The 238,920-nt window shown below is 49.9% G+C and overlaps 4 protein-coding genes and 1 long non-coding RNA gene across 38 annotated transcripts; 3 read left to right on the plus strand and 2 right to left on the minus strand.

Moving 5' to 3' along the window:
- The first annotated feature begins 19,202 nt into the window (after positions 1-19,202).
- On the plus strand, positions 19,203-25,649 carry CCDC74B (coiled-coil domain containing 74B). Of its 14 annotated transcripts, none has more exons than XM_023646674.2 (8): positions 19,203-19,586; positions 20,722-20,766; positions 22,473-22,532; positions 23,600-23,762; positions 24,580-24,769; positions 24,845-24,924; positions 25,006-25,077; positions 25,245-25,649. In XM_023646674.2, the coding sequence occupies exons 1-8, from the start codon at positions 19,256-19,258 to the stop codon at positions 25,381-25,383; spliced, it is 1,080 nt and encodes a 359-aa protein (XP_023502442.1). In that variant the 5' UTR covers positions 19,203-19,255; the 3' UTR covers positions 25,384-25,649. The 14 variants fall into 14 exon arrangements, with proteins under 14 accessions (XP_023502442.1, XP_023502438.1, XP_070131334.1 ...); XM_070275236.1 differs by having other exon boundaries at positions 19,214-19,586; positions 24,697-24,769; XM_023646675.2 differs by having other exon boundaries at positions 19,214-19,586; positions 23,612-23,762.
- Positions 25,650-26,247: 598 nt separating this feature from the next.
- On the minus strand, positions 26,248-97,966 carry MED15 (mediator complex subunit 15). Of its 16 annotated transcripts, none has more exons than XM_070275217.1 (19): positions 95,778-97,966; positions 94,612-94,744; positions 92,354-92,580; positions 69,997-70,084; positions 56,916-56,967; positions 55,107-55,136; positions 53,303-53,515; positions 46,388-46,611; positions 44,949-45,296; positions 43,639-43,767; positions 31,394-31,530; positions 31,169-31,296; positions 30,801-30,935; positions 30,660-30,723; positions 29,515-29,581; positions 28,854-29,014; positions 28,590-28,756; positions 28,020-28,118; positions 26,248-27,308 (listed from the first exon to the last, which is right to left on the minus strand). In XM_070275217.1, the coding sequence occupies exons 3-19, from the start codon at positions 92,419-92,421 to the stop codon at positions 27,172-27,174; spliced, it is 2,247 nt and encodes a 748-aa protein (XP_070131318.1). In that variant the 5' UTR covers positions 92,422-92,580; positions 94,612-94,744; positions 95,778-97,966; the 3' UTR covers positions 26,248-27,171. The 16 variants fall into 16 exon arrangements, with proteins under 16 accessions (XP_070131318.1, XP_070131319.1, XP_003365489.1 ...); XM_070275218.1 differs by having other exon boundaries at positions 95,747-96,125; XM_003365441.5 differs by lacking the exons at positions 94,612-94,744; positions 95,778-97,966 and adding an exon at positions 37,644-37,763 and having other exon boundaries at positions 92,354-92,554.
- Positions 97,967-101,189: 3,223 nt separating this feature from the next.
- KLHL22 (kelch like family member 22) lies at positions 101,190-137,771 on the plus strand. 5 transcript variants are annotated; one of them, XM_023646678.2, is made up of 7 exons: positions 101,190-101,566; positions 106,914-107,179; positions 116,275-116,440; positions 119,299-120,017; positions 125,766-125,958; positions 134,238-134,471; positions 136,824-137,771. In XM_023646678.2, exons 2-7 carry the CDS (start codon positions 106,953-106,955, stop codon positions 137,187-137,189), a joined length of 1,905 nt encoding a protein of 634 aa, XP_023502446.1. In that variant the 5' UTR covers positions 101,190-101,566; positions 106,914-106,952; the 3' UTR covers positions 137,190-137,771. The 5 variants fall into 5 exon arrangements, with proteins under 5 accessions (XP_023502446.1, XP_070131331.1, XP_070131328.1 ...); XM_070275230.1 differs by lacking the exon at positions 136,824-137,771 and adding an exon at positions 136,626-136,817 and having other exon boundaries at positions 101,426-101,566; XM_070275227.1 differs by lacking the exon at positions 101,190-101,566 and adding an exon at positions 105,932-106,718.
- A 3,777-nt stretch (positions 137,772-141,548) lies between these two features.
- SCARF2 (scavenger receptor class F member 2) lies at positions 141,549-153,539 on the plus strand. Of its 2 annotated transcripts, XM_023646679.2 has the most exons (12): positions 141,549-141,833; positions 145,567-145,692; positions 146,886-146,944; positions 147,049-147,150; positions 147,363-147,882; positions 147,992-148,210; positions 148,352-148,480; positions 149,028-149,131; positions 149,211-149,328; positions 149,556-149,671; positions 150,877-151,029; positions 151,804-153,539. In XM_023646679.2, the coding sequence occupies exons 1-12, from the start codon at positions 141,670-141,672 to the stop codon at positions 152,697-152,699; spliced, it is 2,706 nt and encodes a 901-aa protein (XP_023502447.1). In that variant the 5' UTR covers positions 141,549-141,669; the 3' UTR covers positions 152,700-153,539. The 2 variants fall into 2 exon arrangements, with proteins under 2 accessions (XP_023502447.1, XP_023502448.1); XM_023646680.2 differs by lacking the exon at positions 145,567-145,692 and having other exon boundaries at positions 141,556-141,833.
- Positions 153,540-168,114: 14,575 nt separating this feature from the next.
- On the minus strand, positions 168,115-174,011 carry LOC138925311 (uncharacterized). Its single transcript, XR_011441276.1, has 2 exons — positions 171,461-174,011; positions 168,115-171,185 (listed from the first exon to the last, which is right to left on the minus strand). It is a non-coding gene; the product is annotated as an uncharacterized lncRNA (long non-coding RNA).
- Between the last annotated feature and the right edge of the window lie 64,909 nt (positions 174,012-238,920).

Here is a 238,920-nt window from a genome sequence, read left to right on the forward strand (position 1 = left end):
TGGGGAATTCTACCAAACTTTCAGAGAGGATTTAATACCTATCTTTTTCAAGCTATTCCAAAAAGTTAGGGAAGATGGAACACTTCCTAACACATTCTATGAGGCCAAAATCACGCTGATACCAAAACCTGACAAGGACACCATGAAAAAAGAGAACTACAGGCCAATATCACTGATGAACATAGATGCAAAAATTCTAGACAAAATTTTGGCAACCAGAATCCAGCAATTCATGAAAAGGATCATACATCATGATCAAGTGGGATTCATATCAGGGACACAGGGATGGTTCAACATCCGCAAATCAATCAACGTGATACACCACATCAACAAACTGAGGAATAAAAACCACATGATCATCTCAATAGATGCAGAGAAGGCATTTGACAAGATCCAACAGCCATTTATGATAAAAACTCTTAACAAAATGGGGATAGAAGGGAACTACCTCAACATAATAAAGGCCATATACGACAAACCCACAGCCAACATCATACTCAATGGGCAAAAACTGAACGCCATCCCCCTGAAAACAGGAACGAGACAAGGATGCCCTCTATCACCACTCTTATTTAACATAGTACTGGAGGTCCTGGCCAGAGCAATCAGGCAAGTAAAAGGAATAAAAGGAATCCAAATAGGGAGGGAAGAAGTGAAACTCTCGCTGTTTGCAGACGACATGATCTTATATATAGAAAAGCCCAAAGAATCCATTGGAAAGCTCTTAGAAGTAATCAACAACTACAGCAAAGGTGTAGGGTACAAAATCAATTTGCATAAATCAGTAGCACTTCTATACTCTAACAACAAACTAACAGAAAAAGAACTCAAGAACACAATACCATTCACAATCGCAACAAAAAGAATAAAATACCTTGGGGTAAATTTAACTAAGGAAGTGAAGGACCTATATAATGAAAATTACAAGGCCTTTTTGAGAGAATTGGATGATGACATAAGGAGATGGAAAGACATTCCATGCACATGGATTGGAAGAATAAACGTAGTTAAAATGTCCGTTCTACCTAAAGCAATCTACAGATTCAACACAATCCCAATCAGAATCCCAATGACATTCTTTACAGAATTAGAACAAAGAATCCTAAAATTCACATGGGGCAACAAAAGACCCCGAATTTCTAAAGCAATCCTGAGAAAAAAGAACAAAATGGGAGGCATCACAATCCCTGACTTCAAAACATACTACAAAGCTACAGTAATCAAAACAGCATGCTAGTGGTACAAAAACAGGTGCACAGATCAATGTAAGAGAATTGAAAGCCCAGAAATAAAACCACACATCTATGGACAGCTTATCTTTGACAAAGGAGCTGAGGGCATACAATGGAGAAAAGAAAGTCTTTTCAACAAATGGTGCTGGGAAAACTGGAAAGCCACATGTAAAAGAATGAAAATTGACCATTCTTTTTCACCATTCACCAAAATAAACTCACAATGGATCAAAGACCTAAAGGTGAGACCTGAAACCATAAGGCTTCTAGAAGAAAACGTAGGCAGTACACTCTTTGACATCAGTATTAAAAGGATCTTTTCGGACACCATGCCTTCTCAGAGAAGGGAAACAATAGAAAGAATAAACAAATGGGACTTCATCAGACTAAAGAGCTTCTTCAAGGCAAATGAAAACAGGATTGAAACAAAAAAACAACCCACTAACTGGGAAAAAATATTTGCAAGTCATATATCTGACAAAGGCTTAATATCCATAATATATAAAGAACTCTCACAACTCAACAACAAAAAATCAAACAACCCAATCAAAAAATGGGCTGGAGACATGAACAGACATTTCTCCAAAGAAGATATACGGATGGCCAATAGGCACATGAAAAGATGCTCATCGTCGCTGATCATCAGGGAAATGCAAATCAAAACTACACTAAGATATCACCTTCCACCCATTAGAATGACAAAAATATCTAAAACTAATAGTAACAAATGTTGGAGAGGTTGTGGAGTAAAAGGAACCCTCATACACTGCTGGTGGGAATGCAAACTGGTGCAGCCACTATGGAAAACAGTATGGAGATTACTCAAAAAATTAAAAATAGAACTACCATACGATCCAGCCATCCCACTACTGGGTATCTATCCAAAGAGCTTGAAGTCAGCAATCCCAAAAGTCCTATATATCCCAATGTTCATTGCAGCATTATTTACAATCACCAAGATGTGGAAGCAACCTAAGTGTCCAGCAACAGACGAATGGATAAAGAAGATGTGGTACATATATACAATGGAATACTACTCAGCTGCAAAACAGAACAAAATCATTCCATTTGCAATAACATGGATGGACCTTGAGGGAATTATGTTAAGTGAAATAAGCCAGCGAGAGAAGGATAATCTGTGTATGACTCCACTCATATGAGGAATTTAAAAATGTGGACTAAGAACAGTTTAGTGGATACCAGGGGAAACGTGGGGTGGGGGGTGGGCACAAAGGGTGACGTGGTGCAGCTACAACACGAATGACAAACATTAATGTACAACTGAAATTTCACAAGATTGTAACCTATCATTAACTCAATAAAAAAAAAAAAAGAAAGAAAAACAATCAACGTACAAGTGAAACTTTGATAAAAGCTCCCAAATAGGTACACGGGAGCAAATGCTAGGAAGATCTGAGCAACCGCAGAGGTCGAGGAGCCCTGCTTTTCCTGAAGTCTAACTGATCTGAGGTCTGGAGGCAGAGTAGGGGCTCGCTTCTCTGCAGAAAGGGGGGATGTGTTTCAGGTGGAAGATGCAGCACAAGGCGGCCCAGGACGGAGCATGCAGGGCGAGGATGGGGCGGAGAGGATGAGAGGGAGCCTGGAGCAAGGCGAGAGCAGAGAGGAGCTGGGTTACGCAGAACCTTAAAACCCATGTAACAATTTGGTGTTCATCCTCAGAGAGTTGGCAAGTCCTCAATAGTTCCATACGAGGGGGTGAATGTGATCTGACGTCACTTTGAAGAGGCCACGCTGCCTTTTAGCTCCTTCCTGGGGCCTTCTGTTGGCCTGGGTGGGCCCCAGCATCTCAGCTGCTCTGTTACAAGAAGCAGACCATGTGCACCCGTGAGCATGAGAAGCCAGGTCAGCAGTGGAAGGAGGCGGCCATGGTGGAGGAGGGGGGCCTGCTTCTAATTTCCAGGAGCTTTCACGTCTTTCCCATGAGCACAAACAGCCTTTTGAATACATTTGAGGGTATTATTATAGTTATTTTTGAGTCTTTTTCTGATTGCTGTATTAACCCTGTTTCTTCAGGCATTAGCTGTTTTTATTGCATTTCTGCTTTCATGGTGTTTCTTCAAGTACAGGATGATTCTCTGTCTCTGTTTCTGAGGCTCCTCATTCGTTGGTGGTTGCAGCTTGCTGACAGGGACTGTGCGGGGAAAGGCAAGTTCTAATAACATTGGGAAGGTCGTGCTGGTAGTTCACGGTAAGGAGCTCTTTAGCTGCCAGGGCACTTCTCAGCCTCCAGCCCCAGAGCCCAGGTGTCCGCTTCATCCTGAGGGCAGACGCCACTGTCATCTTTTGCTCAACCCAACCAGAAACTGGCCAAGCTGCTGGAAGAGCAGTGTCCTGACGAGTCACGCAGTGACTGCCCCTGTGCCTCTCCCGGTCCCTCTACCCCCTGGGACGCCCCCTCCACTTTCCTGGCGTTCTGTCCTGCACCTACTCTGGATAAGGTTCCCTCTAGAGTCATCTCTCTATAAAGGTGGCCCTGTCTGCTTTCCCGCTCTCAGGACTTTCTCACAGCTTCTAGCGTCCTGATGGCACTTTCTCACTTCCCAGCTCACTAACAGTTTAGTAAATACACTTTTTCTCTTCAGCCATTCCCAGACATTTTGATGGATAGGGGAGGCAGATACCATAGTAAACAGAATTTGTTTCCCTTAATAATGTAGGAAAGAGTTTAGAATGCCATGGATCTTCCAGATTGCCGTTACGAAGATCAATTCTAGAGAGTGGCATGCTCCTCAGGGAATCGAGGGACCAAAAGAAAGAAGTTCTGCTAAAAACCGCAAGTTCACAGGAGCTATTCTGGTGTTCTTGTATAGACAGGGTTTCTTTGCAACATGTGACTTCAGTATTTTCCAGGATAAAATTGTTTATTCTGTGTCAATACACTGAGAGCACACGCCCACAATGAAGACCTTGTGCAGCTGCTTGAGCAGATTCAAATGATCTTTTGAGAGAGAGAAAAAAACCTCTTTCTAAATGCATTAGCCACACATATTAGTCTTTTGTATCATCAAGAATATAATTCAATCTCCGAAAAGAAAAAGTATCCCTCAAACACTGCTGGTGGGAATGCAAACTGGTGCAGCCACTATGGAAAACAGTATGGAGATTCCTCAAAAAATTAAAAATAGAACTACCATGGACCCAGCTATCCCACTACTGGGTATCTATCCAAAGAGCTTGAAATCAGCAATTCCAAAAGTCCCATACACCCCAATGTTCACTGCAGCATTATTTACAATAGCCAAGACGTGGAAGCAACCTAAGTGCCCATGAACAGATGAATGGATAAAGAAGATGTGGTATATATACACAATGGAATACTACTCAGCCATAAAAAAGGATAAAACCGTCCCATTCACAACAACATGGATGGACCTTGATGGAATTATGTTAAGTGAAATAAGCCAGATAGAGAAGGACAATCTCTGTATGACTCCACTCATATGAGGAATTTAAACATGTGGACAAAGAGAACAGATTAGTGGCTACCAGGGGAAAGGTGGGGTGGGGGTGGGCACAAAGGGTGAAGGGGTGCACCTACAACACGACTGACAGACAATAATGTACAACTGAAATTTCACAAGATTGTAAACTATCATAAACTCAATAAAAATTAACTTAAGAAAAGAATATAATTCAATCTCCTAAAATCCATATAGATTAATGGAACAAGCTTACCCTCTTCCCATATGGCACCTAAAGCATTTTGTCTTATATTTTTAGCATAAATTAATACCTGCATGCTAGGAGACTATGACTTGGGTAACCAGACAATTTATCATCCAAATGAGGACACTTTGAGAATAAAAGTAGATGCTATTCATCAAGACTCCAGAAAACAGGCATAAACTGGGACCGTTTCAGAGAAACCAGGATGGATGGTCACCCTGAGCAAGACAGTGCCCTTCCAGCATCTCATGGGGAGAATCTGACGTGTCTGTTACACGGTCATTCCTCCCAATCGCCTTTCCTCCAGTGTGATTAGGGAGATGAATGGAGGGCAACGCTTCTGTACAGGGCCAGACCAGGAAACGTGAAGATTTCCTTCCAGTTACAGTCTTCCCGAATCTCATGGGGGAACATTTTTATAATTGGAATTATCTACTTATCTAAATAAAAGAATGTCAAATGGGAAAACTGTCACCATTTTTTTAGCCACATCTCAGGGTTGCGACACAGAGGCATCTTTCTTGTCTTTCATTCCCTTGTATCCTGTAAGAGTTTAGAGTTCTTGTGCATCATCCCACTGCGTCCATGAAATGAATTCATCAAGGCATGTGTCATCACATTTCCAATTTACTGAACGGGGAAAACAACGTGCAGGGAAGTAAGGGTTTTTTAAATAATCTGATAGGGAAACATATATTATCATTGTGCATATTTTCATTTCTCTGATTTTTAGTGCAATCAAGCATTTTTTTTCATGTTCCTTTGTCCTGTGTGTTTTGTGAATTGCCTATGAATGTCCTTGCCCATGTTTTTCTATTAGGATGTTCATTTTTCTGACTTTTCTCTGATGTTTAATTTTTATTTTTTATCAGAGCAGTAAGTATATCTAATTTAAAAGCCAAATAGCACTCGGGGTTTTGGGGAAACTAGCAGTGTCCTACCCTATTCTTCCTCTCTCAACTGCATCTGGCTTCCTAGCGGCAATCCTTTCCATTCTTTTAGCTGTCTCTTCTGATATTTATCTCCATATTTCTAAATAACATTCTTTAGTTTCTACCTCTTCCTTGATTACTTTGAATATTACATACTGACTTCTTCTGATAGAACATAAGAAATTAGCACCGTACAGAACACCCGCCTGCCTCACCCCTCCATGAGCCCGTCTTCCTTCTCCCAGCGCAGTTGTGTCATGATTTCTCATTATGTTGATATTTAATGTTGATATTAGCATGACTATGGAAACACTGTTCACGCATGAGCCATACAGTGTGGTAGAATTATATTTCCCTTCTGGTACATTTTCTTCTTCCAGGAGTTAGTAATTGCCCCATCTGCTCACATGCTTCATTTTCTGTCCTGTTACTGATTCTTCCCAAACTCTCTGATGGGGCTGAAGACTCCTCTCCTTGTGTCATCTACTGATTCCATTTCTTTTCCCCTTTCGATCCTCCTGCTCAGTCTGGTCAACCTGGTCTTCAGGGCCATCACACAACTGCCACACTGGAACTTCTCTCCACCATCATCCTGTGAATTCTTGTCATCCCTCCCCACGTTGGCTGTCTTGTTTCCCAGACTGTATGTCTGTCTCTTGGTTTTGTGCCCTCATTTCCTAATTTTATTGTTGCATATCCTTCGGTAGCATCCTGAAAAGTAAAATTTTGAAACTTTGTGTATCTGAAAATGTCTTCACTTTACCCTCACTACTGATTAATCATTTAGCTGGATATAGAATTCTGACCTGGAAATCAGCTTCCTTCAGAATTGTGAAGGCTGGGCTCCATTTTCTTCTAGCTTCCAATGTGGCTGTTGACATGTTCAATGCCATGCAGTTCTCTCATTCTCTGTATGCAAGCTGATCTTTTCTCTCTGGAAGCTTTTAGAATCTTGCATCACTTAGGGTATTGCCAAGACAAAAGAAGTCCATTTATGTATTCTGTGTATAAAAGGAATTTAATAGGGGCCGGCCCTGTGGTGGAGTGGCTAGGTTCGCGTGCTCTGCTGCGGCAGCCCAGGGTTTCGCTGGTTCGGATCCTGGGCGCAGACATGGCACTGCTCATCAGGCCACGTTGAGGTAGTATCCCATGTGCCACAGCTAGAAGGACCCACAACTAAAATATACAACTATGTGCTGGGGGGATTTGGGGAGAAAAAGCAGAAAGAAAAAAAAAATAGATTGGCAACGGTTGTTAGCTCAGGTGCCAATGTTTAAAAAAAAAAAGGGAATTTAATAGACAGTTAGGGACTTCCTTCCTTGAGTCTGGGAAGACCTGCAGGAGCAGAGGTCATGGGAGCTGTCTCCAAAAGTCAGAGGAGTTCATGCTAGAGATCTCAATCTGAGGCGCCGAGGTGGGGAGTTCTCAAAAGCTTGCTGAGATTCTCAAGAATCTCTGAGAAGCTTCCAGCAGGCATCTCAGAATTCAGTGATGAGAGGGCAGTGCTCCAAGAAGCCACTGTGACTCTCTTGTTTACCCACACGTTTGCATACGACTGATTCACTGCCGTCTACCAAATTTCGTTTCTCTCATGAACATTCTCTAACCCAAAACTATACAGGAAAGGGGATTCTGGAAAATGTAGTTTTCAGCTTAAATGAGTGGTGGTGGTGCTGGGTTAACAATGGACAATCCAGCTCAGCATCGAAACGCCTCCTTTTCAACCTTGAACTTCCAAGTAAAGGTGTTCAAACACCATCTGCTCACATTAGGTGATTCAACTCTTCTTCAGACAACCAAACCCAAAAGAAGAAACCCAAAGTTCCACTTTATCCATCTCCGAATAAATGTTCCTAAATCGTCTGATTCACAATCCTCTCTTGCTATCCTATAACCAAATACTGAGATAATGAAATAACCACGGTTTCTACGTTAATACTATCAGGTGGCATGGGGACGGGAGAGGAGAAAAATAAAAATATCAATTATATATACAAATGTCCATCTCAAAGCAAGAGAGAAAGTATCTTTAGCCACTACAGTGCTTGTTTCTGTGACTGATCACATGGCCATAAATGGTGTTTATAATTCCCTTCTAATACCTGTGCTGTTGTCCCCAGCAGGCACCTTTGCTTTTGTAGGGGGTGGGAGGGCGGGGGGAGTCTGGTAGCGTGACCTAAATCTTTATTCTTGAAATTTCAGTGCCATAAATGGTCCTGTCTGTTCTAGGTTGCTATAGTTTTCTGTAACTTTTTCCACAGAAAGTGGGGTACTTAATAATCAAGCCCAGTTGCTCCATCCAGTACAGTAACGCTCCTATTTGTCTGACAAAGCCACAAGGTGGCAGTCTGAGCTTCCCGCTCACTGGAGCCATTGTGCATCCCTTCCCACGGCTGAGAACCAAGAACTGTAAAACCACAGAACCCAAAGTCGTGGGGAAGGGAAGCTGAAACTTTGCTAGTGGATCATCAGATGTAAGAGTGAGAGAAGTTATTTTATTTCCACCCCTTGATTCCTGAAATCTTTGCCTATCTTTGCTATGGGGAAACTTCACTCTAAGTTCGTCACTGGTTCAAAGCACATCTTACATCTCACAGGACATCACAGCAGCTCCACAAAGTGATTTCCCCCAGCTAGCACCAGAACTGAATCTTCAACCAAGCCCATCCCACAGTTCCATCAGGCCAAGCTTTGGGGCAAGGGGGAACATAGGCCAGTGAATTCCAAATAGAGGTATTGACAACATCATGCTGTCACGAGCCCATGGCCGCACTTCATTTCCTGTAAAATGAGGTCCTTGTCAGGAGCAGTGCTAGGAAGAATAGCTGGTTCATAAAGAAGGCAGTCTTGTAAGTCCAGGGGTGATCATTTTGGCAGAAGCATTATAAGACGGGACAGCGAATCCATATCCAAGTGAGAACAATTCATTTCTCCTGACAAGATGGACATGGTCCAATATATTCAAACTGCCACCAGGTGGCCAGTTGGTTCCCCTAAATAACAGTGCCATGTCATGGGCTCAGTGTTGGTCTCTGCCGTTGGCCACCGCCAGATCATAGCAGGTGAGCAGAAGCCCATGTTACTGAGCCGTGCACAACCTCCATTCCCACCGCCATGCGAAGGGTATTTTGGGAAACAAGGTCCCACTCTCAGGAAGGAGTGGGGTCATGCCAAGTTGACGACAGGCAATCAGCGCAAATCTTCTCTTAGCCCCCAGGGCGCTGGAAGGGCATCCTGCTGTGCTTTGGTCGGGACTTTTGACCTTCATTATAAGGGTGCTGAAGGAGCCCTTTCATTTACAAAAATATGTGTCCTCAAATTCTCGTGGGATTAAACATTTTTCTGTTGCTTTAAAACATTTCTTCTCCTTCGTTTACCCTGTTCTCTCTGGAACTCCTAAGGCTGTCATGGACCTTCAGGTCCGTTCCTCAGAATTTCTGATCTTTTCCCACCCCTCTCTTCCTACCCTGCCCCCATCTTTTTTGTTCTTTCTGGGGTATTTCCTTGACTTTATCATCCAACACTTCTATTTATTTATTTACTTATTTTGTCTTTTAAAAATCTTTTTATTTTGAAATAATTATAGATTCACAGAAGGTTGCAAAGAAATGTACTGGGAGGTCTCAGGCACCCTGACCCCAGCCTTCCCTGCTCTTAACATCTCACACAACTGTACAATATCACAACCGAGAACCAACATTGGTACAATCCATAGCGCTGGTTCAAATCTCCCCAGTTACACATGCACTCGTGTGTGTATGTGTGTGGTGTGTGTGTGTGTCTGTGTAGCTCGGATCAATTTTATCACTTGGGCCGCCTTGCATAACCACCACAATCAAGATACACAACTATTGCCACACAAAAGTCCCTCATGCTTCCCCTTTATAGACACAACAATGCCTCCTTCCGCTCCCTGACCCTGGGAGCCACCGCTCTGTTCTCCATTTCTGTAATGATGTTATGTCACGAATGGTACATAAATGGAATCATTCAGACCACATCACTTTAAGAGTGTCTTTTTTCCACTCAGCATAATCTCTTTGAGGCTCATCAAATTGTTACAGCCATTCCTTGTTACTGCTGAGTAGTGTTTCTCAGCATAGAAATACCAGTGTGTTTAATTATTCTCTCAGAAGGACATTTAGGTAGTTTCCGGTTTGGGGCTGTTATAAAAAGGGCTACTATGAACATTTCTGGACCTGTTCATTTGTCTTCTTTTCTGCTATATTATTAATTTCCAAAAGCTCTTTCTTCTTCTTTCATTGCTACTTTTCTATAGAACCTTCTTTATGTTTTATGGGTATAATATCTTCTCTTCTCTTTGACGATATTAATTACAGTTAATTGCAGTTATAAAACAAATGTTTTCTTCTGTTCCTTGCATCCTCTCTGTTTCCTGTGAATTCCTCTGTTCCTGTTTGTTTACTTAAGACTCTGTTTTTCATTTGGACACATTCTTCAAATATCTAAAGAATCTTGGTAATAGGGGCCGGCCCCATGGCCAAGTGGTTAAGTTCGTGTGCTCTGCTTCGGCGGCCAGGGTTCGCAGGTTTGGATCCCGGGCGTGGACCTACACACCACTCATCAAGCCATACCGTGGTGGCATCCCACCTGGAGGAACTGGAACTACTTACAACTAGAATACACAACCACGTACTGGGACTTTAGGGAGAAGATAAAAAAAAAGAAGAAGATTGGCAACAGATGTTAGCTCAGGGCCAATCTTCCTCACAAAAAAAAAAAAAGAGAATCTTGGTTATGCATTCCTACTTGAAAGTGAGGCACTACAAAGTTTATTGGAAGAGCTTTTCGACAAGTTAGCTTGTCTGTAGAGGAATTGAGCAGTTTACTAGTCAGGAGAAATTAAGCCCATGTTGTAGCAAACTACCCCCAATCTCAGTGGCTTAGCACAAAAAGGTTTATTCCTCACTGATGTCACACTTGGATGTGGTCTCTGTGGAAGTGTGAGAAAGAGCATGGGGGATTTGTGAGGTCTGGGAAAACAGCTCATGGTGCTGGAGTCCCCGGGGCTTGGTGCTGAGGGACAGTGGGAGCAAGGCTGATGGGGGCAACTGTCACGGTGATGGCAGGGTTAGCAATTGGGATTACGCCCATGTTTCTGTCAAGATACGGAAGATTCTACTGGATGACAGCTGGTTTCCTTGCCGTAGCCCTATGTTCTTCAGACCAGGCACCATTTTCAGATGAGTGCGAGTAAGTACAAGCAGTTTTGGGTGGCCTGGCTTTGGCTCCCAACCATCTACTCATTACCCTCTCCTTACAAGTGAACGAACAGCGAGGCATGACCAGACACCTGAGGAATGTCTTCAACATGTAAAAGAGACACTGTGGTAAACAGCAAAGACAGTGCCCCTGGAGGAATTCTGGCTAACGCTGAAAACATCAGTCTCGAATATTCACCAACGAGATTGCTGAAGATTACAGATCATAACAAACTGCCAATGTGGTGCTAAGCAAGAGTTCAGTCAGGAGCCGAAAGACAGCTTTTGAAAGTTAAGAAAATATGATTGTAAGTAGGAAAGTTGGAAGAAAAGTTGAGTAGATATCCCAGGAAGAAAAACAAAAGTACAAAGAGATGAAAATACAAATAGAAGAAAAGATATGGTGCTCAGTAGGAGGCACACTGTTTGACTGAGAGGGGTTCCTATTAGAATGGGAGAAACTTTCAGAGATGATGGGAAATGCTTTCCCAGAGCTGAACTACTGAAATCTGCAGATTCAGCGATGCCCCGAGTGCCAGCACAACGAACGGAAGAGACACGCAGCTAAGCGCGCCACGTTGAAATCTCAGAAGCTGAGGACAGTGAGCAGACCCGCCTTCCGGAGAGGAAGCAGCAACTCCCTTACAAAGCGACAAGCAGCTGACTGGCATCAGAGGGGAGCACGCCACTGGCTGCTAAAACATGCCGAATAGGAAAGTATTTTCAACCCAGACTTCCAAAAACCAGAGGAGTTTGAGGGCAAACTACACATTTTCAGGTACACAAGAGCTCAGAAGATTGACTTGCACACACACGCTTTCCTGAGAATTTAATTGAAGATGTGCTCCAGAAACATCGTGGCGTGGTACAGGAAAAGAAAAAGGGGAGACATCGAGAAAGGAGGAGATTTTTATCCAGGAAAGCAAAGAAAGAAGTCCCCAAATGGCTGCTGTAGCTGGAGAGCAGTCAGTCAACACTGGCGCAGCAGTGCAGAGGGCTGGAGGAGGGACACGGCCGGGAAAACGGAGATCTGAGGGGTGTGAAGGCGCTTCGGGCGGTGCGAGAAGATAATCCAAGTCTGACAAGGCAACTGGAAACTCCAAGAAAACAAAAAAATGGAGTGTTTATTACTTTAAGCTTTCAGAATCAACCTGTAGAGAAAGTACAACAAATCTCATTTTTGTCATAGAACAGTGGAAAATGATCAACCTTAACAATGAAAAGAAAAAAACAAATGATAGAAGTTGTGAGTTAGGCTAGAGAAGGGTTGAGAAGGAAAGACGGAGAAACTAATATCCTTACTGTAAATCTTCACTTAAAAAAGTAAAGAATCAATGATCGATGAACCCAAAAATGAAGATGTAAAATTACAAAAATAAATAATAGAGGAGCTAAGAATAATAACAGGAGTGTATAAGAGGGCGGGGTTGGTGACACAAGTGAGTTGAATCCTCATCTATCACAACAGGAAGCCAAAGTGGGTCATCTTGCAAACAGCAAGGAATAGTGGCAAAAGCACAGCATGGAGCGCCGCGGAGGACACCGCGCGAGGACACGGCCCCAAACACGCACAGTGTTGACGTCTAGGGAGTTGTGGACAGTGGCAGGCAAGACTGAAGCCTTTCTGTGCTGGTCTATTTGAAGATTTTCATTATATCAATTTTATTAAAGGAATACATAAATTTAAAAGAAAAAAGGATAAAATGGGCGTGCACCTGACTTGCTGTCTCCCGGGAACAGCACTGAGGAGTTACTCAGTAAATCAGTGTTTCCCATCCAAACCACTAAATGCTAAATCCCTCCAATTTGGCCCCAAAGAAATTTGTTTCTGTACTCGTGAGAGAGTACACCCAGGATTTACCTTGTCTCCCAGAGATGTCATCCTTCAACTCCCGCCATCACCACCTGGAGCCAGTCAGGCTGCGAGTCTCCTCCGTCAGAGCTGAAGGGCGCCCTTGAAGACTCACCCTCGGGCAGGAAAAAAATTACTGAGTCACGGTTCCTACAGGTTGCAGACACTAGTTTTGAAGAATACTCTTTCCTGCCTGGCTTTGGGTCACTCTCCGATACCTTCACGGGTCAGGCTTTTGGTGTTGTATCTAAAAAGTCATCGCCAATCCCAAAGTCACTGAGATTTTTCTCTTATTTTACATCTTCTTGTGTTCTCTTGTATCTTCTAGGAGTCTTATAGTTTTGCATTTTACATTTAGATCTATGATCCACTTTTGAGTTAATTTTTGTGAAAGGGGTAAGGTCTGTGTCTACATTATTATCATTATTATTATTTTGAACGTGGATGTCCAGTTGTCGAAGCACCACTTTTAAAAAAAAAGATTATCTTTTCTCAGTTGAATTGCTTTTCCTTCTTTGTCAAATATTAATTGACTATATTTGTTTGGGTTTATTCCTGGGCTCTGTTCTATTCCACCGATCCATCTGTCTGTTCTTTCCCCAGTGTCACCCTGTCCTGACTGCTGTAGCATTACAGTAGATCTTGCATCCGGTAGCATCAGTGCTCCGACCTTGTCCTTCTCTGTCATACGGTGTTGGCGCTTGCGGGTCTCTGCCATCTCCTTATGAACTTGACAGTCAGTTTGTCGATAGCCACAAAATAACTTGGGGTTTTTTTGGGGATCGCACTGAATCTAGAGATCATGTTGGGAAGAACTGACCTCTTAATAATTTTGAATCTTCCTATCTGTGACCATGGAATATGTCTCCTTTTATTTAAATCTTTTTTATTTCTTTCGTCAGAGTTCTGTAGTTTTCCTCACATAGCTCTTGTACATATTTTGTTATATTTATCTCTATTTCTTTCTCTCTTTTTTTGGTGGTAATTTTAATGGTGAAGTGTTTTTAATTTCAAATTCTAATTGTTCATTGCTGGTATAGAGAAAATCAATTGACTTTTGTATGTTAACTTTGTATCCGGAAACCTTGCTGTAATTGCTTATTAGTTCCAGGAGTTTTTTTATTGTTGTTGATTCTTTGGGATTTTCTATATAGACAATCATGTCGCTGTAGACAAAGATAGTTTTATTTCTTCTTTCTTTATCTGTACACATTTTATTTCTATCTCTCATCGCACAAGCTAGGGCTTCCTGCATGAGGTTGAATAGAAGTAATGAAAGACAATGTCCCCACTTTGCTCCTGATCTTAGTGGGAAAGCATCTAGTTTCTTGCCATTAAATATAATGTTAGATGTAGGTTTTTGGTAGATGTTCTTTACCAAGTTGAGGAAGCTGCCCTCTTTCTTACTTTGCTGAGAGTTTTTGTCATGAATAGGTGTTGGATTTGGTCAAATGCTTTTTCTGCATCTCTTGATATCATATGATTTTTCTTCTTTAACCTAACTGATTTTTAAGTGTTGAACCAGCCTTGCATGCCTGGAATAAATCCTTTGTGGTTGTAGTATGTAATTCTTCTTTATACATTGTTGGGTTAACATTGATAAGACTTTGTTGAGGATTTTTGCAACTATGTTTATGAGAGACTGATTTGTAGTTTTCCCTGTAATGTCTTTGTCTGGTTTTGGGGTAATGCTGACCTCATAGCATGAGTTGGGAAGTATTCTCTCTGCTTCTATTTTCTGAAAGACATTGTAGAGAACTGACATAATTTCTTCCTTCAATATTTGGAAGAATTAACCCATGAACCCACCTGGACCTGGTGCTTTCTGTTTTGGAAGGTTATTAATTATTAATTCAGTTTCTTTCACAGATATATACCTATTCAGATGGTCTACTTCTTGTGAGTTTTGGTAGATGTGTCTTTCAAGGAAGTGACCCATTCCATGTAGGCTATCAAATTTGTGGGCATACAGTTGGGCATAATATTCCTTTATTATCCTTTATGCCCACGGGATCAGTAGTGATAGCCCCTCTTGCATTTCTGATGTTAGTAATTTGTGTCTTCTCTTTTTTTCTTAGCTTGGCTAGAGGTTTGTCAATTTTATTGATCTTTTCAAAGAATCACCTTTTAGTTTTGTTCATTGTCTATATTGATTTGCTGTTTCCAATTTTATTAATTTTTGCTCTAATTTCTATTATTTCTTTTCTTCTGCTGCTTACTTTGGATTATTTTACTCTTCTTTTCTAGTTTCCTAAGGTAGAAGCTTAGGTTACTGATTTTAAATCTTTATTCTTCTCAAATATATGCATTCTGTGCTATAAATTTCTTTCTGTATGCTGCTTTCATTGCATCCCAAAAATTTTGATAAATTTTATTTTCATTTAGTTCAAAATATTTTAAAATGTCACTTTAGATTTCTTCTTTGACCCATGTGTAATTTAGAAGTGTGTTGTTTAATCTCCAAGTATTTTGGTGTTTTCCAGCTATCTTTCTGTTACTGATTTCTGGTTTAATTCTATTGTTTTGAGAGCATACATTGTATGATTTCTATTCTTTTAAATTAGTTAAGGTATATTTTATAGCCCAGAATGTAGCCTGTGGGTGAATGTTCTGTGTGGCTCGAGAAGAATATGTATTCTGCTGTTGTTGGATGAGGTATTCTAGCATGTCTCTTAGTTGATTGATGGTGCCATTCAGCTCAACTATGTCCTTACTGGTTTTCTGCTGGCTAGATTTGTCCATTGTTTATTCCTTCTCTAACACTCTTCCTTTCTTTATATAGAGCTGAATTTTTGATCTATATCAGTTTTCTTCCTTCTGAAGAATTTCTTTTAATATTTCTTGCAGTTCTGTTAGTAACGAAGTCCCTCAATTTTTGTTTAAGAAAGACTTTATTATTTCTCCTCCACTTTTGAAGGAAAATTTAGCTGGATACAATACTCTAGGTTGGTGATTTTTTTTCTTTCAACACTTTAAATACTTCTCTCCACACTTTCATTGCTTGCACAATTTCTGAGGAGATGTCCAAGGTAATTCTATCTTTGCTCCTCTGTAGGTAAAGTTTCTTTTCCTCCCTCTGGTTTCTTTCAAGATTTTCTCTGTCTTTAATTTTCTGAAGTTTGAATGTTATGTGCTTAGAAGTAGAATTTTTGGTGTTTATCCTGCCTGGTGTTCCCTGAGCTTCCTGGATCTGTGATTTGTTGTCTTTTATTAATTTTGTGAAATTATCAGTCATTATTGCTTTAAATATTTTTTCTGTTCCTTTTTCTCTTTCTTCTCCTTCTGGTATTCCCATTATGTATATGTTATACCTTTTGTAATAGTCCTAGAGTTCTTGGATATTCTGTTCTGTCTTTTTCATTCATTTTTCTCTTTGCATTTCGGATTAGGAAGTTTCCATTGACATATCTCCAAGCTCACTGATTCTTTCCTTGGCTGTGTCCAATCTACTGATGAGCCCATCAAAGACATTTTTCACTTCTATTATAGTGTTTTTGATTTCTCACATTTCCTTTTCATTCTTAGAGTTTCCATGTCTCTGCTTACCTGACCCACCTGTTCTTTCACGTTGTCCACTTTTTCCATTAGAGCCCTTAACATATTAATCATAGTTATTTTAAATTCCAACATCTCTGCCATATCTGAGCCTGGCTCCGATGCTTGCTCTGTCTCTTCAAATTGTGACTTTGTCTTTTAGTGTGCCTTCTAATTTTTGTTGAAAGTTGGACATGAGGTTCTGGGTAGAAGGAACTGAGGTAAATAGCCCTTCATGTGAAATTTTATGTTTATCTGGCTAGGGTTTAGTGCATGTTTATTGTTTGCTATAGTCATAGGTGTCAGAGGCAAAAATGTTCTCTGGTACCCTCATTTTTGTCTTTTCTGTTGTCTTTGGGTTTTCCCAGAGACTCCTAAAATAAGGTCTGAGATGAGTAATTCTTTCACTTTTATCCCTTGCTTTTATACAGGTGCCTTATTGATGTGGGGGTACTGTGTGGAGAAAGGGGCTGGATGGGGCTAGAACTGGGTACTTCCCTTCCTCCAGGTCAGTTAGACTCTGGTGAAATCTCAGTCACTTTAACTCCTTTGGCCTTCTTAGTTTCTTTTGAGGGCAGGCCTTGTAAAGAAAAAAAGATACTTTGGGCATATGTCAAAATGGCTACTTTCCCCTTCCTTCTGCTTGGAGCACAAGGGGCTTCTTTTCCATTCTTCCCTGGGATAACCTGGCAGGGATCCTGGAGGGTTAAACTCACAAAAACTTCCCAGCCCCTGAAGATCAGCCTTCCCTGGATTTTCTCTCTCAGACTTGTCCACACTGAGCCACACCAGCAATTCACTGATTACAGTTTAGAATTTCCTACCTACTTTGGTACTCATGCCTGCACAGGTTTCTGCTCCAATAAATTGTGATTCTCTCTATCCGCCTATCTGTCTCTCCGATTTTGGGGGCAGGAGTTTGTCCTACGACCTGATTCTTTGATGGAGCTAAGAAGAGTTACTGATTTTCAGTTTGTGCAGCTTTTTCCCTTTGCGTGGATGGGAGAGAGACTGCCAGCCAGGGAACCAGTAAGGATTTCCTTTTTTTTTTTTTATACTTTCCCAATCATTTTTTAAGTTCTCCATGCTTTCAATCATTATAGCCATCTTCTTCTGTAGATTTCCAACATATTTATTATAAATAAATAATACTTTTCTGTTAATTCTATTATCTCGAATTATTTGTGGATCTGTTTCTGTTGACTGAATGTGAATTTTTTTCTCTCGACTCAATCACATTTGTCTTTTTCTTTGCATGTCTCATATTTATTATGTATATCAGATATCGTGGAGGATGGGTCATGGAGACTCTGAGTTCTGTTATTCTCTGAAGAGTGTTGAGTTTTGTCCTCTAGGGAGTTGAATTACTGGAAGATCACAGTGAACTTGTGGAGGCTGGGCTTTAAATTTTATTAGGGCAGATATAGATATAGATATAGATATACATATACATATAAATATAGACATAGATTTTTTTTTTTGGAGGAAGGTTAGCCCTGAGCTAACTACTGCCAGTCCTCCTCTTTTTGCTGAGGAAGTCTGGCCCTGAGCTAACATCCATGCCCAACTTCCTCTACTTTATATGTGGGACACCTGCCACAGCATGGCTTGCCAAGTGGCGCCATGTCTGCACCTGGGATCCAAACCCGCCAACCCCAGGCTGCCAAAGCGGAACATGCACACGTAACCGTTGCGCCACCAGACCAGCCTCAGGGCAGATATATTTTGATTTTTGCCCTTAGCCTTAGTGCAAATTCCTTATTTCTAGAACAAAGTCTCTATTTCCAAGCTGTGGCCCTTTTGGGTGGGGTTTAAATGGCAAACGGAGGCATTTACCAAGCTCCTGTAACTGTCGGACTCCAAACTCAGTCTGCCCGGAGTGGACTGTAAATGGCTCCCTTCTGCAGCTCTTCCCGCCTTCCAGCTCTGTCTTTCCCTGGGATCCTTGCGATCTTACCCACATGTGCAGTTCAGACCGGTAGCGCACTGGAAGGGAGTTTATAGCTTCCGGCTCCTCACCTGCCGAGGCTACAAACTTCCCATTATAACTCCCCTCAATTTTCAGCTGCGCTGTCCTCCGGAATTCCATCCTCCGCCTTCTGCAGCCAAGAAGCCCCTTGCTTCCTGTTTGCAGTCTAGCTCACTGGAAAGAGCCCTCAGGGGAAAGGCAGCTCTTCTTTCAATAACTGCCTCCCCGGCCCCGTTTCCGCCTGCTTTTTGTTCTTCTTCGGCCTTCTGACAACTGTTTCATAGATTTTGTCCACATTTCATATGGCACAATGGTTCTGCAATTATTAAAAGTAGAAACTCTACCTTTTGATTTTTTTTTTTAAGATTTTATTTTTTCTTTTTCTCCCCAAAGCCCCCTGGTACATAGTTGTATATTTTAGTTGTGGGTCCCTCTAGTTGTGGCACGTGGGACGCCATCTCAGCATGGCCTGGCGAGCAGTGCCATGTCCATGCCCAGGATCCAAACCGGTGAAACCCTGGGCCGCCGCAGCTGAGCGAGGGAACTCAACCACTGGGCCACAGGGCGGTCCCTGCCTTTTGATTTTTGAGCCTGTAATCGTACCCTCTATTCAAAAAGTGAACTATTAAAACACAACAAGCGAACGGAATTAAATATAACGCCTACGTTGGCAAACGATTCCCTGACGTTCAGCCAAGCCGGAGGCTGCCTTTCCAGCCCACGTGCGCGCCCCGCGCCGGCCCAGGCCCCGCCCCCACCGCGGGCCCCGCCCCCACCGCGCGCCCCGCCCCCACCGCGCGCCACACCCAGCGGTCGCGCCCGTTTCCATGAGGACGCGGCGCCAGGCCGGGGCTGTAGGGCCACCGAGCCAGCTGACTTGCAGCCGCGGCGGCGGCGACATGAGCGCGGCGGGAGTGGCGGCCGGGCAGCGGCCTCTCAGCTCAGGGGCCCTGGGCTCCCGGGGGGCGTCGCGCCCACGCCTGCGCCCGTCCGCCGTCCCCCAGCCTCCGGGGCCGCACGGCGCGCAGCCCGGGCTCAGCGAGGCGCAGAAGCGGGTCCTGGACCTGGAGAAGAGCCTGCAGTTCCTGCAGCAGCAGCACTCGGAGACGCTGGTCAAGCTCCACGAGGAGATCGAGCACCTGAAGCGGGAGAACAAGGGTGAGTCCGCGCCTCCCGCGGTTGGGACCCGAGAGACGCAGACCGGCCCCCCAGGTGTCCTGAACCCTCCCACGGCCCCCGGCCCCGACACAGCGCACGGGCTCTAGAAGCCGCAGGCAGGAACACGGCAGCGGGGGCCACCCGGGTCCTGCACACCGGCTCGGGCTCCCGGCCCCGGGGCCGCAGATCCGGCTGTGTCGTCGTGGGCGGTGCCTCCGGGCGGCCCGCCCATCTGGCGGGGGCGGGCCCGGTGTGTCACTTCCCGAGGTAACCGGCCAGCCGTCTGCTCTCCAGGCCGGGTCAGGTCCGCCTCGTTTATAAGTAAAACATAGGCCCCAAAGTACAAGTATACAGCTTAATGAATTTTCACAAACTAAACACACCCAGGTCCAGGGCAGACGTGCCGGCCCCAGAGGGATCCCTTGGTCCCACCCAGCCCCTCCTCAGACGGCTGCGGCCTGTGCCCCCAGTGTCCTCAGGGCGGGGCCTTCCTAACTTCACACCTCTCGTGGCTCCTCACTCCCGTGGGCCAGACCTGGAGCAGAACTTGGGGCCTCCCACGATGGGACCCTGTCCTCTCTCTGGCCTCCCTCAGCTGTAGCGAGGCTCCTCCGCCCACACATCCAAGCCTGCCTCGTTTCTCACTGCCCTCCTTTCTCCTGCTGCCTTTACCTGGAGCACCAAGTATCCCCTCACTGGGTGTCCATTATGTCAGGACCCTCCCCTCCCCATGTCTTCTTGTCCAGCTCCTGTCCAGGGTGTCACTTGATATTGCACTGACCATGTCTGCTCATCCATGGCCAGGGGCTCCTGGAGGGCTAAGCCATCCTGACTCACCCCTGTATCCCTGGACCCCAAATCCCCTTGGCAGGGGGTGCCTTGTAGATGTCATCAATGGAGGGACGGACTTTGGGGGAGGCTCTCATGCAGGGACTATGGCTCTAGGAACAGCCAGGGGCGTTCCCGGCCCTAGGGCACCCAAGGCAGGGTCCTGGGGTGGGGTCCCGGCAGCCAAGGTCACGAGTGAGGTCCCTAGGGTCTCAGCAGGGAGGGAGTGGGCAGGGCAAGTCAATCCTCTTCACTCAGAGTGGCTGCAGCTTCCAAAATGATGAGGAGAGCATGTGCTTGCTTTCAGATCTCCAATACAAGCTAATAATGAATCAGAAGCCTCAGAAGAGAGGTAAGACTGAGGCCTTGGAGTGCCTGATGGGAAGTTTCTGATGGCGGGAACAGCCCCTCCAGACTGCTGTGCCCACCTGGCTGCAGTGGCCCACTCACTGTCCCAGTGGGGAGGAGTCCTAGGGGACCTGGACAGACACCACTGTCCCAGCCACAGTGTCGGTGAATTTGGGCACTCAAGCACAGCAGGTGCCGCTTTTGGGGAAGTCAAGGCCTGAGGTTGTAACAGAGCAAAAAGGGGCTTGTTTGGCTCACCGCAATCTAGTGCCAATCAATTGCAAACAAGCCGGTGGTTGAGAAAGGAAAGTTTATACGATTAGCATAATCGGAAGATGGCAGACTAGCGTCCTGAAGAACCATCTTCCAGTCATACAGCACCTTGAGGCAGGTGCACAGGGGAGACGGGCAGGGAAGGAGAGGGTGAGGGAGGTTGACTATCCGGTGAGACGAACTTCAAGGCGCCACGTTGTCTCTTTCCTCTGTCATTCGCGATGGGGACCAACGCGGGATTTTTCTTTCTGGAGGCCGTCATGTTCCTGGGAGCTCAGAGAACAAAGTTGTCTTATCACTGCTGGGAGATACGTCAGCAAGAGTCCTGGAACTAGCAGATCATGTATTTTGTAAAAGCCAGAGGTGCTTCATCATGGAGGCTGCGAGCAGGCTAGAATGTATCGAGACTAGTGATTCGGGGCATGGTTACAGTGTTGCTTCCTTTCCCTAAGATGGCTTCCCTCATGCTAACTCAAGGTCTAGCTGTTAAACGGTCTGTGCAGTATGGACAGTGGGCAGAGAAGCTGGGGTTGGGGGGCTGCCTAGGCCCTCCCCCTGCCCTCCCCAGACTCACTAACCTGCTGGGTTCTTTTACTTGGATTGCTGCTATGGACAGCCCCAGGCTCTCTCTGAAACGCTGGCCAGCTCAGTGCAGCCCCAGCCCTGTGCCTCTTTCTCTCACACCCTGGGACAGGTGGCTCTGGGCACACTCCTTCCGGGGATCCTCCCTGCCATCTCCGCAGTGGCCGTGGGGGCTGGGGAAAGGGAGCTGAGGCACAGAGACCTGCAGCCAACTCTCTGGGGCCCTTCCTCATCTGTGGCCCACTCTCCTTGCCTGTCCCCCAGCCTGGCCCCGGGAGGCCCAGGTTGTCTTGGGCTTGCTCACCCCCTTACTTTTGGGGCCAAGTGTGACATGGGGAGGTAGCGTGCGTGGTGAGTGGTGTCAGCCCGGAATGCCTAGTCTGTGGAGTGTCCAGGGCTCTTCCTTCCTGGGAGAAACGCAGAGAACGGAGGGGTGGGACTTTCTCTGGCAGGACAGAGCAGCTCTAGTGAGCTGTTCTGGGCATGCAGCTGGGCCCGTTAGCAGTCCCAGTCTTACAGTGCTGGGGGTCCCCCATGGGACATTGGGAGGGGTTGTGCTCCTACTTGGGACCTGCTGCTTCTTCAGTCCCGAGCCCCTGCTTTCTGGATGGCCCTCCAGGAAACCACCTTTCCCGTGGCCTCGGCTCCCTCGGGCATTGGCCGGGTCTAGGGCTGCCTCACCAGAGTGTGGGGGAGGGCTCCACTTGAACGCATGGTCTGGGGCCTGCAAGGACAGGAGGTGGACACAGGGGGGCTGGCCTCTCGCCCACGGGGGTGTGCAGAAGCCGCTGGGGAAGCTGGGATGGAAGTGTTGCTGCCTCCATCTTGGGCTGACCCTTGTGCGTTCTCCCACAGGCAGCATCTCCAATTCCAGTTTTCAGTCCATCAAGTCTGTCTCAAATTCAACAGTGTCAGGTGAGAGTGCCAGTATCCTCTGTGTGCTCAGGGCTGGGGGAGGGGCAGGTGCTCAGTGGGGCCCTGGGCCTGAACAGCCAGTGTCGGGTGCTGACCAGGGAGCTGAAAGCCCCTGGCAGTCCTCTCTTGGGCAGACCTCGGGGGAGCACCTTTGCCAGGCCCTGTGAAGATGGGGGTTGAGGGGCAGCTTGAAGGGAGCCAAGGAGGGTGGCCCCCAGGTGCCATGAACTAAAAGCACCAGGAGGGGCTGAGGCAGGGTGGGACAGGACTGTGGGCTGGGTGGTGGGTGGCCAAAAAGCTGGGCATGCCTGCCTGCAAAGGCCTGATATCAACATGGGGGCACAAGGCCCGCTGGCGGGCCCACCCTGGGGCAGGATGGTGGGCAGTGAGGCTCCCTGAGCAGAGCAGCCCCGAGGGCCCCTGAGCCTCCGCGTGGTCCTCCAGGGAGGGGGCAGTGCTCTGGCTGCCCGGCAGAAGCCCAAAGTAGGCAGGATGCAGGTGGGAGGGCCCTGCCTACGGAGCCTGCGCTTGTGGCAGAGGGAGGGGAGCTCAGAACCTCTTCTCCCCACTCTGCCTCCCCGAGAGGCCAGGCTCCCTCACCAGCAGTAGCCCCTGCCCTTCCATGCAGGGCCCAGGTGGGTGATGGGCCGTCCTCAGACAGGAAACCTGTGCAGGCGGGTCCCAGACTTCTCATTCAGTTTTGCTTTGCCCAAAGTGGCGCTCAGAGTCAGGGAACAGATTGTGGGGCCACCCCTCCACCCCCACCGTGGCTTTTACTGAGGCCTGGGAGGGGTGGGGGTGTCCCTGATTCAGTTGCTTCAAGGAGCCAGCTTCCACCACCGTGACTCCGTGAGAGCATTCAGCGGGACCACCCACAGGCTGCATCCTCAGCCCACACTCTGGTCTCCCAGCAGCTCTCCTGAGGAGGCTGCCACCGTCTCCCCTCTACAAGGAGGAAGCTGAGGTGGGGGCGGGGGCTCCTTAGGTGCACACAGCCGCTCCTGGAGGACCTGGGCAGTAGCTCGTGATGCCTGCAGTCACTGGCCCTGTCTGGGTCTGACCTGCAGCAAACTCTCAAGGCAAGGCCAGGCCCCAGCCTGGTTCCTCCAAGAAGCAAGACTCGAAAGCTGACGTTCCCCAGAAGATGGAGCTGGAAGAGGAGCCACCAGGCGCCACCCTGCTTCACAACGGCAAGCTGGACAAGGCCGCTGGGACCCAGGGGCAGGCCAAGTAAGGCTTGGGGTTGCGTTCAGTAGGTTCACAGCCTGGAACTGGCCAGCTGCTTTGCCCTTCCACGTGGCCCAGTCTCCAGCGTGAACCGAGCTTGTGAAAGCAGACGGACTCAGGCCTCGTCCATCTGGTGGGCTCTACCTTCCCCCGCTCCCCTGGGCATCCTGCAGGCTCCCTGGGCTGACCTGAGCCCAGAAGAGGGGCTAGCAGCAGCCCCTAACCCATTTTCTCAAAGAAAAGAAAAGGTAATTTGGCCTCCAAATTTAGCTTGCTTTTCACCAAGAAAACAGTGAGTTGGGTTCCCAGGCTCCACCCTGGAAAACATGCTCGGCCTTTGGAAGGCATGGAGCCATCAGGCCAGAGCAGGACGAGGCTCGCGTAACACCCAAGTTTCTGGGAATTCCCTGGAAAGCAGCAGTGAGCTGGACTTTGCATCTGAAAAGGGAATCCCATGTCCCCCGCGTAGTGTAGCTGGCAGGACGCACTCCTGCTTCTCTGCACCATCCTTAGATTCCCTCTGGATCAGCCCCACCAGGAGTGGGGTCACGACCGTGGGCAGCTAGGCAGCTCGAACCACGTCTGACCCTCAGTGTACCTTGAGAGGAGAGAAAGGGACAGGCCCAAGTCATGGCTGGCCCCAAAGACCCCCACCTGGGAGCACCCTGGTCAGAAGGGAGCCAGACCCCCGAGGAGCCTGGGTAGATGCCTGCTTCCCCACACTGGCCTCACACTGGCATGGGCACTGCTCCGAGCAGAGATGGTGGGTGGTTAGACCAAGCCTGGCAGGCCACCTCTGGGCTGCTGCACTGACTTTCAGAGACGAGGAAGTGGAGACCTCTAATGCAGTGGCCACCTCAGTGGCGGGCAGCCAGCACAAGGTCAAGCAGGTGACGGGGGCACCCCCCTCAATGAGCCTGCCCCCCCACCTGCGCAGGCCCACCACGCTTCAGCAGTGCGAGGTGGTCATCCGCCAGCTGTGGAATGCCAACCTCCTGCAGGCGCAAGAGGTGAGGCTCGGGCAGAGGGAGCGCCCCGTGCCTCTGCTGGCCCTGCCCACCACGCCTCTTCTCCTTGCCTTTCAGCTGCAGCATCTCAAGTCCCTCCTGGAAGGGAACCAGAGGCCTAAGGCTGCCCCCGAGGAGGCTGGGCCAAGTTCTCCCAAGTGCGTGCCCCTGGGTGGCGCCCACCCCGTCACGGCAGGGTCTGCTCATCTGGGGCTCACTGCTGACTCTTCCTTCACTAGGGACCAGGAGGCCCTTCACCCGGGGGCCATGCAGTTCCCCAAGGTCCCCACCAAGGGTGTCTCTAAGAAATGGTGAGTGCTACTGGCACTGGGGGTGGGGCGGCCTCCAAGCCCAGGGCCCACAGGGCCAGGGCACAGCAGCAGAGCGGGCCCTGGCCCAGTGCCTTCACCGTGGCCCCACTCCCAGCCCAGCGTGCGCTCCCAAGGTGCCTGCGCTGACCCCCCTCTACCCCCACCAGCCTGATTCTGAGCCCGATGCCGGTGGCGGAGCGAGCCATCCTGCCGGCGTTGAAGCAGACCCTGAAGAACAACTTCGCGGAGCGGCAGAAAAGGCTGCAGGTGGTGCAGAGCCGGCGGCTGCACCGCTCTGTGCTCTGAGCGCTCGCCCGCACCCTCCTTGCAGCCAGGCCTCCCACGACCTGCGGCTGGAGACGCTAACCCTCTCTACATAGCACTTCAAAAGAATTCTACTGCGCTTAAGCCAAGCTGATTCCAGACAAAACTCATGGCAGAGAAAGTACTTGGTTTCAGAACTGAGAAACTTTTCTTGCTCAGTATTTTGTTATTCTGCATTTACACAAAAACATTATGAAGTAAGTATTACCCTCCTTGTTGAAGACTGGAAATAAAGCTCGTTTCTCCCAGTTGTGAGTCTCGTCCTTCACTGGCTATCAGGCGTCACTGTCCCGCCATGTACCCCTAGCTCTGCTCCCTGCAATGGGAAGGGCCTGCCAGGCAGTCACCCTGGCTTGTCCAGGGCCCAGCAGCTGCCCGAAGAGGACAAGCTCAGGCACAGCACACACCCCCTTCCTGGAGCACAGGGGGCTGCCCTCTAGGCACACATCCAGGAGACAGAGCCACCCTGTGGAGCGCACCCTCCCCAGGGAGGGCTCCGCCCTGTGACAGCCTCATGCCAGCCCCTCAGGTGCCAGAACAGCAGGTTCCTAGGCCTCACGGTGTGGTCAGCACTAGCCAGCCAGGACAGTCATCCCAGCCCCACTGGCTGTTTCCTCAATGCAAATCTCTGCCTCTTCCCACTTTGGGGAACAAGCACTTTGCCAGAAACCTGGGGGTGAACCAAGATGAGGCACTGACACTGTCAGATGAGGTGAACTAAGGCCTGGCTATCCATGGACAGCTCCAAGGTGGTGGACCTGGCTCAGCCCTGACAGTGTCCCTCACTGGACAGTGGGCCCTGGACTTGCATGGGGGGGGACGACACAGTGACGAATTCATGACAAACACGGGAATAATAAATTTATTATAGCAACCACAGATGACACGGTAGTGCACATACAAAAGGGGGAACCTCTTGTCGCCAGAGGGCCAGCTGGCCGATGCCCTGTCAGGGAGCCTTCACTCTCTGGATTGGCTCCGAGGATGCTGGGTCCCGAGGACAGAACCCTGACCCAAGAGTGGGCCCAAGGGTCCAACTAGTGGGCATGGGGCCAGGAAAAGGATCCACCCAGATGCTCCTGGCTCCCCGGGCACCCCCACAGTGCTGAAAGGGCCCCCAGGGCTTGAAGGGAGAATGCCATGAGGTATGAGGCCCAGCTGATGGCAGGGGACTCACACTGCCCACAGGCCGGCCTTCCCTCTTGACACAGCCAGCACCCCCGGATCCGGGAGCTTCCCTGTGGCGTGCTGCAGGCAAGTGTGCCCCATGCCAACTGTGGCGCGGTCTGAACCCAAAACCGTGATCAGAAAACTCTGTGTGTTTTGAGGGTTTCCTACGTTTTCCATGTTCCCCTACAGAAACAGGGAGAAGTGTTTTCTGGCACACACACAAGAGCCTCGAACGAGATCCTGAGTTCTCCCCATGCTGTGGAGGAAGGACGTGGGCCCTGCAGAGGCCGCAGGGACAGAAGCCCAAGGAACGCAGGGACTAGAGGTGTGTCTGACTCCCTGAAAGAAGTCCCACCCCCACCCCCAACAAAGCCAGCTCCGCAGCCACCTGTCCCTGTCCTGTACAAGTGTGGGAAAATGTTTGGCAGGTCCCCAAGGCAGAAGATAAAAGCAGGAAAGCAAATCTAAGCCCAGACTCTCTAAGGAAGCCAACACCTAGAAATGTCCGACATGAGGCATATGTCTGCTGCGGCCCCGACAAGGCTGCCGGCCGCCCCCACGGTCCTTGGCCGGTGGCCCGAGGTGGAGTGGCGGTGGCAGCTAGGCTGCCGAGAGGCAGGCCTGGTGGATGCTCTGCGCCCAGGTGTTGAGCAAGGCCGTGACCGAGTGCTTGTCAGGGAGCTGCAGCAGCCTCGAGGTCATGCATCGGTGCACCGACTGCAGGAAGGGGTTGGCGTCTGCAACACAGCAGCAGGCCGTGCGTGAGTGCCGTGTTCTCAGCCAGGACGGCTGGTGCCTGCTGGGATCGTGGCCCAGGCAAGCGACTCGCTGGGAAGGAGCTGCTCCTAGAGGCATAAGACTGACATCTGGGCACTCTACCCAGCCCCGGTGACCAGGGATGCCACCTCCCACACAGTGGGGTGGCGGCGGGCTCTCCTCTTGGGCCCACAAGTCAGTGGAGAACTGGAATGTGAATGGGCCTGGAGCCCAGGGCTTCCCCTCAGGGACAGCCTCAGGGTTCCAGTACCAGCCCTCTGTGCGCCAGTTCTGAGCCTCAGGGGGACTGTCCGCAACCTCAGGGCTCTCTCTAGGCCTCTGGCTTGGAACCATGTCACCCAGAAGAGGCCTCATGAGCCCAAGCTCCCATCTGTGCCTCCATGTCATCAGCCTTGTAGGGGCCATAGAGACCAGGCCTGCTCACCCCTTACCCACTGAACCCAGCTGCTCTGGGACTGTAAGACAACAGGCAAAGGGAAACAACGAGGGCAGAGACCCTTCTCCCTCCAAGGGACTGCTGGGCAACCCATTCTTGTCTACAAAGGGGGAGCCAGAGGAGGAGGCCTCTGTGGGGTGGGGGGGTGGAGGACACATGGAGGAAAACCTGGTTGCCCAGAGCTGACCCGCGTCTGTCTTGGGCCTCCCCACGGCCGTCATCTTGGCTCACCCACCGTACTGCCACTGCCGGTCAATCCACAGCGGGCTCTGGGCTGGGTAGTCGGCAGGCACGCTGAGTTCCAGTGGCGGCACACTTGGGAGGTCCTTGTCATCTGTAACACAAGGCTGTGCGTGTGACCTGGCCTGCCCCACCTCACAGCCCTGCTCCTAAACAGAGCTCTTCACACCCCAGAAGGTTCTGGTGAGGCTTGCTGTAAAGCCTGGAGATCACTCTGACTTCGGTTTCCACATCTCCCCAGGGGCTCAGGGAAGCAGACCACACTTGGACGGGACGGAGGGGCTTCCCTGGCACGTGGGGGGAGGTGAGAGTGTGTGGGCTCACGGCCCAGCCCTCAGTGCAGCCCTCAGTGCAGAAGGGCAGCTCAGGCAGGCTCTGAGGGATGGGGGACTGCGGGCCTGGGGCTGTGGGGTGAGCATGCACGTCTGTGGGAGGCTGAGCGCGTCACGGTGAATGGAGTGTGCGGCACTGGGCTGGGCTGTTCTGTGCCCCGTGTGGCCAGAGTCCAGGGCTGCAGTTCAGGGCTTACTCTCCCAAGTCTGCCCTGCTCTCCCCGAGTACTCACCCAGCTTGCATATCAGGTGGACGGTGCCGTTGTTACTGCAGTGAGAAGGGTCCAAGTTCACCAGGAACTTAGGGTCTAATCTGGCCACTTCCCCCTGAAGCACATTGGGGATGCTCTGCTTCTCGTCCTCTTCAAACTTACGCTTCCGGGCGCACACCACTGGGGCCCTAGAGGAGGCGGCTGTGGTGACCACCCCAGGCTAGGCTGTGGCCCATGGCCTGCCAGCCGCCGCCTACTGCAAGGCTGAGCTTGTACTGTACGTACGTGACGGGTGGGCCGTGGATGGCTGTCATGGCCGGCACGAACGTGCGGTACAGGGAGTGGTTGAAGACAGGCGAGCGGATGTTGGCCAGGACAGCATCCAGGAGCGGCTGGCACAGGTACTGCTGTTTGGTTGGCGGCACTGGGGGCGGTGGGGGCGTGGGCTAGGACAGGGGTGGGAGGGTCAGCAGCCTACTCCTGAGGAGGCTTTCCAGACCCCAAGGTCCTCATTGTCACAGTCAGACTTCCTGTGGCTTCCCCACAACCTCTGCCCCCTGCAGACAAAGACGGCTGATTCTCTCACCCCCTGTAACCTTGACCTCCCCTGGAGTCCCCTCTCCTGGGGGCCTGGCCTTATGCTGGATGTGTGGAAGCAGGATGGCAGCGTGCACAAAAGCCCAGGGGATGGAGGAAGCCTCCATGGAGCCTCAGCCAGAGGGTGATTTCTCCCATGTTCCTATGCATGCTGTCCCGCCCCACCCCCAACCACAGACCGGACCAGGAAGAAGACCCCCAGGGACCTCAGGCTGCCCCCTCTGCTCACGCTGACTGACTGTGAAGGCTCCTCCCAGCTTGCGATTCCAAGTTGCTATGGGGTGGGCCCTGACCTCCCGGAAATACCTGCAGCCCTTCAAACACCACCAGGCTATGGAGCCCTACTCACCACCGCCATGTCATTTTTGAGTTTCTCCAGGGCGATCTCACATTTTTGCAGCGTTTTCAGGGGGCACCTGTGGGGAGAGGGACTGGCTGACCCTCTGTGCTGGAGGATGGGGAAGCTGGTAGCTCTCATGTGCTGATCCCAACCACTGCCCATCTGGCCTCCTCTAGATGGAGCCAGCCCCAGGGCCTTGGCCACCAGAACCCCAGTGGGAGTCTAAGGCAAGGTGGTCCCGCCCCCAGGAGCTGTCTGGACCTGGTCGGGAGAACAAAGCACACATGTGATGGGTCAAGGGAAGGGACAGAAACCAGGCCCCTGACCAGGCTGGTGTGGCTTCGGTCTCATCTAAGCCAGGCCCCTGCCCACCCTGGCCCTGTAACTCCGGTGAGAGATCAACCCAAGAGGGCCTGGAGGGCTGTCTGGCTCCAACAGGCCTGTTTCACAGTGTCCAGCATTCTGCCCAAATAAGCAGAACAAAGACAACCTTCTAGAAGAGGGGCACAGCCTGAGCCAAGGCCCTGGGCAGAGGGAAGTAACCCAAAGGCCAGTCCACGTGAACAGCTCTGTGGCACTGCCCAAGCTCTGGCACTCATAGCAGCCTGTGACCCATGGGCAAGGGAAGGGGTGTGCGTGTGGTGTCAAGAACCTGGTGCTCCACTACCATCCAAGTGATTCTCGAGGCACCGTCTTGTTTCATTTTCACAGCCAACGCATGTGAGCCACAGCTGCCCCCTTTGCAGATAAGGTAACTGAGGCACAGTCACATGCCCCAAGGCCACCGGCAAGTCAGGTACAGGGCTGAAGGTTGGACTGAGGCCCATCATGGCCAGCTTGATCAGTGACGGCCACTCCAAGCCCACACCCAGCCAACAGCCTGATGACGCAGGGCTGTGATGGCCACAGGGTGGAAGTGTGATGGCCCCAGCAGCAGCCCGGAGCACAGCACAGGCTGGGCGTTGGCAAAGGTACAGGCTAGGGGCTCGGAGCTCCAGCAGACACACCTAAGTGGAACCCTAGGGCCCTTTCTCTGGATTCCACCTTGGCACCAAGAGTCTGTCCTAGGCTGGACCAACCAAGCCCCCAGGGACCCTCTGTGAGCCGTGGGCACAGCACTGGTCTTCCCCTAGGGGTCTGTGAGCAAAGCTCACCGCTTGGAGGGGTCTGTCAGGATGTCCAGAAGGCTCTTCATCTTACTCAGGTCTTTTTTTCTGTCTGGGACAGAAGAAGGGACATTAAGACGCAGGCCTGGGGTATCCATGGGCCCCGCCCCCGCCCCGGCCCAGCCCCACCTTCATTCTTGTCGATCTTGTTGATCATGCGGCGCAAGGGTTCGATGTACTTGGACAGCTGCTTCAGCTTGTCCAGGTACTGCTGCTCCTCGGCCTGGCTGGAGCCCGCTGGGCTCATGACCGAGCTGGGGTTCACTGCAGGACACAGCTGGGTGAGCACGGCCCCAGCCCACAAAGGGCCAGCTCTCCACAAGCCCTAATGGTGGGACGCTGGGGCTCCAAGGGGTTCCAGAGCTCACTCACCCTGTTATAAGCTGAGGCCTTGCGAGGGTGAGGGGGCGACCCTCAGCACCTCAACTTGCAGGGCTGTGTGCAGGTCACACGATGGCTCTGGGCCTCAGGCCATGCCCACCCCAGGCCCGACTTACCAGGGGTGTTTAAAGGTCCCGGGGAGGGGACGCTGAAGTTCTGTGGGGTGCGCGCTGTCACTGGACTCTGGGAGGGCTGCGGCGAGGGGCTGGGCAGGAAGCTACTGGGGGATGGGGCAGGGCCGGAGCTGCAGCAAAGTGAAAGGAAGCATGGCTGTGAGCTGGGGCACCAGGCAGGCCCCGCCCTGGGAGCCAGGCAGGGAAGGGCACCCCGGCCAGGCTTACCTGACGTTGGAGTTGGGCTGCGAGCTGGGCTGGCCGGGCTGTGGGGACGGCTGGGGGGGAGGGGGCATCGACTGCGGGGTCTGCACCTGCTGGCCCGGTGACGGCGAGGACAGCATGGTGAGGCTGTTCTGGCTGACCTGGAAGTGGAGGGGGCTCAGCCTGCTCGCCTGCCACAGACTGTCACTCCTGCTACCCCCCTGCTCCCACCTGCCCAGGCTTGGATCCATCTGCACGCACAAGCCCCTTCTCTCTCTCACAGCCTCACCACACACCCTTGTCTTTTTCTGACACCCTGCCTCTCAGATACAAACACAGGCACGCACTCCGCCATCCTGTGGGAACACACACACAAGCACACAGTGACCGCGGTGCTGGCAGAAAGGCCAGGCTGGGCAGCTCTGGCTCCTCGGCAGGGGAGATGCATGAAGACCATGGGTTTCTGGGCTGGTCTTCATAGGAATGGGAGCCTGTGGAGGGAGGCCAGGGAAGGCCTATGGCTTCAAATGGCACTGCCTGGCCTGCCCTGGCCTACGATGCTCTCCTCTGCGAGCCAGTGAGGACCTTGTTCTGTGAGAGCTGGGACAGTCTTCCCGTATGCTTCCACGAACCCCCTTTGCCCCCTAGGCCACAGGCAGCCCCAGCTCTGACGGCGCAAAGGACAAGCTCAGATGCAGGGTGGTGGCGGAGACCGTGCCTGACATTGTGTCCCACTTGGACCTGCTTAATGGAAGCAAAGTGGCCCGTGTCAGCACACCTGGCCTGGGGCTCCTGAGTCTGATGGCGGACCAGCCCCCTCCTGGACTGGCAGACCTGCTGGGAGGGGCAAGTGGCTCGGCGTTATTCTCAGAGGCCCCTTCCTTGTCTGCAGAGGCAGGGCTCACCTTACTCCCTGCAGTCCTCATCAGGTAGGACACAAACAGGGTCAACTGCACCACTGTGATCACTAAGGACAATGCCATATTTGCCTGTGAGCTCCACAGGCTGAAACCATACTGCCCAAGAACCGCGAACAAGGATGTGTTTAACAATCACTTTCTGTGGGAGAAGCAAAGACGGCAGTTCTGGGTGGTGAGGACAGCTGTGGGGAGATGGCTGCCTGCTAGCCTTTGGGTACCTAGCCTCCCCTGGAACGAGAGCCGCCTCGCCAGTGCCCGGTGATGGTGGCATAAAGGCCTGGCCCCTTGCCACACATGGACCCCCCTCAAAGGCCCTACCAGCTTCACAGCTCCCAAGGGTTGGTGGTGGCATCTCCCATACACCGGTCAATCTCCTGCACACCAAGTGTTCCCTCAGAGCCTGCTTCCTGGACCACAACCCTCCCACCCCTGGATTGTCCAGTTCTGCAGACCAACTCCGCCCTTCTCCCACACACTCCTCCACCACGGCACTGGGAGTACTGGGTCAGGATCACTCTGAGTGGCTTGCTGCTTTCTCAGTCCTTGACAGGGAACAGGAAGGAGTGTTTGGAGGAGCCCAGATCCCTCCTCACCCACCCCGTCCCACCGGCCCTACGCCCGCCCCTTCTCCCAGTACCACCTGGACCAAGCTCCCGGAGTGAAACAGGACTCCTCTCCTGCTCTTTGGCTTCCTACCCTTCCTACTGAGTGTATGGGACAGAGATGCATGGGATGCTGGCACAGCAGGGGGCACAGGAGCCATGTCATGACACTTTCAACACAGCTGAGTCAGAGGGGCACCAAATCCAAGCTGGAATGTGCTCTTTCCACCACGTATGACAGGGCCCCCAGCCAGGGAGTGGAGTGGCAGGAGTGAGTGACCTCAAGCCTCTGGCTGCCAGGCCAAGGGGACAACATGGTGCCAGGTGTTTCACGCTAACGTCAGCAGGGTCACAAATGGGCATGGGGTGGCTGAGTTTGCTGAGCTGAACAAGGGCAGCAGCTTTCTCCTGGGCAGGACTCGCCTTCATGGTGCCTGGGTGCACTGAGTCCTGGGGCAGGCAGCATGGCCCCGGCACTAGAAAATATGTTCTAGGATCCACCCAGGTGCCAAAAAACTCCCAGGACTAGGAAGATGAACAGGTTGCCTCAGAAAAGTCTACACAGAGAACTACAGACAGTGCCAAGAAGGGGGAAGCAAAGGCCCTAGGGTCCCACCCCAGGCCTGGCCTTTCAGGTGGGGGAACTCTCCCTGCAGTGGTTTCCTTCTAAAGCCCTGCCATCACCTCCCCTTCCCTGACCCCGATCTGCCGCCACTCTCTGCCCTGCACTCCCTGAAGGTGCCTCTTGCCTCGCCCTCTTCCAGCCTGGAAGTCAACCCTCCTCATGTGGCCTCTCCCTGACCACCTGGGCCCCACTTGCCCCAGGGAGGCGCCTCAGCCTCTGCTCGAGCAGCTGTCCCTTCAAGGTGTTCAGCCCTTGTCTGCAGCCTAAAGCTGGTGCCTCTCTGAAGGGCAACAAGGCACCTGCAGGGCATCACAGCTGGCATGAGGCTGCTGCAGTGGGAAGGCCATTTCCCAGCTCACTTTCCACCTGAATGTCTGAAGCTGTACTTTCAACAGCCCCCTTAGGGCTCAGACCACAGGGAAACGGCGCACTGTGCCCACACTGCCTTTGGATTCCACGGAGCCACTGAGCACGCACAGCTCCCCAGGCATGAGACAGAGGGTCTAAGACACGGCAAAGAGCACCTGCCCAGGCTGGGGGCGTGAGCTCTGTGCTCCTGCCTCCCTCCTGAGCCTGTCTCTCATGTCCAGCCCTGGGCTCTGCCCCTCTGGCCACTGGGGCCACCACTCTCAAGGCTGCTAAGGGAAACCCCTGGCCTCCGATATCCAATGCAGATCTCTCTGCAGCTGACAATTCCTCTGGAAAAATGCACAGTTCCAGTTGGCAGCAAACATATTCCCCGACAAGCCTTCAGGACCCTTGCTTGGGCTGCCAGCGCTGGGCAGCACGAGGCTCCCAGGCCTCCCAAGTCCCAAGCTGCCGCAGACACACCTGGTATGAGAAGCAGCCACCCAAAGGCCCATGTCAAGAAGGAACTGGCCTAGTGAGGCGCTTAACGAGACAGCAACCCCCGATCTGCAGGTTTATGTCAGGTCTGGCCAGCCTCTGGGGTGGAGGAGACCAGGACGGCTATGCTCCCTTAGTTACACAACGAGCCCTCTGGGGGAAGAGCGCCTGCTCTGTCTCTGCATTTTTCTCCTCTCTGGGCATGTCCTGCCAGAGGCAGAGGCATGTCTGTCACAGCTGCCAGCAAAAGCCACAGGACGCAAATGCTGTAGCTCCCAGGGGAGGGAGGCTGCCATGCACCCCACACACCCTGTCACCTGCATGTCACAGATGGGGAGGTGAGAGCACAGAGGGAGGTGACTGGCTCAAGGTCACACCACTAGCAGGCGAGTCCAGGCACCTCAGCACTATCTGTTCCCTATGGCAAGGACAAGCATATGGATAAGGGATCCCCAACTGATCACCCAGGCAGCCTGCAGAGAGCAGGAATGGAAGGCAGGATAGACAGAGAGCAAGCAGAGGGGAAGTGGCCAGAGGGCAGGAAGGGCGACGAGGCCAGGCAACAGGGCAGAAAGGTTAGTCTGGGCAGCTTCATGCCGTGAAGAAATCTCAGGGGAAGCTGGTGGCACCACATGCTCCAGACCTCTTAGGACCACCTGCACCCACTGAATATCCCTGGAACTGCCCACGCTCCTGGCCACTGCACGTGACATGTCCCCAGGAGTCACTCTCTAGAGCAAAGCAGGACATAGGTCCTCCTGTGGTGCCACCTGCTTACAATTACCATGGGAGCGTTGGGACAGGACCCCATGTCACCCCTGGCTTCCCATACTAGACACCGTGTCCAGTATGTGCCCAGCAGATCCTGCTTGGTCACAGTTGTCCAGAAGTGTCTCCACCACAACACAAAGATGTAGCCTGGACACATCCCAAAGATGGGAGCTGGAGGAGAGGTTGAGACGAGAGCCCTGTCTCAAGAAGAGCTGAAGGAGCAAGAGCTGACTTTCTATTCTGCCTGTTTCCTTTAATCTAATTTATTGCCACAAGGAAAGAACAAAACCAGACAGGCATGGTGGATGCTGAAGCACGTCCTGCTAAGGGCTGCATGCAGGTGGCTGGGGGCCGACAGCAGCCACAGGACATGCCATGCAGACACAGCGAGGCCCAGAGGGCCAGCTGCTAAGAGCTCTGCTGGGAAACCTGCTGGACAGCAGGGGCAGCTCTCAGCCGCATTTCAATGGCACATTCCTGGAATAACCTATCTTTTCTCTGAAGGGACTGGATTGGAAAGATTCTGCTGCAAAAGCAGCTGCACACTGATTCTAGAACCAGCTCTGTGGCCAGCTGAATGTCCTCAATGTGCCTGGCCCTGCAGGGAGAAAAGGGTTTGAACCCCAGGACCCTGCTGAGAGGCCAAGGTGGGAAGATGGAAGCTTCTCACCTAAATTGGAGCGTCTCAGTCTGTTCTCACAGAGGGCAGTGGCGCCTCTTGCTTTGACCGCTGCTGGGGGACCACACTCACCAGCACTGAGGGGCCACTACGAAGAGCTCCCCTAAACTTGAACTAGAACTAAGCTCCCCTAAAGCGTGAACTATGACCTGCTTCAGTGAGACTGAACAAGAGTCTCCACACAAAGAACTTAGCTCAAGGCCTGGCATGGATCACACACTCAAAATGTCGGGGATTTTTATTGTTTTTATAAAAATCAGCCCTATGTGCTGATGCCAAAGTCATTCCTCCACACCCAACAACCCAACCTGACTCTGTCAACCCAATGGACACTGAGCCAGAGGCTATGGGAAAGGAGAACAAGCAGTTTGAGATCACAGAGCTGAGATTCCAAAGAGACCAGGGCAAAGAGACCCACACTAATGACACATAAGCAAGTAAGGAGGCTGGAGGGTGGGGGTCGCCTGAGGCACCAAGGGACTAACTCTCAGCCAGGCATTGTGCTGAGACCCCCATGCAGCCTCCAGGTCACCCTACCCTCCTTGCCACCTTGGCCACAGAGCCTGCTTCCCCTGCCCCCCAGCTTCGCTCCTCTAGACAGCTCTGTCACAAGGCCTTTTTACCAGCAGATTCCAGCCACTTCCTCCTCCTACAACCCAACAACTACCAAAAGGGAGGACAAACCAAACAACTCAAGTTGCAGTCTGTGACAAACTGTGTGAATGGTACATTTGGGGTGAACCTGGAGGTCGGGAGGCAGAGAGGGTGAAAACTGAACATGGCCCCAGATGGCAATGCCTCAGCCTCAGGAAGGCCCTCACCATTCTCTTGGAAGCATGTTTTGTGGGGCCAGACTGCAGCCATCTACATAGGCACCCCTCACACGAGGCGACAGCAGCGCCTGCACACGTGCCGTTGGGAAAGGCAGGGGGTGTTGCCTGCTAGGATTATAGCTGCATCTCCCTTACAACAGAAAATGAATTTTAAAGCTTTGGCAAATCTGAGGTTTTCACAGCAAACCAACTAAAATGGAAAGCCTGTAAGATTAGAGAACCTTATTACCATTTTATTCTCAGACTCCTAGAAGAGTGCCTGGCCCACGGAATTCACATGATGACTATCTGTTAAACAAATGAACACACCATGGAAGAATTCTAAATTTCATACGATAACAGAGAACCAGGAATTCACATCCCCGAAAAGTGTAATGTACAAAGAAGTCTTTATCTACCTAGAACGGGGCGTGCGCGCGTGTATGTGTTCGTGTGTGTCTACACTCTACACAGTAAAGTCTAGAACAGCATGGTCCAACAGAACTTTCCACCAGAATGGACTGGACTGACTTGTTCTACAATCTGTGCCGTCCAATAAGGCAGCCACCAGCTTCCCCATGGGGCAACTGGACACTTGAATGTTAACGAATTTCAACTGAATGTAATTTCAAAAACTGAATTTTTAGATTTATTTAATTTTAGCTAATTTAAATGTAAGTAGCCAAGACGGCTAGTGGCTATAGCATTAGACAGCACAGCCCTAAAAGCAAAACTATCGGCTTAGCTTCTTTTTCATTTTACTGTGAAATGACAGCAGCATAACTATCTAAAATGCTAAAATGTTTAGGATACTTTGCTCCTACCTTCTCCAGAAAATGAAAACGTTAGAACTTTCCAAAACATTAAAATGAAAACACTCAAGTATTTCCTCATATCCCCTCAAGAAACACAAGCTGGATGTGGCCCCATGTAAGCTTGGTTAGGCACTCTGAGCGCCACTGTGAAGGAAGTCGCTGACGATTACAGTGTGCCTCACAAAGGCACCGCCCCGTAAATACCTGTGCCAAGGGCTGTCCGCCCAAAGAGATGGAGCTTGACGGGACGGCAGACATGGCGGTGGTGGGTGGGAACCGGGCTCTTACTTGCATCCCGCCTTGGGCCAAGGCTGCGGTGATCATCTTGAGGACAGAGGGACAACAGACAAGGTGATCGCAACAAAGAAACGCAGTGCATGGGCAAGTGGAAAGGGATGGGCAGCCTCTGCGACAAGGAGCGTCCACAGGTGAGGGCCTTCGGGGGCTCGGGCAGCCTGGGAGGGGCAGAGGCTGGCCTACATGCTCAAGCCCACAGCACCAAGGCCTGTCTAGGCATCGGAATCCAGAGGAGCCGCCAAGAACGTGCCTCCAGACCTTTCTATTCTGTTAGCTGCACTCCTTCAACAAAGCTCTGATCTGCTGACGGGCCCGCAGAGCCCTCAGGGCCTGACCTCAAGGGCCAAGGGTGGTGTTTCTGGGAGACCAGGCTCCTGGGAGAGACTTCGAAAGAGTACACTCCACCAAAGCTGGCTGTGAGAAGCCAACCACCGTTAAGAGAGAGGCAGAGTCCAGCTAAGCGGGCTCATGGCACCTTTCCTTCTCAGCAGCACACCACCTGAGGAAGATGCGTCTGAGGGCCTGAACGCAAACCATCCTCCTCTCCTCCAGGCCTCTGACTATTTACCGAGGAACTGGTTTTCTCTTATAACTAAGATCAGAGGGAGATGGGGAAGGGAAGCCTGGGACTCCGCCTGGGGTCTTGCCCTCGTGAGGAGGTGGATGTCCCACAGGGACATGGGTCAGGTCTGTCCTTAAACATAAAAGATGACCACAAACTCCAGAATTCCAGCATTAGCTGGGATCACCCCCTCAACCCCCCACGATCAACTTACACTTTTGGAAGCACAAAGGCAGCACTGCCATGGGTCAAGGCCTGCTTGCACTGACAGGAACCCGGTGGTCTCCCGTGACCCAGTCACCCTCACTCTGGGCTCTGAGTTGGGGGATGGAGCCCTAGTCTGGTCCTTTGAGAGCAGGGCCTGCGTGCTCTCACAACTATGAAGATGAGACCAAACTAAAACACAACCAGGTTCAGAAAGGAAGCAGGACTGATCATGGAAAAATGAAACATCTATCCCAAGAGGCTGTGAACTGACCCATGAGACTGGGGCAGTGATGATGGCCATTGAGTCCATGCAGCAAGGTGTGCCAGGGACAGGGTTCCAAAGCAGGAGAAAGGCCCGAGGGAGACCTCTGGCATCACACGCATGTCCCACACTCACACCCATGGGTCGCATGCAGCAGGCACCACAAGCCAGGGGTGACAAGCAGTAGCAGATGCCAAACTGAATCTCCCATGGCTGTGGGAATGGGGCAGCCCTCACGCAGGGCTGGGCAGTGGACATTCCTGTAGCCACATCAATGAAAGGACTTCCCAGGGGTGGGGAGTGAGGAAGTCATTCTCCTGGTGTCTGCCAAAATGTAAGCATGGTCCTGAAGAGCCCACCACGCCCCACCCCATCAGACACTAAGTGAGATGTTGGTGGGGGTGCAACAGTGCTCACAGTAGCAGGCATACCCCAGAGATATTGCGAGTTCAGTTCCAGATCACCACAATAAAGTGAATCACTGCAATAAACTGAGTCACACAAATTTTTTGGTTTCCCAGTGTATATAAAAGTTATGTTTACACCACACTGTAGTCTATTAAGTGTGCAATACCATTATGTCTAAAAAATCAATGTACATACCTTAATTAAAAAGTACTTTATTGCTAAAATAAATGTGACACAGAGACACACAGTGAGCAAATGCTGTTGTAAAACTGGTACTGATAGACTTGCTTGACACAGGGTTGCCACAAACCTTCAATTTGTAAAAAATGCAGTATCTGCGAAGCGCAATAAAGCGAAGCACAATAAAACAAGGTATGCCTGTTCTCAGGGCTCCAGATGGGAAAGCCTCAGGGAAACATGCCTCCTCCCAGAGGAGGTGTCCAGAGTGGGGCTGAAAGCAACTCTCTCCCGGGCTGGGCTCTCAGCCTGTGGTCAGGTAGGGTAACAGCGAACAGTGTCCATTTATAACCAACGTGGCACTGCACTGAGGAGCCCATCTGAGAGCCCTGTGGCCACTTGACAATGCTCCTTCCAGAGGAAGAAGGGCCTGGAAGTCAGTCAGGTGGTATGAGAGAGGTGCAAACATTTTCCAGGAAGAAACAAAAGTAGTAAGGAACAAAAAGCTTAAATCTGATTTGCTGCAGACTGGTTTTCTTGTAACCGAGAACTCCTGAGAGGGAAAGCTCATTTTAACCACCAATTCTAATGAAAACACACCAGAAGTATTCACTGGATTAGATGAGCCAGGCAGTGAACAACCAGCAACTCATTCTCCCACTCCCCCAAGTGACTACATTTCTCTGCCTCCCCAGACACATCCACCCAAGAAGGAGTTCAAGCTCCACCCCGCAGGCTGTGGGCCTGGCTCCTCCTCAGTCCCTGGGCAGGAGGGCCTGGAAAGAGGAGAGAGGGGTAAAGGCAGGGCGGCGAGGCTCAATCAAGAGATCGCCGTACCGCAGCCGTGTTACATGCACGCACGTTGGGGAAGTGTGTCTTTGGTAACAATTCTTCATACCTTGAGAACTATAGTTACGTTTCCATACACTAAAAGAACAGAATGCTAAAAGACAAAAGCACAGGGACGGTTTGGAAACGGAGACGCATTCTGTTCTGGTTTTATCTGCAGTCACAGATAAAGTTTAGGGGAGAAAGAGAAGTTAGCACAGCTCTCCTGCTGTGTCCCAATAAATCCCACTGTGGTGACGGCGATGCCACCTTTCTCATCTACATGAGTAATGTCAGATAAGAGAGCCAGGCGTACAAAATCTCAAACTCAAGTCCAGGTTGAGGACCCCGGGTACCCATCGGGCCCAGAGCACCAGTGAACACTCGACAAGGTGCCTCTCTTCTGCTCGGAGGGGGCTGACTTGTGAGAGGAGGCTTGGAGGCTGCCCACGTGGGCCCTTCATGCCAGCATTTCTTTCATGGAACCTGCGCCTGCGTGCAGCAGCTCACATCCAGGAAGTTGTGACACACAGCCACCTCGTCCTGACGTCAAGTACATGAATACTACATAAGAGTTGTAGCCTGCATCTCTGAACTCCTGGTAGATGATTGGCGGATATGATTCGAGGGCCTCAAAATGACCTAGTGACTTACTTTTGAGACACATTAGCAAACCATCCAGACCCTGGCCAGGTATTAGGACATGGTAACAGCAAAAAACTGGAAATAATCTCAGGATTCAAGAGCAAGATGGTAATTAAGGACAGTAGGATACATTCATAAGTGGAATACTAAAACAGCGGCGTAAAATAATGTTGACCAAGGGTTTTAAATTACAGGAGAATGTTTTACTTCTATTGTAATGTGAATGGGGAAGAAGCCACAAATAAAATCCTATGTACAGTATGACCTTGACTATGTGAGATCTGGAAAGAAAAGATGCCAAACTGCTTCTCCTGTGCTGGAATGTTTCCCTTATTTATAATTTTCTCACTTTCTGTCTTCTACAGTTATCACATACTTTTTAAGTTTTTGGGTCAAAATATCTGCAGCCTTGTCTTGTCCACTGTGCCAACCCTGGTTGCAAAGGAGGGCTGTGAATCCAGAGATCCCCCCAGGAGGGCTTGTGACACCCAGGGACCTTACTGCTGCTCAAACAATGCAGCAAGGCCAGCCAGCCGGCCTCTATGAACCTGCACTGCCTGCAGTGAGGCAGGACCAAGCCCAGAAACAAGCCAGCAGACCAGAGGCAGAGGCCCTTGAGGCACTGCATCTGGGCTGAGAGGCACTGCACAAATGTGCACTGTGCTCTGCTGGGCTTCAAGAACGCTCCCTTTGCCACCAGCACCTAGCAACCCCACCAAAGGCCAGCAGTGTAGGATGAGGCCTCTCCCCTGCTCTGCCCAAGGCTGGTCTACGACACGCGGGAGGGATGTGAACATCACTCCTGAAGAACCTGAAGGTGCACTCCTCACCAAACCAAACCCACCCATAAATACTCAGGCGGCAACCCTTTTCATCTTCCCCAGCTACCAGAGTCCTACAATCTCCCCAGAGTCCCTGCTGAAAAGAAGAGTCCTGCCTGCCAGCACCCCTCCAAGCTCCGCTGGGGGGAAAAGAATGCTACTGTAGAGGTGATTGAGTCCATGGCCAAGCTCCCACGCTGGCTGGGACCTCCAGCAGAAGCAAAGGGCAGAGTAACCACTGGGCAGAGCAGTGCCACACACAGGCGCAGTGCGGATACTGAACACACACAGCCACATCCTGCTTCTGGAAGGTGGTAAGGCACCACGGGAGCTATAGGGAGTACACTTCCTTGAGCCAGAAGTTTACAAACACACCAGCAGAACGGACCTGGACCATCGGAAGACATCAACTGTTCTACAGCTGCTTGCTTCCCAAACACCAAGAAATGGGATGAAAAGGGTAGTTCTGCTTTAGGACGGCCATTACAAAGTAAAGAATGCCAAGCCTCTTGCTTTCCTACTGGACCAGACCTGAGATGCAAAAGTTTCCATGAAGTGTGGTCCCAGAACAGGGGAGGGAGGCAAGGAAGGTAGCGAGGTGGCAAGGGCAACGGCTTCTGCAGCCTGGGCGGTCACTATGTGCCACCACCGTCCCAGCTCTGACCACGCACCACCTCTTTCTCTGCTTGGGACATCAAGAAGAGGAAGCCCCAGAAGGCCTGAGGACAAGCCTGGGATACACAGTGATGGTGGCAGAGATGGACTCAAACCTAGTCACACAGAGCAGCCAGCCCACTCCTCAGCTATAGACATAAGGTCTGTGGCATGTTTTGCACAAGACCGTATCTGGGCAAGCTGGTGATCTGGGGAACTCTGGTCCCAGGTCACTTGGTGCAGTGTCTAGGGAGGCTGCTAGGCCGACTCAGCTACATCCAAATACCTCAGGTGCCTCGGTCAGCATGCTTTTCTTCAGGCAGCTTCTTGTGGACTTGAGCAGGAAGGACCATTTCTGAGCTACCCCCTACAGTGAAATGTCATCTGACTCTAACAGAATACATCACATCCCAGAAGTGCGTGACATGTGGCCGCTATGCACTAGACAGGGAGCTCAGTGGACCAGTGGGTAACGAGCAGGGCAGGAGCACAGTGGGTGCCACTCAGCACAGTGCAGCACAGGGGTGGGTGGGCCCCAGCTGCAGTCTTTCCATATCAAGTAGAACTTCTGCTCTGTCTAAAGCCAAATCTCATTGCTCAGCAGCGACTATCAGTGTTCCCACCACTGGGCAGAGACAGGAAGAACCAAGGCCCCAGACTGGATGATTTCCCTCCTCCACACAGGAACAAGGGCGGGGGGTGTCTATAGAGAAGTCATAAGGCCTGATCTCCAATCTCTAGACACTAACAACAATCTGGCCCCTACTAGGAAAGGCTAGGCAGGGCCTACTCCATCCCACCAACATCTAGTATACACCGGTGGGCGTGGTAGGCTTGACCACAATTCTTAGCACAGAGGGGAACACATGAGGCAGCCGGGCAAGGGGCTGCAGCACAAGCCCGCACCAGCCACTGGAGCCAGGGACTCCTGTTCTCGTGCTCTTCCCGGTTTCTAGAGAGCTACTGTCTATCCCCCCACTAGCCCCATACTCAGAGCTGCGGCAAGGATGAAACTGCAATGCTCTCCTCTCCGCTCGTGTTCTCAGAGAAGGGAAGTGGGATGATAAAGGAATTCAGAGGAGAGGTGGGAACAACACATGCACTACGCAGCTGGGAAACGCAGATATGACCAAGCAGAGCTGGCCAACCCGAGGCTCCCAGGGACTGGCTCCAGGGAGAGCCCTGGTCTCGTAGAGTGCCAGGGTAGAGAAGCCCGTGCTTTACCGACCTGACCCCTGATCCAACCATGACCCTCACTATAGAGCGCCTGAAATCTAGCTCCATGCGTAGGTGGACATGCACCTGCCAGCAGAAGCCCTCGGCTCCGAAGGCCCTCACCTGGACTCCAGAACCCACTATCTGGGAGGCCTGAGCTGTCGGTACCGCTGTCTGCTGCTGCACCTGGGGCTGCACCTGCTGCACCTGGGGCTGCACCTGCGGCTGCTGCACCACCATCGGAGGTCGGACCTGAGGAAGGGAGAATGCAGTTTGGAGCCACCCAGGGTAGAGGGCAGAGCACCCACTACTTCTGTGGAAGCTTTGAATCTTGAAGCTTTTTGTAAGAAGGAGGATGGGATCATCATGACTTCACTGGCTATGATATCACCATCCTGGCCATCCCCTTATCCCATGGCTCATCAGAAATGTCCCATGCCAGCCTGGCCCCAAGTCGGCACAGCAGAGTCCCACCTCTCCTCACTCTGGTGAGAAGCATATCCCTCCCACCAGGATGTCACCATACAGCATCACCACCAACTACCAATGCAAGCAAAGCGATGCTTCCCAAAGCCAAGTGCACAGCTTGGCCGGCCTGGCCTCTGGACCAAGCACACTGAGTTTATGAGAACCCCCCTTGGAGCCCTGACTCCTGGAAGGAAACGAGGGCTGGCCAGTCAGCAACAGGCTGGCTCCCATGTGACAGGTGTGACCATACTTGCTCTTCACGACCCTCCCCTGCCTTCCAGCCCACCCCGTGGGGCCTCCTATTCACCTACCACTCAGTTCAGGTAGGGCCCCAGTTCCCACTCCACTCAATGAATCACAAATAGAAAAGGCCACGAAAACCAAGGAAGTGAGCCGAAAAAACATTAAAATGGCCCCTTGACACAGCTACCCCTGACTTGGTGACAATATTCTGCTCTCTGTGTAAATGTCACTGACTAGATTTGCTTTGTACAGAGATGCATAAGACTAAAAATAACAGTATTTTATATTAATACCCCCTCCAAAATATGGCAATGGCAGGGCTCTTTGCTCAGAACATAACTCTGAGCAGTCAGCAAACCACCGTGGATGCCCGATGGAGGCGGCCTGCCACCCACAGTGAGGACAGGCATGCTGCCGTCCATCGCATCATCCACAATCTTAAAATGACAACGGCCACTGCCGAAATCAGCCACACTGCTTAGGAGACAAACTGCTGCTCCAGCAAGAGGGGCACCCCTGTACAGTGTGCAGCAGCTCTTAGAATGCATGCTCCCTTGCTGAGCTGGACGTAGAGGCCAGTGTGGGAAAAGGCTGCCTGAATCGCAGTGCCTGAAGAGGCCATGCCGTCTACAGCCAAGGAGCACCAGAAATGGCTGCCAGCCACAGGCTGCAGGCAGCACCATGAGAAGAACTGCAGCCCACCACGAGCCATGGGTACTCACAAGTTTCAGCTGTTGCTGGGTATACATCATCTGTCCAGGGAGGGGCGGAGCCTGTGACACCAAAGGCTGGGTCTGTGACTGTGGTGGGAGCTGTGATGGTTGGTTCTGAGCAACTGTCGGCTGCTGGGGCTGTGGTGGCGGCTGGTGGTGCTGTGGGTGGTGCATCTGCTGCAGCTGCTGGGGCAGGGCCTGGGAGGGGGGAGGCTGTGGCTGCTGCATTGGTGGCTGCTGTATTGGCGGCTGGGCCTGCAAAGCCTGCTGCTGCTGCTGCTGCTGCTGCTGCTGCTGTTGCTGCTGCTGCAGCTGCAGCTGTGCCATCCGCTGCAGCTGCTGTTGCTGCTGCTGTAGCTAGGGGCAGAACAAGTAGCACTTGGTCACCCCATTGGCCCCTGGGCCCTGTGCTAGCCTTGCCCCCCAGAAGTCTGCCTGGGCTGCTCTCACCCAAGGCAAAGGGAAGGAAACACCTTCCACAGAAGGACCCTGAGGACACATCGTGTGCTCCTGTGCCCTGGCCATGAGATGCTGGTCCACTCCTAGACATGAGAGGATGAAAGAAGGCTGAAGGGAAATATCTGGAGGGTTTAGTAATATAGAGGTGCAGCTCCACAGAAGCTGGGATAAACACTCAGGTGACTGCAGTCCTCTAAGGCCTCTCTAATGATGCCTGTTTGGTCCCTACAGTGGTCAACAGTACGAGCCTCATGAAGACGACCAATGTCTGCCTTTCAGGATGAGTAGGAAAACTGGGACCGAAGATTCACTGTCAGCTCTGGGAGGGGGGGCCTCCAAGATCCAGGAGGGTGGCCACTGGGAAAAGGAGGCAGTAAGCCAAGGCCTGGAGGGGATGGGAAAGTGGAGAGGTACCTTCAGGGCTTTCCTCCCTCAACCAAGAGCAGACCCGACGCATGTCTAGATGCTGACTGCAAACCATGAGAAGAAGAAATGTTTTCTTACAAGCAGAGCTTCTAATGTGACATTGCCATTCCCGTGCAGGACACTGGAGGGGTGTCAATTAGTGCTGTGTCCAGAAAATGCAACACTCAGAGACAAAACAGGAGGCATGTACGTACTCAAAAGAAACACACCCCTGGGACGGCTCAAGCATTTCCACATTTTGCAGTGTTCTTCTCAGTTAACTCTTACATGAATCACTTGCACCCAGAAGCCTCCACTGATCCAGCCCCTCCAGCACAAAGTAGGCCCACAGCCAGACATCCAAGCCTGACAGAAAGGCCCTCCTCGTGCAATCACAGCACCCTCCTAATAAGTCAGGGCCTGTTACTCCTTTCTGTCACAGGCTCTGCAAGAAGCCCACGGAGGAGGAAGCCCAGGCACGAGTCATCAGGAGGCCCCTGTACCCAGCACTGTGGCTGGTGCGTGTGCAGGGCTCAAGGGCCAGAGAAGGGAGGCTATGTGCCAGGAACAAGGGCACCTAGTACCTGTTGCTGGTTTTGATGATGCAATTTAATCAGGTGCTGCTGCTGCTGCTGCTGCTGCTGGAGCTGCTGCTGCTGCTGCTGCACCACCGCCTGGAACTGCTGCTGCATGGCATTCTGCTGAGCCTGGAACTGCTGCTGTTGCTGCTGCTGCTGCTGCAGTGCCACCTGCTGCTGTTGGAACTGCTGCTGCTGCTGCAGCGCTACCTGCTGGAGCTGCAGCTGGGCTGGAGACAAGACCCGTGAGTCAGGCCCAGGTGCACAGCAAGGGAAGCCCAAACAAAGGCCCATTGCCACTGCAGCTATGCACACAGGGAGGGTGGCAAGACGGCCCAGTGCCCTGACTGCCACTGGAATGGAACACTCAGGTTACACAAGAGGGACAGATGTGATGGGAGCGGCATTTGTGTAGACCACGGAACTTACTATTACGAAGTACTCTAAAATAATAAAGAGCAAAGGGTTGACTAAGCTTTTAGGATGGCAAAGAGGCTCAGCCTCAGGCAACCACTAATCTGCTTTCTGTCTCTACAGAGTTGCCTGTTTTGGACATTTCATATCAATGGAATCTCACAACATATGGTCTTTTGTGACTGGCTTCTTTCGCTTAGCATAATTATTTACAACTTTCACCTATGTTGCAGCACGTATCAGTATTTCACTTCTTTCTACTGCTGAATAATATTCTATTATATGGATTTCCCACATTTTGTTTATCTGATCATCAGCTAATGTACATTTGGGTTGTTTCCATTTTTTGTGACTACGAATAATCCTGATATAAACAATCATTTACAAAATTTTCTGTGGTGTGGTTTCTTTTGGGGTGATGAAAATGTACTAAAATTGATTGTGGTAAAGGTCGTACAACTCTGAATATACTAAAAACTACTGAATATTGCACTTTAAATGGGTGAACTATAGGTATATGAATTATATTTCAATAAAGCTCTTATTTAAAAAAGAAATAGGGGGCCGGCTCCGTCGCCGAGTGGTTAAGTTCGCGCGCTCCGCTGTGGCGGCCCAGTGTTCGGATCCTGGGCGGGGACATGGCACTGCTTGTCAGGCCATGTTGAGGCGGCATCCCACATCCCACAACTAGAAGCACCTGCAACTAAGATATACAACTGTGTGTGTGTGGGGGGGGGGGGGGGGGGGGGGGGTTGGGGAGATAAAGCAGAAAAAAAAAAAAGAAGAAGAAAGAAATAATACAGAGATCCTTTGTACACATTGCCCAGTTTCTCCCAAGGCTACCATTTTGTAAACTTATAGTAACAACCAGAATGTGTACTCATTTGCATGGGTGTGTATATTAAGCGCTATACAATTTTCTCACTTAGGTAGATTCAGCCACCGCTACAGTCAAGATACTGAACAGCTCCACCAGCACAGGTATTCCTGGAGGTGCCATGCCCTTCCGCAACCCCCCTTCCCCCACCACAGCAACCACTAAGGAGTCCTCCATTTTAACATTTTGTCATTCCAAAAATGTTATGTAAGTAGGACCATACAATACGATTGGCTTTTTCATTCAGCGTAATTTTCTGAAGATCGCCTAGGCTGTAATGTGTATCAGTAACTCTATCCTTTTTTATCGCCAAGCAGTATGTCACGGTCTGGTTATCTTCCAGACTGTTTAACCATTCACACCATAAAGGATATCTGGGAGAGACTGCAGATTTGGGCTACCATGAACATTTGTGTACAGGTTTTCATGTGAATGTGGCTCTCATTTCTCTGGGATAGATACCCAAGAGTGAGACTGCTGAGATGGACATTTAGTTTTTAAAGAAGCTGAACCATTTTACATCCCCACCAGCAATGTATGAGTAATCCAGTTTCTTCTCATCCTTGCCAGCATTTTAGCCATTCTGATAGTGTAAGAGTTTTTAAATTTATCTTCTTGTTACAGACTTCTACCTCTGTTTGATAGTCAGAAAACATTACGTGTATGGCAGTAATATTCTGAAAGTCCTGAGGCTTGCTTTATGGTTAATTTTTTTAAGCATATTTGTTCCTTCCACATGCTTAGATGAGGTTGTTTATTACGTTGTTCAAATCTTATCATTTTTTGTCTGCTTAACTATCAACAGCTGAGAGAGGTAATTGCCCAATACATCTTCTATTTTCAAATCTTTTTGCATCTTCTATTTAGCTGTGTTTCTTGTAAGAATTACATAGCTGTAGAGTTTCCTTTCATTTATATTCACTCTCACAGTTCCTGTCCTTTAGCAGGAGAGTTTAGTCCATGCACATTTATTGAGATTACTTATATTTTTCAACTTATATGTATTTATCTTCCCTTTTCTAAGCTTCTTTTCCTCCTTTGTTTTTCAGCTTTATTGAGGTATAATGGACAAATTTTTTCTCCTTTTTTGAAATGTATTTTTGTTGGGTGGTTGGTTTCAATTTTGTATATTGTTTGGATTTGTTTGCTATTTTTTTCTTATTCCATTAGAACCCTTAGAACCTTAGAACCCTCTCTAATTATTTCCTAAAGTAGGTTTTACACACACTTGATAGACCTGGTACCCTTGGTAGATTCCCCCTCCTGACTTCCATTCAGTTCAGTCTCTGTTTATCTTCTTACGCCCGCATAGCAGACTTATATTAAGAGGCAGGACAGAATAATGGCTAGGGGGACAGCCTCTGGCCTCTGATCCAGACTGCCTGGACTCAAACTCTGTCACTGCTCTGTGCCTCCATTTCCTCAGCTGTAGAAAAGAGACAATAATAGTACCTACCGACACACTGGACTAGGAATTAAGAAATCTATTTTTAAAAAATTCATTTTAGGTAAATCCTTCAAAATAGTGCTTGCAATGTAGCAGGTCCACATGGAGTGAAGCTGGCTCTCAGCATCGCTCTTTTACAGAGGTAAGTGTCATTTACACCAAGGATTCTCAACCTTGTCCCTACTGATATTTCAGGCCAGACAATTCTATGTCACCAGTGGAAGGCCATCCTGTGCATATAACGTATTTAGTAGCATCTCTGGCCTCTCTACCTACTAGATGCCAGTAGGACCCCCACAGTTGTGACATCCAAAAAGGTCTCCAGACATTGCCAAATATCCCCCAGGGGTGAATCGCTGGTTTAGATTCTCGCTGATTTAGATTTACACACATTTACTACCTTACCTGAAAAACACTTCTTCTCCCATTTCACACCTGTCATCTCGGAAAGGATAGTTTGAGAGTTAAGAGGAATTGGTGAGCCAAGTAAGAGTATGCCCTTAAAAAACCTTTTAGTGGGGCTGGCCTGGTGACACAGTGGTTAAGTTTGCATGCTCCGATTTGGCAGCCCAGGGTTCACAGATCTGGATCCCAGGTGTAGACCTAGCACTGCTCATCAAGCCATGCTGTGGCAACATCCCACATAAAAAACAGAAGAAGACTGGCACAGAAGTTAGCTCAGGGCGAATCTTCCTCACACACAAAACACCTTGTAGTGAAGGTCTCCTGAGCTTTGTTAATCTAAAAATGCCTCTGCCTCCCCCTAGTCCTTGGAAGAGCTTTGCTAGCACACAACTGTGGTTGGTTGCTCTATTCTCAGCAGTCTAACAACCTCCTACTGAGTCTGCTGAGTCTATTATTTGCTCCTTTACAGAAACTGGCCATTTCTAAGATACTCGTCTGGCCTTTGGTGTTCTGCTGTTTCACAATAACAGGTTAAGGCCTGGATGCCTTATTTAACCTACATGGGTCCACTGGGTTTTCCTCAGCCATCATCTCCTCACATACTGTTGTGGCTTTCATTCTCTCCCACTTGGTCCTTTTAGTAGATGTTAGTCAGACTTTCTGATTTTATCCTCCATATTTCTTGCCCTCCTATTTCTCAAGTCTTCTTCTCTGGGCTATGTTCTAGGTAATTTCTCCAAATGTAGCTTCTGGTTCACAAAGTCTTTCTTCAGCTGTATCTAATCTGCTATTAATCATCCACACTTTCTTCTTTTAATAATTTTATTTCTTGTTTCTACAAGTTCCACTTGGTTCCTCTTCAAATCTGCTTGGTCACTCCTCATAGCGTCAGTGCTTGTTCATCATTTGGAATTCTACCCTCTGTTTCTTTAAGCATACCAATTCATACCTAACAATTGCTGTGTGTGTGGTCCCTGGGTGTCTACATGGGCTTATTATTTCTCTTCCTCCTCACGGTAGCTCTGCTGCCTTTCATACCTGCTGACCTCTTGAGTGTGTGCTCACTGCTTGCCCTTCATCTGAATTCCCACAGGCCTCAAGTGGGAGCACGCTGCTCACTGTGCTCTTGCTTCTGGGGGAACTGGGGATGCCAAGACCCCAGCATAAATCCTGCTGGGCAGAGAGATCCAAGGTTTGCTTTCCCCAAGCTTGCAGCAGCCAAGACACAGCAGGGCAAAGAGCTTTCCCTACCTTCTGCCAGCCCAGTAATACAAAACGCAGCCTACCCCAGATCTAGTTATCCAGAAGGAAGAGGGTTCCTCAGCACCCAGTCTGTCAAACAGCCAGAAATAGGACTTATTTTTAAAGTCAGCTCTACGTGCACATGATATAAGATTCATTGAGGATCAACAACATAAAATGAAAAGTAAGTCTTGCTTCCAAACCTGTCTCCAGCCCCCAGTCTCACCCATAGCCATCAGTTTGTACTTCATATGACTAAGGCAGGTCACCTAGAGACTATCACAATGCACCCTGGATGGCCCTTTGAGAGCACTAGCAAAACCTCTGACCCAGGTCCTACACTCTGAGGTCAGTGGATTAAGGCCTGAAGTGGCCTCAATCACACAGTGGCATCTGGACAAAGTGTCAGAAAGGGATAACAAATGCCCCTCGGCCCATAACACCTATTTCGGGTAGCCTAGGCAGGCAAGAGGTCAAAAGCAGGGAAGTACGGTCTCTGACAGAGGAAGCAGCAGGACCTGAAAATAGAGAACCCACTTCAAACCTTCCCCTAGTGCCACACAGGACACCAGGTTCCTCAGAAGCTGACAACAGGATGTGGGCCAAGGTCAGAGTGGGGAGGGTGTGGGCAGTATACCAAAGCTTCGCCACGGAACTTCTCACAAATAAAATCTTAGGAATGAGACTGTAAGACAAATCATGGGAGCATTCCAAACTCATACATTTTAAAACTATCTTTTATTATAAAATATAAGTTTGTGATTAAAAAGAAATTCAACCAATACACCAGAGTAGAACATAAAAAGGAGCCAGAGCTGGCACTTTTCCTGAGCATCCTTCCACAAAATGCCGTGTGTGTGTGTGTGTGTCAGGTGTGCTGCTAAGACAAGAGGGGACACAGGAGCTTGAGATAAAGAACTAAGGGAAGAGCTAAGAGTCAGATGGCAAGACATCAGTAAGGAGAAGAGAATGAAGATCTGAGAAGGGGATGGCTGGGGATGGAAGGTTCCAGCACAGGAGTGGTTGGGAATGAGGAGGCACATGGTCTCTGAGAAGAAGAGCAAGATGACGCTCGTACAGGAAATTCAACAAAGAATAGGGGTGCTGGAGTCAGAGCCTGGGCTCAACCCCAGCTCTAGGCTGTGGCTGCCTCATGGGCAAAGCAGAGGCAGCAATACTGCCTTCTTCACAGGGTTACTGTGAGGGATGCATGACAAAAACACATCGAAACACCACAACCTGTAAGTGAGTGCTCAGAGCAGCTTTATTTGTAACAGCCCCAAACTGGAAACAACCCAAACGTTCTTCAAGGGTGAAGAGCTACGTAAACTCAGCCCATGGAACACTACTCAGCAATACGCAGGAACAAATTACTGATACAACTTGGAGGATCTCAAGGGCATTACACTGAGTGAAAAAAGCCAATCTCAAATAGTCAAACACTGTATGATCTCATTGATGTAACATTCACAAAGTGACACAATATCTTATAGAGACAGAGAACAGATTGGCAGTTGCCAGGGCTTAGGGTTGGAGGGAGGGTGTGATTATTAGGAGGTAACACAACAGCTTGTTGGTGGCAATGGAACAGTTCTGCATGCTGACTGTGGTGATGGTCACTCGATTCCACACATGATAAAATCTCATAGAACTGCACACACAAGCGCATGCATAAGAATGCATGTAAAAACTAGTGATGTCTGAACAAAGTCCACCTGAGTTGACAGTATTGTCCCAATGTTGATTTTTCCATTTTGAAAATGTACTAAGATATCATCACTGGGGAAGCTGGGAGAAGGGCACATGAGAACTCTGTGCTATTCTGAAACTTCCAGTGACTCTTAAACTATTTTAAAAATAAAAAACTACATAAAGGGGGAAAAAAGTATAGAAGCACTATGCAGTACTAAAGTACATCCCAAGTACTGAAGAAATGTTCACGAGAATCAAAGGTCCATCAAGACAGGTTCTGGAAAGAGAGGGAGACCTGCCCCGCAGCCCTGCTCCTGCTAGAGCAGCTGTGTGGAGGGGACAAGGGGCCGTGTCCTGCAGAGGAGCGCAAAGAGGGCAAGACGCTTCCTTCAGGGAAGAAAAGCCTGACAGAGACATGGCTGTGAGCCACAACCCAGGGCCAGCCAAGGAACAAGGACAGCACTAGAAGGGACAGCTGCCGAGATCGGGGCAGTCCAGGGGGGGAGAGGAACGCTGACAGCACTGCTTCATGGCTGAGAACATCCTGAGATGTAACTGTTTCTATTTCAGCTACAAAACACAACCCCTTGAATGGAGTCCCAGGCTGCCCCAATCTCCTGAGTCCTCTACTTCCGTGAGGGGCAGGAGGAGGGCCTCAGTGTCAGTTAACCCTTCTGGTAGCCTAAAGAAGGCTTAGAGCCTTTTGTCTCCACACACAACAAAGATAAAAAGACAGAGCTCCTTGGAGCTTCTCCGTGCATTTTTGATAGCATCGTAACAAAGGAATAAAATGTGCGTCACCTGCAAAGAAAGCAGCAGGTTCTCTAAGAAGCGTGGTACTCACTCTGTGGTGTTGTGGTAGACACAACAGCCATGCCGTGGGGGGCCATCCCTGAGGTGCCAGGGGGTGGCTGCCCTGACAGGGGCATGGGTTGGCCCATGGCACCAAGGCCACCCATCCCACCCAGGGACTGTCCTGGGCCCCGAGAAGGCATGCCGATTCCAGCTGCTCCAGTGGCAGGTCCACCAGTCAGGCTCTGTAGTGCGTTCATAGGGTCTGTGGGAACACAAGGGCACAGTATCTCAGGACTGGGCACGGCTCTGAAGGCTGTGAGGCCTCACTGAGCACAAACTGCCTCCTGTCTCCAGGCTCAAGTCCCTCAAAGCCCCAAAAGGTGAGAGTCCAGAGGCCCAGGAGCCTCCCAAACCCCTGCCCAACTGCCTGTCACACCCCAAGGGCCAGGAGTGTGTCTGTCACCGCACCTGGACCATGAGCCCTCCTGAAGAGAGAACATATCCCATACCCTAGCCTGGCCTGTACCAGGGTCCTAACATTGAGGGACCTTCGACGACAGGGTCCTAACACTGAGCCTTCGAGGGCAGGCAGCAGTGCTGCCCCTCTTGGCTGTCCACCTCTACTGCTGGGTGAGATGCAGCTGGGAAGTCCAAAGACAACAAAAGATGATGGGCTCTTCTTCACAGGAAGCGAGAGCCTGAGGGCCAAGAATGGGGAGGAGGGGGCTGGGGGTGAGGCACAGATGTTCTCCCAGGGAGGTTACAAGTCTCCTTGCACACCAGAAGCCCATCTCTGCTAAGTCTGTGCAGGACCCTCACTGAGGAGTTCTCAGGACAAACCCCTGCATCCAGGCCATCACACCAGAACAAGCTAAGACATGCAGGAGGGGTCCAAAGAGCACCGAGCAGCACAATGACGCTCGCCAATGGTGAACTCAGCTCAGTGAGCAATGCTGTGACCTGGGACGAGGAACCCAAGGCACTCATCACAACAGCATAGACTCTGAGCAAACGGCTACCTGCAGACAGGAGTGGCCCAACCAGTGCACCATGACACAGAACTGGGTACCCAGGACCCCACACTCCAATGCCAAGAACCCGGACATTCTCCTGGCCACGTGCTCATGATCCCTCCTGGCCCTGGAACAGCAGACAATCTCGGTACGTGCCAAGAGACCCTGCAGGAGACAGGGCCCACGCAGGCAGGTGCAGCCAGCTCAGCAGGCAGGCATGGGCGCCTGGCATTTACAGTTCTGCTGCTGTTGCTAAGACCAACAGCATGCCGGGCTAGCTTCCTTCCTGACATGCTTGGAGCTTAGCTGGCCGTCTTGGTCTGCTAAACCCCTTCATTGGCAGCTCAGTCAGCGAGACCAGAGCTAAATCAACAGGGTTCCCATGTGATAAAGCCCTGAAATTAAAAAATAAAAAATGATAATTCTTAATTTACAAAAAAACTCTGTAACTTAAGAAAGTGAATTCACAGCTTTTCTCTAAGAAATACTACTATAGGTTATTATACTGAATATACCATAATAGTTCTCTCCCAGAGAGCTCAAAATCTTAGATAATGTCTCAATAATTGTGTGGGTTTTTATCATCTTTTTGCTGGGCAAAAACATTTGAATGAAATGGGATGGGGCAGTATTGTCTGACTTCACAGTCTGCAGGGAAGAGGAAGGATGGAGGAGGGGGCAGCCCTAGCTCCACAGATCCCATGGCCAGCCAGAGCCCTTCTTTCTGTGAACTTTCTCCTCTAGCCTAACCCCATGAGTGCACAGCATCCACAACCTCATTTCTGCCACCCCAGATCCGAGGTTGGGAAAAACTTTAATTCAAAAAGGAAAAACTCTTACCACTGACAGAAGCTTGAGATTTCTTGTTATCTATTAAAAAAAAAAAAAAAAAAAAAAAACCCAAAGTAAACAAAGTTTTATATAACCACATATTTTCACAATCAGTCAGTTTTGCAGGCATTTGCCCAGAGGTCATTTGAGGTCAACTGAGTTGACCCTCCCTAGAAACTAAACAAAACATACCTCAGAGCTTCAGAGTAAGTAGGTGGGTAGGTATGTATGTATGTACGTGTGCGCGCATCTGTCCGACTCCTGGCAGCACTGACACATAAGGGGGCCGGGGAAAGAGGGTACAGAACCACCTCATGGTCAACCTGGGGCCTCGGAGAACATCCCCCAGGCAGAGGCTTGCTCTGGGCCTACTCTGGCTCTCCTTCCTTCCCAGGTCCAGGGTCTCAGCTTGGGCCCGGAGCAGCAAACAGGAGAGCTCAAAGGATCCAAGATGGGACCACACTGGTGCTGAGAACTCCACAACATCTCCATTTTCAGCCCCCTCTGGTGAGGCAGCATCTCCAGTTTCTAAATGAGGAAACTGAGTCTGTCCAAGGCCGGCTAGAAGCCAGATCAGGCTGGCACCAGCATCACATGGGGCACTGCCACACCACTTCCAGTCTCTTACAATGAGTCTGTGAGACAGCCGTGGATACCCTAGGCCCACAGGTCTGTGTACACTGCCATGCCAGGGCCACCCCCCCAACAGGGCAGCCCAGTTCCAACAGCAGAGCCCCTTGCCAGAACAAACCAGGGCATCTTATCCAGGCTGCTCATTCCATGGCTCCTTGTTCCAATTCCTCCTGTTCTAAACACCGCTGGACCTTCCCAAACACAACAAAGAATGTGAAATCAAGTGAAGTTCATCTTGCTGGCCATTCTGGTAAAAAGTTAGCGCAGAAAGACACAAAACTTCCTGGCCAAACAGGGGCCCTAGGATTCCTAGTATCTCCCTTTGTCTGAGATTCCTGACACTGAAGCTGCAGCTGCATCTACAACCATGGGGGAGTAGTGACTGGACTTGCCAAGTGCATGATCCAAGGACAGGCTGTGTCAAGAGGAACCCATCTCCTGTGGTCACACCACTGCAGGGAGACAGGAGGTGCTAGTGGCTGAAACTCCAGAGTGGCCAGCCAGCTCAGCTTCCTTTAGAGACTGTGGCCATCCAGGAACACTCAGTGTCTACATGCTTATGCATAACACACAGAAGACCACAAAGACCCCTGACCCCAGAATGCAATGACACCCTCACTTCTGAAGAGACACGGCTGCTGCTGGGCCTGGCTGACAGGACCACAGCAGGACTCTGGTAGTCAGAGGAGGTGGCACGCAGCAGGGGCCAGGCGACCCTTACCAGGGCAGGGAGCTAGAGGCAGGACTTAGGAAGTCGGCCTTAGAAGCTCCCAGCCTGACAGGAACACACGTGTAGGTCAGACCTCCATTCTAGTTAGTGAATTAAACTAAGTAGTAGAGAAGGAAGTTTCCGGCCTAGGGTAAACTCTGCTTATTTAAGAACTGCCTAGAGATCAAAGCAACAGCCCTCTGAAAAACATTAAATGGACAAGTAAATAGCAGTCCAGTTTAGGACACTTCAAGGCCAACATTTCCATTATGCGCGAATCAGCATTTTTGAGGCTGAGGCTCTGGGAGGATGGGAAGTATGGAATCAAATGCAAAGCAGTGAAGAACTTCCCAGAAAGCAGGCGCTTTTACACAGACATTCTGACTCAGGCACTGGAGCCAAGGCTTCACTGCTGCACAACAGGGCCAGCATCTCACAGCAATCACAACCACCCAGAAATGTAAAATTTTACTTACGAATGTCTCGAAAATGGATAATGAGCCTGGCCACGAGAGAAAGGTATTCATCCTAAAAGTAAAAACAGGAAGCAGTTTAATCCCAGATGAAGAAGTGAAGCTGAATGACGCCCCTTCCTGCCCCCTCTCACTGCCCTGCCACCAAGCCAAGGGTTCTTCCCGAAAGGCTGCCGAGCTGAGGCCCACTCACAGGAAAGGCTCTGCCCGGCTGGGCCTCCTCTCGAATCCATCTCTCAGAGAAAAGCTGTCAGTGCTCAGCTTCAGCCGACCAACAAAAGGCACAAAGGAACAAAAAACCAAGAAGGGTACCAAGAGACTTCAAACTGCTGCTCCTTCCACTCTGCTGCAACACTCAGCTGAGAGGGCCGTGAGCCAGCTCAGGTATCCCTCTCTTCACAGAGCAGACGAGGGGCCAGCCTAAGGTCACAAGGCATGTCAGAAGTAGATGTGGGCGGGCCACTTTTGTCTTTGCACTGTTTGTATCAAAGCACTTTCACTTTTAATACCCAGCCTGTTGCTTTCTCACTGCTGACGTCAGACTTGCATGCAAATCTGCACATGCGCCCCTGGCTGTGCTTTTCAGAGATCTGTGTTAATCTGAATTTACAGCCCCAAAAAGGGAGAGGGTAAAGCGCCACTCAAGGGTGGCAGGTGAAGGTCACTGCTGAAGGCTCTCTTTGTCCCAGCTGTCATGCTTCTGGAACAGCCCAACAGGGCCTGCCTTCCACCAACTGTCCTCTTTGCAACCATGGACACTCGCTCCTGGGTGTTCCAGGGAAATCTCTCCTGTGGTCTAGGAAAGGATGTCTGAGTTAAAAATCTTATTTTGGAGAAGCTGTACCATCCTTCTCGTCCGTGAAATGCCCATCCTCCAGCAAGGCAGCCCCAAAAGGGCAGAGCCTTCACTCTCTGCTCTGCTCACACGACCCTCCTCCTAAGTCCACTAGACAGCAGACTGATGACACCCACACAGCTCAGGACCCAGCTGCAGCACCTGTGGTCGTACTATCCCGGGGACACACGCCTGTGAGCTCAGGGACAAACAGTGAACCTACTGTCAGAAGAACACCTCCAGGGGAAAGGGAAATAAAATGAAAGTGGTCTCAGATGAATGTAAAAATACAAGCACACTTTCTAAAGCTGCATTATCCCTCATCTATCTCCAAACTTCACCCCACCAGAGGAATCAGCAGAGGAAAACATGAGGGGAAAAGGCAAAGCTGGGATGATAAGCACATACAGAGAGGGCAGGTACAGAAGGAGGAACAGTGAGGCTGTGCTGGAGCAAAGGGACACTCAGAAGGTATCATCAACACTCCCAATTTCTGACTGTCCCCACCACTTTCTGGTAGGAAAGACAATGTGCTGGGAGTAAAGCGGGTCCCCTAGAGTCAGGGCTCCTGTGTGTGGACACCCTGCCAAGGTTGCTCCTTGAGGGACAGCGGTGCGGGGAGTGGGAAGTGGAGAAGCTAAAGGAAGCTCGGGAGATGATGTGGCCAAGCACGAGGAGACGAGAACTAGGAGCTTGCCAGTTCCTAGTCTGACATCTTGGTAAGGCCTTGGGCCATCTTTTAGGTCAATAATACCTTAAAAGAATTTCTTGAGTTTTCCCCACTTCCATTAAAGGTAAAACAAGAGGAAGCAGGTTTAAAAAGCAACCAGATATTTTTACTTAGACACAAGATACATAAAATGGGGCTCAGGAGCATGTCCCGAAAGCCCTTCGAACAGAGCCAAGACCAAAAGCTCAGAGCCAGGTGGGCAGATGTCACCATGTTGCAGTCCCAGCACCACTCTCCGGCCCAGGGCAGGACGGCCAGAATGGTCTGCTCCCAGCTGAGGCTGCCCTGTTGCCCAGTGGAGTGGAGGCTCTGGGACCAGACCAGCATGAGGAAGCCTGAAGGGGAGGAAGGGAAGGAGGGATGTGACCACCTGACAGTGGAAACGGGCACAAGAAGCAGTTAGTCACACTGCCGCCAAAGAGCTTTCTTGTAGGTTAAATACATCTCCAAAATCCTTGCAAAAGCCAGGTCACCCAGGAACCATCGGAAATTGAGTGCTGCAGGTCTGTTGCAGGCGCTCCTTTCCACAGGAGACTCTGGGATCTGAAACTGCGCCTCTGATCTCCCCCAGGCTGGGGCTCTTTTATGTCCCCAGCTCCCAACTCTGTCGGATGCTGGTGTCCTGACTCCCCAGTTGTGACAAGTCCCAGACCCCATCCAGACAAATAGATTATGGTACCCGCTTCTGTTCCAAGGCGCCCCAGCTCTCCAGGACTGCTCCAGAAAAAGGGCTGAAAAACATGTAAGCTCCTTTATCTTCACTCAGTCTTTACCATCTCCCCACTCAACATCAAAAATTTAAACATCCATGGGGGCTGGCCCCATGGCCAAGTGGTTAAGTTCGCACACTCTGCTTCAGCGGCCCAGGGTTTCACTGGTTCGGATCCTGGGCATGGACATGGCACCATTCATCAGGCCATGCTGAGGCGGTATCCCACATGCCACAACTAGAAGGACCCACAACTAAAAAATATGCAACTATGTACTGGAGGGATTTGGGGAGAAAAAGCAGAAAAAAAAAAAGACTGGCAACAGTTGTTAGCTCAGGTAACAATCTTTAAAAAAAAAAAAAAATTTAAATGTCCAGGTGGCATGTGAGGCTGGGTAGTATCAGACCCCACACAATAAGAGCTAACACTCTGGCACTTAGAAGGTGCCAGGCACAGCTCAAACACTTTACAGATATTAATGCATTTAATTCTGCCAACCACCCAATGAGGCAGGTACTACTAACATGCCTGGTGTGTAAATGAGAAGATAGAAACATGGGAAAAAAAGCTTTATACAGTTTAAACACTTGCTTGACCTGACAAGTCTTGCACAAGGGCCCAACCAATGACAGGAGTGAGGTACATCTCCCCACATGGAAGTGGAGTGAGCAGTAGGAGGAGGGACACACACATGCTCCATGTAAAATACCACATGCCACACACTACACACTACCCTTTGTATAAGAGACATGGGGAATCTGAATAGAAATATTTGCTTACGACTGCAAGAGGAAATGCCAGAAGGATACACCAAAATCAGAGATGAACAGTTACCCCTGACAGAGGCATCAGGAACTGGGCTGGAAATGAGATCTTGTTATATGGTTTTCATACTGGAAATGCGTAAATCTTTTACCAAATTCAAGATAAAAACAAAAGTATAACTCCTAAAAATTCAAAATAAATTGAAACATATGAGCTGGATATCAAGTTGGTGTCAAAACCATATAGAGGAAAGAATTCTTTAGAGTAATCATTTTAAACAACAAAAGCAAAACAAAACAAAACAAACTGTATGTCCTTAGTAGTAATGATATATTTTAAGGACAAACAGAGCTGCAAAGAAATCTTAAACTTCATCCCACACTTTATTATTTGTGACTAATATTAGTGGCAATATTAGAATGTTTCTTCTGAAAGTATTTTAGAGTAAAGCAAGTAATTATGCTAATGATATTAGAAGCTAAGATATTTATAGTATGAGAAAAGATATACATGTTTAAAATGAAAGTAAACCCATCAGGTTAAATTTGAATTGGAAGTATCAATGTGAAATTGTGGGGGTTTTGAGGTGGCGGTTATTTCAAAAATGTATCACTTAACTCTGTTCACAAAAAGGTGCAAAAGCCATGAGCAGCCCAGTGCCTACAGCACACCCCCTAAACACCATTTCACCCTCACAAAGGAGCCAAGGCTCCTTAGAGGAATGGCCGATTCCGGGCCAGGATGCGAGCAAGCAACAAACGACCACAGAAGTCACGATAAAGGGCCCCACGAGGGACAGGAGGGTGCTTGGGGGCACCACCTGGTGAGGGTGGGACCATCTAAGCACCAAAATGAACAACAGCAATGGACTGAAACACACTAGTTGCAGAGCCCAAGCTCATAATGTTACTTTCAGGAAGAGAATGCATCCTCAGCCCCACCCCAAGCTCCAAAGGTCACCCCTGGGGGTACCAAGGACAGCAACTCCTTGCAATGAACAGGAAGGCATTCCTGGTGGTCCTGAACAGGCTGTATTTCAAGCAAGCAAATATCCCTAGTTGACGAAAGAAAACCCTTCTTTGCAGAAAAATTCCACCTAATAAATGTGGAAGAAAAGCCAGAATTAAGGACAATTACTATTTTGCACTGCCATCAGATGGTAAGTGTATGGGTAGCTTTATAAGAGAAGAGTCAGGCTGTAACTTTCCAACTCCTGACGAGCTGTGGTCTTCTGGGGAAATCAAAACACACAGAAATACAAATGTAAGCCACCACTTCAGACACATTCTTGCTAACAAGACTGCCGCACCCTTGGCTCTTTCAATCTAACTCTCAGTTCACAACAGCTAAGGGGCAGGCAGGAACAGGTCAGGCAACAGAGAATGCTGGTGGCAGAAACATGGATGTTGTGAAAAACTGCCAGTTAGGACTCAGGAAGGGAGTGGGAGACTGGTAAAGAAAGCTCGTATCGTCTTAGAGAATGCATATACCATTAAAAGCAGAATGTTGGTAGAAAGATGAATATTGAAGGTGTTTTCTGGTGAGGACTGAGAGGAAATGAGGAACGTGTTCTGGGAAACTAGAGGAAAGAGAATCCTGGTTACATAACGGCAGAAAGTTTAGCTGAACTATATCCTAGTTATGTGGAAGGCAGAACTTACAAGCTATGAATCTGGATATTTGGCTGAGTAGACCTCTAAGCAAAGCATTGAAGGTCTGGCCTGGTTTCTCCTTACAGCTTATAGTAAATGTGAGAGGACAGGGGCCAGCCCGGTGGCATAGTGGTTAAGTGTGCGTGCTCTGCCTCGGAGTCCTGGGGTTTACAGGTTTGCATCCCAGGTGCAGACATAGACATTGCTCATCAAGCCATGCCGTGGTGGCATTCCACACACAAAATAGAGGAAGATGGGCACAGGTGTTAGCTCAGCAACAATCTTTTTCAAGCAAAAAGAGGAAGACTGGCAACAGTCAGTTCAGAGTCAATCTTCCTCACCAAAAAAAAAAAGTGAGAGAAAAGAGATAAATTGAGGGAAGAATTGTTAAGCTAAAAGAAACCTGGACTGGATGATTTGGGAAATTCCCAGGCTATTCAGATTGCAAAAAAAAATGCTAAAATTAGGAGATTTCACTGTTAGGAAAGTGTGCTCTGGAGAGAACGCCAAAGGGGGCTGGACAAATTTTGCTAGTGCCAAAGAGATTAGGCATGTGATTCAAGAATCCCCTCAATCATCTCATGGAAGCCAGGAATAGGGATGAAATTATCCAGGAATCATCTGTGGAGAAACCTCTTGTCTAATGATGTGAATCCTGTCATATACACAGGAGACCCACAAGGTTCTTGTGTGTTATACCAGCAGAAACATTACCAGCTTGGACTGAAAAGGACATAGACTGGATGAAATCAAAGAAATGCGTCAGACTCCGAAAATTCTACAGGCAGGAAACAGGCCGATAAAACTACTCAGCTGCAAACATGTGCCACTCAGGAAAAGGAAAGATGACCACAAGGGTAGAGCCTTGGGACAAGAGGCCAAAGCCATGGGCCCAGAGAGTAGAGCCTTCAAGTCTGTCATAATTTGTTACAGCAGCTACCGGAAACTAATAATACACTGTCTCTCTAGATGTACCTATTCTGGGCATTTTACACAAACTCAATCATATAATATGTGGTCCCTTGTGACTGTTTTATTACACTTAGGAAGATGTCTTCAAGGTTCATTCATGCTGTAGCATGTACTGGTACTTCATTCCTTTATATAGTCAAATAATATTCCAATATATGGATATATCACATTTTGTTTACCCATTCATCAGTTGATAAAGATTTGGGTTGTTTCTACTTTTTGGCTATTATGAATAATGCTATCAATATTTGTGTACAAGTTTCTGTGGACATATGGGTCATATGGTAACCCTCTGTTTAATATTTTGAGGAATCATCACACTGTTTTCCACAGTGGCTGCACCATTTTACATTCCTTCCAGCAATGTATGAGGTTCCAATTTCTCCACATCTTCACCAACACTTCTTGTTTGTCTTTTTTTATTATAGCCACCATGAGTGTGAAGTGGTATCTCACTGTGGTTTTGATTCACATTTCCCTAATGACTAGTGATGCTGAGCATCTTTTCATGTACTTCTTGGCCATGTGTATGTCTTCTTTGGAGAAACATCTATTCAAGTCCTTTGCCCATTTTTGAATTAGGTTTTGTTGTTCTTGTTGAGTTGCAGGAGTTCTTTATATACTATGGAAACCAGTTCCTTTTCAGATATATGATTTGCAAATATTTTCTCCCATTCCATGCCTGTCTTTTCACTCTTGATGGTGTCCTTTGGTACACAATAGTTTTTAATTTTGATGAAGTCAAATTATTCTGTTTTCTTTTGTTGCTTGTGCTTTTGGTGTCACATGTAAGAAACTGTTGCCTAACCCAAGTCACAAAGACTTATGCCTATATTTCTTTCTAAGAGTTTTATAGTTTTAGCTCTTAAATGTAGGCCTTTGATCTATTCTGAGTTAATTTTTGATTACGGTATAAAAAGAGGATCCAACCTCAGTATTTTATATGTGGTAATCCAGTTGTCCCAGAACCATTTGTTGAAAAGACTTCTTTCCCACTGAAATCTTTTGACACTCATGTCAAAAAAATCAATTAACAATAAATATGAGGGCTTATTTCTAGACTCTCAATTCTACCCCATTGATCTACACGTTCATCTTTATGCTAGTATGACGTGTTCTTGATTACCACAGCTTTGTAGTACATTTTAAAATTTGGAAGTTTGTCTTCCAAGTTTGTTTTTTTCCAAGATTGTTTTGGCTTTTCGGGGTCCCCTGAATTTCCCTTAGGATCAGTTTGTCAGTTTCTACAAAGTCTGTTTGAAAGTTTTCCTCATATATTGAAAAATATATCAAATCCCAGAGCAGGTTCTCCAGAGTTAGTGTTCTCACTGACTTTGATAAGGTGATTCACATACTTTAACATTTTATGTTTATACAGCATAAAATATTTTAAACATACAAAAAAACGGAACAATAAAACAAATGCCAATAGGTTCCTTATCTAGCTTAAATTAAAAAATATGAACAAAAGAAAGCTAGCTCCTCACGCTACCCCACTGACTTGCCCTACATCTCGGTTTCTTTAGAAGTAAACTGGAGAAAATGCTAAAAAGGACGAGACAAAGTGTTTATAAAGTACTTCTCTCAGTGTAATACATGCTATGGGAAATACAGCTACCGAAAACCAAACAATCAGAATTCACAATTAGGCTTCTGAACAAGTGCCTTTGCTAAGGAGGGCACAGGAAGAGTCCTGACTGTCACACATTTAGACAGAACAGAGCGAAGGAGCACTGCCTACTGGACCTTCATACAAACCAGCAGCACCAGGGCTTTTTGGTAGATCTCAGCAGTTATTAAGAAAATGTATTCATGGGGCTGGCCCCGTGGCCGAGTGGTTAAGTTCGCGTGCTCCGCTGCAGGCGGCCCAGTGTTTCGTTAGTTCGAATCCTGGGCGCGGACATGGCACTGCTCTTCAAACCACGCTGAGGCAGCGTCCCACATGCCACAACTAGAAGGACCCACAACGAAGAATATACAACTATGTACTGGGGGGCTTTGGGGAGAAAAAGGAAAAAAATAAAATAAAATCTTTAAAAAAATGATAATTATAAAAAAAAAAAAGAAAATGTATTCACATTTTTTTTTTTCCAGAAGGTTAGCTCTGAGCTAACATTGGCTGCCAATCCTCCTCTTTTTGCTGAGGAAGACTGGGTCTGAGCTAACATCTGTGTCCATCTTCCTCTCCTTTTTAAATGTGAGATGCCTGCCACAGCATGGCTTGACGAGTGGTGTGTAGGTCTGCATGTGAGATCTGAAACAGCGAACCCTGGGCCGCCAAAGTGGAACATGTGAACTTAACCACTGCCCCACTGGGCCAACCTCATGTATTCACATTTTTTAACGTACGCAATCTGCTTTTCTCAGCTCTAAGACTCAGTGCTTCTAATGCCTGAATTCTTGGGCACTCCAATAACTGCCTTGGATTAAACACCAATAGTGGACAATGTATTCAGATTCAGTCAAAAGCCCGACCCTGGGCTTGTGAGGTCTGTTAAAAGACTTAAGGTAGGAAGGTTTCTCCTTTTATCAGATGTATGCAGGCATCCTCCTCCTCCCTTGCTGAGCGTGCAGCTGGGCCTGACCCTATTTCCTAGGCTTGTGCTTGTCTCTATTTATTCCAGCTGGTTGGCTGTTCAGCTAAGGTCCTCCCTGTTGATTAGTCCCAAGGCAGCTTCCCATTTCTGATGCTCTCAGCCTCCCTGGTCCCTGAATTTCACCTTGGCCCCTAGTAGGGGTTCAGTTCCACACTGGTCATTTCTACACTGTAAACCAGAGACATATACTACTTCTGCATATCACTACATTAAGTGCAAAAGAGTTGGTGTGTGTTTAACATATAAGTTTAACTTGACAACCAAGTAATAAGCAAATGTTCAGAAACACACTCGTAGTAAGCATTGCCACACACTGCTACCATAGGTGCTAACAGAGAGGTCCCAGAACCACTGTGTTCTCGTCCAGCAAATGCCAAATCCTCCCGAACCTTCAGAAGGCTGGTGTGAGTGTTCTGAGTTGCCATTATTACAATCACCCACCACTCCCAGGCACAGTTATTTTTGCTTCTGTCAGTCTCCTTTACACAGAGAGTAGTCCCACCTGTAGGGATTAAGGTGCTGCAACATTAAAGTGGATGTGTGGGTGTCTTCTGCTCTGTTAGATGGGAGGAAGCAAGAGAAGTGGCTAAGAGTGCAAGCTCTGACACCAGATTCCCCAGGTTCCCATCCTGGCTCTACCTCTGCCTGGCTGTGTGGCATCCTGGGCAAGTTAACTAGCATCCACGTGCCTGAGCTTCCTCGTCTGCAAACTGGGAGGTTGGTTCATAGGGCTGATGTGGGGTCAAAGGAGCTCAGAGGTGAAGCACGCAGAACAGGGCCCTGCAAGGGGACATCACTTCCGAGGAACAATGAGACCTGAAGCCAGCCAACAACAGCATGGAGAAGGCTTTAACTTGGGGTGCTAACTCCTGCACTGCAAGCACAAGCCCACACCAGGCAATGTAGTAAATTCTTTTTAGACAAGAACAATCAAGGTTTTCCTTGCCCTGGGGCACACACTATGCAACCTGAGGTGCCCATCAGTCCCCTACTTTCCTTTGATGTGGATACCTCTGGAACTGCCAGCTTGCCAGGATTCCAACTGAAGGTCAGCCCCTTCTTCTGTGGCCTCCTTCACCTCCTAAGCCCTCCTGGAGCCTAGAAACAGAAATCATTCTTCCCCATCCTTTTCCTTGCTCTGGGGTCCCATGTTTTAAATTCTTTCACAGTCATTCTAATGGGGTCTCAGGCAGGAGGGGCAGGTAACAAGTGTGCCCGGGCTGCCATCTGACCTGGAGAGTCCTCCCAGAGTCACACCTGCGAGGAAGGGCCTCAGGCACTAACTGACAGGCAGCTCCACGTGGGCTTGAGCAGTAGTGAAAAGATGGACATCAGACAACCATGGCCAAGCAGTACGTCTGTCTCTCTAAAACGAGAGAGGAGATTTCCAACACCACTCTTATAAATACCTCTCTTCCAAATAGTCAGGGCCTCCTCTTGGGAGTTAGGGATTTCGAACCAGCTTGATCAAAGGAAATGGGACTGAAATGGTCAAGGTGCGGTATGTGGGCAGCAGTAAGGCAGAGGCTAAGACAGTGAGGGGGCTGTCGTGCTGTCAGATGCACCCTTCAGGATGGAAGGCTTATTCCTCAGCTGCTGGGAGGGTCTCTGTGGCAGCCAGTCTCCAGATGGCCAGCAACAATCGCTGGCCTCCCTGTACACAGAGCCACTGCTCGCGTCAAAAGGTGGAGGCAATTCCCCCTGGCCTGAATCTGCACTGGCCTTAGGACTTGCTATAGCCCAGTGATGTTCTAAGACTTCTGAGAACTGACAGCTTCCACCTCCTTCTGCTTGGAGGCCAGCTGCCATACTGTAAGGAAGTCTGGGCTATGCTGCTGGAGACACCAAGTGGAGGCCACACTGGGAAAACTGATGAGCAGACACATGAGTGAAGCCTTTATGGACCTTCCACCCCAGCACAGCTGCCAGCTGAATGTAGCTGCATGAGGGGGCACAAGTGAGACCAGCAGAATGGCCAGCCAAGCAATACCAATTGCCCCAATCCTGACCCACGGAATCGGGAGGAATGATAACTCATTGCTTTAGGCCATTAAGTTTTGGGGTAGTTCCTTACAAAGCAATACATAACCAACAACACTGAACCAACAAGTTTTGCATTTCAAAAGCTGAAATAACTCAGTATGCCTTCATCAAAGTTCTGTGAATTATAAGAAAATACAAACTAACAGAAACAATAAAAATATCTCATCCCCCCAAATATTTGCAAATTATATACCTAATAAGAGACTTGTATCCAAAATACATAAAGAACTCTTACAATATACCAATAAAAAGACCAAAAATACAATTTTAAAATGGGCAAAGGATCTGAATAAACATTTCTCCAAAGAAAATATACAAATGACTGACAAGCACACGAAAAGATGCTCAAAATCATTAGTTATCAGGGAAATGCAAACCAAAACCACAATGGGATACCACTTCACATCCATTATGATGGCTAAAATAAAAAAGACAAACAAAAACAAGTATTGATGAGGAATGGAGAAACTGGAACCTCATAGACTGCTAAAGCGAATGTAAAATGGTGCAGCTGCTTTGGAAAGTAGTCTAGCAGTTCCTTGAAAGGGTAAACAAGAGTTACCAGCAATTCCACTCCTAAGTATACACCCAAGAGAAATGAAAAACATATGTCCACAGGAGAGCTTGGACACAAATGTTCCTAACAGCACTATTACAATAGCCAAAAAGTGGAAATAATCCAAATGTCCAAATAATCCAAATGATGAATGGATAAATAAAATGTAGTATATGCATATAATGGAGTATTATTTGGCCATAACAAGGAATAAAGTACATGCTACAATGCGGTTCACGGATGAGCCTTGAAAATATTATGCTAAGTGGGGGCTGGCCCCGTGGTTCACACACTTTGCTTTGGCGGCCTGGGGTTTGGATCCTGGGCGCAGACCTACACACCACTCATCAAGCCATGCTGCGGTGGCATCTCACATAGAACCAGAATGACTTACAACTAGGATATACAACTACTTGATCGGGCTTTGGGGACAAAAAGAAGAGGAAGATTGGCAACAGATGTTAGTTCAGGGTCAATCTTCCTCAGCTGGGGGGCGGGGGAGAAGCTAAGTAAAAGAAGCCAGTCACAAAAACATATATTGTATGATTGCATTTATATGAGAAGTTCAGAACAGGTAAATCCATCACAAAAGAAGCAGATAAGTGATTGCCAAGAGCTAAGGGTTGAGGGAAAATAGGGAGTGATGGCTAATTGGTATAATTTACTTTACAAATGTTCTAAAATTAGATTGTCGTGATGGCTGCATCACTCTGAATATCCTAAAGGTCACTGAGTTGTACAGTTTAAACGGGTGAATTGTATAGTATATGAATTCGCTCTTAATAAAGTTGTTATAGAAAGAAAAAGAAAATGCTTACCCTATGTGTCCAGAGCGCAGAGCCCATTCCGCCTCAGTACATGTGCTCCTGGAGCTCCTCCCTGCACTTATATGTATTCATAAACACATACTTGTGTGCTCTGACCTCTAAGACCAGACTGTAGAGGTGGTTTCTGGTTTGGAACCTGCTCCCTCCAGCCACTGATCTCTACCTTTCCATTTCAAAAGGTTACCTCATTTAAACACTCAGATCATGTTCAAATGTCCCCAACGGACCCCCATATGTCTTGACAGTTGGTTTATCCAATCAAGGGCCATAAACAGCATCTACTTTTAATTCTTGGCACATGCGTGTGTCCTGGAGCTCCAATGCCACACCTGGGCACAAGGTACACAGGGCACACCCAGTGGAGCGGTTGGTGTGCTCAGGGTCTGTGAGGCAGGGCAGGCGTCATACAGAACAAAAGCCCTGAGTATCCGCCCCACCTTGCATGAGCTGGGTAAACTCAGACAAACCACTTGGCTTCTCTGTGCCTGTTCTGCTTCATTTCTACCAAAACAGCTCTGCCCCAGGAAGAGCACATGGAGGAAAGGAGGTGGTCACTCGAAGCTCACAGGGTGACACCGAGTTCAGGGCAAGAGCTCACACAGAGGAAATGCTCCCCAGTGACTCACCTGTGACATTCCTATGCCTGGGTCCTTGCTCAAGGCCTCAACCTCCACGAGCATCACCTTCATCACTTAACAAAAGGGAACAGGGACCCTTCTGGGCCCATGTGTCAGGGTGCTGTGGGGCTTAGGTAAGGACCCCCAGGAGGGCTGAGGCTGAAGACAGAGTCAGTTCTTTTTTTTTTTTTTTTGAGGAAAATCAGTCCTGAGCTAACATCTGCTGCCAATCCTCCTCTTTTTGCTGAGGAAGACTGGCCCTGAGCTAACATCCATGCCCATCTTCCTCTACTTTATATGTGGGATGCCTACCACAACACGGCTTGCCAAGCAGCGCCATGTCCACACCCAGGATCCAAACCGGCGAACCCCGGGCCGCCGAAGTGGAACATGCGCACTTAACCACTGTGCCACTGGGCCAGCCCCCAGAGTCAATTCTTATTCAGAGCACTCTCATCCCTTCTGCAAGAGCAGCTGGGGCCTGAGTGAGTGCCCTGCAGGATTCACAGGTCTGATCACAAATGGAGGGTGATGGAAGTAAGGTGCGGGGCCGGAGGCAGGGCTTGCATCTTGGGTGTCCACCCAGTACCCTCCCTGTGCCTGTACCACAGACACACAGGAAGACCCACCGAGTGCTGCAGGCACCACCAACAGTGCCCAGGATCAATTGGTAAGCAGCCACCCCATCCCTACTCTCCAGGCAGAAGGCTGCTAGAGTCTGCACTGCACCCTTGCCTTCCCCAGCCTCTCTCCTGAGGGCTCCACCCACCAGGGCCTTACCCGGGTCTTGGCCTTCAGGAAGACATGGCTCTCCATATCCTTGCTGGATTTACTGTGGGCCACGCCAGCTTTTCTCATGGCATCCTCGCTGAAACATAAAAGGAGAAGAGATGTTGACACACACTGACAAGTCTGCTCCTACAAGGTTCCTGCCCGGCAGGCCCTGCACAGCAGTTGCCCCAGGGCAGCTGCAGTGCTGGCCCTCAGCATACCAGCCTGGCTGAGGTCCAGGAGAGGCGTGAAGGGAGGGGTGCTCAGCAGAGCAATGAAAGTCAGCTGAGCAAGGGAGTAAGAGGGCAGGGTCACTAGAAGGAAGGAACAGGAAAGGCAGTCACCATGAAGCAAAGTAGCTACCCTGGCTCGAGGGGGCAGAGAGGGCAGGCCTGGGGATGGCTCACCTCGAGCACAAAATCAAGTGCACGTTAGACAGCCGGGTGGCCAGTCAGTGTTCATTTCCTGCTCTCTGAGTGGCCTGAGTCCCCACCCAACTCAGGCAGTAGGACCCTGGCTCCAGACTACTTCTCTGTAAAATGGAGGGGCCACGTGAAGTCACCTCTCAGTCCCTCCCAAGGAAAAGGTCTCTAAGTAGAATATGCAGGTTCTCCAAGTAGAACCAAGAAGACAAGCCCCAACTTCAACAACTTCTAGCTGGAGACAAGAGGAGACAGACCACACAAACGTGGAAAACATCTTGAAAAACACATTTGCAGGCAAGCCCCGGTGGCCTACTGGTTAAGTTCGGTGCACTCAACTTCAGTGGCCTGGGTCAGTTCCTGGGCGCAGACCTACAGCACTCATCTGTCAGTGGCCATCCTGTGGTGGCAGCTCACATACAAAAAGAGGAAGACTGGCAACAGACGTTAGCTCAGAGTGAATTTTCCTCAGCAAAAAAAAAAAAGAGAGAGAGAAAGAAAAAAGAAAAAAGGAGAAAGAAAAAGAAAAAGAAAAAACCCCGACATTTGCTAACATATGTACAATAACAGACGGAATCCTATTACAGGTCTTCATCACGCTGATGCTCTGCTGGGATAGAGCCGAGCACATGGAGCTCCCCTCGAAGGGTAGCACACCCCACACCCACACTCACACCCACACCACGATAAGAACACTTGTGCATTCGTTAGAAAGGAAGGGGCAGCTCAGGCTCAGGTCCCGAGCCTGATCCAACTGCTCACAGCCTGCCTTCTGCCCCATGGGCTGCGCCTCCCTGCCTCTCTTCCCAGCGCTGGGCCTGCTGATAAACAAATGAACAAGCATGTCAGGGCTCTGCTGCCTCACCTCGAGTGAATGAGACAAGCCAGGTCCAGCTGCTGCTCAAAAGCTTTCTGACCACGCCAAACAAACCAACCAACCCCAGAGCACTGAAAGAGTGCACACACGGGCTGCAGAATCATGTTTGTAATCCTTAAAGAAATCCCAGAAAAGAGGCTAAATGCTAAGAGATAAACAAATCTGTATTAATGCATCAAGAAAAATAAAATGACGTTGAGCTACCACACTGCTAGATAACTCATTCAACACGTGCATTCAGAGTCCCTACCCCAGTTTGCTTCCTCAAGCCTGCAGAAAGGCAAGGAGATGGCAACAGGCTCCTGCTAGTAAAGGCATCCAGAGTGGAGCAGACACATGCATGAGGGGAAATGTGACGAAGGCCACAAGAGAGAGGCAAGAGGAATGATGCAGCAGGACAACTCAAAGTCTGACTCGTGGGGAAGCAAGGCTGGCAGGCCAGGACCCGGCACGCACATGCTGAGGCCAGCATGGGACAGGGGCTCCACACGTGGAGATTGAGAGACATCACCTGGTAGGCTCTAAGTCACTGAGCATTTCCCACAAGGGAAGTGACTGAGTCGACCAGTTTTCAGAAAGGTGCCTCACCTGTGCCCCCCAGGACCACATCTGTTCCCCTTCCCACCTCCCAACAGCAGTGTGAGGCAAACCCTGTCACAGAAAGACTTGCCCAGAGCTGAGGGCCACAGAGCTGCAGACCAACGGGGCAACCCAGAGGAGAACAGTGGACATAGAAGGGGACACTTGCTGGCCAGCTGGACAGCCTAGAGCACGGCTTGGGGGCAGTGGGGAGGCCGTGGGTAGAAGCTGGAGCCAGGAGCCAAGGTGTGAAGCAGAGAGAGGCAGAGAGAGGTGCTGAGGCCTCTGAGAATAGGACTCTGCTAGACAGATGGGCTCTGTGCCCAAGAGCAGCAATCTCTGCACGCTATGCCAGGCTCCTGGCTGGCTAAAAGCAGTCCTCCCAAGCTGCCTGATAGGGTTGGCAGACTCGCAGGTTATGGACTCAGAGAAACAACTGTGAACAACCAACACATCACAAGCAAGCCTTGAGGTCTAGGCCAGGAAGACGAGGGCCCACCCAGTTGGGAGAGGTCAAGGAGCAAAACTGGTGTCAGCTCACAAGGGAGGACCCCAAATGGCCATCAACAAATCTGACACTGTCAGGGTGGCATTAGCACTGTCACAAAAGGAGTCTGTCTGGTGGCCACTGCCTGGGCATGACCAGCCCTCTGAGAAGATGGATGGAGGACTGACGCTGGCTCAGAGCACAGAGCCCCTTACTGGGTCCTGGGCTCCACGAGCTCCCTCAGTCTAGCTTCCTCCTGGTTGCCACGGCTATGCCTGTCTGCCCAGTCAGGGTTCGACTGGCATCTGGTTTAGACCGGAGCCTCCTAGAGGAGGACGTGATCCATCACACAGGCCCTGTGAGATCCCCACCAGGGGTCTGGAGGATGCCCTCACTGGGCAGACCCCACCTGAGCGGCCAGTGGTGGCACACCAAGAAAACACCCTGTAACCTTAGCTCTGTGTCCACCAATCACCCAGGCAAGAAACCTGGGAACCCCCGCTTGGCTTCCCAATTCTAACCTCCATTCCCTAAAGTTCAAATCCTGACCTCATTTCTCACTGTACCTGTGGCAATCCCCTCCGAACAGCTCCTGTTTCCAGGTTCCATTCCTACCCCAACTCCCTCCCCTTGGGAGCTACCTGAGCCACACGACTGCCAGTGGGCATGGGAAGTGGCCTGTATGTCCCCGTGTGCTTCAAGGCCTCGTTCCTTACCAGAGAGGCAGGCAGCCCATGCAGCTGAGAAGCCCACTCACTCCTTCATCCATCTGCTCCGCTCACTCCCCCAGAGCCCTGCTGCCTGGCACGCTGCTTTGACCTTCCCACCAGCCATGTCTGCTGGGCCCTCTGACCCTGCTCCCACCCGGGCACCCCTACTCTCTGCCTCAAGGAAACTCCATGGTCACTTCAACTACACCCGCGGCACCTCCTGTGGGAACTGCTGGCTTTCTGGCTGTTGGCCCCACTGCCCTATGAACAACTTGAGAGCAAAGACTGTGGTACGCACCTCCGTGTGCAGCAGGCAATAATCAGCACTGGACCAAAAAACTGGCTAATTTTAACACAAGGAGTGGTAACACCATGCATTTTGATGGCACACGATGTGCAGAACTGAGAATCGGTGTGGCAGGGACCGGGGAAATCAAGCATCGAACAAGCATGTCCAAGTGGCAGGGGCAGGAAGCAGACAGAGGAGGGAGGGCCTAGGCTCCAGAATCGCAAGGACCGGGGCTCAAATTCCGACCTGGCTACTCGCCAGCTCTGGGTCTTGGGAGAGGCACTCCACCCCTAAGCATGTCCTCCTCGTAAAGGAGCACTCTAAAAGGGCTGTGGCCAGGATGAAGGGAGGTACACAGAAGGGGCACAGTGTGAGGACAGGCCCAGCCTTGGCACGACCTGCTCTTCCTCATCTCCACCCTGTCCGCAAATTGGGAAACTCAATTTTCAACCAGAGTCCAGTTGTAGTACTTGTAATCTGAATCAGCATAGGATAAAGCCAAAAAACTGGCAAACTGTGTGTCCTTGGGAAGGTTTATGTGGACATAAGCTCGAAGTGTGCTAATGCCCCAGGCTGTCTCTCATGGCTCCTCCCCCAAGCCGAGGACCCTAGATAAGGCAGCACCTGCACGCTGGCACCTGCAGAGGGAGGATGGTGACAGTGCCCACATCACAGGGCTGTTCTGAGGATTACAGGAGTTAACATCGTCAGGCACTTGGCACACAGGAAGCACTAGTGTGTGTTAAAGAAAACAGAACAGTCGGCCTAAGTGTGCATCCCAAAATACCTCCAATGTGTGATGACGTTTGTGTCGCCCCCTTCCTAGCAGATGACAGCAGGGAGCGTGTGTGGCTTCTTCAGGCAGAGCTCTTCTCCCACTGGAACTACGAGCCACCTGGAAGCGTGCCCCCTCGGTGCGCAGCTCCATAGCCTTATTGGGCTGCGAATTTCTCAGGAGGGGCCTTCACACAGGTATGCTGATCAGAAGCATGAAGCAGTCTCCCCTGCCCTCCGGCTGCCTGAGCTCCATTCTAAAGGGCCTGGTTCACACCAAGGGTCCTCTCACCTCTCCTGACACCTCTCTCCTCAACACTGCCCCTGGCATTTCCAGGCCTCTTTGCCCAGGTCTAACTTCTTTCCCCACTGCTGAATGAATGCTTCAATTTCTAGGAGAATGAGCTCCTCTGGTCTTCTGCTGGTGTCTAAAGCAGAAAGGTTCTTCCCCTGTGGGTCACAGACTCACCCTCCTGACCTCAGGTGCACAGGATGCCTTCTGCCCATCCATCTGTGTGACAGACGTTCACTCTTCCCAGAGGAAACTTCTGATTTGAGAACCACAACACCCATCAACCAAGTGACCTCTCATGGGGCGGGAGTTTTGGCCAGCCTCACGCCACTCCTCAAGAGAAGCCTCCAGGTGAAGTGCCGCCTATGTGTGCAAACAGTCTGTTCACCCGTCTGGGACAGAAGCATGCAGCTCACTTGTGCGACCCTTCACCTTGTGTGTGTAAAAACCCAAATCATAAAAGTGCCAGAAGTCAACGAGAGGATAGTTATATAATATCGGGATGAGGAATCCTTCCTAAGCACATCACCAAAAGCAGACACCATAAAGGGAAAAAGATTTTGCCAGATTAAAAAAGATTTCTACCACACTTTCACCAGCCACCTACCAGAGAGAGAGGAAAAGGTGCTCCTAATACTCCAGGCCTTCTGCAGCTCAAGCCCAGCCCTGATGCTCAAGTACCCAGCCCACTCTCACCCCAGGCCTTTGCAATGGCCCTGCATGTTTGGGGGCAAGCTCTCAGCATAAGGCACAGTTCAGGCCAGCACAAGAGAGAATTGCCCCACCCTCCCTAAATGCCAGCTGGGCCCATACACCGCATGTGGATGAGGCCGGCCCCGAAGCTTCTGCCCTGCCCCAGTGCCAAGGCATCCACTGAGCCCGCCTCCAGAAGGGATAGGAAGTGAAGATGGACCAGAAGGAAAGCAAATCACTACACTGGCCCTGAGAGGGAAACCAACTTTCACTGATTCTCATCACATCTATGGGTTTCATACTTTCAATTCAGAAGGGACCTATTTTTCACTCTGTAATTTTGGTTTGTTCCTCAAAAATATTACACCCTCTTAGGCATCAAATTTTTTAAAAATCAGGAATTTATTTGGAGAGGAGGATGATAAGGAATCAGTCAGAATGAAAAACACACAGGTTCCAAATGAACTATTCTGGCCCTCTGAAGAGAGGAAACCTCTGCCTGCAGAAGGACGAAGCCAGATGACAGGGGAGGCACTGGCTTCAGCTGAGCCAGCTGACATCACAATCCAAATTAACGTGTTCCCTGAAACATTTCATTGCAAAAACAAAATTAAACGAGATAGGAATCTCCAAGTTGGAACGAGGGACTGAACCTGCACATCTAATTTTGTTCCATACCAAAACCTTACTTAAAGCACAGAAAAAAGGGATTTTGTTTTTCTCTAACACAAACTCACAAAGACGGGAAGAATGGGAGTGGCGGCCCCAAGAACAGCCTCTCAGAGGCTGGAAAGCTGATGGCGGGTGGTGATGGACACAGCAAGCCAATCAAGAAAATGGAGTGCTAAGTAAGGGACAGTGAGGAGGGCTGAGAGCCAACCTGGTGACAGGCCTAGAACTTTGCGAGGCTCAGGACAGGGTGTGCCAGGTGCTCGTGGGTCCAAGGGCAAATGGAAGGATTCCCAGGAGAAAGCCATGCCCGCATGCCCTCCCCCACTTCACATTGTTGGGTAACCACCTCCACACCAGGAGACAGCTAGAGATTTATTCTATGGAAAAGCATAGAAAGGAGAGTCATTGGACAGGGGGGTCAACCCACCCGGTTCAGAAGGCATGGGGAGGATAATGAAAGCAGCAGACTGCATGGCCATCCGAGTGACTGGATCCATACCAAGTGCTGAGACTCGGCCGCCTGCCCACCTCCCTACCCACGGCTTCCTGCAGCACGGCGCCCAGGCCTTCAGCCTGCAGCCCAGCATTTGGAAGACCATGTTCTGGAGGAAAGACTCAGAGACCTGAAGCCACATAAGCCCCCAGTGAACCTCCCAGTGGACAGGCCACCTTGTGCTCAGAGAGTCCACCTGCCTTTGCAGTGCCCCTCTCTTAGAGTGAGCAGCCAACCAAGGGCTCCCAGACACTCTAACATGGTAGACAAAGACCCTAGGAGAAAAGTCGTTTGGAGCTATCAGAAACTCAGCAGGAAGAAGACAATGTCAAGAAACTATCTTTAAAACACTGCATCCATTTAACAAGAATAGGATGCTATAAAATGGGAAAAGTCAGATTACAAAAAAAAAAAAAAGAGTTCTTAGAAATAAAAGCATTAGCAGTGAAAGGTCAGAGATAAAACTGAGGAAATCCCCCAGAGAAGAGAGCTAACAAACAGATGGATAACAGGAGATAAAAGATTAAAAAAATTAGAAGAGGGCCAAAGGGCCAACATTCAAACATCAGGAGAGTAAGCACAGGGAGTGGCAGGAATGAAATTCCCCGTGAAATGACTCGAAGGAACCTCCCCCCTGAAGCACAGGACGCGAGTTTTGGGATCAAGGCAAGCCACAGTAAAGCTTACTAAGAGGAGAAGCACTGGGCCATCACAAAAGCAGCAGTGGAGGAAAAAAGCAGAGGGACATGCTTCCCAATCGTTAAGGAAGTATTTCCAACCCAGAAGTCTATATGCACGCAAACTGACACAGCCTCCAGAAACTGAACTCCCACAAGCACTTTCTCTGGAAGCGAGTGTTATGAGTGAGTGAACCCAAAAGAACAAAACACAGGATACACAAAACCAGAGACCCAACAGCGGACAAGAAACAAGCACACCGAGGTCTGTCCTCACCACGCCCCTGGCCACTGCCCACGAGGGCTCCACAAAGGAGGTCCAGGAAAAAGGTTGGAACCGAGAGATGGCCTGGTAGCACTTAGCACAGGGAGAACTGTCCCAGAGAGGTGACTGGAAGATATGGGAAGAGTTAACCACAGGTACACAGAAAGCTAGGCCGATTTTTAAGAAGGCAATTTTTTCTAGGGGGAAAAAACGATCACAGTACACCACTACACTCAGCTGTGAATACCATTTGTGTAGGAACGAAACGTAAGCGTTCATTACCGATTTACCCAGAAGGTAAAATACTGGCAGAATGAAGGAGCAGCAGAGAGAATGGCTGTACAAAGCCAAAGAGAAAGTCAATAGATAATTCATAAAACTCATAAACATCACGACTAGAGAGGGCAGCACATGCACAGTACTTAGAATCACTGGCATATGCCAGAAAAAGAGCAGAGTCACAGGGCAGACACGGTGAGTAGGAAACCACCACAGTTTCTCCTAATTCTTTTATCATCCCTTGACTTTTAAAATTTATGTGGATATATTAATTTGATAAAATAAAAAATACATAATTAAAAGTTAAATGATAAAATGCACATACAGGGGCTGGCCCGGTGGCGTAGTGGTTAAGTTCATGCACTCTGCTTCAGCAGCCCAGGTTCGCCAGTTTGGATCCCGGGTATGGGCCTACACATTACTCATCAAGCCACGCTGAGGGAGGCGTCCCACATAGAAGAACTAGAAGGACTTACAACTAGGATATACACTATGTACTGGGGCTTTGGGGAGACAAAAAAAGGAAGATTGGCAACAGATGTTAGCTCAGGGCCACTCTTCCTCACCAAAAAAAAAAAAAAAAAAAGCAAAAGCACATACAGAGTATGCCACAGAATCTGCCATGCAGAAATACTCAGTGAACGTCAGTTATTATCAAGAAAGGTCTCCTTCAACTTTCTAAACTTTCCGACTCAGTCAACATAGAGACAAGAAACTTCTGCTTCATCAGCAATTTTGAACCCCAGGAGTGTCTCAAAAAGCCTACCATGTTCCACAGTTCTCCCAGTAGCCCCTGGGTCAGAGAACGGTCAGAGAGGCACTTGGCAAAGCAGTCTCCCCTCGTCACCACCCTAAACCCCCTACACACCTGAGAGGTACCTCACCACAACTACAGCCAGAAAATTCCTTCCCTGCCCTCCACCCGCACAGGGTTGTTCAGTCGAGTCTTCTGACCATATACCAGGTCCTCAGACAGCTACAGAGCAGCATCCTGTGCCCTCCTAGGTCTTCTCTCGGTTCTGCGGCTGTGATTTACTGCCCCAACGCCCCAAGTGGTTTCATCTCAGAGGCAGGAAATGATAATACACCAACTGTTTAGCCTCCAACAGTAAGGAAAGCAAACACCTGCCCTCAACAGGGAGGGCGTCTTCTGAAACTCACAGGGAGCTGCAAGCATGTTTGCCAGGCCAGATCCCCGACTGCGACTTCTTTGTCAGCACACTTCTGCATTCTGGTTCTCTGACTTTTTAAAGAAACATAAAAGTGCTTTTTAGGGGCGGGTCCTGTGGCCAAGTGGTTAACTTCGCACGCTCCGCTTTGGCGGCCCAGGGTTTTGCTGATTCGGATCCTGGGTGCGGACATGGCACTGCTCATCAGGCCATGCTGGGGTGGCGTCCCACATGCTACTGGAAGGACCTACAACTAAAATATACAACTATGTACTGGGGGCTTTGGGGAGAAGAAGGAAAAATTTTAAAAATAAATAAAACCTTAAAAAAAAAGTGGTTTTTAACAAGATAAAAATATGTATTTCAGAGGCTGGCCCCGTGGCGTAGTGGTTAAGTTCAGTGCACTCCACTTCAGCGGCCCCGGTTTGCAGGTTCAGATCCTGGGCGTGGACCTACACCACTCGTCAGCCATGCTATGGCAGCAACTCACATACAAAGTGGAAGAAGACTGGCACAGATGTTAGCTCAGGGCTATCTTCCTCAAGCAGAAAAAAAAAAAAAGGTATTTCAGAATTTAACCATCCACCTACATGTAAGAAAGGGTATTAAAATTTTTTAATCATACAAACACAAGAAACTTAAAACACTTTCTTCACATTCCTCTTAGGTTGTTTAAGCTCTCCAATTTCTCCTCTCAAGATTTCTTAATTCCCAAGGAACCAGATCAATGAAAAAACTACACCTAGAGAAAACACCACTGTCCTTTAAAGAGCATGTAGTTATTTGAGCTGGTTCAGAAGACTACAGGAGTTCGTCATTTATTCAAATCTGCTCGTTTGGCCTTAAGAGAACCAGGAGAGCTGGAGGGGCCTCTTGATCCCTTTCCAGGCACTAGACTCTGGGCTCCAGGCCTGGGACCACTCCAGCGCCCCCAGTTACAGCCCCTAGCACGTCCCAGTCACTACCAGGCAACCATGTGGTAAGGATGCTCTCTGCCAACCCAAGAATTTATTAAAATGATTACCTCACATGATTCTGTGGCATTTGGGGGCGGGAGGGAAGCTCCATCTTTTAGAGAGCTGTACTCCAGTACTGGCAGTTGAAATCATGCAGTGTCTGGGATGCGATTTTAAAACAGTCCAGGGAGGGATGGGTGAAACATTGGCTATATGTGGCTAACTCTCAAAGTACCTGGAAGACCATTTTTCTATTATCTCTACTTCCGTGAATGTTTGGAAAAATCCATAATGGAACCTTTAACAAGATAGTAAACAAAATGCTCAGGTCAAGCATGCGGGATAACTGTGCAGAGGAGCCTGGAGGAGACTTACTCTCAAGAGCTCTCCAGGGGCCGGCCCTGTGGCCGAGTGGTTAAGTTTGCGTGCTCCACTTCAGTGGCCCAGGGTTTGCTGGTTTGGATCCTGGGCGTGGTCCTACACACCGCTCATCAAGCCATGTTGTGGTGGCATCCCACATATAAAAAGTAGAGGAAGATTGGCACAGATGTTAGCTCAGAGCCAGTTTTCCTCAGCATAAGGAGAATTGGAGGCAGATGTTAGCTCAGGGCTAATCTTCCTCAAAACAAACAAATAAACAAATAAATAAAATAAAAATACAGATAGATATATTTTTACATATTTAAAATACATGCAAATAAAATTATACTCACACAGAAACAAGACTGGAGGAAACAGATCAAAATGTCAGTAACAGCCATCTCTGGGCAGAGATTATGGAAAACACCTTTCTGTTTTGAAATCCTCTCCAGTGTTATCTGGAAGGGAATGAAGTACTGCACCCACAAGTCCTGAACACACTGACCAAAAGAGGAGATGGAGACAGGCCCAAGCCGCTGGGACTGGTGTTCTTGTGTCCACATCCCTCTCATCCCTGTCTTTCTCCACATCTGCTCTGCCCACCACAGTCCTCTGCTCCATCTCCTCTACCGCCTCCACCCAAACACGAGGACAGCTCACCCACATGCCTCCTGCAGCTGACTACTCTTCCCTGAATCTCCCACTGGCTGCAGGACTTTTCTCCTTGAAGAGTTGACACCCCTACACATTCTGCACATCATCACCTTGCAGCCCACCTCTCAGAATCAGCATAGAATCAGGGCCAGCTCCCTCTGGGATGCACACCCATCTCTCTCCTCCCCTTCCTCCCACATAAACGCATGCACAGTCCCCAAGGGTTCTTATTATAAAGGCAGGTTCCTTGACAACGCCAGTGGAACTCTCCTACGTGGCTGGTAGGAATGTAAATTGGTAGCGCCTGGAAAACTGTTTGGCAGAATGTGCTGCAGCTGAAGGCCACACCCCTCAACTCAGCCCTGGGTGCATAACCCAGAGAGTCTGTATGTACCAGATGACCCAAAACACCCCTGGTGCTGTCTTCACATAGCCAACAAGGACCTAACCCCAACATCCATCAAGCATAGAACAGAAAAGTAATCTGGGGTAGAGTCATGCAATGGAATAACACATGGCATAAATAAGAACAACTGCTACCCAGGATGATGAATCATGGACCTGATGCGGAATGAAAGGAGCCAGACACAAGATTGCACTGAACGTAATTACAACAACAGGAAGTTCAAGAACAAATGTGTCCATGGCCAGGGAAATCAGAAGAGTGTGGCAGGGTCTGCACTGGCTGAAGCCCAGGGAGGAGCCTGCTGGGTGCTGGGCCTGTTCAAGACGTAGGTCTGGCTGGTGGCTATGGGGTCATTTACATATGTGAACATTCACTTGGCATGATTTGCGTCCTTGTGCTGTTCGCTGTAGGAGGCATGTTAACTTCAATACAAAGAAACAGTACTTGAGACGAGAGAGCTCCTGAGCCCTGGCCCCAGCATCCTGCCCCTGCCCATCCTTAGTTTGGGACCTGAACAGCCTCTTGCCTGAATTCCAACTACAAAGCACCTGGCAGGACTCCCGCAGCATTTTCACAAGCGTGAATCCTCCCTAGCAGGAATCAAAGCGGACTAGCGGTGTTTAAAGGGCCCGGGGCGATCAATCAGGGCTTCTCAGGGCAAATCCAGCATTCTTTCTACTTTATAACAGGGGCTCCCTCCCATACACGGAAGCCAGATCACTTCCTCAAACGTCACCTGTGATGAGGACTGAAAGGAAGTTGGAAAGAGGGGAAAGCAGAACAGAAGGACAGTGGAGACACGGAAGACCCATTTCTTAACTGACATGCACTCTCTCCCCAAAGCCTGCACAGGAAGGAGCTCAGGGTACACAGGCTGGGAAGAGCAGGAGCCCAAGAGGCAGGGGGGCCTTTCTGGTCTGGGCCCTTGGCCTAGATGCCCCTTACCTGCCTTGCTGTCCCTCTCTCAGATGGATACTAGCGGCTCAGCTCAAAGGCTGACCTGTAGCCAGGTAACATCTCACTACAGTTCCTTACCCACCCCTACCCCTTTGGCAGATTCCCAGGCAGAGAGCTAAGAGAAGACTGCAGGGCCAAAGGCTAAGACGGAATAGGGTTCAGAAGGAAGAGGGAGCAAGACAGCATTCGGCTGCTATTCATCAAGTATGAGTACCAAGAAGATGTGTGTAAGTGAGAGAATCAGTGAATTTGAGGGAAGGGTAGGCCCAAGCACTCTGTATACTATGCTTGCAACTCTCTGTATATTTGAAACATCTCAAAAGAAAAAGCTCAAAGTAAGGAGAACTGGGACTTCAAGAGGTTAAATGTCTTCTCCAAGGACTCACTGTCCTAAGTACCAGTGAATCCACCTCAAGATACTTAACTCATTCAATCACAGACCTTTATAAACAGGCCCCACCTAGGTTAGTAAGCAATTCCCTTTTAAACTGGAGGGGAGCGTCTCCCTTCCAGGGTGGTGGTTTCACGGATTGGCCCTGGGCTCCTAGTGCATTCTCTTTGTTCTTTGGGATTGGGAACTCCTTTGCTTATCTGCTAAACAGAACCATCTAGTAAGAGCGTGGATTCCACTTTGTCTTTAAATAAATGTCTCAATTAAAAAAAAGAAAGGCTCGGGGCTGGCCTGGTGGCGCAGCGGTTAAGTGCACAGTTGTAGTTTTCTACAACCATACCTGCAATTATTATACAGCTCTCCTCTGAGCACCATGCTAGGAGCTCAATGAGATCCAGAGGTATAAGACCAGATCCTACACTCAAGGAATTTATAATACAGTTGGCAAGACAAAAAAATGAGTGTAAAAACAGGAAAAAAGAGTTCATCTGTTCGGTGCATCCAGGATGTACCTAATGAGGGCTCTACAAACACAAGAGGAAGTAGGCACGGCCATGGGCTAAGCCATCAGGGGTCATGAGGAAGAGATGAGGCCAAGGCCAAATCTATGACACAGAAGAGAAAGAACGACAGAGGGAGAGCCAGCCATAAAGGTAACCAGAGGGCTTGGCACGTACCAGGGAACATCTGGCTGGGGCTCTCGCACCAGCACAGAGGGACGGTCAGCGGGAAGGACAGTTTCAGTTAAAAGGGGAGGGGCCAGCCTGGTGGCACAGCAGTTAAGTTCACACATTCTGCTTCTCGGCGGCCCAGGGTTCACCGGTTCAGATCCCAGGTGCGGAGATGGCACCGCTTGGCACGCCATGCTGTGGTAGGCATCCCGCATGTAAAGTCGAGGTAGATGGACACAGATGTTAGCTCAGGGCCAGGTTTCCTTGGCAAAAAGAGGAGGACTGGCAGCAGATGTTAGCTTAGGGCTGATCTTAATAAAATAAAAAAGGGGAATGCTTCTGTGACAAGTAATGAAGGATGGACAGCTACGTGCAAAAGAATGAAAGTAGACCATTATCTTGCACAATACACAAAAATTAACTCTAAATGGATTAATGATTTGAATGTAAGAACTGAAACTATAAAAACCCTAGAAGAAAATATAGGCAGTGCACTCCAACATTTGTCTTAGCCACATCTTTTTGAATACCATGTCTACTAGGGTAAGGGAAACAAAAGAAGAAGTTAATGAAAGGGACTACATCAGACTAAAAAGCCTCTGCAAAGCAAAGGAAACCATGAACAAAATGGAAAGACAACCCCCTAACTGGGAGCAAATATTTGCTAATCATTTATCAGACAAGGGGTTGATCTCCAAAGTATATAAAGAACTCACACAACTCAAACAAAAAAAACAAACAACCCGATCAAAAAATGGGCAGAGGATGTGAACAGACATTTTTCCAAGGAAGATATACAGATGGCCAACAGACACATGAAAAGATGATCAACATCACTAATCATCGGGGAAATGCAAATCAAAACTACAATGAGATATCACCTTACACCAATCAGAATGGCTATAATTACGGAGACAAAGAACAACAAATGTTGGAGAGGATGTGGAGAAAAGGGAACCCTCATACACTGCTGGTGGGAATGCAAACTGGTACAGCCACTATGGAAAACAGTATGGAGATTCCTCAAAAAACTAAAAATAGTACTACCATAGACCCAGCTATCCCACTACTGGGTATCTACCCAAACAATTTGAAATCAACAATCCAAAGTAACACATGCACCGCTATGTTCATTGCAGCACTATTCACAATAACCAAGACATGGAAACAATCCAAGTGCCCATCGTCAGATGACTGGATAAAGAAGATGTGGTATGTATATATACAATGGAATACTATTCAGCCATAAAAAAAGACAAAATCTTCCCATTTGCAACAACATGGATGGATCTGGAGGGTACTATGCTAAGTGAAATAAGCCAGACTGAGAAAGACAAACACCATATGATTTCACTCATATGTGGAATATAAACAAACACATGGACAAAGAAAACAGTTCAGTGGTTACTGGGGGAGGGAAATGGAGGGTGGGCACAGGGGGTGAAGGGGAGCACTTGCCTGGTGACAGACAAGAAATATGTACAACTGAAATCTCACAACGATGTAAACTATTATGAACTCAACAAAAAAAATTCAAAAAAAAAAGTAACGAAGGAAATCTCAACTAAAATTCAAGTTGCGAAGGCCTTAGAGGGAGTTATTACTCCCTACCACTCATCGTCAGTAACCCCAAACAGCAAGAGACTGTGCCTTGCATCTCCAACAGGAAGTTGCCTACTACTTTACTACCCTCTGCAAGAGAAAGGAAGATTTTCTTCTCATCCAGCAATAAGCATAGGCAATGGAAAACACCACAACTCAGCTAATGAGGAGCTGTTGCCACCCTGAACTCTTACCCTCCTCCAATGAACTTTCATTCAGAACGGCCCCTCTCAACTCCCCCTTTTTCTCTAGAAAAGCAAGCTCTCTTCCTTTGTTATCTGGATTAGCCTATGGTCCGCCATAGTTTGCAATTCCCAAATTGCAATTCCTCTGGCTATTCCCAAATAAACTCATTTTGCTGGTAAGACAATTGACTATTTTATTTTAAAGTTGACACTTCTTAGCAGTCATGGAAAGGATAGAATCATCTTAAAAAGGTTGAGTTGGCACTTAGGGCCCAGCGGAGGGAGGATACCCACCCTGAAGGCAGAGTACATGATGACTTTCCACCTTACAGTAGCTATCTGTGTGACTATGGCTTACCTCCTCCTCACTTGCAAACAGAGTCTACTTCTTTTTCAAAGATTTCTGATTACGAAAGGAATATATGTTTATTGTTAACAAAAATACACAATATATATATGTACTAAAAATTACAAAGAAAATTAAAATCACTCAGATGACCAGCTAAGGACATCTATTTAACAAAACTCAGCCTGTACTACGCATCCTGCTTGCTAACCTGCTCTGCTGGATATCAACATGTTACGGAGCATCTCCCACAACTTTTTCTTTTTTTTTAAAGATTGGCACTTGAGCTAACATCTGTTGCCAATCTTCTTTTTTTTAAATTTCTTCTTCTTCTTCTCCCCAAAACCCCTCAGTACACAGTTGTATATCCTAGTTGTGAGTGCCTCTGGTTGTGCTATGTGGGACACCGCCTCAGCATGGCCTGATAATCAGTGCCATGTCCACACCCAGGATCCCAACCGGTGAAACCCTGGACCACTGAAGCAGAGGGCGCAAACTTAACCACTTGGCCACAGGGCTGTCCCCTCCCACAACCTTTTTAACAGGAGCACCAAACCTGCCACCTATAGCTACAACAACAAATCTAACCCAGCTCCCACCGCTGGCTTGTTTCCTCTGTCCCACACCGGACATGATGCGGAGGTCAGCATCCTCATCACAACCAGGCTTTGAACACTCTCTTGCTTATAGCCTTGGAGGAATTCCTAAGGAAACGGACATTTTAAGGTTACTGGCATAAATAGTATCGCCAGTCTTCCAGAAAAATGGCCTAATTTATGTGCACCCAGCAGTGGCTTGTGAGGATGCCGGTCTGCCTGCAGCTTCTTATACGAGTGTTACGACTTTCTCCAACTCTGAGGTGAATGCCTGTCAGGGTGGCCCACTATCACCACAGAGCCTCAACGGCGCCACAATGGTACTCTGGAATCCTGCACACCACAGCACTCCCAGCAAGGCAAGAATCAACTCTGATTCACAAACACTTGTAGTGTTCCTGCCAGGAGGGATTCAGACCAGGGGAGGAAGAAGCTTCCAAACAATCCGAATGCAAACAGGTAACAGAGTGTGTGTGAAGAGCAGGGGCTCAGCCGGAGGCCCAGTGTCCTGGCAGGGTGAGTGGGATGGGACTGCAATGCTCAGCCATGGGAAGGATGGGTCTCTCAGGCAGGGGAACAAACAGGACACAGAGCAGCCAGGGCAAGAAAAAGCTGGGGTCCTGTGAGGCTCTCTGGGCAGCCCAGCAGGATGGGGTGGGCAGGCAGGCACAGACCTTGGAGGACGGATTCAGGCTCCGAGCTGAATCCACAGGCAGTGGGCTGCCAAACATTATCAAAATAATTGGCGGCAGGGTGTGGAGTCCACGAAGCAAGAGTTGAAAACTTGAAGCTGGGTGGTGGGTACATGGTCATGGAATTTTTAAACTACACTATTTAGTTTTATGATTTAAACTTTCCATTTCGAATTTTTTTTAATTCACCAGAATTCCCTTAAAATGTACCCTTTGGGTATGTAGCCAACATTATTGTCCTGAGGAATGCTTTAAAGGAAACAGGTACCCCCAGGCCTTCCGTGACAGCGGCAGGGAGACAAACATGTGGTCACAGTCCTACCCAATTCAAATGGCAAACACAGGTCCTAGACTAGCCACAGGCCCCCAGTCAGGAATGGCAGTAACAGTTGGAAGATTCCTGGTCAGGAATGGACAGAAGGGCTGCAGCTGTGGTAGGTGGGTGGGGTCACCTACAAAAGGGAGCTGGTGGGGCTCAGGGGCTGGCTGCGGCCTGTGTAGAGGCTAAAGATCAACTGGGGCTTGCGGTGCTGTGCCAAACAGTGGCAGAAGGGCCAGCCACTGCTTGGGGCCCAAAGACCCATATGGAGTTGCTAAAATTGCCAACAGGATGCCCACCACCAGCAGGCTCCTCTAACTGGCTCTCCCAGTGCACTTGGCTTGGGTTAATTTCCAGCTGTTGTCTCCCCACTACCGCAAAAAAGGCATGACCTCTTTCAAAGATTAAAAGACAGTTTGCCTCTCCTGTCCTGCTACACTTCAGCAAGTATTCATTTGTAACATGCAGAGTATAACTGTAAGCAGCAGTGGCCTCTTTTCTCTGCATCAGCTTCTTCATCTTAAAAATGGGAACAAGTACATCTGGCAGGGCAGGCATGAAGAGACGATAAGCTAACACATGTCAAATTCTGCAACAGGCCTTGACACAGCACACCCACTACATGTCAGCTGCTGCTGTTGAGAAAGCCCCGGACTCCTGAGCAGCTAGATGACTGAGGTCCCCTCGGGTCACTGTCATTCCTGGTCTAGACACAGTACAGCCAAGGGTCAGGACTCTTAAGTCAGCATCTCAACAATCACTTCTTGGTTGCCATCAGGGGCACTGGGGCTTGGAGGTGATTAGACAGGGCTCCTGGCCTCAGGGAGTGGACATTCTAGCAGTGGGTTATACACAGAAACGAGCCCAGGCATTTAGACAAAAACCAGGCTGGAAGAAAGCAGCAGGGCTCAGCAGCTTCCCCGCTGGAAAACAAGGGCCAGAAAAGCACCAGGAGGGCACAGGGCTGTTGGGAGGCCTGAGTGGGATAAGCCACAGAAAAGGCTCGGCCAAGACTCATCCACTTCTGCCTGTGCGAGGGACCAAAACCAACAGGGAGGATCTGGACGTGCAAGTTTCAGGGCACTATCCATCCTTCTGAGGGCCTCTCCAGACCCTTGGTAGTTGCTGTTCAGTTGTTTGTTTTCTGTTTATTTGCTTTGTTTTATTTTGTTTCTGGCTAAACAGCACTCAATTTTCTCCTTACCATCTAGGCTGAAATATCTGCATCTCCTAGGTTGCCAATGTAGAGCTCACATCTCCCTTGGGGGCTTCACCAGAAGAGGTGGCTGACCTGTCTGTCCCAACTCTGCTCCATGCTCCCTGAGCCCCACCTAGCATTTGATGAGAACCCCAATATGGGGCTACCCTCCTCCCCAGGGTCTCCTCCCCTCTGCAATCTGTTCAGCCCAACAGACATTTATTTATTCCACTACTATATGTGCAATCTGCTGTACTCAGGGGTGGGAGGCACAAAAGTCTCAAGAATAAGATGGAAAAAAAATCTCAAAGAATTGGGAAAAAATGATTGATGAAGTCCTCTTACTCATTCACTGATTACCCACTCTCTGTCAGGTGCAGTGCTGGTCACTACTTACACATGCTTGTTCTCTGGGAGCCTACAGACCATAGACATGCTCAACACTATCCCAACAATCCTTCAGGGAAGGCTGGCTCGGGAGCTCTAAGGGGGGCTTCTCCCATGGTCCTGCAGGGAGAGCGAATGTTCAAGAAAGAGCTTATCTGACCCCACCAACAGGTTCACAACTACCCTCCCCACAGGCTCCTTTAAGTGTCATCAATTCCCCTAACGAGGCTCAGGGGTTTCACTTTCATCATCCAAGGCTCCTACCCCTGCAAGGGCCCAGGAAGGCGGCGTCAGGGAACTCATGGCTGAGTCCTGAGCCCTCTACTAGGAATGGAACAGAGGTCTCTTCATTTTCCCTCCCACCATCCCTGTGAGACAGACTGGACTCCTGACATTTCACAGATCATCTGGGAGACGATCCAGAAAGGTTAAGTATCCGAGGCCACTCAGCTAACGAGAGGACAAAGTGGAGGGTTTCAGAGCTACACAATGCACGTTTGTACAGGTACAGAATGCCACTGTCATATGAGAGGGTGATGCATACAGCACCCAGGAAAATACTTACTCTTGCACTCTTCAATAAGCGTTTATACGCCAGGTGCCATGCTTTGTAGGATCGGGGTCCTGTGGGAAACTAAAAGGGGCTGAAATACAACATATCAAAGGAGTGATCAGCTTCAGGGAGGGTAGACAAGGAAGAATCCTGAGAATCTGATATTTAAGCAGACACCTAAATGATGAGAAGGAGCTGGTCATGAATACAGCAGGGGGAAGTCTACCTATTATTGAATACTTAAATATTTGATAATAAATTGTTTAAAGAGAGAGAAAAAGAACTTGGAGTGTTCAAGAAGATGAAAGACCAAAGAGGCTGAAACAGGATGGGGGTTATGAGAAGAGGTGGCTAGGCCAGGCCACCGTCAAGGCTGGGAGGGTGGGACATCCGAGAAATCACTGACAGGTTTTCAGCAAGGCAGTGGAGAGTGAGGGCAGGCAGCAGCCCAGGACGGGCCCAGATGAGGTAGAGGCAATGGAGGGCTCTCCTAACCAGCCCCAACCCAAAACCACTTTTTTGCAGTGGGGGCCTTTTGCAGTGGGAGCTGGGAGACTAGTTTATTTAGCCCATGCTCTGAAGCATTGTTCTCTTGATAGATATCCAAGAGCCAGGCAAAGACAGTGAACCTGCTCTCAGATGCTTTCCCTTCCACTCAAACTTCTCACTACTTAGCTATCCATTCTTTATGCCCTCATTCAACTATAAATTACTTGGGTTCAAAACATTTCCCAAGATGGCCAGCTTTAAACAACAGCATAAACCCCGGAGGAAGCTGGAATTAACAATATGTCAAGTATCCTAATCCAAATCCTCTCTTCTAACTCTATGAACACAATAAATCAAGGCACCAAGAATCACGACTTTCAAAGTGAACCCTGGAGAAAAACAGACAAATCTGAGAACTGAGAACACCCACACCATGTTAGGAAGCCAGCCTTTGAAACTGCTCATCCCAGCACTGGTAGGCAGAAGGGCTCCCCAAAGATGTCCATGCCTAATCCTGGGAACCTGTGAATATGGCAGAAGGGACTTTCCAGATGCAATTAAGGTTACAGACTTTAAAATAGGGACATAATCCTGGATTACCCGAGTGGGCCCAATCGAATCTGAGCCTTTAACAGAGAATTTTCTCTGGCTGAAGTCAGAGATATGCGGCAGAGGAACCCACCCTTACTGGAGGGGGGCCACAGAGAAAGAGTTGAGACACAAAGCAGGCAGCCTCTAGGAACAAAGACTGAGCCCTGGCTAACAGCCAGTAAGGAACGAGGATACCTCAGTCCTACAACTGCATGGAACTGAATTTCATCGACAACCTGAATGAGCTTGAAAGCAAATTCTACCCCAGAGCCTCCAGGAAGAAATGCACCCCCGACAACATCCTGATTTCAGCCTTGTAAGACCCTAAGCAGGAGACTCAGCTGAGCCACCTAGACATCTAATCTACAGAAACGTCAGATAATAAATTTGTGTTGTTTTAAAATGCTACATTTGTGGTAATTTGTTATGGCAGCAATAGAAAACTCATACCCAAGGAGCAATCTGACAAAAAAAGAATGAACCCAGTTTCCCTGGAAGCAGAAGGAAGCTGAATTATTAAGTATCCAGTCAGACTTCACACCCAGAGACTCTTCGATTAGCCTCCCGGCGCTCCGACACTCCCTCACCCTCCCCATTTCCTTTGATGGGAACTCATTCTTCCTGCTCTTAAATTCCGGGCTCCTCCAAAGAGGAATCTTTGCCCCGGGGGCTTTTCTTGCAAGAGCCCTGAAGTGGGCCATCTCTCAAGTTTTCATCCATAGACAACTCCAGTACATCCAAAAAACAATGTTCACTGATTCTGCAACATCCACACAACTGTCCCCAGGCTTCCACAGCAGTGCCCAGAGCCACTCACTCCACAGTCCCCACTCCTTCCACTGTACTAAGAGGTTTCCTGGCTTTCCGCCCCTCCTTCCTTTTCACACTGCTGCACCCACCCCCTCCATCCAGTCAGTCATCAAAGACTGTCTATGCTCCGCTCTTCCCTTTCTCTGGAATCATCTTCCTTTTTCAGTTTCTAACACTGTCTACTGTAGGCCTTTATAATCTCTTGCCTGACTGAGTCATTCCACAACCATTTTATGGAGCAATGTGACAGGCAGTGATCTAGCAGTGGGAACACAGGGATGAAAAATGACAGATCCCAGACCCCAAGTGCTCAAAACTTATAATGGCCTAACTGGCCTCTCTTCTCTGTTCTTGATTAATCTCCAGGGACTCGGGGGATCTTCCAAACTCTGGCATTTCACTATCTCAAAGCAGGCCACACAATAAATACAGGCTCAAAAGCGTTCCCACCACTAATGCATCAGCACCTGCTCACCTTCCTTTTATCATCTCCTGAACCTCCTTACTCCTCAAACGCCAGAAATCTCAGCCTACAGCGATATCCGTGCTATGCAGTGAACGCTCACACTTCCCCACTCCTCAGTTGAAATGATGGCCCTTTCACACTCCTACTTGTCTTTTTAGGACTGAATTTATTTGTCACCCACTCTACAAGGCTGCCCCTGGCCTGTTCAAGCAAACTGTCAATTCTTCCTAGGAGAAAGAATGCACTACAGCTGTTCCTTTAAGGTAGCGTGTTCCCTGAGGGCAGGGGCTGTCTCAGGCAAATCTGTAGCTAGCACAACACGCCAGCAAGCTCAGTAAAAAGCTGCTAAATGAAACAAGCAGTCGGCGGTGAGGAGCTGGAGTTCCGCTAGGTGAAAAGCCTAGGGCGCACCAGCAACCCCTGCACTGAGGGGTTCAACCGCTGAGACAGTGGAGAGGAGGCACTAACCCCAGCTCTCCACTCCCTCCTCCCAACCGACAGTCGCTTCCTGACAGCCTCTTCCTGCCACCCTTCGCGGAGTCCACACTCCGTTGAGGGGGAGGGGGCTGTCACCCGTAGATTCTCCGTCCCCACTGCCCAACCACCTAGCCTCTCAACCTCATCTTCCTCCGATCTCTCTCTCACCCTGATGCGCTTTTCCGAAGAGGAATCACAAAGCACCCAGCCCTGCTAAAGCTACTATGGACTGCCCCTTTCCTTTTTCGTATTCAGTGTGATTCAAAGCAGGGGAAAGTCTGCATCCAAAGCACACAATGACGAATGGGAGAGCTCAGGACGATGACTCATAAGCCAGGGCCCTTGGTTTGCAGAGCTCGGCCCCAGGAAAGCTAACAAGCTGTCCGCGTCGGCCGAGAACGGAGGGGACAGCCAGGGGAGGGCCTCGCCCTGGGACTCCGCGGGTCCCCGGGGCCCTCGAACCCCCACGAGTCCGGCGCCCTAGGTCTCCCACGGGGCGGGCCTGGGCCTCGCCCGCCGCGCGAGGGAGGGCTGAGGGGAGAAGGTCCGCGGATCCGGCACGCCGCCCCGGCCCCTACTCACATTTGACTGACCAACTTCTGCCGGAAGGCGGCGCTCCGCCAGTCGGTCTCCTGCCCCGTAACGTCCATACCGGTTCCCCGACTCCCACCGCCAGAGTCCCGCTCGGCCGCCGCCACCGCCTCCGCCTCAACTGCACCGCCAGGCCCAAACCCGGAAGCCGTCAGCGGCGCCTCGGCCGCGCCGGAAGCGGAGCGGGAATTGTGGGAAATGGAGTGGCGCGCGCGGCCCTGTGGGAAAGGGAGTTCCCGAGCTGCACGCGGGGATTTCTCGGCGTCCCCAGTGTTCCCCAAGCAACGCTCCCCTCTCCCAGGCAGCTGTCGCGAGCGGCGGGGAGCCCAGATGCCCCGGGCTGACGAGAGCGGGCGCGGGGGAGCGGTGGCTGCGTAGTCCTCCCGGTGCTGCCGGCAGCAGGCCGGCGCCTGGCCGCCAGCATTTCCTGTGACCCTACTGTGTGCTGGCCTCACAAAGTCCATAAGATCTGCATCCCTTGGGGATGCTGCGCCAAGCTGCCGGGTATCTACAGCGGATACTATGGAGAGATTGTTATTTATCAAATAGTTATCAGCACCTGTGTGCCAGATACTGTGCCACCATGATCCAGGCTCTGCTTTCCTGGGACTGCCTTCCAGCGCCACATCCGAAGACCAGATAGACTTTCATCTCTTCTTCTCTCTGTCAAATTTTTGGAATCTCATATCCCACCAATAGATGTGTTTTGTAGGGTTTGGAGATGTGAGGAACCTAAACCACATTAATAATTTTTAGACTTGGGCTTTCCTGTTTGGCCCAACAGCCATGTCCTGTTCTTGGAGAACACAGTCCAGATCCTCGCTGGAGGCCAGATGGCACACAGACTTAAAACTCTGTACCTAGGGAGACCAACTTGTCCTGATTTGCCCAGAACTCTCCCAGTTTTAGTTCTGAAAGTCCTGTATCTTGGCAACTCCCTCAGTCCCAGGCCAACTGGAATAGTTCACCACCCTAGCTGTATCTCTCTTGCACATTTAAAAAAATTGACATATAATTCACATACCTTGTTATTCACCCTTTTAAAGTGTACAATCCAGTGTTTTTTAGTATATTCACATATTTATAGGGTTGTGCAACCATCACCACTCTTGCACATTTTTAAGTTGACATCTAAAGATTTCTCTGTGAATCACTGGAAAGGTGTGACTGCAGTGTATCCTATATTGTATGTGGCCTTTTGTTATTTAGATCTTTGCCCCTGCAGATTCCATTCATTGATTTGTGGAAAACATTGGTCTCTTGACACCCGCACTCTCTCAACACCTGCAGACCTTCCTGGAGTCCCCAGTCTAAAAGTGGGTAGATTAGACACTGAGGAGGAAATAACGGAGGAAGCTGAAGTCATGCAGAGGCCTGACCTGTATCCCACACCACTTGAAGGTGATTAAGTCTCCATCCTGCTGTCACCAACTAACTGCCCTGAGTAACTCAAAGGAGGTTTTGGAAACACTTAACTGTTTCTCCAAATTGTTTTTTAGTCATGTTAAGAGATGCAATCACCAACCACCCTGAAAGCCTATCCAAACACCACCACAAGAGTGATACCTGTGCAGACAGGCTGGGAAGTGTCCAAGAGATTATTACCTTTGCTTCATTTTAATGTTAAAATCTCCACCCAGGTGGAGCTTAGGCCTTACTACCATAACGTGATGTATGTGGAAGCACGCTTTCAAACTGTATCTGCATGAGCAAATACCCACCTCTCCCTTTTGAATATTCATTCCCCATCTGAAATAAAAGACCCCTGCTTTCTCTTGGTCAAGGAGCCACAGCTTTGAAAATAATTCCCCATGGTCTCCTTATTTGCTGCAAATAAATTGGTAACACTGCTGGTTCCTGCAGGCTACTGTGCCATGCGTAGACCCTGTCACTGGTCACACATTTTGTGGATACTATCCTGGGCCTCACAGGAGGTGGGAGCTGGAAGCTTCCCAGGCAGACGAACCTTTCCCCTAGAGAGCCTTGCACATGCTCTTTGAGTCTGTGGCTCTCTCTAGCCTCGTGTGGGGACCCCTCTAATCCCCCTTCTTGTTTTGGTGCTCAGTCCATAGAAGGTGCTGACCTGACCCTCCTTCCATCCTAGCACCTGCCAGACGTAACCCCTATACTGTGTTTGGCTTGGAGCCTGCAATCACTTATATGTGTGGAGGTGGAGGGCAGTTATTGCTTCTAAAAACAATCCATGGGAGCCAGACCCGATGGCCTAGTGGTTAAAGTTCGGCACTCACCTCTTCAGCAGCCCAGGTTCCCTTCCCAGTTGTGGAACCACACCAGCCATCTGTCAATTGTCATGCTGTGGTGGCAGCTCACATAGTAGAACTGGAAGGACTTACAACTAGGATATACAACCATGCACCGGGGCTTTGGGGAAGAAAAAAAAAGAGGAAGATTGGCAACAGATGTTAGCTCAGGGCGAACCTTTCCCTGCCAAAAAACAAAAAAAACCATGATAGAAACTTTAGAAAGGATTGAACTTTACGAATCCCATCATTCAGAGGCAGCTGTTGTTCATATTTTGGTAAGTTTTCCTTCTCTCTCTCTTTCTCTTAGTTTGAAAAACATAACAAGTCATGGTGTAGATGCTATTTGGATCCTGTGCTGTAAGCCTAATGTTACAGCATAAGCATTTTCCCAAGTATTAACAACTCTTTATTAACCAGAATGTTGATTATAATTTAGATTATAGAACTACATCATGGGCAGATCTTTATACAACCAACTGTAACAGGTGTAAAACATAATTTTAATAGCAATATAATATGCCAATCTATGAAATCTATCATGTATTACTCATTCATTCCCCTGTTCTTGGACATTTAGGTCATTGACATTTTTTCTCTGTTATAGATAAGTCATGACAAACATCTTTGTGCACAGATCTCTGTTAGTGTTTCAGAAGATTTCCTCAGCTCAGGCACTAGAAATGGGTCCTGGGTCCCAGCGACATACATTGAAGGCTCTTAAGTTCTATATAATTTCATACATTATATATATTAAAGGATAATTTTCAAAAATAGGTAAAATAATTTTCATACAGATATTAACTCATTAATGAGAAAGTTGGTACATCTTACCAATTTTTTAGTATTTGGGAATATTGAATGAATATGCAAATGAAGACAAAACTAGCCTCTCCCACAGTGGGGGAGGGAAATCTCCACCTGCCAGAGTTTGCATGTCTCTAGACAGGAATTACTTTGCATTGCTATTATCCACAATGTACAGAGTTGCAAACTAGCTTAAGGGCAAGGAAAGACTAGAATCTGATAGCCCAGAAGGATGTATTCTAAACAATGCATAGTTTTCTCTTGAAGCACAAGATTTCCCCTAAGTGTATATCACATAATTTTTACAGTTTTTTACCTTTTTTCCAAGAAGGTAGCACTTTACATACCCACCAGCAGTTGTCACTTTATAAACGGCAAAATTCAGCTTGGGTAAGGCTACAGGACAAAGAACGCAGTTTCTTCAACAAGAAGAAAAATACAAAATGGAGAGGGAACCCAAAGATGAACAGAGACTGGAGAGGCATCCCGACTGTCTGCAAGGCAAGGTCCTCGTTTGGATCTTGATTCAAATAAACTTCAAAAAGCAACGAAGAAGAACTTGTAGAGGATAATTGGGAAACATACTCACTTGACTCTTCGGTGAGGTTAAGAAATTATTGTTTATTCTGTATGCGTGAGAATGGAATTGTGCAGGAGGAGGAGGTCAAAGGCAGGATGTTTATATTTATAAGATTTTCAGGATGGGTCTTTCAATAGAATAGAATTGGGCAGAGCTTCTGATATAATAGTTCAGGAGTGATGGACACAGCTAGCTGAGGGTTTGGAAGCGGCCCTGAAGAGTAAACAGGCCTTGAAGACGCCTAATTGAGCCATCTGTTGCTCAGAGGTGGGACTATTCCCTCCGATAGTGGCTAGTTGAGTAGCCTGTTTTTCAGATAAATGGATGCTCAGGAAGTTCCTGAATGAAACAATACAGTTATTTGCAACTTCATCCTCCTGGAATAAAGTCCTGTTCACACAGCATGGCGTAACAAGAAGTTATCTTGATGGAGACAGTGAGCTGAAGGCTGCAGATAGCTTCAGTCCTCAAAGCTCTGGTTGTTTTTTGCATAAATGGTATGATATGTATCTTTCCACAACTTGTCCTTGTCACTTAATAAGAATTATTGCTACATCACAGCCCCTAGGTCACCTGCTGTAGGTCATTCCACAGTAGCAGTGCACCAATCTTCATTTATGGACATTCGCTGTGGTTCTACTTTTTCACAATTGAAATATGCTGCAATAAACATCCTCTGCTATGCTGTCTTGCTTCCATCTGGGGGTATGTCTCCAATATAGATCCTCAGAAGTAGAATTATTGGTTTGCAGAGGGGCACTTTACATTTTAAATGTTAATAGCTACAGCCAATTGTTCTCTGTATTAGTTATATAATGCTGCTGCATAACAAATTACACCCCAGCCAAGCAGCTGAAAACAACAATAATAAACATTTATTATCTTTCACAGTTTCGGGAGAGGCGGAGCTAAGTTCTGGCTCCTTCTCTCTTGAGGTTCCAGGCAGATGTCAGACTTCAAAGGACCACAGTCATTTGAAAGTCTGGCTTGGGGCTGGCCCCGTGGCCGAGTGGTTAAGTTCGCGCGCTCCGCTGCAGGCGGCCCAGTGTTTCGTTGGTTCGAATCCTGGGCGCGGACATGGCACTGCTCATCGGACCATGCTGAGGCGGCGTCCCGCATGCCACAGCTGGAAGAACCCACAACGAAGAGTACACAACTATGTACTGGGGGGCTTTGGGGAGAAAAAGGAAAAAATAAAATCTTTAAAAAAAAAAAAAAAAAGAAAGAAAGTCTGGCTGGGGCTGGAGCATCTGCTTCCAAGACAGCTCCGTCATGGCTGGCAAGTTGGTGCTGGTTTTGACACAGGGAAGTCTCAGTTCCACGGAGGCGTCTGCTCAGGGATGCAAGAGTGTCTTTATGACATGGCAGCTCACTTCCTGCAGACTGAGCGAGACAGAAGCTGTAATGCCTTTGACGACCTGACCTTGAAAATAATATGATTTTACTTGTGCCTCATTCTGTTCCTTAGAGAGCCAGATCACCAAGTCCAGCCCACATTTGGGGGAAGGGAGACTGGACTTGAGCTTTTGAAGTGAGGAGAGTCAAAGAATTTGCTGACATATTTTAAAGCCACTATACACTCCAAATTGACCTTTTCAATTTACATTTCCATCAGCAATGTATGTATGCTCCCAGCCTCACCAACCAAAAACGCTTAATATCATCCTACTTTATATTTTGCCAACTTGATGTTGACAAAGACTCTCTCCTTGACCAAACTTTAGTCAGATCTTCTGAGACCTCTTCTCGACCAGGCCTTGACCTTGGCCCCTGTCCTGTCTCTGACTTGCTTAGCCCACTCTTAGCAAAGAATTCTGCTAAGTCAGTTTAGGCAGAATCCTTTCTCCCTTGATATCTGATCAAGTTCTGCATCCTCCACCTTTTATAATCCTGTTAGGCCAGTTTAGCAGGAATCCCCCTCCCCTTGATGTCTCATTTTAGTAGTTTTCCATCCACTGACGCCTTCCTCTACTGTGTGGTCATAGATCCCCAGCTGTCTTTGCTGTATTCAGAGTTGAGTCCTATCTGATCTCTCTCCCCTATTCCCATAGTCTTCCTGCATGGTCTTCCTTACTGTTTTAATAAGTGTCAGACTAATTTTTGCTTTAACATTATGTGAAAATGTGGTGTATCATTTGCATTTCCTGATTATTAATGGGAGTGAACACTACTTCCTTTGTTTATTCCACCGGACTTCCTCTTCTGTGAGTTTCCTGTAAATATCCTTTACCATTTTTCTGGCTGGCTGTCTTTCTAGTTATTGACTTCTAGAAGTTCCTTATATATTCTAGATAATAATGTTTTGTCTGTTATATATGTTGCAAATATATTCACTGATACATTTTCTCATTTGCATTTCTTTTACTTTCACTGATTTTGATAACTAAGGTTTTAAGATTTTTCCCTCCTCTTTCGAGTGTTATCTATTTACATCTATTTCCATTTAACTATTGGGATTTCAATATCTTTTCTTATTGTTTTGTATGAATTTTTTATACACTAAGACTGTTTACCACTTGCTGTCAATTTTGTTGCAAAAGTTTCCTCAATTGCTGTTGTTTAGGATGGCTGTGGTCATATTGTTTGCAAACTAGTGTGTTTGTCTCTTCCTTTGAGATATCTTCCATTGGGTTGAAGCTTTGCAAGTCTCCCATCATCTACACCAGTCCTTTAACCAGTGTCTCTGCTTGTCATTTCTCTCTACTCCAGTTCTCTCAGTTATGTTTACTTGGCACCTATCGATGAGGAATTTTAGGCTGGTTATTTTTAAAACTGCAGATGAGAAGCAGGCTCCGAGGACTGGAATTTTGCTTGCCCTTTTGAGAGACATTTGCATTTGTGAAGGAAGGGGGGATGACCTTGTAGGGACCTGAAATTGGCCACCCCAGGATATGTCTCTTTGGCATAGGGATTGTTTTGGGCTGATTGCTTTCAATAAACTGGGACACGGAGGGAGGCTCTGGGGAATGGAACTTGCCCTTGTTGGGACACATTTACATTTGCAAGATAAATCTCTATCTGTAACAGGTGCCTCCCTCTCTGTACCAGGAAGAAGAAGGGAGATGACCTTGTCCCTAGAAACTCTTAATGGGGAAGGCAAGAACTTAAGTTGGTTGCTGTCTGGCAATCTCATGTAACTGATTTAGGGTGGTGGCTTCTAACCTTTCTAACCTTTACTTAATCCGATTTGATTCTTGTCTAAAAGTCATGGGATCACCCAATGACCAGACCCCACCTGCACTGATACCATTTTAACTTTTTTTCATCTTCTTTCCTTTGTCTTGTAAAGAGATGACTCACATACCCATGCCTTATAAAATTAGCCCTAACCCTCAACTCGGGGCAGCAGCAGCGGCTCTGCCTGCCCGTGGGTCCTGTCCCCACGCCAGCGGGGGCAGCAGCAGCTCTGACTGCCCATGGGTCCTGTCCCCATGCTATTCTATTCTCTAAATAAAAGAGCACTACTGCCAGATCTTAAGAGTCTAATAAATCTTTCTTTCGACTCCTCGGCTCAGCGACCCCGCATCACTGTGACATACCAAAGGCCTCCCTGCTGCAGATCCAGGGGATTTGCTTCCTCCCCCCTCTGGGGCCACCCTCACACCCAGCGCTGGTGGGCCTTTGAGATTACTCCTCCCCTGTCCCCTCTGTGGGTTCCTGCTCTCCGGGTGCCCCCTGGAACACCAATGTACCTTGTGTCTGCCCTCAGCCCACTCTCCTATTCCCCATACTTGTTCCGGTTCAGTGCATCACCTCCAGCTGAAGTGCACGATATGCTCATGACCTCACCTCCAGCCTGACTCCCCTAGAAAGGCCCTCAGCTGGACACCTGCAGCCTCCTCAAAAGGTGGGACTTGTTTTCCCCCAAACCTGCTCAGCCTCCTTGTGACCCACTGTTCCCCGCCATCTCTTCGGCTCACCCATGACTCACCCTTACTGTGGAATCTGCCTTCTTCCCAGGCTTCCAGCCAGCACCACGCTCTGTCCTCACTCTCTGCCCCACTGAGGCCACAGCCTCACTGCTGTCCCCTTGCTCACCATCCTCCCACTGCCCAGTCCAGCCTCTGCAATACAAGTCGGCATCTGCCCATCCCGGCTGAAGGCTGCCCTCAGGACCCTATCCACTTCTAATGGGCAGAGTCTGGTCTCCAACTTTCCCTTCAGGCTCAGAAAATCCTGGTAGCCTCCTGACCACTCACTTCACTGGATCTCACCTCCATGCCTTTGCTGACACTGTCTGCTTCCTGGAATGTTTTTCCTGTTCCCCAAAAGTCCTCATCTGTTACACAGCTGGGGGTCACCTCCTCCAAAAAGCCTTCCCAGAAGCTGACTCCCATTGGGAACCTCTGCTCCCGGAGGCTGGTCCTACCCTCCTGGCCCTTGTCTGCACCCTTGGGTAGTAGCTCTCTGGGCTCAGCCAGCACAGTGCTTCTCTTACATTCTCCTCCACCTTTCTTTTTAACCACGAGCCATCCCTAGCCACATCCTCTCCCACAGCTGTCCCCATCCTCCATAGCCCATCTCAAAACCCTGACCCCACCAGGCTCTGCAGGTTCTAACCTCTGGACACAGCCATTAGAGATGAGCCTCGGAGGATGGGATCCCCTCGGAGTGAGGCAGAGAAAAAACATGCCAAGAGCCTCCTGGCGGACTGCTGGGACCAGGCCGTGGGGCTAGAAATTGAATTTACTCCAGAATCTCCCAGTAAACAGGAAAACACCTGTTCACACTGGCTGTGTTTACCTCCTCTCTCCAACATCCAGCAGAGGGCAGGTGATTAGCAGAAGCACAGTCAACTTATGGGAGGGACCACGAGGGAGGGAGAAAATGAGTAAATGAAGGAGGGAATGAGGGAGAGAGTGAATGAAGGAAAGAATGACTGCGTGAGAGGAGGGATCAAGCGGGAGGGAATGAATGAGTGAGAGAGGAAAGGAGGAGGGGAGGGAGGGAGGGAAGTAGAGAGGGAATGAATGTGGGAGTGAGAGAGAGAGTGAGTGAAGTAGGGAATGAGGGAGGGAGAGAGACGGGAGGGATGGAGGGAATGAGTGGGAAGGGAGGGGGAGAATGAGGGAGCGAGGCAACGAGGAAGTGAGAAGGAATGAGGGAGGGAGGCAGAGAGGGAGGGAGGGATGGAGGGAACGTGTCGCGAGGGAGAGAACGAAGGAGTGAGGGAACGAGGGACTCGGGGAGGGACTGAGGGAAGGAAGAGGGAAAGGGATTTACAGGCACGACCCTCGCCAAAAGGCATCCTTCATTTAGTCACTCATTCATTCGTCCAGCCCGCCAGGTGCCAGGAGCTGCGCCAGCTGCAGAAACGCAAGGCCGCCGGGGCAGCAAAGGCCCCTCTCCGCCGAGCCAAGGCGGTCCGCCCCCAGCGGAGGGCTGCGGCGGGCAAACCCCTCCTCCCCGGCCTGGCCGGGCCAAGCCCGGGCCCCCGCTTGGGCCCCCTGGCCTCGGTTCGCGCCCCCCGGGCGCCTGCGCGGCACGGCCACGTGACGCGCCGAGGCGCCGCCCCCCGCCTCCCGCGAGTGCGGCCTCGGCCTGCGGCGGCTCCAGGTGAGCCGGGAGGTGCGGGCCGGCGGGCTGGCGGGCCGGGCCGCCGGGCGCGAGCGGCGGGCGGGGGCGGCCGCTGGGCCCCGGCGAGCCGCGCGAGGGGCGCGGGCGCGGGCCTGAGGCGAGCCCGCGGCCTGACGTGGCGGGGACGCGGCGGGCGGGACCCCCGGGCGCGGCCAGGCTGGGAGCTGGCGCTCGCCGCGGTCCGGGGCCTCCGCGCCGCTGAGGGCCGCGCTGGCCTCGCGGCCCCCGGGCCGGCCCTGTCGCCCGCCGAGTGTCCGAGCGCGGCCTCCCTGCCGCGACCATCGGCGCTGCGCGGGCGGTCCTGCAACAGGCGGGCGGGGCGGGGCTGCCGCCACCTGGCGTGACCTTGGCCCGTGGCCTGCGAGCCTCAGTTTCCTCAGCCGCGCGCCCAGCGGAGGCCGGGGGCCGGGGGCCTGGGGCTGCCGCAGATGGAGCCGGCGGCGCCCGTTCGCGGGGTTTCCAGAGAGAAGCGTGACATCGCGTCGTCAGGGCGCGATCGCTGCGTCCCGAAGCGGTTGCCGCCCTTCTGTTTCCAGTCCTGGGCGGGCGGGGGTCGCGGGGCTGCTACCGCCTCGAAGCCCGCTCCTCCCGGCGCCTCGTGCGCGGGGCCCGTGGGGCCGGGCCGGGGCCGCAGGCGCGCCCCGCCGAGCCGTTCCAGCTCTGCTTTTTGGGAGACTCCTTCCAGAGCGCGGCGGCGTGGGCGCGCACCGCAAGGCTCCCACTCTGGAAGTTAGGACCCAGTCCCTCCTCTCCTCTTCGCGAGCTGCCCCCTTTTCCTTTGTTGCAAACCTTGCTTCATGCTGCCCAGGATTGGGGTTCTTGAGGGTGGACACTGTTTGGGAGCCCTAGAGAGGACTGAGGGTGCTTACTCAGTAAATGGGGTTGAGTTGAAAATTTTTCAGAAATGGTTTTGACTCTGTCATCCATGAGTTCATAAAAATTGATTTTATGTCCTTCAGCTTGTACCTACTTGAGATAGAACTTCCTTCCTGCTCCCCTCTAAAGCTTTGAACAGTACAGGCTGGAGGGGCCTTGCTTGTGATGACTAGAATCGAGAATGTTATGGGGCCGTGGCGAATTAAATCTAGGGAAGGACTTCATGATAGAGTAGCCCCTGTAAAATGAATAGGAGGGTGAAGGTGCCACTGAGTGAGCTCCTAAGAACATTTTTTATTTCAGAACAGGCATGGGAAAGGAATCACGAAGGATGTGCTGTGTCTGACTTAATCTTTTGAAATTTTGTCAATTACTGAAATGTAGTTACACTGTGAAATGCTTTCCATCTAAGTCAGCAAAGATTAAAAAGAAACACTATTGGTGAGCTAGAGTGGTTGGAATCAGGTTCTCATACTTTGTTGGTGGGAGAATAAATTGATAAAATCTCTATGGAGGGCAATTTGGGAGTATCTGTTAAAATGATAAGGGTACATTCAAATTAAAATGATCTGACAGTTCTGTATCTAGGAAATTTTCCTCAGATAAATGCTGCATATATGGCACATCTAAATGATTTTCAGTGCAAAACTGTTTGCAGTAGCAAACAATTGTAGGAAATCCAGATGTCTCTCTGAAAAGGATTGGTTAAATAAAATACAGTTTCCATAGAATCTACTGTGGGAGGGATATGAAGTTACCATATGCAAAAGCTAATAAAAGAGGGGAACTGTTGTAGATTTACAGGTTTGCCTGTGAATCCATAGCTGCCACCTGGAAGGATGTGTGGCAAAGTAGAATACTAGTAGTTTCCTCTGGGGGAGGATCTGGTTGGGGTGTAGGTGGGAGCGAAACTTCAGTTTCATAATACACCTTTCCGTGCCTTTTGAATTTGAATCACGTGAGTATGTTACGTATTCAAAAATAAGTTGGAGAATCTTATTAAATATTTCACCTTAACAGAAAAGCACAGAGAATAACACACCACCTCTCTTATCAGATCCTAATGTTTTGTCTTACTTGATTCTTTTTTTTGTTAAAGAAATAAAACTTTCCATTTTTCCTTCCTGGAGATAATCATGACCCTGAATTCCTATAACGTGTCTGTACTGTTTTATACATAACACCTGTTTATAAGCAATGTTGGACAGTATTGTGTATTTTCAAGCTTTTTGTAAACAAAATTATACCATACAGTTGGCCTTCGGTATCTTTGGGTTCTGCATGCGCGGATTCAGCCAACCTCAGGTCGAAAGACCTGTGGTGGTTGCGTCTGTACGGAAAATATACAGACATGTTCCTTGACATTATTCCCTAAGCAATACAGCATAACAGCTATTTACATAGCATTTGTATTGTGTTAGATATTATAAGTAATCTAGAGGCGATGTAAAGTGTACGAGAGGGTGTGCATAGGTTATATGCAAATACTATGTATTTTATGTTTTCTTTCTTTTTTTCCCAAGGAAGATTAGCCCTGAGCTAACTACTGCCAGTCCTCCTCTTTTTTGCTGAGGATGCCTGGCCCTGAGCTAACATCTGTGCCCATCTTCCTCTACTTTATATGTGGGACGCCTACCACAGCATGGCATACCAAGCGATGCCTTGTCTGCACCCGGGATCCGAACTGGCAAACCCTGGGCCGCTGAGAAGCAGAACGTGCGCACCTAACCGCTGCGCCACCGGGCCGGCCCCTGTGTATTTTATATAAAGGACTTGAGCATCCCTAGATTTTGGTATCCGCAGGGAGTCCTGGAACCAGTATGCTGCGGATGCTGAGGGACAGCTATACGTATTCTGCAATGTGCCGTTCTTTCTCTGCATGGCTTTGAGATTTCTCCACGTTGGGGACTGTAGCTTGAGTTCTAGTTTGCTCATTTCACCCGTTGTCTAGTGTTCTTCTAATTACTGTGTCGCTACACCCATTCCCCTGAGGATGGACATTCTGGTGTCCAGTGCTTGCTCTAAGAACAAGGCTGTGATGTATGGTCTTGAATGTGTTGCACTCTGAGCTGTGCTCCTTCAGAGAAGGGAACTGGTTCATTTCTCTTCACATCCCCCTCAGCACCTAGCTTAGCTCTTTAAATTGTGCTTGATGAATGTGCTTTGTCTGCCCAAGGAAGCGGTCTTCCCATTATATTGTACTCTGTACTCGCAGTAGGTGTAGTTGCTGTCCATCCCTTCCCAAGAGGACAGAGGGGCTGCTGTGCTCACAGCAGGTGGGGGCCCACCGGGGGCCTCCATGTCTGTTGGGGCAGTTGGTCCTCAAAGCCTTCCCCAGAGAAGGAGGCCCTCTTGACTCCATGATGGAAGGACCTGGGTGGTGATGGAAGGACCATGATGGTCCTGGTGGTGAGGAGGAAGCCAAGGCTTGGAGATATGAGCTAAGTGCCCAGAGTTGGGTGGTTGGCCAATGGCACAACCAGCCATGGAATGTTGAGGTGTGAGTGAGATAAAGCCCCAGCCCCCAAGGGGACAAACCTCCCTGTGGTGGGTAGATAGGACAGCTTCAGTGGTGAAGCACTCCTGTCATGTTCTTGACACAGTGACAGAAGTGATTGAGCTGGACCTTGACCAATACAGGGTTATAAGAGACAGAAAGGCCTGGATGGGAGTCTGAAGGTGTTCAGAGGATGATAGGTGTCCCTTTTGGTCTAAGGGCTAGTGACAGCTTACAGGGGAAGGAGCGTTTTGAGCCAGATCACGAGGAAGAGCCTCAAGCAGGAGGCAGTAGGGCGCCAGAAGTCAGGTGGCACACTCTGGGGCATTTTGGGGAGTCAGGGAGGTTGGGGCAGGAGGTAGGAAACCAGTTGGGATGTCACTGCTGCATTCTAACCCGAAGTGGTAGCTGTGAAGGAATAAGGGATGACTGTCTGAGATGGGAGAGGAAGGAATCCAAACTAGAGAGTCTATCGGACCCCAGGGGTAGAAAGGAAGAGAGATCACTGAGACCCAGTAACAGAACTAGACCAGTTGGGAGGGCTGTTAGCTGTATTAGGCATTGAGCTGGGGGAATGTGGGGTGGGCTCTTGGGAAAGAGGGGTGGGCTGGGACAGGGTGTGTTGGTGAGGGGAAGATGTCAGAAAAGGGGGCATTGTCATAGGGCAGAGTTTCCAGGCAAGAGTGGTGGTCAGCACGGGGATACGCCTTGGTTCTGGCCGTTTCTGCACAATCCAGTCCAGGGTGGAGAAGAGGGGGGGTGGGCAGAGGCCAACTGAGGGGGCCAGCACAGAGGAGAGTTGAGCGTGGTGGGCGGGAAGCAGTGGAGGGTCAAGAGGAAGCAGGTCCTGGGGGATGAGGAGGCAATGGGGGGCAGTGCTCCTGAGCCCCAGTAGTGAGGAGAGAGTTCTCTTGTTTTTGGCAAGATTTGTAGTTGGGGCTATTTTTCATCTCTCTTTTAAAGATACAGTAGGGAATTGGAGAAGAAACAAATTTGGGAAGGGGCTAGTGGAATAACCAGAGGTGGGGAAGGCAGGTGTTCACAGCTGTGTGGCAGGTGGCCCCCTGGCTCCCACCTGCTAGCTGGCTGGCCTGGAGAGTGTGAAGCTTGGCCACACCATGTGGTTCAGGACTGGCCACCCCCTGACTTAGAACAGCCAGCTGTCCATGGTCGCTTCTGGCTGGTTGAAAGGGCACGGTTGAAGTGTTTGCAGTAGGTTAGTTTCACTGATTGGGTTTTTAAGGTTCCTATTCAAATCTTTTTTTTTTTTTTTTAATATACTGACTCAATTTTTAGAAGGTAACTTTGAATTTAAAACATGATGCAGATGATCTCAAATCTGTACCAGGTCTAGTCAGAGTTACTGTGCTTGACTCTAAGAATCTCAGTAAAAGAAGGCAGGTTCTGGGCACAGCTCTGGGTCTCCTGACCACCACTCAGGCCTGTTGTCATTTCTGTGCGTCCACTCCTGTGTGGGGAATCCAGTTTTGTTTTTTGTCAGTGGGTGAGAGGAAGAGCCCTTGAGGGCTCTTATGTTTATGTTCATCGTGTACTAATTCTAGATTTTCCCAACGAGCTGGGGACATTTGTTTCCCTTTTTTCAGTTGAGGAACCTGAGACTCAGGTTGGTCCTGCAGCGAGTCCGTGGTGGGATGGGAGCTCCAACCCAGGCTGATGTGTCTCCAGAACCCTTCTGTTTCACAGTGACGCTGAAGGAGATACAATGGGATGAAGACTCTTGGCAATGAAGGGACACAGGTCATCAGGGAGAAGTCCCCAAGTTTGGACGAGTGGTAGGAGGGGAGAGGGAGTTAAGGGGTTTGAGATCACAGAGACAGCACAGGGAAGCTGGAGTGCTGTGAACAGCAGGTGCCGCTGTGGGCAGAGCTGCCCAGTTGTGCATGATGTGGTGTCGCCTCCCCAGCTCATTTCCCGTCCCCTCTGTCTTGCCAGCTGACAGCCGCGGTGGTGAGGTCTGGTGTCGTGGTCAGAATGGCGGAAGAGCAGGAGTTCACTCAGTTGTGCAAGTTGCCTGTGCAGCCCTCACACCCACACTGCGTCAACAACACCTACCGGAGTGCACAGCACTCCCAGGCCTTACTCCGGGGGCTGCTGGCTCTCCGAGACAGCGGCATCCTCTTTGATGTCGTCCTGGTGGTGGAGGGGAGACACATCGAGGCCCATCGCATCCTGCTGGCTGCGTCCTGCGATTACTTCAGGTGAGTTGATTACTTTAGGTGAATTACATACACCAGTTCTAAGTAAGATAACCCAAAAAAATCTTGGCTCCACTAGGTAGATGTGTTAGCCCTCCGGAACCTCCCAGGTCTCCCCCTTGAGCTTCTCCCACTGCTCATTCGGCAGTTTGGTCGACAGCGAGAGAGACAGAGGGGTCTTAGGGTTTGTTTTTCTTTCAGCCATCCCATCTCTAGGGCATGCTCCTTTTTCTTTTCTTTTTAATGTGATATACTTGGCTTTGCTTGTAATACTGCGCTTTATAAAATGAATTTTTTGCTGTAAGTACAATATCTTGGTATAAAACATTTCATTTTGAAAAATTTCAAATCTGTGGAAAAGTTTAAAGAATAGTATTATGAACACCTTAATACCAATTGTTAGCATTTTGCCATCTTTGTTGTCTCTCTCTTTATACGCATGCATATCTTTTTTTTTTTGGTGAGAAAGGAAGATATGCTGTGAGCTAACATCCATTGGCAGTCTTCCTGTATTTTGTATGTGGGATGCCTCCACAGCATGGCTGATGAGTGGAGTAGGTCTGTGCCTGGGATGTGAACCTGCAAACCTGGGCCGCCAAAGCAGAGTGTGTGAAACTTTAGCCTCTTGGCCATGGGCCTGGCCCCCACATATCTTTTTTTAAGACATAATAACACTTTATGCCTTAGTCTTTTGCCCCACCCCCACCCAGTGTTCTTGTAATGCCAGCTGGAAGCCCACATGAGCTCTGGGCACTTCTCAGGATGTTTGGTCCCTGTGAATCTGAAGCCGAGGCCAGGTGATTATCCACACAGCTGTGATGTGTGGAGTCACCCCTTTTGTGCCCCTTCCCTGGCCATCCACCTCCTGGCTCACACCTTCTCATCCCTTGGGTCTCTGCCTCTGACCCTCCCTGTGGATTCTTTGGTCCCTCTGGGATTTCTCATGGCTTCCTGCATGACCGCATTCCAGCACTTGGCACATTTGGAGGAATGGGTGCCACTGCCCCCATTTCGCACAGGTAAGATGAGGCTCAGAGGGAGTGGGCCCCACCTGCAGCGATCAGCTGGGGCTGTATGGGAATTGCAGCCCAAGTTGTTCCATTCCAGTTCTGAGTCTATTTAATTTTTTTGTCAAGCCTCAGTTGTAGTTCTCATTTTTTGATTTTAGGAAATATAGAGCAAAAGTATTTATTTAAGTGCCTCCTGTTCTCCAGAGGAGTTTATGGAGAGCGTGACCCAGTGGTGCCTTGGAGCCTCCATGTCCAGGGACGGCAGCATCCCTTCAGTTCACAGGGCAGGGTCTCGCCAAGGCCTTTACCAAGCTTCAGGATAACTTCCAGGATGGTGGGTGGCATGGGGTTGCTGAGAACCACCTCGGGGAGGACTCAGGGCCCTCCTAGCAGAGGAACAGCCAGCTTAGGGCCTATGTGAAAGGGGCCAGCAGGGGGCTCTGGAACAAGTGGGACCTCTTTGATGCACCCTCGAAGCCCTTCAGGGTAGAGCTCCTCTCTGCACGCATGCCATCCTGACCATCAGTGTCACAGCACTCTTCCTAAAGGCCACTTACAGATGCCGCCTTTCCCTAAGTGATCGAAAACCTGTGGCTTTCCACATCCTCCAGAAGCAAATCCTAGCCCTTTCCACAGCCACCCTCAGGTGGACCTCTCGTGGGAGGTGTTCCCCTCTCAGGCGTGGTTACTGTGCATGTTGACACCCCCTTCCATTGGGAGTGGGGGTGGGTGGGGAGTGACAACATTGGGAGAACTCAGGCTCATCTCAGATATAGACACACACATACACATAGACAGATGAAATGGATCATTCCCAAGCTTTAGCATGTTTACTTTATTATGATCGTTTCGGTTATTTGATTTAGGTTAAAATGATGAAGGACCCTTTTTTCCCCCCAGTTAGACTGGTAAACATGAGAAAGGTTTGTAATGTCTGATGTGGACAAGGATAGAGAGAAGGGCTTTGGATGGTGGGCTGGCCTGTAGCTTGGGCCCTGCAGTGGATGTCTCAGTGTCCTGTGGGATGTCATGGCAGGCACTAAGTGACACGGTGCAGGGGCGCTGACGATGATCCTTCTGTTCTTGGAGGCTGTCCAGTGCAACTGTTTATAAGCTGGTGGATCAGTGCCTGCTGAGAGAGAGGGTGAGCACCAGGCATTAGGGAGTGGGAAAGTGCAAGAGAGTAACATGAGCCCACTTGGAAAGTCTGGAAGGATACACGCTGACCTCTGGGAATTGAGCAAGGGAGAAGAGAACCGAAGTCTGACTTTCTCCCCTTATTGCAGTGTTTGAGTTATTTTGTGAAGAATAGGAAGCACTTTTGCAATGTAGTTTTAAGCCACGCATGATGCTCCTCACCGCTGGCGCACCCACCCAGTGTGTGGTGTGACTCAGGATTGAAAATCGCTGCCCTGAGGCTATGCCTGTTCACAGTCCCCTGGCACCGTGTCCCGCATCCCTCTGGGAGGTGCCCCTGTCCCACTCTCCTCTCCCACTGTTTGTCCATCTGTCTTCCTTCTGGGAACCCAGCAGCCAGGTCAGTTGTTCTCCTGTCATGGTCCACGGCTTTCTTGCCTCTGTGCTTTTGCTGTTAGTCCCAGCAGTGCTGCCCTTCTCTGCCTTTCCTGTCCTGCAGAGCGTTATCTTCCTTCCAGGCCCAGCTAAGGGGCCTCCTCCTCTGGGGAGCCTTCCCTAATTGTCCCTCACCTTTTCCCAGCCTCTGGCTCCCAGGGCCAGTGCCGCTGGCCCCTTGGGGGCAGAGAGCTCAATTGCCCTGGTCCTGGGAGGTGCCTGCACCCCAGCCCAGCTTCAGGAAGCCTCCTTTGGTACACACTCCATGCACACTTTAGGAATTGACTAGGCACACTGTACTTAGGGCTTCTTTCTTTGGCTTTTGTTAATAACTTTCCACGGCACATCTCTTTTGGCTCCCATGACCCCGTGCCTGCCTGCTTGCCCTGTATACCTCTCTTGGGCTGGTTCCTTGGCTCCTCCCTGACCACTGCATGTCAGAGGGACCCAAGGGCTCTGTCCTGTATACAGCCTCCCTGGGTCATCTCATCCCTCCCTTAGTTTTAATGCCATCTGTGAATTATAAGATAGATGACCTTGCTCAACTTGGTCCCTGAGATTTTGAAAATTTGGATAAAATTGATGATTTTATAGAAAAGAAAAATTGATAGAACCGTACCCCCCGGAAGAGAAAGTTATGTTCTCCACAAAAGCATAAAGCCCCATGCGTCCCAGGGAAGCTGTGTCTTTTAGGAACAGACTCCAATACCATTTAAACTTTTCCAGGGCAGAGAAGAAGAAAGGAAGTTTCCAAATTTTTTTTTTACAAAAGTTACATAATGTTGGTATCAAAATTGGACAGGTAGCTGACACAGAAAGAAAAGTGCAGCTTGTTTACGAGTGACAGTGTGAAATCTTCAGTGAGACCTGGGCACACGGAGCTGCACCAAGTATAAGGTAACTTGCAGAGTCGTAGATCCTCGCCCAGGTGAGCTTTGTTCTTAGAACAAAAGGTAGTTCCAAGTTAGGGAATCTTTCTTACAATGCAAGGCGCTAATCAACCAAGGGCCACCTGGCATATGGCCACTAGGGACATGGTAGGCCGGCGTCTAACAGTCAGCATCCATTCCCGCAGCTAAGACGCTTTTTGAATAGATGGGAAAATAGTGAAGTGACACTTTACCCCTGCTCTCCCACTTCACCCCCACCACCACGGGAACCCTTTTTAAACATTCCTATTCATCCATACACTTTTTTTTGGCAAATACTAGTCTGTAATTCTCAACCCCTAACAGGTCTGAAATTGAAAGTTGTTTTGTTTTGGTTTTTTGTTGCACTGTGTTGTAAAAGCTTTCTAAGTGTGCTCTAGAGGTCTCCCAGGGCTGATTTTGTTCATGGACGGCTGTTCAATCTGTCTAATCATTGATCTTTGTCGGCGGAGGGAGAAGCTGGGTTCTCCTACATTTCTTTTTTTTTTTCCTTTTTAAAGATTGGCAATTGAGCTAACGTCTGTTGCCAATCTTTTTTTTTTTCCTCTTCTTCTTCTTCTCCCCGAAGCCCCCCAGTACATGTTTGTATGTTCTAGTTGTAGGTCCTTCTGGTTGTGCTGTGTGTGATGCCGCCTCAGCATGGCTTGATGAGTGGTGCCATGTCCGTGCCCAGGATCCAAATGGCGAAACCCTGGGCCGCTGAAGCGGGGCGCACAAACTTAACCACTCAGCACGGGCCTGGCCCCTTGTGTTTTTTTTAATATATAACTTTGGCACAAATTCATTTTGTGGTTACAAAACCCACCCTGAACTGATATGAGGCTAACTATATTTTTATCCTACTTAGTGTGCATCTTTATACATTTTGCTTTGGAAATATTAAGGTGTTTGGATATGAGGTACTGACCTAGACCCAGGGGGGCCATGACATCCTATATGACATGGGTACAGTGTCTCTCCAGCTGAAGCCTTCTGAATTCTGAAACATATTTGGCCTCAAGGGTTTGGATGAGAAATTGGCGGCCTGAATAAGCCCACACAGGAAATGTTCCCCCTCCTTACATCAGAGGCAGCTCACTAGCACCTTGTGACATCTGGTTGTGACATCCTGGCAGTATAGGTGACCCTTGTTCTGCACAGTGTTCTGTGATGTCCGTGCCCTCCACTTATTTGGTTGGTCTCCTGCTGCTGGGTACTTGGTGAACATGTTTATTTTTTTAATTGTGATTTTAGAGAACATATAGCATCAAATTTGCCATCTTACTCGTTTTTAAGTGTACAGCTCAGTGGTGTTAGTATATTCACATTGTTGTGCATCTAATCTCCAGAACTTTCTCATCTAGCAAAACTGAAACTCTGTGCCCGTTAAACAACTCCCCATTCCCTCCTCCCTCAGCCCCTAGTAACCACCATTCTACTTTCTGTTTCTATGAATTTGACTATTCTTGGCACCTCTTATAGGTGGAATCCTATATTTCTTGTTTTGTGACTGGCTTCTTTCACTTAGCATAATGTATATCTTCAAGGCTCATCCACGTTGTAGCATCTGTCAGAATTTCCTTTCTTTTTAAGGCTGAGCGATATTCCATGGTATAGATAAGCCACATTTTATTTATCCATTCATCTGTCAGTGGACACTGGGGTTGTTTCCACCTCTTGGCTGTGGTGAATAGTGCTGCTACGAACATGGGTGTACAAATATCTCTTGGAGACCCTGCTTTCAGTTCTTCTGGATATACACCCAGAATTGGAATTGCTGGATCATAGGGTAATTCTATGTTTAAGTTTTGAGAAATTTCCATACCAGCGGCACCATGTTACTTTACCACCAACAGTGCACAAGGGTTCCAATTTCTGCACATCCTTGCCAACACTTATTTTGTTTTTTTTGATGGTGCCCATCCCAATGGGTATGAGGTGTGAACAACTTTTAAAATTTTTTTCTTTTTAAGTTTTTATTTTGACATAATTTCAGAGTTACAGAAAAGTAGTAAGGCTACGATAAAGAATTAAACATCTATTTTTGGTTAAAAACAGCAAAAACAAAAAAGAAGTAGATATATATTTTATTTTTCTTTTGGCCTTTTTTCGCTCCCTCTTATTTTGAAAGATGTCAATCCTATTGAAAAGTTGAAGGATAGACATAGTGAACACCTGTGCCCTTCACCTGGATTCATCAAGTGTTGACAGTTTGCCATATGCACTTCAGAGTAAGTTGCAAATATGACAGTTTTTCTCAGAATACTTCAGTGTGCCTCTAAGAATAAGGACCTTCTCTAACACATCTATGATATCATTATAAATCTGAGAAAATTTACAGTCATTCCATAATTTCATCTGATCTTGAGTCCATATTTACATTTTCCTAATTGTCTCCAAAATGCCTTATGTCTCCTTCATTCCCCCTCCATTCAGGATCCAGTCAAGGTCCACGCATTGCATGGATCCTTTCTTTCCTTTTTTTTTTTTTTTTTTTAAAGATTGGCACCTGAGCTAACAACTGTTGTCAGTCATCTTCTTTTTTTTCCCTTCTCCCCAAAGCCCCCCAGTATATAGTTGTATATTCTAGTTGTGAGTCCCTCTGGTCGTGCTATGTGGGACGCCACCTCAGCGTGGCCTGATGAACGGTGCCATGTCCGCGCCTGGGATCCGAACCAGCAAAGCCCTGGGCCGCCGAAGCAGAGTGCATGAACTTAACCACTCGGCCGTGGGGCCAGCCCCCTGCATGGATCCTTTCTTAAGATGATAAAGTCTATCTGAGTCAGTCCAAGTGCCCACACCCTGCTCTGGGGGGTTAGTGCTCCAGTGTTGCCATCCCCACTGTTGCCAGCGTGGTTCTGGAGGTCCCGGGTGTGCAATAGCACAGTCCTGGAAAGTGCAGGAGAGCCAGCCAGACGACCCCAAAGAGTGAGTCAAAGTACTGCAGAGCATGGGACAGTGTGCAAGGGGCTGCGTGTGTAGTGGTATGTCTGGGAATGAATATAACATACATGTGCCAGGTCTGGGGAGATCACCTGCAAGACCTCCAAAGACACCCAGAGGCTGGCATGACAGATAAACAAGCCCTTACAGAGATGTCCCTTACAGAGATGTGTCCCTTACAGAGATGCTGACACTCTCTACAAAAATCTAGATGTTTAACATGTTTAAAATACCAAGAGGGTTTCTTGGGGGAAATTGCACAAACTGATTCTAAAGTCTAAATTTAAGAAAGGAAGCAACGGCCAGGAAAGTGTTGAAAACAAAGATAACAAAAGGAGACTGGCCCTACCCTATATCAATACATATGATGAAGCCGCAGTCATTGAAACTGTGCTTCTGGTGCATGGAGACAGATAGATGATTGGATAAGGGTTTAGGGAGTTTGGACACAGATACCACCCCATCAGGAATAAAGATGGTGTCACAAGTAGGGGAAGGTGACAGTGGGGTTACCATCTGGAAAAACAGAAAGTGGGACCCCTGCTTCACACCTTGTACCAAAATAAATTTCAGGTGGATAAACAATTTTAAATGTGAAAGATGAAACAAAAAAACTAGAGGAAAACATGGGGAAATATTTTTCAATGTAATTTCAGAAGGAGAAAGCCTTTCTATCTCTAAGTTTGATGCAAAACTCACAGGCAAAAAAAGAAAATGATAAATTTGCGTTCAAAACAGACTAACTTCTGCATGGCAAAAAGCATCATAAAATCAAAAGATTTCAGGTAGAAAAAAGAAATTCAACTCATCCATAAAGGGCAGATTTCTTCAAATTGACAAGACAGAGTCTAATAGAAAATGGGCAAAGAGTGTGGACTATTCAGAAAAGAAAATATAAATGACTATTAAACATTTGATGAAGTTGTCTGTCCCACTCGTTACAGGGCTTCTCCCTTACAAGGTTGATAGCATGTGGACAATACTATCAAAGTGTAAATCTGTATAAACCCTTTGTCCCAGCAGTTGCTTTCATAGGAATTAGTCCTGGCAGCACATAGCAAAATGTCATGTGGGTAAGGCTGGCCATTCATTGAGTTAAACAATAGGAGATGAGAAGTAGCCCAAGTGTACCCCAGCAGGAACGGGTAACTCCTTTATGATAGGCTTTCCAGGGAGAAGGGCAGCCCTGTGTGTACTGATCAGGAGCCATTTCCAAGATGTATTGTCAAGTCAAAACATGATGCAGAATATAAGGTTCATGGACTGCCGCTGGGGATAGCGCTGCCCTGGGGAGGGGAACTGATATCTGGGAGCAGAGAAGGGCAGGAGACAGACTTCCACTCTTTTACATATTTTAAGTCTTCTACCCAGTATATGTGTCACCTAGTCAAAAAAAAAAAAATGTAAACATGGCTATTCTATCATCTCCATGTTGTCGACTGTCATATTTCAGCCCTGGTGTCTCCCCTGACTGCTGCCTGTTCCCTCTGAACACCTAATTAATGTCTCCTCTGGGGCGCCTCACACTGATGGTGCCACAGTGGGACTGCACTGCCCTCTTTGACCCTGTTTATCCCAAGTCCCCATCTGCCCAGCTGCTGCACCACGACCCCAGCCAAAGGCCCTGATTCCTCCCTGCTCTCAGCGTGTTCTCTCCACTTGGTCTCAGGGTGGCCTCAACTACAGCTCTCCAGCCACCTGGCCCTCCCCAGGCCTACAGAAACCTTACTGCCTCTTCTCTAGCTTCTCTGCTCTGGCCAACGAGTCTGAAAAGTCAGCTCACGCCACTCTCCTGAGTAAAATTCCCCAGTGGCGCCTCATTATGCTCAGATTTCAATCTGGACTTTCCCCTGCCCAGGGGGTAGCAGGACCTGGTCCCGTCTCACCTCCCACTCACTTCTTCCTCGCCCTGGCTGCTTTGCAGGCCAAGCTCATCCTTTCCCTGGGATGTGGGCACCTGTTTCCTCCACCTGGAATGCCATCCCCTGGCTGGTGAGGTGCCACCCAGCCTCATCTCACTTCCTCAGAGTGGGCCCTCCCTGCCCCTCATCACTCTCTACCTTCTCTGCTCTTCCAGCCGGCACTCCCAGGTCAGACGCCTGTTACACTCCTTCCTGGCATTTCTGTAATCTGAGGTACCTCACCTTTTAATCTTTTAGCCTCCTCCCTTGCATTAAACTCTGTGTACATGGGAATCTTGCCACTTTACTTCACTGTTGTTCCTTCTGCTCTTTGAATGGTCCCTGACCTTTAGTGGACACTCAGTAAATATATGTTGAATGGAATGACTTATTACTTGTTTCCATCCATTCATTCGTTCTTTCATAACATGCTCTGGACTGCTGCCGCGATCCAGGAAGCCTACTAGTGGATGCAGCTGAAATCAAGCCAGTTGTGACTCCTGCCTTCAGGGAGCTCGTGTGCGACTCCCTGGGGCACATGAAATGGAGACGGCAGTTTCTAGGATGGTTGCCCAAACTTGACTGGGAGCTTGTGGGTGCCTTCTCTGAGATGACTCAGTGCTCAGAGCACGGAGCGAGCCAATGTCCCATCCCACACCACTGCTGGGGCAGCCCGCTCCCCATTCCACATGCTCTTGCTCTTTGCGGCCTGGGCTGGCCTCCCCACTGATATAACTCCACTGTCTCATGTCTTCACTTTGCAGAGGAATGTTTGCTGGGGGATTGAAGGAGATGGAGCAGGAAGAGGTCCTGATCCACGGTGTGTCCTACAATGCCATGTGCCAAATCCTGCATTTCATATACACCTCCGAGCTGGAGCTCAGCCTGAGCAATGTCCAGGAGACGTTGGTTGCCGCCTGCCAGCTTCAGGTGAGGCTCTCCCTGTTTGAGTAGTGCAGGTTCATACTTAGGCGGGCTTTTCCCAGGTGCCCACCTGGCAGTGGCCTGAGGATGGGTCAGGCAGCGAAGGAGACAGCGGGCAGGGTGGAGGCTCTCAGGTGGTGCATACCTTAGCCAGCCCTGGGCACCAAAGCAGAGCCACTCCGAACACCTCTTGGCCCAGGTACCTGCTCTCCCTTTGCCTCTGCTCTTCTGCTGGTTCTTTCCCCTCTGCCTGGGTCTCCCTGCCACTGGAAAGATTCTGCATGTAAACGAGTGGTTGACCCTAATCCGAGTATGTGTTGTTCTGTAGTGCAGGCATCTGGCGAAGCTGAGCTTCCCCCAGCATTGTCCAGGCCCTTTCTGCTCTCCTCTCCACATGGCCTTGTCGATGTCTTTGAAACTGCTTTCCTTTTTTTTTTGAGGAAGATTAGCCCTGAGCTAACATCCACTGCCAATCCTCCTCTTTTTGCTGAGGAAGACTGGCCCTGAGCTAACATTCGTGCCCATCTTCCTCTACTTTATATGTAGGACACCTACCACAGCATGGCTTGCCAAGCGGTGCCATGTCCATACCCAGAATCCCAACCGGTGAACCCTGGGCCAAAGCAGAACGTGCACACTTAACCGCTGTGCCACCGGGCTGGCCCCGAAACTGCTCTCCTTTTTGTCATTCAACTTTGAATACTTGTTTCCCTACAAAATTCAGAAAGTTTCCTTCAGCATCCATCTCCTCCACACCGCACACTCCTCCCCATCCCCCTGGTCTGCATATCCCACAGCCATTCTGCCAGTGCCCTGGGCACAGAGCCTCTGTGTCTCCTTGAGCCCTTCCATCTTCATTCCCTGTGTCCGAGTTTGGACAAGTTATCCTTGTAAATCTTACCTGTAGCTATCTCTGTTTTGTTTCCATGTCCTCATCTTTGCCTTGGCTTCCATCTCTCAGTTTCTCCCTCCCAGCTAGTCCCTGCCTTGTTCTCTTCCCCGCATCCATCATGCACATCGACACCAAACCATCTTCTCAAACACCGCTTTCCTCTCTCCTACTGGTCAGTGAACTGCTATTGCCCACCGTCACTCACAGCAGAGGTTTGGCCAGCTCTCCTTAGCGCCTCCAAAGCCATTGCCGGGGCAGCACGGGAGGGGGAGCCTCCAGTTCGGCTCCAGCAACCCGGCTTTGTTTTGTTTTATTTTTAACATACTGAGCTTCTATGCAATGTTGTCTTTAAAGCAACTTTTACTTGGCATAACAGTTCCAAGTCAATAGGCCCATCAGGTTCTATTTGTTTCTGTAGCCAGTGACTGTTGGTGGCTTGCCCCCCATGTGCTGTGCCCTGCATGAGCTGAAGTTCAGACTCTTTGTGGTGTCCTCAGGGACCAGAGTCTGAATCCTTGCAAGACTGTCCCCATGGGTCACCCCCAGCAAACGAGTTCCCTTCTCTGAGCCTCTCGTGGGGCTCCTGCATGGGGTGGGCCTGGTGTGATTCCTCTGTGAGAGTCCACCTGGCAGAGGGCCTGCTGCTCTGACAACGAGGTCGGGAAGGGGAGGGTAACACAGTCCTTGTGCTGGGAGGCTTGGGTTCTTCAGTGTCCTGGCCCACGACAAGTCAAAAGTAGTATTTTAGGAAGAAGCGGCAAAGCAGAAGTGCCTGCTGAGGGAGAAAGCAGGTGATCAGTGAAGACTTTCAGGACCTCACAAAGCACCGTCAGGGCAGACGGGCACTTTGCAGGTCTCCATTCAGCCCTTAGCATATCACCTGGCAAGCACTAAATGTCTTTTGAATCAGAAAAAATAAAAATGAAAATATTTTAAACATATTTAATAAGCTTCAGATGCCAGCAGAATTACTCTGTGTGCACTGGTAATTTGTTGATGATGCTGGGTAAGTGAAGTATTCCCACAGAGAAAGTCTAAACTCCAGTTTACCTAAAGCATTTAGCCCCACCTGGGCAGCTTTCCCTAGAGCCCCTCCGTCTGTGTCCTTTGATTCTGCTGTGCGTCTGTTCCCTTATCACAGGGTGCTCTTGAGCCCTGGAGCCCAGTTCTCGGCTCCCACCCAAGTGCCATTCTCTCTCTCGCCTTCCTCCCAAACCCCCAGTTCTTCTCTGCGGTTGGGAAAGGGAAGGTGCAGGCCACCTGGGAGCCTCCTCGCTCACCGGAGTCCCACGGGCCTCCGCCAGGCAGGATGGCTTCCAGCTTTTCAAGAACTCGGCATCAGGTTCCCAGGATGCCCTGCTGGTGCTTCTCAGTGCATGGGCGCTTCCTGGCCTTGCTCCTGGGGCAGAGGGTGGGTCCCCTGGCCCTGCAGCTTTGCCTGGGCCTCCACTTATGGGGGTTGTGGCAGGAGAACAGAGCTGGGTGTCTTCTAGAGAGCCCGCGGAGGGGCCGCGGGGTCCCAGGTGCCTCCACACCAGGGATAGCTGGCATTTGTTCTGCTTCCTGCTTCTCTGGAGATCCAGTACTTTTCATCTGAAAGGCATATATATATCAGGGGTCCGTGCTGTGCCAGGTAGTTCCTGTGTACTATTTTGTTTTCATTTCTTCCTCCCGACTTTAACTACCCTTATTTTATAGATGAGGAAACTGAGGCTCAGAGAGGTTAAGAACATGCCGCAGACCACTTCCAAGCCAGGATTCAAACCCAGTTATTCTGCAGTGGGCCCGTCATCTCTCATTTGTTGGGGGAGAGTGGCTGCTCCAGCCTCCAAATCAGGAAAAGGGGGGGACTCTTGAAGGGGCACGGGGGCAACTGCAGCCAACAGCCGAATAAGCAACGTCCCTGCCCTCATACTGTCTCCCATGTCCAGACACTACCTCCAGGCTTGAATGGGTCTTCTTCTCTTCACAGATCCCAGAAATCATTCATTTCTGCTGTGATTTCCTTATGTCCTGGGTGGATGAGGAGAACATCCTCGACGTTTACCGGCTGGCAGAGCTATTTGACCTGAGCCGTCTGACTGAGCAGCTCGATACCTACATCCTCAAGAACTTTGTGGCCTTCTCACGGACTGACAAGTATCGCCAGCTTCCCCTGGAGAAGGTCTACTCCCTCCTCAGCAGCAACCGCCTGGAGGTCTCCTGCGAGACCGAGGTGTACGAGGGCGCCCTGCTCTACCATTACACCCTGGAGCAGGTGCAGGCTGACCAGATCTCGCTGCACGAGCCCCCCAAGCTCCTGGAGACAGTGCGGTTTCCCCTGATGGAAGCCGAGGTCCTCCAGCGGCTGCATGACAAGCTGGACCCCAGCCCGCTGAGAGACACAGTGGCCAGCGCTCTCCTCTACCACCGGAATGAGAGCCTGCAGCCCAGCCTGCAGGGCCCGCAGACGGAGCTGCGGTCGGACTTCCAGTGTGTTGTGGGCTTCGGGGGCATTCACTCCACGCCGTCCACTGTCCTCAGCGACCAGGCCAAGTACCTGAACCCCCTGCTGGGAGAGTGGAAGCACTTCACCGCCTCCTTGGCCCCCCGCATGTCCAATCAGGGCATCGCGGTGCTCAACAACTTCGTGTATCTGATTGGAGGGGACAATAACGTCCAGGGCTTCCGTGCCGAGTCCCGATGCTGGAGGTAGGAAAAGACCCTTGGCCATACTTTGGTCGTGGGTGATGCTGTGGTGCAGGAGTCTCGGGCCCAGAGGGCTGGTTAGCAGGTGGGTTCTGCAAAGGGTACGTCACTGGGGGCTGAGGCAGTCGGCCTTTTAAATCAGTCTTAGCACTTGTCGGGGTACACCTGTTTTGTGGAATAAAGTCCAGGTTAATCTGGCGAATGTGGATGGCAGTGAGATAAGGAAAAGGACACCTGGAATGCTTTCTTTCACTCTTGTCCCCTTCTCCTTGTCAGAAACCCACTCACCTTGGGTCATATCTGCTGTCTTGTCAGTGAGGGCCTGGGTTATGACTGCATTTGATTGAGCACAGGAGAGGGGAGCCCCCGGCAGGAAGGGCAGTCGGGCCTAGGAGCTGAGAGCACTGGACGGGATGCTCCTTCCATCCTGCCCTCTTGAGCTTTGACATGTCTCATCTGAGCTTCCCTTCATCTGTCTGCTTTGCTCTTCTAACCACAAGCCCATGGTGGAGGATGGCTTCCTGTTGCTGCAACTCCTTCGAGCGCACAGTCCTCAGCCCAGGGGAGCAGGAAAGGCCAACAGGCATCGCTGAGCCTCATGCCAGATTTTCCTCCGGCCTTGTGGTCAGCTGTGTGCTGGGCGTGAGGTTCCTGGAGGAGGCAGTTTTTCCAGAGGGGGTTTTGTGGCCCGCCGTGGTCTGTAGGACTCTCAGGCTGTGATCCCTCAAATCTGTGTTTTTGGGCAGAGCAAGGGAAGTAAGGCAGATCCCCATAGCCTCCGCTACCGTTAGGTTTCCAGGGCCCCCTCTGCTGTACTTTGGTTTGATTTCTTGGGATTTGGTGCCTGTGGGAAGTTTTGGCCCCCTGCAAGCTGAAAGAAGGCACTGCAGAGAGAGAGATTGCTAACTGCTTCCAGTCGCTGTCAGCAAGTTGCTGATTGAGTTTGTGTTTGTGTTTCCGTCCTCGGGAGTGGGGGTGGGGGTGGGGTCTGGTCTGGCCATGCCCCTCCAAAGTGAGCACAGTGACGTAAGTATGGTGACTGTGACCAAGGAGGAGATGGCCATTCCTCAGCCACCTCGGCTCTCCTGACCTCAGGAAGTGATCACCTTTGTTAAACTGATGAGACCAAAGCTTGGCAGTGTGTTGTGGTTAAACAGGAGGACGGGCTGAATTCAGAAAGGAGGAAACAGTGCCTTCATTTTCTCCCTAACCAAATTCCATCCCTAGTGGATGTGGCAGCACCAGCTTCAGGCCTTCCTCTTGCCAAGCCTTGAAGGTTTTTTTTAGGGAGCTCAGCTTCCCAGTTGGAGGGCCAAGGCCAGACCTCCCAGCTAAGAGCAACCCACAGGCCTGCAAAGCAGACCTCTCCAGAGTTTTGTCGTCTCCGGCCCTCAGCACAAGGTGGGTGGGGTGGCTGTGTGCCTTCAGGGAGGCCGCAGGGCTCTCCTGCAGGGCGTCCCTGGGGGCGACAGCAGGGGATGCTGCCTGCCCCTGTAGTCTGCCCTGTTACATGTCATAGATTCAGTTTCACTCAAGACTGGTCTAAAAATCCCTTTCATGAACATGAGCTGTAAGACCCAAGCTGAACTCTGGAAGATGCTGACATCAGCCCCTGTGAGAGGTAACTACAGCCTCAGCTCCAGTCAAGAGGTCAGATCACTGGCAGGTGGGGTTGGTGAGACGTGTGTGGTGGAGCAGGCACCGCTGAGGAGCGAGGGCACAGAGCGGCTGGCCGAGGGGGCAAGGAGGGCCCTGGGTTTCGTTCATCAACCCAGGGGAATGGCCCAAGAGTTTGGTTCTCTTCCTTTTCCTCTTTCATAGTTCACCAGCCTGAGAACCTACAGTCTTTCAGAATGTAAAAAAACCAGATTTTGCAGTAAATTAGGGTTTACATTTTGAGATGTTAGGGACTTTACCAACTTATATCTTTTTATTTTAAGATTTTATGTTTCCTTTTTCTCCCCAAAGCCCCCCAGTACGTAGTTACATATTTTTAGTTGTGGGTAGTTGTGGGTCCTTCTAGTTGTTGGCATGTGGGACGCTGCCTCAGCATGGCCTGATGAGTGGTGCCATGTCCGCGCCCAGGATCCGAACCGGCGAAGCCCCGGGCCGCCGAAGCAGAATGTGTGAACTTAATCACTCGGCCATGGGCCGGCCCTACCAGTTTATATCTTAAAGCATTGGTACAGAAACTGCATATTAAAGGTTACCTCTTTAAGAGCAAATTATATTTGTCTCCAAGATACCACTGTTTTTCTTTTCTTTTCTTTCTTTGACTGCATCTATATCATCCACGTTGCTTTTGCACCTTCTCCATAGCTCCAGCTCTCTGGGCTACTGAATACCAACTGTGCCCTTACCGGTAGTAACTGCTCGTACGTTGCCTCGGGTCCTGACCCTGCTTAGGGTAGTCACTGGTCTTTTTCTTTAGGCATTTCCGTGACTATTAATATTTTAAACTATATTTCAAAAAATGTTTTAAATTGTAATGGACTTCTTTAATAGTCATGGGAATGCTTAAGTCATGAAAATACAGAAGAAAAACAGGCTACTAAATTTAACAAGGACTCCAGCACGTATTTGTACCAACTCTAGATTTCACTTCTGAGTTTGCAGTAGGATGATCGAAAATTGGCATTAGGGCCAGTCCTGGTGGCCTAGTGGTGAAGTTTGGTAAGTTCTGCTTTGGTGGCTCAGGTTCAGTTCCTGGGCATGGACCTACACTACTCATCTGTCAGTGGCCATGCTGTGGTGGCGGCTTCCATACGCAAAGGGGAAGATTGGCAGCAGATGTTAGCTCAGGGTGAATCTTCCTCAGCAAAAAATAAAATATCGGCATTAAAGTGACTAAAACTGTTTATATCCTTATATGCAATTATAAAGCTTGTTTTTATTTGAAAGAAATATTATTTGAGGATTTCTTCTGACAAAGTGGAAGATTAATCCAATAAAGAAGAAAATGTGAGCTACAGGACACAGTGAGGAGATAAGAAGTCAGCAAAACTGTGGTCCTGTCTAAATTATTGATGTATCGTGTCTGTATATGTGTGTGTGTGGAAAGTGTGTTTCCTTAAATCCGAAACCACAAATCCAAATGAACTCAGCCTAGGAAACTGTGAGGGCAGGAGAACCAGAAGGAAGTAAGCAAAAGCATCTGGAGAGTCTTGCGTCACTCTGCTGGAAGATGCTGACTTGCGCTTGACTGAAAATAGGGGAGAAGAGATGTACATGAATGAATGTCATGTACAGGAAGGAAGCGCAGTGGAAGGCACTATCTCAGCCAGTTAACCAGGCTTCTGTGAGCGCCGTGTCCTGGACTGGCTGCCTGTCCCCAGCCAGACCTTCACTTGGCTGGGTCCCTAACCCCCGGTCATTTAGGGCTCAAACACTACTTTATCAGGAGACCTCTGCCCTCCCCAGCCGCTGCTGCCTGGTAGATCTCTCTCTCTCCTTACTCACTTTTTTGTGGAGCACTTGTGTGCTCTGTTCTCTTTAGCCTGTTTCCCATGCTGCAGTGGAAAGCAGGGCCCTTGTCTCTTGTTTCCCTCTGGATTCCCAGCACTGAGCACCATGCCTGATCCGCATTGGGTGACCAGTGAATATTTGTAGAGTGAATGTATGATTTCACTGCTGGTAATCTTACTCCTTTGTTTAGTGGAGTAGACAGTGCATAGTCTGCCCTGAGCCAGGTGCTGCGCTGAGGTCTAGGAACATACCCTCGGTCCTTCACAAACTCCCCTCAGGTTAACAAAGACCTTTTAATGTGTGTTATCCTTTATGATCCCTCATGATGCTTTTTTAGGCACACGTGTCCGCCATTGGACATGTGTGAAAACTGAGTGAGCAGTTAAGACTGATGCTCGGATGTGGCCAGCTGGACGGGCAGAGCCAGCATTCACTGACCCAGGTGCATGTTCTCTCTCTCCTGTTGGCCTGACTCTTGAGGCGTCCTGTCTCCTATCATTCCTAGCTGGCACGGAGAGGCTGGCCACATGGCACGGGCAGGAAGAAGCAGCTGTAGAGCACGTCTGACTTGTGCTTTGGGGCAGAGGATGAAACTGACCTGTTCACTGACCCGCATACAGCACAGGCCAAAGAAAACTTTATTCACTCTCTCCTGAGCCAGTTGAAGTTCAGCTGGTCCTCTTTGGAGTTGGTCTCACTATGGAGAAATCAACATACTTATCTGAAAAAGCCTGTGACTATGCCTGGGCTGTTGAGCAAGGAGGTTCCCAGAAGCAGGTGAGGCGCTCAGATGCTGCTGGCTGGGTGATGCCCAGGGGAAACGGCCAGATACAGGTCAGGAAAAAGTAGGCTTTGGGCCTCGGGCTCACAGGGTCTTGGCCCCCTTGAGGTTCTGTGATCGTCTGTATTCACCCAAACAGCATACCTGCCTGGGTGCCCAGCAGAGTGCCAGGCCTGGGGCATGGAGAGGGGGAAGGAGCATGGGAGACCCCCAGGGAGTTGGGCAAGCCTGGGGCAGGGCTGAATGCTGGAAAGGTAGGTCTGGGCTTGGGCTGCTAAGAGCCTCAGCTGCTGGGCTGAGGCCGAAGGATTTCGGGGTGTGAGCAGTGGCTTTGCTGGTGAGGATGGGATCGGATGGACAGAGGGAGTGCAGGGTTCTGTTTAGGACAGGTGAGCAGCCAGCTGCAGACAGCTGGAAGGTGTCTGCAGCGTGGGTTCAAAGTGCAGGAGAAAGCAAGGGGTGATAGTTGGTCATTCTGGAGTGGCTGAGCTCCCCTGAGTTGAGAATGGGAAGCCCTCTGAAGGCAGAAGAGGGGCAGGGGGCCTCAGAGGATTGTTGGGGCAGGCAGGAGTGCAGAATGAAGCTGCTGCTTGGGGACTAGACTTTTTTACCAAGGTTGATGGGGAAAGAAGGAGAAGGCAAGGCTGTGACTTGGGGACAGCTGCATCTCCTGTGAAAGGGGTGTGAAGGTGGCGCAACGTCAGAACAAGCTTGTCAGGAGAACGAGCTTCATAACAGTGCTAGTGTGGCGCTGGGGCTGAGCAGGAGCTCAGCAGAGGTCCGCTTCCCTCCCCTCCCTGCGCCCGCTCTCCCAGGCAGCCCCTCAGCCCAACAGTGCTTCTCCAGCCTCGTGGCCCTGCTGCAGCCAGCTCAGCATCTCTCCTCCCGTGGGAGTGCCTGGGAGCCCACAGGACCCCTCCCTCACGGTGCCCACAGTTCATTGTGGGAGGTAGCACTCCCACTCCTCCAGCTGGGGAGGTCGAGAAAGCTGTGGGAGTGGCAGTAGGAGAGTTAGGAGAGGCACATGAAGTGATGAAAGGGTGGGCTGTGTCTGGCAGACCATGCAAGGAAATGTCGGAGTTGGCTGGAGGCCCAGAGCCTGTTGTGCCAGTGCAGTTGAGAGGCTGTAATTGGGGCCTTCCTGAATGGGGACGGGGCCATGAGGACCATGAGGTGAGATAGGTGAGGTGGAGGTGGCTGTAGGAACAGCCATTGCGCAGCCTGGGGTGGACTTGAAACCACCCAAGAGGTTCCGCCTGGAAGGGACTGGCTTCCTGGGCAGAAATCCAGGAGGCTCCTGGCTACGGCTTCTGGGCTGCGTGCTGGGGACGCATCTCCACCCAGGTGTGTATCAGCCTGCTGATGTGGCTGTGGGGGGGCATGTACTGGTTTTGGGGGGCAGCCGGGGGAGGGTTCAGGGTACATGGGTGGAGCAAGAGGTACAGGCCTGCTGTGCAGGCTCTCTCACCTGTCAGTGATGTGTTGCCTTCGTGTCCCCTCAAAAGGTATGACCCGAGGCACAACCGCTGGTTCCAGATCCAGTCCCTGCAGCAGGAGCACGCCGACCTGTGTGTGTGTGTGGTGGGCGGGTACATCTACGCGGTGGCTGGCCGCGACTACCACAATGACCTGAATGCTGTGGAGCGCTACGACCCCGCCACCAACTCTTGGGCCTATGTGGCCCCACTTAAGAGGGAGGTAAGGAAGCCCCTCCAGGAGGGGCCTTCTGCCTACTTTCCTATCAAGAGGGAGGCCAGGCCAGGGAGCCAGGCCCAGCGAGCAGAGTCTGCATCCCTCCAAAGACTCTGCACTCAGATTGGGGCGGGGGACCCCTGAGGTCCAGCCAGCCACCTAGGGAGAACCTCATCAAGCATCCAGACCCCATTCCCCAGAATTTCACCTGCCTCTTGGTCTCACCACCTTGGCCCCAGGAAGTTGTTTTAACCCTGCAGTTCAATTGTACACAGAATCCTCCTGTTTTTCTGTCCTTCAGTGCAGCTGAGATGAGCTGGGGGTGTGTCCAAAGATGATGTTAAACAGGAGGGGCACTGAGAGAGATGAAGCCTCAGACTTCTCCCCCACGGGCCTCCTGGAGGGCGGGGTCTTATAAGTTATATTTTTCATGTTTAAAAAAAAAATCACGTGTGTCCTGCACAATACCTTGGTTCTTTGAAATTTGAAGATGTTTAGAGTATGTTCATTGTGGAAAGGTGCTGCTTTAGGAGGTGCCGCTCTTTTGTCTTTTAGACTTGGGTACTGGGACCCTGGCCCCTGAATCAGACATGAAATCCCAGGGCGAGGAAGAGGCTTGCTGACCTCTTATATCCCGGGTCCCACCCAGCCTCAGAGAGCAGGCTCCGTGCCCTTCTAGCACCGACATTGCCATTTGTGGAGCACATGCTACAGGCCAGGACACCTTTGGGGATCCCCGAGCGCCCCAGAGGGAGAGGATGTTGTGGGAGACACACAGGGTTCTGCCACACTGGTTCTGGTTCTGGGACTTTGGCAAGAACTCCTGCCTTTCTGAGCTCTTTCCACACCTCCCCCTGATCGCTCGCCCTTCCCCCAAGCCTCCAGGGTCTTAGACTTTGACCTCAGGGGGCTGGGGGGGCGGGGGGGGTGGTCTTCCTGATGGGCCTGCAGCCCACTTGACCTCCAAGGTCAGGGGTTCCTACCATGGTTCCTCCCAGGCAGGGAAAGCTGGCCTGCTCCTTGTTCCTCTGCTTCCTTGGGGAAGGGAGCCCCTCTGGATACTCCCTACCCCTGTCCTGCAGAAAGGAGTGGGTTTTGCATGGGAAAGATCAGGGAGTCCTTGAGACCTGATGGACAGGACAGTCTCCTGAATTCCGTTCTACTTCCAGGAGGCACAGAAGGGTGTGAGTGGGAGTGGGTGGGTGGGGGAGGGTCTGGAGGGGTTCTTTGTCTGAGGCTGGCTTGGGAAGCTGCAGTTCTCCAGTGTGGCCACAGAGGGGCAGCCTTGGCCTTCAACCAGCTTCTCTCTGACTGCCAATGTCCTTCCTTCATAGTTCATTCATTCATCAACTACTTATTAAGGGCTTACCATATACTAAGTCCTGGGGAGCCAGTGGTGATAAAAAATGACAACAGTCCCCCTCTGTGATGTTTACAGCCTAGCAAAAGAGACCGTTCTAAGTACTAAACAAATCAGTAAAGTAGTTGCCAATTGTGGTAAGTGAGAGAGAAGAAATTGAGAGGGTTGAGCTAAACAGTGTTCAGGGAAAGGGGTCTGGCAGGACAATTCTAGATAGACTATTTGGGGAAGGCCCATCTGAGGAGATGTCAATGAGACCAAGGTCTAAAGGAAGATGGGCAGCCCTTTGGAGAGGGAGGAAGGGCCTTCCAGGCCAAGCGGGGGGCTTCACAGTTTATTCTGAGAAAGACGGGAAGCATGGCGAGTGCTTGTGAAGAGCGCAGGGTTTGGAGGATCAGGAGCAAGGAGAGCAGTTCCTGGGCCGTTGGGTAGTCCAGGCAGAGGCCGTGGTGGCTTGTGCGTGGGTGGAGGCTGTGAAGAAGGAGGGAGATGGGCAGTTTGGAGATGTAGTTTGGAAGTAAACTGACCAGACTTGCTGACTGACCAGATGTTAGGGAATGAAAGGGGATAGATCATAGAAGACTCGCAGGCTCCAGGTGGGAGAACCTGGGTGGGTGGCCAGGCCACTCAAGAGGACAGGTGGGTTTGGAAATGAAAAAGAAGGAAAAGTTCCATCCAGAACATGATAAATGTGAGATGCCTGGGGACATCCAATTGGAAATGCCAGTTTGACATTAAAAGTCAAGCTCAGATTATTCACAGTAGCCAAGATGTGCAAACAACCCAAGTGCCCATCAACTGCTGATTAGATAAAGAAGATGGGGTATATATACACAATGGTATACTACTCAGCTGTGAAAAACGACAAAATTGTCCCATTCACAACAATGTGAGTGGACCTTGAAGGTATTATGTTAAGCGAAATAAGCCAGACAGAGAAAGATAAACACCATATGATTTCACTCATATATAGAAGATAAACAAACATAGACAAAGATAACAGATTATTGGTTACCAGAGAGGAAGGGGGGTGGGGGGTGGGCATAAGGGGTAAAGGGGCACATATATATGATGACTGACAAATAATAATGTACAACTAAAATTGCACAGTTATAAACTATTAGGACCTCGATTAAAAAAGCCCTCAAGCTCGGGGGAGAGGTCAGCCTAGAAATAGAACTGTGGAGAATTCATCAGCACACAGTTCTGTGCTGGTTGTGGGAATGGCTGTGATAAGCTCAGAAGAGCAGGGACAATGAGAGGACAGTGGAAGAGCAGCTGCGGAGCTGGATGGGAAACTGCCAGAGAACAAGAGGTTTCCTCCTTTGAGCAGAGAGGGCCCGCAGGTCCAGAGAAGGTGGGTGTGCAGCCATTGGAGGAAATCTTTAGGGGACCTGCAGGGACTGGAGGGAGCAGGCCCACACTGCCAGCTCAGAACCCATGCTCAAACATAGTGAATGACTGGGGTAAAGGCTGTCGAGTGGCCTCGTCCATTTGTCATGTTCTCCCACCTGTTTCTCAGGGCCCCCCATAATGCAGAGTGGCATCACTAAGAACTGATTACTGACGTGCCTACAACGAAGTGCGTGCTCCTTGCGCCAGCAGTAGGCAGAGGCCTCTGGTCATAGGCTCTTCTCCGCATGGCCCAAAGCTGAGCTTTGCCTTGCTGCGCTTCCAGAGGAGAGGACAGAGGTCTGTGCAGGGAGCCCCTTCTCTGCTCACTTAGAAGCCGCCCCAGAAAACTTGCACTTCCAGGAAGATAGAGGAGTTGTATTCTTCTCACTTCTGCTTGCTCAGTACTCAAAACTCTGGACATTCTGTGTAAAACAAACTTAAGAGGCTCAGAAGGGTTGAGAAAGGAAGGCAGACCAACTAGGGATCTCAGGCCTGAGGAACAACACCATACGATAACATGCTTCCTGGTTTGCTTATTACCTCATGTATCTCAGACTGGGGACTAAAGAGGCTGACAGCTGGAAGCACCAGTGGGAAACAAACTTCAACAAATGTTTAAAAGTTGAAATCATACATTGTGTTCTTTGACCAAAATGGAGTCAAACTAGAAATCACCAGCAGAAACTTAACAGGAGAAATCTCCAAACATTTGGAAACTAAACAACACATTTCTAAAAACTCCATGGATCAAAGGGGAGTAATGAAAATACCTTGAACTGAATGAAAATGAAAAGGCATGTCAGAATTTGTGTCATCCAGCTAAAGTTGTCCTGAGAGGGAAATTTGTTGCACTAAAAGCCTGTATTCAAGAAGAAACAAATCTCGAATAGTAATCTAAACTCCTATCTCAAGAACCTGGAAAAAGAAAAAGACAATGAAATAAACCCAAAGTAAGTGGAAGAAAAGAAATAATAAATATAAGAATAGAAATGAATGAAATTAAAAGTAGAAAAATAGAGAAAATCAACAAAACAAAGAACAGGTTCCTTCATAAGATCAGTAAAATTGACAGACCTCTAGCAAGATGGACAAAGAAAGAGAAGACATGATTTAAAATATCAAGAACGAAACAGGATGTTACTGCCAACCCTGCAGACGTTGAAAGGGTAATAAGGGAATGCTATGAACGACTCTACACATGTGCATTTCACAACTGAGATGAAATGGGTCAGTTCCTCAAATAACACAGCCTACCGCAACTCACTCAAACTAAACAGGAAATTTGAATAGCCCTGTATCTGTTAAGAAAACTGAACTTCCCCAAAAGAAATGTCCAGGCCTAGATAGTTACACTGGAGAGTTCTACCAAACGTTTAAAGAAAAGCTAACACCACTTCTGCGTGATTTTTCCCCAGAAAATGGAAGATGAGAGAATACCTCCCAATTCTACTTATAAAGTTAATGTTACCCTGATACCAAAAGCAAAGACAATACCCCGAAAAATGACTGATGACTCATAAATATACATGTGAATATCCTTAACTAAATATTAGCAAATAGAATTAACCCTCCCTCCCCAAAGAAATTCATGATCTAATGGGGTTGATTGCAGAGACAGGAGGCTGGTTTTGTACTTGAAATTCAGTTGGTGTAATTCACCATATTAAAAATCACATGATTGTATCAGTCAGTGCAGTAAAATGATATGACAATGTTTTGCATTCATTCATGATCAAACTCTCAAAAAATAAAAGTAGAGATTAATTTCCTCAGCTTGATGAAGAGCATCTACAAAAAATCTTACCACTAACATTATACTTAATAATGAAAGACTGAATTGAATGCTTTCTCCCAAGATGGGGAGCAGTGCAAGGATGTCTGTTCTTGCCACTCTTTTTTTTTTTTTTTTGAGGAAGATTAGCCCTGAGCTAACTACTGCCAGTCTTCCTCTTTTTGCTGAGGAAGACTGGCCCTGGGCTAACATCTGTGCCCATCTTCCTCTACTTTACATGTGGGACGCCTACCACAGCATGGCATGCCAAGTGGTGCCATGTCTGCACCTGGGATCTGAACCGGTGAACCCTGGGCTACTGAGAAGCAGAACGTGTGAACTTAAATGCTGCATCACTGGGCCAGCCCCTGTTCTCACCACTCTTATTCATCGTAGTCCTAGAGGATCTGGCCAGTGAAATAAGGCAAGAAAAGAAAATAAAGGCATGTAAATTGAAAAGGAAGAAATAAAACTGACCCTACAGGTAACAAAATTGTCAAAACTCTAAAGGAATCTACCCCCCAAAAATATCCTAGCACTAGTAAGTGAGTTCAGCAAAATTGCAAGATATAAGATAAACATACAAAAATCAGTTGTATTTTGGGTACTAGCAATGAACACAGCACATGGACACTGAAATTAAAAATACAATACCACTTGAAATTGCTCAAAAAAATTAAATGCGGAGTGGGCCCGGTGGCACAGCGGTTAAGTGCGCACATTGCACTTCAGCGGCCTAGGGTTCTCCGGTTCGGATCCCAGGTGCGGACGTGGCACTGCTCATCAAGCCATGCTGTGGCAGGCATCTCACATACAAAATAGAGGAAGATGGGCATGGATGTTAGCTTAGAGCCAGTCTTCCTCAGCAAAAAGAGGAGGATTGGCAGATGTTAGCTCAGAGCTAATCTTCCTCAAAAAAAACAAACTAAATGCTTAGGTATAAATCTAACAAAACCTTTATAGGATTTATATGCTAAAAATTATAAGATGCTGATGAAAGAAATAAAAACATGTAAATAAATAGACATACCATATTTATGGATTGGAAGAGTCAAATAATAAAGATGTCAGTTCTTCCCAAATTGATATACGGTATTTAACTCAATTTCTATCAAAATCCCAGCAAGCGTTTTTGTAGGTATAGATGAGATTATTCTGAAATTTATATGGAAAAGCAAAGGATCTAGAATGCCTCAAACAATTTTGAAAAAGAATAAAGTGAGGGGCTGGCCTGGTGGCCTACTTGTTAAGTTCACATGCTCCACTTTTGCAGCCTGGGGTTCACAGGTTCGGATCCCAGGTGTGGACCTACTCACCACTCATCAAGCCATGCTGTGGTGGCATCCCACATATGAAACAGAGGAAGACTGGCACAGATATTAGCACAGGGCCAATCTTTCTCATGAAAATAAAAATAATAAGTGGGAGGAATTCATCTACCCAATTTCAAGACAAGTAGCTACAATAATCATGACTGTGGTACTGGGGGAGGGATAGACACAAAGATCATTGGAGTAAAACAGAGAACCCAGAAAGAGACCCACACAAGTATACCCAACTGAGTTTTGACAAAGGTGCAAAAACAATTGAATAGAGAAAAGATAACCTTCCAACAAGTGATACTGGAGCATTTGGACATCCATAGGCAAAGAAATGAACATTAACTCAAGTCTCCCACCTTATACAAAAATTAACTCAGAATGGTCTGTGGACATAAATAAAACTATAGAGCATTTAGGGAAAAAAGGAAGAATATCTTCAGGATCTAGGGCTAGGCAGTGAGTATGTAGACTTGACCCCAAAACCATGAGCTATAAAAAAAAAATGAATGAATTAGACTCCATCAAAATGACAAACTTTTGCTCTGGAAACGCCCCTGTTCAGAGGATGAAAAGACAAGCTGCAGAGAAGGAGGAAATCTTTGTAAACATATCTGACAAAGGACTAACATCTAACATATATAAAGAACTCTCAAAATTCATCAGTAAAACACACACACAAATAGACCCTTTAAGGTAAAAGACTTGAGACATTTCACTGAGGAGGATGTCCAGGTGGCAGACAAGCGCATGAGATGATCAACATCATTAGCCATCAGGGAAATGCATATTAAAGCCACAGTGAGAAAACCACCTATCAGAATGGCTAAAATAAAAAATAGTGTCAACACCAAATGCTGATGACAATGCAGAGAAACGATGGCTCATACATTGCTGGAGGGAATGTAAATGGTACAGCACTGCTGGGAAGGAGTTGGCAGTATCTTTAAGAAGTTTGCTTCCAACTACCATGCCACGCAGCAGTTGCCATACTATGCATTTATCCCAGAGAAATGAAAACTCTGTACACAAATATTTGTAGCGGCTTTACTAACAGCCAGAAACTGGAAACAAATCAGTTGTCCTTCAGTAGGTGAATGGCTAAACAAACTGGCGGGTACACAGTGTGGAATTCTGCATGACTCCATTTATATAACGCTCTTGAAATGACAAAATTATAGAAATGGAGAACATATTAGTGGTTGCTGGGGGCTGAGGAGGGGGTTCAGGGTAGGAGGGAAGTGGGTGTGACAATAAATGGACAACACGAGGGATCCTAGTAGAGATAGACATGTCCTGTGTCTTGACCGTGTGAGCGTCAGCATCCCGGTTGTGATCTTGCGCTACAGTTATACAAGCTGTTACCACGGGGGACTCTGGGTGAAGGGTACGTGGGGTCTGTATTATTTCTTACCACTACCTGTGAATCCACACTTACCTCAAGATGAAAACTTTAATTAAAAAAAAAAAAGCCTCCCCAGATACCCCCACTAATGGAAAAAGACCCAAACCCTTGGTGCGTGTCCTGCCCTCCGCCCTCTCCAGCCCTTGCTGTGCCCCCGCATGGCCTGAGTGTTAGTGCCTGGCCCAGTAACACGAGCCCTGGAGCCTCCACACCCTGTGGGGCTCCTCCCCCCAAAACCCACAGTACTTTGCTGTGGGGCCCATGGACACAGCATGGAGGGCCTTGCGTAGGGTGGGTTTGAGGCAGTGGCTATGAGAGAGGAGTTCCTGGAGGCCACAGGACTCAGCATGAGGGGCACGTGTGGTAGGGCTGTCTGGGCAGTGAGGAGGTTCTCACAGCAGGGGCTGGGGGGTGCATAGAAAGCACATGTAAGGTTGAGGACCAAAATCAAAGGCAGCGTGGTGTATTTCCTTCCCCTACACATACCCATCGATAAAGTGGCATTGTTCTTCCTGTTTGATTTTGCATCTCACTTTTTCCATCACCATATCATTAGATACCACTTGCAAACAAACAGATTTTGACAATGGGATCAGCAGGCCTGGAGGATTGGCTGGCTGGTGGGAGTTGGGGGAGGTGGAGGCGACCGAGGGTGGGTCAGCGGTTCCCAGGAGTGCTGACCCTTCTCCCGTGACTCTGAAAATGATGCTTTGGTTTTGAGTTCTCCCATTCACATGTCTCCTTCAGGGGTAAGGAAAAGACAAAGATTCCATCCTTCCTCTTGTAGAAGTTCTGAGTCATCTCTGGGTGTGCAGACTCGTCCCCCACTGGGAAGAGGTCAGGGGTGGTTGATCTGGACAGTGCGTCCAGTGAGAATCCAGGGAGCATTCTCATCAGAGTGTGAGGGAGTCGCCGAAGCCACGAGGTGTGCGGCAGCTGTGGGGTCCAAGCAGCTTTGTGAGGACTCCTGGCTGTCCTCCCTCACTGCTCTCTTGCCCCTTCCCTGCCCCCGGTTCTCTTGGTGGCCCTGCACAGGTGTATGCTCATGCGGGCGCCACGCTGGAGGGGAAGATGTATGTTACCTGCGGCCGCAGAGGAGAGGACTACCTGAAGGAGACGCATTGCTACGAGCCGAGCAGCAACACGTGGCACACCCTGGCCGACGGGCCCGTGCGGCGGGCCTGGCACGGCATGGCCACCCTCCTGGACAAACTGTATGTGATCGGAGGCAGCAACAACGACGCTGGCTACAGGAGGGATGTGCATCAGGTGAGCGGGCAGGGGCTGACCCATACACGTTCCTGGGTCAGTATTCCCATCCCTCCCAGTTGTTACTGATGAAAAAGTAATTGCGACGTGTTTTTTTCTTTTCTTTTTTTTTTTTTTTGAGGAAGATTAACCCTGAGCTAACACCTGTGCCAGTCTTCCTCTACTTTGTATGTGGGTCGCCTGCCACTCATGGCTGATGAGTGGTGTAGGTCAGCACTGGGGATCCAAACTGCAAACCTGGGCCGCCAAAGTGGAGTGTGCAAACTTAACCACTACGCCTTGCCACCGGTCCCCGAGTTTTCTTTTAATAGACTTTATTTTTTAGAGCAATTTTAGGTTCACAGCAAAGTTGAGCAGAAAGTAGAGTTCTCATATGTCCCCTGCCCTCACACCTACACAGGACCCCCTGCTATCAACCAGAGTGGTATAATTGTTATGTTGATGAGCCTTCAGTGACACACCGGCATCACCCAGAGTCCACAGTTTACATACATTAGGTTCACTCCTAGTGGTGTACATTCTATGGGTTTGGACAAATGATATGTATTCTCTATTATACTTTCATACAGAATGGTTTCACTTGTTTTTATTATTATTAAAAACTTTAATTATGAAGTTAATATAACCACATTGCAGAACTTTCAAAAAATGGAGAAGGGTGAGGAAAAATGCCACAATCCAGCCCTGTGCCACTAGTTTTTGGTCCTTCTAGCCGTACATGGTTTCCATCTAACTGTGGAGTGTCCCATTCTGCTGCTGGCTGAAGTTTGTCATATTTTCCAATTTAATGCTTGGTCTTCATAGCCGTGTCCCCCCCCCCCCCCCCCCACGTGGTGGCTGTACAGAACTCTGTCGAACTGGTGCATTATTTGGGTTGGTCTAACTATTCCAAATAACATTACAATTAACACTTGCTTTATGGAGCTTTTCGGGTATTTTGGATTATTTCCTTAGGTTAGAGCAGTGGTTCTCAAAGTGTCATCCCCAGACTAGCAGCATCCACATCACGTTAGAACTCATTAGAAATGCAGATTCTCAGGCCCCACCCCAGACCCACTGGATTGGAAGCTCCAGGGGTAGGGCTCAGCAGTGTGCTTCAACAGGCTCCCCCGTGGTGAGAACTGCTGGGCTTTAGTGGATTCGTTTCCTATTACTGTCTTGACAAATCACCACAAATTCAGCAACCTCAAAGGACCTAAGTGTATGCTTATAGCGTATTCTGTAGGTCGTAAGTCTGACATGGGTCTCGCAGGGCTAAAATCCAGATGTCATCAGGGCATCTTTCCTTTAAAGAGGCCCTAGGGGAGAAGCCGTGCTCTTGCTCACTCAGGTTGTTGGCGGAATTCAGGTCCTTGTGGTTGTGGGACTCAGGTCCCCAGTTCCTTGCTCGTTGTTAGCTAAAGGCCCTTCTTGGCTTCCAGAGGCCAGCACATTCCCTGGCAGGGGGCTGCTGCGTCTTCAAAGCCTGCAACAAGGAGGTGGTCTTTCTCACTTCTCATCTCTCCTGTCAAACCTTCCCTTCTGCTTTCAACGCTGGTGCAATTAGATGGGTCCACCTGGAAGATCCAGGATAACCTCCCCATCTCAATGCCTGTACCCTAATCACATCTGCAAAGTCTCTCTCTCTACATTTTTATTGAGGTAACATTGGTTTCTAACATTGTAAAGGTTTTAAGTGTACCACATTATAATTCAACATCTGTGTACACTACAGCGTGCTCACCACCAAAAGTGTAGTTTCCATCCATCACCATATAATTGACCCCCTTTACCCATTTCATCCTCCCTTCATGCAGAGTCCCTTTTGCCATGTAAAGTACGACAAGTTCCAGAGGTTAGGGTGTGGACTTCTGTGGAGGGCCATTATTCTGCTTACTACTGCTGGAGAAGCAAAGGCGATTATTAAGTCAAAAAGATAAGATTTGTATGGCTCTTCACACATGTTGCCAAATTGCTTTCCTGCTGTGTCAGACACATGCACAGCAGTATGGCTTTACTGTGTTCTCACTAGCACTGGGTTTTATTTTTCTTCCCCTAATGGCTGCTGGTTAACAGTTGACAGTTTGTCCTTGACATTTTATTTGGCATTTCTTGGATTACTAGTAGGTTGAACATTTTTCCATGTATTTGTTTGCTGTTGGGGTAATTTCGAAGACAAGAGAACACTGGTGGTCATCATTGGTCAGCAAGCAACTATTTCCAGTTTTATCTGTGCCTCTCCCCTGCTGTTGGGTGTTGTCGCGGAGGTAAAGATGGTTGTGTGGGGTCTGTGTCCTCAGTCAGCTTCCATTTTGTGGGCTGGCAGCCCCGTCCCAGCAGGTGTCTTGCTTTACTCTGGCCTTGGCTTTGCAGGTGGCCTGCTACAGCTGCACATCCGGGCAGTGGTCATCTGTCTGCCCGCTCCCAGCAGGGCACGGCGAGCCTGGCATCGCTGTGCTAGACAACAGGATCTACGTGCTGGGCGGCCGCTCGCACAACCGCGGCAGCCGCACGGGCTACGTGCACATCTACGACATGGAGAAGGACTGCTGGGAGGAGGGGCCCCAGCTAGACAACTCCATCTCGGGCCTAGCGGCCTGCGTGCTCACCCTGCCCCGCTCCCTGCTCCTCGAGCCTCCCCGTGGGACCCCTGACCGCAGCCAGGCCGACCCGGACTTTGCCTCCGAGGTGATGAGTGTGTCTGACTGGGAGGAGTTCGACAATTCTAGCGAAGACTAGGGCTCCAGGGGCCCGGTGTCAGGGGAAGGGTGGCGGGAGCTCCGAGGGCAGCAGGGCCCGTAGGCGGCCCAGGCCAGAGCACCTTACCCCAGGGCGTTGGCCACCCTGCCTCCTGGCACCTTTCCTTCACACCAGCCCGTCTGCCGGTATTTGCAGGGCTGCAACAGGTATGTGTGGGGCCCTGCAGATCTGTGGCTGTGGATTACCCAGCAATGGGAAATGCTTGTGAAGAGCCCTGGTCCTCTGAAGTTTACCAGGCCCACTCCTCTGCTCAGACATGGTGCGCCATCACCAGCTGTCTTGGCCCCCCTGGTTCCGGTGCCTGCTGGGTTAAGAAGGCGCCCTTCTCCAGAGAGACCTAGGGACTGGTGCCCAGGCGAGGGGGCTGCAGCACACTGAGCCCCCTTCTGTGGGCAGGGAGGGGGCAGAGTGAGCCCCTCACCGGCCCAGCAGCCCAGGGCTGGAGAGGGAGCAGAGATACATAAAGTTGCCTGAGACTGGTTCTAGCGATAAACAGATCCCCTACAGCTGAGCTTTTCTGACCCCATGTTGTTAATAAATGAAATAAATCGTCTTACAGAATGTGTGAATTGTCTTCCTGTGGCCATAGCCTTGCTTCCTCACACAGCTGGTCCAAGGTGGCAGCACGGGGAAGCAGGGTTTCTGGGGGCCCAGCTGCTGTGGGCCCAGGCTCTGGGCTAGCAGCTGAGGCCAGAGCTGCTGAGTCCTAGTGGGAGACCTAGAGCCTGCCTCAGAGGAAAGGATGGTACCCCCCAGGCTAGAACGGTGTCACTGGGAAACCTGGAAACCTGCCCCTATGTGGTGACACGTGGTCACAGGCCTGCTTGAGCACCTCCAGTGAGGAGCTCTTCTCTGAACTTCCGTCGACTTCCAGTGAGCAATCTCCTGGCCCCAAGTAAAGCCCCAGCCTATGGTTCAGGAAACTGACTCCCAGCACCTGAGGAGGGAGGCCATGTCAACATAGAGGCCCCGTAAGAGGCCTGCGCCCAGCTCCTTCCCACCCCCTGGATCTGAGTGTGTGTGTTGGGGGGGTGCTGCGTTCCCTGCAGGTTTGCCAGGTGAGTTCTTAGCAAATCATCTCAAGGGCCACGCTGGTGCAGTGGAGGGAACCCTCTTGGGGCGCCACACAGGCCTGCACAGCTGAGCTTCCACCTGAACAGCCCCTCCTGCCTACCGCAGGCCTCCCTGCCCGGCACCACCCTGCAGCGCCCTGTGACTCCTAAGGCTGGGCAGAGCAGGGGATGACTGGGTCTTCTCTGTGTCCCCTCGTGCCTTGCCCAGAGCCAGCGCCCTGTCACGGAAGGGAGGGGAGCGGAGGGGCAGCGTGCGCTTCTCCATGAGAGCACGGGGGTGGGGAGAGAGGTAGGCTTGGCTGCTCTGGGCTTTCCTTTCTGGATACCCTGAGGACTTTGGGGGGTGGGGGTGAGGCCAGTGGGAGTCACTGTCTGTTCCTCAGGGCTGTGGGACCTTCCTCACTGTCTCTTGGGGCCTGGGTACCCCTGAGGAAACGTGCCCCTGCTCCCTAACCCCCATGTAACATCATGCACTCACTCGTCTGGTTGGCAAGCCCAGTGTTGACCCTGGTGGGTCACTCCTAGTGGGTCAGGATGGCCACCTTCTCCAGTGTCATCTCTGCTCCTGAGGGTGAAGTGCTAGAACACTTGGCATAGGGACCTTGCACTTCCTCTCTCTGCCACCGCCTTAGAGGCCAGGGCAGCAGTTCCTGCAAACCCCAGAGGTTTCTGGGAGGAGGAGTGCCAGGAATGCCCCCCTACTCTCTCCAGTGTGCCATCTCCCCACCCAGAGCCATGCAAGAGACCTGGGCTGTAGGGGAGGGGGGAAGGGTCTATGAGGCCCTGCAAAGCTTGGGGTTAGAATAGACGTGAGCCCTGGAAGGTGACCTGAGAGCTGGGCAGCAGCCTGGCCCTGCCACTGTCTATCCTCTAGGCCCAGCCTAGCATTCACCCGCCACTAGCAAGCCACCACCTCCTGCCCCTGAGCCTAGCCAGCCCGAGCTCGCCAGCTTGGCAGGCTGTCAGGCCCTGCATTCATGCTTTCGCTTGGCTGCTTGCTCATCCTTTTCAATGTGCAGAATCCTCACCCTGCAAGCCAACTTCCTTCAGGAAGCCATCCCTGGCTAGGACCAGTTGGTCCGGGCTCTGGGCTCTCAGAGTTTGCCTGCGTGGTTGTCAGTCATCTGTGGGTGCCGGTGAACCCGCAGCTTCCTCATCCTGGTATTCACCTGGCACCAGGACAAGCACAGGACAATTCATTCTCTCCAGCTGCACTTCTCAGTCTCGAGATAGGGGTGTGGTAGTGGCTGGGGCCACGAGCCCTGCCTTCCACTCCTGAACTCGCTGTCAACTGGGGGTTGGCTGCTGTGGGACACATGCAAGGGGCTGTGGATCTCAGTGAGATGAGGCTGGAGATGGTCCTTGTCCTGAGGGCAGTGGGAGGCAGCCAGAAGTGAGATTAGAAATATCACTCTGGGTCGTACACAGGTGGGGCTGAGTAGAGACTGGAGACATTTTGGAGGTCCTGGTGATGGGTGTAACCGGGTGGGGGTCTTGTCCAAGTGGTGCTCTTCAGAGGTGGGAATTCAGGGGGTCAGTTCTGGGGGAAGGGCAAAGCAGGTGATGGGGTTTGAGGTGCCTGTTCATGAACTCAGGCCAGCTGGAGTGAGTGTCCCCTCTATCTCTGGGGTCTGTGCTGGGCTGCCATAAGCTGCTGGGCAGACACTGCAACCACATAGACCTCTGCTGGCCTCTGTTGGTGGCAGCCAATGGGAGCGGCACTAGGAGGGCGCTGCTGAGGTCAGGGCTGTGCCAAGGTGGAGCTGCCCAGAAGTGGTTGGCCTGTTTACTTGTCCCTGAGAAGCGTTTGCACTCATGACAGCACAGGTGCAACTTCCCCTTCCAGCCCACCCAGCTGTTGCCTGCCCCTAGCCTCCTTCCTGCACTAGCATGGCTGAGCAAGGGGCCCTAACCTCCAAAGCCACGCACCCTGCTCCTCCCCACCCTCCACCAGTCTGCCCTGGACAGGTCTCTGGTGATGCCCACAGCCCTGGGCCTTTTGGTGGCCCTTGTTCCATGCCCCCTCCTCCAGCCCCACCCTCCAACCAGATGGTCCCTCCACCTAACTGAGGAGGGACAAGGCCTCTCCCTCCTCCTCAGGGAGCCTGCATGCATGCAGCCTATTCCCCCAAGAGAAGGCAGGTGCCCTCTCCCTGCTCAGGCCCTCGGGCCAACTCTCAAGTCCCCGCAAGTCAAGCATATCTTTTCTGGGACCCAGCTGCCCCACTTTTTGTTCCATCTCCAGGCCCACCCACTCTCCTGCTCCGTGGGCCCTGAGGTTGGGTCTGACCCCGACTCCCCCAGCATGGGGCAGCCCTCTGCTCCTCAGGCTCAGACTTTCTCTTCCTCCCTGTCCCCCTAGGCCCTTTCCCTCTCAATCATCTTCCCCACAGTCCCTGCTTCCCCTGTCTGCTCTGTGCTGTCACTCCAAATGCACCTGATGCAGGAGCTCGAGTATCTCCAGCCCTGACTGCACCTTCTGGACTTTTCCCTCTGGTGATCCAACAGCCTTCTCAAGCAGAATTCCTCTTGCAGGCTCCCCAGCCCCTTTTCATCCCTTGATAAACAAGGACTGCAGGGTGTTGGTCATGAAGCTCTCCGGCTGCCTCTCTCTGCCTTTACCTCCACATTCTTCCGGGGCCCATGGCTGGGCCATTCTACCCCTCCCCAGCATCTCTCCAATCCGTCCCTATGGAGACCCCCTTCGCCCAGGCCTCTGGTCCAGACTGAGTCTACCCGCAGGCCTCAAGCAGCCTGCTCGAGCGTCCTCTGTAGGCTTTGATTGCGCCGAGTGCGCGGGAGGAGCTGACCGCACAACTGGGCACTACGAAGGCTTCACGGGGGGCGGAGCAGAGGCCGGCTTGCGGCCTCGACCTGGGCCGTCTGCGGGCCGCCCTCCCCTGGCCGGTTCCGAGGCGCTGGGGGTGAGAGGGCTTGGTGCGTTGCGCCCTTGTCCCCCATCCGCCTTCCCGCCCCCGGCCGGGCCGCGCAGTGAGCGCGCGGGGGCGGCTTCGCCGATGGGGGTCTGGGGAGGGGAGGAAAAGGCGCGGGACCGGGGATTCCTCGGGCGGCCCCAGCGGCCCGTCCCTCCCCCAACGCTCTGCGGTTCTCCTCCAAGTTCGCCCTCAAGTTTGCGAGCGGCCGCGTGGGGGCGGGGGCCGCGCGGAGGGGCGGTGGCGCGGCCGGAGGGTGGGGTCTGGCGCGCGGGGCGGGCGCTGCCGCCTGGCCGGCCGCGGCTGGCCCGGGATCAGGGAGCCGATGTGGAATTTCCTGCCCGGCCCGGCGCCCCTCCTGCCGCCCCCCGCCCGGCCGCGCACTCCGCTTCCGGCCGCTCTCGCTGCGGCCGCACCCGCGCCCGCGCCCGCCCCGCGCCTGCCCCGCGCCGCATGGAGGGCGCAGGGCCCTGGGGCGCCGGGCCGGCGCGGCGCCGGGGAGCCGAGGGGCCGCCGCCGCCGCTGCTGCTGCCGCTGCTGCTGCTCTGGCTGCTGCCCGGCTCCGTGGCGCCCCAGGAGCTGAACCCGCGCGGCCGCAACGTGTGCCGTGCGCCCGGGTAGGAGCCCGGCCAGGCTGGGGGAGGGGGCTGAGGGGCACGCTCGGGGCGGCGGGGAGGGGGGCGCCTGGCCCGGGGCGGGGGGTGCGCCCGGGACCTCCCTACGCCAAACGCGTGGGTCCCTTCGGCCGCCCTCGCCGACGCCGGCTCCGCTCCAGGCCGAGCCTGAGCGCCTGGCCACGACGGTGCATCCGAAGATCCCTCGGAGGGGAAGTCAGCTGAGGGGAGAAAGGGGTGCGTGCGCGCCCTGACTGCTGACGGGCAGTGTCCGAGGGTTCAGACCTAGGGAAAGGGACCCTTGGGCCGGCTTGTGAAGGCTGTAAGAAGAAGTCCGAGAAGGGAATTCCAAGCAGATGGAATGGCATGTGCAAAGGCCCCAGCACGAGTGTGGCTCGAGCCGGGATAGAGGAAGGGTGAGGGTCGAGGGGAGATGGGGCGGCGCTGCTGAGAGGTGGGGAGCCGGGGAGGTCTTGAGGAAGGTAAGACTCGGAAGGACAGATTTGAGTCTTAGAAAGAGTGGGCGCGGATGGGAGGAGGATGGTGATGGCGGTGGGCACCGAGGAGCCTGCGCTCAGAGTGGACCAGAAGCGGGAATCGAAAGGACAATGACATGTACCGGGATCAGGAGGATGTGGAATTCCCAGGTGGGGATACTGGGTGCGCGGAGGGGCCAGGCAGATGTGGGGCCCCACGAGGAGCGGGCTGGGGAACCTAATAAGGGACAGGCCCTGCCGGAGGGCAGCGGGCCCAGGACGTTGCGCGGAGGGCGAAGAGCAGAGAACAGGACGCCAGGAGTGGGTGCAGGGGTCGGAGGACTTGATCTGCCTTCAGAGGCGACGACGTGGTGAAGGGCAGCTCCGTGCGAGGACAAGGAGCCCGAGTGTGGGAGCGCCTTGGGGCTGTCAGGGGGGCGTCGCGAGGGCGGGAAGCTGGAGAGGCGGCCCCTGGGCGCTGAGCTAGGTCCCGTCGGGGCGCCCTGGGCCGCAGGGCAGGAGGAGGCCGCGTCCGGGGGCACGGCGGTCGCCGCAGACAAGGGGCTGCGAGGGGGCCGCGCGGGGTTTCCGAGCTCGGATCCCGAGGCGCGCAGACCCCTCCCCGCTGCGAGCCCCGCCTCCGGGGCGGGGGCCGGCCTGGCCCGCCATCTGCTTCGCATCGACGCCGCCGCCGCCTCCCGGGCCTCCCGGGCCCCAGGAATGCAGCGGCGGTGGCGGGCGGGGCCGTGCCTGGAGAGGGGGAGGGCGCACTCGCCGCCCGGGCCTATCTGTCCGCCTCAGCCCTCCTTCCCCGCGGGGTCCGTGCTGGGCGATCTGGTGGCAGGCTGGAGCTGCCGAGAGCCTGCTCCCACTTCCCTCCCCCGAGACCTCCCCGCGAGGCGGCCTATTACAGTAGCCAAGAGCCCGGGTTTCGGTTTCAGATCCTGGCACCACCTCTTCCCACCTGTGTGGAGCCAAGCAAATCGCTTAACCTCTCTAGACCTGTCTCTGCCTGTCAAATAGGGTTGGTGGTGGTCCCCACCTCATGGAGTGGAGGGGGATGACTGGAGGGTTAGCCACGGTGGATGCCACCCACCCCAGGTCTGGGCCATCTCTTTTGTTATCTTCCCAAGGCCAGGCCTGGCAAGGCTTCTGCCAGTGGTTCCCTTCCCCTGGAGGCAGGAGGACCAGAGGAGATGAGCATGCACTTAGCCAATAAAATCCCAAGCACCTAGTGTGTGCCAGGCCTGAGACTGGTGCAGGGATCAGCAGCAGAGACAAACGCCCCTGTCCCCAAGACACAGGGGACTTACAGCAAATCATCTGATGTCTAGCAAGTGCTGGGGAGGAGGTGTTGAGTGGGGAGTGCGGTTTCCCTTAGGGTGGTCTGGGGAGCCCCGCTGAGAAGGGCTGAGAGGACAGAGGGCTGCAGGAGAGGAGGTGGAGCCTGGTGGTGTGTGGGGCAAGGCCCTGAGTGCAGAGGGCCTCGAGGGAAGACAGAAAGGACCGCCGGGGCTGGGCAGAGCCCAGGAGGGGTGTGGTGGAGGAGAGGCCAGAGAGTGAGGGTGGGCGGGCCACAGGGGGTCTGCCCCCTCTTGTGAGGACTTGAGCTTTTTGTCTGAGGGCCATGGGAACCCCTGGTGGCTTTGCACAGAGGAGGGATGGGATCTGACCAGGGTTGGCTGCCAGGTGGCAGATGACCTGGGGGCAGGAGGGCAGAAAGCAGGGCTAGTTAGCAGAAACCAGAGAGAGTGAGAGTGGGCTCTCACAAGGCTGGGGCCTGGCAGGGGACCAGTGGCCCATGCCCTCCTAGGTCCAGTTTGGGAGGTAGAGCCATGTTTCCGATGGATCTGGTGTGCGCTGTGAGAGAGCAGAATCAGGGATGCTGCTGCCGGCGTTTCAGCCTCCTAGCCTGGAAGGACAGGGCTTACCTGAGATGGGAAAAACTCGAGGTAGGGGGAGGCTAAGTGTTCAGTTTTGAGGGGGGAGGGCCCCACTGGAGATCTCTGATGCATGGCGTCTTGATGGGACCTAGTGAGCTTCTTGAGGGAGCTAGTGTGGATGGTGGAGAGAAGAGAGAGCCAAGGAGGGGTCAGAAACCAGAGAAGGGATGTCAGGGGGGGCAGGAGGACAGTCAGGCAGGTATGGGGTCCCAGATGGTGTGGGGGGCAGAGTAGCCTCCTGACTGGATTCGGGAGAGAATGGGGACAGACACTGGCACAGTGAACAAGCAGTGTTCCTGGGAGCTTTGCTGCAGCCGCACGGGCAGGTTCAAGATCACGGTTTAAATCGTGGCAGCTTTGTTTGCAATAACAGTGATCTACAGAGGGCAGAAGCAGCCTGCAGCATGGCCCGCTTGCTGAGGGGCCTGGGCCCAGCCTGTGGCCTGGCTCCCCAGGGGCTTGCCAACTGACAGCTGGAGTGCAGGAACTGTCCCCTGCACCAGGTCGTCTTTCTCCTCATCTCACTTTCATAAGATCTGGGGAGAATGGGCTCGCCACCACAGCCTGGCCTTGTCTGCCAGCCCTTTCCAGAAGGAAAGGTGGCTGTCCCACAGACTGGACCTCCTATTCTTGGTGAACGCCCATGGGCTCTGTCCTGCTGGGAGATGTTAGTTCTGCTGGGGTGGGGCCTGGGTGCTGGCCATGCAGGGGGGAACAGGTGAACTGAGAGGCTTCCTGGAGCCTGCTCAGCACGGGCTGGAGAGCAGACTATAGCTTTGCCTGAGCTCTTAGTTCATGCCAAACGCTTGACACATCTTGATTCTCTTAATCATCCTGCTAAACCCATGGGCCCCATTCTACAGATGAGTCTGAAGTCCAGAGAGGTGAAGTTCTGTGCCTAAGGTCACACAGCAAGTGGCAGACCCAGGCATCAAATCCAACTTAGTGTGGCCCTAAAACTAGGCTCCCAACCACAGAGCCATGTGGCCAGAGTGGAATGTGGTCAGTGCTTCCAGGGCCATCCCAGCAGGCCATCTGGCAAGGCTGCCTGCAGGAGGGACACCTGCAGAGGCTCTCCACCCAGGGACCTGGGTTCAGAACAGGCGGAAAAGGCAGAAAGGGGATGGCCAGCAGCCCTGGGTCTACCTACAGCCGGGCACCTAGCAGCCCTGGGCAGGGTTGGGTGGGTGGAGACAATGGGGGGTAGGCAAAGTCAGGACTGACTTGTGTCCCTGTGTCTGCTTTCCAGTTTTCTTTGTGGAAAAGAAGCTGGGCCCATTCCCTGCTGTCTGAGATTTTATGGGTTGTGTTCCACAGGTCCCACATCTTTGGCCTGAGGGAGAACCAAGCTCTTTCTGTGCGGTTGGGCCCTGGGGCCTATCTAGGGTGTAGCAATGCTCCCCAGCTGAGGAATGGTTGGGGGCATCTTCTGAGGGGAATGAGGTGAGGCAGCTGCAGCCTTTCCCTTCCCAGTCTGTCCCACTCCACCAGGGTCCTCAGGCCCCCTTCTCGCCTCCTCCCACCACCACATCCAGGTTCTAGATTCAGATCCTCTGAAGAAGCACACTCCTTTTCTCTAAAGTGTGAATGGTTGCAATGTGCCTTTAGGATTTGTGTGAATGTTTTCTAGGAATTATGGGACTGTATGAAGCTGCAGCCTGAGGGTCTGTCCCTTCTCAGCCTCTTTTGTCCCTGAGTGTGGGCACACCCCGGCTCACCCTCATGCACCTCTCTAGTGGTTATGGCTTCACATGGGCAGGGCCTCCAAACCTTTGTGCCCACACACCCCATCAGCCCAGGGTTTTGGAGGCTGTACCACTCCGATATGTGACAGTTATAAATTATTTACCTCCTACTGCGGTAACATCTTGTACCTTTTAAAGCCAAATAAAATTAAGTAAGGTTTTATGGAAGTATAAATAGATGCTGTACTATCTCCTTCCTCCACCCCACAACTTGCCCCAGTGCCCTGGAGCCCTCACAGTCTTACTTTCCTTACTCTCCTGGAGGATTCCCCGGATGTGCCCTTCCCTCCAGAAGGCCCCTCCACCGGGTAGACACCTCACTGTGGCCACACCCCCCCTCACTGAGAGGCTGCCCATCTGCCTTGGCACTTAGCCCCACTGGGCATCCAGCTGTGCCTGTCTCGCCCAGCCAGTCCTGGCGCTGTCCAGGTCATGTCACATCTAGATCCCTAACACCCAACTGGCCCAGCCCCCACCCCCGGGGATACCCTAGACCTCCATGCTTGAGCAGGTCCTCTAGGCCCAGGGACCCCTCCCCAGCCCCCCACCTCACTGCTGCCAGTCCTGGCACACATGCGGTCTAGTGGATGTGGGAGGAGGGCACAGAGCAGTTAGTGGGATGGGGAGGGGTGGGAAGGTCCCTTGTAGAGGGAACTGGGAATTTCTTGGAGGTTAGATCTGTTGGTGGTCTGCCCTCTGTGCTTCCCAGTGTCCGCTCCCCAAGGGCTGGCATTTGTGTCTTTCTCATTCACTGGGAATCTCCCGAACCTACAACAGTACCCAGTACACAGTGAGGCCTCCTTAAGCACCTCCTGAGGCCAGGGCACAGGTTGTTGGGGAGCCCCAGCGAGTACGGGGATTGGGGCTCAGGCTCCCTCTCTCTGCCTGCAGCTCCCAGGAGCCCACGTGCTGCGCCGGCTGGAGGCAGCAGGGGGACGAGTGTGGGATCGGTGAGTGAGGCATTTTGGGGACCTGGGCAGGGGGTGGGGGCACGGAGAGGAGGGGATAGTGTGGGGGCTGGACACGCGGTAGCTTGGGCTCGTCTCATCCGCAGCGGTGTGCGAAGGCAACTCCACGTGCTCGGAGAACGAGGTGTGCGTGCGGCCAGGCGAGTGCCGCTGCCGCCATGGCTACTTCGGTGCCAACTGCGACACCAGTGAGCACGGATTCGGGCGGGCTCTGGGCGGTGGAGTGGGATCCTAGAGGGATGGGCGGGGCCTGTGAGTAGGGCGGGGTCTGATCTGCGAACTGGATGCAGTTTGGGGGCGGGTCCCCAAAGGCGAGGGGCAGGACCCGGGCGGGTTCAGATTGGGTCTGGGCTCCCTGGCGAGCGCCCGGGCCTCCCACCCTCTCCGCTCGCTCCTGCAGAGTGCCCGCGCCAGTTCTGGGGCCCCGACTGCAAGGAACTGTGTATCTGCCACCCACACGGGCAGTGTGAGGATGTGACCGGCCAGTGTACGTGTCACGCGCGGCGCTGGGGCGCACGCTGCGAGCATGCGTGCCAATGCCAGCACGGCGCGTGTCACCCGCGGAGCGGCGCGTGTCGCTGCGAGCCTGGCTGGTGGGGCGCGCAGTGCGCCAGCGCGTGCTACTGCAGCGCCACGTCGCGCTGCGACCCACAGACGGGCGCGTGCCTGTGCCACGCAGGCTGGTGGGGCCGCAGCTGCAATAATCAGTGCGCCTGCAACACGTCGCCGTGTGAGCAACAGAGCGGCCGCTGCCAGTGCCGCGAGCGCACGTTCGGCGCGCGCTGCGAGCGCTACTGCCAGTGCTTCCGCGGCCGCTGCCACCCTGTGGACGGCACGTGCGCCTGCGAGCCGGGCTACCGCGGCAAGTACTGCCGGGAGCCGTGCCCTGCCGGCTTCTACGGCCTGGGCTGCCGCCGCCGGTAAGCGCGGGCCCCCAGCCGGGGAGGAGGGAGGAAAAAGGGCGGGCCCCCGAAGGGGGCGGGGGTGAGGCGGCTCCGGGCCACGCCTAGCCTCCCGCCCCTTCCCCAGATGCGGCCAGTGCAAGGGCCAGCAGCCATGCACGGTGGCCGAGGGCCGCTGCCTGACGTGCGAGCCAGGCTGGAACGGTACCAAGTGCGACCAGCCGTGCGCCACCGGCTTCTACGGCGAGGGCTGCGGTCACCGCTGCCCGCCCTGCCGCGACGGGCATGCCTGCAACCACGTCACCGGCAAGTGCACGCGCTGCAACGCGGGCTGGATCGGCGACCGGTGAGCAGCCCAAGCCCGAATCAGCCCCCGACACGCAGTCCCCCAGCCCTGCTTCCACCCACATGCCTCCCGCAGAGGGCACTATGGGCTTTGGGTTCGTTTGCCCCCATTTCCGCGGACGCCCCCTCCCCGCGTTCCTAGGTGTGAGACCAAGTGCAGCAATGGCACGTACGGCGAGGACTGTGCATTCGTGTGCGCCGACTGCGGCAGCGGCCACTGCGACTTCCAGTCGGGGCGTTGCCTGTGCAGCCCCGGCGTCCACGGGCCCCAGTGAGTGTCCGGGGATCCAAAGGGGTTGGAGGGTACGCACCCCACTCAGGGCTTCAGCCAGATCCCAGGTGCTGCCGCTGAGGGCGTGACAACAGGCTCTTTGGGGCAGTTTCCTGCCCTGATGTGGAGCCTGGGCTCCGAGCGGGACCTGGCGATCAGTTCAGCCTGTGGTCCGAGGCTCCTGAGGACTGCAGGGCTGAGGAGACCCCGAGCTGGTGTAGAGCGACCAGGGACCTCCACTTAGAGACAAGGGCCTGGCCTGGTAGCCCCTTTTCCCATTCATACGAGAGTCAGGGCAAATGGGCACTGCGGCCGGGTGGCCATGGATACTGTCCCCAGACCCTCTCCCGTGCACACATTCATTTCCAACACATCGGTCGCCCAGTATGTGCCAGAATTGGGGGAGGGGGGACGGCGGGCAGCATCAATCCCTAGAGAATGGAGCTGGAGAACCGGCTCCAGGACCGCGGCTGGCTGGCCACGGGGGCGAGGGCGGGACGCGTCACCGAGGGCCGCTGTGGCCCTCCCTGACCCCGCGCCCCGGCAGCTGTAACCTGACGTGCCCGCCCGGGCTCCATGGTGTGGACTGCGCCCAGGCCTGCAGCTGCCACGAGGACTCGTGCGACCCGGTCACTGGTGCCTGCCGCCTGGGTGAGTGGGTGGGGGAAGCGTCCGGTTGGAGGCGGGTGCGGGTGTGCCGGCATCCGCGCTAACCCCTTCCTCCCAACAGAGACCAACCAGCGCAAGGGCGTGATGGGCGCGGGCGCGCTGCTTGCCCTGCTCCTCGGCCTGCTGCTCTCGCTGCTCGGCTGCTGCTGCGCTTGCCGCGGCAAGGACCCTGCACGCCGGTGAGCCCGGATGCCATCCCGCTCCCTACTGAGTTCAGACCGCACAGTGTCTGGCGCGCCGCCCACCCTGCCCCTGGCCCATGCCCAGGCTCCGCCCCTAGGGCGTACCCCTGCCTATCTTTAGCTCAGGCTCCGCCCTCCCGTGTTTCGGCTCGCGCCAAGATCGGACCGCCCTCTCCAGGCCCCGCCCAAGCCCCGCCCCCTCATTCAGGCCCCCGACCCCTCAGGGAGCTCAAGTTTGGGAGGAAGAAGGCGCCGCAGCGACTTTGCGGGCGCTTCAGCCGTATTAGCATGAAGCTGCCCCGGATCCCGCTCCGCAGGCAGAAGCTGCCCAAGGTGGTAGGTAAGGATGCCAGCACGGGGTCTCTGGTGGAACACCTCTCTACGCAGGAGGCTGCTGGGAAATGGGTGGGAAGGGGGTCGGTGTAGGAAATGCGGGGCCTCCAGTGTGGATACGGGTGGGCCTGGGGAGGTGCGACCAGAGAGAAGGAAAGGGGCGATGCTGACTCAGGCGAGCCCGGGGAGGAAAGCAGGAGTCCTGGGAGTGCAGGCAGGTGTGGGGCATGTGTGGGAGGCTGGGGCCCGTCTTGGTGAGTGTGAGTGATGGCACCTGGGGTGTGGTGTGGGTGTGTGGACATCCGGGTCGGGCAGGCCCTCCACAGTCTGTTGGAGTACGCTCTAAGTCCGAGTGGGGAGCTGCAGGTGAACGCGGGGCGCCTGTGCATGGGAAAGCTTTGCCAACACGAAGAAGACCCGGCCCCCTGCCCGGATCCCCTGCAGTGCCCTGGGTCCTTCCGTGAAGGTGGCAGGCTGGTCCCCACACCCCCGCCTACCTCAAGACTCCAGGTTGGGGGAGGTGCTGCTTCTCTCTGTCTACACTGACCACTTGTTTCAGAAGATGAGGGGGAGGGGAAGCCAGTCTCCTGGGAGGTAAAGATTGAGAGCGCTGAGAAAGCCCCTTGGCCCACTCAGCAGAGTGGGATGTGTGGACACAGGTGTGGGGGCTGGACTCCACATCTTATCTGTGGAAAGAAGACAGGCCAGCCAGCCTCTGTGATTCCCCGATTGTGGGGTCTGCACCTGTGGAGGCCAGGCATTGGGGTGCAGCCTGCTGCGATGTGCTGAGCCAAAGGGTGGCCTTGCTACTACACATTTGGGCTGAAAAAAATGCTCCAAGGTTCCTCAGGGCCCATGAGGCAGGGTCTGAAGCATGGCTTAGAGGCCCTGATTACTGGTCCCTAGCCAGGTGTTCTCTCCGGCCCTGTCTCTTTTCCCAGCACTTCAGCCCAACCTTTTTCAGGTCCCTGGTTTGCATAAGCTAGCCTTGCATCTTTGAGTATGCCGTTTTCTCTTCTCTCTCTTTCCTGGGTTCACTGCTACCCATTCCCCGGTCCTGGCCTAGTGTCACTCAGCCTGTTCAATTGTCTGTCCCACCGACAGCCTGGGGTAGGGCTGGTGTTGGACACTCCATTTGTGGCAGGAGGGCTAGGGCGGGCACAGGCTGGGGCAGGTGGGGCCCTGGGCAGCTGTGCCTTCCTTCTTCCCCAGTGGCCCATCATGACCTGGATAACACACTCAACTGCAGCTTCCTGGAGCCACCCTCGGGGCTAGAGCAGCCCTCTCCATCGTGGTCCTCCCGGGCTTCCTTCTCCTCCTTCGACACCACTGATGAAGGCCCTGTGTACTGCGTACCCCACGAGGGTGAGTACCGCTCTGCTTGCACCTGGCTCCAGCCCAGTGAAATGTTCCAGCTTATAAGATCTATGTGCGCTGGGGAACAGGCAGCACGGAGAGGAAGGGCATGGTGATGCTGTTAATGGGGTTGGACACACAGCTGAGCTGCAGAGTGGGGTTCTGTGCTGTCTGGCACTCGACTGGCGTGGGGTCTGGGGAGGTGGGTGGCTCTCTTGTCTCTTGCTATAGCCCAGGTTCACTTCTGGGGTAGACCAGGCAAAGAGAAGGAGGTGGCAGAGGAGACAGGAGTAGGGGAGGGGTCTGTAGAATATGGGGGCATACCTTTGCCTGAAGCCTTGGCCCACACACGTTGGGAAGGAGCCTGATGGGCTGGGATTCTGGCCTCTCCTCCCCTGACCATCCCACTGGGTGACCTTGGGCAGGTGACTAACGTCTGAGCCTTAGAAGCCTTATCTCCTAAAGAAGGATAATGAATCCCCTTGGAGGTGTTCGAGGGTCAAATTTGATGATGGTGGCCCCCCCCAGGCTGGGGATGTGGTGGGGGAGGGGTGCGAGACGAGGCAAGGCACTGTTGTTTGCGGTTAGCGCTCACTGTGGTTAATGCGCCAGGCATTTCTGGATGCCAGGGCCACTGAGCACCAGCCAGAGCGGGGAGGAAGAGGGAGGGGGGAGGGGAGGGAAGGGATAGGGGGAAGGCAAAGGTTTGCGCCTGGATGTTGGACGGCCCGAGCCCTTTCTGGAGCTGGTGACCGCCCCGTTCTCCCCCCGCCGCCCCGTCAGAGGCGCCAACCGAGAGCCGGGACTTGGAGGCCCCCACCGCCCCTGCGGAGGCGCTGGCGCCCTCGCCCGCGCCGGCGTCAGCTGAGGAGGCGACGCCCCTCCCCGCGTCCTCGGACAGCGAGCGGTCGGCGTCGAGCGTGGAGGGGCCAGGCGGGGCGCTGTATGCGCGCGTGGCCCGGCGCGAGGCCCGGCCGGCCCGGGCGCGGGGCGAGGCTGGAGGCCTGTCCCTTTCGCCATCGCCTGAGCGCAGGAAGCCGCCGCCACCCGACCCTGCCACCAAGCCCAAGGTGTCCTGGATCCACGGCAAGCACGGCGCCGCTGCCGCTGCCCGTGCGCCCTCGCCGCCACCCTCGGGCCTCGAGGCCACGCCTAGCCCCAGCAAGAGGAAACGGACGCCCAGCGACACGTCGGCTCGGCCGGAGGAGCCCGGGAGCCCCCGGGCCCGAGACGTGATGCCGCGGCCCCCGGGGCTGGCGGAGGAGGGGCCAGCCGTCGCCGCACCCTCGCCGCCCCGGGCTCGGGCGCGAGGCCGCGGCCCTGGCCTCTCGGAGCCCACGGACGCTGGCGGTCCCCCGCGCAGCGCGCCCGAAGCCGCCTCCCTGCTGGCCGCGGAGCTGCGGGACAAAACTCGCAGCCTGGGCCGCGCCGAGGGGCTCCCAGGCGCGCAAGGCCCCCGAGAGAAGCCGGCGCCGCCGCAGAAGGCCAAGCGCTCGGTGCTGCCCGCGTCGCCGGCCCGCGCGCCCCGTGCGTCCGAGGCCCCGGGGCCCGAGAAGGCGGCGGCCTGCGCGCCCGTGCCGGACACTCCTCGGAAGAAGACCCCCATCCAGAAGCCGCCGCGCAAGAAGAGCCGGGAAGCGGCGGGCGAGCTGGGCAGGGCGAGCGCGCCCACCCTGTAGCAGGCGGTGGCCCCGCGGTGCCCGCAGCTTCCCCCGGCTTCGCAGCGCTGCTTGCCACCCCGCGTCCCGCGCCCCCCGGCGTCTCCCGCGGCGGCCTGGGCACAGCGGCCTCCAGGGGCTCGAGGCCCGGAGCGGCCTGGCGGAGGCGGCATCCCCCTGGCTCAGGCTCCAGCGGCGGCTCCTTGATTAGAGCACGGCGCTCCGGCGGGAAGGTCCCGTCACTTTGGTCGAGGCCTCACAGGCGCTTAGCTGGCGACTCCCTTCCCAATGGCCGAGTTACGGAGGGCTCCCACCAGCCCGGGTCTCGAAGGCCGAGGACGGGAGGGTTCTGCCTAGTGACCACCTCTCACTGGCCAGGCGCGCCCTTGGCTGGGGCTGCTTTCTCATTGGCTGAGGCCAAAGCGCTTCTGCCCTGCCTGCCTCTCATTGGCCAGGGCCTGGCGCCTCTGGCTGGAGGCTCCTTTCCTTGGTAGCCCAAGGCTACTTCTGCTGGCCTGGCCCCCGGGCATCTGGTTGACCTGAGCCTGGGGAGGAGGGCTGGTCTCTGCTCCTCAGGGGTCAGCTCTCCCCGGCTCCCTCCGCCCGTCCCAACCCTTCCCCTCCCTGTACCCCCAGCCCCAGCCTCCCCAGCCCTGGCCCCTCAGCTGTCAAGCTGGTTTTGATGGCCTCCCACCACTTCACAGCCGTGGGAATCAGAGGGGCGACTCCAGTGGCCTGAGGAGACATATTTATAGGCCCCCGGCAGGGCTGCTCCCACCCCATCCGGGTGCCCCAGGATGGGCTCCTCCTGGTAGGGGCTTGGCCAAAGCTTTCTTAATAAAATGCCTTCTTTCTTCCTGTGCTCTGACTGCTTCTTATCTGCTGGGCCTCAAACAAGGATGTCCCTCCAAAGAAATTGCACGTGACCTCTTCCACCTGCACTCATGCCGCCAGGACCCCTCGACCTAAGCAGAGCCTGGGAGCCCAGGTTTGGGTCTCCTGGGACCACACTGGAAGTGGGTTGTGCCCATCTGCTCATCATTCATTTGTCTATCAAATTTATTGGGCACCCACCTTGGCCTGCCTCATCCTGGACTGACCGCCTGGGATGAAGGATGGACTGGAACAGATAGGGTGGAGTCCCTTGGCTACAAGGAGCCAGTGTGTGGGGCTGCTTCTGACCTGGGCCACTGCTGTTACACTTGGGGGCTCTGAGCTGTTTGGTCTGGCTGGGGCAGGTCAGAGGCTGGGGCCAGGGTGCAGTGGGCCACGGGCACAGCCTCCAGCAGGGCCTCATCTGGCACAAACAAGGCGGTCTGGTGGTGCACAGAGCCCCGCTGTCCGCCTCAATGGGCTGCTTGTCCTCAGCCGGAAACTCTCACCCGCCCACCCCGCCTGTCCTCGGGAGGTGAGGAGAGGGAGGGGAGCATGCCTGGCTCACAGCCCTGGCTGGCCTCGCAGGCAGCACCCCACTGCCTGGCCTCGGCCAGCCCTCCCTCTGGCCTGGCCTTCTGTGACCATTTGTCCCCTAGTGTCTTCACTGCTTCAGGCTGTCAGGCAGGCCTCCCCAGTGACCTTCCTGAGCAACGGAGCCTTATCTTTCTACAGCGCCCACTGCCCTCCATACATCTGGGTTCTTCCCATCTCCTTGCCTCTGCTGGGCGGGCCTCTTTCCCATCTTTAGATGCTCAGCTCTTTCCTTCAGGAGATTCTGCCAGGATTCTCCAATCCTCTCACTACCTCTGCCCTGCAGCCCCCAGCACAGCATGAGTCTCAGCAACCCCAGCAGCTCTGGGATCTCACCTGGCAAGGCTGTCGCCCTCTGGCCGGATACCACATTGAGGTCAACTTCAGTCACCCATACAGGGGCTCAGCCACCTGAGTGGAGATGGCCTCAGGCCACGGACAGGACATCTGGCGTGGGCTGCACAGGCAGTCCCTGCACCTGGCCTGGTCAGGCAGCACGTGAAATGTAGGCTCGCTGTCTCCAGGGCATGCTGCTTTCTTTGGGCCAGCTGGGCACCCACCCAGCCGTGGCCCTGTGGCTGGCTAGCATTTGGGCACCAGGCCATGCTGGCTGCTGGGGTTGAGAACACAAGCTTGAAGTCAGCCAGGAGGGGCAGATGCTCAGCTGGGCCCAGCAAGGGCAGGGCAATAACTGAGGGCAGGGCAGTGGTTGAGATCACAGTCTTGCTGTGCCCTTCCCCACAGCACCGCCTTGTGCCACACTGCTGTTCTCTGAGCCTCCCAACCCCTGGCTCTAGCTCTTCCTCTCCTTAGCAGTCTGCATCAGCACAGTGTGGGGAGACCAGAGTGGTCACCTCGACTGGGCCTTTCCTGGGGCTCCTCTTCCCCTTGCCCTGGGAGCCCCACAGGCATCCAAGACCCTGACCTTCAGGATCCCTGCTGTGTGGGTGCCTCCTAGAGCCAGGGTGCCTCCTGCACTTCTGGAAGCCAGCCCCTGCCGCCTGTACCACGGGACCCAGACACTGTGGCCTGAAGACCAGGCACGACCCAGGCTGAGAAGCCGCCGGGATGATCTGGGTGGCTGCCTGGGGAAGGAGCTGCTGGGACCCCTCCCCACCCCTCTGCCCAACACACGCTTCCTCCCCACCCCCTCAGGCCTGCAGCAGTGCCAGCTCCCAGGGCAGGCGCCACAAAAGGGAACCATGGCTGCTGGAACCTCCGTTGCCATGGGGATGGGGACCACAGGACCCACATCTGGTAGCGATTGAGGAGGAAAAATTATGAGTCGTGGAAAACGCAAATATTTTCTGTAGCTCAGAGCACAAAGGAGCGGGAGGAATGTGGGACTGGAGAAGGCCTGAGCCCGGCTGGGTTTCAAAAGGGACGTAGCACACATCACACAGAGAGACCGCTACACACACACCACCACACACACAGAAACGCTGAGAGAAACTCGCCCTACAACACACACTCCATTAGACCCACAGAAACGTGGAGAGACACTCACCCACAACAACGCGCATACCACCAGACGCACAGAAACACTGAGACAGACACACACACTTGACATGGACCCACACATACAACCAGACCCAGAGAGAACTCACATGCCAGGACACACACACAGTCCACTAGACAGAAACAGACACTCCCTCTCCAACACAAACACACAGTCCATCGCCCACAGAAACACACCTGTAACACCACACATATGCACCAGAACCACCACAGAAACACCGAGAGAGACACACGCACTACAGCAAACAGATCCATTCAGCCAGCCCACAGGAACGCGGGGAAGCATGATTACCCGCAGGACACGCCAGATCCTGCTGACGCACAGAAACAGGAAAAAACAGACTCACTCCGCCATACACACTGTGTCCGGCAGACACAGGCACACCGAGACAGACACTCGCTGCAACACACAACCAGCACCACGGGCCACATAGAACACACAAGACAGACATGACCCTGCAACACAAAAACATACACCACCAACTTACAGAAGCATCTAGAGAGACGCAGAACCTGCAACACACACACACACACACACAGCCCACCAGACCCACAGGAGCACTCACTGTGCAATCACATACATCCTCAGCCAGAGACCCCCAGATGGACCCACGCTGACACACATACATACATGCCACCAGACAAACACACACAACCTGCCATACACACACTCCACCAGATCTACAGAAACATTGAGACACACGCCTCACAAACACACACACATCATCTGACACACAGAAACACAGAGACAGACACACCAGGAAACACACACATCCCACAGCAAACAAACACAGGGACAGAGAGAGCCTGCAGCAGCCACGCACAGCCCGGCCGACCCGACCACGTGATGCAGCGAGCCCTCAGCCTAAAACACACACAAACACACTCCACCAGAAACTCAGATACGAGTCCTGCACGCGCTCTGCACACGCAGGCATGCAGAGCACTGCGACAGACGCACACAGTGGAAACTCACACACGAGCCAGCAAACACGCAGAAGCAGTGGGTCAGAGGGCCAATCCTGAAGTTGACGGGAGCCACGTGCGCTGGAAAAGCGTGATGGTTGAGAACGCCATTCTTCTGTGCTCTGGGAAATGGCTGACCCTGGAGGACCACTCTGCCCTTACATATGCCATGACACCCCCCCTTCCTCATGACTCCCTTGTTTACCCACCTCTTGAAAAACCCAAGCCCTTTCTTTCCTTGCAGACGTTCCTCATTAGCGAACTTCCTTCCTGTTGTTGTAGCCCGAATATAGTCATCTCCCTAATTGTGGGCTGCATCCCCATGCGGTGTGGGTGCCCCGATGAGGCGTGGATTGGACCTTGCCTTCAGATGCCCCTTCACTCCCTCAAGGTAATGGCCTCTCGGAGCCCTTGGGTGCCACTCCTGACTGGCAATCGAGGGCCACACGGGGAGTCCCACTCTGGTCCTGTGCTCTGGGTTCTTATCTTTTGGTGGCATGGTAAGAACATGATTTTTTTTTAATTGAGGTATAATTGACATAGAGCATTATGTTAGAGGTGTACAACATAATGATTCAATATTTGTATATATAGCAAAATGGTCACCACTCTAAGTTTGGTTGACATCCGTCACCACACATAGTTACAGAAAAATTTTTTTCTTGTGATAACTTTTAAGATCTACCCCTTTAGCAACTTTCAAATATACGATACCATATTATTAACTGTAGTCACCATGCTGTCCATTACATCCTTAGGACTTAATGGATTTTATAACTGGAAGTTTATACCTTTTGATCACCTCCATCCATTCCCCCCCGACCCCAGCAAGCACCAGTCTCTTCTCTGTATCTGTGAGCTTGGTTTGTTTTTGTCTGTTTTTTTTTTTTTTTTAACACATATTAGTGAGATCATACAGTATTTGTCTTTCTCTGTCTGACTTATTTCACTTAGCATAATACTCTCAAGCTCCATCCTTGTTGTCACAAATGGCAAGATTTTGTTCTTTTTTATGGCTGAGTAGTATTCCATTGTGTATACATAGCACAACTTCTTTATCTGTTCATCCATCAATGGACACTTAGGTTGCTTCCATATCTTGGCTATTGTAAATAATGCTGCAATTAACATGAGGGTACATATATCTTTCCAATTAGTGTTTTTGTTTTCTTTGGATAAATACCCAGAAGTGGAATTGCTGGATCATACGGTAGTTCTATCCTTAATTTTTTGAGGATCCTCCTTAAGGTTTTCCATGAGGACATTTCCCATAGTGAATTTTGGTTCTTTTGGAGGACTTGATTTCTGGTGCCTGCTTCTTTTGGTTTCTTGACTGATCTTGTCTCTGTTGGGTGAGTGATGACAGAATATGTGGTTTGTTAATCTTTTCTGTTTGTGTGTCCATTTGTCTGTTTTGAGCTTAAATCAAGAGTTTGTACCCACTGGGAAGGTGGCTTGGAGATGTGGCCAATAGATGGAAAGAGTTATGCTGTCTTGAAGGTTTTCTTAAGATTGGTTGGAGAGGCTATGATACGAACAGGAAAGTGAACAGGTGCTTGTGACATAGCCAACAGTTTGTACACTTTGGCGAGGCTCACATGCCTCCCAAGAGGGCAGGGTGACGGGGTGGGGTTAGGTGAGCAGAGGTCTGGGAGCAGAAAGCGAGAGTGGAAAGACAGGTGAGGGCATCTGCAGAGGCTGGGACCACATGGAGGAGGAGGGCAAGTGGGAGAGTAAGAGGGAGTCTGGGTGGAGGAGACATCTGATGGGGGTACAGTGGGGCAGAGACCGTGGATGATTGCATCTGGGGTTGTCATCAGGCACAGTCCATCTTCAGGTGAGGTCATCATCAGATGAGTCCAGCTGCAGGCTGAGGTCACCTGCTTTAGTCAAGAAGTTGGTTAGTTTCACAATTGCTAATATGTGCAAACCACCCAAGTGTCCCCTGATGGATGAACGGATAAGGAAACTGTGGTATATCCGTACTATGGAATATTATTCAGCCTTAGAAAGGAAGGAAATTCTGACACATGCTGCAACATGAATGAATCTTGAGTGAAATAAGCCAGTCACGAAGGACAGATACCGTGTGATTCCACTTACGTGAGGGACCTAGAGTAGTCAGATTCGTAGAAACAGAAGGTAGAATGATGGCTGCCAGGGGCTGGGGGAGGAGGGAACAGAGAGTTCTTGTTTAATGGGGACAGAGCTTCAGCTTTGCAAGATGAAAGAGTTATGGGGATGGGTGGTGGGGATGGCTGCACAACAGTGTAGCTGCATTTCGCACCACTGAACTGTGCACTTAAAAATGGTTAAGACGGTAAACTTTATGCTGTGTGTATTTTACCACAATAACAACAAAAAGAAGTTGGTTAGAGGGAGGTCAAGGCCTCACTGGGTTTTTAATGGCCTTGGGCCAAATATTGGATCTGGAGGCAGCCGTTAGCCTGGGAGTCATGGAAATGTATGTCTGTAGTCAGTGTGAGGACGGGTGCCATGGGCAACAGAGGAGCCCACCAATGCGGATACAGTCATCCCAAAGGGGCCCATTGCGTACGTCCTCACCTGAGACAGTCCAGTGGCTTTTTTTCACTTCAAATTAAATTTTCAATGTTCGCTTATTTGTGAAAGTAAATACTCAGGTATTAACAAAAAAGCCAATTGATGTGCCTGAGAGTATGATTGACAGGGCTCAGCCGATTCGATTTCACTGTAATTTCTTGCAATCATGGAACTTTTAGTCAGTCAGGAATTCAAGGATGTCAGAAATTATGTTGAATCAGGCATTGCAGCTTTTTGGCTTTCAGAGGAAACTTAAATGCACATCACTAAGTGAAAAAAGCTGAGACCAGGGTCAAAGCTAAGGGGCAGAATTTGGTTGAATAGGAAGACAAAGCACAAACTCTTGTCCTCCAGTTTTCATTCTACTATAACATACTATGGTTCATATTTTCTTGGTGAATTTTTCAGATTTTTTTCCTTTCCACCTTGATTTACTTAAAAAAAAAAAAAAAAACTTTATTTTATTTTATTTACTTTTTATTTTTTTAAGGATTGGTACCTGAGCTAACATCTGTTGCCAATCTTCCTTTTTGTGTTTCTTCTTCTTCTCCCCAAAGTCTCCCAGTACATAGTTGTTTATTGTAGTTGTAGGTCCTTCTGGCTTTGCTATGTGGGACGCCACCTCAGCATGGCTTGATGAGCAGTGACATGTTTGTGTCCAGGATCTGAACCAGCAAAACCCTGGGCTGCTGAAGCAGAGCACACGAGCTTAACCACTCGGCCATGGGGCCCGCCCCAAAACTTTATTTTTTAGAGTAGTTTTAGGTTCACAGCAAAACTGAGCAGAAAGTACAGAGAATTCCCATATCCTCCTGCCCTGTCCCACAGCCTCCCCCACTATCAACATCCCCCACCAAGTGGCGCATTTGTCATTGATGAACCTGCACTGACGTGTCATGATCACCAAGTCCACAGCTTACATTAAGCTCATTCCTGGTGTACGTTCCATGGGTTTGGACAAGTGTGTAACAATGTGGCCCCATGATGACGGTATCACGCGGAGCAGTTTCACTGTCCTAACATCCTCTCACTTGGTCCATACGTTCACCCCCACGACCACTGATCATTTTACTGTCCCCATAGTTTGCCTTTTCCAGAAGATCATATAGTTGGAATCACAAAGTATGTGGCCTCTTCAAATCAGCTTTTTTCACTTAGTGATATGCATTTAAGTTTCCTCCGTGTCTTCTCTTGGCTTGGTAGCTCATTTCTTTTTCATTTATTCCCTTGTCTGGATGGACTACAGTTTATTTATCCATTCACCTCCTGAAGGACGGCTTGCTTGCTTCCAGTGGCTTTTTTTTTTCTTTTGTGAGGAAGATTGACCCTAAGCTAACATCTGTTGCCAATCTTCTTCTTTTTTTTTTCTCCCCAAAGTGCCCCAGTACATTGTTGCATATCCAACCTAGTTGTAGGTCATTCTGGTTCTTCTATGTGGGATGCTGCCTCAGCATGGCTTCATGAGTGATACTAGGTCTGGCCCAGGATCCGAACTGGCACACTGCAGGCCGCCAAAGTGGAGCGCGTGAACTTAACCACTGGGCCGCAGGGCCAGCCCCTCCAGTGGCTTTTTAGTAATGATCTGAGAGGCACTTTGAGAGGTGAGCTGTGAGCATAGGGCCATTCATTCTAGAGACATAACAGTGGTCATTCCAAGTACATGGCTGCCTTCTGTGTGGCGCACTCCCTAGTGAATTCAGAATGGCCCTTAGGTCAGCCTTCAAAATGCAAAAGATTTCAAAATGCAGAACAGCTTACTCATGAGCTGGCAATGGAGTGATGGTGCCATCTAGTGGTTGGCCATGGCAGCCGAATGAAGGTCAGCTACCGGAGGTGGGGCTGGCCCAATGGGATACGGTGTCCCAGGCCCAGGTTATTCACCAAAGAAGACATAGCCAGATGAGAGAAGTCAGAAGGCCAGGCGACAGCATTTGCGTGATGTGGCAGCTGAGGCACGGGACACGCCTTGATTAACATGGGTGTAGTGTGGACCAGCTATGTGTAAGAATTTCACTGAAAAGCAGGGCACTGAACCTTATGTGGAATGACAGCCCGTCTGTCCTCCGTGCTTGGTGTACAGGTGTCCACTGAATCTCCTCTCAAGGTCCTGTGGCACAGGCGTGTGCTTCCTCATGGCAATCAAGTAATGGAGTGTCGCATCCTTTCCAAGTGAATGTGGTCGGCCATGAGAAGGAAGAGATCCTGACACATGCTCCAACATGGGTGAACCCAGAAGAAGTTATGTGAAGCGAAAGAAGCCGGACACCGAAGGGGCAAATTCACAGAGACAGAAAGTAGAATAGAAGGCACCAGGGGCTGGGGGTGTGAGAGGGGATGGGGATTTAGTGTTTAATGGGGACAGAGTTTTAATTTTGCAAGATGAGAAGATTCTGGAACCAGATAGTGGCAGTGGTTGCACAACAGTGTGAATGTACTCAATGCTGCTGAATCGTACATTTAAAAATGGTCAATATGGGAAATGTTATGCTATGTATATTTTATCACAATTTAAATATATATATATATATGTATGTATGTATACATATATTTTGTTAGTGCCTTCGAGTGGATTCCGACTCCTAGTGACCCTGTGTGTAGCAGAGCCTGCCTGACCTTTTTGCGCCATCCTCTCACATCCCACTGCTCTATCGGACAATGCTCCGCCACTATTCACAGGGTTTTTGCCAATTTTTTCAGAAGTGGGAATCCACCACAGTATGAGAACTGACAGCTGGATGCTGTGGTTCCCTGATGGGAAAACGAACCCAGGTCCCCGTGGTGAGAGCACCGAGTCTTAACCACTAGGCCACCAGGCTGGTGCAATGTCTCTACCTATCTCTACTCTATCTATCTACCTATCTATCTATCTATCTATCCATCTATCCATCCATCCACCCATCCATCCATCCATCCATCCATCCATCTATCCATCTATCCACCCATCCATCCACCCGTCTATCCGTCTATCTATCTATCTATCTATCTATCTATCTATCTATCTATGATTCGAGTAGAGGCTGAGAGGCTGTTGGGAGAGGGCTGGATGGAGTATATTAGCCAAATTACCACAACAGAGTAGCAGCCCATCGGAAACTGAATGCTGGCATCATTTAGTTGTGTGAGAGGGAGCGCCAGAATGGAGGCTGCACCGAGGTCACACCAATCCACCATGAGGTGCCATTTTTCCTTTCTCGGTTGAGAAACAGGCCAAATTGGGCTGTTAAACATTGAAAGAGTGAGGAGAATTACCCCTTCTCTTAACACATCTTGTGTAATGGGTCTTACCCTTGAAGGCCCTGCTATAACATATATTGGGCCATCTTAACAACTTTAATGTCTTGGCAAGTCCTCAGGGTCCGATTTGGCAAGGCCAAAGTAAGGGACAAAGTTTTGATTTAATTCCAATTACAGCATCCATCCCAATAGTGGGAAATGCCAGAAGAGAGGGAGCGAGAACCAGTGGACGGTTGGGCCAAGCCACTGTGCCCGCCATCAGGAGAAGGCGGCCTTATTGGCCTGCAATCTTATGTGAAGTGACATCCTGGAGAATGGAGGGAGTTCCACCGTTAAATTTAATGGGCTCTCTGGGGAACCAGTATCAGTTAAGGCCACAGAAGGTTGCTTAGTGTGTGGGGACCAATGGACCACCATGTTTGTCTAGGGCAGTTGTCCCAGACGATGGCCAGGGCCAGGGGTATGCCTGGTCCTTAGAAAGCCCGAGTGGTTGCCTGAATTCAGGAGGTACAATGGGGGTCCTACACCTTGAGGATCTGAGTTTAGGGTAGAGGAGTTTGGATGCTCCATAAACTTGTGTTAGACGCGTCTGGAGCTCCTGGGGTCTTGCCTGAAGTCTGATTATCGAGGAAACCCAGGTTGCAGATTTGCCAGTCCCAGGTGGGTAGGCAGCCCTGGAAATTCTGAAGTGGGGCCTTCCCTTGGTAGGAGGGTCTGGTGCTTTGGGATGAGAAGACTGGGTCTTGGGGCGCTCCTCAATAATTCCAGGCCACCTAGGGCCTCCTTAAGAGTGGCCGCTGAGTCGGCAAAGGGAGCTGTGCAGCCTTAGAATCTGTAGGCTCTCCTCTGAGGAAAAACTGCCGGGTGTCCGTGTCGAGAGCCTTTCTTTTGGAGCATCTTTGCGGCTGGTCCCCATTCCATTTCATCTGCCATCCTTTCCATCACCACCTCAAACTCTAAGCCGTGGATCCAAAGAAAGAGCAGCAGGCTACAGCTCAGGGCCATATTTGGCTGCCTGCATCTTTTCATAAAGGAATTGACTGGAGCGCATGTGTGTGTGTGCATATGCACACATGCACACACATGCTCACCCACACAGCAGTGTCTTCTCAGGACCCATTAAGGCTTCCAGCCCTTGGCATGCTCAGCAAAGTAACACACCATTGAGCCGTGCCAGGCTGATTTAATAATTGGCACCCCTCCCCTAAACCACCCATTGGGTGAGGGCACACGCATGAATGTCTGCGGCCATGGGGCAGGCCGTTTTCGAAGCCACTACAGCCCGGCTGGGGCCAGGGAAGGCCGGGGTCATGTGGTGAGTGCTGCGGAGGGTGGGCAGGGCACGTCCTTTCCTGTGAGTCTAGTGGATCCTGTATAACAAATTATTAGTGTCGGGGTCATGAGATACGCTGGCCAGCAAGGGCCTCCTGGCAGTGTGTAAAGTTAATTCAGAGCCGGCATCACGCAGGCTCAAAAGCCAGTCAGTGCCGCTTTCATGGTCTAAATCTACAATTGTTTATTACATTTTGAGATTCTCATGGAGCCAAGTCGCAGACCTCTGTTTCAGTGTCTCTCCTCCTGTAGAGTTGTGCGGGGGGGATGTGGTTTTAGGACACACCTCAGAGATGTCCTACATCCTCCACAGGTCTTTTAGTGTATCCTACATCCCGAGGGATGTACTCATGGTCATGGGCTCCCTCCTCCAGGGAACTCCAGTCAGTAACGTCAGCATTAGCCACTCTGCCCCCGGGAGAGTCCAGGCCCAGGTGGAAGTGGAGACGCACTTTAGCGTAATCGCTCAAGGTGGGTCCATTTTACAGTGAGCCCCATTAGTTATGGTGTCTTCAGGCCCTTCAAGAAGACTTGGGGTAAAACATTCAGGCCAACTTCTTTTTCTTTTTTTTTTTAAGATTTTATTTTTCCTTTTTCTCCCAAAGCCCCCCGGTACATAGTTGTATATTGTTTTTAGTTGTGGGTCCTTCTAGTTGTGGCGTGTGGGACGCCGCCTCAGCATGGCTTGATGAGCGGTGCCATGTCCGTGCCCAGGATCCAAACGGGCAAAACCCTGGGTCGCTGAAGTGGAGCGTGTGAACTTAACCACTCGGCCACGGGGCCAGCCTCCCAACTTCTTTTTTAAATAGAATTTATTTTTTAGAGTAGTTTTAGGCTCGCAGCAAAATTAAGCAGAAAGTTGAGATTCCCATATACTCCCCCGCCCCCAACACGCACAGCCTCTCCTACTATTGACATCCCCCACCAGAGTGGGACATTTGTTACATTGATGGTCCCACAGTGACACATTATCACCCAGTGTCTGCAGTTTACATTAGGTTCATTCTTGGTGTTGTACGTTCTGTGGGTTTGGACAAATGTGTAATGACCTGTATCCACCATTACTGTATCATACAGAATAGTTTCACCCTAAAACCCCCTCTGCTCCACCTGTCCACTCGCCTCCTGAAGGAGGGCTTGGTTGCTTCCAAGTTTTAGCAATTATGAATAAAGCTGCTGTAAACATTCGTGTACAGGTTTTTGCGCGGACACAACTTTTCAAGTCCTTTGGGTAAACACCAAATAGCGGGCTTGTTTGACTGTAGAGTAAGAGTATTTTTAGTTTTGTAAGAAACTGCCAAATTGTCTTCCAAAGTGGTTGAACCATTTTGCAACCATTGATGAATGAGCGTTCCTGTTGCTCCGTATCCTCACCAGCGTTTGGTGTTGTCAGCGTTCTGGATCGAGGCCATTCGAACGGGTGTATGGTGGTAGCTCATTGTTGTTTTCATTTGCATTCCCCTGATAACATGCCTGGAGCGTCTTTTCGTATGCTTATTTGCCATTTGTATATTTTCTGTGGTCTGTTAAGGTCTTTGGCCAGTTTTTAAATTGGATTGTTTGTTTTCTTATTGTTAAGTTTTAAGAGTTTATTATATATTTGGAACAACAACGTTTTATCAAATGTATCTTTTGCACATACTTTTCTCCCAGTCTGTGGCTTGTCTTCTCATTCTCTTGACAGTGTTTTTCACAGAGCAGAACATTTGAATTATAATGAAGTCCAGCTGATCAATCTTTCTTTCATGGACTGGGCCTTTGGTGTATTTAAAACGGCATCACCAGACCCAAGGTCATCTAGATTTTCTCCTATGTTATCTTCTTGGAGTTTTATAATTTTGAGTTTTACTTTTAGGTCTAAGATTCATTTTGAGTTAATTTTTGTGAAGAGTATAAGTTCTCTTTTTTTTTGCAGGTGGATATCCACTTGTTCCAGCACCATTTGTTGAAAACACTATCTTTTTTTTTTTTTTTTTTTGCTGAGGAGGATTCACAGCTAACATCTGTGACAATCTTCTCCTATGTTGTATGTGGGTTGCTGCAACAGCATGGCTGATGAGTGGTGTAGGTCTGCACCCAGGAACTGAACCTGGGCTGCCAAAGTGGAGCGCACCAAACTTAACCACTAGGCCACTGGGCTGGCTCCCTGAAAAGACTGTCTTTGCTCCATCGTACTGCCTCTGTTCCCTTGTCAAAGATCAATTGACCATAGTTATGTGGGTCTATTTCCAGGCTTTTTATTCTGTTCCATTGATCTATTGGTCTATTCTTTTGCTGATATCACGCTATCTTGGTTACCGTAGCTCGACAGGAACTCTTGAAGAACGGCAGTGCCATCCCTCTGATTTTCTTGTGCTTCAGTGTTGTGTTGGCTATTCCAGGGTTTTTACCTCTCCATATAAGCTTCAGAATCAAATTATCAATATCCGCAAAATAACTTGCTGGGATTTTGATTGGGATTGCCTTGAATCTGTAGATCAAGTTGGGCAGAACTGACATCTTGGCAGTACTGGATCTTCTTGTCCATGAAGGAATATCTCTCCACTTATTTAGTTCCTCTTTAACCTCTTTCACCAAGAGTTTTACAGTTTTCCTCGTATAGATCTTGTACATATTTTGTTAGATTGATAGCAACTATTTCATTTTTTTGGGCCACTAGTCTCTCCTCTTCAGGATGGTCCCCTGTTGTGTCCTGATCAAAATGCTTACTGGAAACATTACTTCTTGCTTCCTCTAAAAATTCTAAGTCTAGACAGCCACCAAGAGGTTATTGGTTTTATGCCCCTAAACTCCCCCATTACACTCATTTATTCCTCTGTGCCAGGCCTCCTTTCTTATTTTGATTTGCACCCTCTGCATTTGGGGGCTAAATGAAAACCTTTGGGATCCTGTCCCTAAGCAATTCGCGTGAATATTGCTCCCATATACTCAGCATGTCCATTTTTACCAATTGTCCTTATTCTACTGACCAAATCAGGGGTCACTGGTGCTACCTTAGGGGCCAAAAGTCCAGACAACAAAATAAAATCATTGATGCCAACCAGGAAGTGCCAAAAATAATATCCAAGTAAGATTAAAATTGCTGTGGCCATTGAAGCTCTAAAAAAGAGTCAATGCTTTCTGGTGGCCATGGCGGTTTACGCTCACCCAGCATTGGACTATCTACTGACCATCTAGGGGTGTTTGCTCCCTTAGGGGCACCCCTTGCTTTGTGTGGAAAAGCAATGCAGGCAAAGCCTCTCAGTGTGCCAGCAGATGAGACGACAAGTGAAAGTTGTTAATAACGTCACTCAGATATTTGAGCAAGTGCCCAGGACACCCACTGACCTTTCTCCTGGCCGTCCCTGTGGCCTGAGTGAGTGGATCCCTATGTTCTTCCAAGGCCTTCTCATCATCACTACAGTTTTCTGCATAAGCGTATGGCTTTTAATATTTATATTAAACAAATTCAGCCTCAGTAAATGAGAAAAGTCATATTTCAGTCATCGATGAGACATCAGTGACTGTCATATATATTACTTTTACCTACACTATAAATTCCAACATACGTCGCTATGATATTTTGCTTTGACAGTGGATTATCTTTTCAAGAGATTTAAATAAAGAAAAAGCTCATGATGTTTATCCTGTAGTTAGCATTTCTGATTCTTTCATTCATTTTTGTAGATACAGAGTCTTTCTGTATAATATTCCTTCTGCCTGAGAGGTGTCTATTATTATTTCCCGTATTTTGGGTCTGCTGATAATCAATTCTGTCAGATTTTGTATGTCTAAAATTTTTTTATTCAACCTTGATTTTTGAAAGATATTTTTGCTGCATAAAGAATTAATTTCTTTATTTCAGCTTTTAAAAGCTGTTTGCCCACTGTTGTCTCACTTGCATTTTTCTAATTAGAAATTTGCTAGAATCCTTATCTTTCTTCCCCTGAGTGTAGTGTATCTTTTTTCTTTGGCTGCTTTCAATACTCTCTTTTTCACCACCTCAAGCAATTTGATATTTGTGTGTGTTTACGTCCTCCTGTCTTATGTGCTTGGAGTTTGTGGAGCTTTTTGGGTCTCTGGGCTTAGGTTTTCATCAAATTAAGAATGGTTTTGGCCACTATTTCTTCAAATATTTTTTCTGTCTTCCCACACCACTTTTTCTTTTGGGGGGACTCCAATTCCATTTAGTTATGTTGCTTAAAGTTGTCCTGTAACTTGAGGATTCTCTGATAATTTTTAATGTCTTTTTTTCTGGCTTTTCTTTTGCAGTTTCTATCACTGCGTCCTCAAGTTCACTGATCTCTTCCTCTGCAGCATTTTTGTCTGCTGTTAATCTCATCCCTTGTATTTTTAATCTGAGACATTTTAGTTAACATTTCTAGAAGTTTGATTTGGATCTTTTTTTTTTTTCCAAAGATTTTATTTTTTTCCTTTTTCTCCCAAATCCCCCCAGTACATAGTTGTATATTCTTCGTTGTGGGTCCTTCTAGTTGTGGCATGTGGGATGCTGCCTCAGCATGGTTTGATGAGCAGTGCCATGTCCGCGCCCAGGATTCGAACCAACGAAACACTGGGCTGCCTGCAACGGAGTGCGCGAACTTAACCTCTCGGCCACGGGGCCAGCCCTTGATTGGATCTTTTGATTTTCTTCTCTGTCTCCTCTTAAAATGTTTAATTATTCAGATTAAATTTGGACTAAAGATGAAACATCAATTCTTGTTAAGTTTCTCTAGCCTTCTGGTCTATCTAGAGATTTCAGACTTGCCAGCCCACAATTCCAAGAACCATTATTTCAAATCTCTCTCTCTCTCTACATATATATATTTATATATATAAAAGCTAGAAAAAGACATTAAAAATTATCAGAGAATCCCCAAGTTATAGGACAACGTTAAGCAACTTTAAGCATATTTATATATATGTAGAGAGATAAGTTTTACATATACGCATTATTTACATATATACAGTATAGTATATTATGTGTAATATATGTATATACAATCTATTATATATTATTAATATATATGATGTATATCTCTCAAATATATGCATATGTATATGTGTGTATATACACAGACATATATACATTTTATGTACATATGAGACATTTATCCTATTGGTTCTATATTTTCTGGAGAAGCATAACTAATACATCTTATTAGGTATAACTCTTTGTTGTTAAAATGGTTTTATTTTAATGGTTTTAAACTTAAATGATTCACTTGTCAAAGTCTACCTTTCATTGATATGCTATCTTTTCACATGTAGTATGAGAACACCATAACATGTTCTTTTTTCCCCCCAGCACTTGTATCATTGTCATATATTTTACTTTTACATTCATTATAAATTGCAAAAGGCTATTATTATTATTTGCTTTGAACAGTTGTCTATCTTCCATAGACTTTGACAAATAAAAACATTTCTATATTTATCATGTCTGATGCTTATTTCTTTGTGTAGATTCGTGTTTCTAGCTACCATTACTCTCTTCTATCTGAGGGGCATCCTGTACCGTATCTTGTAGAGAGGACCTGCTGGTCATCAATTCTGTAAGATTTCGCAGTCTGAAAATGTTTTCTTTTGCTTTCGTCTTTGAATGATATTTTCCTTGGGTAAGGAATTCAAGGTTGACAGGTTTTCTCTTTTAGTATTTTAAAGACATCTCTCCACTGTCTTCTTGCTCACACGGCTTCTGATGAGAGCCCGCCCTCAGGGTGATGCTTGCTCCTCTGTAAGGAGCATGTTGTTTCTCTCTGGCTGCTTGTAAGAGGGTGTCTTCACCACTGGTTTCTATTCACTTCATCAATCCCGTTATGATGTGTGTTGGTGCTGTTTCTCATGGTTCCTCTGCCCGAGCTTTGTTGAGCTTCTTGGATACATTTGTTCATGAATTTCACCAAATTTGGTGAAAATCTGTGAGGTCAAGTGCATGGGTTGGAAAAGCCCAGGAAGGGACAGTTGTCCTTCACACTTTTCGTTAGTCACTTTCATGTGACAAGAGCTGAGAGTGGCCTCTGATGAGACCCTGCCCCTGTCGCAAACTTGACCATGAGTAATGTCCTCTCCTGGGCCCTTGGTCCCTCTCCAGCAAGGCTTTGTAGAGGCAGCGCCCTCACTGCTTGGTCACCATCGTGGCACAACAGGGCATGATCTTTATCTGCCTCCTTTTACGGCTTTCTATCATGACTTCTAGCAGTTTGTCCCTCTGTCTGTCCACCAGAGGCTACTGTTGACCTTCTTCCAAGTTGTTAGCACCACGAGGCCCAGGAGGACATGGATGTGGTGTCATCCACACTGGCGTTTGGATTTATTTCCCCACAGTCCTCCTGACTCCCTTTCCTACAATGTAAGTGGTGGCGGAAACTCCCCACTGGAGGGACCATGGGAGGCCTTGTTGGGGACAAAGTCACTGCAAACCCTTGTAGAGAGCAACCCTTTAGTTGAGTGGGGAGCATGGGAGGTGGCCCTGTGACCTTAGTGACTCAGCCAACCACAGGCTGACACATGTCACTGCAGGACTGAGCCCTGATGTCCACCTCTCCTCCTGCTACTCCGGTAACCTGTCCACTCCATTCCCAGGAGCCTGGCCACCTCTTACCCACCTGGGGGGTCATCTAAACTGTGGCCAGCTCCTGGACTTTCCATCTTGGAGATTAGACACGGGGGTAGACGAGCCTGATGTTCTGAGGTTCAGCCCCGACTTCTCAGCTGACCCTGCTCAGGTCAGTGCCCAGGGACCAGCTTTACCTGGTCAATATGGCTACTCCGTGTTGATACAAGGTGTGAGTGTGTGTGAAAGATGCTTGTTTTTCAGCTTCCAGAAGAGCTATGGAGGAAATCAACACATCCGGGAATCCTGCCCCTCCCAATGTGTTCGAGGTGGGTCATCCACAGGGCTGAGATCAGGGGAGTCAACATCTTTTGCACCTCCGTGTCCCCCATCCACCATACCCTGCTGCTGTTCCAGTGAATTTATCCTTGTCTGTCCCTGGAAAAGTCCTCCGGGCAGGTTGTGGAACCGTTCTTGCCACCACAAGCCGATCATCTACCACAGCTGGAGAAGCCCAGGCTGTGCTCCATGTTGGTCCTGCCACGGACTTCCTATCATGCACTCCAGTTTTCTACTGGAACACAGCTCTGCCACCACAATAGAGTTCAGGTTTCTGTCCTGCCTGCCATGGGGGCCAAATGCTTCCTACTTTCCCTCAACGCTGACAGGAGTCCCACTTCACTTCAGGGTGAGCCCAGAGTCAAGACACTAGCTGCAGACTTCTGGTCACCACTAGAACTCTGAAACCCGTGCCCCTGTCCCAGAGCAGAACCCAAGCTGGGAGCACAGGGCATGATAGTTCTTGGGAACAGAGTCATCTCAGATCAGCCGCTTCTAAGGGTCTTTTTCCTGCCAGGGCTGGTCTGGTCTCTGCCAGCATCATCCCCACAGGCCTGTGGAGGAGGAAACAGAATGTCAATTTATCAAAATGACCTAAATGTTACCTACGTCAGCCTCTTCTTAGTGGTTTCTTCAGGTGGAGCTCAGGATGACGGGCATTATAAGGAGAAGAATCGAAGTTTAAGAGTCCTGGAGAGGGACAGGGGACAGCTCACCCTAAGTCCCTGTGGGGAAGAGGGGAGGGGGGGAGGGAGGTTTTGATCTCACTTCCCCTTTGTCACTGTCACTGTGGCTTACCCGTCCTGTCCATCAATTGTATGGCTCTCACCACAGTGATGCTCAGCCTCGTCCTCAGACTGGATGCTGGAGACGGTGAAGTAGGAGTCAGCCACAGAGCTGGAGCCTGAGAAGTGGTCAAGGGTCCCATTCCCGTTGCTGTGGCTTCCATCTCTGTTAACCTTCTTCACCTCCGCAGGGTCCTTCCCTGGTCTCTGTTGATACAGTGAATGGAGTAGGTGCTCAGGGTGCAGGTGAGCTTGGCTGAGGCTCCCAGGGAGGCAGATGCAGATGGGGGTGGGGTCAGCACAGGCAGAGCACAGAGACCCGGAAACAGGAAATACCAGAATGATGCTCAGCACACTGAGACTGGACAGAAGTCCCTAGGCCCATGCTTGGAGGGAGGGGGACATCTGAGTGCCCCGGGACACTCTGACCTGTGGGAAAAGGGGGGGAAGGAGGTAGAAGGGAACCCAGTCCATGGTGGGGGGAGGCTTCCAGCAGCTGTTTCCCGGCGCTGCCCGGCTGGACTGGCCTCTCCAAGCTCCTCTTCCTCTCTCTTCTTGCAGCTCAGGAAGGGAGCAGCATTGAACGCACTTCTGTTCTCCTTTCCCTCTGTCGGAGCTCCTGTCTGAGTTCTGAGCCTAAGGACCTCCTGCTGGCAATTTCCTGAGGTCAGAAGAAGAGCCAGGTGTGGGTTTCAGAGTGGGGGTTGATTCTACCCAATGGAAGTGTCTGCAAAGGAAGCAGCAGTCACACCCTTTCCCCTTGAGCACAGCCCAGGGGACTTGGACTTACTAGGACCCCCAAACCAACAACCCCAGTGCCCCCAGAGTGGAAGTCATCCTACATGTACAGCTAGTCAACAGAATGACTACTGCTGAGCCCTCAATAGATGCCAGACCCCTGGTGAGTGTTGACATTCACCCCCTCAACCAGATGTCACAATAACCCACCAGCAGCCTTCTGCTCAAGGTCACCCTCCCCTCCAGTCTGATGAGAAGCGAGCCATCATTGTGAGGTTAAATGATTTCCCCGAAGTCCCCCAGACAGTGACGAGTGAGTCAAGATTCTCACCCAGGAGCCTGACCTCAGAGCCTGACCTGTCAGCCCCCTCCCTGCCTGCCCCTCACCATGGCCCATATCTTCCTCTCTCATCCCAGCCCTCCTGGACCCTCCTGTCACCATCCCCTCTTCTGTATTCAGGTGCTCCCTCCTCCCTGAGTCTGTGTGAGCAGCGCTCAGATCTTCATGGTGTTGGAATCTGTGTTTCCAGGTTAAACGTGGTCTCTCTGTGCACAGAGGTGGGGACACTCCCTCTGCTCCCTCCATGACAGACAGCCCAGGAGCGTGTTTCTGCAGGACCTTGCGGAAATCTGATGTCTGGTCGAGCTCCCCATGTCAGGCTCATCTCCTGACAAGTTAGGATCAGGATTCCCTTTCTAACATGGTCAAGGCCATTGAGTTTGGACAACCGAGAGAGTAGAACAGAAACCTTTTAATTTTTATAAACATGATCGGCAAGATGCATTTTTCACCTAATATTGTGAACAAATGTCTTTGTTTTCAATCCTTATGCTGCCGAGGATGTGATGACACTAATTCACTGACAAAATGCTGGAGACGTTGTTCACAGAAATGACGTGTGGAGCGCTGTGCTGATACATGAGCACAGACAGGAGATCCCATGTGTTCACTCAGAGTTTCATCTGAAGAGATCATTGAAGACGAGACGAGGGCCACATGCCTCAGACGCGCGCACTACTCTTCCCGCTGAATGTGTTACACACAGCTCCTCTCCACCCTCCCACCTCGATGCCTCCGCTCCTCATACTTCACCCCTCAGAGTCTCCCCCGTGGGGCCCTGCTGGCCACTCCTGTAGGCCGGTTCTGACACCTTCGCTTCTGGGCCTTGTCACAACATGGGAGGGAACCTGTTAGTACCATCCTGGGGAGAATCGACCTTCGTAAAAGTGATCTGTGCTTGTGAATTAGGCAAATGTATCTCTTCGTGGAGAATATCAGGTCATCCAAGTTCAATAAACTACTTCTTTTGAGCAGCCTTCCTTTCTAGATCTATGCACAAAATCTAACTTTATGACTTGTCGTGAGGTTTACAGAAATGATCTTCCCACTGAAAGTGATGTCACTTTGAGGTGACATTCATAAAAGTATCACACAGACTATTGTCCTTTATTACATGGACTAATAATGAAAAATATGTGTTGATGGCTCATCTTCGTCTTTAAAACTGTAGTTGTATTTAATATCTTGCCTTTGAGAATGGAGGTAGTGTGGACAAACGTTATAAAAATTTGCTCATTTCTGGGTGGCCTCAATATTCCTGGTTTGGGTGGAAAGTGGAGCAGCCATTCGTCCTCTGTGGGGCTCCGGGTCATGGGACCCTCCAGCGCCCCCTGGTGGCTGTGAGGACATACCGCAGGGACTGTTACCCCAAGCAAACGTCATCCTTCTAAGCTACTCTGTCCATAGGGTGGTTACAAGCTACACTCTATATAGCTGCCGAGCAGGAAATGTGGTGGTCCCAGGAGAGATGTGCTGTGGTTCTGAAATACCCACCGCATTCCGAAGATGTAGTATAAAAATAATGTGAAATATATCAATATTTTTATGTTTAATTCTTATTGAAACAATATTTCAACAAATTGCATTAAAATATATTATGAAAAATAATTCCACCTGTTTCTTCTCATTTTTTAAATGTGGTTACTATAAATTTATGAATTACATATGTGTTTCTAATTTTATTTCTATTGGACAGGGCTGCACTGCAGTGTCACAGTATCAGTCATTTCCTTTTGAAATAGGAGAGAGAAGTTTCTGGCATCTTAAGGAGAGGCCAAGTCTCAGCTTTGAAAGCACAATGAGAGGCCACAGGATGGTGGTGAAGACAGGGGACTCTGGGGTCAGAGACCTGGGTTTGCTGCTGGGTCGGCCACTTCCTAGTTCTGACCTCAGGCAGGTTGCTCATCCCCCCGTGCCTCAGCTTCCCCATCTGTAAAACGGGGTGATGATGAGAATGCCTGTTCACAGAGGATGTGTGATTAAACAGTTTCATAAATATGAAGTGCTTTGAATGGTGCTTGATACATATTAAGCACATGTGAATGTTTCCTCCTCCTAATAATAATAATAATATCCTTAATCCTTATTCTTATACTTAATACAAAGCAAAGACACCGGAAAGTGGAAGGAGGAAAGTTACGGAAACAGAAAGTCTTAGGCTTGGGACAATGGACATTGACAACATTTCCTGGCCACAGTAAAATGCACACCCATGCACATGCACACTTGCATGCATACATGCACACATGCAAGCACACGCATGCACACATGCCCACAGATGCACTGGCCTTGGCACAGGTCATGGGAGGGCACATCCTCCCACCCCCTGTCCTGCCTTGTGGGGCCTTTGGGTGCAGGGATGCAGTCGTGGTTCTCCGACAGAGACATCACAGGATGTCAGGGCAGAGCCACAGCAGAACTGGTTCATGCCTGTCCCGATCTGAGCTGTGGGTCATCTCGTCCCCATTGCTCATGAGGCAGCCCGGCTTGTGGCTTCTCATTCTGGGATTGGATGCTTACTTCTGCAGAAACTGCCAACCTGAACTCCCCAGTGTCGACATCAGTGTGTGTCTGCACACTGTCTGCAGAGAGCAGCATGTAGGTCTGGGTGTGTCAACCTAAAAAGCAAATTCGGGGCATGCTCGGTGGTACAGGGGTTAAGTTCCTGTACTTTGCCTCGGCGGCCCAGGGTTCGCAGGTTTGCATCCCAGGTGCAGACCTAGCACCGCTCATGAAGCCACACTGGGGCAGCATCCCATAGAAAATAGAGGAAGACAGGCACAGATGTTAGCTCAGTGCCAGTTTTCCTCACACACACAAAAAAGCAAATTCACCAGTTATTTTAATCTCAAAACGAATTTATTCAGAAATAGCCAAAATAATTGTAATTCAGGAAGTGCATGCTATGGCAAGCGACAGGTGAATCCAGAAAAGAAAGGAGAGGAGCTGCTTTTAAGGAGAAAATGGGGAGTTGGGAGGGGCTGTTCTAAAGAAAGCCCACTGGGGGAAGTAACAGTTCAGAGAGGCAGCGGCTTCTCATTGGCCAGGCTGTTGCTGGGTGGGGACAGAAATCTTCCTTCAGCAGTAAAGGAGTGCAGAGTTCATTGACCTCCCTGCCTTCCAGGGACACTGGGATCTGGGGCCTACGTGAAAGAATGTGTCTGGGCTCAGGGCTAAAGATGGCCCTGACCCCGGGGCACAAGTTACTAAGACAATGTCCTGCGTCATGTTCCTTGTCTGGGCTGACCACCCCGATGGGCACCTGATCAGACTATAGAAACAGCCCGTCCATGGGAACAAGAAGAAATAACTCAAAGTGTCTAAATGTTTGAAACCCTGAATCAGAACCCAGAAAACATTAGAATAAAAGGGATTCCCAGGCATAGAACAATTGGGAGTCTCCCTGAGGAGAGGACGCTTTGCCCCAGACCGGGACAGTTGGCAACCCGCCCGCCGTGCAAACTATTGGGACTTTCGGGCTGATTGTGGTGTGGGTGTTGTAAGTACCAATTTGTTGTTCTTTGTTTCCCCGCTCCTCGTTCTGTTCCCCTTTATCAATAAACTCTGATTACTTGAACAACCAAGTAGTCCTGGCGGTACTTGTCATTCCCTCCCATTTGCGGCTGTGGACCATGAGGAGTTGTACTTCCTGTTGGAGATGAAACTCCCATTTGGAGTAATTGATGCTCTATGACAGGCATGAGAGCTCTCCCTACAGTCCTTTCTGACTCCAATTTAGCTAAGCTTTCTTTTGTTAATTTCCCCAGTGGGCAGGTGATGACTGATGGTCCTGGGGGCTGGGCTGGGGTCACTGGGGGAAAGGTCACTTGGTAGAGAAAGCAGGGACACCTCACATTGATCCCTCGGGTCAGTCCAGAGAGCACAGGGGGAGTTTAACAGGCCTTAGGGACGCCACGTCAAGAGCAGAACTGAGCTGGCTCAGGAGGCCCAGGACCTGGGGTTGGAAGAGAAGCAGATAAGCTTGGTATCCCGGGGCCTCCACCAGGAAGCCAGTAGCCACTGAGTCCCTCTGAGGAAATAGGGTTCTTGTCTCACTATGGCCTGACTGGAGGCTGCGGAGGCCACCTTTCTTTGGGTCAGAGATTTGCTCATTATGGGCTGGAGGCTGGACATCAGGCACAAGAGATGGGGCATTTATGGGACGGCCAGGGGTCTTCTGGTCTTTCAGTTCATGCCTTACCTGAATCCCTCACAGCTTGGTGGTGCACTGCAACCTGCAGAGCTGGGCACCTACAAGCTTGTCCCCAAGGGAAGGGAGGGCCAAACCATGGCAGAACCACTGTTAAAGTTGATTTGAGTCCCCTCTCAAACCCGCAAATTGAAGTCCTGACCTCAGTACCTGTGAATGGGACCTTACTGGATAAAGGATCACCGCAGATGTAATTCGCTAATTTAAGAGGAGATCCTACCGCAATAGGACGGACCCCTAATCCAATTTGACAGACAACCTTCCAGAAGAGAAAATTTGGAGACCCTCACAAGGGAGAACATCATATGAAGATGGAGGCAGAATCTTCGAGCAAGGAACACCAACGATTGCCTGCAAACCTGCAGAAGCTCGAAGAGAGGCTGGACCAGATTCTCCCTCAGAGCCCACGAGAACACCGACCCTGTGACATGTCCATCCCACGCTTTTAACCCCGGAACCGTGAGACAGTAAGCCTCTCTTGTCAGCCCCCAGTGTGTGGTGCTCTGTGACAGCCGCCCCAGCAAACTAGCTCACTCCCCCAGAACTCTGGTCTCAGGGCCTCTGCAGCAGGGCTGGGCTCCTTCCAGCTGCTTTGTCTCTTGATCCCAACCCCCTGGGAGGGGCCTCCTGCCATGTGTCCCCTCCCCTAATGTGTGAATTGTCCTCCCAGGAGCCTGTCTCAAGTTCCCAGGCAGTATAGTCTCTGCTCTGACCTAAGACCCTCCATCCCCATGCCTGCCCCTTCTGGGGTCATGGCGGGCAGTGGTGCACTCAGTTACAGAGTCTTACCCTGTCCCATAGGGAATGTCCTGTAGGGAAACATTTCGTGGTTTCCAATGTGAGTTAGGACCATCACTGAAAATACCCCAGGTCCCTACCCTGTTGGGCCCTGTGCACAATCTCCACCTCACAGAAGCGGGTCTAACCAAGACACAGATATGAAGGCGATAGGACATGTGCTAAGAGCTACAAAAGGGGATGTCCAGGGTCCTATCAGAACATTCAGGAAAAGCATCTCAGTCTTTATGTCATGGCTGTTCTCCCTGAGGGCAGGACTTTTAAACAGAACCTTGAAGGTTTGTGTTACCGTGGTAAGGTTCAGTACCCCAGAAGTGCCGATGAGGGGCAGGCAGCTAAGATAAACCATGGGGTGGGGAAAGGGATTTATGAGGAGGCTCAGGGCATCTCTGACGGTAGGGTCCACGGCTCCATCAGGGCTCCAAGGCTACAGGTTACAGACCACACCTGACCTCGCATGGCGTGGAAGACCCCCCCCCAGGATCTGCTTTCTCAGGTCACAGGCAAGTAAGGCTAGAGTCACCTGTCCCCACACCCCTCTCCCTGGTAATGGGAAGAGAGGACAGATATGCAAAGGTGGACAGAGAGGCCCCCACCCCAGGATGGGGCAGACAACAGTAGCTGGAGGCAGGATCTCAAGGTGATCCCCATGCACTGTCTCAGCCTGGACTCTGACCATCTGGATGTCAGCTACAGCTGCCTCTCCTGAGTGGATCAGGTGGTGTCTGAGCACACAGGCCACAGGCAGGGACAGGGCCTTTGTTCCCAAGTGGCCTCAATGAGCTGATGCTCCCAAGGACGCACTTTGTCAAATGGTGGGAGAGAAGAGGGGGCTACATTTCTTCAGTCTTGAACCTAGAAAGTGACGCATGCCAGAGGAGCTGACAACAGAACAGGGGGCAGCAGGGGAGGAGGGCCAGCCCAGGATGGTTTTGGTCTCACTTCTTTGTCATAAGGAAATAGTGGGAAAGAGCCCCGTCCCCTACTCTGCACAGGAACAGCAACAAACATCAGCCTCACAGCTGGGCTGGAGCTGAAGGATGCTCAGAGAGGCCGTGCTGCCGGATTTGGAGTCTGGGGCCTGTGAGGTTTGATTTGGGACCTGACCTGAATCTTGTGGGGCTGTGCCAGGAGCTGTTAACAGCAGACACAATTACAACCCTCCATGTCACTGTTGCTTCAGCACAGCAGATAGTGACTATCTGCCCAGAGGCCCCAGATGCCTCGGGAGGCTGAGTCAGGAGACTGAGGCCCCAAGTCTGATGGGAGGGAGCAATGTGGACAGAGCTGAGTGCAGGGCCAAGACCCCATGGAGCCTGGAGGAGGGTGAGCATGTCCCCTGAGCTTCACAGACTGCGCCTTCTGGTGCTGACTGTCACCTGAGCTGTGAGGAGCAGGTGAGCAGGAGTGAAGCCACTCAAAGTGTGGTCCTTAGAGGACCAGCAGCCCAGGATCCCCTGCGAGATGTTAGACATACAGATTCCTGGGCCCCACCCTGACCTGCTGCAGCCGCCTCTGCATCTTGTGGGGACTCCCAGGGGACTGTGCGCTCACTGCAGTCTCAGAAGCTCAGGTCTAGGTCACCGTGGAAACTCTCACTTCCTCCTGCTTGTCTCCCCAAGTCCTTCCTGGGCCACCTGGGTCTTGGGGTTTGACTGTCCCGCCCTCGTCAACTGAGCTTGATTCAGATTCGAGGCCCCGCAGTGACGTGGGGAGATGCTTAAGGACAGACTTTTTCACAAGCCACATGGTGGTATGTTGGGGGGGTGGGGCAGTGATGACCGAATGAGATGTACAGACAGAAACAGGTGGTTCCTGCTCTTTCCTTGATCTCACTCAGCCCCAGTTGATGTAGACTTTCCTACTTTCTCACGCCTCATGCTCTCTTCTGTCTTCTAGTTTCCATACGTTCTTCTCTCCGACTGAAGCCCTTCCGGTGTGCCTTCTCCTCACCAATGCCTGAATCCTAGTCATCCTTTCATTCTGTGTCCATATCACGTGTCTAGGAAGTGGCATCTCGATACCAGAACATTCAGAAACACAGAATCACACTCCTTTATCATTTATCATCAATACCCTCACCCTGGGTATGGGACACCCAGATTCTTTGCACAGAGTAACACCCTGTCCCATCTCTGCACCTCCAGTCTCACCTGTTTGAGGCTGTAAAAGGACTAGAAACCCAACCAGAAGCAACGTCTGCTCCGTGAAGACACTGTGACTCTTGAGAAGATCATGACTTTTCTCCTTTATTCTATTCAGTTGGTGCCTTCCATTAACTGACTTCCAGGTGTTAAAACAACTTGCATTCCTGTGCTAAACACCACTTCGTCATGGAGTTGATACCTTTTCCCGTGTTGCTGGGTTAGGTTTTCCAGGAATTTGTAGAGGATTTTTGTATCTATACCTGTAAGTGCTACTGATCTATAGTTTTCTTTCCTTGTGACCTCTTTATCTGGCTTTGGTGTCAGAGTAATAGTGGCCTCGTAGAATGAGGTACTCACCCTTACCTGGTTAACACCCCAGTATCCTTCCTCCCTCTGTATACAAGTCCCATCCTCAGGGAGTCCATCCATGACATAATGAGCCTCATAGAATCAGGCTCATTGATTAATGAGCCAATCAAATATTTCCCTTTCTCTGCGTCTGCACTTTCTCTATGTAAATTTTTCCCAGCTCCCTCTGGAGGAATTCTCCTAACCACTTATGGGTTGGCACTCTGGTAACCACTTTCACTTCTAATATTTTTCGGAAAAGCTTGTGAATAATTGGTAGTAATCCTTTAAATAGTTCATGGAATTCTTAAGTGAAGCCATGTGTGTCTGGGCCTTTCTTTGTGGGTAGTTTTTAGTTACTAATTTAGTCTTTTTTCTTGGTGCACGCTTCTTCAGGTTTTCTATTTTTCATTGAGGTAGTTCCAGTAACTTGTCTCCCTAGGAATTTGTCCACGTCATCTAATTTTTTGGCATGCAGTTGTTCACAGCATTCCCTCACCACCGTAAAGTCCTTCTTTGTTCCTTTAATGTCAGGAGTGATGTCATGGACTCACTCCTGGGCTGGCAGGGCTCAGAGGTGAATCTGTTGACATTATCAGAAACTACTCTACAGCTGACACCCTGAGGCACAGACAGCGGCAGGGTCCTACCCCGGATCACAGCTTCTGATTGGCAGAGCTGAATAAAACTTCCCCCTTGCTAAGGCACATGGAGCATTTCAGGAGTCACAGAGGAGCTGCAAGCTTTCGCTCTTCCTGAGAGCTCCTGGGGCAGGTCACAGGGGCTGTGCCTCAGTAGCCCTAATGTGTGCACAGGGCCGGGTACAGATGCGGTGCTGGAACAATGTCTGACACCACGGTGTTTCAGCGTGAATGGCATGGGCTGGGATGAAAAGAAGGATCTGAGCATGTGCCAGAGAGAAAGGAAAATTCCCCAAGAACAGATCTGAGAGACACGGAGCTAGAGGAATTCTACATGAGTGTCAAGGACGATACTCTAGAAAAACCTATGCCTTTTCCTTCAGGCGTGAGGTCCTGGTCACTAACCCCCCTGCACCATGGAACTCCCTGATGCCCAGGCCCACCCCATCTCAGGCGCTGGGCCAGGTGACTCCCTGATGCTCCCTGGTGGCCGCCCCGCACTGGCTGCGGGGGACACAGGGTCGTCCTCTGTCCAGGGGCGGATTCAGACCCCCTGCTGAGGTCCCGATTCCCTCATCCATGGACTGCTGTCCCAGGGGAGGAATGACTCTTCCCTGTGTGGCCCCTGGCTGCCTCAGGGCCAGGCAAAGATGAGCCATGAAAACATGAAGAGTCCTATTAGAGAAGGAGGAGGCAGGGCCCACTGGGGGCAGCGCATAGATGTCTCTGGGGTGAGGGCGGCCACGCAGCTGGTCCTGGGGCTTGGCACTGGGGACGCAGACCTCAGGGATTGGCTCCTACTGGTGCTGGCTGTGGGTGCAGGGCCAGCGTGGGGTGGTAGTGGCTACATCCCCGAAGACAGAGACAGAAGGTCCGTCAGGAAGTGCTTATTCAGACCCACTTAGTGGGTGTCCCTTCCGTCCTGGGAACTGGCACGAACAGGACTCTCAGGAGTTCCTGTCCTGTGGGGCTTGGAGACCCAGCAGACAGTCTCCATCACCTGCTACCTGAACACTGACCTAGATTTATTTAACAGCCAGACACTCTCTCAAGTTGTCTCTTTTTGTTGGTTTGTTTGTTTCGGTTTTTTGTTATTTTGCTGGGAAGATTCACCCTGAGTTAACCTCTGTTGCCAGTCTTCCTCTATGTTATGTGGGTCGCCACCACAGCATGGCTGACGAGTGTTGTAGGTCAGCGTCCAGGATCCAAACTCGTGAACCCAGACCACCATATCAGAGAGCATGGAACTTTAACCACTCGGCCACGAGGTCGGCCCCAGGGTGTTTGTCTTTTTGTTGTTGAGTAGAAAGAGTTAAATATTGTCCTGACACGGGACTTATGCTCCATGTGTGTTAATTGGTTAAACAAGGAGGCCATCAGACAGAAGCTGCTCCAAAGCTCTGATGGCTACATACGCAAACCAAAACCTCAGCCTGTACCACCTCAAGGGTAAGAAAGCGAAACCTGAGGACAAACAATCACGAAAAGTCGCCTGGGCTGTAAGCTGCAGCCAGTCAAAGATTCCCTTTCTCTGCTTCCGCACCTCCTCTACAAAAGTCTTTCCCTGACTCCTGCTGGTGGAGTCTAAGCACTTGCTGGTTTGGTGCTGCCCAATTCCAACTGACTTTTCCTCAAGCAAACTCTTACAATTTGTAATATGCCTCCGTTTATCTTTTGACATATGATTTGCAATATTTTCTCCTATTCTGTAGGTTGTCTTTTTCATTTTCTTGAGAAATTCTTTTGAAGCACAAAAGTTTTTAACCAAGATGAAGTCCAATATTGTATTTGTCTTTTTTTGTTCCTACTTTTGGTGTCATATATAAAAACCTGTGCCAAAGTTAAGGTCTTAAAATTTTACCCCATGTTTTCTTTTAATCAGTTTACAGTTTTAGCCATTTTTTTGGGTTATCGATCTACCCTGAGTTAATTTTTGTATATGATGCAAGTAGGGGTCTAATGGCATTCTTTTGTTGGATATCCAGTTTTCCCAGAACCATTTTTGAAGAGACTTTTTTTTTCCCAATGAGTGGGCTTGGCACCCTTTGGAAAAAGCAATTGACCATAGATATGTGGGCTTATTTCTGGGCTCTCAATTCTACTTTGTTGGTGTATTTGTCTATCTTTATGTGAGAAGCACACTATTTTGGATCAACTTTTCCATTTCCAAAAGGCCCATGAAACTTTGAGGGGGATTGCATTGAATCTGTAGATTGTTTTGTGTATTGCTAGTATTGCCAGAGCAATTAGGCAACAAAAAGAAACAAAAGGAATCCAAATTGGCAAGGAAGAAGTGAAACTCTCACTGTTTGCAGATGACATGATTCTATATATAGAGAACCCTAAAGAATCCATCAGAAAACTATTAGAAATAATCAACAACTACGGCAAAGTTGCAGGGTATGAAATCAACTTATAAAATCAGTTGCATTTCTATACTCTAATAACGAAGTAGCAGAAAGGGAAATCAAGAACAAAGCTGGAGGCATCACAATACCTGACTTCAAAATATAGTGATCAAAAGAGCATGGTACTAGTACAGAAACAGACACACAGATCAATGGAAAAGAATTGAAAGTCCAGAAAAAACCCCCACACATCTATGGACGGCAAATCTTTGACCAGGGAGCCAAGAATTTACAATGGAGGAAGGGAAGTCTTTTCAATAAATCGTGTTGGGAAAACTGGACAGCCACGTGCAAAAGAATGAAAGTAGACCATTATCTTATTCCATACGCAAAAATTAACTCAAAGTGGATTAAAGAGTTGAAGGAAAGACATGAAACCATAAAACTCCATGAAGAAAATACAGGCAGTAGACTCTTTGATATCACCCTTAGAAATATCTTTTCGAATACCATGTCTACTCAGGCAAGGGAAACAAGAGGAAATATAAACAAATGGGGCTTCATCAGACTAAGGAGCTTCTACAAGGCAAAAGAAACCAGGAATAAAACAAAAAGACAGCCCACCAACCGGGGGAAAATATTTGCAAATCATATGTCCGACAAGGGGTTAATCTCCAAAATGCACAAAGAACTCACACAACTCAACAACAAGAAAACAAACAACTCAACTAAAAAATGGGTAGAGGATATGAACAGACATTTTTATAAAGAAGATATACAGATGGCCAATAGGCACATGAAAAGATGCTCAACATCACTAATCATCAGGGAAATGCAAACTAAAACTGCAATGAGATATCACCTTACACCTGTCAGAATGGCTATAATTAGCAAGACAAATAGTAACAAATGCTGTAGAGGATGTGGAGAAAAGGGAACCCTCATACACTGCTGGTGGGAATGCAAACTGGTGCAGCCACTATGGAAAACAGTATGGAGATTTCTCAAAAAATTAAAAATAGAAATAGCATACAACCCAGTTATCCAGCTATTGGGTATTTATCCAAAGAACTTGAAATCAACAGTACAAAGAGACTTCTGCACCCCTGTGTTCATTGCAGCATTATCCACAATAGCCAAGACGTGGAAGCAACCCAAGTGCCCATCGACTGATGATTGGATAAAGAAGATGTGGTAAATATACACAACGGAATACTAATCAGCCATAAAAAAGACAAAATTGTCCCATTTGCAACAACATGGATGGACTTTGAAGGTATTATGTCAAATGAAATAAACCAAATGGAGAAAGACAGACACTGGATGATTTCACTCATCTGTGGAAGATAAACAAACACGTGGACAAAGAGAACAGATTAGTGGTTACCAGGGGGAGGGGGTTTGGGGGTGAGCACAAGGGGTAAAGGGGCACATATGTATGATGACTGACACATAATAATGTACACCTGAAATTTCACAGTTATAAACTATAACTACCTCAATGTTATAAACTATTATGACTTCAACAAAAAATAACTTTTTAAAAAATGTTAATAGCCAACATTGAAAAAATAAAGCTGATTTCCTGTTTCTCTTGAACACTTGGAAGACCAGCTACATGGCCTGCACTTCTTTCTACCACACTTCCCTGCTGACCAGATCTCTCTCTCAGGTCAGCTAAGCCCCACAGGGTCAGGGTCCACCCACAGACTCTTGAGTGAAAAAACCACCTTCTGGGGTTTTGAGGGTGTCGATAACGCCCTGGATCAAGTGCCTGAGTGCCCTGGGTCAGATCACACTGACCAGCAGCTGCCCCCCCTTTAGATGGTTTTGTGCTCCTGGTTTACTGCAGTCCCCCCCACTCCCTGCTGCCTGCACGTGGCCCACTTCTCTCACTCACTTGCCTGCCTGGCCCCTGGAGGCATCTGAGATTGTGACAGATCAGCACACTCGAGCCTCACATCAAATCCCTGAGGGATGTACTTTATCATCCCCAGTTCACAGATGCGGAAACAAGGTCAAGCAGACAGTGACTTGCCCAAGGTCACACAGTCAGCAAGTGTCAGAACCAGGATTCGAACACGAGCCCACCTATTCCCAAAGCTGCCTTCTCTGTCCTTTGCGAGCGAGGTTCCTGCCCCAGGCCCGCAGGCTAAATGAGAGTGTGTGAGCAGAGACAGGAAGGAGCATTCGTGCCAGCCTCTCCTCGGGGAAGAAACGTACAAGGAGAGAGTGCTCGAGTCGGGCTCAGGTCTCCCAGACTCTCCCGCCGCCTCCTTTCCGAGGGCACAGGGTGCTCCCAGCGGCTAACGGCTCCTTAGGTGCAAGACCCTCAGCAGGGAGAGCACCGAGCTCACTTGTGTCCCCATCTGGGGACATCACAGAAAGGCTCCCTCCTGCAGTCTGCTGTCCCCTTTCGTCCTTCAGACCTCGCAGGAGAGCAGGAGGCAGGGTGGGCTGTGGCCACAGCGACCCCACAGACAGCCCCACCCAGTGGGTGACAGTGCCAAGGCCCACGCCCCATGTGAAGGGGCAGCTCCCCCAAACGCGCACTCAAAGCAGCCTCCCTGGCAGGGGCGCAGAGAGGTTCCATTGTCTCTCCTCTCCCAGAGCGCGCAGCAGGGCAGCAGCTTCCGGGGAGCAAACTTCATCCTCAAGGAGACACACGGCCGGGGCTTTAAACACTCCTGAGTACTTCTGGCTTTTCTCCCTGCTCTGGCCCACCCTTGGCCTTCCACGAGGTCCCCACCCCTTCCCGGGGAGCCTCACTACTGCTCTGCAGAGGCCGCCTGTCTGTCCTCCGGGCACAGAGCCACTGGGTGCGCTGCTGTGCGGTGCATGAGGGCGAGGCTCTGTGTCTATCAGCCACTGCGGGTCACTGAGTCCCCTGAGGGCTTCCCCAGGTTCCATCGTTTTATCCTCATAAGGACCCCAAGAAGGAGGCAGTGAGGCACAGAGAGGAGAAGGTGCTTCCCCAAGGTCAACAGCTAGGAAGCAGTGAAGACAAGATTCAAATCCATACACCAGTGGCAGAAGTTCTTGGTCGGGAAAATGTCAGTGTAAGGACACCAGCTGCCCCCGCCTGGGGAGGGCAATGGCCTTCTATTTCTGAAGTCTCGTACTTCCTGCTCATGAGGTGTTAAGATCATCTTCCTTTAAGAAATGATGGAGACAGCGGATATGTGTATGTTGTCTTCTTTCTTGTCCTTAATAACCAAAGTTGACAATTTTTTCTATCCTATGTCCCCAGCAGCCCCCAATCACCAGACTCCAAATCCAAGCTCGAGGACTATGTGTCCTGAAGACCAAGACCCAGTGGACTGGTAAATGGACCACTGGGGAGTCACTGAAGGGTTTCAGCCTGGGCACTGGAGGAGAGGATCTTGACATCATATCTGCATTTACCATGATCCCCTTCGCCGCAGCATGGGAAGGAGGCCAGAGGGCCAGAGTGGGCAGGGGAGGCAGGGGAGGGTCCATTGGGTGGTGCAAACCAGACAGCCACAGCGACTAGGAGCAACACTTGAACCAAGGGTCAAAGAATTCCGGGCCCTGGCAACAGAAAGATCATCTCTCCACGTTCTACATGTTTAGTCTTTTCCAATGGAGCAATTTGCTATTTTTGGACTATTTGTTTTTAAAGTCCAGGACTAATCACCTACACACACGTCCCACCTGGAGAGCATGGGCCTGGCACCCAAGCTTCTGGGCCCGAATACACAGGGAGCTTTAATTCTAGGATGGGACATGACCCTGAGAAGTTCTGGCATCTTCTTCATAAAAGCAAAAGGAGTCCCTGAAGACATCTCTCCCTTTTTCCAAAAACAAGGACGAAAAGGAAGGATTTGCAGAGGAAACAAGCAAAACTTAGTTCATTTTAATTATGAAGATTAGAAGAGCTCCAGTTTGTGGTCCAATATGTGTGGAGATTAGAGACCACCACTCCTGTTATCGTAACAAGAAAAAAGATGAACAAACTGAAAATCAACAATTTCTCTTAAATCCACCAGAGAATTGAGGTCATAGGGCAAACCATCACCAATCAAACTGGAGAGAGGGCTGAATACAGAGAATCACAGCTGAAGGGAGCAGAGGCCTCTGCTGGAGGCGGGATCTGGGCAGCAAGACTTAAACCTAACTGATGAATTTCTGGAGGCTCAGTGTGGCCCAGCTTGAGAGTTAAATGCCCCAGGGGGCCCAGTCTTATGGGGCCTCCGCACTTCCCTGAGTTTTACCTCCAGTAGCCCCACCACATTCTCAGGGTGAAGATCAGAGAAAACTCCTTCACGCTTCCAGCAGGGAGAGAAGAAAAGACCCATTTTGAGACACACCAGCGCAGCCTGTTGTCCTCGAGAAAGCCTTCCCTCGAGGGAAACTGTTGTCCCAGAGCAGCCGCCTTGGCTCTGACCAGAGCATCACTGGCCTGGGGGAAGGAAATACCCTAATCTAGGCGCTCCAGCCTTCCCTGAGGAAGGGCACTACCCACTCCAGCTCCCTCGAGCACTCTCTCACCTAACGGGAAAAAGTCTGAGAAGCACTTGTAAAGGTCAAACCTCAGGCACCAGGCTCACGAAAAGCCTGAGATGTGACCAGAGGATACAGAACACTCTGCCTTCCCTACACCTTCCCACGGCATTAACAGGGCTCCTGGGTCAAAATGGGATCTCACTGGAAAGAACTTCCAGTCTCAGATCTGACGGAAGAGGAATTATCAAGGGAAACCCGAAGAGAACAGAGCAGACAAACAACAAAAATGTGCAAAAAAAATAAAGGGTCCTGGAGGAAATCAGAGCTTCTGACACCTGATCAAGCAGCAAACAGCAAACATGGTGTAACTCCTAGAACATCAAAACCTCACATTAAAGGCCCACTGACCAAGTTGTTCATACCCAATGCATCATGTCCAGCTTTCAGCCAAAACTACAAGGCATACTGAAAGGCGAAAACCACAGTTTGAGGAGATGGAGCAAGCATCAGAAGCAGACGGGGACACGGCAGAGATTCTGGAATTATTAGACTGGGAATTTAAAACAGGTTTAGTGACTATGCTAAGGGCTCCAGTGGAAAAAGTGGACAACATGCAAGAACTGAGGGCCAGTGTAAGCAGAGACGGGAATTCTAAGAAAGAATCCACAGGAAATGGTAGAAATAAAACATACTGTAACAGAAAGGGAAAATGCTTCTGATGAGCTCATGAACAGACTGGACTTGACCGAGCAAAGAATCAGTGAGCTTGAAGAAATGTCAACAGAAACTTCTCAAACTAAAAACAAGAGAAAAAAGACTGAAGAACATAGAAAAAATATCCATGGAAGGTGGGACAATTACAAAAGGTGTAAGATCTGTGTACAGGGCACACAAGAGGGAGGAGGGCGAGAGAAAGGAGCAAAGGAAGAAGCAGAAGAAATATGTGAAGCAATAATGGACAGAAACTTTCATTTAACGTACGTCCCACCACAGGTCCAGGAATCTCAGAGAACACCGAGCAGGATAAATACCAAGTGAGAAACCCCTTTGTAAATCATCTGACCCTCAGACAATCAAAGACAAAGAGAAAACCTTGAAAGAAGGTGGAGGGAAAGAAATCTTATCTGTAGAGAAACTAGTATATGAATTATATCAAATGTCTCTTCAGAAACCACACAGGCAAGAAGAGAGTGGAGTGAAATATTCAATGTGTTGAAAGAAAAAGTACCCAGCAATGGAGGATTTTTACCCATCAAATTTCTCTTTCAAAATGATGCGAAATAGGGCCAGCCCGGTGGCATAGTGGTTAAGTTCGTGCACTCCACTTGGGCGACCTGGGGTTTGCAGGTTCAGATCCTGGGTGTGGACCTACACAGCACTCATCAAGCCATGGTGTGGCAGCATCCCACATACAAAGTGGAGGAAGGCTGGCATAGCTGTTAGCTCATGGACAAGGTTCCTCAGGCAAAAAGAGGACGATCGGCAACAGATGTTAGCTCAGAGCCAATCTTCACACACACAAAATGTATAAGCCAAAAAAAGAAAGAACAAGGACAATAGATAGGAAACAGTTACAAATATGATGGATATTAGTCCAACTATATCAATAATCACTTTAAATAGGAAAGGTCTAAATGCAGCCATTAAAACACAGAGACCAGGGCCGGCCCGGTGGCGCAGCGGTTAAGTTTGCACGTTCTGCATCTCGGCGGCCCGGGGTTCGCTCGTTCAGATCCTGGGTGTGGACATGGCACAGCTTGGCAAAAAGTCATGCTGTGGCAGGCGTCCCATGCATAAAATAGAGGAAGACGGGCATGGATGTTAGCTCAGGGCCAGTCTTCCTCAGCAAAAAGAGGAGGATTGGCAGTAGTTAGCTCAGGGCTAATCTTCCTCAAAAAATACAAATAAATAAATAAATTCAATAAATAAATAAATAAAAAAGGAAAAAGAAAGAAAAACTAATGTTTAAAAAACAAACAAACAAAAACACAGAATGCATTAGAAAAGAAGACCCAACTATATACTGTCTGCACGAAACCCACTTTCATTATAAAGACACAGATAGGTTAGAAGTAAAGGGACAGAACAAGATAAGAGACCAGAGTCACATCCTGGGGGGGCGCCAGGAAGACCTACACGAAGCACCCATGAAGGCAGAGTAGAGGCCAGACTGTTGGGGAGAGAAAGCGATGAGCCCCCAGGAGGCATGTGGTACGCCCATGGCATCCCTGGTGTAGACGTCTGAGCACGGGGATCTGTGTGTCCACCGTGTACGTTGGGCACAGCAGCGCACACAGGCAGGGTAACCGCTCACCCTCACCCATGGGTGTGACCTGCAGTGACCTCTTCTCCTCACTCCCAACTGGGGCTTCAGGTGCCACCTGCGGGAGTACAAAGGACTGTGAGCCCCTGTGTGAGTGTGCAAGTCTGAGGAAGTGTTCTTAAGGCCACAGTGAGCCATCCCACTGGCCCCATTACCCAATTCAGAACTAGCTCGGTGCCTGTGTGTGACAACTGTGACAGGAGCAGGTACAGGGGCGTGTGTTCACTCAAAGGCAGTCACATGCTCTAGATTGTAAACCGAGGCTTGTTGGGCCCTGTGGGGCTGGAGCCCTGGGTGCCCCACTGTCTGGAGGGGACACTGCGCATTTCTCCTCGGCTTCTGGGCTGTTGCTAAGGTCCGGTGGGGGTCAGGGCCTGCAGAGGGCATGCAGCCGGCAGCAGGGGCAGACACCTCACCTGGGACAGGCAGTCAAGCCCCTCTGCAAAGGTGGGTGGGTGGGGAATGACCTTGAGCTGGACTGAGAGGCCAGCAATGAGGTCCATCTTCAGCCACAGCACAGAGTGGTCAGGCAGCCAGACCAGGAAGCGAAACCTCCTCTGCACAGCCTCAGGGGAGCAGCAGCCGGCCAGCGTGGGCGCCATGCAGGCACCTGAGGGCCTGGCCTGAGCCAGCACCTTCACCGAAGAGGGCACACTGGGGCAGGCAAGGGGCCACACAGAGCAGCAGTCAGGGTCCCAGCTTCAGAGAACCCAGCAATAGGCCGGGGTCCAGGGCATCAGCAGAGGCACAATCTGTCTCCCCTCCAGGGGGTCTGAGCCAGATGGGTTAAATGCCCCCTTGCTGGTCTGAGAGGAAGCCAACAAGCTGTGCAGAGGGACCTCCACCAAGGTGGGCCGTCCCCTCCCCTGCTCACTGCTCTCCCCGAATCCCCCTGCCCAAACCCTGGGCGCCTTCTCTCCCTCCATCAGCGCTGGCCGGAAGAACGCGACAAAGGATTTCTCAGTGAGAAGCCGAAACGCTCATTAGATCAGGGTTTCTCCTCCCGGAGAATTTGCTTGTTTTTTTTTCCTCCCCAGGGAATTTCACGGGGAGCAGCACAGAGAGAAGCCGGGTCCAGGGGGCACCCTCGCCTGGCTGGCGGGGAGTGGATGGGGGACGGGCTCCCTGAGGCCCGGAGACTTCCCAAGTACGCACTACTCCACCCGCTGAGGGGGACGGCAGCGCTGGAGGGGGGTCTCCCATCCTGAGGCGTCACCTCCCCGACCCCCACCTGTGGCATCGCATCCCTAGAGAGACCCCAGGGGTTCTAGTCGTTTCTGGGAGAAGGCCAGAGTCTCCTCCATTAATCCAGGGCGCGCAGCATCCTCTAGAATCCCGCATGTAGAGCCGGCCCCAGACCACCCCTCACCCCGGCCCCGCGAGCCCGCTCAGGGCAGACCCCGGCCCCGACCCCCGAAGCCGCTTGCCTGAAGCCTGGAGTCGAAGGGTGGGGATCCCACGCGGCTAACGGGCAGCAGCCCGCCGGCCCAGGAAGGCCGAGGGCGGCGGGGACCTGGATAGGGACGCGGTGGGTGGCGAGCAGGGGTCCTCGGAGCCCAAGCAGCCCCAGGAGTCAGCCGCCCCTGACGACCCCCGCTCGTCCCGGCAGCTGGCCAGCCCACCGCGGACTCACTGGGCTCGGGGCGGGGTGTCCCCGCGCCGGGGTCCTGGGGGGGGGGGGGGCGCAGGGGAGGGGGAGCGAGGGGCGTGGCCACCGTGGCGGCAGGCGGGGCCTGCGACCTGCGGAAGTCAACTGACCGGTCCTCGTTTATTGAAAGAACTGTCACCCCCACCGCTCTGTGGGGCCCCCTTTGTCACAAAGCACGTGTGTGCGCGCGTGTGTGGGTGGCTTCAGGCCTCTTCACTGGGTCCAGAGGGCATTCATTGATTCTTTGCGCCCGTGTCACATCGTCTGAATTCCTTTAGTTTTATCTAGGTCTCCATATCAGTAAAAGACGTTCCTGACTTTTTTTCCCCTGCAAGACTAGCTGAGCTATTTTTGGCCTTGGGCATTTGCATATAAACTCTGGAATCCGTCTTCAGGTCCCTCAGGCAACAACAACGAAACACCTGTTGGGTTTGGGTCGCAATGGCACTGGGTCTACGGATGGATTTGGGGAGACGCTGCCTTTACCATAAAGGGTCATCCCATCCCCCCCCCACACCACACACACGTCTCCCTCGCTTGGGTTGTAGATCTAACCCCTGAGCCATGCGCTGGGACCCACGGGAGGGCGGCGCCCTCTGTCTTTCCCATTGCGTCTCTCCAGCAGGCATCTTCAGTCGTGAGGCCGGCGCTGCGGGCCATTTATTCACAGGCTGGCGAGGCCTGCGCGGGCTTCACGGCACAGCGTGCGTTTGTGCACTGACTGAGCTGCGCAGCTCACTTGCTGGATTCGCCTGTTAGACCGGGGAGAGGGTCCCAAAAGTCCTTTCACAGGAGGCAGCCGGGGGCAGCGTCAGGCTGGGGCTGGGAGGAGGCCAGTGAGGGGAGGGCTCTGCTATGTGCTCTTGTGAACTGCACAAACGTCCAGCCACCGCCCTGACACAGCTCCGTCCCCCCACCGGGCCACACATGGCCCTGTTTGTCCCCTGCCCCATGCCCCCCTCATGGGCTCCGTTTCTCTCCCCTTACTTCTCCCTTTCTGTCACCCTAAGTACTGGTTTAGGTCAAAATTAGGATTCACTTTAGCCTGGGGGTTCTCAGGGGTGGCCAGCAGGGCCACCAGACCTGGGGGAGGTGACTCACTCCACCCCTGTTCCGCCTCAGGCCTCGCCACCCTTCCAGGCCCAGGGCCTCTGTGCCCATCCCTTCATCCAGGAATTCTACGCTTTCCCACCCAGCAGACTGGCCCTTGGGACCTCTCACCCACCTCCTCCTTGAGCACAGGGGAAGGCTGGGGCCCAGAGAGGGGAAGCCACTTGCCCAGGGCCACACAGCATGTCAGAGGCAGGCCTAGGGCCCAGGAGAAGAATGCTGGGGTTGGTGGGGGTCACTGGGGGCCAGGCAAGTCACAAGCATTGTCTCCTTTAATCCCCAAACCCACCCTGTGGGACAGACTCTCGTTATCACCCACTTGCACAGATGAGGAAACTGAGGCCCACAGAGGGGAGGCAAGTCACCCAGGGTCAAGGGCTGAGAAGGGCCGACTGTCGGGGAGGAGGGTAGGCTCCTTTCCACCCCCTGAAATGGGGTTGGGACTGGGGAATGAGGGAGGGAGCTCGCCCCAGGTGAGCAGGTCAGGAGCTTGGCCGAGGGCCCCTTTCTCTCCTGGCCTGTTTCCCCCTCCATCAGATGGGAGGCCCCTGGCTGGGAGTTGGGACACCCAGGAGTGCCCTGTCTTGCTCTTCAGGTGTTAATCGTTTCGAGCCTCAGTTTTCCTACCTGGGAAAGGGACAATGATCCTGGCTGTTAACCTGACAGAACCCCGTGAGTGGTTCAGCCGGATGACATGTCCCCATGTTCATAAACGGTGCAGGGACAATAGGCCACTCCATAGTGTCTCAGGGCACAGCTCCCTTTTGAAATCGCAGATCTGGTTGGGGCTGAGGCCTTCAGGGCCTCTACCCCGGCCTCGCCTCCTCTGAGCGCGTCCCTGCCCCGCTGCTGGGCTCTGGGGCTCCGGACACTCCAGCACTCTTGCGGGGCCAGCCTGTGCATTCCGCCCTTGCCCTGCCTCGCGCCTGCCTGCAGCACAGACCACCCTCTGTCATCCACCCTGGAGAACTCCTGTGCACCCCCGGGCCCCGCCCTGGGCCTGCCTCCCAGCATCATCTGCACGTCTCCTCTCTGCCCGACGGTCACTGTCTATGTCCGATTCTCCTTCCTCCGCAGGGCAGGGCTCGGCCACGCAGCACAGAATGCAAGGGCTTTCTGGGTGGTGAGCAGGACGGAGGGCCAGGTGGCACAGGAGACAAGAGTCTGGGGTCTTCAAGGTGGAGGGGTCAGGGTCCCTCACTGAGGGCCTGGGTGCGCCAGCTGAAGGGTGCTGCAGTCCCCTCTGTGCCTTTGCTCACACTAACCCCCCGGAGGTCCCTCCACCCCCGGGGTCCAGCTCCCAGGCCCTGTTTTGAGGTGGTTGAAGTTGCTGTGGCCACCAGACCACATTTGCTGACCGCGCAGGACCCTCTGTGTTTCCTGTACCTTGTCATCTTCACAGAGGGCCTCATTTGTGCCGTGAGTCTCAGGCTGCACACAGACAGGCCTCCCCAGGGCCCCCAGGGCCGCAGCACCCTCCCTACCCCTGTGGTCAGCGAGCAGGCACATTCCAGGTCTCCCTGCGGCCTCAGCTGGACCCGTCTCACCCTGCCCGGGACATGAGAAGCCAGGAGCCCACACAGCCCAGGCCCCGAGAGGTCAGACGGACGACTGACCAGTCTCTTGAGGGACAGCTGTGCTTCTGGGCTTCACATTATCGCTCCAGACCCTGGGCTCCCAGGGCGGCGATTGTGAGCAGCCGTGTTTCTCTCCCCACCCCCGCCCTTGGCCTAATTCCCCCAAAGAGTCCCAGGTCTGGGGGCAGCAGGTGAGATGTGACCCCCAGTAGCCCACGTCCTGCCCTGCCCACCCAGGGCTCCTCTGAGCTCCGAGTATTGGCTGTGCCCCACTGTCAGCTGCAGCTCTGCACCTGGAGTCTAAAATGCTTCCTGGGGGCCCGAGGAAGGGACAGGACCTATGGAACACATGATTCCAGAAGAGAAGATGCCACTCCTACCTGTTGATTGACCGTGATCTCGAGACGCTGCTCGGCTCAGCCTGGTTACAGGGCTTGGGCGGCCTTGGTGCCCTGATGCGGGCCCCTTCTGCAGCTGGGCTTCTGGAAGCTTCTGGGGCTAGAAGCTTCTCTCCCCAGGGAGACAGAGGCACCTGCTGACAGGCTGGGGCCAGTGTCAGGGTTTCCCAGCTATTTGGGGCATCAGGGACTCTTGGTTTCACCAAGCCAGCTGCTCTGGGTGAGGGTGTGAGGCTGGCAGGGAGCAAGCACAGGGCTGCTGGCCTGAGGCTGGCTGGGGCCGGAACAGCCCACGGACAACGGCAACAACAGGCAGCCGCAGAGACGAGCAGAACACCCATTTTCCATCTCACTGCCCCTCGGTTCCCCCCAGGGGGTGAGGTTCCATGATTATCGACCAGCTGTACAGAGCAGAAACTGAGGCCCTAAACCACCAACTCCAGCTAAAGGGACCTGGCTCTGAGTCAGGGCTCTTCCTGGCCTCTGGCCGCCTCCAGTTGCTCAGACATCTCCCCTCGGGAGACCCAGGCTGGACGCTCTCTGGCCGCCTCACCCCCAGTGTATTTTCCCCACCACACGGATCCCGTGTCCTGCCCGACACCACTCACTGTCCATAGCTTATTCCCGTGTCCCCCTGACGTGAGTGCTCCAAGCAGGGCTGGGCCTGGTTGCCCACCACTGTGGTCGTGCACACAGTAGGTGGTCAGGAAAGAGAGGCTGAACAGGAGAGTCAGCTCTGGGTGGTGTCTCCACGGAGGCCTCATCCACACTGGGCCTTGGTCCACACTCAAACTGAGTTGGAGCCCCCATCTGACCAGGGCATCTGAGAACGGGGCTCCCTTGGCTGGTCTGGGGTCCCACCTGCTCCAGCCCGCTCTGCCCTGTGGCCCCGGGCCAGCACCCTTCCCTCAGGGAGCCACTCTCTGCCACCCGGCCCACGGCAGACCTTCTGTCCTCTGCTGGGAGCCAGGCTGTGGTCTGGTCGCTTCCTCCCTCCTCCTGGGACGGTCAGGAGACCCTGACATCTCCCCACACAGGCTGGGCGCTGGGCGGGCAGGTGTTGCCCACCCTAGTGAGGACCTGTGAGTGGTCCAGGCTCCGGTGCCCGGCATAGCCCTGGGCACAGCAGACGCTCAGTGGATGGTCAGGGGACGTCCGTCCTGACATGAGATGTGCCCAGGCCAGATGTTGAGGACCAGGAGGGACCTGGGGTGTTGATGTGGCCACAAGAAGAGGGTGTCACCATGAGGGGGTGGCCCATGTGGAAACAGACGCATGGTGGGTGCCCTGGTGGCTTGTGCTATCAGCTACTCTGTCCCCAGAGTGGACATGGGGAGTCTGATGACCCCAGCTCTGTGACGCTGGCTGTGGAAGTCACCCAGCCCTTCTCCTGGCCCCTGTCCTCGTTGCCCTGAGACATTCTCCCTGATTCCCACCAGTTTCCCCAGGACAACGGCTACACAGAGGACCCGTCCCTTGCTGGTCCCTGCACACACTGTGCTGTCACTGAATGGGAAATGGCGCCAGGGTCACTTGGGCCTCTCAGAGGCTGGGCTGGTGTAAGCTCACACCAGGGCTCCAGTGGGGACCATGGGGACGAGGAACCCCAGGGTGACGGCCTGGGTGTGGCCCCTGGTGAGGCCGCTGACTCTCATTGTGGCACCTCTGTCAAGGCCCGATCCACAGCGCACTCGATGGCGCTGTGCAGTGTGTGGCAGGGCTGACCGCATAGCTGGTGGCTGGCCTTGGGCCTCCTCCATTATAAGGAGCGTCATTTAGTCACTCAGCAAACAGTTACTCTGAGCTCAGATGACCAAAATATATTGTCCAAACGGGGATATTTCTTGGAGTGGAAGGGGTACTATTAATCATTATGCCAGGACACAGGCCTGAACTGGGAACATCTGGGGAAATCGAGGACTCAGCTCACCCCCAGAGCCTACCCTGGGCTCGGCCTTCTGGGGGAGGCCGGCATTTGTGGGATTCCTGCCAAACAGGGTCAGGTTCGCTGTGGTCCCAGGCGACTGACTGGCTTTTCAGAACATTAGATCCGAAGACTGGCCCAGGTCCGATGCCACTAGCCTCCATCACGTCACTGTGTTTATGTCCCCGAGGCCCGTCCACAGTTCCTCAGGGTGATCATGTAGGAGCAGAGTCTCCCCCAGGTCGCCACCGAGGGAGCGAGTCCTCACAAGGTTTCCCCTGGGGGCTGCTCTCGGGGACTTTCACAGCAGTGCTTTGGGGAGAGTCCGGCCAGCCGGCCCCGTGCATGCTGGTTTGGGATGCGCCTGTATGAGCAGCCAGGGACCCTGGCCCTGCTCCTCCCACACGTCCCACTCAGGAGCCACAGGGAGGAGGTTGATGTGCTATCCACCCACAGATGGGCTGTGGGACACAGAACCCGGCTGGGGGGAGGGCCACAGGGACCTGGGGAAGAGGGTGATGTGTCGGGAGGGAGGGGGTGAAGGAGAGCCCATTCTGAGATGCGGACGGCATCGTGCTGCATCATGTGTCACTAAACCAGTGGGCATTACAGGGGACAGTTGACTGTTTCGTGGACACCCCTGAAGCTGTATTTTCAAGGCGGCTGGAAACCTGGGTTTGGACCTTTGTGTTGGGAAGTGGGTGTCCCCTTGTTTGGGGACGTCACAGTCTGGTTCATCTGTTTCCTGGTGAGTGTCTGTGTCCCCACGAGACACAGGCTGGGGGCAGATCCCCTTCCCATTGCTGCAGGGCTCAGTGAATACTGTGGGGTGAAGGAGTCCCCCTGCCCAGGCCTGGCTGGGCCACGCTCCCCAGGTGCCTTTGAAGCCCTCACATGACGGGGCAGACGGGAGAGTCACACAGCTCAGCTCAGTAGGTGCTCCCAGGCCTCCCCCAGACCCCCAGCAGGGTCTCCCCTCTCCTCCCCTCCCCCAGGGCCCCTCCCCCCTGCCTACCAGAGGCTGTTCTGGGCTCCACTTTTAGGCTGTGGAGGAAGCCACCAACCCCTCTCCCCCTCGGCCTGGCCTCCAGTAAGAAGGAGGCTCAGAAGGGAGGGGGCTGCCCAGGGTGGCACATCGAGGCAAAGTGGGGCCTGGCCAAGACCCCTCCCTGACCCGCCACTCTTCTCTATTCCACGAGGGGCTCGCCCAGTGTGAACTGCCTGGGGCCCTGGGGCCCTGGGGCCCTCACTCCCTTGAGAGCTGCCCTGGCTCTGGACTGGGCAGGGCAGGCCCAGTGCATCCATCATGGTCAGTGGCCCTCTGTGAAACGGGTAATGACACCCCTGGCAGGGACTTCGAGGCCATGAGGAACTGTGACGTGCCTGGAGAGGTGCCCAGTGACAGCAGCTGGGGGCACCCCACAGACGTTTCTGTTGATTCAATCTTATCCTAAGACTCCAAAACCACAAGAAGCCCCAGGTTTTGCCTTTGCTGGTTTTAATTTCCAACTCATGCAAGGATGCAGGACTGAGTTGGGGCTTATTGGATGCAAGCATCTCTGACAGAGGGTCGGACCGTTGTGTTTCCCCCTCGAAACTGGTCCAGTCAGCTGTGGTTGGTTTTGTGATGTGGATGGTTTTGCGATATAAGATTTCTTTTGCTTTAAAAATTTTTTTAAATTTTATTTTAAAATTATAAGAATATTATATATATAACACAACCGAGCAATATAGACGTGCATTTAAAAAGTGTAATATTGGGGCCGACCACACGGCCAAGTGGTTAAGTTCGGACACTTTGCTTCAGCGGCCAAGGGTTTCGCCAGTTAGGATCCTGGGCACGGACATGGTACACTCATCAGGCTATGCTGAGGCGGCGTCCCACATAGCACAACCAGAAGGACCTACAACTAGAATATACAGCTATGTACTGGGAAGCTTTGGGGAGAAGAAGAAGCAAAAAAGAAGATTGGCAACAGACGTTAGCTCAGGTGCCAATCTTTAAAAAAAAAAGTGTAATATTTATCTCTCCATCTCTCTTCCGCTATGTAGTGCCACTTCCTTTTTAATTTTATTGTGGTAAAATATACATAGCATAAAATTTACCACTTTAACTCCTTCTATGAGGCCAACATTACCCTAATAGCAAAACCAGACAAAGACATTACAAGAAAAGAAAACTACAGGCCAATATCCCTCTGAAAACTGATGCAAAAGTCCTCAACAAAATATTTCAAATCAAATCCAATGATATATTGAAGTAAGTACACCCTATTACAAATGGGATTTATCTCAGGCATGCAAGGCTGGTTCAACATTTGAAAATCAATGAATGTAATCCACCACAGCAACAGGTTAAAGAAAAAAATAACATGATCATGTCACAGACGCAGAAAAAGCATTTGACAAAATCCAATATCCATTCATGATGAAAACTCTCAGTAAACTAGGAATAGAGGGGAACTTCCTCAACTTTTTTAAGAATATCAACAAAAACCCTACGGCTAACATCACCTTAATGGTGAGAAACTCAAAGCTTTCCTGGTAAAGTCAGGAAGAAGGTAAGGATGTCCTCTCCCACCACTGCCTTTCAATAGCATACTGGAAGCCCTAGCTAATGCCATAAGACAGGAAAAGGAAATAAAATGTATACCGAGTGGGAGGGAAGAAACAAAACTGTCTTTGGTTGCAGATAATATGACTGTCTGTGTAGAAAATCCAAAAGAATTGACAAAAAACTCCTGAAACTAATAAGCAATTATAGCAGCTGCAAGATACAAGATTAATATACAAATCAATCATTTTTCTATATACTAACAATGAACAAGTAGAGTTTGAAATTAAAAACACAATACCATTTATATTATCACCCCCTAAAATGAAACACTTAGGTGTAAATCTAAATACGTACAAGATCTGCTACAAAACTCTGACAATCAAAGAGCTGAATAAACGGAGGCATAGTGTATGTTCAAGGATAGAATGACTCAATATTGTCAAGATGTCAGTTCTTCCCAACTTAGCTATAGATTCAATAAAATCCCCATCAAAATCCCAGCAAGATACTCTGCGGATATTGACAAATTGATTCCAAAGTTTAAATAGAAGGGCAAAAGACCCAGAATAGCTAACACAATATTCAAGGAGAAGAACAAAGTTGGAGGACTGACACTATGAGACTTTAAGCAGCAGTAAACAAAACAGCATGGTATTGGCATAAACACAGACACATAGACCAATTGAACAGAATAGAGAGTCCAGAAATAAACCCTCACAGATACAGTCAAATGATTTTTGACAAGGATTCCAGGACCATCCAATGGGGAAAGGACAGTCTTTTCAACAAATGGTGCTGGGAAAACTGGATATCCACATGCAAAAGAATGAAGTTGGACCCTTACCTAATACCATATACAAAAATTAACTCAAGATGCATGAGAGATAAAAATGCAAGAGCTAAAAGAATAAAACTCTTAGAAGAAAACAGGACACAAACTTCACTTCACTGGGTTGGCAATGATTTTTCAGATTGACACCGAAGCCACAGGAAACAAAAGAAAAACTAGAGAAGTGGGACATCATGAAAATTTTAAAGTTTTGTACATCAAAAGACACTATCTACAGAGTAAACAGACAACCCACAGACTGGGAGAAAATATCTGCAAATCACGTACATGATAAGGGGTTAATATCCAGAATATATAGGGAACTCCCAAAATTCAATAACAAAAAACCTCGAACAACCCAATTCAAAAACAGGCAAAGAATTTGAATAGACATTTCTCCAAAGAAGATGTATGAGTGATCAACAAGCACATGAAAAGACTCAATATCACCAATCATTACTAAAATGCAAATCAAAACCACAATGAGATACCATTTCACAACCACTGGGATGGCTACTATCAAAAAAAAGAAGACAACAAGTGTTGACAGGGACGTGGAGAAATTGGAACACATGTACTGTGGGTGGGAATGTACAATGGTGCAGCCACTATTCAAAACAGTATAGGGTTTTCTCAAAAAAATTAAAAATAGAATTACCATATGACTCAGCAATTCTGCTTCTGGATATAGCCTAAAAAGAACTGAAAACAGGGTCACAAACACATATTTGTACCCTCATGTTCATAGCAGCATTATTCACAATAGCTAAAACATGGAAGTTACCCAAGTGTCTATTGGCCAATGCATAGATAAGCAAAATGTGAATATACATGCAATGGAATTTTATTCACCTTTACAAAGGAAGGAAATTCTGTAATATGCTACAACGTGGATGAACCTTGAGGACATGATGCTGAGTGAAATAAGCACATCACAAAAGACAAATACTGGATGATTCTACTTATATGAGGTACTTAGAGTGCTCAAAATCACAAGGATAAAGTACAATGGTGGTTACCAGGGGCTGGCAGGGAGGGGAGAGTGGGGAGTTATTGTCTAATAGATATAGAGTTTCAGATGTACAAGATGAAAACAGTTATGAAGACAGGTGGTGGTGATGGCTACACAACAGTGTGAATGTATTTAATACCACTGAATTTACTTAAAAAGGGTTGACGGTGAATTTTATGTGATGTGTATTTTAACATAATAAAAAGGAAGAGATAATATTTAAAGACAAAAGAAGGAATACATGGTCTTAAGGAAATATTGGAAAATAAAATCATAAAAAAGAAAGTTAAAGTTAAAATTTTTTGTGAGTCTGCTTTGAAGACATAAATATCATTAACAGCTTTGGTATATTTTCTTCCAGGCTTTTAAAAGAGCATATATGTTTATATTCAAAAACAAAGTTTATATGAGACTGTTCTTATTTTCTTATATAAGTATTTAATGCTGTAAATTCTTTTCCAGGCACTGCTTTAGCTGTGTCCCACAATTTTGACATGCTGTATTTTCTTTTTCGTACAATTCAATTATCTAAGCTTCCACCTTTAAGAAATTAGAAAAGTAATCAAATCAAACCCAAAGACAGGAAACAATAAAGAGCAGAAATCAATGAAATTGAAAACAGAGAAAACAAACAAAACCAAAATCTGTTTCTTGAAGAATCAATAAAATTGATAAACCTCTAAGCATACTGACCAAATGAACAAGAGAGAAGACACCAAGTGCCAACATCAGGAAAAAGGACATCACTAAAGATCCTACAGTCATTAAAATGCTAATAAGGGAATGCTAGGAACAATCTATGCAAATAGATGTCACCACTTAGATGAAGTGGACCCATTCCTTGAAAGACACGAGCTACTAAAGCTCATCTGTATCCATGTTAAAACTGAATTCAGAGTTAAAACTCTTCTAGCAAAGAACTCCAGGTCCAGATGGCTTCACTTGTGAATTCTAAATTCTTCTTTAAAAGTATTGAAGGATTAAATAGTACCAAGCCTACACAATCTCTTCTAGAAAACAGAAGGGTTAATTTTCCAAATAATTTTATGAAGCCAGCATTACTCTGATATCAAATGTAGACAAAGATGTTGTAAGAAAAGAAAACTTCAGACCAGTTTTCTTCATGAACATAGATGTAAAAATTGCTCTCAAAATACTAGCAAATCAAATTCAGTAATACACGAAAAGTTTAATACATATATTCAAGTGAGATTTATCCTGGAAACGCAAGCTGGGTTCAAGGTTTGAAAATCAGTCAATATAATCCACCATATTAATAGACTAAAGAGGAAACTGCACTATCATCTCAATAGATGCAGAAATAGCATTGGACAAAATTCAACATCTATTCATGATAAAAACTCTCAGAAAACTAGAAATAAGGGAAACTTTCTTAATCTGATCAAGGGATCTACAAAAAACCTACAACTAACATCACAATTCATTGTGAAGAACGGAATGCTTTCCCCCTGTGGTTGGGGATAAGCAGGGAAATGCTCAATGAAGAAAGAAGTTGCTGAATTTCAGCAGGAGAGCACTGTGTCATTTTAACTTACGCCCTCACCATCTCCCACTCCCTAGCTTGATAGTGTCCATGAAAACAGCAGCCTGCATTCCCGGGGCAGGTTGCTAATACCAGACTTTATTCACAAAGACACAGACCTTATTCTCAAAGAACTGTCGCTGTGTGTTTTGGCCTGTCTGCTGGCTCCCTGGAGGATCAGCCCCAAGGCTTGCCTTTGTTTTCCCTGCCTCAGAGCTTCCCCAGAGCTGAGGCAGCTTCCCACACTGTGTTTGTTGGAAGCATTTAAAGGCAAATGTATTAGTCACAGCTGCTGGCGACAAGGGATGACAGTTGGGGAAAGCAACAGACAAAACAGCATGAGAAATAAGAGGCCGGGGAAGGAGATACTTGGGGGAATAAGGGCCTTGAAAAGCTTCTGCAAATATCAGGGAATCTAGAAGGCTACACGCATTCCCAGGACAGGACGCTTGCTTAGGAGACCTGAGAAGACCCAAAGTTTCCACCCCTGGCATACCTTTACACTCCATGCAAGCAGGAAGTGAAGAGCTAAGGCAAGGGTGCAAAATATCTAGCTTTGAAGGGCTGCTCTAAATCATAGCCAGTCTACAAAGATAGGGAGAGTGGGTTTTTGTTTGTTTGTTGGTTTGGGTTTTTTTTTTTTTTTTTTTTGCTCCAGCCATAACGGAACAGACACTTCAGTGGCCACACATGATAAAGAAAGCAGACGTTACAAAGATAGTACAGAAATGTCAATACATAAATAAACAGCAACAACTCTCAAGAAGGAGCACAACAAACTCTGGGAAGGAGGAGAATCTGAATTCCAGAGTTTCTAATTACAATATTCAAAAATTTCAGCCTTCAACAGAAAGTTATGAGGCATGCAAAGAAGCAAGACATTGTGGCTGACTCACAGGAAAAAAAAATAAATGAACAGAAACTGTCCCCAGACAATGGACTTAGCAGACAAACATTTTAAATCAAAGAGCTAAAGGAAACCATGGACAAAGAACTAATGGAAACCAGAAGAAGGATGTCTCACTATATAGAGAAAATCAATTAAGAGACAGAAATTATTAAAAGGAGCCAAAAAGAAATTGTAGAGCTTAAAAGTGTAATAACCGATATGAAAAACTCACTAGAGGGTCTCAATAGCAGATTTGAGAAGGGAGAAGAAAGAATCAGTGAGCTTAAACAGAGGTCAATTGGTATTATCCAGTCTGAGGAGCAGAAAGAAAAAAGACTGAAGAAAAATGAACAGAGCCTAGGAGACGTATGTGGTACCACCTAACAAACCAACACATGCATAATGGGGGTCCCACAAAGAGAGGAGAGAAAGGAGCGGAAAGAATACTTGAGGAAATACTAAAGTCTTCCCAAATTTGATGAAAATCCCAACTTTACACACCCAAGAAACTCAACAAATTTCAAGTAGAACAAACTCAAAGAGATCCATACTGAGACATATTATAATAATTTTCAAAAGCCACAGACAGAGATAAAATTGTGAAAGCACCAAGAGAGGAGAAGCTCATCATGTAGAGGAAATTCTCAATAAGATTAACACCTGATTTCTCAGCAGAAACCAAGGAGGCCAAAAGGCACATTTAAAGTTCTGAAAGAAAAAATACCCTGTCAACCAAGAATTCTATATCTGCCAAAACTATCCTTCAAAAATAAAAGAGAAATGGAGTGATGTCAGCATCATGGTGGAGTGAACTTGCCCAGGACTCTCTCCCCTCCAACTTACAACAAAAAGCGGCAACCATACTCCAACAGAGGACACCCTAACATAATACAAAAACCTCAGAGAGACACGCAGTCACACGACAGAGGGCAGAGAGGCTGGAGCCCACCTTGGAGGAGCTGGAATGGGGTAAGTGAGAACTTTGCTCCCTCCCCTAAAAACTGCCATTGTGACTGCAGTAGGATCTGTGAAGGAAGGATTATGGGAAGGGGGATAGACGCTGGTTCACAGGATTATCAGGGACTCCCTAGGGCCCTTGCAACCTAGAGGGAAGCCATCTAACAAGTCCAAACCTTTCATGCAGGGGTGACTTCGTCAAGCCAACACCCCAGGAGACCCCACAGCAAGAGCTGATCGAGAAATCCCAGAGGGCATGCAGGAGAAAACACCCTCCCCCCACCTGCCCCACACTGCTCCACCGCCTTGGATCTCGGCTGAAAGAGAAGGGCTCAGAATATGCGGCTCTCGACCTCCACCCAGTGGCGATAGGCTGTAACTGCAACTAAATAATATCAGAATGCATAAGACCGGACCTTCCAACATCAGACACTTGATCAAATCTCCAGACCAGAGAGAAAATGATGAGCAGTCAGAACTCAGTCCTGAGGACACAGAAATATTTAAGCTAAATAACAATGAATTTAAAATAGCTATCATCAAAAAACTCAACGAGGTAAAAGAGAAGGTAGAGAAATAATTCAATGAGTTCAGGAGTTACTTCACAAAAGAGATTGAAACTATAAAGAAGATTCAATCAGAAATATTAGAGATGAAAGACACAATGGAAGAGATAAAGCAAAATACAGATTTCCTGAACGCTCGAATAGATATCATAGAGGGGTGGATCAGCATAATCTAAGATACACATGTTGAAATGCTCCAGACAGAGGAGAAGAGAGAACTAAGACTAAAAAGAAATGAAGAAAGTCTCCGAGAAATATCCAACTCAATGAGGAAATGCAACATAAGAAGTATAGGTATTCAAGAGGGAGAAAAGAAGGAGAATGGAGCAGAAAGTATGTTCAAGGAAATAATAGCAGAGAACTTCCCAAACCTAAGGAAAGAGAGGGAAATCTGTGTGGAAGAGGCTTCTGGATTGCCTAGATTTGTCAATGTAAAAAGACCTACTGCAAGGCATATAGTAGTGAAACTGGTAAAAATGAGTAACAAAGAAAGAATACTAAGGGCAGCAAGGCAGAAGAAAATAACCTAAAAAGGAACCCCTGTCAGGCTTTCAGTGGATTTCTCTGCAGAAACCTTACAGGCTAGGAGAGAATGAAACAACATATTCAAATCTTTAAAAGACAAGAATCTTCAGCCAAGAATATTCTATCCAGCAAAAGTATCCTTCAGCTATGAGGGCAAAACTAAATATTTCCCAGACAAACAAAAGCTAAGGGACTTCATAGCCACAAGACCACCTCCCACAAAAGAAATCCTCAAAAAGGCCCTCATCCCTGAAAAAAGAAAAAACAGAGAAAGAGGTCACAAAACACAGAATAAGGAGATAAATAGGGAGACAGAATCAGAATAGACTAGCAAATATTCAACTATAGCATTAGGCTAAAGGGAAGGAAAACACCAAAAACAAAGACAATCTTGTCACTTTAACCACAAACTCACAACACAAGATGGAATAAGATATGAGAAAAACAACTTAGGAGGGGAGAAGGAAAAGGACTGAATCAGCTTAGACTAAAGAAATAAGAGGTCATCAGAAAACGGACTATCTTTATACATGAGATTCTGAATACAAACCTCAGGGTAACCACTAAACAGAAAAGCAGAACAGAGACACAAAGAATAAATAAGGAGAAGACAAAGAAACACATCGTAAAAAACTACATAATTCAATGGGTAGACCAAAACACACAGGGCAAGAAACAAAGGAAATTCAGGAAAACCAGAAAATGAATGATAAAATGACAGCATTCAGCCCTCATACAGGAATAATCACCCTAAACATAAACTGATCAAATTCTCCAATAGAAAGACATGGAGTGTCAAGATGGATTAAAGAACAAGATCCAACGATATGCTGCCTCCAGGAAACACATCTCAGCTCCAATGACAAACACAGGCTCAGAGTGAAGGGGTGGAAGACGATACTCCAAGCTAATGGGAAACAAAAGAAAGCAGGTGTTGCAATACTCATATCAGACAAAGTAGACTTCAAGATAAGGCAGGTAAATAGAGACAAAGAGGGGCAGTAGATAATGATCAAAGGGACACTCCATCAAGAAGAAATAACGCTTATAAATATCTCTGCACCCAACGTGGGGGCATCAAAGTTCATAAAGAAACTAATAGCAAACCTAAAAGAAGATACTAATAAAAACACAATAATAGAAGGGGACCTCAACACCCCACTCACATCAAAGGACAGATCATCCAGACAGAAAATCAACAAGGAAACAGTGGAATTAGATGAAATGCTAAACTAGTTGGACTTAATAGACATATATAGATACACTCCATCCAAAAACAGCAGAATACACATTCTTCTCAAGTGCACACAGAAAATTCTCAAGGATAGACCATATGTTGGGAAACAAGGCAAGCCTCTATAAATTCTAAGAAAATTGACATAACAAGTATCTTTTCCGATCATAATGCTATAAAGCTAGAGGTTAATTAAAAGAAAATACCTGAGAAAGGAACAAAGATGTGGAGACTAAACAACATGCTATTGAACAAGCAATGGATCACTGAAGAAATTAAAGGAGAAATCAAAAAATATCTGGAGACAAATGAAAATGATAACATGCTATTTTACAAATAGTCAAATGGCAAAAGTAGGTCTTTCATTATTAGTAATTACTTTATATAAAGGATTAAACTCTCCAATTAAAAGGCAGAGGTTGTCAAAATGTATTCTTTAAAAACCCAACAAGAGGGGCCCAGCCCAGTGGCATAGTTGTTAAGTTGGCATGCTCTGCTTAGGCATTCCAGGATTCACTGGTTCAGATCCCAGGCACGTACTAATGCATCACTTATCAAGCTTTGCTGTGGCAGGGATCCCACATATAAAATAGAGGAAGATGGGCACAGATGTTAGATCAGGGCCAATCTTCCTCAGCAAAAAGAGGTGGATTGGCAGTTGATGTTAGCTCACGGTTAACCTTCCTCAAAAAAAAAAAAAAAAAAAAAAAAACAAGAAAAACAAGATCCAACTATATGTTGTCTACAGGAGAATCACTCTAGATCCAAAGATATATAGAGATTGAAAGTGGAATGATGGAAAAAGACATTGCATACAAACAACAACCAAAAGAGACCTGAGTGGCTATACTAAGATAAGAGAAAATAGACTTTAAGTCAACAACTGTTGGAAGAGATAAAGAAGGACATTATATATTGATAAATGGTCAATCCATCAAGAAGATATAACAATTATAAACATATAGACACCTAACAACAGAGCCCAAAAATATATGAAGTAAACATTGTCAGAATTGAAGGGAGAAAGTTCTAAAATAATAGTTGGAGATTTCTGTACCTCATGTTCAATAATATGCAGAAAAACTACACAAAAGTTCAATAAGCAAATAGAAGACTTCATTTTTTATATTTTATTTTGTTTATAATAACTCACAAACCTATTGGACCCAACGGCATATAGAGAACTCTGCACGCAACAACAGCAAAACTAAAGTTCTTCTCAAGAGCACACAGAACCTTCTTCAAGATAGATCATATGCTGAATCATATAAAACAAGGCTCAATAAATTTAAAAAGATTGAAACTATACAAATGATCTTCTCTGACCACAACAGAATGAAAATGCAAGTTACTAATAGAAGGAAAACTGGAAAATTAAAAAATGTGTAGAAATCAAACACCACATTCTTAAACCATCAATGAATCACAGAAGAAATTATAAGTGAAATTAGAAAATACCTTGAGATGAATGAAAACAAAAACACAAAATACTAAAACATGGGGTTCAGCGACAGTGGCGCTCTGAGGAAAATTTGTAGCTATAAAAATGCCAGTATTAACAAACAATGAAGACCTCCAACCAGTAATCTAACTTTACCCCTGGAGGAAGTAGAAAAAGATGAGCAAGCCAATTCCAAAGCTTGCAGAAGGAAGGAAATGATAATGATTAGAGCAGAGACAAATGAAACAGAGAATAGAAAACAACAGAATCAACGAAACCAAAAGTTGGTTCTTTCAAAAGATGAGCAAATTTGACAAACCTTTACTAGGCTGAGAAACAAAAAAGAGAAAGAGGACTCAAATTACTAAAATCGGAGCTGAGGGCTGGCCTGGTGGCATCGTGGTTAAGTTTATGCACCCCGCCTCGGCTGCCTGGGGTTCACAGGTTCACATTCTGGGTGTGGACCTACATTGCTCATCAAGCCATGCTGTGGAGGTGTCCCACGTACAAAATAGAGGAAGACTGGCACAGATGTTAGCTCAGGGCCAATCTTCCTCAAGCAAAAAGAGGAAGATTGGCAACAGATGTTAGTTCAGGGCCAATCTTCCTCGCTAAAAAATAAATAAAAAAATAAAATCAGAACTGAAAGTTGAGATATTACTACACACCATGCAAAAATGAAAAGTATTATAAGGAAGTAGGATGAGCAACTGTATACCAACAAATTAGATAATCTAGATGAAACGGACAGCTTCCTAGAAAGACGCAAACTACCGAAACTGACTGAAGAAGAAATACAAAATCTGAACAAGTAAAGAGATTAAAATGGTAATTAAAAACATCCCCACAAAGAAAAGCCCAGGACCAGATGGCTTCACTGGGGAATTCTACCAAGCATTTAAAGTAAATTTAACACCAATCCTTCGCAAACTCTTCCAAAAAAATAGAAATGGAAGGCACACTTCCTAACTCATTCCATGAGGCCAGAATTACCCTGATACCAAAGCCAAAGCCATCACAAGAAAACTACAGACTAATATCTCTTATGAATATAGATGCAAAAATCCTCAACCAAATACTAGAAAAGTGAATCTAGCATCGTATTAAAAGACTCGTACAGCAAGTGGGATTCATCCCAAGATTGCAAGGGTGGTTCGACTTAAGAAAATCAATCAGTGTAACATATCACATCAATAGAATGAAGGATAACAACCACACGATCACTTCAATTGATGCAGAAAAATATTTCACAAAATCCAACACAATTTCATGACAAACCTTTAAAAAACTCAGAATAGAAGAGAAGTTCCTCAACTTGGCAAAGGCCATGTACGAAGACTTCCCATTGAGCGTCACGTTCAGTGGTGGAAGAGCGAAGGCCTCCCCTCGAGGTCAGGAACAAGGCAAGGACGCCTCTTTGTTCCCCTTCTGTTCAACACTGTGCTGCAGGCTCCAGCCAGAGCAGTTAACCAAAGAAATGCAGGGCATCCAGGCTGGAAAGCAAGAAGTGAAATCACCTCTATCGGCAGACGGCGCGATCTCATATATAGAAAATGCTGGAGAATCTACAAAAACCTACTAGAGCAAATCAAGAAATTCAGCAGTTTCATGATCAACACACATTCGTATTTCTACACAATAGAAAAAGTCATATTTCCATACACTAGCAGTGAACAATTAAAAAAGGAAATTAAGAAAAAATTCTTTACAATAGTATCAAAAGAATAAAATACTTAGAACTAAATTTAACCAATGAGGTGAAAGACTTGTACACTGAAAATTGCAAAATGTTGTTCAAAGAAATGAATGACCTAAGTAAATGGAAAGATCCTGCGTTCGTGGTTTGGAAGACTTAATATTGTTGAGATGGCAATGCCACCCAAAGTGCCCTCAGAGTCAAGGCAATCCCTGCCAAAAGCTCGATGGCCGGCCATTGTTACGGAGATGGAAACACGGATCCAAAAATTCATATGGAATTGCATGGGACTCCAATAGGCAAGACAATCTTGAAAAAGAAGAACAAAGTTAAAGGCCTCACTCTTCCAAATTTCAAAAGCTGCTACAAAGCTAAAGTAATCAAACAGTGTGGTACTGGCATAAGGACAGACGTATAGACCAAAGGAACAGAAGTGAGAGCCCAGAAGAACCCTTGCATCTATTGTCAACTGATTTTCTGACGAAGGGGCTGAGACAATTCAACAGGGGTGATAATAGTCTCTCCAACAAACGGTGCTGGGACAACTGGACCTCCACATGCGCGAGAATGAGGGTGAACCTCTGCCTCACACCGCAGACGAAAAATAGCTCTGCGTGGGTCAAAGACCTACGTGTAAGAGCGAAAACTGTACAACTCTCAGAGGAAAACATAGGTGTAAAGCTTCAGGACCTTGGATTAGGCGACAGAGGCTCAGATATGACACAAAAAGTGCAAGCAATGAAAGAAAAAATGCATAAACCGGGCTTCATCAAAATTCGCCACTTGGTGAATCAAAGAAAACTGTCATGAAAGTGAAAAGACAACTCAGAGAAAGGGATAAATGATTTGCAAATCGTATATCTGATAAGGGTTGAGTAGCTAGAACATATAAAGAAATCTTATAACTCAGCAACAGAAGATAACCCAGTTAAAAAACGGGCAAAGGACTTGAACAGACATTTCTCCAAAGAAAATATAAAATGGCCGTCAATGATGTGAAAAGATGCTCGACACCATTAGTCATTAGAGGGAGATGCAAGTCAGAGGCACAGCAAGATGCCACTTCACAGCCAGGAGCATGGCTGTAACAAAAAAAAGGAAAATAAGTGTTGACGACGATCTGGAGAGCTATAACCCCTGTTCACCGCTTGTGGGATTGTAAAATGGTGCAGCCACTGTGCAAAACAGATTGGCTGTCCTCAAAAAGTTAAACTCAGAGTTACCATGTGACCAAGAAATTCCACTGTTGGGCATATACCCCAAAGAACTGAACACAGGTTTTCCAACAAAAACTTGACATGAATGTTCATAACAGCTCTATTCACAACAGCCCAAAGGTGGCCATAACCGTGATGCCTATCAGCCAACGAATGGATGAGCGAAACGTAGTATACCTGTACAGCCGAGTATTGTTTGGCCTTAAAAGGAATGAAGTACATGCTACAACTTGGAGGAGACTTGAAAACGTGCTAAGTGAAATAAGCCAGACACAGAAGGCCATGTGTTGTGCGATTCCATTTCTATGAAATGTCCCGAATAGACAGAGTCAGAGCCAGAAGCAGACGAGCAGTCGCGGGGGCTGGGGGCTGGGGGGTGGGGGAGCAGTGACCAACTGCTTCGGGGTTTCCTTTCGGGGCGATTAATCTATTCTGGAATTAGATAGTGGGGATGGCTGCACAACACTGTAAATGCACTAAATGCCGCTGAATTGTACACTTCAAAATGGTTAAAATGGTGAATTTTATGTTAAATGAATTTTACCTCAATTTCTCAAAAAACTGACAGTACTGAGCGCTAGTGAGGATGCAGAGCACCCAGCCTGCTCACACATTGCTCTCGGGCGTGGAAAAGGCACAGCTGCTTTGGGAAGCTGTTTAGTAGCTTCTTATACACATACATTCACCGCGGGATCCATCCAGCCCTACGTCTGGGTATCCACCCAAGTGGAATGATGTTCAAACAAAAAGTGGTATGTAAATGTTTATTCCAGCTTTATTCATCATTGCCCCAAACTGGGACCAACCCAGATGTTCCCCAGCTGGTGAATGGCTAAACAACCGTGACACATTCATAAACGGAATCCCACTCAGCAACAGAAAGGAACGAGCTCTTGATGAGCGGGGTAACCCGGGTGAATGGCAAAGGCGTATGTGAACCACAGAAGCCGGGCTCAGAAGGTTCCGTACTTGGAATATCGTTCATCTATAAAAAGGAACAAACTATGATACAACAACAAGCTGGATGGACAGCCAGAGAATCGTGCTGGGTGAAAAAAGCCAGTCCCAAAATGCTACACACTGTATGATTCCATTTATAGAACAATTGTGAAATGGCAGAATTAGAACAATCTTGAAAGGACGAAATTAGAAACAAAGAGCAAATTAGTAGTTGCCAAGGAGTCAGGAGGGGCTCGGGAGGGAAGGAAGCGGCCGTGGCCATACAAGGGCGACGTGAGGGACCTCACGCACCTCACTCCTCTCTCAGCCTGCACGCCCCCTTTGCCCCGGCGCCCCAGCACTGGCCAGCGCCCCTCCCCTGTAAAACCAGCTTGGGTGTTTCCCTCCCTCCTAGCTTACTGCTCCCCAAATGGGCCATGGGTCGGTCCCCACGCCTGGACATGGCCCCCTTGGTTCAGGCCCACCCTCTGTGTGCCCCTGGCCCTGAGGGGCCTGTCAGTGAGTGGACGTCCTTGGGGGAGACCAACGCCTTGAAGGTCACCCCTTCTCTTGGACCATTTTGTTAAAATACAGGAGACGCTGATGCAGTCACAGCTTCTCTTAACTGCCCAGGGAAAAATCCTGGCTCCTCTCTCCTGTTTCTTCCACTTCCTGCATCTGTGCACACATCTATCCACACTGCCTGGGACACTGCCACACGCTCCCTGAGGCCTCTCTAGTTCTGGATTCCCACCTCCACTCACCCAAGTCTGGGCATGTCCTTTGCTTTCAAACATCTCCCAGGACTCCCCACGTGAAGTCTGTCCTCCAGGGACGGGTCCTCCAGGTCTGGGGCTGGCCGCCTGTCCAGCCTCCTCTCAGACCACCTGGGCCCCAGGACCCACCCGCTCCAGCCCTGCAGACCACCGGTAGCTTCCTGAGCCCTCCATGCCTGTACCGCCTGGCCCAGGTGGATCCCTCTACCGGTCCTGCATCCCCAGTGGGGCCTCCCTGCCCTTCCCCGTATGTGCCTCTGTCTTGCAGACATCGCCCTCTCCCAGTGGACCTTGAGTTGGGGCCAAATCTCGCTGCCCTGGGATCCCAGCCCCAGCACAGGGCCTGACCCCGATGGGGACACTCTCTCTCTCCTCGTGTTTTCCTGGGCCCTGCCCTTGCTCAGCAGTCCCTGCAGGACACTGAGACGCTGGTCCTGACCTGGCCCCCACAGGTGCTGACCCACTCTCCATGGCTGGACTGCTGGTGTAGCAAAGGATCAGCTCATACCATTCCAGCCCTTCACCACGGCAACCCCAGCCTCCCTGGGGCGGGTGCCAGGCTGCAACGCCCTCATCCAATTAGGACCCTTCACTTTGCAGAGGGGGAAACTGAGGCCTGGAGTGGTGACTTCTTAGCCCAATCAGTTTAGGAGATGTGGATGGAGACAGCTGGAGACCATCGAGCTTGGGCGTTGGTGTCTGCACCAGCTGTGTGACCTTGGGCAAGTCGCCTCACCTCTCTGGGCCTCTATCCCCATCTGTAAATTGGGGATGACAGCAGGACCTGCGTTGTGGGGACACTGGGAGGATGGTCCTGCCCCTGAAATGCTTAGTGCCCGCGATGCACGTGCTCACTTGTCATCATAAGGGGACTCGGATGCTCGGCACTTTGCTCAGGGACTTCCCGCCACATGCGGCGGGGGCTGGGGTCACACTGCAGGTGGAGCAGACAGACCCTCGCCCGGGCCTTTCCCACGGAGGCACCTGCGCCCTGGGCAGGCTCGGGCTCCTAGGGGGTCAGTCACAGGAGGCAGCCCTGGCTGAGGGTCCTGGGGACCTTAGGGGACACTGGGGAAGGCCCCCTTGGGAGCATCAGCCATAGCCTGAGCCCTGGCGCTCCAGGGAGTGGCGCCTGCCCGTCAGGGGGAAGGGAGAGAAGCGGGCTCGTCAGCTAAGAGAAGGAGCCCTGGCACCTGGACGACAGCACCACCACCCACGCCGATGGCTGGCCCACCTCCCTGCTTCTGCCCTGCCCAGAGGACCGGGGAGGCCAGGAGGCACTGGCCCTGGATGCAAACTTTAAGGGGTGTCCAAACCTCAGTAATTAAGATAAGTAATATTTTAATACAATATTAAAAACATAAAAATCAATGCAAACAAATCCACACTGGACAAACGGGGACAGTTTAAATAAAGCCCGTGTCTGCCCAGGCGCCTCCTCTGGGCTGACTCTCCCTTCTCCCCTCCCCTGGCACTGCCGCTCTCTGTCCCCTACTCCCAGGCTGGGCTGCAGAGACCTCCCCTCCCCCACGGGCTCAGCCCCTCACCGGTCCCACTGGCTCTAAGGGCTGCCTCCTGCCCGGGCTCCAGGGCCCGAGGTCCCGCCCCGTGGTGCTGCCGTTGGGGGCAGCAGGCCATGCGCGCCACGACCAGGCCCAGCAGTATCAGGGGCCAGCGCTGCCTGGGGCCAGGGCTCTGCCCCGACGTGGCCTGTCCTGGGCCTCATCCACCCTCAGGGTCAAAGGATCTACTGGCCTGGGCTCCCTGGAGAGGGGTTCGGCAGGGCCCCCGGTCCCACTTGCTGGCAGTGGCTGTCCCAGTGCACCCTAGCCCATGTGGCCCCGTCCTCTGCCTGGGCCTTCTCAGGTCCCTGCCCCAGTGCCAGCCCCCCTCAGAGCCCATTGCCATGACACCTGGGGCTCTCTCCCAGCGCGACATCTGCCAGCTGCCCTGCTGTGGTCCCTGTGGTTGGGATCCAGGGCTCACCCTCCCCACAGCTGTCAGCCTGGCCATGCCCCTGCTCCTGCCCTCCTTCCCCCAGAAGTCACCTGAGTTCAGCAGGGTAGCACTGGGGCTTCTCTTCTGACCAGCCTGGGGCAGGAGGACGGGTGGCAGGAGGAAGCAGGTGTAGGTTTTGCAAGAAGCCAAAGTTCAAATGCCAGAATCAGGGTACAGTTATCAAAATGGTGTCTAATATAGCCTGTGCAGGGCCTCACAGGTCTCATCCATCTCTCTCCCTCACACACACCCCACACGCACCCTCACAGATGTTATCCCGAGGTCACCCTCAGAGCCTAGCGGCGGGTGCACTGCTGTGGCTTCCGCGAGGCCCCTTTTCCGTCCCCCGCCCGCTGCCCCAGCGTCCAGATGCACCGTTGGCCCAGGAATCCTGTGCTTTGGGGGTGGGGGGGGCGGGCACCAAAGGACAGCGATGAGCAGGGACCCGGCACCTGCAGGCGTGGCGAGGGCTGGCGCTTCCGGTCACCCCGGGCCTCCAGGCTCCGGCCCCTCCGCCCGAGGCGGGCTGGACCTGCTGGAGCGCAGTCGGGACTGCGGTGAGGTCTGTATGGGAGACAATGGACGGGCGGGAAAGTGCTTTTTTCCCTTTAGTTTGTGTAAATTGTGGTAAATAGACGTAAAGTAAAATTTGCCAGCTGAACCATCTGTAAGTGTTCAACTCAGCGGCAGTAAGCGCGTTCACATTGCTGTGCAACCGTCCCCACCATCCACCTCCAGAACTTTCCATCTTCCCAAACCGGAGCTCTGCACCCACTGAACAGCGCTCCCGTTTCCTCCGTCAGCCCCTGGTGCCCGCCGTTCCACCGCCCCTCGCTCTGGATTGACTATTGCAGGGGCCTCATTCGAGCGCAACTGTCCGGTATTCGTCTTCTGAAAGTGCTTTTGGAACTGAGCAGTCCTGCAAGCGTCCGCATGAGGAGGACGGCTGTTGTGACGTTTATTATCAGTAGTATCACCAGCTGGCCCATCTCGTGTGGCTTGGGAAAAATCATGATACTTCAACTGCCACTTTGCAAATTTTGGTTGCAACTCGTAAGGGGTTTGTGAAGGGTTGTGAGATCAGTTCCATCAGTTGCAGGCAGCATTTTGCAACACGAAGCAGCCCAGAACAGGCTGGAGAACGGAGGGCGTCCCCTCTGAGCGGAGGGGTCGTGATGGGTCATGGGATTCGGCTTCAGTGGTCGAAATACCTAGATACGCCCTGGATAATGGTGGGAAATGTATTTCTTACTGGGAGTTTTGATGAAAGAACTTCTGGAAATAGCCATCATGAGACACACTGGTCCAGCCGTGCATACGAGACAAAGCTTATTGTCAAATTCACCCTTGCGTCTCACAGTTGGCTGGTCTGGAGCTCTTGTTTGAAACCACTCTGCTCTAGGGTCATCTAGGTCCTGCATGCCCCAGTCCACACAGGCCCGGTGTGTCCCGGGGCAGTACTGTCCCAACGGCTCGTCCATCTTCAGGAGGCTCTCCCCAGGGTCCCCCAGAGTGAATTTCATGGATGCCACATGCCCTGGTGGAGTCGGGCCATTCCAGCCATCCCATTGGTCTCTGTCCAGTCATGGTCATGGGATGCTGTAACAGACAGACACACTGACTTCCTCACACCATATGGAGTTCCTGAGGGCCACAGCGAGGTCAGATTCAGTGGACTGACACGACTGCTTGGATCCCTGTGTCCCACACACACTGGCTGAGCATCCCAGAACACCGGGCGCTGCATCTTGGAGAGCTCAGGGTCCACGGGGAAATGGGCAAGGCACTGAAGAATAACGGGGTGTGGGCACCCTAAGAGACATCATGCAGGGTACGAGGGAGCTCCTGGGAGGCCCCTGACCCAGTCCAGTGTGTCCCCGTTTCAGTGCTTGGCCCACTTGTGCCTCTCTACCTGGGCTCCTCGCATCTTGGGGGGCTGGGGCAGGGTCCACCCTGGGGGTCCAGGCTGGAGCTGCTCCCTCCCAGCCACCCCTGTGTGGGTGTGACACTCACCCACTGCCCAGGGTTCAGAAGCCATGGTTCCACCCGGGACAGCCCCAGGTCTCGGGGAGAAGAAGGAGGCTATCCCAAAACTCAGTGACCCCAGCCGCCCCCCATCCCTGCCCCTGCACCTGCCACAGGCTCTGGGCAGATGCCACCACAGACCACATCCTCCTGTGGTGGCCGCAGTTGGAAATCTGGATCTGGCTGGGTCCTGGGGCCCCTTGAGGGATGGGCTGAGCCTTCTCATCTGGAGCACCTGCAGCTCTGGCCCTCCCATGCCTGCCCCCACCTTGTTCCTGACTGAGATATGCCAAGGGCTGGACTCGGGCGGGGCCAGAGAGGTCCGTGTCCAGGGGTCCCACTTGGTGGACCCTCTGCTCAGGCCCCTGGCTCCTCTGCGTCCCATCCCAGCCCTTCTCTCCTGGAGCAGAGGGTGTGTCCCTGTGTAGTCACTTCTGCCCTGCTCCACGTCAGGGGGTGCCCCTGCCTCCTGCTGGTCAGTCCCCTGTCCAGGCTCCATCCCACAGGCCCCAGAGACTCTGCCTGTGGCCACCATGGACTCCTGTCTCCCAGGCCATCTTGAGAGCAGGCACCTGGGTGTATCTTCCCCAGGTCCCAGGTGCCAATGTTCTAAAAAATCCCAGGTTCTCGGGGTCGCTGGGCCTGCTGCATGGCACCCGAGCCCCTCTCTGGGGGGTGGTCTCTGCTGTTTTGGAAGGTTGAAAGCATTCTGCAAAGCCCAGAGGTCTGCAGGTTTTGTTGGACAGTGGGGTGATGATGCAGCCACCATTGTTTGTTTCAGGCCAGTGTGATGGTTAATTTTGTGTGTCATCTTGCCTGGGCCACAGCACCCGGATATTTGGACAAATATTTTTCTGTACGTTTCTGTGAGGGTGTTTTTGGATGAGATAAACATTGAAATATGTGAATCAACATTAACTGGATGCGTTGAGTAAAGCAGATTGCCCTCTCCAGTGTGGGTGGGCCTCACCCAGTCAGCTGAAGGCCTGAGGAGGACACAGACTGACCTCCCCAGAGCTAGAAGGAATTCTGCCAGCAGGCAGATTCGAGCTGCAGCTGTTTCCTGGGTCTCCAGTCTGCCGGCCCCACTGCTGACACTGGATTCACACCTCCACAGTCACGCGAGCCAGTTCCCTGAGATGAATCTGTCTTTACATATATATATGCGCACATGTATTCTATCGGTTCCATTTCCCTGGAGAACCTGCCTCATCCAGCTAGCTATGCCGTCTCTGTGATAACTCCACGGAGTGGTGGTTATGAGTCCCATTTCCCAGATGCGGATACTGAAATTTAGGGGTTTATTTAGGTTCAGTGACTCGCCCAAGGTCACAAAGCTGGGAAGGGGTAGAATCTTCTAGATCTAAGGATGCAAAGATTTTGTGGCCCATGGACATCTTTGGGAATGTGGCAAAAGCCACAGAACTTCCCCCCAGAGTAACGCTTGTCTCCCACCCACATGCAGTGTTGCCCGTGATTCCTGGGCCCCACAGCTGAGAATCCTTGCATGAGACTCGGAACTCGAAGGGTGGAGGGCGCTCCTCCCATCACTGTGCATCCCCGGCATCTGCAGTGAGCCTGGCATGCAGCAGGTGCTCAACAGTGCTTTCGAGAGGGCGTGTGGACCAGAGTTACAGTCCAGGGCCATCTGCCTCCCAACCTCTCCCTTCCCCTGCGCCAGTGGCCCTGGCATGGGAAGCTCGCAGCCCTTCAAGCTCCTGTGCTCGAGGGGGCCTGTCTCCAAGGGCCCCTAGCCCAGGTCCCTGGTCAGCAGGTCTCCTGCTCTAAGGGAAAAGGAACCCCAGGCAGCCACTCACCGTGACGTCACCGTCCCCTGATAGAGGCCCTGACGCCCCACATCTAGGTGACAAGTAGAACTTCCTGGGACTCTCCCCTTTGCTGCTGTGAGGAGCCCTCAAGGCCCAGTGCCCAGTGGGGGTCAGAGGGGTGTGTCTTCTGTCCCCGACATCTGTGGAGTCACCCTCCACGACTGGGAACATCTTGGGTCTGGACCGAGCTCTTTGATACCGAAGCCACTCAGCCACCATCCTGTCGGTCCTCCCGCAGCCCTGGGCTGTGGGGACACTGTTTCAGGGGGCAGAGCAGGAGGCCGAGGCCAAGCCGGGGATCATCATACGGTGAGAACAGGAATCCCCACCACAGGCCCCAGACTTTTCCAGTCCAGCATGGAGGTGGCAGGGGGAGGGGTGGGCAGGGACTGTGAGGGCCAGGCCAGAGTGGTAGGCTCATGTCCCATGTCCCCATCTGTCTGTGTCACCATGAGTCACTGTCAGCTGCTCCGCTTGCAATGGTAGGTGGCCTGGTAATCGTCAGCTTCGTCCTTGGCCTGGGCCCTGCTGGGTGTCAGGGTGGCCTTGTTCCTTGAGTTGGAGTCAGATAATTGGGCAGGGACCTCTGAGAGCTGTCAACCATTGTTATTGATGACCAGCACAGGGGCCTGGCCTGGCTTCTGCTGGGACCAAGATGCATATTTATCCCCCAGGTCATTTCCAGGGCAGGCGATTGTGGCCGTCTGTCCCAGGGCCGCCTACACTGAGGGCAGCTGCCTCAGTTCATAGGAGGCCACAAAGCCTGTAAGAGAGGAGAAGAGAGGGGGTTTGAGGGTGAAGCGTCAAAACCCAGGAGGTCGCATCCTGAGGCTGTGTCTGGGTGAACTCAGGGTGTGGGGCAGGACCAGCCCAGGGTCCTGTGGGGGCTGAGCCTGTGGGCAGGGCCTGAGGGCAGCACCTGTGCAGAGAAAGGAGGCGAGCAGGAGAGGGCCCAGGCCACGGTGGAGGCGCCCCAGAGCTCTGCCTCCTGAGACCCCACAGCTGGGCAGGGCTCCCCGAGGACCCTCATTGTTGGCTCAAGTCTCGGGTGAAGCCGACCCCTCCCGTGTCCTGGTGTGGGCTCCCCGTGCATCTGCACGGGGCCGGTCCCAAGAGAAGCAGTTAGGGCAGGGCCTTTGCTCAGGCTCCCCACACCCCTGGGGACTTCTCCCTTGTCCTCCTGCCTCAGGGAAGCTCGGCTCTGCCTTTGGGTCTGAGACGTGGTCAGGGCCCCAGAAGGTTCATTGCCACCATAATAATGATGACCCTTTGGTTCCAGCTGCCCTGACCCCAGGGCTGGGCCAATCACTTCTCTGAGTCGGATTTGGGATCCAAGTGCCTGTCCATCGTGGACGCCCTCTGTCAGCTGGGCTCAGAGCCACCAGAGCAAATTAGGAACATGAGTCCTTCTCCTCTCTAGATTGCCCTCCTCTGATGCCTCCAACACTGTCACCTGCCCCCAGATCACAGTCCCTTGGGGACAGTCATCCCATTTATTGAGGGTCGTTTGCATTTTAGGTATTTCTTAAGCCCGGGTCTAAACAGACTGACAAGAAATGGAGCCCGTCCCGTTCACCCAGCTGTCCTCACATAAGGCGGTTTTAACTGAGGAAAAGGGGCCGCTGGCAGCGTCAAATCCCTGTCTGTTTCCCTGGGCGGTAAACCTCAGAGTGAGGGGTGGTCCATGGGATTGGGGAACTAAGGGGGGCAGCAGCAGCCCCAGGCAGGGGAGAGGCCTCCAGGCCCTGCAGGGTGAGGGCAGAGGAAGTGGAGGGGGCAGGGGCAGGGGGGTGGGGGCAGGGGAAAGTGGCAGCAGGAGGAGGGAGGGGGACTGCCCGGGAGGGCAGCAGCCCTCCAGGATCAGGGCTGTGAAGCCACAGGTGGAGGGTGGTCAAAATGCCAGGATAGTCCAGGCTAAGTAGGACCAGATGGAGCCAGAGACCAACACTGGGAGACGAGCACTCTCCGTGCATAGAGAGCAAAATCGTCACACATCTTCTGGGTTTCCTGAGCTCCTGAGTAGGCATTTCAGCTCTTCAGATAGTCATCTCCTGGCCCAAATTTGTGGTTTGGGTGAAAGTGTCTCAACAAGTGCGGACCAGATGATGAGGCTAAGGAAGTGCCTCTCAGTCGTTCATGTGTGTGGGAGGCCAGGGAGCTTGTGAAATGTGGATTCAGATTCAGCGGGTCTGGGGTGGCCTGGAAACATGGCGTTTTTCACAAGCTCCCAGGTGATGTGCCTGCCTGCAACCACACTTTGAGGAACAAGGTGCAAATTCAACACTGCACTGTCCCCTGGAGGCCTTGTTCAATAGTGTTTGCCCTCGTCCAGTAGGTGATGGAGGCCGGTGGTGGTCCCGGGGCCAGAGGGGCGATTCCCTAAGACAGCTGTGCTGTGAGCTGAACTGAGGCTGAGGTTGAACTGGATTGTTGGAGGGTAGGACATCAGGAAGCATGTCTCTGGGTCAAGCGCCTACTGACGAGATGCAGGAAATGAGAGGAGGGTAGAGATCGGAGGGACTTCTCCAGACTTCCCAGCTGGAAGGCAGTCACTACAAGTGTAGGGAGGGGCTGTGGGTGGCCTGTAAGGACAACCACCCTCCCAGCTCTGTCTCCCTCAGCTGCACCCCAGTTGGTCCTTCTGAGGAGAATCCCTGCTCACCGACTTCTGGCCTACAGGCACCATCGAGCATTAGCTCCACGGGAGAAGGGAAGCCTGGAGAACACTGGATGGAGGTGGCTGCGGATGGTGGTGCTTCCCTTAAGCTTGAACGTATTTTCATGTTTTCAATTTTGAAAGAGTGGTGTAAGGTAGGGTGGTGTTATCCTGAACTTATCCTGAATTTTTCTTCTTTGGGGAGGGTAAACTACTTGCATTGTGTACCTTCCTCCCACCCTTGATCTGAGCCCAATTATCAGAAAACATAGCCATCAGTTGTTTGAACTGGCTCCTTCGTTCAGCAATAGTAGTTGGAGACTTTAATGCCCCACTGTCGTTAGTAGACAGAACAACTACACAGAAGATCAACAGGGAAACAGAAGATTTGAGTAACGCAGTGAGCCAGCTAGACCTCACAAACATCTGCAGAACACTCCATCTGACAATAGCAGTGTACATATTCTTCTGAAGTGCACATGGTACATTCTCCAGGACAGGCCATACGTTAGGTGATAAAACAAGTTTCACTAAATTTAAAAGGATTGAAGTAATATAAAGTATATTCTCTAGCTACAAAGGAATGAAATAAGAAATCAGTAATAGGAAGTGACATCAGCATCACGGCAGAGTGAACTTGCCCGGGACTCTCTCCCCTCCAACATATAACAAAAAGGGGCAACAGTACTCCAAAAGAAGACACCCTAACAACACAAAAACTTCAGAGAGACACACAGCCACACGACGGAGGACAGAGAGGCTAGAGCCCCCCTCAGAGGAGCTGGAACAGGATAAGAGATAACCTCCCTCCCTCCACTAAGACTGAGGTTGCTGCCCCGGGAGGATCTGTGAGGGAAGGAGCCGGGGAGGGGACACTCGTTCGCAGGCTCCTTCAGGACTCCCACAGGCCCTTGCAGCCTAGAGGGAAGCCCTCTAAAGGATGGGGGAAGCTTTCACACAGGGTGACCTCGTCAAGCCAACACCCCAGGGGACCCCATAGCAAGAGCCGATCGAGAAACCCCTGAGAGCATGGAGGCGAAAGCGCCCCTCCCCCACCTGCCCCACACTGCTGCACCGCCTTGGATCTTGCCTGAAAGCGGAGAGCTCAGAATACATGGCTCTCGACCCCCACCTAGTGGTGATAGGCGGTAACTGCAACTGAATAATATCAGAATGTGTAAGACCTGACCTTCCAACATCAGACACTACATCAAATCTCCAGACCAGAGAGAAAACGACAAGCACCCAGAACCCAGTCCTGGAGGACATAGAAATATGTAAGCTAAATGACAATGAATTCAAAATAGCTATCATCAAAAAACTCAACGAGGAAAAAGAAAATGTAGAGAAACAATTCAACGAGTTCAGGAGCTACTTCACAAAAGAGAATGAAACTATAAAGAAGAATCAATCAGAAACATTAGAGATGAAAGACAAAATGGAAGAGATGAAACAAAATACCGATTCCCTGAATGCTGGAATGGACACCATAGAGGAGCAAATCAGCATAATCGAAGATAGACATGTTGAAATGCTCCTGATAGAGGAGAGAGAACTAAGACTAAAAAGAAGTTTGTGTGGAAAAGGCTCCCCGATCTCCTAGATTTGCCAATGTAAAAAGACCTACTGCAAGGCATATAGTAGTAAAACTGACAAAAATGAATGATAAAGAAAGTATACTCAGGGCAGCAAGGCAGAAGAAAATAACCTACAAAGGAACACCTGTCAGGCTTTCAGTGGATTTCTCTGCAGAAACCTTACAGGCTAGGAGAGAATGGAATGACATATTCAAATCTTTAAAAGACAAAAATCTTCAGCTAAGAATACTCTATCCAGCAAAAATATCCTTCAGATATGAGAGAGAAATTAAATGTTTCCCAGGCAAACAAAAGCTAAGGGACTTTGTAGCCATGAGACCCCCCCCCCCCCAAGAAATCCTCAAGAAGGCCCTCATACCTAAAAAAAAAAGGGGGGGAGAAAGGGGTCACAAAACACAGAGTAAGGAGATAAATAGGGAGACAGAATCAGAACAAGATAGCAAATATTCAACTATAGCATTAAGCTAGAGGGAAGGAAAACACCAAAAACAAAGATAATCCTGTCATTTTAACCACAAACTCACAACACAAGATGGAATGAGATATGAGAAAAGCAAGCTAGGAGGGGAGAAGGAAAGGGACTGAATCAGCTTAGACTAAAGAAATAAGAGGTCATCAGAAAATGGACTATCTTTTGTTTTTTAAAGCTTTTTTTCTTAAAGATTGGCACCTGAGCTAACAACTGTTGCCAATCTTTTTTTTTTCTGCTTTATTTCCCCACCCTCCCCGTACACAGTTGTATATCTTAGTTGCAGAACCTTCTAGTTGTGGGATGTGGGATGCTGCCTCAACGTGGCCTGACAAGGTGTGCCATGTCCACACCCAGGATCTGAATCCTGGGCCGCCGCAATGGAGCACACAAACTTAACCACTCAGCCACGGAGCTGGCCCCTGGACTATCTTTATACATGAGATTATGAATACAAACCTCAGCATAACCACTAAACAAAAAAGCAGAACAGAGATGCAAATAATAAATAAGGAGAAAACAAAGAAACACATCATAAAAAACTACATAATTCAATGGGTAGACCAAAACGCACAGGACAAGAAACAAAGGAAACGCAGGAAAACCAGAAAATGAATGATAAAATGACAGCATTCAGCCCTCATACAGGAATAATCACCCTAAACATAAACTGATCAAATTCTCCAATAAAAAGACACAGAGTGTCAAGATGGATTAAATAACAAGATCCAACAATATGCTGCCTCCAGGAAACTCATCTCAGCTCCAATGACAAACACAGGCTCAGAGTGAAGGGGTGGAAGACGATACTCCAAGCTAATGGGAAACAAAAGAAAGCAGGTTTTGCAATACTCGTATCAGACAAAGTAGACTTCAAGATAAGGCAGGTAAAGAGAGACAAAGAGGGGCAGTAGATAATGATCAAAGGGACACTCCATCAAGAAGAAATAAAGCTTATAAATATCTCTGCACCCAACGTGGGGGCATCAAAGTTCATAAAGAAACTAATAACAAATCTAAAAGAAGATATTAATAATAACACAATAATAGAAGGGGACCTCAACACCCCACTCACATCAGTGGATAGATCATCCAGACAGAAAATTAACAAGGAAACAGTGGAATTAAATGAAATGCTAAACCAGTTGGACTTAATAGACATATATAGAACACTCCATCCAAAAACAGCAGAATACACATTCTTCTCAAGCACACACGAAACATTCACAAGGATAGACCATATGTTGAGAAACTGGCAAGCCTCAATAAATTTAAGAAAGTTGAAATAATAACAAACATCTTTTCCGATCATAATGCTATAAAGCTAGAAATTAATTACAATAAAAAAAGGTGATAAAGGGACAAAGATGTGGAGACTAAACAACATGCTATTGAACAAGCAATGGATCATTGAAGAAATTAAGTAAGAAATAAAAAAAATCTGGAGATTGGAGCCGGCCCGGTGGCACGGCAGTTAAGGTCACATGTTCCACTTCTCGGCAGCCCGGGGTTAACCGGTTGGGATCCTGGGTGCGGACATGGCACCACTTGGCAAAAGCCATGCTGTGGTAGGCGTCCCACATATAAAATAGAGGAAGATGGGCATGGATGTTAGCTCAGGGCCAGTCTTCCTCAGCAAAAAGAGGAAGATTGGCAGTAGTTAGCTCAGGGCCGATCTTCCTCAAAAACAAAAGTGCAGATAAATGAAAATGATAACATACCAACTAATATGGGATGCAGCAAAATCCACATTGAGGGAAATTCATCTCAATACAGGCAATCCTAACAAACAAGAAAAATCCTAAATAAGCAATCTCAAATTACATCTAACTGAATTAGAAAAAGAAGAACAAACAAAGCCCAAAGTCAGCAGAAGGAGAAAAATAATAAAAATCAGAGCAGAAATAAATGCTATTGAAACAAAAAAGGCAGTAGAAGGGATCAATGAAACAAAAAGCTGGTTCTTTGAGAAGATAAATAAAATTGACAAACCCCTAGCCAGACACAAAGAAAAGAAAAGACAGAAAGCTCAGATAAACAAAATCAGAATTGAAAGAGGAGAAATAACAACAGACACCACAGAAATAGAATGGATTATAAGAGAATACTACAAAAAACTATATGCTAACAAAACAGACAATCTAGAGGAAATAGATAAATTCTTAGACTCTTACAACCTCCCAAAGCTGAATCAAGAAGAAACAGACAATCTGAACAGACCAATCACAAGGAAAGAGATTGAAACAGTAATCAAAAGCATCCCAAAGAATAAAACCCCAGGACCAGATGGCTTTCCTGGGGAATTCTACCAAACTTTCAGACACGATTTAATGCCTACCCTTCTCAAGCTATTCCAAAAAATTAGGAAGGATGGAACACTTCCTAACACATTCTATGAGGCCAACATCACTCTGATACCAAAGCCTGACAAGTACCACACAAAAAGGAAAACTACAGGCCAATATCATTGATGAACATAGATGCAAAAATCTTCAACAAAATTTTGGCAACCAGAATTCAGCAATACATTAAAAGGATCATACATCATGATCAAGTGGGATTCATACCAGGGACACAGGGATGGTTCAACATCCACAAATCAATCAACATGATACACCACATTAACAATATGAGGAATAAAAACCACATGATCATCTCAATAGATGTAGAGAAAGCATTTGACAAGATCCAACAGCCATTTATGATAAAAACTCTGAACAAAATGGGGATAGAAGGAAATTACCTCAACATTAAAGGCCATATATGACAAACCCACAGCCAACATCATGTTCAATGGGAAAAAACTGAACGCCATCCCCCTGAGAACAGGAACAAGACAAGGACGCCCATTATCACCACTCTTATTCAACATAGTACTGGAGGTTTTGGCCAGAGCAATCAGGCAAGAAAAAGGAATTAAAAGGAATCCAAATAGGGAGAAACTCTTGCTGTTTGCAGACAACCTGATCTTATATATAGAAAACCCCAAAGAATCCATTGGAAAACTAACAGAAAGTATTAACAACTACAGTAAAGTTGCAGGCCACAAAATCAACTTACAAAAATCAGTTGCTTTTCTATACTCCCATTATGAACTTATAGAAAGAGAACTCAAGAATACAATTCCATTTGCAATCACAATTAAAAGAATAAAGTATCCAGAAATAAATTTAACTAAGGAGGTGAAGGACTTATACAATGAAAACTATAAGACATTACTGAAAGAAATTGATAATAACATAAATAGATGGAAAGAGATTCCATGCACATGGATTGGAAGAATAAACATAGTTAAAATGTCCATACTACCCAAAGCAATCTACAGATTCAATGCTATCCCTATCAGAATCCCAATGACATTCTTCACGGAAATAGAGCAAAGAATCCTAAAATTTATATGGGGCAACCAAAGACCCCGAATTGCTATGGCAATCCTGAGAAAAAAAAAAAAAAAGAAAGCTGGAGGCATCACAATCCCTGACTTCAAAACATACTAGAAAGCCATAGTGATCAAAACAGCATGGTACTGGTACAAAAACAGGGACACAGATCAATGGAACAGAACTGAAAGCCCAGAAATAAAACCACACATCTACAGACAGCTAATGTTTGACAAAAGTGCCAAGAACATACAGGATAAAAGATAGTCTCTTCAATAAATGGTGTTGGGCAAACTGGACAGCCACATGCAAAAGAATGAAGGTAGACCATTATCTCACACCATACACAAAAATATACTCAAAATGGATCAAAGACTTGAAGATAAGTCCTGAAATTATAAAACTCCTGGAGGATAATATAGGTAGTACACTCTTTGACATCGAACAAAAAAGGATATTTTCGAATACCAGGTCTTCTCAGACAAGGGAAACAAAAGAAAAATAAACAAGTGGGAGTTCATCAGACTAAAGAGCTTCTGCAAGGCAACAGAAACTAGAATCAAAACAAAGAGACAACCCACCAACTGGGAGAAATATTTGCAAACCATATATCTGACAAGGGGTTAATCTCCATAATATATAAAGAACTCACACAACTGAACAGTAAAAAAACAAACAATCTGATCAAAAAGTGGGCAGAGGAGATGAACAGACATTTTTTCCAAAGAAGATATACAGATAGCTAATAAACACATGAAAAGATGTTCAACGTTACCAATCATCAGGGAAATGCAAATCAAAACTACACTAAAATGCCACCTTACGCCTGTTAAAATGGCTATAATCACTAAGATTAAAAATAACAAACGTTGGCGAGGGTGTGGAGAAAAGGGAATCCTCATACACTGCTGGCGGGAATGCAACTGGTGCAGCCACTATGGAAAACAGTATGGAAATTCCTCAAAACTAAAAATAGAACTACCATATGACCCAGCTATCCCACCTCTGGGTATCTACCCGAACAACTTGAAATCAACAATCCAAAGTAACATATGCACCACTATGTTCATTGCAGCTCTATTCACAATAGCCAAGACATGGAAACAATCCAAGTGCCCATTGACTGATGATTGGATAAAGAAGATGTGGTGTATATATACACAATGGAATACTACTCAGCCAGAAAAAAGACAAATTCATCCCATTTGCAATAACATGGAAGGACCTGGAGGGAATTATGCTAAGGGAAATAAGCCAGACTGAGAAAGACAAACACCAGATGATTTCAGTCATATGTGGAATATAAATAAACACATGGACAAAGAAAACAATTCAGTGGTTACCAGGGGAAGGGGGGTGGGGGGTGGTCACAAGGGATGAAAGGGAGCACTTATGTGGTGACAGTCAAGAAGTAATGTACAACTGAAATCTCACATCAATGTAAACTATTATGAACTCAATAAAAAAAAGTAATCAATAATAGAGGCAAATTTAGGGAACTCACACAAAAAAAAGAGTCAATGGGACAAAGAAGAAATCATAAAAGAAATTAGAAAGTATTTGATATGAAATGGAAACACTACATACCAAAACTGATGGCAACCACCGTTCTATTTTCTATCTCTATGAATTTGACTACTCTAGGTATCTCATTTAAGTGGAGTCATACAGTATTTTTGTGACTGACATTTCATTTCCTCAAGGTTCATTCATGCTGAAGCATGCGTCAGAATTTCCTTCCTTTTTAAGGCTCAATAATATTCCATTGTATGGATATCCCACATTTTGTTTATCCATCTTCTGTCAATGGGCACATGGGTTGCTTCCACCTTTTGGCTTTTGTGAATAATATTGCTATGAATATAGGTGTACAAATATGTCCTTCAGATCCTGCTTTCAGCACTTTTGGATATACACCCACGAGTGGAAGTGCCTGATCATATGGTCATTCTATTTTTGACTCTCTGAGGAGCCACCGTTCTGTTTTCAATAGTAGCTGCACCATTTTACATTCCCACCAAGTGCACAAGGGTTCCAATGTCTCCACATCTTCACCAACATTTATTATTTTCTGTTTGTGTTTTGTTTTGTTTTTTATATTGTAGCCATTGCAATGGATGTGAAGTGGTATCTCATTGTGGTTTTGGTTTTCATTTCCCTAAGATTAGTGACATTGAGCATCTCTCATGTACTTGTTGGTCATTTGTATATCTTATTCGGAGAAATGTCTGTTCAAGTCTTTTGCCATTTTTTAATTGGGTTGTTTGTTTTTTGGTTGTTTGGTTGTAGGAGTTGTTTATATAGTCTGGGTATTAATCCTTTAACAGATACTTGATTTACAAACATTTTCTTCCATTCTGTGCATTGCATTTTCACTCTGTTGATCATGTCCCATGATTCAGAGAAGTTTTTAATTTGATGTAGTCCGATTGATCTATTTTTTCTTTTGCTGTCTGTGCCTTTGGTGTCATATCCTAGAAATCATTGCCAAATCTAAAGTCATGAAGCTTCTCCTCTATGTTTTCTTCTAAGAGTTTTACAGCTTTAGCACTTCATTTAGGTCTTTGATCCACTTTGAATTAATCTTTGTAAATAGTGTAAGGTAAGAGTCCAACCTCATTCTTTTGCAGGTGGAGATCCAGTTTTCCCAGCACTGTTTGTTGGAAAGACTGTCCTTTCCCATTGAGTGGTCTTGGCACACTTGTCAAAAAGGTTTCAAGAGTGTTTATTTCCAGTCTCTCTATTCTATTCCTTTGGTCTGTACGTCTGTCTATATGCCAGTATCACATTGCTTTGATTACTGTAGCCTGGTAGTAAGTTTTGAAATCAGGAATAGTGACACCTCCAACTTTGCTCATTTTTTTCAAAATGTTTTGGCCATTCAGGGTCCTTTGAGATTCCATATGAATTTTAGGATGGATTTCTCTATTTCTGCAAAAAATACCGTTGGGTCTTTCATAGGTATTGCACTGGATCTGTAGACCACTTTGGGTGGTATTGTCATGTTAACATCAAGTCCTCCAATCCTTACACATGGGCTGTCTTTCCATTTATTTGTATCTTTCATTTCTGTCAGCAATGTTTTGTAGGTTTCAGTGTCCAAGTCCTTCACCTCCTTGGTTAAATTTGTTCCTAACTATTTCATTCTTTTTTGATGTTGTAATTGGAATTGTTTTCTTAATTTCCTTTTGGGATTTTTCATTGTTAGTGTGTAGAAACGCAACTGCCTTTTGTGTGTTGATTTTGTGTCCCACAACTTTGTTGACTTTGTTTATTAGTTCTAACATTTTTTTCAGTGGACTCTTGGGGGTTTTCTACATATGGGATCATGTCCTCTGCGAACAGAGATAATTTTACATTTTCCTTTTCAATTTGCATGTCTTTGTTTCTTTTACTTGCCTGATTGCTCTGTAACAGCCATATTTTGTTGTTGCTGTTTAGTTTGTGTGTGTGTGTGTGTGTGTGTGTAAAATGGTTAAAAATTATCTATAGTATGATTCTAATTTTTTAATTAAGATTATAATATTTAACAACCTTGTGAAATTATAGTTGTACATCATTATTAGTCATGTTGTAGGTACATCACTTCACCCTTAGTGCCCTCTCCCCACCCCGCCTTTCCCCTGGTAACCACTGATCAGTTCTCTTGGTCTATATGTTAACTACCACCTATGAGTGGAGTCATACAGAGTTCGTCTTTCTCTGTCTGGCTTATTTCACTCAACATAATACCCTCCAGGTCTATCCATGTTGTTGTGAATGGGACGACTTTGTCCTTTTTTATGGTGAGTAGTATTCCGTTGTATATACATATATACCATATCTTCTTTATCCAATCATCAGTTGCTGGGCACTTAGGTTGGTTCCACGTCTTGGCTATTGTGAATAATGCTGCGATGAACATAGGGGTGCATAGGACTTTTGGAATTGCTGATTTCAGGTTCTTAGGATAGATACCCAGTAGTGGCATGGCTGGGTCATAAGGTATTTCTATTTTTAACTTTTTGAGAAATCTCCATACTGTTTTCCATAGTGGCTGCACCAGTTTGCATTCCCACCAACAGTGTATGAGGGTTCCTTTTTCTCCACGGCCTCTCCAACATTTGTCACTCTTGGTTTTGGATATTTTTGCCATTCTAACAGGTGTAAGGTGATATCTTAGTGTAGTTTTGATTTGCATTTCCATGATGATCAGCAATGATGAACATCTTTTCATGTGTCTATTGGCCATCCGTATATCTTCTTTGGAGAAATGTCTGTTCATGTCCCCTGCCCATTTTTTGTTGTTGAGCTGTGTGAGTTCTTTATATATTATGGAGATTAACCCTTTGTCAGATAAATAACTTGTAAATATTTTTTCCCAATTAGTAGGCTGTTTTTTTGTTTCAATCCTGTTTTCCCTTGCCTTGAAGAAGCTCTTTAGTCTGATGAAGTCCCATTTGTTTATTCTTTCTATTGTTTCCCTCGTCTGAGGGGTTATGGTGTCCGAAAAGACTCTTTTGAAACTGATGCCAAAGAGTCTACTGCCTATATTCTCTTCTAGAAGACTTACTGTTTCAGGCCTAATCTTTAGGTCTTCGATCCATTTTGAGTTTATTTTTGTGAATGGTGAAAAAGAATGGTCAATTTTCATTCTTTTACATGTGGCTGTCCAGTTTTCCCAGCACCATTTGTTGAAGTGCTGTGTAGTTTTTATTAACGTGATGATCCTGGTGTGGTTGGATTTGGGTGTTTGGACCTGTATTCAGTCTTCCTGATACCTGTGCGGTCTCAGTCAGTGGAGGATATCTTTCTCTCTTCTGCCCCTACCGCCATCTCGCCTGAATTACAGGCTGGTTTTTAGAAGCTGGATTTTGTTCACCATGGCAGCAAAGTAAGAGTCGGGATGTTTCTTAACTATTATCCTGTTGCAGGCACAGGATTCCGCCTGCAGCAGTGGTTCTCAAACTTTCACGGGCATCACAATCCCCTGAAGGGCTTGCTAGAACAGAGGCTGCTGACTCAGTAGGTCTGGACAGGGCCTTCGAAGCTGCATTTCTGACAAGTTCCCAGGAGGTGCGGATGCTGTTGGTCTGGGGATGGCACTTTGAGAAATGCTGGTCTAACCCTTACTAAGGGGTTAACTCTTCCTAAACTCTTGTGGAGATTGGGAATAACAGGCAACTTTTGGCATGGGTGTGGGAGGCGGAAGTAGTGACATGATCTTTATTGAGCCCTTATTCTGTTCCAGACACTCTTCAAAGTCTTTACCTTTACTAACTCATTTAATCTTCACGGAAACCCCATGAGGTGAGTTCTCTGATTATCTCTCAAAACCAACAACCCAGCAAATATGAGCAAAAAATGTGAGCAGACACTGCACCAAAGGCAAATAAGGACACAGAAAGATGCTCAATGACGTTATTCCTTAGGGACATACAAATTAAACAGAATGAGCATTCAAGAGGAAGAACAAAGGAAGGCGCGATGGCTCATTTCACACATCAGCTTCACTGCGCCGTGGTTTGCCGAGCTCTGCTTAAACGTCGTTTCTGGCTGTGTCTGTGTGGGTGTTTCTGGAAGAGATTAGCAGTGGAGTGGGTGGCTGAGTAAGCCAGCCGGCTTTCCCCAGTGCAGGGGCAGCATGCCACCACAGAGGGCCCGGACAGAATACGGGTGGTTGGGGGGGGGGATCTGCCCTCCCCCTGCCTACCTGCCTGCTGGGCAGGGACAGTGGTCTCTCGGCCCGGGTGCTCCTGCTTCTCAGGCCGTCACACCTGGAATCACACCATCGACCCCCAGCTCTCAGGCCTTCGAACCACACCGCTGCCCTGCTGGGTTTCCAGCTTGCAGACAGCAGAGCCTGGGGCGTCTCAGCCTCTGTAGTCACGTGAGCCAGTATCTTATCATCAGTCTCTTTCTAGATTGATCTATCTATCCATTTCCTATTGGGTCTGTCGGATTATAGGTACGTAGCTGATTTTCCTTTATTGTGGTCATGTTTTGCCATTTAAGTAAACTGCAAGAAGTTAATACATTCTGGTCTTCTTAATAGTAAAGATAATGTGAAAGCATTTTATTTATCTTAGCCAGTAAGAGATGCACATTAGCTTGAACATTAATAATATAATTGTTTGTTCTCTGAACAAGTAAGAGCAGAAAAGACTCATTAATCCTTAAGAGTGAAATTTGAAGCACAATATAAAGCGGTCCCAAACATGTATTTAATTCTTTTGTCATTAAGCCTTACCAGGACTTGCCACGTTTTAAAAAATATACAATACCTACCTCTTCTGTATGCAAAAACATATTTCAGATATATCGAATGGCAAAAGCAAAGCAAAGCAAACAGAAACACAGGTTTGTGCATTATCAGACCTAGAGATGGGGAGGGTTAGCAACAAGATGCCGGCGCCGAGAGAGAAGAGCTGGAAACGTTCGGCTGCCTGGAATTCACCAGGTCACCCCATCTCTTACAGCAGCGCTGGCGTCACGGGGACTTGAGTCAACGTCTGTTAGATGCTGGGGACCAGCGGCAGGCGCAGCCCCTCCGGGAGAGCCCGCAGCCTGCGCCGTGGCCGCAGGGGGTGCTGTGGTCCGACCCCGGGCGGCGCCGCCGCCTGCCCTCCGCAGCCTCCTGGCCTGGGGCGCCGGCGTTGCGGGCCCGGCGGGAGAGGCCGCCGCTCGCGCACTTGTGCATCGTCCCAGCCGCGGCTCCCTGCCCGCGCCTGGCGTGGGAGGCAAGCCCCACGCGGCCCCGCGGCCCCGTCAGCGCCGGCGTTGACAGATGCTCCTCGGCCTCCCCCGCTCCCAGCCCGCAGCTGCTGCCACGCGGAAGTGGAGCCACCTGCCGATCATTACGGACAGCCTTCACCTTCCTCGGAATGTGCTTTTCCCGGTTGACTTCTCTCTGTGCTCCACAATCCTCAAAGTGTAAACCAAATTAAATGCATTACCGGGCGTCTCTAGAGCTGCCGTCTCCTCCGTCACTTTGCGGTGGTTTTGCATTGTTCCGACTTAGCTCAGCGAACCGCCTTTGCAGAATTCTCTTCCCTGCACGGTTTGGCTGCGGTGGGGCTCAAGAGGACGGTTATGTAAGATCTGGAGGACGGATGCAATGCCGCAGCCATCGTTTCCGTGCCAGCGTCTTCCGCCGGTCACCCCCAGCACCGAGGTCAAGGGGAGAGAGGAGATGGGTCCCGGCGGGTTCCAGTTGTCCGTGTCCCCGTCCACACCTGGCTCTCCTCCCCAGCTGTGGGCCTGACGGACCGAGAGCGCGCGCAGGCTCAGCTCTGGAAGAGAGGCAGCGGCCTGCGAGGCCGGCTCCGCGCTCGCCCACGCACAGGGCCGCCCTTGTCATAATCCCTTGTCCTGCACCCTCACAGGGCTTCCGCTTCTCCCATCAACCCTGACTGACACTCACCTAAATGAGAACCCTCGGTCTACACAGCAGGATTCTCTGTCTCCCTCCAACCTCTTTCAAATTAACATATTCCTCTTGGGCTCCGCTGCTGGGGCTTTCATTCAGACGCGGCACATCGCAGGCGATGCTCTCAGGGACTGCCCGCATCCCTCAGGCTTACATTTTTTCTTTTGACTTTTCCTTACGGTCACCTGGGCACCTCGGGCCACCAGCGCCATCTGTGGCTGTGTGCAGGGTAGGACAGGAGTGTAAGAAATTGACTCCTTGGAGCAGTCTTGACCAATGACCAATGACAGTTGACGGATAAACACCCCAGTTCTCTCACCCTTCCCGCGGGTTATCTCTGAGGTTCTAGAATGTCTCCCAGGGGTCCCCAGTGGGATTAAACTCCCGCTGCCCAGAGCGGTAGCTTGTTTTCCTGCGCTCTCCACGTCTCCTGGGATCTCCTCCCGAATAAGCTACTGGCTCTGCGTTCAGGATTTGACTCTGGAGAGACCCAAACCGAGCAGCAGGTCCCGCGATAAGTGGCCGCAGGAAGCAAATCTTCACCGTGAGACTCTGGAATCGAACAGCTCAGCAGCCAAACAGAAAGGAGGACCCCATTGCTGGTGTTACGCAGTGCGGTGCTGACGCTAGGGTGCTGGGTACCCCAAGTAATGACATTTAACTAATGAGCCCCTCACACGGGGTGGACCTGTGGGGTTCAGACGGAAGGGGCTGCACTGACTGATGCAACACCTCCAGCATTTGAGCGGTTTGTGGACATCATCATCACAAAACTGTGGAGTGGGTTGGCTGTGCTAACTGCCGACCGAGCACTGGAAGAAGAAAACGGCAGGCTCAGGACAGCCAGCTGGCATGGGAGCCAGAGGACCTCTATGGCGGTGATGAGGGGCCTTCACACCCAGCAGCCAGCGGGCAGGCGAGATCCGAGGGTGAGTGGAATAGTGAAAACAAGGAGGCTGACCTCACAGCCCCAGCGGGTCTCCGACACCAGAGTCAGGGCTGTGGGAGGGAAGACCTGGGGCCTGACACTTGGCATGGGGACCTCTATCTGGAGACACTTGAGAACCTGTAACTCCGATTCCCATGAAACATCTGGGCCAAGAGAAGCACCCTTCCCCTTGCTAGAGGCCCAGAGCTTCCCCTCACCTGGAGACGAGGCAGACACCTCACCTGAAGGGTCCTTCAGGATAATACTCGCCCTCCTCAAGTCATGCCCCAAACCCTGTCATTTCTTCTGGGCTAATAACCAATGTCAAGTCTCAGGGTGGCCTGACTGATGAGCACTGTCTCTGGGCGGCAGGAAGGATGATTCACCAAAAAGGACCTAGGAGGTGTTGCCTCGCCGTGTTTCGAGGGTATTGGATCAAGAGGAGGATAAAGGCGGGATGGGGAGAGTTTATCGATGCTGATGCAGTCTCCCTCATACCTCAGACACCTGGAGTTGTTCCCAACGGGATGGTGCTTGAAGCTTGGATAAACGGGAGCCTAGCATCATAACGATGGAGATGCTGGAACTGCCCCAGCAGAGTCTTGAGGAACAGGGTCAAAACGATCAGAGAGGGGTTCAGGCTGCAATGTCAGTCCGCATCAGTGGACTGTCTCCCAGAGGGCTCGCTTCACGAGGTGAAGCTCATGAGGAGGCGCCGCCCCTCTGGAGAAGCTCAGCGGTGGCTGTCCTCCACAGGCGGGGGCTCGTGGTGGGGATACTGCCATAGAACTGGGTTCCCTGTTTTAGTGGGTATGGCAGGAGTGCCAGTGGCAGCACCGAGCCATAGAGACCAGTGGAAGTACTTGCCATGAAGGGTGGTGGTCTCATGCAAGTTCCTCTCTTAGATCTCCTTCCAGAGAACCTGGGGGTGAAGGGGGGGACAGCCCTCGCTGCGTCTCCCGGGCTGCTCCCATCCCTTTGCAGAGCGTGGCTGGGTTACTAGTGTTGGCCCATTCCTCCCCACGTGGATTCCCCCAATGAGCAACTTTTGCTTGGGGACTCCCCATCAGCCTGGCTGAAATTTTCTCAGAAATGTGGTCTGAGGCTCTTCCTCAGAATCCTTCTTCCTCCTTCTCCTTTCCCAGGTCTCAGACCAATGGCATGATCTGAAGGCTGTCTCTACTGATTTGGGCTCCTTCCCCCATTACTCCTTACAGCTGTTTGCCCTAGAAACTCTCTTGCATTTCTAACCCCATCTTGGTACGTAATTCTCAGAAGATTCAAACTAACACAGACAGAAAGGCTGAAATGCCCACCAAGAGGTTCTGGCCCCCAGGGAAATGTGGAAATGACTAAGAGACCACAGCACTCCTAGGTACATTGGGCAGTCACATTCTGCTTGACTGATGGTCACGAGTGGGGGAGCCACACCAATGAATGAGCCACGTGAGTGGAGAGCCAGGAGCCCTCCCCAGGCTCCAGATGTGAGCCCTTCCCAGATCCACAGCCAGCAGGAGAGCCAGGTCCACCTGAGGAAGGACTCTGTCGTATTCCAGAAATCCTACCCCAAGGGGAGCCCCTCCCACGATTATTACCCAAATCCCTGCACCAGGAAGGGAGCACATCCAGATGCTTTTGAGAGCTGTTGACACAGTTTCTGAGGTGACACGGAAGAGAGGGCTACAAAAATGCCATCATGACCTTCCTGTTAGTTTGCAGGTGTGCAGAGGCTTGGTGACCAAGAGATTTGTCCCCCAAGACTGTCTCACACTGTGACCAATGGGTCTGCAACGCTGGCTGGTGACCATTTCCCATTTCTGGACTTACAGCTGAGATCGACACACTTAGCTGGTAGAATCCTCATATTTGTTCACGACCTATGGAGTGGGAGCACTATGGTGGAAAAGGTAGAGAAACCCCTGAAACCATGCCCACCCCCACAAAGCCAAAATAGGTCATCAAAAACAATATGGCATCCTAGGTGGAATGGCAGAATGTAGTGCACCCCAAAACTTAAAAGAGGTGGATGTGCTGATCGCCATCATATTACCTTTTGAATCACTAGTCTGGCCCCTGAAAATTCTAGCTGGATCAAGCTGAGAATGGTGGAAAACTTGACGATGGTAAACTTAACCAAGTATCAGCCCTAATTGGTCCAGAAATGATGTCTTTACTAGAACAGATCAATGTGGCACTTAGAGTGTGAATTTTATTTTAATGTCAGGTGTACTGAGACATAACTTATACATATGACAATTCATTCTCCTCAGTATGCAGTTCTGAGTTTGAACAATGCATGCAGTCTTGTGACTGCCACCACAATCCAGATATCACCCCCTGAAACCCCTCACGCCTCTGTCACCTCATCTCTCCACTCCCAACCCCTAGCAACCACGAATCTCTTTGTTGTCTGTATAGTTTTGCATTTTCCAGAATGTCGTGAAAATGGAATCATACAGTACGTGGCCTTTTTGAGACTGGCTTCTTTCACACAGCACACCACACCTGAGACTCACCCTCGTCTTGCACACATCGGCAGTCATTCCTTGTGTGGCTGAGTTGTTATTCCATTGTATGAACGTCCCAGTTTGTTTATCCATTCACCAATCAAAGGACATTTCTGTTAGCAATTTTTGGCAGTTACGAGTAAAGCCAGTATAAACATTTGTGTGGAAATAAGTTTTCATTTCCCTTGGGTAAATACCCAGGAATGAGACTGCTGAATTGTAAGTGTATGTTTAGCTTTATGTAAAACTATCAAACTGTTTTTTGAAATAGCTGTACCACTATGCAATGCCCTTGGTAATGTTTGAGAGTTCTAATTGCTCCACATCCTTGTCAGCACTTGGCATTGTCAAATTTTTAATTTTACCTGTTCTAATAGATGTGTAGTGTTATCTTGTGGTGGTTGTAATTTGTGGTTTTAATTCCCTAATGGTTAATGATGTTGAACATCTTTTCATGTGCTTATTGGCCTTCTATATATCTTCCTTAATGAAGCATCTGTTCAAATCTTTTGTCCTTTAAAAAATTTAATTATTTTCTTATTATTGAATTTTGAGAAGTCTTTATACAGCCTGGATACAAACTTTTATCAGATATGTGTCTTGCGAATATTTTCTCCCAGTCTCTGGCTTGTATTTTAATTTTCTTAAGTGTCTTTTGAAGAACAAGAGTTGCTAATTTTTATGAAGTTATCAACTTTTTCTTTTATGGATAGAGAGCACTTCTGCTGTCACACCTAAGAAATATTTGCCTAATCCAAGGTCACGAAGATTTTTCTCCTATATTTTCTTCTACAAGTTTTATAGTTTTAGGATTTCTATTTAGGTTTATGGGCTATTTTGAAATAATTTTATAATTGTATATGATGCCAGGTATAATTTGAGGTGCTTTTTTTTGCATATGGATGCTCAGTTGTTCAGTAGACTGTCCTTCCTCCAGTGAATTACCTCTGGAACTTTCTCAAAAAGCAACTGACCATATTATGTGTATGCTTCTCTACTTTGTTTTACTGCTCGCTCGGTATATCTATTCTTTTGCCAATACTGCACTGACTTGGTAATTACTTTTATTATCTGCCCTTAAATCAAACAGTGTGAGTTCTCCAAACTGTTCTTCTTTTTTCAAAATTATTTAATCTTTCCATATAAATATTAGAATCTTTTTGATTTCTAGAACAAATCCTGCTGGAAGTCTGAATCTATAGATCGGTTTGGGGAACTGACCTCTTAAGATGGAGTCTTCCAATTTATGAACATGGTATATCTCTCCATTTATTTAGGTCTTTTTTTCAGTGCTTTATAGTTTTCAGCATACAGTTCCTGAACATATACTGTTAGATTTATGTCTAAATATTTAACATATTTCATGCTATTGCAAATGGATCTGTTTTACAAATTTCAACTTCCAATTATTCATTGCTAAGTATAGAAATACAATTGATCTTTTCACATCAATCTTGTGTCCTCTGACTTTTTTAAACTTATTTGTTAGTTCTACTTGTAGATTTGTC

The sequence above is a fragment of the Equus caballus genome, chromosome 8 (assembly GCF_041296265.1).
Source record: "Equus caballus isolate H_3958 breed thoroughbred chromosome 8, TB-T2T, whole genome shotgun sequence".
NCBI lineage: Eukaryota > Metazoa > Chordata > Mammalia > Perissodactyla > Equidae > Equus > Equus caballus.

Excerpts from the sequence above, each read along its gene's own strand:
- MED15 (XM_003365441.5), bottom strand. The coding sequence starts at position 92,421 with ATGGACGTTACGGGGCAGGAGACCGACTGGCGGAGCGCCGCCTTCCGG. Across the intron at positions 30,936-31,168 it reads GGGACCTTTAAACACCCCTG|TGAACCCCAGCTCGGTCATG; the intron begins GTAAGTCGGGCC and ends TGTGTCCTGCAG. Across the intron at positions 28,757-28,853 it reads ATCCACGGCCCACCCGTCAC|GGCCCCAGTGGTGTGCGCCC; the intron begins GTACGTACAGTA and ends CGCCTCCTCTAG.
- KLHL22 (XM_070275227.1), top strand. The coding sequence starts at position 106,689 with ATGAAGACTCTTGGCAATGAAGGGACACAG. Across the intron at positions 106,719-106,913 it reads TTGGCAATGAAGGGACACAG|CTGACAGCCGCGGTGGTGAG; the intron begins GTCATCAGGGAG and ends CTGTCTTGCCAG. Across the intron at positions 134,472-136,823 it reads ACAGGAGGGATGTGCATCAG|GTGGCCTGCTACAGCTGCAC; the intron begins GTGAGCGGGCAG and ends TTGGCTTTGCAG.
- CCDC74B (XM_023646670.2), top strand. The coding sequence starts at position 19,256 with ATGAGGACGCGGCGCCAGGCCGGGGCTGTAGGGCCACCGAGCCAGCTG. Across the intron at positions 23,763-24,579 it reads GGGACCCAGGGGCAGGCCAA|AGACGAGGAAGTGGAGACCT; the intron begins GTAAGGCTTGGG and ends ACTGACTTTCAG. Across the intron at positions 24,770-24,844 it reads ACCTCCTGCAGGCGCAAGAG|CTGCAGCATCTCAAGTCCCT; the intron begins GTGAGGCTCGGG and ends CTTGCCTTTCAG.
- SCARF2 (XM_023646679.2), top strand. The coding sequence starts at position 141,670 with ATGGAGGGCGCAGGGCCCTGGGGCGCCGGGCCGGCGCGGCGCCGGGGA. Across the intron at positions 147,151-147,362 it reads CGGTGCCAACTGCGACACCA|AGTGCCCGCGCCAGTTCTGG; the intron begins GTGAGCACGGAT and ends TCGCTCCTGCAG. Across the intron at positions 149,132-149,210 it reads CACTGGTGCCTGCCGCCTGG|AGACCAACCAGCGCAAGGGC; the intron begins GTGAGTGGGTGG and ends TCCTCCCAACAG.